This window comes from Mustela putorius, unplaced genomic scaffold (assembly GCF_011764305.1).
Source record: "Mustela putorius furo isolate JIRA1106 unplaced genomic scaffold, ASM1176430v1.1 tig00000228_pilon_pilon_pilon, whole genome shotgun sequence".
NCBI classification, from domain to species: Eukaryota; Metazoa; Chordata; class Mammalia; order Carnivora; family Mustelidae; genus Mustela; species Mustela putorius.
Window position 1 is genome coordinate 31,847,456 of NW_025421322.1, and position 235,339 is coordinate 32,082,794.

Genomic DNA, 235,339 nt, shown 5'->3' on the forward strand with positions numbered 1-235,339 from the left:
CAGTTATAGGTCAGGATACAGCCTTGCAGAGACTGTAAAGAGACACAGTTGGCACAAAGAGGAGATCTCAGAGGCTTCTAATGTTGCAGAGAGCTGTCATTCAGTTGGGCAAGGTTAAATGGAGAATATGTAGTGAGCTACCCATTGTACTAAGGCACAGGGAGCACAAGGGGTAGTTATGTAAAAAACCCATGATAAGAATACACATCAAGGTCTGTGGGAACAGAGAAGGGAGCAATTAACTTGACATGAATACTAGAATCAGAGACCAGACAACCAGGGTCCCACTCCTATCTCTACCATTCCCTCGCTGTGGGTCCTAACATGACTTACCTTCAATCATTCTGAGCCTCAGTCTCCTCCATGAAAATGACAATGGTAATAACAACCACACCACATTGCAATTATTCAAAAATGTATTTGGAAGAACCTAACGCAATACCTAACACCTACAGATATTCACTAAATACAAATTCCTATTATGGAGGAGACTTCAGGGAAGGTTTCACTGAAAAAAAGGTGACTTTGAGCTAGATATCAAAGAAGTAAGAGTTTCATTTTCTTGGCTGAAGAGCTTCTATCCCTCTTCATTGAAGGATATCAAACCAGATGTCCTTGGAGCAATGAGGACCAATCAAAGCATGTATCCCTCCCACCAGCCAGATAAATGACTTATTGCTAGACATCAGGGGTGACAGCTGTCACAAGCAGATCATTCAGACTGAAGAACAAGCAGGTTACCCCCACATGGAGATAGCACGCTTTCTGTTGCCAGTTACCCTTCTCTGCGGAGCCCTGGTTTGAGACTGGAGCCTTCAGTCTGAGGCTGTATCCCTGAAGGTGCTCATAGGTTGTGGCTAAAAACTGCAGGTCAGGGAGATATTTATTACAGACAGCAATAAAGACTATTCTTGCACTTTCTGAAGGCGATTTGCTGTTTTTCTGCCTCTACAGGATTCCGAAGGCATTATTATGGCAGAAGATCAGGCTAGTTCTATCCCAAAGATATTTCTCAATAGCACCCATGCTTTCCTGGCTGGTGCACAACACTCATTTAAATATTTCTCAACTCTGGGGCACCTGGGCAGCTCAGTCAGGTAAGCATCTGCCTTCGGCTCAGGTCATGATCCCAGAGTCCTGGGATCGAGCCCCTAATCGGACTCCCTGCTCAATGAAGAGCCTGCTTCTCCCTCTTCTCCCCTGCCTGCTGCTCTGACTGCTTGTGTGCGCTCTCTCTCTCTCTCTCTCTCTCTGTCAAATTAAAATAAATAAATTCATAAATAAATAAATTAATTAAATATTTCTCAACTCTAATACTGGAATTTGTAGATTCTTCCATGTCCTAATCAACAATCACAGGAACACTGCAGGTAAGAGGAAATAGGTATCTGTTGTGAAAATGAAGTCTTCTCTCCCCACCCACAACCAAGAGCCAGAAACAGGTACTGCACGTCTCTGCCTTGCTTATAGCACCACCTACCGTTCCAAAAAGGTGCTTTCCTACCTAGGAGCTCTTTCCACCTCTCCCCCCACAAAACTGATGCTGTTTCACAACCTAGAGAAATAGAGATCAGCAATGTACTAGGCGTTAGAATATGCCAAAAGAAGTGAAAGTGACACATTTGATCTAAGACGCATTTTATTTCTAGTTAGGAGGGCAGGAAGAAACATCAGAGTAAAGACATAAATTTGTGAATACATTGAAGTTAAATTTAACTCAGTATGAAAACAATGGAACCTAGCAGTAAGGTGTGCCTTGCATTGTAAGAGTACTGATAATAGTGCAGAGCTTAAGGGGATACAAATTTTGCCTTCCCCGGGCCAACTTCAAAATAGACAATTAAAATACAGACTAATTATGTGATCAAATTATAAACCGCACGGGAAGGGAGCCTAAAGAAAACAGATCTTTCAGAGTCTGAGAATAGGGTTGGGGAGTCTCTGTATAGAGTTCTTAAAAAGCTAGAGAGGTAAAGAAAAAAACAGGGAAGGGAAGAAGTATTCAGTTTGTGGGGTTTAATAGATAGATTTAAGGCTGTCAACCGAACCAGGAATCATTCGAGAGCCCTGGGTGTTGTATGCAACTGATGAATCACTAAATTCTACCCCTGAAATTCATAATACATTATATGTTAACTAACTTGAATTTAAACAAAGCAAACCAAATAATAAAATAAGTCTTCTAGAATAAATCTCAAGTGTTCTCACCATAGAAAAGGTAACTATGTGAGCTGATCGATATGTTAATTATATTGATTGTGATCATCAAGGTATGTGTATATCAAAACATCGTATCATGTGACCTAAATTTATATAGTTTTTATTTGTCAATCATAAATAAGATAAAAAATAAAACTGGTGAATAAAATAAAATGGCACTCTTCTGTCTCCCCATTTCGGTCTATTGCAACTCATACTTCTCTTCATAGTACATAGGGCTAGTCTGACAATAGGTTTATTTCTTGACTCCTCCTTCCACTGGAATGTAAACTGTAGGAAAACAGGGACATAGAGTTTTTATCACTGGGTCCTCAGTGTTCAGAATAGCCTAACAGACTATTCTCAGAAATAACAGACAGCTCTCAGAAACTGTTGTGTTCATCTAGTCTGTAGGTACTTTTAAAATGCTAATAACTGCTCCAGGTGCTATGGAAACACGTGCCCAGCAGAGAACTTACATCCTAATAGGAGATTTTTGTTAGTTATGAAATGAATGCATTGAGAAGTAAGAATCATATGGAGTCTGTGTGAAAGTGTTGCTAGACATAAAGGTGGAAACAAGAGAACTTTGGGGATCACCTTGGAGGGGCTGGTGAATTGTAGAAGGCTTTGGTGGGTTGCTTCCCAGCATACACCTCCCACCCCCATTGAAAGAACACAAGTTTTTCACTGGAGAACTACCCCCTCCAGTTTCAGCAACCATGTTAGGACAGCTCTAGGGGTCATTCCTTAGTAAAAGTAAGCAATCCACTTGTGACCCCTTGGCCATCAGCCCTGGTTTTTGGAAGAACATGTGACTCTGTTCAAACTAGTAGGGCAGGAAGAAATATTTGTTCAAGTTTCTGGGCAGGAAGTATCTCTTTTCCATGGGAAGTAAACATCTCTTCCCATGGATATCCAGATTGAAGCTGTATGTTCCAGAATTCTTACTTCCATGAGCTAAAGAATAAAAAAATACAAGGTGACATGTAGGGGACAAAGAAACATATAGAAAACAGCAGAGTTCAGAGACCTGCCCTGATGATATCATAAACCCCTGGATCAGACTGTCTAAAGCACAAATTCTGACCTTTTCTGTCTTACAAGCCAATAAAAGCCCTTTATGGATTAAACCAGTTTTCTATTTGCCAAACTAGAAAAGGAATACATGCTCGTGGAAACAGAAGAAATAGTAAAATAATAATAATAATAATAATAATAATAATAATAATAATCACACACACACACACACGAATGACAAAGCTGATCAGCTCCTTCTATGTTTCTTCCCATACCATCCTCTGAAATTATCAGATGAATGCTGCTATGAGATGAATTGTGTCTCCCCCAAATTCTAAGCTGAAGTGCTAATCCCCACTATCTCTAAGTGTGACTGTATTTGGAGGCAGGATCTTTTAAAAGGTAATTGAGTTAAGGGGCACCTGGGCCTCTCTGTCAGTTAAGCATCCAAATCTTGATTTCAGTTCAGGTCAAGATCTCAGGGACCTGAGATCAAGCCCCACACTGCGCTACACACCCAGCCTAGAGTTGGCTTGAGATTCTCTCTCTCCCTCTGCCCTTCTACCCCTTTTGCTTTCTTAAATAAATAAATACATAAATAAAGTAAAAAGGTAATTTAAATTAAAATGAGGTCATGGTGGGGGCCCCTAAATCAATGAGATTTGTATCTTTATGAGAAGAAGAGATTAAGACAAACTATGTGAAAATACAGGGAGAAGACAATCATCTGCAAGGCAAAGAAAGAGACCTTGGGAGAAACCAATCCTGCCAACAACTTGGTCTGGACTTCAGCTTCCAGAATTGTAAGAAAATGAATTTCTGGTTGCTGAGGGGAGGTGGGGTGTGGAGAGGGCAGTTGGGTTATGGACATTGGTAAGGGTATGTGATATGGTGAGTACTAAGAAATGTGTAAGCCTGATGATTCACAGACCTGTACCCCTGGGGCAAATAATACATTATATGTTAATAAAAATAATGAATAAAGTATAAAAAAAAAGAAAATGAATTTCTGTTGTTTAAACCATGTAGTATACGATATTTTGTTACAGCAGTGGTAGCAAACTAATACACGTTTGTATCTTTCCACAGCCTTCTCCTTGCTTTCATCTAGACCTACAACGTATCTGCATATAATCATGTGCTCTGCCTTTGTTTTTATCAAGATTCATATTATACTCATTGTGCACTGTGCTTTTGTCACAAAAAACATGGGTATTACTAAATATCAGCTGAGACAAATCCATCTATACCTGTTTCCTAATTTTTAAATACATGTACATGTACAAAAACATAATTTTATATAAATGCAATCAAATACATATTGGAGTTAGAGGAGGAGCTTTCTGTTTGTGTTTCTGTTTGGTTTGCTGGGGGTTTAGGTACTCTTTTCTTTCACTTCCATTTTTTTTCTGGGACTTGTCTCGCTTCTTTTCCTCAGACCCAAGATAAACTAAATTAACAACCTCCCATGTGTCCTTGCATCCATACTTTTCTCCAAGCCATGTAATCTTTTTACTACCTAAGTCCTATCATCCCAACCCAACTACAAGGCCCCTAGGAGCTGATGGTTATAACACCAAGGTGTGGCTTCGTTCCAGCCCAGTGAGATGTTCACTTTAAATGGTCCATGGTTGATCCCATTATTCCTGAAGGCTCAGGGGTTAAAATGAGAGCATCAGATGAGGACATTCCCCAAAGCCAGGAGCAAAAGAAAGATGGCTGACACCATGGGATCTTTGAGATGATTGCGTTTGTTAGAGCACAAGAGACACCTGCTGGAGACTCCCAAGATTGGTCAGAAGAGTAAAATTGTGCCCTGGTTGCGTGACACTTTTAGTAGTTGGGAACCCCTACAAAAACTATTTTGCTCTCCCCAGTTAAACTACCCCTTCCTGACAATTGCGTTTAGATGATAGTGTAGGAACGAGGCCACTAGTATAGCAGTCTTGGAAAACAGCTCAGATGCACTGGCAGCAATCAGCTGATACTGTTTTTCTGTGTAAATATGACTTATCTCTGTTAATAGCAAAATTACACAACCAAATTTTTGTGCCCTTACAGATCAAACGTGGGAATAAGACGAAAAGTTCCCATTTATCTTTCCTCTAAAGAGTTGAGTTATTGAACTAGTTCTTCACTTTGCTCAAGGTGATCTGTCTTCAATGGGGCAAAGGGAGAATAGATCAGAGACTCCAGATCCAACGGAGCACTGCGAAGAAAACAGTGGAATTTCACACAGAACGGCCCCCACATGTGTGTCACTCAGAAGCCAGCTCCGTGGCAGCCGAGCTCATGCTGCCTTGTGCCACGCATCAGCACTCTCTCAGCCGGTCTGTGTCCTACCATGGTTTTATTTTATCCAGAAACTGACTCCACTTCTTTCTCCAGCTGTTAGACAAATGCTCATTTGGGCTCAAACACACTAGAAATATCATGTACTTAAGAAACGGAATGTTTGGGGCGGCTGGGTGGCTCAGTGGGTTAAAGCCTCTGCCTTCAGCTCAGGTCATGATCCCAGGGTCCTGGGATCAAACCCTGCATCGGGCTCTCTGTTCCGTGGGGAGTCTGCTTCCTCCTCTCTCTGCCAGCCTCTCTGCCTACTTGTGATCTCTGTCTGTCAAATAAATAAACAAAAATTTTTTTAAAAAAAGATAAAAAGAGAAACGGAGTGTTTTACAAATAGAACAAACTCTTCAAAAGAGAGCCTGAGTAAAGGTTCTGCACAGATTATGCATATGAAGTGAAAGAGAAGGAAAATCAGTGTTAATCCTCTCAAACCATAAGCGCAAATTAGAACCATAAAAAAATATTTTTGGCAAATAAAACAGCAAAAAAAAAAGATAATGTTGTGTTGGTGAAGATATAGGGAAACTGGATTGTCATGCACAGTTGATGGAAGGATAAATTATTATAAGCTTTCTGAAAGCAATTTGATAATTAATAAGCAAATAAACACATGACTATTTTTGGTTCACAACTCTATGTTTGTGGATATTAATTCTGATATGCAAGTATTTTATTGTCTTAGAAAGCTGTTCATAATGCATGAGGTTTTTAAAAGTAAGAATAAGAAAAATATCTGTATATGTGTATGCATGCCCACATGTATATATGCCTAAAATTCTGGAAGAATGTACATTAAGACAGTTATTAATGAAAGTTATTTCTCAACAAACAGATATGGCTGCTTTTCCTTTTTCCCTCAGCCATCCTCTGATCTTATCTCCTCCTGAACCTCCTCAGCACTCCAGTCATACTAGCCTCTGCCACTCTAGAATATACGAGGACACTCCTGCCTTGAGAATGTTCCACTGATATTTCCTCCAGCTGGGAATTCTTTTCCCTTAGAAATCCACTTGGTTCCCATCCTCACACTCTTCATGTCTTTGCTTAAATGCCCTCTTCACAATAAGGCTTTCTTTCATCCCACAAGTTAACACTGAAACCACCCCTAACCCAGGGCCCCATATCCCTTTCCTGCTTTCCCTCCATAGAACTTCCTACCATGTAACTTGCTAGACATTTTATTCATTAGTTCATTATGTCTTGTCCCAAGACATCAGATCCTGAGGATAGAAATATGTTTTCCATGTAACCCCAGCCCTTTGAACAGTGCCTGGCACCCACTAGGTTCTAAATAAATACAGGGGAAATGAAGGAATGTGCTTAATGCTTCACAGACAGTGCTATTAATCTTCACAACCATTCTGGGAGGCAGGCACTCGATACCCCATTTTACGGGGGACCAAAGTGAACCTGAGATGTGAAAATGTCATTTGGCAAACAAGCAATAAAATCAGGTTACAAACCCACAATTACTAGACTTCAAAGCCAATCTTTTATCACTGTAAGTACCTCTCCTCCAAAAACGCTGAAGGGAATTCAGATCATTCTAGTGTCTATTGCGTCTTTTATGTATGTATGTATGTATGTATGTATGTATTTTATGTTTGGAGAGAGAGAGTACGTACATGAGCAAGCGTGGGGGTGGGGAGCAGAGGAAGAGAGAGACTCTTAAGCAGGCTCCATGCCCAGCATGAACCCAGCACAGAGCCTAGTATGGGGCTTGATCTCACGACCCTGAGATCATGACCTGAACTGAAATCAAGAGTGAGTCGCTTAGCCAACTGAGCCACCCAGGTGCCCCCAAAAACCTTTTAAAATATTGCTACACCCATTGGTGGGTAACCGTAGAAGCCAAAATAAGTAGGATAATAGGCTAAAAACTTGTTCCATTGGCAGACCACCAATTAACCTTGCCAGAATCCCATGATTCCTGTTTTCCATGGTTTTTAGCCATGTCATGCCCTCAGCCTGGACTAAGCACCTGGCTTTGGAGTTAGACATACCTGAGTGCTGGTCCCACAGTTGTCACTCATTATCCACATGTGAAGCAATTTGTTAGCCCTCTGGGCTTCAAGGTCCTCATCTGTAAAAGGAGGGGCATGTTCCTTACCTCGGGGGTTCTTTTAAGGATTAACTAAAAGAGTACACGTTAAGTGCCTGTCATAGTGCCTGGTTCTTAGGAGCAAATGTGTAATAAATTGTATAAATGGTTCCCATATGTGTGCAGGTGGGGACAGACCAAAGCAGCACTGGATTTCTTGGGCCTGTGGTTGAGGGGCTGGCTAGTATCTCCAGTGTCCCCTCGCAGCAAAGATGTGATGGGGATGAGTCAATAACCATTTCTAGTGCTTTTTTTTTTTTAATGCCTTTGTAGCAGAGTCTTGAAAATTATAGCTATTTGTACAAAACTGTATTGCACAAATTGGGTATCTTTGCCCATCCTTTGCTTTAAGATCATGCTGAGATAATATTATTATTACAAAGTGTGTGGGGGGCATTATTTTTTTACCACACTCAGGTTATTTTCATCTATTACTTACTTAAGTAGATAGTAAAATCCTTCTTCTGCAAATAAAGATACAATGTTACAATGTTAGGAAAGTGCTCCTTTTCTTTCTTTTTTCTTCTTCCTTTTTTTTTTTTTTTTTTTTTTGCTATAATACTCATCAATATCTGAAATGTCTTATATATTAAATGCTTAATTATCCATTAACTAGACTATGAGCTCTCTGAGGGCAGAGAGCGTATCCATTTTGTTTTTGTTTTTGTTTTTACTTTGTTTTTTACTCCCCTTTCACTAGTATCTAGAACATAGATATCTGGGACATAATTGGTGTTCAATAAATTTTTGTCAAAAGAGAAATGTAAAAGGAGAATATGCTTTTCTGAAAAGATCTGAGCAGGCTGAACCAGAGGGAGCCACCCATGAGGCCCAGCTAATATGCATTTTTTGAAAAATTACTAAGTTATTGGACTTCTATTAAAACCCTGAACATATGCTTTTCAGGAAAATTGCTTGACTTCTGGGAATGTATTACAATCCTTAACTTTTACTCTAAGCAGCTGACACCTCTTCTGGGTGATGTGGACTCCTCCTCCCCCCAGTTTCATTCTCACTGATACAGAGAACAAAGACAAAAGAAATACAGAAAAAAATTAAACTTCCTTATAATTTGCAGCCCATTACAAGTCCTTGAGACAGGCTGAGTGACCTTCCTCCAGGAACCCAACTGCCTCAACGTGAATACTTTGCTAGAGGGAAAAGACAAACTTAGCCTGACATTAGCCTGACCCCCCAGGATCCTGTAAGTCTACTTTAACATGTAAAATTCCCTCTGGAGACTTCCTTTATCTCTCCCCTCCACCCCCCAAGATACATGTTAGCAATCATCCTCCAAACATATGGCCAACTCATATATATCTGAAGGGTATCATGACTAAGGTTTTACTAGATAGTAGTAAATGACCTTATCCTAACAACAGCTAGTCTCTCAAGATCTTGGAAACCTCAATTCTGAATTCCTTAGAGACTTATCCTATCTCTAACCCCCTCCCAACTTAAAACTATATAATCAGTCATTCCTCACAACCCCAACGCAGCTCTTTCTGCCCACGGGTCCTGTCCTCTTGCTTTTTGCACTGAAGAAGTCTCAAAAATTCTTGGTCATTCGCTCCTGGACTCCAATCTTCACATCACCCACCAACAAGTGTTCCACTAGAGGATGGAAGAAAACATTTTTAAAGTATTCCTGAATCTCAACATCCTCAGCAAGTCCTCTTTATTCTTTTACTAAATTCTTGGAGGTTTCCACTGTTAAAACATGGTCAGACTTCATCGTGGGTCAGATCTCATTATCGTTGTTCACAGTGCAATAACATTGCAGCAAGATTACAAATATATACACAGACTAAAAATATCTTCATACATGGTTTGGAGGGAGATCTTCCAGAGCATCCTTTGAGATACCATTCAGAATAAAACTGCTGTGAGGCTGTACTCTCATTATTGTAGCTTTATTCTTTCTTCTCATTCAATGAAGGTGAGAACATATTGATGACAAAGATGCCCATAGGCTTTTGTTCTTCTACAAAGATGCTCCCATTGAGTCCAACAGCTCTCAGAGAATCATTAGAAGACATTGTGCTGTTTAACTTCCTGCAACACAATAGGGCAATAAAAGGTTTACAACATCTTTTTAATAGTCTAACCATCTCTCATAACCAATGAAAGCTCTATGGAATACAAAAAAAAAAAAAAAAAAAAAAAAAAGCTCTGATGCATACAAAAAATTTTAAGAAGAAGAATATACTAAACAGCAGGTGGAGATAAAATAGCTAAAGACTCCCTTTGTTGCCTATAAAGTTTTAATCAGACACAATTTTGTTAAGCCTGGAATGGGAAGAGAAGAATGAGCTTCTATTTTGGGAAGTTATGATAATCAGAAATTCTGACAATACTGATTTACTGCAAAGCACAAAAAAGGCATGGCCTCAGCTGGCAGGGCTGAAGTGCATTCAGGTCCAATCTCTGTGAAAAGGGGATTAGTGCTTGACTAATACACCAGATCTCTGCATTCGAAGATTGTCTAATCTATAAGAACTCAGACACAGATTTCCTGCTTTTTTTTCCCCATCTTCCCTGGTGTTTAAAAAAAAAAAAAAACCTGCTCATTGATATAGTGGGGAAGAATCTCAGAGGACAGGGAGTCCACACTCTGTTTTCAACCAGTGGGGTTACTGAGACAAAGAAAAGTTGTCTCAAGTTCAATAAACAGGGTGGACCCACCAGATGGCAAGGGGCCATTCCACTATTCATTTTCAAAACAATAGAATAAATTAGCAGATTTTTAAATATCAATAACTATCATCCTACTTAGTAGGCAAGCTTCATCCGTATGTGCACAAAGACTTTGCAAGAGCATGAGGAAGATGGTTATTTTCCATAAAATTGTTATGAATCGATTGTGAAAGTGGATGTGGAGGCAGAGGAAGACAAGTCACAGACTTCTAGCAATCAGATTTGTGTAATCTGACATGGGTAAACACTTTATGAGTTCCATCTACCCAAGAAAAGAAGGAAGGATCATATTGTCACAGCCTCCTTATGAGTGAGACTCAGCCATGGGACCTAAGCTCTACCATTCAGATGCACCAGAAGAAGGCGTCTATAGAAAAAGTGAGCAATGGAGAGGCGCCTGGGTGGCTCAGTGGGTTTAAGCCTCTGCCTTCAGCTCAATCATGATCCCAGGGTCCTGGGATGGAGCCCCACATTGGGCTCTCCGCTCAGCAGGGAGCCTGCTTCCCCGTACCCCTCTCTGCCTGCCTCTGTGCCTACTTGTGATCTCTGTCAAATAAATAAACAAAATCTTTAAAAAAAAAAAAAAAAAAGTGAACAATGGAAAGAGGCTACCCCCACATGGAATTGAGTTTTCCAGATGTGAGACTCACCTCCTGGTGCTGTCCTTCCCTTAAACCTGGACTAGCCCTTTGAGAGACACCAAAATGTGACCGCGTGATACTCTGCGACTTTTAAGGGTGCATCACTAGCATCCTTGCAGCTTCTGCCTGTGCCGCCAGGATTGCTCGCAATTGGGGAAGCCGGGTTTGGAAACCGGCTGCCCCACTGTAAGAAGCTTAAGCCACATGCAGAGGCCGTGTAGTGTCAGAACCAATCAAATGGAAAAGAAGAGGCCAGATTCTCCCTGCTGAAAATAAAGAATGCTTCTCCTGTTCTCAATCTTGGAGAATTTATTTCAGAAAATGTGTAATTTTAAGTACTTGCTCCTGTCTTTGAAGGGTATAAAAGCCCTTTGAAAACAAGATAGGACTTGGTCAGCTTTATGACCCAGTACTGTCTTTCTCAAGGACCTGGGAGTCATTTCTTTGATATGTGAACATCAAGGGACATAGCCTCTCCCGTGTCCCTTCTCCTCCCTCCTTCCCTCTCTATCCCACCACCTCTTTCTCTCTCTGTTTCCTTTAGAGGGTGGGAACATAACTTGAGTGGGTGCCTTCTCCAAGTTACAAAATAATCTCCTGTCATAAAGATGTCAGAAATTTCTTATTCCTCTGGACAAAACCAGTCGGTCACACAGACATTCACCCCCACTTAATATGTAAAGACAGGATGAAATGTGTGTGACAAGGAGGGCCATCGAGTCCTCTGACCCAAAGACTAGCTGTTGTTTGCCTTGAGAATGGGTACGTAACACACGTTTGTCTGCTGCCCCACATAGAAGGGTGAGATTTCTTTTTGCCATCTCTTAGCAGATTGCCTCGGATGTGCACCACATTCTGATTTAGTGTTGCTTCAATAAAACTGTTTCAATAAAACTGATGCAATAAAACTGTTTTCTTAGGTTTCTGGGTTAGAAGATTTTGTTTTTAATTGTGCTTCCCATGGGCAGGCACTGTGGTCATCAGCCCCGCTAAGGTCCCGGATGACAGCCAGTACCAGCTGCCAGCGATGGGAACAAGCCATCCTGCATGTCCAGCCTGGTCAGCCCTCAGATGAGTAGAGCCCTGGCCAATATCTGACCATAATTACATGAGGGACCAAGCCAGGGTCCCCAGCTGAGCCAGCTGATCATAGAAACATGAGCAGTAACAGTAAATTATTGTTTTAAGCCACTAAGCTTTGGGGGAATGTATTTGACAACAAGAGATAACCAAAAGAAATGACTCTTGTTCTTGCAAATGAGAACTGAGACATGGAACCTCTTCTTCTATGTGGTGAGCATCTTGGGAGATTGGGGCCGATTCCAACCCTGAAATCCCCTCTTAAAACTGGTGTTACTATTGCACAGATAACTGATACATGTTCCTACTTAAATCACTTTCTTGACAGATGGGGGTTGAAATAAAGTAAAAACAGCAAACCGGAGGCAATACATGTCAGTCAAAATGAATTGAATATTTTTCTCTAACAACTACTTCTAAAAAGCATTTTCTTCTTTTTACACACTCCATAGATAATTTCCCTGTAGTTTAAAGCCAATACACACAAAATTATATGTGGGCAGTACTAAGACTTTTTCATTTGTTCAAAATCATTTCTAAGCTTTGACCTTGGCTCACTGGGCATTTCATTCCAACGTTCACTTTGGGAAACGCCATGTTGGGTTCTGTGCTGACTTTTTTTCCCATTTCAGTAGTATAATTGAGAGCTCCCTACTTGTTGACCACAGGGACCTCTTTCACAGAACATTGTCAAGATGAAAACCAAATGGTTAGGCACAAAGAATGCTATCTTCAGGGACCCGTTGTTCCATTTCTGAAGAACATCCGCCTGTGGGGGTAACCATTTGGGTTATGTTTCTTGCAGACACCTGCTGTCTCTTCCACCTTGACTTCCCCACACCTCTGACACGTTACTGACGTGCAGTTTTCATGGTAAAAGCAATCCAGATACTGTCTTTCTGCTTTTTTCCAGGATTGGTAAAAGCCTTTCGGTTGCAATTTAAATTGAATTTTGGAAACTTAGAGCTGGTTTCCTTAGTTGATCTGGACCTTCTAACGGGATTAGTCCTCAACACAGAGACTCGGGAAGCAGAGGTTCACAGCCATCAACTTCCCATCCTTCCCTCCCACCCATTTTTTTAAAAAGATTTTATTTATTGATTTGAGAGAGAGAGAGAGATCATGAGCAGGGGAGAGGAGTAGAGGAAGAAGCAGGTTCCCCAATGAGCAGGGAGCCCTGTTTATGCACCACAGCCAGTGCTCCATGCAATACATACAACCCCACCCATTTTTAAAAGCCTCATAGCGAAACAAAACAAAGGGAGAAGCACTGAGATGGATAGAATAATACTTGTATTCCTCCAAAATTTCACAGTTTTGAGCATAACTAATGAATCACTGAACATTGTATAAAAACCTAATGATGTACTATACCTTGGCTAACTGAATTTAAATGAAAAAATAAATGAAAAAATGAATTAAATAAATAAATAAATAAATAAATAAAAGCCTCATAGCGGGGGAATCGGCAGATCATCTGTTTACAGAGAAAGTATGGTGGAATGATGTAATGAGTGACAGCCAGACCACAAAGTCTGTTGCAGGAAAACACCTCCTATCTCGTGTGCTGAAATCTCTCATTTGCCTCTGTTCTCCATAGAGCCTGGAATAACCACATAAAGACAGGAAGTAAAAAAAAAAAAAAAAGTTTCAAGCACTTTGGAAGTCTGCTGAAAGAGTGAGTTCCAGAGCACACATCCACAGCCTCAGCAACTTCATCTCCAAAGAGATGAAATGTTAGTGCGCACCTCCCAGGATTACAGGGAAGCCTAAAAATTGTAAGAATGTAGGCAATACCCTGAGTACTGCGTCTGGCTCCTTGCAAGGTAGTAGATCAGTCAGCGTCATCTTTGATTATTGTCACATCCAGAGCAGTACTTGGAACAACGCATTCTGTTGGGAGAATGATACTGTAAGAGAGACCCAGAAGGTGTAGAGCAACAAGAAGAGGAGGGGAAGAAAGAGGAGGAAGAGAAGGAGGAAAAGCAGCAGGAACAAGGGAAAAGAAGACAAAGGAAGGAGAAGAAGACGACCAGAATGACCAAGAGCCTTGGCACAATGTCAGATGAGAATTCTGCAGGAAGTGAGACGTCACACCCGGAGGACACAAACACAGAGGTCAGAGAAGTGAAATGACTCATGGTTAAGGAAACAGAACTTTGTTCATTCAGTAATTGCATACTTAATGCTGATCTTTGCCCTGCATGCTAGCAATAGTACTTACAAGTACAGTGACTGCCTGCATGGAGGTCACAATCCAAAGAAGGAGAAATCCATGAGATAATAATGAAAACACGTTTGATGTTCTGTTGTCTTTTGCACATGTAGAGTCCCTTGACGTCCACCTCATGACTTTCTCTTGAAACTAAAGCAAAAGGTTATTTATGAGTAAGAGGGAAGTAAGTTAGACATCACTGGTATTTTCTTCTTCATATTTTTCTGTTTTCCAGATTCTCTATAATTGGCATGTATCTCTTTTTTAAAAACATCTTTTCCATTAGACAGATTGTATTTTACTCTCCAGCTGGAATCTTTGGAACCCGCAAAGATTTTTGGTTCCTGTGATCCAAAACTATTTTCTACTACTCTGCATCATTCTAACAGCACTTGGAAATTGTAGTTGGTTTATATGAGATTATACTAAAGTTATTAACATCATATGTCTTAATATGACTGGGGAAAATGTGCTTTATTTTATTGTTAGCACAATTATAAAACAAGTAAAGTAGGTCAGATTATGAGAGGAACAATTTTATTGAATATTAGAATAAATAACTATGAGGGAAACTATTCTTAAAAGATTTTTGCAATTAAATTAGGCAATCTTAAAACTGACTTATTAAATGTATAAACTCTGGCACCTGTTTAGTTATATAAAATTGCATTACTTTACCTCCATGGTGAATAAACAACCATATCAACAAAATCAATGACATTTTTCTCTCTCCTTTTCCTCTGTAGCTCATTCTTCATGCTGTGTTTGTTTATCTGAGTCATCACATGGTCCCTTATGTTCATACTTCTGCATTCCACCAAGCTTGTCTTTTCTGGTACCATTTAAAAGTGTACAAACTTCACTGTGGTTTTAGACAATTAGTTTGAAGCTAAGCTTAATAGCAAAATGGGGATTTCCATTTGCCTTGTTTCATGAATCACTAGGGTCGTCAGCCAAATAATCCCCTCTTGGAGAGAGTAGATTCTTCTTCATTTTGTTGTTAATGTCTATTCCTGTAGACTTCTTTCCTCTCCACTTTGTATTTTCTTCATTTCTAAACTGCTTATGTAAAAACACTCTCTCCATCCTTAATTATCATCATTAATCACCAAACTCAAAGACCTATTCCTTTCCTGATTAGAGACTTTTGTGGGTTAGAGATCACCATTTTCCTTAAAAAAGTAAATCCCAAGTTTTTGAGCTTAACAATTGAAGGGGGAAAACTTCAGATGGTTAAGGAAGCCAAACCTGGAAGCCTTCACCCTTGTCCTCCTGAATTTTACCTTCCTCTTGGAGAGACGCTCACTCAGAGAGACCCATGGCTCCAGTGTTTCCACCTGCAGCTGATCATTTTTTTAACAGTCTTTCTCTATATGACAAAAATAATTTTACTAACAATCGAATAATCAATGAAATCAAATATAATTTTGATTGACTTTTTTTTTTCACTTTTAATCTAAGGGACACCTGGCTGGCTCAGTTGGTAGAGTGCACAACTCTTGATCTTGGGATTGTGAGTTTGAGCCATATTGGGTCTAAGAGATTATTTAAAAATAAAATCTTGGGGCCCCTGGGTGGCTCAGTGGGTTGAAGCCTCTGCCTTCGGCTCAGGTCATGATCTCAGGGTCCTGGGATCGAGCCCTGCATCGGACTCTCTGCTCAGCAGGGAGCCTGCTTCCCCCTCTCTCTCTGCCTGCCTCTCTGCTTACTTGTGATCTCTGTCTGTCAAATAAATAAATAAAATCTTTTAAAAAAATAAATAAAATAAAATAAAATCTTTAAGGATGCCTGAGTGGCTCAGTTGGTTAAGCATCTGACTTGATTTCAGCTCAGGTATTGCTCTCAGGGTTGTGAGATCGAGCTTTGTGTCCTTGGGCTCTGAGCTCATTGGAAAGTCGCTTGAGAAACTCTCTCTCCCTCTGCCCCTCTCCCCATGCGTTCATGCTCTCTCTTTCTCAAACAAAAAATGAATAAATCTTCAAAAAAAATCTTTTGGAAAAGTAAAGCAAATAATTTAAAAAAGATCTTTGGAAGGGGAGGTGAAGCATGAGAGACTATGGACTCTGAAAAACAATCTGAGGGGTTTGAAGTGGCAGGGGGGGAGGTGGGTTGTTGGGGTACCAGGTGGTGGGTATTATAGAGGGCATGGATTGCATGGAGCACTGGGTGTGGTGAAAAAATAATGAATACTGTTTTTCTGAAAATAAATAAAATGAAAAAAAAATAAAAAGGATCTTCAAAATTAAAATATCATACAAAATCTCTAAAATAGTTCATGTGGGGCGCCTGAGTGGCTCAGTGGGTTAAAGCCTCTGCCTTCAGCTCAGGTCCTGATCCCAGGGTCTCTGCTCAGCAGGGATCCTGCTTCCTCCTTTCTTTCTGCCTGCTTCTCTGCCTACTTGTGATCTCCGTCTGTCAAATAAATAAATAAAATCTTAAAAAAAAAAAATAGTTCATGTATCAACTGAAATGTGCACTTCCAAACAATATTATGTAGCAGAGTTCACTGTTTTAAAATTTAAACACAAATAAAAACTCCAAGTTGTCATTTAGCATTGGAGTCCCTCAAGTTCCATTTCTTACTTTTCAGTCACGGTGCTATCATTCATTTCAGTTTCACTATTTGACTAGGGAGATGTGTTGTACCACAGGATTTCGAGGGAGGAATTGAACTAGAAGCTAGCTCAACTAATTCAGAATCACTCTGAATGCACTCTCAGAATGACCATGTATAACTGTCTCTGTATGTGTGTGGACACATCCATTTCTGTAACTGGTAGTTCTTAAAAGTATTCCATATGGAATATTATGTTTCTTAAAGTAAGCTATAAAAATGTGCTCATTACATATAAATTATTAGAACTCCCAGTAACTACAGAAATTGATTAGAACTTAGACCAACAAAAAAACTTTTTCAGAGAATATTTTATCACTGACACTGTTTATAATAGCTAGCACATGATAATAAGAAAAGCAAACACTTTTTTTTGAGAGAGACAGAAAGCTTGGTTGCATGCACTCGAGTGGGGGGGAGGGGCAGTGGGAGAAGGAGAAAGAGAGAGAAGCGTAAGTAGGCTCCACCCCGCGCACAGCCTAATGAGGGGCTGGATCTCATGACCCTAAAATCATGACCTGAGCCAAAATTAAGAAAGTTGGAAGCTTAACTGATCAAGTCACCCAGGTGCTTCTCTGTCTCTCTCTCACTCTCTCTCTCTCTTTCTTCTTCTTCTTTTTTTTTTTTTTTAGCAAACACACTTTAAATTTTTTTTTTTTAATTGTTGTCCAGTCCTCTACAAAGAATGCCTCCTTTTATAGCCTGCATCTGTGATGAGCCACACCCACCCACTGCCTGGACTTTGGTAAGCCAATATAGAGGTCTTCCCCAACCCCTCTATCTGATAAGCAGATCTCCTTTTCCCTACTCCTATTTCTTTTTATCACAGGACACTCGTTGCTTTACAACACTTAACGCAATCCATAATTAGATATTTGTTCCTGTACTTATTTACTGTTGACCCTACTAGCCTGCAATCACCATGAATTAGTGAGGGTTGTGTCTCTCCCGGCACCTACTGGAGGCCTGGCATGTAGTAAGTACTGAATACATTTTTTTAAATGAATGAATGCATGCAAGAATGAATAAGTTAAAGTCTTGTCTAGTTTGTGGTGGCCAGGGGATGAGATCATGTAATACCGGCTTCTAATTAATCCAAAAAAAAGCAGTGATGTGGCATGACTTGGTGTGCTCTGGACAATCTACTCACACGAGAGACTGAAGTATATAAATCAAATATCCGTGTGATAGGAAATACAACTGTCAGGAAGGCCATGAGTTTGCACTGGCCTTATCAGTGCATTTTGTTTGTAGCAAATATAGGTAAGAAACCAAACCGAGAGTGCTCAGTGAACCTTAAGTCTGGAGCCAAGAGAATTAGGGATGTGTTTCAGTTGTTTAACAATATAGTGACTTATTTGGAAAATGTCCCTAAAGGTTGGGGAAAGGGAGGGAATGGACAGGTAGGAGCAATGCTCCATCTTTACAAAAGGAAACACGAAGAGTATTTGAATCTTTGAATCTGGGTCACCTTTTCCTGAGACCATTTTATAGGAGTCTGCTGAACAGGCCTCTTTGATTTCCCCCTTCCTATGCAACATTGCCAATCATTTCCCATCCTGGCTAAAATTCTCTTGTAAGTTAATGGGGTAGAATCCTGACCCTGACGTCTCCATGCCTCAGTTTCCTATCTCACGGGTGAATATAAGACTTCAGTGACATGTGGTGTTAGAAAAGTCTGTGTTGAGTTTTAGTGACCAAACTTGCAGTAATCATCTCAGTTGTGTCTTTCACCCATGGGTGTGGTTTCGGCAGTGAGGTGTGTACAGTGAGGTCTGTCCATATGTGGTAAATTAATTGCATTGAGAGTCCCAGTTAATGGCCTCCCTGTATCCACCACCTTTCCCTGCAACATTGTAGCTTGTTTCACTCTAAAACTGGACTCCGTCATGAGAGTTGTTTTGGCCAATTGGGTGGTAGAAAACTGGACTCATGCCATGGCTTGAGAAAGTAAACCTTAGTGCTTTCTGTCATAGAACCCTATCACTGCCACATGAATAAGCCTAAGCTAGTCTGTGGAGGATGAGAGACAGTGTGGGTCAGATCCAAACTGTCTCAGACGAGGCCAACCTAAATTAGCCAGTTCACCAGTAACCCACCAGCAGACCATGTCTGCATAGGTGCATCTAGCCATGTTCAGTCAAGCCTGACCCCAGATCAGTAGAACTATCCATTTGACACAAAAACTCATGAGAAATATGCACGGCTGCTGTTTTGTTTTGGGTTTGTTTGTTTTTTTTTTTTGAGATTTTATTTATTTATTTGACAGAGAGAGATCACAAGTAGGCAGAGAGAGAGAGAGAGAGGAAAGCAGGCTCCTTGCAGAGCAGAGAGCCTGATGCGGGGCTCGATTCCAGGACCCTGAGATCACAACCTGAGCTGAAAGCAGCAGCTTAACCCACAGAGCCACCCAGGCGCCCCGCACAGCTGCTGTTTTAAGCCTCAGAGGGTTGGTGCGGTGTGTTGTGTAGCATTACCACCGCCAACAAAACCGATGTGCCATCTGTGTAGCAGTTACAGTTGATTGAAACAAGAGGCATCCCCTACTCCCCAACCCTATTGTCCCAGGAATTTGGAACTAGAATGAACACAGAAGAGTTCAAGGCGGGTTGCTGGTATTTTTGAACACAACAAATAATAAAATTCAAGAGCTATGGATTGACCATCTGTAGCTGTGTGAACTGCATAGCAAAACAATCAATCTGCAGAGGGATGGGCAAGAGAGCCATGAGGAAGATCCATTAATGATCCTGATGAATTTCCTTTTAATTTTAAGTCATTTTGAGCTTGCTGCATCCTGCCCCTTATAGCCTCATAATAAATTTCCTCTTTGTGTGTATGTATTATGACTATATTAACATGATTTCTGATACTTCCAAATAAGATATGCTCAGTTATAGATTTTTTTAATCCAACAAATTGTCTTGTACTGAGAAGGTATTTAATTGAGCAGTAGTTCTAAGATCTACATTTCCATCGATTAGATAATAGGTAAATCTGTTTTTCCTATATTTGGCCCAATAAAACTTTTTTTTTTTTTTTTAAGTAGGCTCTATACCCGATGTGGGGCTTGAACTGAAGACCCCAAGATCAAGTGTTACATACTCTACCTATTGAGCCAGCAAGGTACCCCAACCCCATAAAACTTTTGTCTTTAATACACCTTACATACATAATTTCATGCATTGCATTTCTACTTGTAAAATGTCATCAACTTCCAAGTAAGCTATTGATTTAATCATAGTGTTGTGGGAAGAAACAAGAAACTCAATGAATGTACTTGTATTTTAAAAATCAATGAATAGAGCATACATTTATTTATAAAATTATACTCTACTTTCTCATTAATTTCACAATCTAAGTTTGACTTTAAACCTTCTTCATGTTTAGCATCCAAAGGTTCTTCTGAGTCACATTTGTCTCTCAAGAGTTATGTGGATAATCATGAAGACATGCTGATTTTCATGAACCTGATCTTGGCCTCTATTGCAACTTTTGCTTTGACAGTAGTGTTTTGAGGCTAGTCAAAGTATATGAGAGTTTTAGCTATATTTACTATCTGATTAAGTTCATAGTGATGAGACAACAAAAGGCAATCCGAGGGCAAAAGGCAAAGTGACACTCTACACAACCGTCCCTAAGGTGGGAGTGGGAGATGTGTGTATTTCTCAGGCACTCATGACTGCGCAAGAACAAAGTAAGGAAAAAACAAATGGTCAGCTGATAAAGATTACAGTCATGGAGGACATGAAGCTCCATCAGTTTGTCACTGTCTTAATGATTTACAAGAAAAACACAATCTTGAGAATAGCCAGGCCTCCAGGAACCTACAGATTCAATTTCCTGGAGCCCTAACATCACCTTCCCCTCCATAGGATAAAAAACCCTACATAATCAGTCATTCCTTATAATCCCTGTGCAGCTCTTTCTGCCCATGGGTCCTGTCCTCAGGCTGTAATAAAAAACAAACAAATAAATAAATAAACTTTTTTGGCACCATAAAATGTCTCAATAATACTTTCTCTTTTTTTAATTTTATTTTTTTATTAACATATAATATGTTGTTGTTTTTTTTTTCAGGGGTACAGGTCTGTGAATCACCAGTCTTACACAATTCACAGCGCTCCCCATAGCGGATACCCTCCCCAATGTCCCTCACCAGCCACCCCATCCCTCTCACCCTCTTCTCCTCTAGCGACCTTCAGTTTGTTTCCTGAGATTAAGAGTCTCTTATGGTCTTGACCGTTGAGCTCAAGGATCCCTCATCAATAGCATCGTGTGTGTGTGTTATTTTTTTGCTTAGTTGCATTTTCTCTCACTGAAAGTAAAAAAGTGTCTCTCAGAACCAGTTGGAAGCATTTACAAATGGAACTGTGGGTGATGAATGATAGCTTGCTGCATGATATTGTCACACTAATTCCCCTTTGAAAAGTCTCATTATTGTTGTTATTATCAATATTCTAAATAGATGTATGATCTACTTGAGGAGATTGGCCATTTCTACTGTTTTTAGTTTTACTACCTGCATACATGATAGGTTTTGCTTTAATGTTGCATTCTAGTCTAGTCCTTTGAGCTCATCTAAGCAACAAGCAGGAATGAAAATTCACATTAAAATTTGACCACATGGTGTCCTATTAATGAGTGTAATGCTGGAACAATTGCCTGGGATCTATTTGAGTAAGGCAGAAACTTAGACCTGTCCTTCCAAGGCTGGGCCCTTGCAGCAGACATCAAACATCAGGCGGACCCTTACTCCAGAAACATTCAAAAGCAAAAAACCATACACCTTAGAAGTGAGCAAATCTGGTGCTCTGATTTTATAGCTCAACTTTTTGAGCCCTGAGCATTTTTCGATCTTACATTAGATACCTCCATGGCAGGATATATTTGCTCTCTCTGATGCTCCCAGCACTGCTGTATTCGCTTAGTGCACATTTTAGATGTAGCACGGTCATTTGAGTCATGCATTAACCAAAAATACATGGAATTAATTTCTCCAGTGTGATATTGTGATTTATCAAAAATATAAATATTTGGTCATTCAGATGACCAATATATTCTCTTTGGTGGTTGTCTAAGTCCCTGGCTCACAGTTCCTAAAATCTTTGGAGTTTCTTGTGATGAAAGAGATAAAAATGTATTTTGTTGTGTCAATAAGGTGACTTTTGGAAAGCCCCAAATAACCTAAGGGTGGAGGTTGGTTACCAGGAGAACCAACCACGTGATTAGAGGGTTGGAACTTCCAGTCTCCCACCCCACACCTCTGTGGAGGGCAGGGAGGTTGGAGATTAAGTTTAATTGCAGGTGGCCAGTGAGTTAATCAGCCATACCTGTGTAACGAAGCTTCCATAGAAACCCAAAGGGCTGGGTTTGGGGAGTTTCTCGGTTGGTGAACACATGGGGACTTGGGGGAAGTAGTATGCCTAGAGAGGTCATGGAAGCTCTGAATTCTTTCTCCACACTTTCTCCATACTCGACTCCACAAATGCACCTTATGCATTTCTTCCATCTGGCTGTTCCTGAGTTACATCCTTTTATAGGAAACCAGTGAGCTGTAAGTAAAATGTTCTCTGTGTTCTGTGAGCCACTCTAGCAAATTAAACCCAAGGAAGGGTCATGGGAACTTTTGATGTATAGCCAGTTGGTCAGAAGTACACGGAATAATGTGGACTTGCAACTGGCATCTGAATTGAGTTGCCAAGGAGGGATCATTAGAACTCCTCATCTAAAGCTGGGTGGTCATGATACAGGCAGGCTATGGCCCAGGACCAGAGGGGATCCTGTAGGACCAACCAAGAGGGTCCTTGGCTTTGCACAGGTTAGAAATCAAATGTGAGCTCAGAGGAAGTGAGAGCAGAGTTTTTTGAAAACACACACAGAGAGAGAGAGAGAGAGAGAGAGAGAGAAATAGAGCATCCGGGAGATTCAGAAACGAAAGTTCCTCTCAGGCATCCAAAAACAAAGACCAGTGTTTAGGTGTCCTCGGTAAGTCACTTGTGCCCTGGAGTCAGGGGTCTGATGAGTCAGTGGTCTTGGAAAGTTCATGAGGATAACACCCAGTCACTTCTTAGAGGGTATCTATGGGGATGGAAGACTCTAAAGACATCACTGAGCCCTTGACCTTGACAAGGAGGACATTATCCATTCTATAAGATGTATATAAGGCAGAGGTGCAGGTCCTAGAAAGAATAAAAGTGGGGAAGGGGCAGAAAAAGCCATTTTTCATGGAGTCTCTTGAATTTCCCTGTGTCAGGCAGGAGCAGAGGTAATAGCCTAGGTTTGCCCCTGGTGGCTGGCATCCATAGCTGGGGATGGTGCGCTATGGGGAACAGTCTGGTAGGACCAAATTCTTAACTCATGGAAACGGTCGTTATCTCCAGGTAGTATCAGAATTGAGTTGAATTGTAGGACACCCAGTTGGTGTCCAGAGAATTTCTTGTTGATGTGAGGAAACTTTCCCATGTCTCCTCCCCAACCCTCCCCCCCGAAAGTGGTACCTAAAATGCTAGCTTAGGCCTAATTCTTGCTCTCTTATTTATTTTACTTATTTACTTATATATGTATTTTTAAGTAGACTGCACTTACAACCCTGATATCGAGACCTGAGCTGAGATCAAGAGTCAGACACTCTACTGAGCCACTGAGGAACCCCTAATTCTTGCTCTCATAAAATAAATATATACTGTAGTTGAAAATACAAGACCTACAGACCACTCAAATTGTTACTCAAAATACAGTCCCATTATTTTCCAATAAAAAGTGTTATACAACATTCTGGTATTACACAACAACTGGTTTCAGCCACCTACTCGTAAGATGTTTGATTTTCTTCTTTCCTTCTTTCCTTCCTTCCTTCTTTTCTTTTTCCTTTCTCTCTCTCTTCCTTCCTTCCTTCCTTCTGTCCTTTCTAGTATTCCCAAGCAGGTCTGCCGCTCCCATTCCTCATTTCATTGGATATAAGTAGGGCTTGACTGCAACAGGGTTTCTGCATCAAAGGCATAAAATTCTGGCTTTATTTCTAACTACCCTTTCCTCCATTCACGATTCAAGGTAAACACAACTAGCAGTGATATTATCTGCGACTCTGTTACCTTATGTGAGACAAATTTCATAGATTGTTATATTTGCCTCTCTTATTCTCAGTAGCTACATGAAATTCTGGGATGGCACGATTTATGCACAAATATTTCTCATAGGAACTTCACAAGCATTACAGGTCCCATTGGATGCAACAGTTTAAAACTTATTTTCACTTATTTGAAAACAATATTCAACTGTCACCATTTATTTCCATCTTCTCAAGCAAGAGGAAATCTGACAACTATGTGGTGTTTGTGAAAGAGGACTTTACCTACCATGGTTTTGACCTCAAACTTCCTTATCGAGCCTTTGTGGCTTATCTCTTAACTCAGGTAAAAGACCCCAGGGGCAGAGCATCTTGTCACCAGAACTGAAACTACCCCCTCAAACAAAAAGGACTTCCCTGATCCAGCAAGACTCTAGGTGACCCCAGGACAATGATCAATGTGACTTCCACTGCCCACCTGCAGGGACCCACAGACTTTTGTCCCACGTTTTCCTTCTATAAAGCTGAAAGTATTTTTGGCACTATGGAGACAGTCTTTGAGATGTTAGTCTACTGTCTTCCTGGTGGAAGCCTCGCTGAAAGAAATCCCTTTCTTGTTGTACCACCACTGTGTCTCTACCTTTGGATGTTGTTAGTGGCTGGATCTAGTCTGTTTAGGACCCCTGGATCCAGGTGTTCCTGCACTCCTGCACCTGACTCTAATTGCAAGTCAGTTTCCAGCCTATGAAAAAAGAACCGATACAAAACTTACTGACTTTGGGTGGTGCCTGGGTGGCTCAATGGGTTAAAGCCTCTGCCTTCGGCTCAGGTCATGATCCCGGGATCCTGGGATGGAGCCCTGCATCGGGCTCTCTGCTCAGCAGGGACACTGCTTCCTCCTCTCTCTCTGCCTGCCTCTCTGCCTACTTGTGATCTCCATCTGTCAAATAAGTAAATAAAATCTAAAAGCAAACAAACAAACAAAAAACTTACTGACTTTGGGATGCCTGGATGGCTCAGCTGATTAAGCCTCTGCCTTTGGCGCAGGTCATGATCCCTGAGTCCCAGAATCAAGTCCCACGTTGGGCTCCAAGCTGAGCAGGGAGCCACATTCTCCCTCTTCTTCTGCCTCTACTCTCTCTCTCTCTCCGTCAAATAAATAGATAAAATCTTAAAAAAAAAAAAAAAAACTGACTTTCTTATAAATCTTTGAAACAGTTGGAAAACATAATTTTTCTTCTGAAGGATTTCACAGTTATTCTGAAAGGAAAACTGGAAAAGAGACAATTGTTGCTAGCTCCACTTAAATCTAAATATACCTTCTCCTGTCCAGCCCTCTGATTTCCTCATCAGTTGATTCTTTGTACTACCTATAGTTAGGAGTTTGGGTTTGGGGGCCAACAAACTTGAGTTCAAATTCCAGGGCCATTTGCCCAACTTTAATCTAAGCTCCTCATATTAAAACGATGGGGATATTTATCTACTCAGGTTTTGTGAGGCTAATGTCTGGAAATGCATGTAAGATACTTAGCATGCTACTTGGAACAAATTAAGATCTTGATAAATTTACTTCCTATAAATTTTTTAAGAATATTTTTATTTATTTATTTAACACAGAGAGAGAGATCACAAGTAGGCAGAGAAGTGGGGGGTGGGGGGTGGGGGGGGGGGAAGCAGGCCCCCTGCTGAGCAGAGAGCTGATGTGGAGCTTGATCCCAGGACCCTGGGATCATGACCTGAGCAGAAGGCAAAGGCTTAACCCACTGAGTCACCCAGGTACCCCAACTTCCTATTAATTTTTTTAAAAAATTATTTATTTGAGAGTGGGAGAGAGCATAGCAGGGTGGGGGAGGGGAGAGAGAGAGAGAGAGAGAAAGAAAGAGAATCTCAAAAAGACTCCACGCTGAGAGCAGAACCTAGGCAGGACTCAATCCCACCACCCTGGGATCATGGCCTGAACTGAAATCAAGGGCTGCACCCTTAACCGACTGAGCCACCCAGGCAACACCCCCCACACACACTGTAATGATTTTTATAAAATAGGGATTAGTTAGCTACAGTTGGAATGATAACTAGTAAGAGTGATTATGGAGTGCATAACTAACCACCCCCAAACTTAAAATGAGTTGCTTAAAATACCCATTTATCTCATGCTCCTGTGGGTTGACAATTGGGCCTGGTCTCAGAGGGGCAGTCTTTAACCCACGGAGCCATCCAGGGGCCTCAGAGAGGCAGTCTTAATGTTGGTCTTGGTTATACTCACTCTTCAATCCTTGCTGAACTGGTGGATCACTTGGTTTTGCCTAATTTATGGTGGCCTCATTTGGAAGGGCTGGGATGATTGGGGCCTCTCCTCCAAAAGGGAGCCCAATGTTCACATTTTCTAAGTCTCTGCTTATGCAGAGTTTGCCATTGTCTTATTTATTAGCCAAGGTTGTAAGGCCAGCCCAGATTCTGGAGTGGAGACAGTGGGCTTCTTTTGGGAGGAGTCACCTGCAAGAGTATGCGCACAGTCAGGGAAAGAATGGGAGGCTATTGCTTCCGGTCTACCACAAAAGGCCTCTTCCATTCTTTGATGTATTTGTTTGTTTGCTTCTTGTCTCTATGTCTTTATGCTTCTCTCTCCATTCCTTCCCTGTCTTCCTCTTTTCCTCCCTCCAATATTTACTTGGCACCCATATAGGAGATACAGCAATAAATAAGATTTGATTCCAGTTGTCATAAAAGTCTCATACAGGACTCACCACTCAGAATCCCACCACATTTAAAGGAGTACTTTTTTTTTCTCTCCTTTTAGCAGCTTCACTACATTTTGTGTTAAGTGCTAAAGCAGTTTAGTAAGTAACAATAAGAGATAATGCTTTCCTCTAATTGTTTAAAATGATAGTGTTTCTAAGAAAGGGTTTCCAGCTGTTTTGGCTGATTTAATCAAGAGCTCCTAATTATCTCAGAATTTTGCTCTCTATCTATTTGCAATTGTCTTTACAAAGCACAGAGGACTATGATATTTGGCTCATGGGATGTTCAGGAGGTTGTGCCTTGCACTGTGTTCCAGTTGGCCCAGAAAGGTTGGTAATGACCTTTTGGATTAGAGGTTTATCCTTCCCATTTGTTCTCATGTATGTTTGCAACTAGTATGACTAGCACATGAGCGAGAAAATTACTCTAGAGTTCTGAGGCCAGTGATCTCAAAATGCATGAGCTTATTTGATAGCAGAAATGGCCCAATGACAGGTGTATGACTCTGGATTAGAACCTCGTCTTGCTTACTTCTTTCCTAAGGCAGCAGAGTTCAGCCTCGCTGCCCCAAAACCCCTGGTGAGCTTTTAAACTGGGTCCAGGCCCAGGTCATGCACCAGACCAACTACGTCAGAATCTTGGAACTAGGATCTGGGGGTGGATATTCTTTAAAGCTCCCCCAATTAGTTCAGAGGTCAGTCAAGTTTGAGAACTACTACCTTGAGAAGATTCACAGAGCATCACAACCAAAGAGAATGTCTCTTGATTTTGATTTGAGGAAAGTAAATCCAGAGAGGCCATGGATTGTCAAAAGGTCAGGTAAAGGGGAAGGCAGGAAGGATTCCAACTCAGGTTTGCTAAATCCAATGTCTGTGCTTTTTTTAATGCTTCATGAGAGCTGGGAAGCCCTGAGTCACTCTTAAGCAATGGCAGTCAGAAATAAAATGGAATGAAATGACACAAAAAGGGCATATCCTTGGTATAAATACTGATCAAGAAGGAAAACTAAGCAATGAGAGCATCAGATTATATCATGATGACCTTTCGGGAATAAACTTTTGGGGGAAATAAATATCTTTGCAATTAATTCCTATAAACTGTCAATTTGCTGGCAATTACCTTGGAACACTAAAACGTGTGCCAATTAAAAGTGAATTGTCTCTGTGCCCAATTTAGAAATTGGAACAAATAATGGACTAAACTGGAAGCAGTTATTTTGGGCAATTTGACCAAAAGCTAATGTTCCAATAGGATGCCAATGACAATCTTTTTAATATCATTTTAACTGATAGTATCAGGCAGGCTTTTTTTCTGGAAGAGGAATCTGACCCATTTCTGGGTCAGCCAGACAGGGTGTGCAAGTACAAGTACTGGGCAGTGTGAGGACTGACAGATGGATAAAATGTATTTCCTACCAGCCCAAATAGAGTTTCAAAAAGGGAGTACTGGCAGAAGGGATGGATGGGTGTTTGCAAGCCAGAGGTGGTCCAGGAGAGGCTACCAGTCTTAGATCAAGTCTAAAGAAAGTGGTAGCAGAATTAGTCCTCTCAGAGAAAAGGAGAAGGGGGTACACAAACAGAGGGTGATCCAGAGGATTTGATAGGGAAAAGGGGTCTCTGTGTAAACCAGACCATGTGTAAACCCAGAAAACACTTAGGTATGTTGTATGTGATCAATAACAATTATGAGGTTATTATTCTTGACTTTCAGCTGTCCTTTCCCAGAATCTTTGGCTGCTGATTTAATTTCTGGCAATGATACAAACCAAAAAGCCTAGGGGATTTAAAAAAAAAAAAAAAAAAAAAAAAAGAACCAGACTCATTATGGGCCAGACTATCTTAGGACCTTTGGGATTTGCATCTTTTTTTTGAGTGATGTAAACAGAGATGTCTGTCCTTTGGAATCATATCCTCCTTTGGCTTACAGGGCACTGTGCCCTTTGGATCTCCTCTATCTCTTTCTCTTTGGCTCCACACCCTCCCTCAGCAGGGTTTCTCTGACTCCTGGCTTTAGCTTCTGGTCTGTGGGCCAAAGCTTCCCAAATCTCCAACCTTGAGATACCTCCATCTGCCTTCAGCCTGGTATGCACACCTGCCTTCAGAACTATTCACTAGAATGTCTCCCTTGGATGTTGCCTCAAGCTTAATGTGTCAAAGAGAAACTCACATCCTCTCTTCACACCCCTTCCCTAAAACAGCATTCCCTCCCAAATTGTCTACTGCTTTAGACAACTTTGTCTACTGCAGTATCATTCATTTTCTTCTTTCAGCCTTGGAGTTACATAACTAACAGATGCCTCTCTTTTGCTCCCAAGCCAGCAGCCAACAAATCCCAGGGATTCTTCTGCTGCAGTAAGATTCATCTCATTCCTTTTCCATAGTCACCACTAAGACCAGGCACCTAACATTCTCTTCAGTGTCAATCCTAAGGACTCCCCTCCGTGGTTTCTGTATCATGGTGTCTACTATGCAGAACCCTACTTCTGATTATTCAATGCCACTGTCTTCATAGAGAGCCTAGAATGGTTTCTCAAAGGACAAATTCCAAGTTTGCAAGGTTGTTCGTTAACTAATTCTATTTTACCTGTTTTTTTTCCATAGTCACTGAATGAATACACACTTTGTTAAATAGTTACTAAACAAAAATGCTCTAGCCCCCTACTGTGTGCCAGGTAGGGATACATAAATATGGACTACGGTATTTGCCATTTTCTGAAAAGCACATAGTCCAGTGGTGGAATGTGAGCCCTTATGACAGTCTGGTTAAGATTCAATGGGAAAAATGCTACAGCAGAAGCAAGTTAAGATAGTAAAATGTCTCAGGGCAAAAACTGGGAGCAAGAAAGATGTTGTAGATGATAAAAATGTGCAAAAGTGCATTGAAGGGTAAGTTAAGTGTTGGCTGAGCATTTGGTAGTTTGGCTGTTACCCTTAGCAAGAGAAGGTCTGGTATATAGCCTCTGCACACAATCTCCTCCCCTTCCACCAGCTTCTGTGATTAGCTCTTTATTGCCCTCCACCCTCCCCCAGCCTCTTCAAGGGCCCTCCAATTCTTGGCTAATTCAGATTCTGCTTTTCTCCAAGTCCACCCGAAACTCATTTCCCCCAAGCGCTTTCTGACTCCTTATTTTCATCTTCTTTCTCTTCTTTCAGTACTGCGTGGTATCATTGTCTAACCAGAATGCTGGCCCTACTCTCTAGGACAAAGCTTCTCAAATATAAGTACTTAATTTGAATTAATTATACGTGTGATTCAGCGGGTGTGGTTCAGGAACCATGAATCTGCTTTTCGACAGGTTCCCAAGTGAATCAGGCACCAAAAGATCCTGAACCACTTTGAGAAACACTGTGGCCTCTAGTGGCTTTCTCCTATTTTTCCATACACGCTGTCCACAGCCCCCGGGGCCTAGCAAAGTGTGTGCGCTCTGCTGAACGCTCATTTCGGTGACTGATAGATACGATGTTTATTAATGACACTGAGTCTGGAAAAATCCAGGGCGCTGGATTTCCGCTTTTCCCTATCAAGTGGATAGAACCGCTCTCTCCCGAGACTGACTCCTCAGGCGTAAAATGACTCTGAAAGTCACCCGCGGGGAAGAGAACATTACATTTCTGTCCTCTCAAAAAACGCTCTGCCATCACCCCGAATGACCCCAGGGCGTCTCTGATCATGCTGTCAGAGAAGTAGAACGCAATGCAAGTTCAACAGCTCATACAAAAAAGCCCCCAGGTATTCCATGCACTTAAAGCAATCCTGCGCACCCTCACAAAATCATCAAGCGGTGCAAGTGTAAGACGTGGATATCGGAAAATGCACCGCGAGCAAGGACTCGTGGAAAGGAGTATGACTCAAATCAGTCAAAACAGAGCCCCAAGTTATTCCAGACGGCTGACGGCCCTCCCCTAGTCCCCGCCCCCTGCTCCGGCAGTACCGCTCCTGGGCGGAGCTCGGCCGCAGGGCGGGGGCGGGGCCGGCGCGTAGGCGACGGGATGACGTCAGGGCGCGGGGACGCCCAACGCGGCGACCGGCGCACAGCTGGGCCCGCGGTGGCTGCTGTCGCTGGCTTCGCGCTGCGGGAGCCGCCGGGTCCGCGTCCACTCCCTCCGCCCTTCGTCATTCGCCTGGTCCGGGGCTCCGCGGCCCGGCGCCGGCCCGCCATGGTGCGGTCGGCGAGCCCTGCGCGGCCCCGCTGAGCCTCCGTGCGGCGGCGAGCCCGGCTCGGGGTCACCATGCCTACCCGTGAGTGTCCGGCCGAGGGTCGGGCCGGGCGGGGGGCGTTGGGAAGCGGCGGCCGGCTGGGCGCGCACTCCGGGGTGCCCGCTGCGGCGGCGGGGAAGCCGGGCCCGGCCGGGCAGAGCCAGGAAGTGCCCGCGACCCGCTGAGTTACTTTCGTTTCGGCTTAGCCTTCCCGCGGGGTGGCGTGAGCCCGTTGCACAGACGGGGAAACTGAGGCCCGAGCGTTAAGGACGCTCGGCTCGTAAGTGGCCGAGCTGGAGTAACGTAGACTTGTGGGACTTCACGAAGTCCACGCTCTTTCCGCAGTCCTCTACAGAGCCAGTGGGGACTTGTTGGAAATGCTGAAGATAACTGCGGTCGTGTCACCTACTCACTTCCTCAGGAACTAGGCATCGCCTTGTGGGACGCACGGCTCCGGGGAATCCGGGCCCAGCCCAGAGCTCTTCCTCGAGGGACGCGGAGTTCCCGCAGCCGCCCCGACTTTCTCCTTGTCCGTAACGCGCGGGGGTGGCTGAAGTAGGTGCTCTTTTCCGACTTGTTTAGGCGTCTGTGCCCCCAAATGTGGCTGTTGGAGCACCTGCATCAGATTGACCTGGCTGCTGATTAAAAATGCTGTTTAGGGTTCCTCCCTAGGCACTGAGACACCGTAGCTTGGGCCCCGGAATCTGTGTGCTTAATAAGTGGCCTTGCTGTTATTGAGGGACACTAAAGTTTGAAAACAGTGGATTTGGGGGACGTTTTGGACAAACCGGGTAAGCAGTATTACTAATGACCCATTTCGGAACGACCCAGAGAATTACCATGTGACTTTAAACCCAGTGGCCCGTAAATAGATCTGTGCAAACTAAAGAGATTCCCTAATCTTGGACAGGAGGAAGCACGATGACTGATTAGAGATTGTTTTCAATTAGGGCGCTTTTGAGTAAGTGTTCCATATTGTAAAATCTGTAAACACTTGTAAATAGCTCCTAATTAGCTCATGTTACTTAAATTCCTAACTCTTCACCGTCCTGATTTTGGTAGGCATAGGAGACACTGGATTTCCAGGTCAGCCAAATGCATGTTTTGTCTCTTTGAGGGTAAAGAGTTATTTCCGGATATTAGAAAGGTTTATGTAATGCTGTGAATGATCTTGATGAAACGATTACTTGCAACCGCTCCTACATGTGTGGGTAAGGTGGATTTTGTTTTCTGAACACAGTAATGTGTGCCCTTAATTCATGGTCTTGAATTTTGTATTCATTTAATATGTCAGCGGTTTAGATTTTCATCGTATTCCTCTAGACTAGAGGAATATCATCATAATTATAATTACAATTTCTAAATTCATGTCATTCAGGGATATTTGAGATTAGTATTGTGCTACTCTTACTGTCTGAGAAAGAAAAAGGGAGGGAATAAAAACCTCTTCTTGAAAGTTAAGGCTTCAAATGGAATTTATTGGTAAAATCACAAGATAAATATGTTACAAATTAAACAGATTTTTAGTTCTAAGATTAGCTTCATGGAGTGGATTTAGGAAACTTGTTTCTTTTCTTTTCTTTTCTTTTTTTTTTTTTAAGATTTTTATTTATTTGACAGAGAGAGTGAGCACTTAAGTAGGGGGAGCAGCAAGCAGAGGGAGAGGGAGAAGCAGGCCCCCCACTGAGCAGGGAGCCACATGCTGGACTCAATCCCAGGACCTTGGAATCATTACCTGAGCCAGAGGCTGCTGTTTAACCACCAACTGAGCCACCCAGGCACTAAAATATATGATTTACAGTGTAAAATGAACCATGCTGTGTTTGCATACTTAAGAACGCAGATTTTATGACCTGATTGGAAGGCAAGTGAAATGTTTGAATTACTTGTCATTACTGTTAATATTTATTATGGTACAGTTTCTATGACTGCATGAAAGTGGTACCAGCTGGTAGTACTCCTGTGAAGTGGTGTTCAGGTTGCTTTTTGTCTCCTTTTATGGCCAGAACCTCCAGAAATTGCTGGGATAGTTCAGCAGACAGTGGTACTTCTCAGAAACTCTGCCTGTAGAATAAATTTCAACTTAAGAAGAGACAGCAAAATTATTACTTTGGGAATTTTCTTTTTCATCTTTGGGGATGGTTTTAGGATGTAATCTCTCCAAATAAACTGATTTATTTTTTTTTAATGTTGTTCAGAGGCTTGTTTGTAAGCTCATCTAGTTAATCCTTAAAGCTCTAGTGAATAAAGGTAATGCTTTTCTCTTAGAGATGATCACTAGCATCTCTCAGATTCTGTAATTCTGAAAGTGACCATTGCTCCAAGTCTTGAAATGATTCTACTATTGCTGTTATGTTGCTTATTTGGAATACTGATACTCTCAAATCACTGAAACTGGTGTTAATCAGCAGAATCTGATGTAGCATGGTACACCTCTGAAGGCTAAGCAATTGCATTATCTCATGAATGTTAATGGTAGCTTCATTGGAATTATTTTGGAGAGCCATGCTCTTTTTCAGAAAGCAACTACCTGGAAGAATGTCTGATGGGAAGGTGCTACGGACACAGGGGCAGTTCTGTGATTGTGTCACTCTGTATTCAGCCAGTAGTTTGCAATAATCACTAAGCACAGATTTCAAGAGTGTTTCCCTAAATGATCTTTTCAAATCTACAAACTTATAATTTGATACATAATTTCTCTAGAGGCCTTTATTTCTTCCTGTAGTTTCAAAGGACCATTAAGAAACATTTTGATGGTAAAGATTTTCAAACTCTGAATCAGAATTTGAGTGGAAGAAATGTTAAAGCTTCTTAAATCCAGTCATTTTCTTTTCTTTTTTGTATCAGGAGACTAAGACTCAATGAATTTCAGTTACTTGACTAAGGTCACACCTGGCTTGAACGCAGATTTCCTCTCTATAATCCTTAACCACAAGGAGCATAGATGAAGTTTATTTTTGGTTTTCTAGCACAAAGTTGATCTTAGTTTACCCTCTCCCTCCAATTTTTTCTGTGAGGTTACTCAAGGACAAAAGTAAACTTAGCCAAAACTCAAGTCAGACATGTGAGCTTATAAGAAAACTTAACATGATTGTTTTTGTTTCAGTCTTGTCACAGGAGTCTGGGGGAAGAAGGCCGAGGATTTCACTGACGTGCTCAGTAGATAGCTGGTTGTATAGGCCCACAGACTTTCTTTTTGATTAACTAGTAATGTGAAAGAGGTTCTGTAGCTGGTATTTTGCCTAAAAACAGGTCCAGTAAAATGTGCTCTGTTATGATCTATGTAAAGGTATTGTATATGGCTAAGGGGAACTGAAACTGTTAGCCATTTTTTGCTCTATATAACTATACTTTCAGTAATTTGTGGTTAAGGCTTTCTTTTCTCACTTAGATGTTGGCATTGATATCTGGTCAAATTTGTTAGGCTGTGGTAACGTGGTCATTCTATATTTGTTTTTTCCCAGTTATGAGACTGATTATATTTGACTTATTTTTCAGTCCATTCTTATGAAAGAGGTGCAAAATACTGATGAATTGTGAAGTGAAAGACGGATGCTGGTTGAGGTGTTTCCATTTAGAAATGCATTACAAGCAAATGACCTATTCCTGGCTTGGGAGCCATTTGTGTTCATTTGTTCTCTATGCCCTTCCTTGCTCTTCCCCCCAGTACCTATGTGTACTGCCAGAATTATAGCTCAAGAATTTTCTTAAAGTGACCTTCGGCTTGACACTGGTTACTAGCAGATCTCATCTTTCAGTCTGTTCCCACTCATGGGACATGTGACAGTAAAGGTGTGATATAGGTGGTGGGAGATAAGGCTGGAGGCAATAGGAGCCAGAATTTGAAGGATCTTATATGCCATGCATTGAGCTTGACTAAAATTGTGTTCAGTCTGTCACAATCACAGTAATGGTGACTGTCCTTTTTATAGGCATATTAGCCATTTCTAGCATACTGATTACTTTATAAAAACTGAAACTTGCTATTAGTAATAGAGAATTAATGATTGGATACAGTATACTTTGTGCTTTACATGAATTATTTTATTTAATTATCTTTTCCTTTGTGGGAGGCCCAATTTAACATAGAAATAGAGAGATTGAATTTCAAGAAAGTTAAGTAACTTGTCTATGATAGTAAATTGTGATATAATGATAGTAAATGATAGCAAATTGTGGAAATGGGATCAGAACTAGATGCATCTAACTTCTGAGTCCCCGTTATTTTTTCTAACTATGCTGCTCTGAGCCAGGCAGGATTGAATCTACCAGATACCATCAAAAAAAAATTTTTTTTAACACCATTACATTTGCTTAGCACTGTGCTTAATTACATAATAGGTGCTTGGTAAATGTTGAATAAATGAATGATTGAATGTTAACTGGAATCACAGAAGTTATTCTTCGGACACCAAAACCTGAAATAAACTTTTTCCCTTTAAAACAGTGCTATAAGAGTTCTGTAATTTATGATTAAGTTCTTAGCAGGCCTGCCTTTAACATTTGTGAGGCCTGAGACAAGAATACAAATGGAAGCCTGCAAATCATAGTCTTAATCAGGATTTCTCAAACTTTGCTTTGTTGATGTCTCGGATTGGATAATTTTTTTGTTCGGGAGGTACAGGGCAGTCGTGTGCTTTGCGAGATGTTTTGCAGCAACTCTGGCCTTTACCCACTAGAGGCTTGTGGTAAATTCCCCTGTTCCCTAAAGTCTTGGCTCTCAAAACTGTCTCCAGGCATTGCCAGATGCTCCCTGCGGGGGTGGGGGGGGGGGTAGGGGATGGGGAGGTCATAATTGTCCCTGGGTTGAGAACCACTGGTTTAAAGATTGAAATGTTGTAGATCAGGCCCTGCCTGCTGCCCAGAGCCCTGCTTTGCCATCTAGGGTCCCCGCAGCCTGCTCCCCAGAGATTGCCTTCTCAATCTGAAGGCCCGAAGGAGCATGCAGGGATGATTGAGTCAGCAGTGACCTGTTGGGTCAGGGCAGGGTCTTTCCTGACCCTAAATTGCGGTTGACTCAGGTAACATTACTTTAGGGAGCCTAGACTGCTTCCCCTTTGTCCGTACCTCGCTTTTCCATCTCTGGATTTCCACAGTTCCAAGTAACTTTGCGGAGCTGAACTATGGAGATAGAGGGGTAGGTGGAAAGAGTGAGCCCAGCATTCTGGGGAACTTGCCTGCCATTGGGGGTGATTTCGGGTTAGCAGCTTAAAACAACTTCAGTGGTTTTCAGTGTTGCCTCTCTGTCCCCCCCTCAGCCCACAGATCCCTGTAAAAGGAAAAAAAAAGTCCTTTGTTGAGGGGGGCAGAGACCTTTTTTTTTTTTTTTTCCTTAGTCAAAAACGAGGGTCCTAGTTCTTAGGAGAAAGCTACATTTTACCCATTATATTGCTCTGCTGTGGTATGGAACGACCCAGTTTTCATTAATGGGGTTTCTGTAGGAATGGGATGGATTGCCGAGGACAAATCTGATTTCATGTACTCTGTCATGCTCTCTGTTTGCATATTTGTTTACTGCTGCCTACCTTTAGGTATTATTAGATAACATGATTCCAATTTTTATTAAAGGAGGAATCAATATGCAGGTATTTTTATTTCTATTTTATTTTGGTACAAAGAAAGTGGTTTAGTTAAAGCACGGGGACAGGACCCGCCTATGTGGGTATTTTTATTATATTTCTGAATCATAGTCTTTGTGTATGAACAACCAGCTCTGTTATAAACTCCACTTTAAACTCCACTGGAGGATCCCCGATCCCCTGTGTAGGAAGGGAGTACCTCTTTATAGTGGTAACAGGAAGGTTTTTATTGATAACACTGTAGGAAACGGGTCCCTGACATTCTCAGAAATGAAGAGGAGGGCACACAAAATCCCAGTATGCCCCCACCACTTGAAGGAGGAAAGGGTAGACCAATAGCAAAGATATGAGATGTTTGTCTAGGTTAGGGATTCTTAAATATTTTTGCAAAATGAATCCTGTTGAGAATCTGATGCACACCATGATTATTCTTCCCTAGAAGAATCCTTAACATTAAAATATTGCCCTGAACTGGCTGTTTGTTTAGCCTTCAGGAATGAATTTTGATTAATTGATCAAATAAGTATTGACCGTATATGGGAAACCATTTTATTTGTTGTGTGATTGCTATTGCTGTCGTGTGCTAGGTGATGTAAAATGCTCTGACTTACTTTGAGCAGTGGTTGGTGAATAATGTTGTTTTTTAATAGGAAGTAAAATAATGGGGCTTTTTTTATCATTAGTATTTTATTCTGAAAGGAGGAAGAAATAATCTGATTTATTAAATGGTGGTTTCAATCATGAAAACCTGAAAGGTTAAGATGAATCATTATGTGTGGGTTCAGTTTATGGAGCGTTTGTAGGGGAGTGTCTGTGTGTGTGTGTGTGTTTGAAACAATTGTGCGTTCTAGAATGAACATGATTCTAGGCAAATATGATGTAAAATGAATGCTAGCATTTTCTCCTATGATTAATATGTCAAACCTGTCAAAATTCTCTCATCATTTGTATTTGTCAGGTTCATTCAGTTCTTGAGATGAGCCTGCTCTTGCATATGCTCTAAAGCAAATGGGAGCTACTATAACTTTTCTTTCTTTGTAGGCTTTCATAGTCTTCCTTTTGCACATGTGTTTACTGCTCTTTAGCTTCAGGTATTTAGGAGATAGGGTGATCCTATTTTTATTAAAGAAGGAGTCGCTACACAGGTTTTTTCATTGTACTTTTTTTTTTTTTTTAGATTTCATTTATTTTTATTATTTATTTGAAAGAAAGAGGAGAGAGAAAGCATGAGAAGGGGGAGGGTCAGAGGGAGAAGCAGACTCCCCACTGAGCAGAGGAGCCTGATGTGGGACTCTATCCTAGGACTCTGAGGTCAAGACTTGAGCTGAAGGCAGTCTCTGAACTGACTGAGCCACCCAGGCGCTCTCATTGTACTTCTGAATTAAGAGTTTGCTGTATTCTAAAATTAGGCATTAAATCTTTTGCTATACGATCTTCAAGAAGACTTGTCCTTCTAAATGCTTTTTATTTATTTTGTTTGTTTGTTTTTATTTGTAGTTGGTGGGTTATTTAGCTGTACCTCTTTATTTTTACGACCTGAACTCCAGGGTATTCCTGCTGAGGTAGTTTTCTGGGTAATGCTAAGTGTTCTTCACACCCCTGGTACTTAATTGGCTTTTTGAACAGCTGTCTTGGCAATTTGCTACAAAGTTCTCTGTGATGTGGTTGTACTTAACTTTAAATGGATCTCACTCCTGGTGGGCAGAGAAAATGAAATACAAAGTGTTCAAGTTTGCTGTCATCAATTCCTCGAGCTTCATAAACTTTGCAGAAGGTACTGTGTCAGGCCAAAGGTCTGGCTTAGAAATTGAAATGAGTCACCCTTTTATGACATATAACTTAAATTAATGTTTGAACTTAGTTATAAGTGTTTTTACTGGGTGTTTGTTGTATTAAGTGGAAACTAAGAGATACTTACATGTAGTAGGATTTACATAATTGTACATTAGAGGTAGAAATACTTGATGAACATATTATCTGGATCAGTATGTTATAAGGACAAGACAGTTGTGTCTTGGATTATTACCATTTGCTATATATGGTTCCAGGAGGGCTTCTGTGGAGAGAAGAGCACTCCAGGCGAATGCACAGTAGCAGGGATTTGGGGTGTAAGTCCTTTATGCATTTTCCCCGTTCTCTTAGCTGGGCTGTACTCTGTGGACCTCAGCAGGCCAGTTTCTTCTTCACTTCGAAGTACCAGTTAGAAACAGACTTAAGCATCTTGTCTACTCCTTGCCACCTTTTCCCTTGGTTCCATCCTGATTCTTTGCTTGGTCTTCTAGCAGTGGGAAGCTCTCCCAGGTTTGTCTTCCTGCAACAGGTTCATGAAATGGCAGCAATTCAGGTGCAAGAAGAGAGTGATAGATGCCTGTTCCAGGTCAGTTCTGTTTATATTGCCTTTATGAAAGCTCCATTCCCTGGCACAGGATTCTCTTTGTTAGGTCCTGAGAATTCCATGTGGTTCTTGACCCATATTGGAGGGCGGCACAAACCTTGAGCTGCCTTTAGAGCCCAAATTTCCCAAGTGTCTTTTGTGGACATATAATACAGACTTGTGAGTGGGTGGGCTGCTCTGCCTGACCCAGCTTCAGCTCAAGTGGCTCTCTTTACGGGGGGATTCTGCATTTGGTTTCAATAGGGAAATAATGTTGGCTGCTTCTAAAAAAATTGAAATTTGTAGTCTCAGAAGAATATTCCCTCTGACAAAAACACAAGGTAATTTAGAATCAAAAGCTTAGTGATACACCAAAGCTATTTGAGCTAATGGTGTCTCACGTGTTTTGCTCTGATGATCTCCAGGAATGGAGTTGTCTTATCTCTTCCTGTGGTCCTTTCAGTCATAGGTGCCGTCAGTGTGCTCTTGCAGTTGCTTTTCAGCTTTTTTTGTGTTCTGTTTGGATTTCTCTTAGAGATACATCATTCAGCAAGTTATTTTAGTGTCTACATGTGCGCTGCTGGGTGGGGAATATAGAGATGAATAAAGCAGTCTCTAGCTTTAAGAAGTCTGTAGAACTTTGTGTAGATGGCTGTAACACACAGAAGGAAATGGTGAGCACCCTAGGAACTGTGCCGTGGAGTTTAGAGGAGAAAGTGGAGGGGAAATGTGAGTAGAAGATGGCATCGGAAGCCTGAGGAATCATAGGAGAAGCTTAGATTTGGGGACTGGGTTTCAGGTGAGTCATACAGGTAGAAATAACCAGCAGGCAGTTGAAGTAAGTCATTGGCACTGGGGAAAGTGAAAGCTTTAAGGCCGTGTGTGTGTGTGTGTGGTAATTTTGTCTTAACACATTTATTCAGTCCCTGCTATGTGTCCGTTTTTATAGACACCGAGGACACAGCAGTATCCTCATAGTGAGCATGATGGACATCATTGTGGATGTCATGCCCGCTCTCTTGAAGCCTAGTCTGCTGGGGAAGACAAGTCAAGGACATATAATTACACTGACCAGACAGGGAGCTTTGTAAGCACTTGTACCTGTTTCCTTTGCCTCCATACATAGCTTTTGATACAGTGCTTGGCGCATGGTACACATTCCTTGTATATTTGTAACATGACTCAGATTACTAAAAGAGAAGCATTGGTTGCTATGGAAACACATAAGTGAGGTTGGAGGGAGAACAGTTAGAGGTTATTAAAGTACAGTTATCTGAGTGATGGGCTATGGACTTGGATAATGGCAATGGGGTAGATTGCAGTGGACCAGTCTGTATACTGCTGGGGACGTACAGGTGACAGAATTAATTGGATGAGGGGTGGAGGGGGAAGGGGAGTTGGGATTCACTCTGAAGTTTCAGGTGTGGTTGTTTGGGCGAATTGCTCTAGTTTGATATGGGGACTTTCTGAGGAAGAGCAATTGGGGAAATTAATATGGGGTGTCGAGTCCATTTTAGGCTGTGGTAAGTGTGTGATGCCTGAAAGGACATTCGGAGTGCATTTGTAGGAGTTGACACTGGGCAAAGTTACTAAAGGATAGGCTGTAAAGACAGAAGATGATCCTGGAGGAACATGTCCTCTTAAGGATGGAATAGGCAGAGGAACCAAAGACGAAGCAGGTGGGGCATTGCTAAACCAAATACCACCAGGACAAATGCTTGACAAGAACTGTGTTTAAGACTCAAATTGATGAAGTTTTAGAATGTGAGTGAGGTTCAGTGGGGGGTGAGGCCCAGAGCCGATGATCAAGGAAGAATTCTTGAGACATCTTTGGTGCAAAATGGTGGTTTATTAAAGCACGGGGAATAGGACCTGTGGGCACAAAGAACTGCTGCCCCAGGTTGTGAGGGGTGGCAGGTTATGTACAGTGGGGTTGGGGAGGTAAAGAAAGAGCGAGGTTTCAGTAGGACTTTCATAAACTAAAGAAGACTTAGAGGATACCAGATACCAGAGGCCTTGCCATTGTCAAGGTCGTTTTCCCCTTCTTAGCAAGGTATTAATGTTAAGAGTTAAGATTGCTGGGAGATTCCTAACATATTCCTCACATATGTCCCACCCAGGTGTGGGGGTGGGGGAAGGTTTCAAGGTGTCAGCTTTTGCTTGGTCCTCAGCCAGCCTTCTGTTCCCTCATCAAAATGGCAGTGCATTTATAGTAGCATTTCAAACATTCCAATAAGCAGGAAAAGAAAAAAACAAAGCTGGATAATCTCTTACTGTTTGATCTGATGCTATGACAATAATTTATGAAGTGTTAGAGAAAAAAAAAATCTTATTTTAAAGCTTGGGGATCCAAAGATGATTATGTGTCTTATTCATGGTATGTACTGTGCTGTAGTTACGTCCTTAACTGTCTTGTACTGATTTTTAACTGGCGGAGGAGAGTGTCCTACTATACTTGGTTGAGAGGATGTAGACTCTTTTATAACTCCTGTGAAGACTTGCTTAATTCTGCAGTTTGCAAGTGAAGATTAAGGCAGCTCCACATATGTACTATAAAATATTTCACGTAGAACTTAACTATTAACTTATCTTTTGCTCTCTTTTTTTGGAGTCTCATTATCATGTAGATTTGTGAAAGAACCCAATGATTTGCTGGCAGCAGATACAAACTTAACTGGCTGAGGAACTGCTTTATTTCACAGAAGTGAGAGGCATAGGCCCTTGAGCTGTCCCCTGAGCACCTCTGTTAGCTCCCGAGCTCCTGGCACTGTTTTCTGGCCGTACACAGCTAATCCGCCTCTTTCCCTCCTCGTCCATTGTTCTCTGTGTATTGACTCAGTGTAACTCAGTAAGCAGCCTCTATTCTCTGTTTCAGCAGCATAGAAATATTGCTGCTCTTTTCATTGCTGGCCCTAATAGGGTACAGCAACATGCTGGCTAAGTAAGGGCTGAACAATTTAAAAATGTTTAATTTCAGTATAGTTAACATACAGTGTTCTGTTAGTTTCAGGTTTACAGAATAGTGACTCAGCAAATCCATACATCACCCAGTGCTCAAGACAAGTGTACCGTTTAATCCCCATCGCCTATTTAACCCATCCTGCTCTCTGCCTCCCCTCTGGTAACCATCTGTTCTCTTTCGTCAGGAGTCTGTTTCCTGGTTTGGCTCTTTGCGCCTTTGTTTTGTTTCACAAATTCCACATAGGAGTGAAATCCTATGGTATTTGTCCTTTTCTGACTTATCTCACTTAGCATACATAATACCCTCCAGATCATCCATGTTGTTGCAGATGTCAAGCATTCGTTCTTTTTAATGGCTGAATAATACTCCATTGTGTGTGTATGTGTGTGTGTGTGTGTATGTATCCCATCTTCTTCTTTCTCCATCTGTCATTGGACACTTAAGCTGCTTCCATAATTTAGCTATTGTAAATAATACTGCGGTAAACATAGGGGTGCATAAGGGCTGGACAATTTTAAAAGCTTCATGTCCAGTGGTTCTGAGGACATTAGGACACAATTTAGTGTGGTTTGGCTGTTGAGCTTTTGTTGGGGTGGCAGTTGATTCCACCAGTCTTAATTCTTTTTAACCTAAAATTGATTCCACCGGTCTTAATTCTTTTTAACCTAAAATTGCATTGTATTTGAACCTTGCTAAACAATTTAAGTATTTCCATAAAAAATAATTTTCCACCATTGTTTTAAATTCTCAAGAGTAAATAAGTTTCACTAATTACAGTAATAAAATGAATAGTACAAATGTATATATATTTACAGGTTCTTCTTTGTGTATAACATCACAGAAAGTTGCTGGGTTTTTTTCTTCCATGCGTGTAATACTGTCTTATCTTTGAACTTGAGGAAGATTTAGTAACACATTGAAACCTATGGCATCAGATTTTAGTATTCGATTCATTAAAATATATTAGAAAATATTAGAGTGCATTAGAAAATATTAGAGTGCATTCTTAGAGTTTTGATTAACATAAAAATCAGTTGTGTAAACTAACCATAATGACCATAAGGTATGTGTGTAATAAATTAAAAAAGGGACGCCTGGGTGGCTCATTCAGTGAAGCCTCTCTGACTCTTGATTTCTGCTCAGGTCATGATCTCAGGATCCTGAGACCAAGCCCTGAGGTGGGCTCTGTGCTCAGCAGGGAGTCTGCTTGTAATCTCTACCCCCTGTCCCTCTCCTTTCACTCCTCCCCGCCTTTCTCAAATAAATACATAAAAACCTAAAAAAAAAAAAAGAAGTCTTAGGCTTTTGATTTTGTGTTACCAAAATCTTGTGTATGAAGTGAATACAAAATGTTTAGTGTCTTTCTGCTTTGGTTAGAAGTTTGGGGAGACTGTATCAAACACTGAACTTTGACAGTTTAAATTAGTAGTTTAATATTTTTTTATTCAACTTTGTACTTAGCAAGGCTTATCATCAAGCCCTATTATTTTGCTGTCTTTAAACTTGGGATAAAAAAACAACTTAAAATATACATTCTGTTTAGGTACATAATTACAGTGCTACCTATCTTTTCCTTAACTGTTTAATCAGAAAATTTAATCATTTCAATTCAAATGAAAATCTTTAACATATGGCATAGACACTGTGGGTGTTGTACAATTTATAAGGAGACTCAGTGCTGTTGTTATATTAAATGTATTATTTGTTCTAAAAATAATTTTGGAAGTTACAAACATCCCCAACAGATTTAACACTTGTTATTCTATGACTAATGAGGAAATACACATTTGTTAAAATTTAAGTAGTTGGGGAATTTTAAAGCTGTTTTGAATTTTGCTTGATATAACTCATATCCTACATGTGAAATGTTCAGAGGACTTTTATTAAAAATAACTCATATCAACCTAACTGAGAAATGTTTCAGTCATTGCCTGTGTACCTGTGTGCCTCTTTATGTTCATATGGGTAACAAATTAAGATCTCTTGATTTAAGGGCATGCCTTAGTTTGTTTAGGTAGAAATGGTATTTGTTGGTGCTCTGAAAAAGAGCTTATCTAAAAATCTTCAGAAACCCTCATCCCTATCCTTTTCCTTATCAAGGTTTTCACTGCTTACAGTAGGGTAGCAGTAGGATTTTAAACCACGACCTTATTATAACAGATACATACTAAGATCACAGTAGGTATAATGAAGGAAAGAACTGATTTTTTTGGGGGGGTGGGGGGCACCTGGGTGGCTCAGTGGGTTAAGCCTCTGCCTTCGGCTCAGGTCATGATCTCAGGGTCCTTGGATGGATCCCCACATCGGGCTCTCTGCTTAGCGGGGAGCCTGCTTCCCCCTCTCCCTCTTCCTGCCTCTCTGACTACTTGTGATCTCTCTCTGTCAAATAAATAAAATCTTTAAAAAAAAAAATTTGATTTTTAAAAACACCTTTATTGAGATATAATTTGCATCCCCAAAACAATTTACCTGTTTTAAGTGTGTAGAAAGACTTGATTTTTATATAAAACAAAAACCTTAGGAATTACCTGAGCAGTGCTTATATGAATTTCCAGAAGCCTCACTCTTTTTCCCCTCCAGATTTGGTTCAGTGAGACTTAAACTTCAATAAGTATTAGGAGACTTGGTAAAATTAAAAGATTTAAAATTCCACTTCTTTTTAATCTCGTCATTGTGAAGAAGATATTTATAATCTGTGGATTTTTAAACTTAGAACGTAGTATATCTTTAAGTTTAAAAATCTGAGATCATCCAGTGTCAGATTACCATATGAGGACAGTCATATTGGTAGAGGGGAGAATTCACTGGACTTTTTTCTCTGCCTGCTCAAACTATGATAAAACAGAGGATTCCCCTGTTACAAAGGAATAGTGGGCCATAGTTTCAAAACCAAAAATTGCTTCAAGTATGCATTTGTTGCTAGGCTTTGGTGAAAAGTTACATAGAATTGCTTCCATTAGTTTCCTTACTGGTTTTGGGACACTTGTGCTAGAGTGCTGGGTTGTTAAAAGCAGAAACTCACAGCGCACAGTGAGTAGGAAAGCTTTTAAGGAGTCCTGGGCAGCAGTTGTCATTTGGCTGTGAGTTTATGAACTCCCCAGCTTCTTTCCCCCTTTTCCCAATGGTTCAGTGCTCCGAGCGGCTCTTGCATGTTGTATGGTATGCTGAGGATTTGTGGTAACTTTTTGGTGAGGCACTCAAAGAACATAACAAAAGCTTCTCACTTTCTTCATACATATTCTTGTGTTCTTGGGGGGTATTTCAGAGTTCAGAGTAGCATAAATAGGAAAAGAAGATAATTTCTAGAAATGGGATGTTTTGTAATCTGACACGTTCTCAGGCTGGGTGTCATTTCTCCATTCTCTGCCATCTGACTTTTGTACCGTGGTAGTAATAGTATAGTTTTTTGACAGCTGTGTAATATTTTGACTATGTGGCTCTAGTCTCCACAAACGAAACAGCTCAGGTGTTTTGTTTGTTTGCTTTGTTTTTAAGCCATTTCAGGAAGACAGTGCAATGCATAAACTGTTAAAGAGCACAGGCTTTTAACTGGATCCAGCATTTCTAGCTGTGTGACCTTAGACTCTTACCTTTCTCCTTTCTGATTCCCTCTGTAACCTGTAAGTATTGATTCCTCATAAGGTTGTGAGCATAAAGGAAGATAAAATCATGCGGGTATAGTAGATACCCACATGTTTGTTGAATACATTCTGAAAGACTCGACTGACTGAAAAGGAATAAGCAGGGAATTCCTGGGGTAAAGTAGCCATTTGGTTAGGTCTTCTGGTTTTCTACTATATTTTGCACTATATCCATGAAACCAGAATTTGTGTCTTAATGGAATTTGCATTTAGTCTTTGATGTTGTGTTAGTTGTCTAGGGCTGCTCTAACAAAGTAGCACAGACTGAGTGGCCTAAACAACAAATTTATTGGCTCAGAGATCTGGAGGTCAGAAGTCTGAAATCACGGTGTCAGCAGGGTCTTTCTGAGGGCTGTGAGGGAAGGGTGTTTTCCAGGCCGCTGTCCCTGGCTTGTAGACGGTCACTTACATGTTCATACAGAGTTCTCCCTGTGTGCATGTCTGTGTCTGAATTTCACGTCTTTAGCAAGGTATCAGTCATATAGCATTACGGCTCACTCTGATGACTCCATCCTAACTTTATTACCTCTGCAAGACCCAGTTTCTAAATAAAGTCACATTCTGAGGCACCGGAATTTAGGACTTGAACATGGAACCAGGGGAAATAGTTGACCCTCTAATAGATGTGTTTGAGACATGAAGGTGAAAGTTTTTTTAGTTACGATGTTTCCGTTTTAAAAACTGTGCTTGTCTATTAAACCTTGATGGAAACTGATGGCTTGGTTGCTTTTTCTTTTACCAAGACCAAACATTTGTATACCTAAACTCAAGTATACCTAGCATCTAAAGACATTTGGTAGAATTGAGCAAAAATTCTGGGGCGCCTGGGTGGCTCGAGCCCCAATCAGGCTCAATCCCAGGACCCTGGGATCATGGATCAGACTCTCTGCTCAGCAGGGAGCCTGCTTCCCCGTCTCTCTCTGCCTGCCTCTCTGCCTACTTGTGATCTCTGTCAAATAAATAAACAAAATCTTAGAAAAAAAAGAATTGAGCAAAAATCATTTCTTTCTGTATCTCTATCATTTTGTATGCTTCTGGGATGAGGAAAGAATGTTTGAGTTCGAATGACTGGAATATCAAGGGATGAATTACATTTTCTGGGAGCTGACTTCAAATCAGTTTGGCATTTGAGTTGATTTGGTAGGAATGGTGCATATCTGATAACTATAGAACTCACTGGTCTACAGGCTATATGCAATTTTACTTGTATTCCTTTTCCAAGGCTGGTGTAACAAGGTAGCACAAACTGCATGGTTTAGGACAGCAGAGTATTCTCACAGTGTTGCAAGTTACGAATTTGTGGTCAGGACCCTGCTGCCCTTGAGGCTCTGAAGAGTCTTTCCTTCTTATAATCTAGCTCTGGTGGTTGCTGGCAGTCCTGCATTTCTTCATTTGTGGTCGCATCACTCATCTCTTCTTGTCTTCTCCTGGCCTTCCCTGTGTGTCTCCGTTTGTCTCTCTCTTTATAAGGACACCAGTCATTGAAGAAGAGCCTACCCTAATCTAGTAGGACTTTGTTTTAACTTGATTAGCTGTGCACAGACTATTTCCAAATGAGGTCACATTTGTAGGTACTGGGGTTAGGACTTCAGCACATCTTTTTGAGCAACAGAGTTCATCCCCAGCATTTGTTCATTGCTTTAAAAAGTTAGCTTTGGGGCACCTGGGTGGCTCAGTGGGTTAAACCTCTGCCTTCAGCTCAGGTCATGATCTCAGGGTCCTGGGATGGAGCCCACATCGGGCTCTCTGCTCACCAGGGTGCCTGCTTCCCCCCTCTCTGCCTGCCTCTCTGCTTACTTGTGATCTCTTTCTCTCTATGTGTCAAATAAATAAACAAGAGCTTAAAAAAAAAAAAAAAGTTAGTTTCACTTTTCACTTCTCTCTTTAATCCTCTAAGTATTCCTGACAAGTAAATGGACAGCTTTGTTACCACAAATGAATGTATTGGAACCCCACAGCTCCAAACTCTCCCACTGTCCTGATTGTTAACCCATTGCCTTGCTGTTCTAGGTACAGCATTAGCTTTTATTTTTGACTGTCTGTTTTAACAATTTGTTGCAAATTCTTTCTAAAGCTCCTTTTGTCTCATGCTTTCTTTATTAACTCTTTGATGAGTTATGTTTGAAGTGGATGAACTGACTAGTTTATAACCTGTGTAGGAGATTTCACTTCCAGGAATCTTTTGTAGTTGGAATGCCTGTTACTTCACTACTGAACTCATATCATCTATACCACTTTTTTTTTTTAAGATAGCTTATTCTGTATGGATAGAATGGCATGAACAAGTGCACAGGAAAGAGAAAGATTGGGACTTGAAAACTATGAGTAGTCACAGTTTTTATTGTGAAAGATGTTACGATTTATTTGGGAAGTAAGGCTGATGTGCCCAGGTTTGCCTCTAAGACCAACCTGGCAATGAAGCATAAATAAACTGGAGAGATCCCTATTTTGGCAAAGTACAACAGACTTTACTTTTTAAATATTTATTTATTTTTTATAAGATTTTACTTATTTGTCAGAGAGGGAGAGAGAGAGTGTAAGAGTGAGAGAGCTAGGGAACAAGCAGGGAAAGTGGCAGGCAGAGGGAGTACCAGGTTCCCTGCTGATCCTGAGATCATGACCTGAGCCAAAGGCAGAGGCTTAACCAACTGAGCCACCCAGGCATCCCACTTTTAAAATCTTTAAATAAATGTGTGTATATAGCTCAAATAGGCCCTTAAATCATGTATATTTTATAAAATAAGTGATTTCGGTTTTTGTAGGTATGTTCTATCTTACAAATTGTCTAATTGTGGATACTATACTAGTCATCTTTTCCATTATATTCTCAATATATTTCTGACATATAATGAAATATTTCATACTCATATTCTTTATGTGTTCATTTTGCCTTATAAATTTCACAGCCTTTTTAAAGGCATATGGAAAATGTCAGATTTTTTTTTTCACTTTCAAAAGCTGGAAATGCCACATTCACATAACTTCTTAGGAGGAATAAAGGCTGTTTCTGTGAGTCTAGGTTTGAACCAAAAACTTCAGTGGACTCTTGTTACCTGTGTGGCAAGTTAATTTAGAAAGAAAATATTAAAGCATGAAAATGAAGAAGAAATGGCAGCCTACATCAGCTAGCTAAGGTCAACTAACTAACCTTTGTCAGCGTGCTGTGTGGGAAGAACTGTGTCCTACAAACCAGTGTATCTTCAGCTCTCCTTAGAAATCGGTGTACTTTGGGGTGCCTAGATGGCATAGTCAGTTGGATGTCTGACTCTTGATTTCTGCCCTGGTCATGATCTCAGGATCAGACATGGAGCCCTGCAGAGTCTGCTTGGGATGTTCTCTCTTCCTGTCCCTCTGCTGCCCACCCCTACTCACACTTGTGTGCTCCCTTTCTCTTTTAAGTAAATACATATAATCTTTAAAAAAAAAAAAAATCAGTGTCCTTAAACTTACAAGGAAATGGGAATGGTAGCAAGCATAGGTGAATGAGATAGACTTTGAAATTGTCATTGATACATATTTGGTAGGTTTGTTCTTTCTTTGAGTAATTAAAAATCTGAAACCAGCAGCACAGTGAACATTTTTGACATTTAGTTTTTGTTCTAAGTCCCTGTTGACTTGCTTTGCTGTTATTGGTACATCCTGCTAAGAATCTGAATTGCTTTTTCAGGTACCATAAAAGTATATGTCATGAGAAGAATGTTTAGTAGATTGTTTCTCATGAGAGCGAAGGACCAGTGTAAAGGTTGTTTATTACCAAAGTATGATACTTATTTAAAAAAAAAATTTTTATAATTAGCTTTTTAAACCATAGGAATCATTTCCAGATCCTGCCATCAATAATTTTATATATTCAGAAGTGATACCACTTTACATATAATTAAGAAACTAAAGTTATTTTTTGAAACTAAAGTTATTTTAATATAAATATGAGAATCTGATCATAGTATTTAAGCTTTACTCTTTGTGCTGTGTTTAGCACATTAAATGCTTTTTTAAAAATTATTTTTATTAACATATAATTTATTATTTACCCCAGGGGTACAGGTCTGCGAATCATCAGGCTTACACATTTCACAGCACTCACCATAGCCCATACCCTCCCCAATGTCCAGAACCCAACCACCCCATCCCTACCCCTCCCACCCTGCTAGCAACCCTCAGTTTGTTTTGTGAGATTAAGAATCTCTTACGGTTTGTCTCCCTCCCGATCCCATCTTGTTTCCTTTTTCCCCTCCCTACGTCACAACCCCCTGCCCTGCCTCTCAAATTTCTCATATCAGAGAGCATATGATACTGTCTTTCTCTGATTGACTTATTTCACTAAGCATAATACCCTCTAGTTCCATCCATGTCATTGCAAATGGCAAGATTTCATTTCTTTTGATGGCTGCATAGTATTCCCCCCTCCCTCTCCCTCTCTCTCTCTCTCTCTATATATATATATATACGTATATATATATACACATATACGTATATGTATATGTGTATATATATATACGTATATATATACGTATATATCTTTCTATCTATATGTATATATATATCTTTCTATCTCACATCTTCTTTATCCCTTCATCTGTTGACAGATGTCTAGGTTCTTTCCATAGTTTGGCTATTGTGGACATTGCTGCTATAAACATTTGGGTGCACATGCCCCTTTAGATCACTAGATTTGTATCTGTAGGGTAAATACCCAGAAGTACAATAGGATAACTCTATTTTTTACTTTTTGAGGAACCTCCATGCTGTTTTCCAGAGTAGCTATACCAGCTTGCATTCCCACCAATAGTGAGGGAGAGTTCCCCTTTCTCCACATCCTCGCCAGCATCTGTCATTTCTTGACTTGTTAATTTTAGCCAATCTGACTGGTGTGAGGTGCGGGCTCATTGTGGTTTTGATTTGTATTTCCCTGATGCTGAGTTGTGTTGAGCACTGTTTCATGTGTCTGTTGGCCATCTGGATGTCTTCTTTGCAGAAATGTTTGTTCATGTGTTCGACCCATTTCTTGATTGGATTATTTGTTCTTAGGGTGTTGAGTTTGATAAGTTCTTTATAGATTTTGGATACCAGCCCTTTATCTGATATGTCCTTTGCGAGTATCTTCTCCCATTTTGTCAGTTGTCTTTTGGTTTTGTTGACTGTTTCCTTTGCTGTGCAAAAGCTTTTGATCTTGATGAAGTCCCAATAATTCATTTTTGCCCTTGCTTCCCTTGTCTTTGGCGATGTTTCTAGGAAGAAGTTGCTGTGGTTAAGGTCAAAGAGGTTGCTGCCTGTGTTCTCCTCAAGGATTTTGATGGATTCCTTTCTCACATTGAGGTCTTTCAACCATTTTTGAATCTATTTTTGTGAGTGGTGTAAGGAAATGGTCCAGTTTCATTTTTCTATATGTGGCTGTCCAGTTTTCCCAACAGCATTTTTTGAAGAGACCTTTTTCCATTGGACAGTCTTTCCTGCTTTGTCGAAGATTAGTTGACCATAGAGTTGAGGGTCCATTTCTGGGCTCTCTATTCTGTTCCATTGATCTGTGTGTCTGATGTTTGTGCCAGTACCATACTGTCTTGATGATGACAGCTTTGTAATAGAGCTTGAAGTCTGGAATTGTGATGCCACCCACTTTGGCTTTCTTTTTCAACATTCCTCTGGCTATTCAGCATCTTTCTGGTTCCATAGAAATTTTAGGATTATTTGTTCCATTTCTTTAAAAAAAATTGATGGTATTTTGATAGGGATTGTGTTAAATGTGTAGATTGCTTTAAGTAGCTTAGACATTTTCACAGTATTTGTTCTTCTAATCTGTGAGCATGGAACGTTTTTCCATTTCTTTGTGTCTTCCTCAGTTTCTTTCATGAGTACTTTATAGTTTTCTGAGTACAGGGTCTCTGCTTTTTTGATTAGGTTTCTTCCTAGGTATATTATAGTTTTGGGTGCAGTTGTACATGGGATCGACTCCTTAATTTCTCTTTCTTTTGACTTGCTGTTGGTGTATAGAAATGCAACTGATTTCTGAGCATTGATTTTATATCCTGACACTTTACTGAATTCCTGTATGAGTTCTAGCAGTTTTGGAGTGGAGTCTTTTGGGTTTTCCACATAAAGTATCATATCTGCAAAGAGTAAGTTTGACTACTTCTTTGCCAATTCAGATGCCTTTTATTTCATTTTGTTGTCTGATTGCTGAGGCTAGGACTTCTAGTACTATGTTGAATTGCAATAGTGTTAGTGGACATTCCTTCCGTGTTCCTGACCTTAGGGAAAAAGCTCAGTTTTGCCCCATTGAGAATGATAGTTGCCGTGAGTTTTTCCTAGGTGACTTTGATGGTATTGAGGTTTGTACGTTCTATCTTTACACTCTGAAGAGTTTTGATCAAGATAAATGCTTTTTTAAGCACAGTTGTCTTAAATCAGATTTTAATAGATCTCCATACTTTGTCCTAGATTCTGCATTTTCCCTCATAGGTATGAATGTAACTATCTTAAAGTTTTTCACTAAGTAATTTTTTTAATCCTTTGACATATTCAACAGACTAAACTCATAATTACATAGTTTCATAATGCCATTTCACTGCTCACACATTTTGGGTTGTTTATATTGTGTACAAAGTGAAACTTCTCACCTTTCCTTCTGATATCTAAGGAATCATCTACTTTGCATTTATGCTTGGCTAAACTCACAGTTTTCATCCTCTAAGAAGGAATCTTAGACTTTTCTCATTGGAATTTAATTCCTCGTGTCTCTTACATTTTATTAAATTGTTTGCATGTGGGTCTGTCTTCTGCCCTTTCAAACATTTGAGTCCTTGTTAACTAATATATATATATATATTTTTTTTTAAGGTTTTATTTATTTATTTGACATAGGGAAAGAGAGATCACAAGTAGGCAGAGAGGCAGGCAGAGAGAGAGGGGGAAGCAGGCTCCTTGCTGAGAAAGAGCCTGATGTAGGGTTCGATCCCAGGACCCTGAGATCATGACCTGTGCCCAAGGTAGAGGCTTTAACCCACTGAGCCACCCAGGCACCCTAAGTAATATTTTCCACTGCAAATGCTGGTCTTTTCTTGTACTTCTGAAGTACCTTTTATAGTACCTTTCAAATAATTGGTATTCATTAATGTTCGTTTGCATTTAAGACAGAATGTCATGTGCATTTTGAGTGAAGATATCTTAGATTACTTAGTTTTATCTCCAGTTTGAGTCTTGACAGGAACTGGTAGATGATCCTATTTGGAAGCTCTCAGGGAATTACCAATAATTTGCCTACTTTATTGTAAGTTCTGTTCTTTGTGGGTATCCCATGATACCATCACTTTTTACATGATGTCCTTTCAATATTTGAGTAATATCTGATATTGAACACTTACTGTGTGACATTCTGTGTTCAAGATTTTTTTAACTAAAGAAAGGAAGGGTTTTGTTAATTCTTACTAATTGCATTTAGCAGCTTTCACATACACCGTCCTACAGTCCATCTACAGTTAGGCGTTGGCCTAACTGAACCCACAGCAGTTCAGTTTTGTGGAATCCATGAAGCAGGGCAAACCACTCTTTAGTTAACAGTAAAATACCTACTTAGCTCTTGCAGGCAGTTAATGCGTTGTACCCCATTTCTGACCACTAAAGTGTGATGAAGAGCATGCAGAGAATTATGTAGAAATTATTATAAAGAAATTTGATTTCAAAGTTGTTAAATAGAAAACAAACTTAAAAAGGATATAAATACTCTTTTGCAAAAATCTGAATGGAAAGGTTCTAAAGAATATGCAAATCTGAATGGAAAAGTTCTAAAGAATAAACGGTTTGTTTTCTGTAGCAGAAGGAACTTTATAATTTTTTTAAAAAGATTTTATTTGTTTAATGTAATCTCTGCCCCCAGTGTGGGGCTTCAGCTAAAAACCTTGAGATCAGGAGGCACGTGCTCCACCAACTGATCCAGCGAGGCACCCCTTCTGCTGAAGGAACTTTAGAACACACAAAAGCTGCAGATCATCTCTCTTTTTCCTCAGATTTTGCTATTAAGGCACAGAACAGAGAACGATAATATATACAGTAAACATACCAGTGTAAGATTGATATGCAGCATGGCTTAAAAATTGTGCATGGTTTAAAAATCATGAAATGTATAGAATGGAACATTAGTTCAAATATTCTGATGGCTGTTTCAGAGGCTTAAGTTATTGATCTCAGATTGCAGTGTATTAGTCAGAATTCCAGAATATATTCTGTTGATTTTTAAAGGCCAGTTTGTCTCTTCTGTGATTTCAAATTTAACTTCTTTATAAATATATATTATATACTAATATAATTAAGATCAGTAGACTGTGATAGTGCTTCTTTTTGATATTATAGTACCCACATTTCAACAATGATCAAACTTGAGAGAGAAAATATGTGTTAGTACCTTACGATCATGAAATCAAAGCCTTAAAGGTCTGTTGTGTTGCAGTACTACAAAATGAAGTATCATGGCATACACATGGTGCCAAATACTAAAAATTCTTTTGAAGCTGTATACCAATTTACTTCCTCTACAGCTCAAGAAACATATCAGTAAGTTTCTGTGACATCCACTTTCAATTTTTATGTATTTTAAGTGGGAGTCAAATGCTTTTTCTGTTGTAGCATTTTGACTACAGCTGATACAATCTTAAAGATTTTCTGATTCCGATATATCAGAGAAAACTCCCAAATTTCCAAGATTTCATTTTGCTTTCATATTAAGGAAAAATGTGTTTCACTGTAGGCTTGCTTTTTATACATTTCTGAATCTTTACCCTTTCAAAATCTTTCACCCTCTGAGTCTTTCAGAAATGAGTAAACCACAGCCTGTCCTTGAGGAGTTTATAGACCTCTAGGAGAAATGGATCCCTCGGCCCCTTAAAGATGTAGTGGTGCTTGTGATGGCAGAGAAGAGTGGGCTGTGCTCATCATCAGGTGGTCACCAGAAACTTCCTTGATGAATAATGCCAGGCTGAGGCAGGAGGGTGAGTAGGTTGCCTGGGGAAGGGAACCATGAGAGAGAAGCCTGCCCTCTTCTTCATATATGTTAATTTACTAATGCTTTTGAAGATGTGACACGCAGAACATTGCTTTTTCTATATCTAACCTATACAGTTGTTAGAGCTAAATTCAGAGGTTCGTGGCAGTGATTGGAAATCTTTTAGGTTTTTGTTTCCCCAGCGTGACATTTCTGACCCTGACAATGTTCTTACATCCTAGGTTGAAAAATACTGTATGAATAATTTAATATTCTTTTTTTTTAAAGATTTTATTTATTTATTTGACAGACAGAGATCACAAGTAGGCAGAGAGGCAGGCAGAGAGAGAGAGAGAGAGAGAGGGAAGCAGGCTTCCTGCGGAGCAGGGAGCCCGATGCGGGGCTCGATCCCAGGACCCTGGGATCATGACCCGAGCCGAAGGCAGCAGCCCAAACCACTGAGCCACCCAGGCGCCCCAATATTCTTAAACTTTATATGATTAACTTGGTGCCAGTGTGGCTTTAGACACAGAAGTAATAAACATGGTCACCAAAATCAATATGTCATTACTTGGTTTTAGGTGGTCCTGCATATACTCACACAAAATAAAATGGCTTTTAGTGAAACATAGTCTTGGAACCAGAATAGGTGTATTAAGAACTCACAAATTGGGTGCCTGGCTGGCTTAGTAGATAGAGCATGTGACTCTTGATCAAATACAAAATTCTGGGGACACCTGGGTGGCTCAGTGGGTTAAAGCCTCTGGGGTTAAAGCCTTGGGCTCAGGTCATGATCTCAGGGTCCGGGGATTAAGCCCTGCATCTGGCTCTCTGGTTGGCAGGGAGCCTCCTTCCTCCTTTCTCTCTGTCTGCCTCTCTGCCTACTTGTGATCTCTGTCTGTCAAATGAATAAATAAAATCTTAAACAACAAAAACAAAAAATACTCACAAATCTTTAGTTAATTTATAATTTTGTTTATGGTTGGTGTTTATTGATTTGTGCTTTTGATCTCTGCTTATTGGAAATTGATTTTTTAGTTGTTAATTATTTGAATAAAAAGGAAAAAGGAGCTCTGTTAGGTAGGTGAGTAAGATATAGCCCCGGTCTTAGGAAACTCGAATTACAGCAACATATGAGAACAAGTGAGAGAACAGTCACAGATGTGAGATTGCAAAGCTGTGCGAGCCTTATCAGCTCTCAGCCTTTTAGAACTTCCTGTTCATCATAACTTCCCAGACGTTACTGACAGTAGTTTTGTAACCACAATCTTAAAATTGTCTTTGTTGATGATAAATACAGCACAACAACTAGAATTTATTTTGAATCTTACCTTTCTAAATTGAGTGAATATATGCCTCTTGCATTTCTGGTACCTTACATGTAGAAGGCACCTTATAAACCTAATTTGCTTGGTTTAGTAGTCATAGGAAACAGTTAAAATGTTCTTTGAATGTCTGTCTTGGAAAAATTCCCAAACTTCTGTTAAAATGAATCTGTTATTAGAATAAGACCAGTGCCGTCCCCACCCCCCCAAAATGAAACAGAGTAAGACCAGTGCCCTGTTCTTGATCTTGTAAAAAGAAATCTCTGTTGTTATACATTCAACACTAAGTGCCAAATGAAGGATAGGGATTCCGCAGATGTAGAATTTTCTTCTTCTGATCTTTATTTTAGTAGAACTGTAGTTTTGTGATTATCTCATTCTAGTCAATAATTTTATCCTTCATTATTTAATCAAAATTATAGAACATAATCTAGTTCTGTAGTTTAAGTAGAAGATTTATAACTTACTAAAAACTGACTAAAACGGTAGCAAAATATTACTAGATCTTTATGGGGCTATTTTGTATTATCTGTCATTTTTAGTAAGAACCTATAATCATAAACTGTGATCAGTTTCTTTTTCTCCCATATTAAGTATAGAGTCTCTTGAACAGTGATTTTCAGACTGGATATTCTGAAACTGTCACTGCTGTGATTTATTTTTGGTCAAAATATTTAATCCATCTTGAAATTTTAATTCACATTACCATTAAATCTGAGATTTTTTTGTTTTAAAAATAATCTTAATTTCTTTTTGGAGTATTGTTTGAAGTCCTTATTTCTTTTATCTATGTAATTGGTACTTTTGTAGAAGGTACAAGATTTGGAAAACCCCTTTGTTTTTCTAACACTATTTTTTAAAAAATATTTATTTCTTTCTTTAGAGAGTGAGAGGTACAGTGGGTACACACAGAGAAGGAGAGGAAGAGAGAATCTCAGGCAGATTCCCTGCTCAGCAGGGGGCTCAGTATCAAGATTCTGAGATCATGACCTTGAGCCAAAATCAAGAGAGTTGGACACTTTAACCACTGAGCCACTCAGGTGCCCCTCTAACACTATTCTTTTATAGTTTTCTTTCTGTTTCTTTAGTTGTCTTCTCTTCCACTGCTTCCATTGCTGATTGGTCTTCTCTTATGTGTTGACTTTCCCAAGGGTTCTCCCTAATTCCCTCCCATTTGTCTTTGGTGATCCCCAGCTAGCTGCTTTGCTCTGGTTTATATGTTTTTGGTTCTTACATTTATATTTCTGGTCTAGATCACTTGCCTGCTAGAGATCTCCTACTTTCAGGTTGTCACTGAATGCTTGCAAAACGGAATTCTCTTCTCTCCTTTCTGATACCCTCCTCCTACCTCAAAATGTACCTTTCTCTGTTCCTTGTTGTCAGTGGCAGCACCATCCAATCATTTCTCTGAACTGTCCCATCGCCTTGTTCTTTTGACTCCTCCGTCCTCTTACCATTTACATTTGGTTGGTTTTCCAGGTCTACTTCCTGCAGGTTTGTCTAGCCTTCTCTGAGGCTGCAGGACTTTATGGATGTTTCCAAATTAAAAACATACACTTGTTGAAACCTCAGAGCTTTAACATATTTGGCTCCTTCCACCTGGATTGATAATCCTCTTTCTTGGCCTAATTCCTAGTTTTTCTTCAAGACTTAGTTATTACTTCTTGCAGGAAGGTTAGGTATTGTGCTGCTGTTCTCCCAGAGCATCCTGGTGCACTGTAGCTGTTACCGCACAGACTTAAAGTTTTCTGTGTGATTATCTTCCAACACCATATCATGAGCTGCTGAAGGCCAGAGACTGTGACCTGGATTTGTATGCTCTGCACTCAGACTAGGGCTTGGCAGTCTTCTTATTAAGGACTAAAAAGAATAAATGTGATTAGGTATATGAAATTTTCACAACCAGATATATTTTCTGAGGTATAGGTGTTTGTTGATTAAGAGGGTTGCAGTACAGCCTCGTCCACTTCTGAGTTTGGAACCAACTGAGAGAAATGTAAACATCAATCTAATGCCAGTTAAAATACTAGCTTTGTTGCTAATAAAGCTGGGTTGGAGAATGTGAGATGACTTTTGTCAAGGGCTATTTGTCATCCGGATCTAGATTTTTCAACAGTGTGTCTAAGGGACATCCCAGGTTGGCAGAGCAAACATACTTAGCCAGCCTTCTTCAAGGAGAACATCCTGACTCCCAACTTCATAATCCCATTGTGGCCACATAGAGACTGGCTTCTGACCCAAATACACTTACCACATAGATGCAAAAAGAGTGACTTAGAGAAAGCAGATCTGAAAAAGAAACCCTTAAGGGTTCATTTGTTCATTCATTCAACAAATAGATATTGAGCACTCATTATGTTCTGGGCATTGTGTAAGGAAGTGTGTAAAGGGTAGAGATTGGGGGCTTATGTTGTAGGGCATGCTCCGTTCCTTCATCTGGACTCACCAGTAAAAAAAAGTCATTCTTTCTTGTAATAGAAGTCTTCTCTAGAAAAGGTGGGGAGAAGAGAATAGCATCATTTGTGCAAACTGTATAGCTATTTTTCTACTTGTTTCATGTAAAATAATTCTGAGGACTGTGGTAATTTTAAGGACACAGTGGCATGAAATACAGAGAAGCTTACCAGAACAGTCTTTTATGGGAAAATTTCAAAGGTCTTGTTAGTTGTACAGAAAATTTGCAAAGCCTGATCATGATCATTTGTTTTCCTTTGCTTACAATACTTAGGATCTTCAAGACCATTTAGTGTGTCACCCTGATTTATTTCTAGCATGGGTCTGCCAAATATTCATTTATATGAGTTACTTAGAAAATCTAGTCCACAGGGAGCTATGGTGGCAGCATTTCAGAGTAATGAGGAAATTCTGGAGATCTCAGCCACAGACACTGGCTCATTGTTGGCAGTGATATGTCTTTATCATGTCAGCAGCATCTTCTGTGAAATGGTTTCCAAATGCCCTCATATTTATCATTTCTGTCATTGTGTTTAGTGCTTTATATGATTCATTCACTGTAATGTATTAGGAGATCTTCAGGTGCAGCCTGGATTACAACTTTTTGTTTGTTGCATAACTCAGGTACCTAAAGTACACAGAAAAAGTCATATGCTTCTTTAAATTATTATATGAGGGGAATGGTTCTCTAGAATGGTGGGTGGTTCTCAAATTTGGATGTGCATGAGGGTCACAGTAGGAAGCCATGGTGATTTTTAGAAATAGAAATGCTGGTATCTATTTCTAAAGATTGACTCCGAAGGTTCTGGGTGGGGCCAGAGAATGTTTAAAAAAAAAAAAAAAAAAACACTCCAGGGGCACCTGGGTGGCTCAGCGGTTTAAGCCTCTGCCTTGGCTCATGGTCTCAGTGTCCTGGGATCAAGCTCTGCATCTGGCTCTCTGCTCAGCAGGGAGCCTGCTTCGCTCCATCCCTGCCTGTGTGCCTGCTGGTGATCTCTCTCTCTCTCTAATAAATAAATAAAATATTAAAAAAAATAATCCAGGAGACTGTTCTTCAGATGGCTTGTAAAGCACCCTAAGAAAAGCACTGATTGTACTATGGAAGCATTGTTTATGTAGGATTTCTTATGAGGTAACTTCATGAAGACAATAAACATATTGATACAGTAGAAAATTTGTGACTATTGACTTTGTTGGGGAAATTGAGGATGGCGGTAAATGTTTCGTGGAAAAGTTTTGTGAAAACTTTTCATGAAAAAATCACCATAATTGGGTATATATAATGAGGGTGAATTCACTCACTTGCTGCTAATTATGATTTGGTTTGCATCTGTCTCTTGATTTTGGTGAAAAAATCCTTGTTTTCTGTAACTTTGATTTCTTATACTCTTGCATTTATTTATTTATAAAGATTTTATTTATTTGACAGAGAGCCAGTGAGAGAGGGAACACAAGCAGGGGGAGTGGGAGAGGGCCAAGCAGGGAGCCCGATGTGGGGTTCCATCCCAGGATCCTGGGGTCATGGCTTGAGCCAAAGGCAGAGATAAATACTTAACGACTGAGCCACCCAGGTGCCCCTCTTGTATTTATTTATAAATAGTCTTGATGTTAGAAGCCAATTTTGTGAAATAACATCTCAACGATGCCTAGCTTAGTACGTTGACTGTAGTAGGCATCTTATAAAACATTTAATTATAAATGGACCGGGAATTTATCAGTAATGAGCTTTATACAAAAATTATTGCAACAGATGATATATTAAGGTAGTAATTGTCATATATGAGGAAAATTAAAGCTAGGTATGCTCTATTTTTTTTTTTAATCTGTTATTTATTTATTTTACTAGTCTTCTGTTTCTCCTTTTCCTCTTACATTTCTCTTCATTTTTCTCTCCCTGGATTTTTGCTGCTTTTTCCTTATTTTGTAGCTATAATTGGAAATCTGACTACTTTGTAGGTGCCCTTAGACATGTCCCAGTACTTACTCTAAAAGAGTAAGGAGGAAAACTGCAGGTCTTGGGTTGCCTGGGACAGATCTACCACTGGTCTGGGTATAATTATTATTAATAGCATCTGTAGTCAATCTAAAGATACTCAAGTATTAAGCACCTCTGAACCTGAGAAGCATCTAAATCAGTGATTTGCAAAGTGAGTTCTTGCTGTCACTTCACCTTAGAGGTCCTTCTTGCTTTTGCAGGCCTATCTTTGTGGTGTTGTTAACACATGGAACATGTTAACATCATGTTCCAGCATCCCCTTCAAGAAACACAAATAGCATCTTTATTTTTAATGAGAACTTTTGTGTTTTTATGTGGGATTTTTAGTTTGTTTTAATATTGTTTTTTTAAGATTTTATTTATTTGTCAGAGAGAGAGAGAGAGAGAGAGCAAGCACAGGCAGACAGAATAGCAGGCAGAGGCAGAGGGAGAAGCAGGCTCCCCGCCGAGCAAGGAGCCCAATGTGGGACTTGATCCCGGGACCCTGGGATCATGACCCGAGCCAAAGGCAGCGGCTTAATCACTGAGCCACCCAGGCGTCCCTTTTAATCGTATTTTTTAAACTGAAGAATGTTTTGGCTGTTTCAAAAAATTTTTGCCCTTTTAGAATGGTTTCTAAATGGGTGAGAATTCCTGGGCCATTTGCTTATGTGTAGGCATTGATGGCACAAAAACAGTTTTCAAAAAGTCATAAAAGCCCATATTCCATGGTGTTTGTGAATACTCGTTCGTGCTAAGAGTTCTTTTCAAGAAATTCTAACTAAAGGAAAGTTATAACTGCAGTTTCTTTTGTCATCTTCCAAATTAAAGGAGCTTGTCATTAGTCCTTTAGATTTCCATTTCTGTTTATCTTTCAAGAATACCTTTCCTCCTTACAGTAAGATGCTCCTGTACTTTTTGTCCATCTTTGTTGTGTATTTACCAAGATTTGCTCTAAGAAGTGGAAAGTAAGTTTTTGTAGGAGAGCTTCAGCTCTCGATTTGTTGAAATCAATTTGTTGAAATATACTCCAGAGATGAAAACTGTCAGAATCCATAATGACTTGGCCACATATTTCCTTAGTTGAACATTCAATCTCCTTTTGACAATTAGGGTTTTGTTGTTGTTACTATTGTTTTGGGGTCAGCTAGAGTCTTTGTTAGACTATGGTTTAAATAAGACTCTTAAAACACATCAGTGCTTAGTATTTTGCTTTCCCAGTTGCATTATAAATTCTCTGTAGTCTGATTCATCTTTTGCCCGTCCTCTATTTTTCTCCCTCTTAATTATGATTTTTAAAATATGTCTTCAATCACTCTATAATTCTCCCCTCCTCTGAAACCTATTAATTAGCAAAGTAAATATCCATATAGCAGTACCATGGTTTGGATGAAGAAGATTGTTGTTCACAGACTATTTGTTCTCTTTTAAACATTTATACATGCAGAAAACGTGATTCTCTCTCTCTCTCTCTCTCTCTCTATATATATATATATATATATATATATATATATATATAATATAGTAGTCTCCATGCCCAGCATGGAGCCCCAGCATGGGGCTTGAACTCAAGGACCATGAGATAGAGACCTGGATTGAGATCAAGAGTCAGATACTTACGACTGAGCCATCCAGATACCTCTCTTTTTATAGTTCTTTAAGATACTATTGACATTTTCATAGAAGATATTTAGTCAGCTTTTTATATATTAAATAAGGGAATCACATACCATTTCAGTTTTCAATTCTGCCTTGTCTAATTACTTACCTCTGAAAATTGGGACACAGGAGTGCTGTACTCCCTTTGCAAGACTGCCACCTGAGCACATTTTTGAAGAAGGTCCGTGGCATGCAGGGTCCAGGGATATGTGCAGTCTTAGAAGTGAGGATGCACCACGGGTTACATCCTAACTGTGGTGGAGACAGGTAGGTAGGAGTACTTTTCTTACCTGGTTGCAGCTCTGGTTTCTGTCATCCATTGGATCCTTTCTTATTTGTTGTTAAAGCCAATGTCAGATGAAATGAATAGAGAATGGTATTTCTGATTTTAATATTTGTGATAATTTAGTTTATAAGATGATTTCAGAAGATTTTCAAATGGTATCATGCAGAATTACATTTTCTGAAAGCCAGGATTATTCTTTATTTTATTGTTTCTGTTTTGGATAACTGCTGAATTATATTTAAGTATGATAGTATACTATAAAATTAAATTAAGTATAAATCTATAAGTTGACTAAGTAGAAGAATGTCTAATACTTATTTTTCTTTAAAAATTGTGATAGTGGGGGGGTAAACAGACGTTGAGTAAAGACCAGACACTTGTTGACTCAGAAGAAGGCTTTTTTCCCCCCTGAAGACCGTATGTATCTCCGTGTGGTTTTGAAAGTATATCAGGGATTTGTTTTCATATTGCCTATTGTACAGCCAAATATTGCAATGTAATGGAAAGAGCATCTTTTTAAAAAATAGGATTGACATTTCAGTTCCATTTATTGCCTTTGTTGCCCTCTTTTTCCATAACGTTTATGTGCCTGGGAATAAAGAACAAGTAGTGAAATTGAGAACGAAAGGAGAGAAGGTATAGAATTACAAGTGGAAAGAATCGTGTAATAAAATATTCCTCTAATGGATTAAAATCCTCTTAAAAGGAGCACTTTCCTAAAGATCAGACTACTTTGTTCCCGTTTCTCTGACCCCGTATCTAATTAGTCACCAAACGCTTTTGATGCTTCCTTTGTGCCACCTCCCACGTTCCTTCCTTTTTAAGCTGCGGGCCATTAGAAAATGCGTTTTGGTTTTTCCAGGTGTCATCCTCCATAGTGATGTTTGCATTGTTCCATCTGACTATAAGTGTCCTTCCCTGTCCCCAGTTTATCTTTATAATAAAGTTCAGTGTATTTGTTCTTCATGGGAGCGCTTAGCTCACATCCTGTGTCCTTCGTAAAACCTTTACTTGATAATTACCTTTCTTCACTTGAGCTAGAAGTGCTTTCTTTCTCTTTTGAATTTCTGTGGGTGACCCTTATACATTGGATATCCCTTGTTAGATGTTGTGCAAATCTTATTTCAAAATCAAGTTTTAAACCTTTGTCTTTTTAAGTAGACAGTGACCTTGTTAACCCCCTGTAGTTCTTCACACAGTGGCTGTATACATTTTGGAAGTACAGGAATAATATCCGTATTATAGACTTTATATGTAGCATGTACATGTATGTGTATATGTATATTTCTATATTAAGCTTTTGGTACTTGGGAGGGGTATATATTAGTGGGACTGTAATATTACTGAATCCTTTTAATGGTATTGTTCTAACACTAGCTGAAAAAGTAACTTGACTTCTAATTTTAACTGTGGGGAAAATATATGTGATTCTCATTTTTCCAGGATTCAGGATACCATAGAACTATAGTTGTCAGAGTCATGAATTTTTAAAATCTTCCAGTAGAAAAAATAGTCTGTCCTTTTTCACCTTGATTACGGATTGACTCTATTAGGCCTAAAAATAAAACATGAATTGTTTAAAGTGATTCAGTCGACATTTTCTTCTGTTTATCAGAGAAATCCTGTTCTGGTATTTAGTGTTTTGTGGTGGACAGTGTACTTTCTTGATGATTATTTTTATTCTTATAGCACATATCAGAGCAGATACTAAATCTGTTTAATCTGTCAGTGAACTTTGGGTCTTCATTTAATGAAAAAGCATTTAAATGTCTAGTATATACCAGCCACGCACAACAATGAATAAGATATATGGACTTTATGTTGGAGGGACTCATATCCTAGTGGTAAAGGGAGACATGTTTATAAATAAGTATAAGAAATTGTTATAGTTGTAGAAATATACAGTGAAGGCATAAAGAACCAAAATCCTGTAATCAGTCATTCCCATTTAAAAGTATGAAATTTAGTAAGGCCTAAATATACCAGTGAATTCCCAATATATTACTTGTAAGAATTAATTGAGATAATATAATTGCTGTGTAGAAGATACAGATACCGTTATATTCTCTTTCTATAAATCATAAAATAAACCTAATTTAAATTAGGTTTAATTTAAAGTTATACAGTTGGTTCCTGTAATAGATCTGAGTGTTCTTCAACTCCAGTGATAGTGTTAGTAACTTATTTTTGTTTCAGAAGATAGTTTTATCCCAAGTACCCAATGCTGTATTGGTCTTAAATAATAGAGACATTAATAGTTTAATAAGGGAGACTTTAATATTTCTAGTCAGATTTAACTTATGATTAGATTATACAGTTTATTAAAAATATAAGTAGCTTATTTTTAAAGGAGTCTTTATTAATTATCCAACCCCCCACACTCACAGAGTTGCATAGGAGAGCAAATATTATCACAAACTTGGAAGTACTTACCAGTGGGCCAACAACTTAGAATACTGACCCATTGAGCAGAATTCTCACAGCACCTTTGTGCACTCCTGTGCCTGATTCATCATACTTTCAGTTCACCTGTGAGGTTTTCTGTGCAGCTACTCAATTCTGACTGTGAATGCCTCTGTGGGCCAGGGTGGGATGGAAATTAATTTTAGCACCTTACCATCAAAGAAGAAGGAGGTTGCCAGAGGTCAGTACAGCTCATTCCTGCCTGAGATGAGGACCAGGAGACATGGATGAATCCCCATGAGAATAATGGTAGGGGAACTACGGAGAAGAAATTATCTTGGGTGTCTTTAAAGAAGAAATGGTTAATTTAGAAATATGCAAAATTTGCTAAAGAAATGCATTTCATGGCTTTTACATTGTAGGCACTAAATATGTATATAGATTTAGGACCCCTAACACTGAAAGGTAGGTAGAGAGGTAGTACTCAGAAGGCCTATTAATGAACATGCTCCGTGAGCCTGCCTCTACATTACTTTAATGTGTAGCTTGTTACTTTTGGGGGGCTAATTTTTCTGTTTCCAGTGGTGCCCATGTTCCATTTTTCTGTAGTTATCCCACTTGAGACTTGCTGTTTGTACTGACATATCATAAGCAAAGCTCTGAATTCCACGCACTGCAGGAGAGCAGTGACTTCCTTCTCCTTGTATACTAGAATTAAATGTAATGGAAGAATTCCTGTTGATTGCTCAGACTTGCCTGTTGCTTGAGGCATTCTGTGATATGCTTAGTGCTTCGGAAAGAAAAAGTTGGGAAGTGGTCAAAAATAGGGTGGTCTGGCGCTCAAATGAGTTATTGGGAGGGATTAGAAGCAGGGATGAGGAGGAATCGAAGGAATGCTTTAAGGAAAAAGGTGTAAGTAGTTTTATTTTCCTATTTTATTAAACTGAAAATCTGCTTTTAGTAAACTAGCAACATGCATTTTTGTAGTATCTTGTTTAAGCTCTTTGGCCTTAGCAGCAGAATTTGATATGGATATTATCAAGTTCTTGATAGCTTTACCCTTGATGTCAGCAACCAGTTAGATAAGTTACAGTCCATTAGTACTCTCTGCTAATTAATTACAAGTGAAGTGAACTAGGTACTTCCTGAGCAGTAGGAAAAGGATCTAGAAGCAGGAAGATTGACTAGAAAATAGTCTCTTGCAACATGAAAGACTACATTCAAGTTCCTGCATCGGAACTCGACAAGCCCTATGAATTGACTTCAACAAGGGAGTCAAACCCATTTCTGTGGCTGAGTAGGTCCAATGATTTCATTTTTCTTGTTCTTAAGATGTTTACAAGTACAGAATTGTCTTCTTTAAAGCTGCTAATAGTGTTTCTTTCGTGATTACTGATGCCACAGTCATTTTAAACTTATATTATCGTCACTATATGGTCATTTTATAGAAATCTCAGTAAATTGAAAGATTTAAATTCTGGTTTCATGTATCTTTTCTATAGTTGGTAACTTTTCGTTCATAATAACTAGTCAGGAGGGTGTTTCTGTTTCATTTTGGATTTTCTGGAGAAACTCACTGTCATCATTCACTTCCCTGCATGGTAGAGCATCTGTAGTGTGAGTCAGCCCCATTCCTGCAGTCGTGGTCATTGGTGACTTGAGGGGAGCTAAAATGTTTAGTTTAGAAATTGTCTAGTACTTGCATGTGTTACGGCAGTTACCCTTTGAAGTCAACTGATGTGGGCTGGGCTCTGCTCCTTATTAGCTGGGTGATGTTGGACAAATGGCCTCCCTAAGCCTGTTCCCCATTTATCAAAGGGAGATGATGGTAACTGCTTCAGAGAGTTGGTGTATGAGTGAGGGATGTCGGAAAATACTTAGTATAATGGTGCACACATCATGCTCAGAAAATGACATTTTACTGCCCCCCCAAACTGGTACTGATACTACTTCTGAAAACTTATTGTGAACCGTATACAGAATTTGTTGAATTTTTTTTTTTTTTTTATTCTAGTGTAGTTGGCATACAATGTTACATTAGTTTCAGGTGTGACTTTTAAATGTTTCGTTTACAGCATAGATTTTCCTACTGTCAGGAAGATTATCCCTAGGGCCCTCAAACACCTGCTTACCCCTTGTAGTATCTTTTATTGCATTACTATAGCTACCATTTTATTGAATGCTTACTATATCTTACCCTTTTCATTTTTAATTTTCCCAGTAGGTACAAAGAAAGCATAACTGATGAGGAAGCATAGGTGTAGTAAGATAAAGTAACCTGCCCACCTGCTGGACAGGAAGAGACCTTGGGGTCACCCTGTCCTTTAACCCCATACTGCCTCTTTGGTATTTTCCTTTTTACTCCTGTTTCTCTTCAATAGACCTAAGCTTTCTGAAAGTAGAAGCTGGATGTGGTATGTATTCCAAGTTCACATCTTTTCTAAAAACTCTTTAAACTAAAAGCAATGGCCACGGTCGCCAAACTGTGGAAAGAACCAAGATGCCCTTCAACGGACGAATGGATAAGCAAGATGTGGTCCATATACACTATGGAGTATTATGCCTCCATCAGAAAGGATGAATACCCAACTTTTGTAGCAACATGGACGGGACTGGAAGAGATTATGCTGAGTGAAATCAGTCAAGCAGAGTCAATTATCATATGGTTTCACTTATTTGTGGAGCATAACAAATTGCATGGAGGACAAGGGGAGTTAGAGAGGAGAAGGGAGTTGGGGGAAATTGGAAGGGGAGGTGAACCATGAGAGACTATGGACTCTGAAAAACAATCTGAGGGTTTTGAAGGGGCGGGGGGGTGGGAGATTGGCGGAATCAGGTGGTGGGTATTAGAGAGGGCTTGGATTGCATGGAGCACTGGGTGTGGTGCAAAAACAATGAATACTGTTATGCTGAAAATAAAAATTAAAAAAAAAAAAACCTAAAAGCAATGTATGATTTCTGAAAGTGTCAATGTAAGTGAAACTTAATAGCTATTAAGAGTCTTTTCTTATTGAAAATAACATAATTTACCATTTTGACAGGGAATTTGAAGCAGTAAGAGTTGTTTTTCCATCCCTTACTGGTCTCTTTGCCATGATACAATTTGAATGTACTATATTTGGCCTTGCATTAGTGTTAGCAGAGCATTCATTTGAATCTTCTTACCAGGTTGCAAGCTTTTTTCATCATTTCACTACCTAGCTTGGTGCTCTGCATAATAACCACTCAATTCATATTTGATTTTAATTTATTTTAGTTTATTAATATTTATCTCAAGTATTTTTATATTTGTCATAGTAGACAGAGAAATATGACTTTTGCTTACTTGGCTTTTCTCTCCCTCGCCTGCCCCTTCTTTTCCTCTAGTAATAGGACCAGTGTTTGCTTTTGGACTCTAAAAAGAGTTCAAGTGTTTTGATGTTCCTTAATCTGAAAAATTTTCCAGTGAACTCTTTGGAATTTTTTTTCTTCTGTTAATGTAGAAAACATCCTGAACAATAGGTAGCATTCTATATTATCAGCACATAGTGCCAAGTGTATATTGCTGAAATTAATTCCCTATTTTTTAATAAGTTCATAAACTCAAGGGCAGAGATCTTGTCTCTTAGCTTTTTTGTATTTATGGCATCTAGCATGGTCTTAGTTAGGCACATAATCAGTACACATGAAATAGTTAGATGTTGACTGATTTGACCACTAGTGTCTGTGGTGCTGTGGGAAGAGCATGGGGTTACAGAATTAAACACTGGGTTCTCACTCAGACAATGTTGTTGAGTAAGTTACTTGGTCAGTTCTGCTGCACTTCCAACTCCTGTAAAGTAATGGTAGTAATACTTCACTAGTTTTGTAGAAATGTTATATATGCACAGTGCTCTATGATCACTAAAGATGCTCTACAAATCTTAAGTCTCTCTTGTTTTTATCACTTTATTGACTCTGCTCCACTGCAAATCTGGACTCCGTCTTAACTTGTTTTGGTCAGTGCTGGACACTTGGTTGACATTTGTTATATGACTGTGTGCAAAAATGGTGCATACTTCACGAGCAAAGTGAGATCTGGAAAAGTTGTCTCTTGCATAACCTTACTGTGTGAGAGAGTAGTAGAAGTCTGCTTAGATCTGAGTTCTTTTAATTTCTAGCTAAAGCAGTATTTCATGCTATATTTTGGTTTCTAAATACATACAAAGGCACACTTACACTGAGACACACATCCTCCAGTTTCATAAATCATGGGAATAATTTTATAGTGACTCCAGACCAGCATTCCTGTTACTAGTTTGCAGGACAAGAAAACTAATCGCTCTTTCCAGATAACTGATGTGCTTTACCCAAGGCAATTTAGTCATTTAAGTGAAAGAATTGGAATGAACCCAGATATTCTGGATCCCAATCCATTGCTCTTACCAAGATACCCATAACTGAAACTATGAAGAGCAGCCTTTGAGCACTTTTGAAATTCCTGGACTTTCCTTTGAGGTGGTTTCCCCCTCTAGTATAGTTCTTCATATGAAGCATTATGTAGATACATGTATTAATTGTTTTCACCAGGCATAAGGGAGCGGACTGTTCCTCAAGACCAATGTGGCTGGGACTGTGAGTGGATCAGGCCAGGAAATGAGAATGTAAGGCTGGGGACACAGAAGGTGGTAGGAGATGAGATTAGAAAGGAAGTGAAGGGATACAAAATAGATAATTAGCTTTATAGGGTGAATTTGGTAGCACGTGTGGGTGTGTGTGTACCGTGTGTACACCTGTACACACACACACCCCTAAACTATTTGATTTGGAATTTTGGACTAATTCATGAACATACTCACTTTGACCTGGTATCTTTGGGGAGGGGAGAGGACGTTTTCCATTTCTTAGTCGGTAATAGAATTCGCATTCCTGTTTTCTGTTAGTGCCAATTTGCAGTTTTTCTTTTTCTTTTAAGTAACTCATTAATATTCAGAATCTGAATTTCTAGGTCAGATTTACAGGATGAATAATCTTTGTACTTTGTGATTTTATTTTTTTTTTGACCAGGAGTGTGTTGCTGCTGTTCTGCTCTGCGTCCTCGCTACAAACGCCTGGTGGACAACATATTCCCTGAAGATCCAAAAGTAATTTGATCTACGTCTACTGGCCCTTCTCTTTGTTGACCCATCCTTGCCCCTGCTGACCTCCCTAAGGTTTCCCTAATTTCATTTCTCTACTTTTACTCCTAAATCCCATCATGTACAGTGCCATTTGTAGCTTTATCTTTTTTTTTTTTTTTACTTTAAAATGACCCATGCTTGCTTGTCTAATTTTCAGAACCTTTTTACAGATTAACTGTACATTTGAAATGATGGACAGATGGTGTTCTCTTGTCTAGATGGTTCCTATATTTAAGTAATACTTTTCAGAAATTTTTGAACCTAGTGCCAGATTATTTGTACGAAATGCTAAGAATACAACTGTGAACATAGAGATGGTTTTCTGCTCTCGCTTAGCTCACAGATAAGGAAATTGGCAATTACAATATTGTGTGAAAGAATGCTGTAATAGAGAGATGAAGTACAGGGCGCTTCTGGAGTAGGTTTGAATGATGCCTAATGTGGGCCTGGAGAACAGAGACCTTTAGGAAATGAAATCTAAGCTAAGATCTGAAGAGTAAATAGTTTGGCCACACAGTTTTCAAAGGAGAATTGAGACGTAAAGGAATAATATTCCAGACAGTTTGTTCTCTTTTTATTTAAATGCTTGTACATTTTTTATAGCCATTACTTTATTATGGAAGATTACTGTTTTCAGAGGAACTGAATTTGAATGATTTTGTTTGGCACTGTCCTGGGTTTCCCAAGATTCCTTTAGTCCAGTGTTAAATGGATATGAACAACAACAACAACAAAATGTTAGATTGGTTTAATTGCTTTATTTTAAAATGTAGCTGGGACACCTGGTTGGCTCAGTCCATAGAGGATACGATTTTTTATCATTGGGCTGTAGGTTCGAGTCCCCGTTGGGTGTAGTGATTACTTAAAAATTAAAAAAATGTTTGCCAAGAAAATAAATAAAATATAGCCAATTACAGAAACCTTTTGGCTATCTTAACTTTTATATATTTCATGGTATGTGAAATATCTCATTTTTTAATCAGATTTGATTTAAATATTCAGCCAGTTAGAAGAGGTTAATTTGTTATATACTGTTGGCTTCCATATGCCTAGATAATTTGTGGCAGATTGAGACCAAAGATAAGGTACCCATCTTTAGTAGCTTTCCATCCATTGACTGACATGAAGCAACAGCATACTAAATATGAAGTCCTAAGGCAAAAGTCAGTAAGCAAAATTTTAAGTAAAACAGGTAGTAAAGTTTTTGCCTTTAAAGCAGAGAGGTTTTACTGTGGTTTGGCAATCTCTGGGAAGCTTTCTCTGAGGAAATGAGATTTGCTGGGTTTTGAAGGATGTGTTGCCATCTGGAGAAGTGAGATTAGTCTCTTTGTTGCAAGTGAGGGGCCTTTAGAGAAAAGGCAGAGGAGTGCAAGAGAAAGCAAGGGGTACATTTGAGATTAAGAGCCTTCAAATGGAGGTTTATATAGCCTCATTGTAGAGGGTAATGGGTGGTAATCACGTTGACCACGATTTCTGATTTGAAATTCCAGTCATGTCCTTTAATAGACTGAATATTCAGATCACTGTCCTGAGGAGTCCGGGGCATACGGTTACTGAAGATAAGGTGGAGGCCAGATTATGGAGGAAAGTGAGTGACAGACAAAGCTTCTCCTACTTTAACTCCTAGGCAGTGAGAGAGTTTTGAACATTTGTGACCATGGGAGTGATGACAGGTAGATTAGATTAGTGATGACAGGTAGAGAATGGTTATAGAAAGAATCTTTATTTTTGCAAAGTATTGATTGATTGCCAAGTATTTAGATAAGATTTGTTCAAATGGAGATCTGTAAAGTAAGATTTAAAAAAATTTATATAAACCTTGCATACATGTGGCATTTATAACCCTTTGACCTTGTTGTTTTTAATTTATTGATCAACAATAAAAAATCATGTAGTAGATCCCAAATAGATCAGGCATACTGCCCAGAGTACAGAGGTCTATATGTTAAGTTCCTGCCTTCAAAGAGTGATCTAATGAGGGGGACCAAACCAGGTCTTAATAATTACTAGCCTTGTGATCTTGGGCAGATACCTCAGTTTCTCATCATGAAATAGAAATTACAAATAGTGCCTATTTCATAAGATTCTCATGAGGATTAAATGAGTTAATATAATTCTTTGCTCATGCTTTCTTCCCTAGTGTCTATGACTGTACCTGGTGCATAGTTAGCACTTGACAAGTATTTACTTATGAGTGAGAAACAATCTGATAATGAGTGAGAAATAGAATGATAAAATATAATCTAGATAAGTACAGTGAGCTAAAGGAACATATAGGAGGAGCCTCTTACCCAGTCTTTGAAAGGATGTTGGGAGGGTACATTGAAGGCTTTTTGGAGGCCCTTGAGACCTGCAGGATGAGTAGGAGTTACCCAGGTGAGCTAGAGAAGCATCCCCAGGCAGAGATGAGTTGAGTGAGAGGAGTCATACAGACTGATTCCGTCACTTGCTGCTGTTGATAATGCTGAAAAGCAGAGCAGTGATTGCCTGGAGAGGAAGAGATGCACTGCAAAGGGCATGATGAATCTTTTGCAAATGATAGAAATGTTTGTATCTTGTTTTTTAGTGGTGGTTTCACTGATAAACAGCTGTCATAGTTCAAATTATATACTTAGGTATAGTTTATTGTGTGTAAATTTTTTCTCAATAAAATTAGGAATTAAAAAAATGGATGAGAGGATGTCAGATTTAAGTAATGATGTGGAAGAACTAATACAGAGGGAGGGTTAAAAAACCAGGAAAGAGAGAGGCTGACTTGATGGAGCCAGATCCTGGCCCATGTGAAGCAAACAGCAAGAACATAGGTGAACTGATTTCTCCAAGACAAGTCCTCCAAAAATAGGGCACTTTGACTTTGCATGGGGCAGTGTTTCTTCAGGTTCTGTTGACCTTTTGATCCAGCTACTTCTTTGCTCTTGGATTATCCTGTGCATTGTGGGATGTTTATTAGCCCCCCGGCCTCTACTACAGATACTAGTACACCCACCACCCAGCTTTGACAACCCATAATATCTCCAGTCATTGCCCTGGGGGAGTGAAGTTACCGTGGTGGAAAACCACTAGTTTAGAGGGCACTGAGAAAGCAGGGGTGTTTTTGCCAGTAAATCCTAATCTGATGGCTTCCATCTTTGAGAAGGAAAAGAGCTCATTTGATGTCAGAGAGGGAAGAGAGGTGGCAAAGTAGCAAGTTTGAGGAAAACCCAGTAGAAAAAAATAGGTTGGTGATGGAGCGATGGCAAAATAGCCAGAGAATATGGAGGGGTCAGTTGAAAATGCAGATTTTTAAAAATTTTTAGTTGTAGATTCATCATTTAACATAATTTTTCTGTCTCTCTTTCTATCTCCTCTAGCAATCCTAAATAGCATTTAGTTAACTTGGACTATATAGGACCAAAACATTTTAGGCTGATAATTGATTTGTTGTCTGAGGGTGGAGAGTACCATAAGACCTGCGGCCTGTCACCTTTTAGAGGGGAGAAACAAGTGAAAATTTGCCACTCCCACACTGCGGTCCTCTTCTTGTTTTTTTAATATGTTGGCTAAGCAGAGATTCATGCAATTCTTAATATCTTCTCAGTTATTAATTAAAAGAAGTCTTTATAATGATATCAACAAGTTTTGAATCATTTTAACATGTTCACTGTTGTAAGGAGTAAAATAGGCTTAACAACAGTGTAAAATTTTAAAATCGAAATAAATTTGTTTGAGACCTTTTCACTAAAATACAACCATTCCTGGGGTCCCTGGGTGGCTCATTTGGTTAAGTGTCTGCCTTTGGCTCAGGGATCAAGCCCTACATGGGGCTCCCGGCTCCATGGGGAACCTGCTTCTCCCTCTCCCTCTGTCTGCTGTTCCCCCTGCTTGTACGGTCTCTCTTTGTCTCAAATAAAATCTTTTAAAATATAAATAAATAAAATACATCCCATTCCCTATATACTGTAGTTAGTTGAGCTGTTTCTCTATTTAGGAAGGTGTTAGAACAATTCATTGCTTGTGAAGATACTTTTAAGTATTCTTCCTGAATAAGGGCATTTCTTTAACTTTCTGGAAATTCTATATCCAGAATTGTGACTATTTACAGTAAGGAGGTTATAGCCAGAAAGGTTCAGCATAAATAATGGATTAATCATGCAACCCAAAAAGGGGACATGTGAAGGAAACAATGCTTAGAAGTAAAAAATAACTATGAAAATATAGATAGCCTATTTATCTTGCCGTTCTTCTTATTTTTAGGATGGCCTTGTTAAAGCCGACATGGAGAAATTGACATTTTATGCAGTATCTGCTCCAGAGAAACTGGACCGAATTGGTTCTTACTTGGCAGAAAGATTGAGCAGGGATGTTGTCAGACATCGTTCTGGGTAAGAAAACTAATTGCTGCTAATACTATGTCTCTGAAAATTCTTCCTAAGTTAAATAATTCTGTACATTTTTTGGTCATCGAGTCATGCAAAGATGATATGTGGAAGATAAAACCTTGTAACATGTTACAAGGAAATATGTATACTGTATAGATGTTTGCAGGTTTTATTACTTTTCTGATGGTCATGTTTTAAGAATAGACATGTGAGTTAACAGAGTTGCCTTTAGCTTAAGCATCCGTTGATATTTGGTATTCTAATATTTCTGTAATGGAAATAATAGAAATTGACTCCCTTAATGTTTTTTCCTATCGGTAGAATAATAAAAGAGAACATTAGGCTTAGATATTGAGGTCCAGAGAATGTAAGCATGTTGATTTGGAGCTGTGCTAGCTGTATACCTACCTATAAATCAGGGTCTGCCATCCTACTCCATTCTCTATGCTTGAACAATAGTAACTTGGATAATTTGGATTATAAGTACTTTTCCATATTCATTTTATGATCCTTGTTTCTTAGAGTACTCCATTCTTCAAGTGATACTTGTTTTCTCTACTTCCATGTGGTTACCTCTTAAAACATTTTAGCAAGTCTTACAGTTATTGAAACAAAGTTATTGAAAGTTAATTTTAATTTTTAAAATCTGATGAATTGTAAGGTTAACTTTATGAGATGTTTCCTTATGAGACTCTTATGAGTTTCCTTATGAAACTCCTTATGTTTCCTTATGAGACCAACAACAACCAGTTGTTGCTGGTGATGTTTTTTACACTCATTTACGAATACATATAGATTATATTGGAAACTTCGGGCACATTGCTTATAGTAACTCCTTTGGGTGAGGTACAAAGATAGATGGTTAGAAATCTGGAAAATAGAAAATGTCCGTGTTTCCAAAGAAAAATATACACAAAGCTAATGTTAAGCTTTAGAAGAGTTTGGAAAGGAGACTGTGTGGTGGTAGTACAGTATAGTTTCTGTGTACTTCAGTATGAGGGTTATTATATAATCTAAGATCATTACTGTTTGTGAGAAGTAAGATTTCACTTAGGAACTACTAAATTTGCCTTTTTCCTTTCTGTGCATTTACATTTGATTATCTCAATGAAGAAGCACCTAAGAGAATTTGGAGAGCTAGTAATCTTTTGACATTATCTTTCTCTTACACTTAGGTATGTTTTAATTGCTATGGAGGCTTTGGACCAGCTTCTTATGGCTTGCCATTCTCAGAGCATCAAGCCATTTGTGGAAAGCTTTCTTCATATGGTAGCAAAGCTGCTAGAATCAGGGGAACCAAAGCTTCAAGTTCTTGGAACAAATTCTGTGAGTAGAACTGTTCTCTTTCAGTTTAATTAGCATATCTAGATTGATCTCTTCTTAGAATGTTTTCACCTGATAAAAACAAATGCTCTTGTCAGGGGATGTGGACAAACAATGCAAAAGTGGATGATTAGAACACTGTCTCTAGGGGTGCCTGGCTCTTTTGGTTCTTTCGGTCAGCAAAGCGTGCAACTCAATCTTGAGGTTGTGCATTGGAGCCCACTTGGAGTATAGAGATTATTTAAATATAAAATCTTAAAAAAAACCACAAAAACAAAAGCACTCTCTCTAGCTTTTTCTGTTGCTTCTTGTGAAATCTGTGATACAGCCCATGATTGAGGAATAAAATTTTCTGCAGGTTTGGGACTAACTGAGGTTATCCTTGAAGCACAGTCAGTGTCTAGGAAATGGAGAAGAGCTTTTATTTTATTTTATTTTTTAAGATTTTATTTATTTATAACACAGAGATAGTGAGAGAGGGAACGCAAGCACAGGGGAGCTGGAGAGGGAGAGGCAGGCTCCTCACTCAGTGGGGAGCCCAACATGGGGCTCAATCCCAGGACTCTGGGATCATGACCTGAGCCAAAGGCAGACACTTAACAACTGAGCCACCCAGGCGCCCCTGGAGAAGAGCTTTTAGAGTAAGACCTTTTCTTTTAGAGAGTGGGCTCACTCACTCAAAAGAAACTGGGTTAAAGTGTTAAAGGTAATATTTATAATGCTATATTCTTGATTTTTCTCGTTTGTTAAAAAAATTCTTTTGTATGTATATAATGTTTATGATTTTTGTATGTTTCCTTTGATGCTTATTTGGATAGTTCTTGTTAATGTAACAAATAATGGATGAAAATAAATGTGTTCCAAACGTTCCAAAAGGTGATAACATGTTTATATTTTTTGGGTTTTTTTGTGCCTTTTTTTTAGTTTGTCAAATTTGCAAATATTGAAGAAGACACACCATCCTATCACAGACGTTATGACTTTTTTGTATCTCGCTTCAGTGCCATGTGTCATTCCTGTCACAGTGATCCAGAAATACGAACAGAGTATGTATTATTTTACTCTTTGACTTATTATTCAGTAGACTCTGCACCCAGCATGGAGGCTTAAACTCACGACCCTGATGAGATTAAGACCTGTGCTGAGATCAAGAGTTGGATGCTTAACCGACTGGGCCACCCAGGCACCCCTACTCTGTGACTTAAAGTCTTAGAGTAGTTTATTAATGAGTTCTGTGTTTTGATTACCAGAAGACATAATAGTATATTACATAACTATTACCAAAGGAAATGGGAAAATACACACTTTTTTTCTTGAAATATGACTTTATATCACTATTAAAAAGGACTGGCTGAAGTAGTCCAACTGAGACTGGTTTCTCAGTTTAGGCTTTTATCTTCTTCTTATCTCTGTTTCTTGTTCCTTTATGGAATATGAACTCCCAAGAGGACAGGGTCCTTGTTTTGAGGCCTGGTGTATCACTAGTTTGAATGGTGCCGAGCACATAGTAGGCTCTCAGTAAGTTCTTTTTAAATGAATGCATACGTAAATTGAACGAATGAAAGAATATTACTGAATCATTGTCAGTCTTAGTTTATCCTAACAACTGATTTGGGTATTTTTAAACATTTTTAAACTTGTCAGTATCTGGAATCAAATACTTAAACTGCAGGCACAGTCTATAGATTGATATATATGTGGAAATGAGAAACTAAAGTTAGGAATTGAAATCAAAATGAATCTGGTAAATAAAAAGTAGTTGAGCTTTATGATACTACACCTGAAAAGAAAGAAACTAACCTGAATTCAGAGAGTTATTGTAGGCAGTTTGAAGTCAAGATTTAGCATGTTTGTAATTTTTAGTTTTCTTTTAAAATAAGGGATGTGCAGATATATAACTAGCTTTTAATGTGCAAACTTACAATGTTGGTTTATACAAAGCAAAACAAATGTAAAAAGTTACTTTAACGTGGAGAAAGAAAGCTGAGAAGGGATTTACTAGTTGTTTTCAGATACAAGCACATTGTCTGACAGGTCGTAGGTATAATTTCCCCTCAGTTTAGTATTGGCCAATTTGAATTATGCGGTTACTCTTTATTATGAGTGTAGAGCCTTAGAAAGGTAGAGGTAACTGTAACTGTCTAATTTCCTTTTTTTTCCAGTTACCATTAAAATCTTTTTTTTTTTTCCCTCCCTAAAGTACATTTAAAATTTTTTTAAATAAAATTTCCCCCTCTTCTGGGCTGCCTGGGTGGCTCAGCAAGAGGTCTGCTTGAGGTTCTACCTCTCTGTCTTCCCTTCTTCCAGTGTGCACACACACATACCCGCTCTCTCTCTCAAATGAATCTTAAAAAAAAGAAATAAAAAAATTTTTCTCTGTTCTCAAAGGCTGACGTTAACTTATTAATGGGGCAAAAAGGTATAAAGATTACCTAAAGAAAAGGATAGATTTTAATGATTTTGACAATTTTGTTTTCTTTTAAAATATAGCAAATATATCGAATGTAGTATTTCTTTTGTTTAGTATCGTAAGGATTACTAAATATACAGATATTTCTCAAATTTTGATTGACGTGAGTTTCACATATAAACCAGTGTAGGTGAAAAGTGTTTGTGCTATCCATAGTTATTTATGAAATTTAGGGGTGTCTGTATGGCTCAATTCGGTTAAGTGGCTCACTCTTGATTTTAGTTCAGGTCCTGTTCTCAGAGTCTTGGGATTGAGCCGGGCATTGGGCTCCATGCTCTGTGGGAAGTCTGCTTGGGGATTCTCTCCTTTCCCACCCCCGTCTCAAATAAATAAATAAATCCTTAAAAAAAAAAAAGTTCAAAATTTATTACTTAAGATGCCTTATTTTTAGGTATGTACTGCCCCCTAGTGAAAGATCTTGTCTTTTGAACACATTTTCATCTAACATTTTCCACTAATATTTATAAAAAGAAACTTGAAATTTTCTAAATACAAATGAAAGGCTTGATGGTACTTTTTTCTGAGTCTTTCCAGAATTATATATTTGAAGTTGCAAAATGACATTTTGTTTGAATCAGTGAGATAAATGAGTGTGTTAAAAAGCTTTTAAGATTCAAGGTTTGTTTTTTCCCACTTGGTTTTAAATAAAAGTGCTTTTGGTTTTCTTCAGGCATAACTGAGTTATCTGTCATTCCCTTTTTTTTTTTTTTTTAAGAAAAACTGTATCAAATAGAATTCAGGGGACTAGGAAATGGTGCTGAAAACTTAAAATTTTCTTAACATATTTGCCTTGCAGAAATGGTTCTACCTGTAAAGTCATACATCATAATCTTTTTTTTTTATAAAGTTTTTTCTTTTTTTTAGGATTTTATTTATTTATTTGAGAGAGAGAGACAGAGCATGAGAGGGCAGAAGGTCAGAGGAGGGAGAAGCAGACTCCCTGTGGAGGTGGGAGCCCAATGCAGGACTCGATCCTGGGACTCCGGGATCATGACCTGAGCCGAAGGCAGCTGCTTAACCAACTGAGCCACCCAGGGGCCCTGTACATCATAATCTTAATTATTAAACTCTAATTTCCTAAGCAACCTTCAGTTATGGTAGCAGTCATCTTTGTCATAATAATGATTAACAATAGCAGGAGCAGCTAACACTTATTGAGTAATGTGTGCCAGTTTAATGTTTTATTGGGTAAACACTGTAATGAATTAGCTGATTAACTCATTTAGATCCTTACAATATTCTTGTGCTTTAGGCAAAATTCCTTCATGGCTAGCATATATTGGTTAGGCCAGATCTAGATCTGAATTGGATGCCAGCTGTTTATCTGTAGTAGCTATAGATCCTCCTCCTTTTGAACAAAGGCATCACCATCTGCTGCCCTCCATTTAGGCTGCTGTGTCATGAGGCATCAGCCATCCTCCTGGTGGCATCTTGTTCATGTGCTCCGTGCCACCTTGTGCTTAGTCCTCTCATCACCCAAGGAGTGATGACAGGCACACAAAGCAGACACTGTGATAGTAATGTTAGTCTTGCTAGCTTGTGATAGCTGTACAAGAGTCTCTTAAGGCTTTGTTTTAGAAGGTGACATGTATAGACACAGCTTTGAAATAGGCAACATCTGTCTTTGTTTCCTGTTCACTTTCTTACCTCTTTAGGATCCTGTTATCCTTTTCTCCATCTGCCATTCCTGAATGCCTGTGTTATATCCTCTTGGATGAGCACAGTCACCCCCTTCCCCATAGCTTTCATTCTTCAAAATCCGTAACTTTTAGAAGACTGTTCTGGGTGAGCTAAATAAACCTCTCTTGGTGAATATTTTGGTAGTAGCAAAAAAGGGAAGTAAATAACAATCAAATTGGGCCAGAAAGAAGTTGTTTGGGGGCAAAGGGGTGACCAGGTTAGCTCTGCTTTTGAGATTCTTCCTCCCCAGCTTTTATATGCTGTTTTCTAATGTTTTTTCTTTTCATTCTTGAACCTGTAGACTTTTAAAAAAAAAGAAAAACAGAAGAGTGAGGAGGAATGAAAAGCTTGAGGAAGTTGTGGGTTGTGGGTTGTGATGGGATAATAGGGCAAGAGAATTCTCTCCGTATGTGGATTTTCAGTCACACATATACATGGTGTGTACATATGTTAGTATACTTGGGTCTGTATGTTTAAACATGGCAGAGGTTGTCTGTACTCCCATTTTGATAGTTCTCATTTGTCACAGTACCTTTATGGGAACCAGCTTAGTCTTCTTCTCTGTGGACCGTGGGAAGTGAGAGGAGAGGTCCTTGGGGACAAACAGTGAAAAAGTCTGAGAAAGCACTGAAGGGAGTTCAAGAGGAGTGAGATCTTGTTTTCACTCAGCTTCTGAGACTTCCAGGCAAGAAATGGAAAGAATCTAGTTCATACTAGTTTAAATTATCGTCACCCCTTAGGAAAAACTAATGCTTTTGATTAAATTCTCTTTTATAAAAAATAATAAATAAACTTGATATTATTATACTTTACAGTCCCTTTAAACTTTAAATACTGATTTTTAAAAGATGGTATTCAGAGTAAATCTTGGGGCACCTGGCTGGGTCAGTCAGTAGAGCCTGCAACTCTTAATCTTGGGATTGTGAGGTTGAGCCCTGCCTGCATTTGGGGGGTAACGATTATATTAAAAAACTAAAAAAAAAAAAAAAACAACACATAAAATTAATCTCTTTTAGAACTACCATATCTCTATCTTAGATTTTTGAGATATTAATTTCTTAGACTTGTGTTATTTTCATTTTGTTGACTTGCGATAACAGTATTTACTTGGCATCCATGTTCTTAGCTAAATAGGCAGACTTGTTAAATATTTTTCATGACTCAGTTTTTTCTTTTTTATAGAATCCGAATTGCTGGAATCAGGGGTATTCAAGGAGTGGTTCGCAAAACAGTTAATGATGAACTTCGGGCTACCATTTGGGAACCCCAGCATATGGATAAAATCGTGCCATCCCTGTTGTTTAACATGCAAAAGATAGAAGAGACTGACAGGTATGGAATAAAGATACTGGGGTTGAGGGTGTGTTATTTTTATATATGTGTTTGTGGGCTTGCTTGCCAGGATGAGCAAATTTGTCCTTAGTATTGTATAAGTAGTCTCATAAACTTGAATAAGTTTAAATATTCTCCTTTCTGAAAAAATTATTCATCTTTAGGCTTAGTAAACCACAGATTCTTACTGATACATTTAAGGTTTCATTTCTTTTAGAGTAAATTTACACTTGCTGCTTGTTGCTGAGCATCCAAATTGCTGTTTGAATTAATACTAAAAGTTGCAAGTGTGAGAAATAGAAATCACAGCTGAACATCTGTTATTCTTTAGAGACCCGGGATGCTAGTTGTTAGGCAGTTAGAGCTAACCAAAATAATAATGATCGTAATTGCTATTCACTTTTTTAAACAAAAGGTTAGACTGTGTTTGTTTCTTATTCTTAGGTTGTTTTGGGAGAAAAGGAAAACATTTTAACCTTTCTGTGGAGTCAAGTCTGTTCTGTTAGCTGTTAAAACTGGTGTTAAAGTTCTTTCATGTGGCTTTCTTCATTTCCCTTTTATTTACCAGTCGCACAGGTCCTCCTCCCTCCCCTCCTGCCACTGACAAAGAAGAGAATCCCGCTGTGCTGGCTGAAAACTGTTTCAGAGAACTGCTGGGTCGAGCAACTTTTGGGAACATGAACAATGCTGTTAGACCAGTTTTTGCGTAAGGACTTGGTATTTTCCTGGTTATTTGTGACTGTGATGTATTGATTCTGTGTTCATTTCCTTGCAGAGGATGCTTTTTGCTGGCATGAGTGTGTTATTAGTGGAAAGTATAGCATTGTGGGAAGGGAATAGGAGTGAGGCTGACATCCTGTGTTTGAGTACTGTTCAGCCAATGCATCAGCATTTTCCCCTTAAAAATGAAATACAGTCACGTGCTTGATATCCTGTGCATCATTTACCAGGAATTTCTCCTCCCAGACCTTGAAATGTGTATGCACAGTAAGATACTAAACACTGTCCAAGTGTAATGTGTCTCATTTTAATAGCTTCTGTGGTCATTTCGTCCCAGTCCTTGGCTTCTGTTTCTTGGCTTTCTTTCTCCTGTGGCTGGACTGCCTTGGTGCATGTTCACATCTCTAAATTTCACCTTTTATCTTTGACTGGCCAGAGCAGGAATATTGAATATCTCATTGGTACATCTGGTCTTCCCTCAAGGAAAATACATTTGTGAACTTTGAGTTTCTCCACAGGCTTTTGTGTTCTAACTCAATCATCACATGATAGATCTACTGTATAATATTCTTTGTAATTTCTGGCCATTTTTGCTAGTTTTTGCTCATCATTTGCCTTGTCGTTTTCTTTTCCCTACTGTAACATCTTGATGACACATATAAAAAATAGTATAATATACCAGAATTCTTTACTTAAGGCAAATATTTGGGCTCAGAGTTGAGCTTTAGTTAATAAGAGTCTATAAGCCACAAAATTATATTAAAAAATCAGAGAATCATTAGGTTTCCAAAGGGATCCATGATTTTCCACTGCCCCCGCCGAAAAAAATTGGGGTCTACTGTTTAATGACTCTGTGGGTTTATGGAAATGCTAGTAAGGAAGTAAAATTATATCAGATATAACTAAAGGCAGATTTATTGTTCAGTGTCCAGGCCTACTGATTTAATTTCTCAGATTTCAGGTTTTTGTCTTAATACTCCTATTAGCTGGGAGGTACTCTGTATAAGCCCTTAAAAATCTAGAGAGGGATCCTGAGAGAAAGAAGCTCCTAAATTAGCTCTGCTTGAGTTGGGTAGCCTGAAGCCACCATGCTTTTCACTATGTAGAACTTAGTGGACTTAAATCTTGATCATGTATTAGTTAATTAAGTTGTTAATTAAATATTTAATTATATGTTAGCTATTTAGTGAGATAATTAAATATTAAGTGCCCTCTCTCAGTAAGATACTAGATATTTTGGAGAATATATACATGGATAAAGCTGTCCTGTCCTTGGCAAACTTTTGATGGATAATATACATGCATAATAATTGTCATATGTAGGTTATGAGGAAAGGTAAAAAAGTGCTATAGCAGTTCAAAATAAAGAATTCAAGTCAAATTTGGGATATTGGGGGTGATCTTTTTTGATACTTAGGTGGGTAAATAGATTTTAGCTGGTTGAGAGGCCTGAGCAGAGGCAAAGAAGTGTGGACTCTGAGAAGTAGAGATTAGTTGACGCCATTGGCTGGAGTGTCAGAATTGAAGGGGGTTGGTTGGTGTAAGATGAGAGAAATGTAGTTCAAGCCACACCATAGAGATCTCACAGTTTTATATTTAAATCTGTAAGGAATTGATGATCTTAGCTCAAAGGTGTGAAATGGCCAGAACTGCCCTTTGAGAAAGTTAATCACATGAGCTCTGAGGTGGGTTTGAGCCAGGGCCAATGTGTTAGTAGGTTACAATAATAAAATTCTCGAAAAGAAGGTACAAGAACCAGGAGTAATTGGTACCATGCTAGAGGAGGTAAATAAAGTTCAGTTTTCTGCCTCTTTAGCAAACTGGATTTTGAACTTTGTAGAACAGTAGTGGTACATTTTAACTTCAGGTAATTTTATAGCTTCTTTTAGTGCTAAATGACTTACTTTAGGAAGTTTTACTTTAAACCTGCAATTTTCTATTTTTTGGGGGGGGTGGGGAGAAACATTATTTCTTTATGTACTATTCTTAAATACTGAAAAATGTATCCTGTTGTATTGATTGTTTATTAAAAATGTGATATTCAAAATTTCTATTAAGTCACTTATTTTCTTACTAGATCAAATAATGGTTGAAATAGAAAACCTACTTTGGTGTCTCACTAAAGCATTTTTTGCAAGTAATTTCCCAGGGCAATTTTTTCTTCTTAAGAGCTACTTTTTGTAGTCATTCATTAACTAGAAATAAAATGCTTTTGTTAGGAGATGAATCCTTCTTACTTCTGGAAGACTTCTGTGAGGTACTAATTTTGCAAAGTATGCTACACTGTTTTCATTTTTATTTTTACTTAAAAAATTACTTAAAATGTCATTGAAAATACTATTCTTAGTGCATACTTTTTTATATATTCTAAAGTTAATTTAGCATTGAAAGAAAAATTTATTAGCATGAAGGCAAATGTGATTTTAATAACATATTTTCTATGTAAAATAGTTTTGCCTTTTTTTCTTAAGTAGGCTCCATGCTGGGCCTGAACTCACAACCCTGACAGGACCTGAGTTGAGATTAAGAGTTGGATGCTTAACCTGGATGAGCCATCCAGGTGCCCCATGGCAATTTTTATTTGCAGAGATTTTTAACTTTTACGTAGTTGAAGGTATTTCTTTTTAAATTATTAGGATTAGGATTGCCTGTTTCATATTTTATAAATAATGGCTCTGATTTTTTTTTTTTATGGCTCTGATTTTTTTAACCAGAATATGTTCAGCTCAAGATTTTAATTTTTGAGAAATTTAATAGATTAGGATTAAAGTACAGTACATTTAGTAGTTAGAGATGTATTTTAGTAAGGTGTGGTCACTCAGTTATCACAATTCCGTTTTGAAATTTTTGAACATAGAAAATTTATCTGACTTTTTAGAGCAGATGTAACATCAGTGTTCATTGAATACTTGGGCAAAAATTTGGGGTGTTAGAGTAGCAGGGAAAAAGAGATAAAGATTGAGATTAAAGTTGATGTTGTACAAACAACTGTGCTTAGTGATTTTGCTAGCTTTATCTCATTTATTCCGCACAGTACAGTTACCCTCTGCAGGAAGGTACTGTCACTCCTGTCTTACAAATAAATGAAAGGCTATGGCCCATAGCTCTAAACTTTGAAATTCTTTGCATTGATTGATTCTGAACCTGTAAAGATTTCATAAGAAAATTTTTATATGTAAGTTGCTCCTCAACATTTATAAAATCCTGTTGAAATTAAAATTTGACATTTGGAGACAAAATTAGACATTCGGTTGTAGAATGCCAACAGCTGTGATAAAAGATAAAAGCTCATCATGTTTCCTAAAGTTTTTCAACAGAGAGAACTCTGGTATGTTTGATGTTTGGTTGTCTAGAAGTAACTTCAAGTAAGAACCAGAAGTTTCTTTGAAGTCACATGTTTCATTTTATAAGTGATTGAGAATTTTGCATGTCATTATGCAGTGTCTCCATGATTTTTTACATATATAAAAATAAGACATTTTCTTTTTTCTCAAAATCTAAGTTAAATTGTTTTTGTGCTGAGAGAAATAGTAGGGTGAAAAAAAATTTTAAGATTTTATTTTTGTTTATTTGTCAGAGAGAGAGTGAGCACAAGAAGGGGGAGTGCCAGGCAGAGGGAGAAAGAAGTAGGCTTTCCGTTGAGCAAGTAGCCCAATGTGGAACTCGATCCCAGGACCCTGGGATTATGACCTGAGCTGAAGGCAGATGCTTAAAGAATGAAAATGTTTTGCTTCATCTGACCTCAGCCTGACTGTGCTTATAGATCTCCCACTAGCATCCATACTGTAGAATTAGAATAATTCAAATTATTAGAATTATTCTTGTTCAAACTGTATATATTTTGTGCCAGTTCTTGTTTTAGAAGTGATTGAGTTAAATTCATTTTTTTTTTTTCGCTTTCAAAGATTTCACCCAGTTTATAGCTCTACTTTATCTTCCTTCTTGTGTATCAGAGCCGGCTCAAACTGAAACTCCTTACCTGTTTTGCAAAGATAGTAGAGTAATAAATTGTATATGTAAGTCCAGGATAGTGGTTTTCAGAAGTTAATTGTACTTAAAAATTTCTGGATGTGTAAGATCTTTTGCCCCATGGTTCTTGGGACTGGGACACAGTAGAGAGCCCTGAAATCTGCTTGTTGCTGTTTTTAACCAAATCCGAAGGTGATTTTGATACATGTTGTCTGAGAAAAATGATTTGAGAATCACTGGTTCTGTATTTGGAAATTCCTTCCCTCTTCCTTTCCCCTTACTACTAAACTACTAGAAAAAATAGTATCTAGTTGTCGTGGGTTCCATTGCAGTCTGACTGCTACTCGAGCCAGTAGCTCTTGGTGGGGCTCTTCTTACAAAGGTAACAAGCACACGGAACCTGTAACGTTGCTTTGCTTTTCCCTCCATGTGATGTGTTGCTGCTTGTCCTAGACAGCCTAAATCAACATTGCCTTTAGTTACGAATTTAAATATATATATAAACACCTGCCAGGGTATAGACTAATGGCTTGAAAGACCATAACCAAAAGAATTATTCAACCAAATTTACCATTTCTTTTCTGAAAACTGAACTAAAATAAGGACAAAATAAATGTAAGAAAATGAAGTTCTGATACAAAACAATTTAAATTAATTCCACCAGAGCTAAGTCACTGGTTTTAAATGATCATTTTAAATGATTCATATTATCTAGAGAACAGCCATAAATACTGACATTCATTACCTATTCTGTGCCATATACCATGCTAGGTACTTTTACATGAGTTCTTGTTTAATCATTCCAACAGCCTTTTAAGGACACTGAAATTCATGAGGTGAGATCATTTGTCTGAAGTGACAGTTCCTACGTGGTATTCGAATGCCGGGACTTAACCCCATTTTCAAGAATCCCATACCATTTTACCACTCAGCATGATGTTTGTGGAGGCTTTTTTTATTTCTTAGATAGAGAACTTGGCTTAAGAAAATTCTGTCTTATTTCTAGTTTGCTGTCAGTTTTTAAAATCACAAGCTTTTGCTTTTACATAATTTTTCTGCTTTGAGTGTTCTTAGGAAATTAACATTCATTTTTATATAAAATTTAAAAGTTTAACACTCATTTTTTTGGTGTAAAGTTTAATATTTTCTTTTTCTCCTTTAGGAATACAAGGTTAAATTCTTTTGTCTCAATGTCTACTTCCAGCTAGTATGTTTTTCAGTTTCACAAATTAAGTATTATGTTTTTCAGTGTTTGTGTGTATTTTAACTTGTATATTGTTCAGTTTCGTTGCTCAACTTTCCTTTTTGCCTTTCTGTTCTTTATTCTGGATCATTTTTATTTCTTTCTTCCTGAAGTAAGTGCTCCAGAAATGGCTTTATTGCATGTCTTTATTTTATCCACATTGAAAGTTTTGCTCAGTGTATAATACTAAGCTGAATTAATATATTCAGTACTCTAAGAGTATTATTCTGTTCTTTTCTGCTTTCTGTTGTTGCTCCTGGTGAGGGATCTATGAATCCAGTTCTGTTTCCTTTAGAGGTGAGCTGTTGTTGTTCCTCTTGGACTCCTGTTAACCTTCTCTTTATCTTTTCTTTTTTTAAAATTTTTATTTGTTAGAGAGAGAGAGACAGAACACAAGCACAGGCAGACAGAGTGGCAGGCTAGAGGCAGAGGGAGAAGCAGGCTCCCTGCCAAGCAAGGAGCCTGATGTGGGACTCGACCCCAGGACACTGGGATCATGACCTGAGCTGAAGGCAGCTGCTTAACCAACTGAGCCACCCAGGTGTCCCAACCTTCTCTTTATCTTGATGGGATTCCTAAACCTGAGGATTAGGGTTTTGGTCTTTGGCTGATTGTTTTTAATTAGAAAACTTCTTAGCCATTGGCTCCTCAAATGGAGCTCACTCTCATTGGATGCTTGTTCTTCTGAAAACCTGGCTAAAAGTGTTTTAAGGTCTTTTCCATTTTTACTTCATGGCTCTTAAGCTCTCTAACACATCATTCATTCCTTTGCTTCTCTGTGCTACATTTTAGAATACAATTTTACATATTGTTAAGGGTTCTACAGGAAGAACATGGAATGAAAAAGGGAATTCTTAAAGTAATTTTCTTGTTAATTACAGGCATCTAGACCATCACAAACTATGGGATCCCAATGAATTTGCAGTTCACTGCTTTAAAATTATAATGTATTCCATTCAGGTAAGTGTTGGTTTATCATATTTAAGTAATTTTGATTCTGTATGTCTCTGTCATCAGAGATGTAGAACACTGTAAGATATGCAACATGTTCTTATTTTGTTCTTTGTTTCATTTTTACTTACCACTTATTTTTTTTATTTGCAAATATGAAAAGATATTTACTAAAAAGAAAAGATTTCATGATGATGCAGTTTATTACTAATTTATTTGAATATTTTTATTGTGTATATATATTTCACTGATAAACTGGTATTGGAACTGAAATTTATTACAAGTAGCTTATAGCTGATAATAAATAGCATTTACTGAGCTTTTACTATGTAATAGTACATGTATTAACTCCCTTAGCATATAATAGAACCTCACAATGAGACACTTTTATCTACTGCAGAGCACCACACCTTGGTTCTTTTTGAAACCTGAACAGACCCACATAGCTCTTAGTACAAGTGGGATTTTAAGTCTTTTTTTTTTTTTTTTAACACAGTCTTTGTTTTTTTTATGCCCTACAAAGTCATCATTAATTCAAAGGAGATAAGGTAGAGTAAGAAAGGAACATGGCAGGTCATACCAGGATTCCCTTCGTAGACCTGCTGTTTACGGTTGTGTGAACTTGGGCAAATTATTCCTCTGTGTTCTAGTTTTTAATTTCTGAAAAGAAAACTTTATTGCCTGCATTGAGTGATTCATTTATATTTTAAAATAAAAGTACCAATTTATCACATGCTAGCTGTACTATGTACTGTGCACATAATCTATTTGCTTTCCTGCTTTTAATTCTCATTTTATGTAGTAGATATTGTTACTGTTCCTCTTTTGCAGATCAGAAAACTGATCTTTAGAGCGGTCAGGTACCTCACTGAAAGGCACACAGGTAGAAAGTGAAGTCAGGATTCAAATTCTGGGTATTCTGTTCCACAAGTTTTGGGGTAAATCAACGAGTAGGTTAACGCTAGTGTACCATAATGTGGGTTTTTGATAAGTACTAGTTATTATAAAGCTGGTTTGGATGTGGTAGGATAATATAAAAAAATTTATTTTTATACTTTTATTGAGTTGTAAATGATAGGTAACATTGTTTAGGTTTGAGGTATACAACCCAATGATTGGATATATTGTAAAATGATTACTGTAGTCATTTATTCAAGATGCATCACCTCACATAGTTTCAAGTATTTTTTTTCCATCTTATGAGAACTTTTAGGATCTTTTAATTTAATTTTAATTTAGTAGCTAAGAAGTTGATCTTGCAGTCTGTAGGTATAGTTAAGACTGTTCTCCTGGTCTTCTGTAGCCTTGTGTTTCTTAATTTGCCTTCCTCATTAAGATTTTGTTACTAAATGAAATTTTTTTGGATGAAGTAAACTAATAAATAAAGTCAAAGAAACTTAAAGAATCAGTAAATACTGGTTGATTCAATGTTCAGAAACTCCTGGTCCACAGCATTTCTTTGGAAATAGCTTTAAGTGTAGCATATGTTTTATGAAGTCCATGATCAAAAATTAAAAGGTAGAACCCAGTAGAATGGGAATTTCTGTTTCATAGAACTATCCCAATACATTTAAAACTTCTGATAAATTTGTTTTAATTGCTGTTTACTATCAAAATTATTTATGGGAATCATTCTTGGGGAACATTTTTTCTTCTCTACGCAAAACATTAACTAGCCTGACCAGTATTATATCCCTAAGGGGTTACATAGATAGAGTTTCAGGTAGTTTCAAAAATAATAGAGCATTTGTGGTAAAGAGAAAATATTTAAAGCTTATCTTTTGTGCTAAATTGATTTGTTGCAGGTTATAAGGTACTGTATTCATGAGCTGGACTCTGAGGTTGGGCTGAGATTCACGGCTAGGCTCTCCGTTAGAGTTTATGCATGACTTTGACAAGTTCCTTAAAAACCTGCCTCATTTGCACTGTGACGTACACAGTGTGATTGAGTTAGGCTGCTTCCTAGAACTGTTAGTTTGGACACATACTGTGTATAGAACAGTGCCTGGCACCTGCTTCTGAATGAGATGTTTTTGTTGTCATTTTTGTTGTGTTTAATTTAGTAGTAACATATTATCCCAGGAGTCACCATTTTAAAAGTAAATAATAATGGCTAGATTGAGTGCATTTCCTGTGGTAGACACAAGTTTAGGTTCTTTACACAAATGAATTCATCTAAGTGCCATAACAATCCTACAAAATAATTTTTTATTTTCTAAATATAGTAGATGAGGAAAACTGAGGTACAGACAGGTTACGTAGTCCTTATTTAGGCTGTACTCTATTAAGCTATTAAATGATGGAGGCTGAATTTGAATTTGGGCAAATCTGACTCTAAGGGTTACAGATGTACTTAACCACCCTTTTGTGTTGCTTCTTAAAGCTACTCATCCATTACTGTTGCTTTAAACTTCAGTGTGAGGGTGAGTTTTACCACAGGTACACAATAGCTTGGTAAACCTGTGTTAGAAACTCGGTATAGAATATAATTAACATCATTGCAATTTGTTCCTGTCACTCCATGTGCTTTTCATCTATGGTGGAATTCTTGAGCTGTTGTGAACAGGTGCTATGCTTTGCTTAGGATAGCCCTGCTTTATATAATTATTAATACTCTCACTCTCTGAAGTGTCCTGGTTTAGACAATAAGTCACATTGCCATCCTGTTTGTAAGGCTCTATTTGCATGAGGTTCACACATCAGAAGTATACAGCTTCCTGGGCAAGGAGTTCAGTTTCAAGTTTTATGTACGTGTGTATCTGTCTATCTCGCATTCCTCTGTTTTAACACTGTAGAAAGTAAAGGTGAAAATGCTTACCTTGGGTTGTTAAAAAACTAGCTGTGTTATGACAGAAATACCAGAAATACCTGGCAGTGAATTTGGTTATGTTGTTAGAGGTGGAGGGGAGTTCTTTTCTGCTTTTGAGCAGAGGATCCATTATGCGTTGGGCATTTCTTTTTTAATAAAAGACTACCCATTCCAAAGGAGTGAGAGGTAACCAGTCTGAAAACAGAGCGGTGGGACCTGAGAGCAAACACAGATGTGGAGATCAGGGCCGTTGCGCATTTTGTTTGTTGCTGGATTTGTACAAACTGGTAGTAGACCCACTCATGATTCCTGGGTGTAATTATTAGTTTAAAAAAACAAAACTTTGCTACTCTGTTAAAAAAAAAAAAAAAATATATATATATATATATATATATATTCAATATAGTTCAACATTCTCTAGCTATCCTATTTTAGATACAGGTTTTAATATCCATTGTGATCAGATTTATATATCTATGATAAAATTGCCTTTGTAAATTGCAGATCTTCTGATATTGCCTTGATTTAAATTTAATCAGGTATACACCAATAACATTTTCCTTTTGATAGTGGCTTTTGATGAGATAGGAGTTTTGACTATTTAGTGTTGTTAGGAGTCCATAATGAGAAATAATATTTATCTAGTTTGGGTAGGAGAGAAGTGCTATATCTGTTTATTTTCGAAGATTTGTCCTATTATCAGATTTTAAGAGTATATAAATATTCTTTGAAATTACAAAGAATTGTGAGGATAATAAAACTTCTAATGAATCCTAGCCACTGTCAATATTTAGGTGTATATAATTGTAGTCCTATGTATTGTTTTAAAGAACAGAGTGAATTTTATTAATTGTAGTTTTTACAACTTGCTTTTTTTATACAGGGCATTCTAAATATTTTGTAGTATTTGTATTTAGTCTTAAAAAGCATGGGTTTGTAGTGGCTACATACTGTTCTGTAACAGGAATACCAGTCTCCTATAGTTGGACATTTAAGTGACACATGGTTTTCCATTCTTAAGAATCCAGCCAGTATGCATGTAACTGTTCATACATCTCTGTGTATTGTTTTGCTTCTTTTAGGCTCAGTATTCTCACCATGTAATTCAGGAGATCTTGGGACACCTTGATGCTCGTAAAAAAGATTCTCCACGGGTTCGAGCAGGTATCATCCAGGTTCTGTTAGAGGCCGTTGCCATTGCTGCTAAAGGTTCCATAGGTGAGTGTCAGCACAAAAACAAAACAAAATAAAAAAACTCAAAAAAATTAATATTTTAATCTATTCTAGAATTTTTTTCGGTAGATATAGCAGTGTATGGAAAACTCCTTAAAAATAATGTTTTTAAATATGCTACAATTTCTCTTGGAATTTCTCAGACTTGTTTAGTGTATACTTAAGCATTTTCCACTATATCATTCTCTCCCTCCTCCTTTTTTCTAATGAAGAATTTTAGATGGAGGAGGAAATTGGCAGAGGCATAGGGGACCCTAGTTTCATCTGGTCCCTGAAATTCAGCTAGATAGCTATTAAATCATTCTGAACACCTGTGAACTCAATTGGAGATCTAAGAAAAGAATTGCTGCAATTCTACAAATAGAGAAGTGACCACTTTTTCAAGAATGACAGGATGGAAGAACTTACCACAAAAAAAAGACAACAGGAGGCATTACTGACTGCCAGGGACTTAAACATTATGGATAGAAATAAGATGTTGAAACTAGAGTTCGGAATAACGATCGTAAGATATTATCTGGACTTGAAGAAAGCATAGAAGACACTAGAGAATTCCTTTCTGGAGAAATGAAAGAACTAAACTTGAACAAGCTGAAATCAAAAAGGCTATTAATGAGATGCAGTATGCTCTCACTGCTAGGATAAATGAGGCAGAACAGAGAATTAGTGATATAGACTCATTTAGACCCAAAGACATCTCCAGACTGGAGGGCATGGAAATCCATTTATCATGCTAATGGGCATCACAGAAAAACTGAGGTAGCAATCCTTATATCAGACAAATTAGATTTTAAACCAAACACTGTAATAAGAGATGAGGAAGGATACTATATCATAATTACAGAGCCTGTCCAGCAAGAAGATCTACCAATTATAAATATTTGTGCCTCTAACATGGGAGTAGCCAATTATATAAACCATAATAATAAAATTGAAGAAACACATCTATAATAACACAATAACAGTAGAGGACTTACTTGCTGCAGTGGACAGATCATTAAGCAGAAGACCAACAAAGAGACGGGCTTTGAATGATACACTGGACCAGATGGACTTCACAGATAGATTCAGAGCATTTCATCCTAAAGCAACAGAATACACATTCTTCTCCAGTGCGTGTAGAACAGTCTCTAGAGTAGATCACATACTGTGTCACAAATCAGGTCTCAACTAAACCAAAATATTGGGATTATTCCCTCCATATTTTTGGACCACAGTGCTTTGAAGCTTGAACTCAATCACAGGAAGAAATTTGGAAGGAACACGAATATATGGAGGTTAAAGAGCATCATACTAAAGAATGAATGGGTCAACCAGGAAATTAAAGAAGAATTTAAAAAGTTCAAATAAATAAATTAAAATGAAAACACAACTATCCAAACTCTCTGGGATGCTACAAAGGCAGTCATAAGAGGGAAGTGTGTAGTAATACAAGCCTTTTCAAGAAACAACAAAGGTCTCAAATGCACATCCTAACCTTAAACCTAAAGGAGCTGGAGAAAGAATAGCAAATTAAGCCTAAACCCAGCAGGAGAGGAGAATTAGTAAAGATTTTGAAAGAATTAGTAAGATCAATAAACCCCTAGCCAGACTTATCAAAAAGAAAAAGAGAAAGGCGTTAAGTAAATAGAATTTTAAATGAAAAAGGAGAAATCGCAACCAACACCAAAGAAATACAGACAATTATAAGAATGTATTATGACCCAACTATATACCAACAAATTAGGCAATCTGGAAGAAATGGATGCATTCCTAGAAATGTATAAACCACCAAAACTGGAACAGGAACAAATAGAAAACCTGAACATACCCATTACTGGCAAGGATAGAAGCAGTAATCAGAAATCTCCCAATAAACAACAGTCCAGGGCTGGATGGCTTCCCAGGGAATTCTACCAAACATTTAAAGAAGAATTTGTATCCATTTTCCTGAAGCTATTTCAAAAAAATAGAAAAGGAAGAAAAAACTTCCGAACTCTATCTATGAGACTAGCATTACCTTGATCTCAAAACCAGACAAAGACCCCACCAAAAAGGAGAATTACAGACCAATATCCCTGATGAATATGGATGCCAAAATCCTCACCAAGATACTAGCCAGTAGGATCCAACAATACATTAAAAGGATTATTCACCATGACCAAGTGGGATTTGTTCCTGGGCTGCAAGGGCATTTCAACATCCACAAATCAATCACCATGATACACCACATTAATAAAAGGACAAGAAGCATCTGATCCTCTCAATAGATGTTGACAAAGTACAGCATCCTCTCTTGATTAAAACTCTCCACAGAGGGATGGTGGAACATACGTCACTATCATAAAAAAATCATATATGAAAAGCCCATGCAAATAGCATTCTCAATGGGGAAGAACTGAGAGCTTTTCCCCTATGATCAGGAAGACGACAGGGATGTCCACTCTCACCACTGTTGTTCAGTGTAGTACTAGAAGTCCTAGCTTCAGCAATCACACAACAAAAAGAAATAAAAAGTATACTAATCAGCAAAGAAGTCAAACTAATTCTTCACAGATGACATGAGACTCCGGAAAACTGAAAAGACTCCACCTCAAAATTACTAGAACTCATACAGGAATGTAGCAAAGTGACAGTATAGAGCATTGATGCACAGAAATCAGTTGCATATATTTCTATATACTAACAATGAGACAGAAGAAAGAGAAATTAAAGAATCGATCCCATTTACAATTGCACCAAAAACCATAAGATATGTAGGAATAAACCTAACCAAAGAGGCAAAGGATCTGTACTCAGAAAACTATAGAACAGTCAAAAAGAATTTGAGGAAGACACAAAGAAATGGAAAAATGTTCCATGCCCATGGATTGGAAGAAAAAATATTGTTAAAATGTCTATACTTCCTAGAAGAATCTATACATTTGATGCAATCCCTATCAAAATACCATCAACTTTTTTCACAGAGCTGGAACAAATAATCCTAAAATTTGTATGGGACCAGTAAGGACCCCGAATAGCCAAAGGAATGTTGAAAAAGAAAACCAGAGCTGGTGGCATCACAATGCCAGACCTCAAACTCTTTTACAAAGCTGTAATCATTAAGACAGTATGATACTGGCACAAAAACAGACATATAGATCAAAGGAACAGAATAGAGAACCCAGAAATGGACCCTCAACTCTATGGTTAACTAATCTTTGACAAAGCAGGAAAGAATAACCAATGGAAAAAAGACAAAATGGTGTTTGGAACATTGGACAGCCACATGCAGAAGAATGAAACTGGACCATTTCCTGTCACCTTACCCAGAAATAGACTCAAAATGGATGAAAGACCTCAATATGAGACAGGAATCCATCAATCCTAGAGGAGATCACAGGCAGCAACCTGTTGTCCTTAGCCGCAGCAACTTCTTACTAGACACGTCTCTAAAGACAAGGGGATAGCAAAGGCAAAAATGAACTATGGGGACTTCGTCAAGATAAAAAGCTTTTGGGGCCCCTGGGTGGCTCAGTCAGTGGGTGTCTGCCTTCGGCTCAGGTCACGATCCCAGGGTCCTGGGATCGAGCCCCACATTGGACTCCCTGCTCAGTTGGAAGCCTGCTTCTTCCTCTCGCACTCCCACTGCTGTGTTCCCTCTCTCGCCGTGTGTCTGTCAATTGAATACATAAAATCTTAAAAAAAAAAAAAAAAAAAAGTAAAAAGCTTTTGCCCAGCAAAGGAAATGGTGGACAAAACCTAAAGAAGACCTGCAGAATGGGAGGAGCTGTCTTCAAATGTCTTATCAGATAAAGGGCTAGTATGAAGAATCTATAAAGAACTTATCAAACTCAACACCCAAAGAACAAATAATCCAGTTAAGAAATGGGCAGAAGACATTAACAGCCATTTCTCCAAAGAAGACATACATACAAATGGCCAAGAGGCACATGAAATAATGCTTAACATCACTGGGCATCAGGGAAATTCAGATCAAAACCACAGTGAGTTACCACTGCATACTAGTCAAAATAGCTAAAATTAACAACTCAGGAAACAACAAATGTTGGCAAGGATGTGGAGAAAGGGGAATCCTGTTATGCTGCTAATGGAATGTAAGCTAGTACAGCCATTTGGAAAACAGTATGGAGGTTCCTCAAAAAGTTAAAATGGGGGGCCCAGGTGGCTCAGTCAGTTAGGTGTCTGCCTTCAGCTCACATCATGATCCCTGGGTCCTGGGATCGAGCCCCATGTCGGGCTCCCTGCTCAGTGGGGAGCCTGCTTCTCCCTCTTCCACTTCGCCTCCTTGTATTCCCTCTCTCCGTTTCTCAAATAATAAATAAAATCTTAAAAAAAAGACAAAAACAAAAAACAAGTTAGAGCTAACCCATAATCCAGTAATATTTACTATTAGGTATTTACCCCAAAGGTACAAATGCAGTGATCTGAAGGGACACCTATACCCCAATGTTTATAGTAGCAATATCCACAATAACCAAAGTATAGAAAGAGCCCAGATTCCATCAACAGATGAGTGGATATAAAAGAGGTGACAGGTATATACAATGGACTGTTACTGAGCCATCAAAAAAATGAAATCTGGCCATTTGCAAGGACATGGAAGGAACTAGAGAGTTTTTCTCACTCAGAGAAAGATAATTAGATGATTTCGCTTGTGGAATTTAAGAAACAAAACAGGAGCTTAGGGTAAGGGAGGGAAAAATGAAACAAGACAAAATCAGAGAAGGAGACAAACCTTAAGAGACTCTCAATCATAGGAAACAAACAGGGTTGCTGGAGGGGAGGTGGGTGGGTGGGAGAATGGGGTAACTGGGTGATGGGCATGTGATAGAATGAACACTGGATTTATATATAGCTGATAAATCATGAACTCTACTCTGAAACTAATAATACACTATAAGTTAATTAATTGAATTTAAATTTAAAAAATAACATGAAAAAGATTTTTGAATTCCAGTTATGTGCTAGGCATTTGGGAAGATATACATGCAGGAAACTTAGAGTTTACTTGAAGTTAGACAACTTTACCTAATGCTGTGTTCAGGGCAGGTTTGCTCACATTTCTTCAGAAAGCCAGGGATAGAAATTGGCTTGGTAAGAGCAAAATATTACATAGTCCATTTGGCTAGAATATGTGGTAGTGTGGAGGAAGTCAGAGAAATTTAAAATGTTAAAGTTGCAGCCAAATCATGGATGTAATTCTACAGTTGATTGGTATCCTTAGTTATTTAATGTAATCTTTATCAAAGATGTGCTGTAGGATAAATAATTCATCTGGCTGAAAAACATAGGACACTTCAGAAATAACAAGTGGTTACCAGCATTGTAGGCACACGGGAAAGAACTTGACCTTTGATGGCAGCACAGGAATGGGAATGTAAACAGGATTGGATAATGACTGAATATAGGGTTAACAAAGAGAAGGGACAGATCAGAGGTCAATTTTTTACTTGCATGTCCTTAGAAGAATGGAAGAGGCCATGATAGAATTACTAAACTTAGTAGAAGAATCTGGTTATGTTTTTTTTGCTTCAGAATCAAAATGGAAATACATTAGCTACTAAAATACTCTAGTGCTCATTCAGTGTCAGATAGGAGTGGGCATTTTGCATATGGACTTTTTATTATAATTTATCTCAAAGAGATGGAATCGGTTTAACTGAAAAGTTACTTAATCTGAAATATTAAATGAAGCAGATACTGCGTTGAATTATCACACTAGTGTCTCTTATGTATGAGGTACTATGTACTAAGCTCTCTATACATTTGAAGAAGTATTTGACCATGGCTGCCTGTCCTGGAGAAGATTGCAATTAAAAGTTGGAAGCAGAAGTAAAAAACACTGATAGTGTGACAAACAGGTGCAGAATATTTATAGAACTAAAAGCAGAAAACAAATTTCATTTACCTGAATCTGATAAATTGGCTAGTTTCTTTCTCATAACAGAGGCAAATTATCCCTTCATCTTCAAAAGATGCAAAATAAATTTCCGACATTACAGTGAGCTATGGTATTGTGATTCTGTGGGTTCTGATCCAACAAGCAAGTTAAATACTGTCCTATTACATGTCATTTTGAGTGGATAAGATTATATAGATGGAAAGTTTTGTAATTTTTATATGCAAATACACATTTTGTGTGGTTTGTACCAGAGGTTCAAATGGTCAGTTGCTGTGAGATGCCCAGTAAATGCTGGAATAGCTAGGAGACTTTTTACTTAGGGATTTCTCACTTACTTTTTTACGATTCTGGAAATATCCAAAAATCTCTGAGAAATGTGAGAATTGGTTTTGATTATATAACATTGGAAAAACTCATTTAGAGTTTTTTTACAGGACCCACAGTGCTGGAAGTCTTTAACACCCTCCTGAAGCATCTGCGTCTCAGTGTTGAATTTGAAGCAAATGATTTACAGGGGGGATCCGTAGGCAGTGTTAATTTAAACCCAAGTTCCAAAGACAATGATGAGAAGATTGTGCAGAATGCTATCATCCAAACAATAGGTAAGTTTCACTTTTTGTGAAAGTGATTAAAAGAGCTTTTACTGAAAGTTACTTGTCTCTTAGAGTACATTCGTCAAAGGTGAATGATGGCTCAGACTTTTAAAAAACTTGATATTCTGAAACAAACGTAAGAGTAGGACAAAGAACACTGTATACCCTTCACTCAGGTTCATCTATTAATATTTTATGCCATTTATTTTATCATTTATGTTGTCTTTTCTTCTCCCTCCTTCTCTCCCATTTATCTGTGTGTGCATGTATGTATGTGCATGTGTACATATATGTGCATATATAAATGTATAGAAAGAGGTAGGTATATACATATATTCTCATTTTTTCCCTAAACCACTACATATGCATCATGGTCTTTTACCACAGAGAACTTTTCCAAAGAATAAGATTCTTACATAACTAGAATACAGTTACTGACATAAGTGAATTTCACATTGGCGTATTCATTAATCAGACTTCCATATTGCAGTTTTGTCATTTGACCTAAGAATTTCCTTTAGAGCATGTTTTTCCTTACATCCAGGATTCAGTCTGGGATCATAAATTGCATTTAGTTGTAATATTTCTTGAGTTCCTTTAGTCTGGAACATTTCAGTTCTGATATGGGAGTTTTTAGGAGCACCCTTTTAAAAAAATTTTTCCCTTTTTAAAAAAATTCCCTTTTTAAAAAAATTTTCCTTTAAAAAAAAAATCCCTTTTTAAAAAAATTTTTCATTTGGGCTTGTCTGGTGTTCATTCCTGGCTGGATACCACTTAAGTGATAACGTTCCTCTTGGGGTATTACATACAGAGAGGTGTACAGTGTACTTTTACTTCTCATTGGTGATGTAAGTTTTGATCTCTCAAAGTGTTCTGTTTCTCTGTTGTATGGTTTCAGTTTTTATCCTTGCAAACAGTAAGCAGTCTCTGAGGATATGCTTTTAGACCATGTGGATATTCTGCTTTTCACCCATACCTCCCTCTGAGTTTAGTAACCATTTATAAATCTCTCCTGAACCTGTCTTTACCAAACTAATGTTGCAAATGGATGGTTTTCAAACTTGGCACTCCCTCCACAGCTGGCAGGTGGCACTTTGTGTTCTGCATGAGCAGGAGTCCCTTTTTCTTCCCTGTGTATGTATGTAGGAATGCAAGTATTTATATCTTTATTATTGATATGAGCTTATGGACTTATTTTTATGCTTCATAATCCATTCTGTATTTATTATTCTATTTTGGTGCTGAAATTGTCCCAGATTGGGGAAGGGGGAGCTCCCATCCTTCATGTCTGTGTAATATCCTCCCTTTCTTCTGAGCACAACCTTACTGGTTTAAGCTGTTCGAGGCTCATTTTATATTTCCTGTCCCAGCCATGGAATCTCATTTCTCAAAGTGCTTTGGTTTCTTTTACTGGGGGATGGTATTAGAAACCAAGTTGGGGGGACCACCACCTTAGGCTTTAATTTCACATTTTTTTTTTCTTAAAAGCATGGTTAAATTACAACAAAAGGGTTAAGAACGTTCTTTAAAAAAGAAAAAGCCATGAGAATTTTGGAGGGGAAATAAAATGATCTGACTGTATTAAAGTAAAATACAGATTAAAGTAAGCAAACTCCTGTTCCACTTTAACCTTCCCCTCCCAGTATCTTTAGAATATCCAGATCATGTTTTAATGGAATTATGATTGCTACAATAATTTCAAAATTGAGTATTATCTCTGGGGCTTAGTACCTAATTTCTAATGGTTGCTAATAGTTTTTGGTGCTAATGGTGCTAATAGTTTCTGCAAAAAATAGAGTCATGCATAAATTTATTTTGGAGCCCAGTTTGTGTCTTTTATCTGCATAACTTTCTTATGTATAGGCTACTTATTGTAATCATCCTTTGGAATATGTAATACAAAGTTTCTCTTCTTTATATTCTTTGTAAAGTTTTATGGATATGCATATATATATGCATGATACATCAGCATTCTACACTTACATATTGAATGTTTATATTCGGAAGGCCCCGTACTAGGATTTTGTGGTGCATGTAGTTCTCCCCTTGTTGGACGCATGTGGTTGATCTGGTTGGTGCCATACTTCTGTTTCACCTAGCTACAGTCTTCTGTGCACAGAAATTATCCTCATGAGGGCAAAGCCCCATGTGTTTCTTACTTAGTACTGTAACACATAGTAGGTGCTTAAGATTTTTGGAGTGAGTGAAAAGACAAAGCATAATGGAAATCCAGTATTCCCATGGACTCTCAGTATAGCAGAGACATTTTCGATATTCCTTAAAACAATTAGACCTGTGTGTGGTACACCTAATTTTTATGGTGACTCAAATTTATTTGGATTATTTGTGGAATTTTTGTGATGTTTTAAGATAAGACATCAAATCAACTGTGCTTGTTTTCAGAGAATTAAATTGCTTTCATGACCTATAATTAATACAGTGGTACTCTTTCACTCTAGAACATTTAATTATTTTATATTTATTTATTTTAGTTAATATATTTTTATAATATACAATATAGATATAACAGGCTTAAGCAATATTTCTGTGACATAACACATTCAAAATAACATGTGAAAAATTAAAACATGAGAGAAAAGAAGGGCAGTGTGGCACAGTGAGTAAGATTTTTATGTAGTCACCCTTCTGATTTCCTCAGTATTTTAGAAATTCTCAGTACTCTGGTAGTTACTAGATCATGTAGATATCGCTAGGAGACTAGGGAGCAGCGCTGCTATGCCTTTGGCACTTGACAGTACAAGGCTATTGGCCAAATTCATTTTTTTAACAGTAATCAAGAACTTAGCCCCCTGCGGTATTCTTTCTTTCTTCGCAGTCAGGGTGAGGGGGGCTCTTCAGCACCTCCACTCAGTGGTTCAAGTACAAACATACAGAAAATAAATTCCCTTCAGGGCTCTCCTGGCAGTTGATTATGTTGGAAACCTATGCCTTCGTGGTAATAACTGGCTTGCTTGGAACAGAAAACCAGTGTCTAGTTTTGCATGGTGATTAGCAACATATCTAATTGGGTTCTTGCAAAGTTGAAAGTACCTTACAGGGAGGAAGGAGAGGTAATAATAATATAGGCTTTGGAAATGAATAGCCTTCACCTCAGGCCTAACTCTTAGCTGTGTGGTTTTTTGGTTTGAGCTATTAACCTCTCTAATCCACATTTCCACAAGACGCAACTGAGGTTAATAAAAAATTGTTCCTAGACTCATATGGTTATTTTGAGGGTCCCAGTACAAAGTAGTTTCTTAACCCCATCGATAGTACTTCTGAAGTGTTAGAATAGTACGCTTTACGTGGATTGTGTAATGTTAGGATCATGAGATTTTTCATATGTTTGTGGCATAAAATTTTTATACATTGTTGAATTTGAGATGCTAATCTGTTGGAAATTTTGCATCTGTATTCATGAAAGATAGAGGTTTATAGTTTCCTTATTAAAAAAAATGATCATGAGATTTTTGATTACAGAAGTGTGTGATAAGGGAAAGTGACTTTTATTCCCAGGTCCAATCAATGATAAATAGAATAGTTTGAGTTTGCATAGATTATTAATTCCAATCATAGAAGCTTAAGAGTTAAATTGAAAAAGTAATTTATTCTTAAATATTAAAAATGAGTTTTTTATAATGATCATATTGCATTTTGAGAAATGAACAAAATCAGCATAATTCAATACCTGTTCTGATCTTTCAAAGAAACGACAGTTTGGGGTTTGAGTAAGTGAAAATTTAATGTTCTAGATCTTCTAGACTAGGAAGTAAACCATTAAAGGCTAGAGCAGATAAATTTAAAATATCCAGAAGACATAAGAGTACGTGATAAAAATGATAAGTAAATAAGGTTTTGTGGTTTTTTTTGCATTAGTTGAATAATACATTGAATTAACCCATTGGATTAGACAGTAAACCTGGCTCATTGTAATGAGATTTTACAATATTTCAGCAATTGAAGCCAAAATAGTGACCTATTTATTGGCCTATTCACCAAAATATGGCCCAATTTCTGACTTCCTTATCAGAACAAGAATTGGGGCTGACAATATGTGAAAAAGAGTTTCATCAGAAATGTTACTGAGGGGTTGATTGTTTTTTTCCCTTTTCTAATAGTCCAACCCAAATTTTTTATGGTTTGCCATATGCAAAAGATTTTTATAAATCTTATAAACCATCTGCAAAAGATTTTTAGACATGTATTATTTTATCAAGTGTTAATCTGTTCTGTACATCTTATATATGAGTAAATGAACAGAAGAAATTAGAATATCTGTTCAGAGTTTTGTTTTTTGAATTTTTTAAATTTTAATACAGTTCAAATCACTGTGCCACGTTCATTTCAGCTCCTTCCCTGCCAAACCTGGGGGCAGGGACTGCTTTAGTTTCTCTGTCTTTGTGATGACTGAGCTATAAAGGTATCTGCCGCACTGAGCTTTAAGACTTCCTGTCATCCTTACTTCTCTTGATATGCCGCGGGAGGCGTCCTTTCACCTGGCCGTGAGCAGAAAGCCCGTCATTTCTTCAGGTCAGCCAGGCGTGGCTACAAGGAGCACAGGGGCGCGCGCGGCCAGCAAGTACGCTAACAGAAAAGGACTGTAGAGTGACGGATGTGACTTAAAGACACCATTCTGCCACACATTGAAAGCTTTGGTTAAAAATCCATTATGATTGAGTAGTATGGAAAAATAAAATTGCAACTTGTAAAATTTATCTTAACTTTTTCTTAATATTTTCATAGGATTTTTTGGAAGTAACCTACCAGATTATCAGAGGTCAGAAATAATGATGTTCATTATGGGGAAAGTACCCGTTTTTGGAACATCCACCCATACTTTGGATATCAGTCAACTAGGGTATGCATATGTAGTTTTCCTGGGCTCTCAAACTATAAATCTTAATGTAATCCTGGATTAAATTTCATCTGAATGTTGTAATATATTTTATTTTCTTTTTTTATGTTTTAATTTTTTAATCTTTTGTAATAAAAATCCTATGGAATCGTTTTTATGGCACTACATTGCTAAGCAGTTGTGTCAACATTGCTTGATTTTAGAATCAGTTTTCAGTATATTGTAAATTCTCAAATTTTCTGTGTCTTAAAATGACTGGGTTGAAGGTTTATTTGGCCTGGACATTCTCTTATGTATACATACATAAGGTAGAGTAAAGCTTCAAGTTTCCTATAAAAATCGTGTAGGAAATTTAAAATTTTAAACTTAGTTTTGCCAGAATGTTGACTTACTCCTAGAATTCTAGAACTGAAAGCGATTTTAAAGATATGTTTTGGCTCCCTCATTTTAAACATACTAAGGCTTTAGTTTAGAAATAATTTTGTGTGTTTTTAATTTCATAAAGAAATGATAGTCTTATTTGATTTATATTTCTGTGACCACTAATTAAATAACCCTTTTCCATTTGTTAGTTTTTTTAAAAAATTGTCTGTATATTGATAAATGTAAAATAGATACTATGTCAATTATATTCATGGTAAATATATTCTTACGGCGTCTTTAAATTGGGGTTGTTTCGTTGTGTGTTCACGATTGAATTACTGAATTTTCACATCATTAAATTTGTAGATCTTTCTCTTTGAGAGCCAATAGCTTTTTAACTTTTTGTTTGAATTTTTGTTTGTTTCTTACATATAACTCTTAAATTCATATGAAATTGATGAGTATAAAGTGAGCCATGACTTTAGTTAGTATGGAAACAATCTATTTAATCAAAATGAATAGAATTTTAAAATCAACTAGTTATATAAGTAAATGAAATAATGTCAATGTTAATTAAGATCAATAAGATAATACTAATATTTTATATATCTTAGGGATTTGGGAACCAGGAGGATTCAGATAATGTTGCTGAGATCTTTACTTATGGTAAGTCATTTAAGATAAGTGAACTGGGTGTGGTGAAAAAATAATGAATACTGTTATGCTGAAAATAAATAAATTCAGGGGCGCCTGGGTGGCTCAGTGGGTTAAAGCCTCTGCTTTCGGCTCAGGTCATGATCCCAGGGTCCTGGGATCGAGCCCCGCATCGGGCTCTCTGCTCCGCGAGAAGCCTGCTTCCTCCTCTCTCTGCCTGCCTCTCTGCTTACCTGTGATTTCTCTCTGTCAAATAAATAAATAAAATCTTTAAAAAAAAAAAAAAAAAAAAAAAAAAAAAAAAAAAAAATAAATTCATTTAAAAAAAAAAAAAAAAGATAAGTGAAGAATAGGGGCACCTGAATGGCTCAGGGGGTTGAAGCCTCTGACTTCGGCTCGGGTTGTGATCTCAGTGTCCTGGGATCGAGTCCCACATCGGGCTCTCTGCTCAGCAGGGAGCCTGCTTCTCCCTCCTCCTTTGCCTGCCTCTCTGCCTACTTGTGATCTCTCTGCCATATAAATAAATAAAATCTTTAAAAAAAATAAGGTAAAATAAGTGAAGAATAAACTTACATTACTGAAGAGGAGCGAATAATTTCATGGTACCTGGTTTTTCTATATTGTAAGATACTGTTTATGGTTAGCTTTTTTTCTATGGCTTATATACTTCAATATTTTATTCTTTTACTATTTATTCCTCACTTGTGTCATCTTACTTGATCTTCATAATGATTGACATATACAGCGGATAGAAAGTGTTATGTTTTATACAGAAAGATGCCTGGGCTCAGACACATGGAGTGGAAGGAGGGGTGGAGGTTCACCACGGTCAATAAGATGAAGACTAGAATTTGGATGGGAAACCATTTTCTTTGTACAGATCATGCTATTTCCTTCATACACTGCCCAAATAATGACTTCTCCTTTTGAAAATAATTTAACTGTAAAGAGACAAAAAGGAAAAGCATACCTAAAATGTAAAGTCCTCTGGTTCTTTTACAGTAATCATTTTCATCTTTTATTTAACTATATCTTAACTATATCTAGTATAGCGCCAAGAACAAAGTAGGAGCTAATTATTTGGAATGTGTGTCCTTTCCAAATCTTTAGAGATCTTTAAAATTTCTTTTAGGAAATCTTTTTTGTACATGATCCCTTTTAAAAAAAAAACAACAAGGTTTTATTTATTTGGGAGAGAGCATGAGAGAGAGTAAGCAGGCAGAACGTGGAGGGGTTGTGGATGGAGGACAGAGGAGGAAGCAGACTCCTTGCAGAGTGGGGAGCCCGATGTGGGGCCCAATCCTAGGACCCAAAAACTATAACTGAATTGAAGGCAGATGCTTAACCAACTGAGCCACCCAGGTGACCCCCCTTTTTTTAAAAATAAATATTTAATACCTAGGGATTTTGTGTTTCATAGTTAATTCTGGTTATGGTATTTGCTATACAGAAGTTTATAATATAGTCAGATTAATCAGTCCTTCATATGTATTTTATGCTTTTTTTAAAAATTTTTAATTTTTTATAAACATATGTTTTTCTCCCCAGGGGCACAGGTCTGTGAATCACCAGGTTTACACACTTCACAGCACTCACCAAAGCACATACCCTCCCCAATGTCCATAATCCCACCCCCTTCTCCCAAACCCCCTCCCCCCAGCAACCCTCAGTTTGTTTTGTGAGATCAAGAGTCACTCATGGTTTGTCTCCCTCCCAATTCCATCTTGTTTCATTGATTCTTCTTCTACCCACTTAAGCCCCCATGTTGCATCACCACTTCCTCATATCAGGGAGATCATATGATAGTTGTCTTTCTCTGCTTGACTTACTTCGCTAAGTATGATATGCTCTAGTTCCGTCCATGTTGTCGCAAATGGCAAGATTTCATTTCTTTTGATGGCTGCATAGTATTCCATTGTGTATATATACCACATCTTCTTGATCCATTCATCTGTTGATGGACATCTAGGTTCTTTCCATAGTTTGGCTATTGTGGACATTGCTGCTATAAACATTCGGGTGCACGTGCCCCTTTGGACCACTACGTTTGTATCTTTAGGGTAAATACCCAGTAGTGCAATTGCTGGGTCATAGGGCAGTTCTATTTTCAACGTTTTGAGGAACCTCCATGCTGTTCTCCAGAGTGGTTGCACCAGCTTGCATTCCCACCAACAGTGTAGGAGAGTTCCCCTTTCTCCGCATCCTCGTCAGCATCTGTCATTTCCTGACTTGTTGATTTTAGCCATTCTGACTGGTGTGAGGTGATATCTCATTGTGGTTTTGATTGGTATTTCCCTGATGCCGAGTGATATGGAGCACTTTTTCATGTGTCTGTTGGCCATCTGGATGTCTTCTTTGCAGAAATGTCTGTTCATGTCCTCTGCCCATTTCTTGATTGGATTATTTGTTCATTGGGTGTTGAGTTTGCTAAGTTCTTTATAGATTTTGGATACTAGTCCTTTATCTGATATGTCATTTGCAAATATCTTCCCCCATTCTGTCAGTTGTCTTGATTTTGTTAACTGTTTCCTTTACTGTGCAAAAGCTCTTGATCTTGATGAAATCCCAATAGTTCATTTTTGCCCTTGCTTCCCTTGCCTTTGGTGATGTTCCTAGGAAGATGTTGCTGCGGCTGAGGTCGAAGAAGTTGCTGCCTGTTTTCTCCTCAAGGATTTTGATGGATTCCTTTCGCACATTGAGGTCCTTCATCCATTTTGAGTCTATTTTTGTGTGTAGTGTAAGGAAATGGTCCAATTTCATTTTTCTGCGTGTGGCTGCCCAATTTTCTCAGTACCTTTATTGAAGAGGCTGTCTTTTTTCCATTGGACATTCTTTCCTGCTTTGTCGAAGATGAGTTGACCATAGAGTTGAGGGTCTATTTCTGGGCTCTCTATTCTATTCCATTGATCTATGTGTCTGTTTTTGTGCCAATACCATGCTGTCTTGATGATGACAGCTTTGTAATAGAGCTTGAAGTCCGGAATTGTGATGCCACCAACGTTGGCTTTCTTTTTCAATATCCCTTTGGCTATTCGAGGTCTTTTCTGGTTCCATATAAATTTTAGAATTATTTGTTCCATTTCTTTGAAAAAGATGGATGGTACTTTGATAGGAATTGCATTAAATGTGTAGATTGCTTTAGGTAGCATAGACATTTTCACAATATTTATTCTTCCAATCCAGGAGCATGGAACATTTTTCCATTTCTTTGTGTCTTCCTCAATTTCTTTCATGAGTACTTTATAGTTTTCTGAGTATAGATTCTTTGCCTCTTTGGTTAGGTTTATTCCTAGGTATCTTATGGTTTTGGGTGCAATTGTAAATGGGATTGACTCCTTAATTTCTCTTTCTTCTGTCTTATTGTTGGTGTAGAGAAATGGAACTGATTTCTGTGCATTGATTTTATATCCTGACACTTTACTGAATTCCTGTACAATTTCTAGCAATTTTGGAGTGGAGTCTTTTGGGTTTTCCACATATAGTATCATATCATCTGCGAAGAGTGATAATTTGACTTCTTCTTTGCCGATTTGGATGCCTTTAATTTCCTTTTGTTGTCTGATTGCTGAGGCTAGGACCTCTAGTACTATGTTGAATAGCAGTGGTGATAATGGACATCCCTGCCGTGTTCCTGACCTTAGCGGAAAAGCTTTCAGTTTTTCTCCATTGAGAATGGTATTTGTGGTGGGTTTTTCATAGATGGCTTTGATGATATTGAGGTATGTGCTCTCTATCCCTACACTTTGAAGAGTTTTGATCAGGAAGGGATGCTGTACTTTGTCAAATGCTTTTTCAGCGTCTATTGAAAGTATCATATGGTTCTTGTTCTTTCTTTTATTGATGTGTTGTATCACATTGACTGATTTGCCGATGTTGAACCAACCTTGCAGCCCTGGAATAAATCCCACTTGGTCGTTGTGAATAATCCTTTTAATGTACTGTTGAATCCTATTGGCTAGTATTTTGGTGAGAATTTTCGCATCTGTGTTCATCAAGGATATTGGTCTATAGCTCTCTTTTTTGATGGGATCCTTGTCTGGTTTTGGGATCAAGGTGATGCTGGCCTCATAAAATGAGTTTGGAAGTATTCCTTCCATTTCTATTTTTTGGAACAGTTTCAGGAGAATAGGAATTAGTTCTTCTTTAAATGTTTGGTAGAATTCCCCCGGGAAGCCGTCTGGCCCTGGGCTTTTGTTTGTTTGGAGATTTTTAATGACTGTTTCAATCTCCTTACTGGTTATGGGTCTGTTCAGGCTTTCTATTTCTTCCTGGTTCAGTTGTGGTAGTTTATATGTTTCTAGGAATGCATCCATTTCTTCCAGATTGTCAAATTTGTTGGCATAGAGTTGCTCATAGTATGTTCTTATAATAGTTTGTATTTCTTTTGTATTAGTTGTGATCTCTCGTCTTTTTTTCATGATTTTATTTATTTGGGTCCTTTCTCTTTTCTTTTTGATAAGTCGGGCCAGAGGTTTATCAATTTTATTAATTCTTTCAAAGAACCAGCTCCTAGTTTCGTTGATTTGTTCTATTTTGTTTTTTGTTTCTATTTCATTGATTTCTGCTCTGATCTTTATGATTTCTCTTCTCCTGCTGGGTTTAGGATTTCTTTCTTGTTCTTTCTCCAGCTCCTTTAGGTGTAGGGTTAGGTTGTGTATCTGAGACCTTTCTTGTTTCTTGAGAAAGGCTTTTACAGCTATATATTTTCCTCTCAGGACTGCCTTTTTTGTGTCCCACAGATTTTGAATCGTTGTATTTTCATTATCATTTGTTTCCATGATTTTTTTCAATTCCTCCTTAATTTCCCGGTGACCCATTCATTCTTTAGAAGGATGCTGTTTAGTCTCCATGTGTTTGGGCTCTTTCCAAACTTCCTTTTGTGGTTGAGTTCTAGCTTTAGAGCATTGTGGTCTGAAAATATGCAGGGAATGATCCCAATCTTTTGATACCGGTTGAGTCCTGATTTAGGACCGAGGATGTGATCTATTATGGAGAATATTCCATGTGCATTAGAGAAGAATGTGTATTCTGTTGCTTTGGGATGAAATGTTCTGAATATATATGTGATGTCCATCTGGTCCATTGTGTCGTTTAAGGCCTTTATTTCCTTGCTGATCTTTTTGCTTGGATGATCTGTCCATTTCAGTGAGGGGAGTGTTAAAGTCCCCTACTATTATTGTATTATTGTTTATGTGTTTCTTTGATTTTGTTATTAATTGGTTTATATAGTTGGCTGCTCCCATGTTGGGGGCATAGATATTTAAAATTGTTAGATCTTCTTATTGGACAGACCTTTTGAGTATGATTTAGTGTCCTTCCTCATCTCTTTTAATAGTCTTTGGCTTAAAATCTAATTGATCTGATATAAGGATTGCCACTCCTGCTTTCTTCTGATGTCCATTAGCATGGTAAATTCTTTTCCACCCCCTCACTTTAAATCTGGAGGTGTCTTCGGGCTTAAAATGAGTTTCTTGGAAGCAACATATAGATGGGTTTTGTTTTTTTATCCATTCTGATACCCTGTGTCTTTTGATTGGGGCATTTAGCCCATTAACATTCAGGGTAACTATTGAGAGATATGAATTTAGTGCCATTGTATTGCCTGTAAGGTCACTGTTACTGTATATGGTCTCTGTTCCTTTCTGATCTACCAATTGTAGGCTCTCTCTTTGCTTAGAGGACCCCTTTCAATATTTCCTGTAGAGCTGGTTTGGTGTTTGCAAATTCTTTCAGTTGTTGTTTGTCCTGGAAGCTTTTAATCTCTCCTTCTATTTTCAATGATAGCCTAGCTGGATATAGTATTCTTGGCTGCATGTTTTTCTCGTTTAGTGCTCTGAAAATATCATGCCAGCTCTTTCTGGCCTGCCAGGTCTCTGTGGATAAGTCAGCTGCCAATCTAATATTTTTACCATTGTATGTTACAGACTTCTTTTCCCGGGCTGCTTTCAGGATTTTCTTTTTGTCACTGAGACTTGTAAATTTTACTATTAGGTGGCGGGGTGTGAGCCTATTCTTATTGATTTTGAGGGGCGTTCTCTGAATCTCCTGAATTTTGATGCTCGTTCCCTTTGCCATATTGGGGAAATTCTCCCCAATAATTCTCTCCAGTATACCTTCTGCTCCCCTCTCTCTTTCTTCTTCTTCTGGAATCCCAATTATTCTAATGTTGTTTCGTCTTATGGTGTCACTTATCTCTCGAATTCTCTCCTCGTGGTCCAGTAGCTGTTTGTCCCTCTTTTGCTCAGCTTCTTTATTCTCTGTCATTTGGTCTTCTATATCACTAATTCTTTCTTCTGCCTCATTTATCCTAGCAGTGAGAGCCTCCATTTTTTATTGCACCTCATTAATAGCTTTTTTGATTTCAACTTGGTTAGATTTTAGTTCTTTTATTTCTCCAGAAAGGACTTTTATATCTCCCGAGAGGGTTTCTCTAATATTTTCCATGCCTTTTTCGAGCCCGGCTAGAACCTTGAGAATTGTCTTTCTGAACTCTAGATCTGACATATTACCAATGTCTGTATTGATTAGGTCCCTAGTGTTCGGTACTGCCTCTTGTTCTTTTTTTTGTGGTGAATTTTTCCGTCTTGTCATTTTGTCCAGATAAGAGTATATGGAGGAGCAAGTAAAATACAAAAAGGGTGGCAACAAGCCCAGGAAAATATGCTTTAACCAAATCAGAAGAGATCCCAAATCATGAGGGGGGAGAAAGGGGATAAAAAGAGGTTCAAAAAGGAAGAAAGAAAAAAAAAGAAAGAAAAGAAAAGTATTAAAAAAGAAAACGAATAACGAAAAATATAAAAAAGAAAAAATATATATATTAGATAAGGTAGTTAAAAACGTTAAAAAAGAAAAGGGTAAAAGTTAAAAAAAAATTTTACCAGAAGGCAAGAAAAAAAACAAAAAATGAAAAAGAAAAAAATTAAATTAACTGCAAGACTAAAAAAAAATCACAGGGAGAAAGCCATGAGTTCCGTGCTTTGCTTTCTCCTCCTCTGGAATTCTGCTGCTCTCCTTGGTATTGAAACCGCACTCCTTGGTAGGTGAACTTGGTCTTGGCTGGATTTCTTGTTGATCTTCTGGGTGAGGGGCCTGTTGCAGTGATTCTCAAGTGTCTTTGCCCCAGGTGGAATTGCACCGCCCTTACCAGGGGCCGGGCTGAGTAATCCGCTCGGGTTTGCTTTCAGAAGCTTTTGTTCCCTGAGCACTTTCCGTAGAGTTCCGGAGGACGGGAATACAAATGGTGGCCTCCTGGTCTCCCGCCCGTAGGAGCCGAGAGCCCAGGGCCCCACTCCTCAGTGCGCCCTCAGAGAACAGCGCCCAGTTACTCCCGTCTGCCTGACCTCTGGCCGCACTCCGAGCTCACTGAGCCTGTGGCTGGTTCAAGGTAACCCCGAGCTGTGAGCTTACTGTCAGCTCTGTCTCTGTAGCCGGCTCTCCCGTTCCAATAGCCGCAAGCTCTGTGACACTCAGACACCCCTGATCCTTCTGTGACCCTGCGGGGACCTGAGGCCACGCTGACCCCACGTGGGCTTCGCCCCGGTTTAGCCTCTGGAGCGATATCCCTCAGTGGAACAGACTTTTAAAAGTCCCGATTTTGTGCTCCGTTGCTCCGCCGCTTGCTGGGAGCTGGCCCCTCCCCCTGGGGTCTATCTTCCCATCGCTTTGGATTCACGTCTCCGCCAGTCCTACCTTTCAGAAAGTGGTTGTTTTCCTGTTTCCAGAATTGCTGTTCTTCTTCTCTTCGATCTGCTGATGGATTTGCAGGTGTTTGCAATCTTTAGATAAGCTATCTAGCTGATCTCCTGCTAGCTGAAGTAGTCTCAGCCTGCTACTTCTCTGCCATCTTGACTCCTCCTATGCTTTTTTATTTTATCTTGTTTAAGAACTTTTGCCTATTCTTTTATTTAATTAATTTTAAAATTTTTTAATAAACATATAATGTATTTTTATCCCCAGGCATACAGGTGTGTGAATCACCAGGTTTACACATTTCACAGCACTCACCATAGCACATACCCTCCCCAGTGTCCATAACCTTACCGCCCTCTCCTAACTCCCCTCCCCCCAGCAACCCTTAGTTTGTTTTGTGAGATTGAGAGTTTGTCTTCCTCCCAATCCCATTTTCTTTCATTTATTTTTCTCCTACCCCCCAATCCCCTCACGTTGCATCTCCACTTCCTCCTATCAGGGAGATCATATGATAGTTGTCTTCTCCGATTGACTTATTTCGCTAAGCATAATACCCTCTAGTTCCATCCACATCATCACAAATTTGCCTATTCTTATGAGCACATTTTGCTTATATTTTTTTTTACAAAAGTTTTTAGAATTTGGCTTTCCATAGCTAGATACTTGAAGTTTACTTTTGTATGTGGTGTGAGACTTAGATATATTTTTAACTCTTCTAGGCAGGTATCAATTGTCCTAACCAATTTTCTTGCTCACTTATAAAATCACCTTGATCCTGTAATAAGTGCCCAAATATAAATACCCATATTTGCTTGTAACCCTGATATATAAAGACTCTCCACATGAAATTCTTTTGTTTCTAAGCCTTTTAATTAAACAAATACCCTGAGTAAATCATCTTGTCTCTCCTAATTGTACCAGAGTCACCTGAATAAATGTCTTTGTGGTATGGTCAAAATGCTTAATAGCATATACATATATGTTCTTTAAAAGCTTTAAATTTAGAGGATAGGGATATATTCAGAAATGTCAAATCAAGTAATGAATAAAGTACAGATTTCCAGATTAAAAATGTATTCCTATTAACCCAGACTGCTTACTTTAAAAGAATAATTTGACAATTTAAGTTAAAAAATTTCAGTTCTTACCTATACTGTATTATTTGCTACCTAATACCTTGTGTCCAGTTAGTACTGACTACCTGTGCCACAGATTCTTGACCTCTCTGAGCCTCTTTTCTATTACAAAATGGAGATATACACTGATGCTCACCTCATAGGGATGTGGTAAAGAGGAAGTTAATATTCATACAGTACCTAGACTGTGCCTGGTGCACAGTAAATATGTGCTTTTATTAATTTTATTCTCTTTATTATGTTTTTGCAAATTAAAATCCTCATTAGTTTTTTAAAAAGATTTATTTATTTATTTTAAGGGAAAGCACTGTGGGGAGGGGTAGAAGGAGAAGGTCAAGGAGGGAGTCTTAAGCAGATTCCACACTGAGCATGGAAGCTGATGTGGGGCTCCATCTCATGCCCCTGATATCATGACCTGAGTAGAAACCACGAGTCAGACACTTAACCCGACTGTGTCACCCAGGTGTTCTAAAATCGTCATTACCTTATAATTTTCCTTCTTGTTTTTCATTCAGGCTTATGTTCATACTTGCTGTTCCTCTAAGTTTATGGTTTTTATAAATTGGTTTGTGAATTTTACTGAAGAAGAACTCATGACAAAGGCTTTTTGTTCGTTTTTCCTCCCCATGATCAGGTGACCTCTGGATACAAAGCAAAGACAATTGTTACTGCACTGCCTGGATCTTTTCTGGATCCTTTGTTATCACCATCTCTCATGGAAGACTATGAACTGAGACAGTTAGTCTTGGAAGTCATGCATAATCTCATGGATCGCCATGACAATAGGGCAAAACTTCGAGGGATCAGGTATTGGGCCATTTTGAAATAGATTTAGTGATAATGTTTTTAAATTCCCACATTAATGTATTCAAATACTGTAATTTTTTTAATCTAAGAGCTTTAAGTTTTATTCAAAGTTTTATTTATTGGGTATTAAATAGGGGTACCTGGGTGGCTCAGTGGGTTAAACCTTTGCCTTTGGCTCAGATCATGATCTCAGGGTCCTGGGATCGAGCCCCGCGTCTGGCTCTCTGCTCATCAGGGAGCCTGCCCTGTCCCACCCCTGCCTGCTTCTCTTCATACTTGATCTCTGTCTGTCAAATAAATAAATAAGATCTTTGGAAGGGAAAAATAATAATAATTGGTATTAGATAATTTATTACATTTTAAGATAGCAAATGTTTGAAGATCATTTAATGTACTTTCGGAAGTCTCATCTACAAGTAGTTACTAGTTACATGAATTTTATTTTGATTTGTCTTTAAAGTTTGGAATGACAGGAGTCAAGATGAATTTATGCATTCCTTTTAATTGAGCTTGGTAATTTAGTAGTATCATTACATACAGGCTTATTTAAAATGCTCATTGAAATGTGTTATATTGTTCAAACTCCTAAGTATAACTATGATTTGCCTAAGAAGACATGATATTATAATTAAATGTGCTATTCATTAAAAATTATATGTTGTCTCTAGAATAATACCAGATGTAGCTGACCTAAAGATAAAAAGAGAAAAAATTTGTAGACAAGATACAAGTTTCATGAAAAAGGTAGGATGATTTTCTTAAAAATAAGGCATATAAGTTATAGCTGTTCAAATTGTTAAGTAGTTTCTATATTGATCCTGTGACTTTAAAAGGAAGCCATTGAATTTTGCGCCATTGGAAATCTGTCTGCCGTCTTTCGCCTTCTCACGTTACCACGATGTTCTTGACAGTGTCTCTTCCAGCCTATGTTTCAGCATTGGTGGATGGATGCTGCAATAGTTCTGAGTTCTTTTGAGTAAGAAGTTCCTGTAATTTCTGTCTTGCACTCCTCTCCACCCCAGGCGCACACACTGATTCTACTTTTAATGGTTTCAAGTTTTTGAAAATACTTATCACCATTAAATATATAAATATAATGAGTGTCTTATGTTTTTATTTTGTGTTTGGCATTGTTCTGTCATTATTTGGGATGTAAAGATGAGGTAGGCAGGATCTCTGCCCTTAAACATAATATGTAGCCAAATTTTCATTATGATTAGTTGAATTTTGTACGTCTGTTGGCAAGTGGCTGAATTTAGAAAATCATGATACCTAAAGTAATTTAGCATATTGAATAATCTTTCTGTGTATTCTTAATCCAAAGCTTGAGCACTAAGTATTTGCCAGATTCTGGCTCAGCATTGACATATGGCAGTATCCACAACACACATGCCAGTTGGTATCAAGATAATCCCAGTCTTGGTGGATAAGTGAGCGTGGTCTTTAGGGTTGCAAGGAATAACAGATAGAGAGCCCCATAGGAAGACAGGTGCAGATATCTATAATCTGTTTTCTTTTTTGGCTCATTACTAGACCATGATTTGTCCCTGTCACCATCTTTTATTTTGCTCTATTACTATTGATTGCTGTGTTTCAAGTTAATGTCCCCACACTTTCAAAACTTCATTTGAAAAATGATTTATAAAATAACATTTACTAAATTAATGTGAACAAAATACTTCTTTAAGTTTGGCTCTATTGTGTATGAAAAAAGTGGTTAATAAATAGGGCAAAGGAATTCTAGCTCTTTCCAACTTTTATTTTTTTCAGTATTCCTTTATATTATCCAGTTAGTGAAAGAAGTTGTTTCTCATAACTGAAGAACTTTAATCATGATTAGTAGAATGAAATTTGAAAACTCACTGATAACTAACTTGTAGGTTTTGACATTATATAATGACATTAAGTGATACTGAATTTGGAGACTGGATTCATTTTATTTTATCTGGTATGACAGTGATAGAAATAATCCTTCTCTTTCCTTAATTTTGCTAGCCAACTAATTTTAAAAGGGTCCAGTTGAACCAAAATATTGGACTATTATTCCATGTTAAATTTTAAATTCTTGAAGTTGTTCTCTGAATTTGTTATCCTTCGATTTTATAATTTGAAATAACTGGCTAAGCATTTGTTACTGTTAGTATAAACTACTTCTTTTTGGTATGTTTTTCTTTTGGTGCAATCTGTTCATTTTTTTAAAATCAAATTTTATCTTTATAATTGGACACCCTTTTTCATTTACATTCGAATTTATCCTATCAGTCAAAATGCTGTTTGGTTTTTTTAGGCAACTTTAACTGGCACCTTATGGAAATTTCAGCAAAGACCTAACCAAAAAAAAAAGTTGGGGTTCTGTAGTCAGGGGATGATGAACTGCCCTTTGGATAGTACTACCCAGCCTAAAACTGCTCCATCTGAATGTTTTAGGGATATCTTAGACTCCAGGTCTCTGTTTGAAAGACTGGCAGGAGGCCTGGCAGGAGGCCCTCACCGTTTGCACTGGGAGGTGCTCCTTCACATCTTCTTTTCTAAGGAAGCTGTACTGGCAGGTGCAGGGGAAGCCGCTGCTGCTCAGTTTCTTGTGTCTCACCTGGGGGGGCTCCTCTCCCAAAGCTATAATCCTCACAGAATATCACCAGATGAAAGGGCTCTTGTTAACAGTCTCAGCAATTCAGGGAATCTCTTAGCAAAAAAAAAAAAAAAAGTACCAATTATTATGAAATACAGAATGCATGGGTTATTTAATTACTCTGAAGTGAATAATGGTGTAGGTCCCCCACATGCCCAGCCTCTCAACAGCTCCATGTCATCCACAGCAGGTAGTCATCCCCGTGCGTTCATGAAAATGGACTCCTTTTTTCCTTTACAGTTTGCCACCTAAGTGTACATCTATCGATCCCTGAACAATACAGTGTAGTTTTGTCAGTTTTTGTATTTTGTGTGAAAGGAACCATACGTTACATGATCTTTTATGTTTTCTTTCATTTAGCTCTATTTTGGTGAAATTTATTCATATATGTAGCCGTATAGTATTGCATAACACGAATATACCACAAGCTATCCGTTATCCTGCTGGGGGCATTTGAGTTGTTGCAGACAGGCTGCTGTGAATATTCTTGTACACTTAGTGTATTGCATGTAACTCCCATTTCTCTAAGGCCTACAGGAGAGGCATTGGCAAGTAATGGGTTTTTCAGATTTATTAGACAATTCCAAACCATTTTGTGAAGTCATCACACCAACTTACACTATATCATTATAGTAAGATTTTAATGCATTATAATTATATTTATTATAATAATTTATTTATAATTATATTTATTATAATATAATATTATAATTATATTATATTATAATGTATTATAGTTAGATTTTAATGTTGTCTAACCTGATGGGTATGTATGTAGTAGGTACAAAATCAACTTGAATTACTTAAGGGACCTGACATCTAAACTCCCATGTGTGCAAGCTTTAATGTTAATACTGTTTAGGAACCATAGGATCCAAGAATAGGGTTGGAGGGGGCCCAATACAGAGACCATTGTTACACACCCAAGTATAGAACCATTTGGGAGAAGCAAACTCTGGATTCAGAAAACTGTGTTGGTCTTGTTCAGTCCTTTCCCCTAAAGTGAAGAAGGTGAACCTGCTGAGAAACAGGCCCAGGGGGTTAAGCTGAAGTCCCTCCACATATGAGTGAATAGGCCCCTAGCCTTAACCCTGCCTGCATAGTAGAATCACCTGGGGAGCTTTGTGCTTCAAAAATACTTGGGCTTCACCACTAACCAGCTAAATCATATTGAGGGTGGGCAGAGGTGCGGAGGTGTCCTGGTGGTCATTCCAGCTGATCAATGATTGTAGCTTACAATTAGTGATGAGAACCAATGCAAGAGGTTGATTTAATTACCACATAGTAATTAACCACATAAAGTCACATAGTGACTTTAAATGGAGAACACATTTTTATTTCTCTTAGTTCTCACTTAGTAGTTGGACCTCTACCTTGGAATGCTTTGGAGGAAAGGCTTTTCCTTTCTGTGTTAATATATTTAGATTAGTTTGGTTTGGGGGAAACCTTTTGCAGTCCCTGGAGTATCTCTATAACCGCTCCCTTGCATAAGGCTTTAGGCTTGCCTTTGGTCACTATAGCCCAAGTATAGTGGAACCTGCAGGTGCCCATCCCTGGACAGCTCCTCACCCACCTCCCAGGAGATTGCCTCCAAAGGCAGGAAAGCCTGACTACATTTCCCCTTAGCCAAATGTGTGTTTTGTTATCATTGCCAAAGCTGTATTGCAGAAGTATCTCCCATAACTCTGCCAGCCATTTCAGCCTTTCCCAGATCAGTCTATAATTAATTTGCTTTTGTCTTTTCAGATGATCGCTAAAAGCTTTTCATTGTTTACACTGGAACTCTCAGCTGCTATTTTTATTTATCGTTCATGCTTCAATTCTGTCTTAGCTGTTGTTGTATATATTAGCATATTTATTGATGTTGATAACTTACAATACAATTTGGCCATCTGATTATTAGCTTAGGTTTCTCTTCCATGCTAAGTTCTGTAATAAGAGTTGCTTTGTAAGAGGTTATATGTGTATGAAATCTGCCTGTACTACTTTTAAAGCAAAAACCATCTTTTTTCAATGTTACTTCCCTTTTCAGAATGGGCAACAATTGTATCGGCACATATATTTGGGCTGTAAAGAGGAAGACAATGTTCAGAAAAACTATGAACTACTTTATACTTCTCTTGCTCTTATAACTATTGAATTGGCCAATGAGGAAGTGGTTATTGATCTCATTCGATTAGCTATTGCTTTACAGGTATGCTTTTGTCCACTTTCAGTGAAAAAACCTTTTTTTTAATGAACTGGACACCATCTTTAAAGTGGTTTTACCTTTATCCAAGAACATGAATTTTAAAAGGGAGGTGCCTAGTGTTAAATAGAAAAATACTTCAGGTTATGATCATACTTATTGTTTTAACAAATACCGAGTGACCATCAGCTATGTGTCAGATTTTCTCAGAGCCCTGGGAGTACTCTGAAGAGGGGCAGCATGGCCCCTCCACCCATACTCTCAGTCTAGTGAAGAAGAGGGTCGTTACATAGTCATTACATATGTAGCTGTCTCATTGGGGTGTGCAAAGAACAGTATGTGATGGGACCATATGTCATATATATATTTGAGTGCAAGATATATATATGTACATGTGCATATATATATATACACATGTGTGTGTATATTTGTGTAACCCCCCACCCCTCCCAAAAGACTTTCCTAAGAAAGAGCTATTTGAGAGCTTGAACTCTCCTGTAAATGGATATTTATTATCCTTTCAGAATTCTTTAAAAAACAACTTCTTAGAAGGTAACATTTTTATCAGCACTTCAAACGCCCTATAGTTTTTCCATATAATCATAGAGAAAACGCTAATGGAGTCTAAGACCTTGATCTGTCAGCCGTGTTTGTTTTTTATTAAAGGACAGTGCGATTATCAATGAGGATAATTTGCCAATGTTCCATCGCTGTGGGATCATGGCGCTGGTTGCGGCGTACCTCAATTTTGTAAGTCAGATGATAGCTGTCCCCGCATTTTGCCAACATGTTAGCAAGGTAAGATGTTTAAAAATATCTTTCAACTTGGTTTTTATATAAAAATGGCTGATTTTCCTCCACTGCTGAGTGTTTTTAATTTTCTATCAAATTATAATGATTTTGTATCAAATTATAAAGATACTGCTGTAAAAGTGTGCATCACTTTTTCAGTAATAGCTCTTTTGAAACTAAACTAAAACTACAGTTAGTGTGTATATTTTCTTTAATGCCTGTTCCTTTATTAGAATTTTTTTGTATAGTGGTCAGGGAATGCACGGTTTTCTTCTAGAATTTCATTTGAATTCTTACCTGGTTGTTTTCCTTTTAAGCCATTATGAATCTCAGTATGTAAATTATTTTTCGTTTTTATACTATTTCATTTATTGCTTTAAACCAGTCTACTTGAGCCAGGTCTCACAGGAAAACATTTTTAGAGATTTGTCTTGTGTCGTTCCCCTATGTTCAACTTTCCTCAGCAATAACTCATTCAGTAGCTACTTGCACAATTTAATATGCATTTCAGAGCCTCTAACTTACCTGGCAGAGAAAGTCCACTGTAATTCATATTCTTTAAAGATTATTGGTCAAGGAGAACCTCATTTTTCTGAAATTTGAAGCACATCTCTTAGTGCATGCTTAAATGTAGGCTTTTAGTGCATTACAAGAACTAGAACTCATTCATTCATTAGACAAATGCTGACGATCTGTCTGATGCCCGCCATTGCAAAAGCAGAGTGCCCCCCTAAGTTGCTCACAGTGGCGCAGAGGAGCCCAGCCTCAGAAGTGCGTTGAGACCTCACGCACACGCTACAGAAGGTGGGTGAGGAGAGTAAGGGTGCTCACGGCCTTGGGCTTTGTCAAGGGGCTTCCAACGTAGTGGCACTTGAGAAAATACATGTTCTTATCCTTGTGTAGTAGGTTCAATTAAATATAATACTTTTTCTTTTACTGCATGTTTTATTTTATTGTCAGAGTTTTTGTTACCTTCTGAATTTTTAAAATAATAAGTGTTAAAATAAAATGAACTCGCGTGTGGGCTCTAAACATAGCTTAAATTCCAAAATAATGTGCTGATATTTTTATAAATGTTTAATTTCTGTGTTTTCAGTTTTCCAAATTTTCAGAGCCAAATCCTGAGGAGTGAGGGTTTTGATTTTTTTGTTTTGTTTTGTGTTTGGCTATCTTTCAGGTTATTGAAATCCGAACTATGGAAGCTCCTTATTTTCTACCAGAGCATATTTTCAGAGATAAGTGCATGTATGTTAATTCTTTACATTTTAAGGGACACTGGCTTGAGAAACCAATCAGTGATGATTATAAAGGAGTAAACTGTTGTTAGCATATTTTCCTATATTTTGTATTTCTGTCAAATGCATTGGACTTCTTTCCCTTCCTATAAAAGTTCTCATACAATGTAAGTGTAGACTCATATACATAGTCGAACTTTGGTGAAAAAAATTATCTTAACTTTTTTTTTAATATGGAGATATATCTCTTAAATATAGTGTGTTCTCATCTGTAAATAAGCATTTCTTAAGAGAATACAATATCCTGGTCAAGACTTTCAGTAGTAGGTAACAGCATTCACAAAACTTTGGGACAGAGACTGTATTAAGGCAAATCGGTATTACACCTGCACTCTCCCTTGCTCTCCAAACAAGAATATATATGTGAACAATACTTTATGCAGACTTTGGGGTTATTTATAAAAGCAGTATAATAGTGAAAGCATCAGTATAAGATAATATCAGAGTTTGAGTAGAAAGTAGACCTTCAGGTGATTGAGCAGGTGCTTCCTATCACTTCACTGGCTGATACGTGTTTCATTAGCAGTCACTGAGCTACAGTTTGATTTTCTTCTCTTGGAGTTTTAATTAGCATGAAGGTTAAAGCTGAATTTAGTCCTCTTCATCATTTAATGTGTGAACACCCACAGAATAATTAAAGGCTGACTTCCCCGTTGGAACGTTATTGGAGAAAGAATCACAGCAGAATGCCTAACATATGGGACTATATACCATGTGTTTTTATAGTCAGATTGGTCACCAAAAATACATTGATTTTTCTATCACTAATTACAGTTTAAATTGTATATATACTTATATTTAGGCTTTGATCTAGCATGCCTGCATGTTAACTTATTTTTGCTCAGTAATTTAAATAATGCTGAATGACTTTTGTTTTGATCAACCCGACAGGCTTCCAAAATCTTTAGAGAAGCATGACAAAAATTTATACTTTTTGACCAACAAGATTGCAGAGTCACTAGGCGGAAGCGGCTATAGTGTTGAGAGATTGTCAGTACCATATGTACCACAAGTAACAGGTAAGAGGAGGGTAACTCGAACTCTAACTCTGGTGATTACTTTTCCGGTAATTTTTCCATTAACCCAGTTAGCATTGAAAATTCATTGTTTGTACACTTTACCACAGTTTTTCAAATGCTTAGAGGTTTTAGTTTCACTTTAAAATTTTGCTCTTGAAAAACTTTAGTAAATCTTATGGATTTTATCATCAGCAAATGGAGTCCTTAAGTAATTGTTAGTATTATACTTGATATATTAGTGTACTTCAAACAGAGAAGCCCATAGAAATCTTTCCTCATTAACCCACACTGTGTTTGACTTATGTAAATAATATAAATCGTTTAATGAGTGATTTGTGACTACTGAGCTGAATGTCAGGTAACTGCTCTCACTGGAAAGAGCCCTGACTGTTGTTTTAAAAGCCTACAGACCTTTCAAGAATGTGTTTTCCTCTGTGCACCATGTATTTCCTTCTGTTCTTTTCATTGCCTCAAATAATTGTGTTGTTTTTAAAGGCAAAACTGCATGGAGTTTTGCATTCAGTATTTACTTTAACAACTAAAATCAGAGTTTCTCTGTCCTATGTCTTTATTGTCATTTCATGGTCATATAAGTATTAAATGTGGTAGAAGAACTAGTTCTTGCTTTGGGGATACTATATGAGAACTGTTTGAGTTAGGTAGTTTTCTGGATTAAACACTAAAAATAGCACAGTCTTTGTAAATAGCTATCTTTTTTATAACATGGATCCAAAACATACATGTTTATTATAATGATAGTTCATAATGCTCTGAGATGTTAATGAATGCTTTTGCATTTTCTTTTACGTTCTAGATTACGAAAGGTTCTATACCTCATGAATTTGTTGGGGATATAAAAGAGCTAAAAACAAAACAGTAGCACAATTTTGTAATTTAAAACAGTTTTTTAAAAAGACCTTAAAAATATTTCATTCTTATAATTTGGATTTAGCTCTCTTTCCTTCAGGCAGAAAACCTCATAAACCCAGGCACAAGCACAAAGGTAAATCCAGGTATCAGTTTGGCCTGCCCTTCCCTCACCTTCCCCTAGAAAAATAGCTTAATAAAATTTGCCTTTTAGAAATGGAGCCAGTGGCCTGTATTGTATGTAGTTCTAAGTCCCTTGGTTATTTCCCTTTACCTTCCCAGTAGCCGTAGTGTATTTTCACCCTTCTTGTTCCTTTTACCCTGTTCCTTTAACTCTTTAACAGATGGGACTCTTAACAAGTAACAATTTTTAATGAAAATTATGGTACTTTCTGTTTTTTTAACCGATGGCTTGCTCTACGCACCCCCCCCACATAGATGTATTCTCATTCTTAGTGCTTCTCTATTACTGACTGGAGGAATTCTGAATATTTCAGTATATATTTAATTATGAAACTGCATAGAAATTCCTCAGTTTGAATAAGGTTTTTTTGATTTCTAAAATTCAATAGTTTAGAATCACTCTGTGGTACATACGTCCTGCCTTTAATGCAGAAAGATTCTGAAGACATAGTGATACGTCATGGTATAATTGATTGGTTATTAAATTTTTGTTGTTGTTGTGTAACCACCAGATATTCATTTTTAAAAATAAGAGATTTAAGAAGACTATATCAAAAGAAAAAGCAAAACATACTTAGTTTCTCGATCATGCATATACCTGTCATCATGAAAATATTAGCAGTCAGTTCATATGCATTAACTCAGTGCCAGTCACTGAGACAAGCACTTGTATTCATTTTCTCATTTAACCCTTGAAGGTTAATAGGTAGTAGTGGTATCTTTGTTTAAAAATGGGAGTAATGAAGTGGAAATTAAATAATTTGACTAGGTAACACTGCTATTTTCCATGTACATAAAGATTGTTCAGTCATCCGTACAGATCCAGATTGTTTTTTTCATGTATTCCATAAACCTCCACTGAGTGCCTCTTATATACCAGACATTGTTGTGGATTTTGAGGGTAAAAAGATGTTAAGGATTAAAATCTGGTGGAGAAGATGGACACATGATTGAAATATAATGTTAGTGGTCTGCCTAAAGTTCATTGAACCAACATATAGTAAGTGACCAACATATAGTAAGTGGCCCATAAATGTAAGATGGTATAGCATTTTTCATTTATCCCTAATCAACCTAGAACTTGAGTGAATAGTGTAGGTCTAGGCATGTGGTAAGTATTCCTCCATGAAGGGGTACAGTAATACTGAGTAATGTCTCAGCTAGACCAATCAAGGTGTCAGTGACTCTAGTGAACTTGTATAATTAAATGTTTATGAGTATTTACAGAAACAAGAATGGACAAAATAAGTAGAAGTCTCTACTTTCACAGAACTGATAGTCTTTCTCAACTGGGTTCCTCATGTGGACCACAAAGCACCGATGATTTGAGTGACTATTTTCTCAGTTCCCCCGTGGTGGCGTTTTACTAGTTTTATTCCAGCAAAATTAGCAAAGAAGCTAATTCATAACAGTTTATCTTAGATAGGACAAATAACTGGACGGTTAAAGCAGACCTTCAAGGCTATGATCAGAGAAGTTTGGGGATCCCAGGCAGCAGGTAGGAGAGCATTTGGTCCAGGTTTGGTGGGCAAGGGATATCTTCCAAAGGAAACAATTCCTAGGAGGAGCCTGAAGCAGGTGTTTGGTGTTTCTTTGAGAAGTGTGATGACATGTGTGAAAGAATGAATGTAGGTAAGAACGTGACTCTTCAGGGAATTAGTATGAAATTAGTGTACTTGGACTGAATCAGAGGAGTAGGGTTGGGAATTGTAAATGAAGTTGCATAGTTTTTACTGTTCTGCAACGCTGGGTAGTCAAGGAATGGTTTTAAGTCAGGTTAAGCGTTGTTCAAGTATTACTCTGGTGGTGCTTTAGCAAAGTGGAGACGGAGCAACCATTTAGAATGCTCGTCAGTAATCTCCAGGAGAGAGGACTGGGGCCTGCACTGAGTGAGAATGCAGAGAAGTGGATAATTCTAGGAAAACCTACAAGAAAGAATTTATAAGCAGTTGATTGGTATGAGGGAGCAGGAGAAAACCAAAGATTTGTCTTGGTTTCTGCCTTGGATGCTTAGGTGGAAGGCACACCAGTGAGGGTAAGAGCTGAGTATATTTTCTGCTTCAGTTGCTTTTTTTTTTCCTTTTTTTTTTTTTTTTTTGGTAGAGTTGGATGGTATGACAGGGTTTAAGTGAAGAAAGAAAAATGTATTTCAAACAGATTAATGTATGTTGTTTTGGATCTTGGATGATAGAAGGATGGAGTTTTTTTTAACAGAGATGAATAGGAAAAAGTGGCTAGTTTAGGGGATCAGCCTCTTGCTGGGTATCTTTGACAGCGAGCAACCAAGTAGGGTGCCTTGTAGGCAGCTGAGAGTCAGAGATGGGTTTGGGGGGGAGTTCGGAGGTTGTAATGAGCGTAGCTCTAAGAATTGCTTCCAAACTCCAGGTTCTAGTTAGAAACAGTAAGAAGAGATGATGGTCACCATTGTGAATAGCAGACACAGATCGCAGAGCAGGAGGAGGGATGGGAAAGTGGTGAGCGCACAGCAAGCAGTGTCTGGGATGACCCCGGCCAATTTTAAGAGTGGGAAACAACAGTCTCCCCAGAGGTTGTATAAATCAGACACTGAGATGGTGGCAAGGCAGTTCTCTAGACAGCAGAATGGTATAGTCCACGGAGACTGAATTCAGTAGGCTTGGAAAAGCAGGTCAGGAACAGACACAGGTGGCCCATGGGAACCAAGGGCATTAAGTGCATAAGCTCTATTTTAGAAACCTTATGTTGGAGTAAATGCCCATGATATCTGATTATAGATGTACCTGGGCTTTTCTGCTTGACTGCTGTAAGTAGGTGATTGTATAGGTCAAAAGAATAAAGTTCTGAGAATATAACATTAGAGTTTCCCATTAGGCTTTATTTTCTTCCCTTTAAAAATTTTTAATCTTCTTAAATGTACTTCCTCTGGAGTATGTTCTCATTGATTTTTGCCACCCAGTGATTCCTTTCCTGCCCTCATGTCTCTCTTCCCCCTTTTATTTTTATCTTTGACTTAAAGCTGACTCTTCTGTGCTACCCATCAGCCTTTGTATGTTACCCTAGAAATCCTTTTATGCTGGCTTTTTTTGTGTGTGTGAGAAACAGGCTATTATTCCTCATTTTGAGTTCTGATGAGGCCTCGACAGTTGACCAGCTTAGAAGATAAAAGCAAGTCGGCATTGATGAACATATACTACTTTGTAGCAGCTCCATTGATGTCATTATGTTTGGTAATTTATATCAAAGCATATGATCACGAGGAAGCAAAGGATACAGTGTCTAGGTTATAGTCATAGACAGAAGCAGGAGATGAAGTATTTTCAATCTGAAATCCATAGCAGAGCAATCTATATTGATGTGTCACAGTTGAATAGGTATTCATCCATACCTCAAGCCTTACAGCAGAATCCAAGTGAATCCTGTGTGGTAGGTGCAAAGCAGAGAGTTTATCATTGAATTCCTGCTGTGATTGCCAAGATAAGGCATTAATTTACATGTCTTAGTACAAGGCCCAGGAAATATTTGAAGGGTGATATTAATGGAAGGGTGATAGGGGAAGATCAGTCATAACTGATAGTAAGTTTTTGTGTCTGGAAGAAAGAGGGATACGTGGAAATAATATTTAAAGTAATATTTAAAATTTTAAGGAAGTGTTAAAATACTCATTTAGGCCTTAAAAGTTGTGAGAATTTATATAGTGGGTGGATGTAAGGAAGGGCAAGTAATAAACTGTTCCCAGTAGGGGTTTCTGTTTCTAGAAGAGCATGGAAGGCAGGAGGCCAAACACGTGCTCAGAGATGTTAGAGTAGCACATTTTACTTGAATATTAGATAAATTAGGGAGTGGTTGAAATTGCTGTTGGTAAGATCTGATCAGAGACCCCAGAATGGCTTTTTAATTCATCAAAAAGTAGGTAGGCTGGTGGAGTGATGTGGTTAGTGTTTTAAGAAACTTAAGATATGATGGTGGCAAAAAAAAAAAAAAAAACAATGATAATGGCATATAGGTAGTATTGTAGCATTATAGTATTGCTGCTGTCGGGATGGATTGGGTCTGATTCCCATCTGAGGGTGATTTTGCCCATGCCAGCAACCATTTATCAGTCCTGAAGACGTTTTTAGTTATCACCACTGTGGGGCAAGGAGAGGTGGGGTAGCCCTACTGGCTTCTAGTGGGTAGAAGCTAAACATTCTGTAATACACAGAACACCCCCCCCCACCAACACACACACACACACACACACACACACACACCACAAGAATTATCTGGCCCAAAATATTAGTAGTGTCAGGATTTAACCCTGGCTAAGTTAAGTTGTGATAACAAACAATCATTGTTGCTTAGTGGTTTAAAGCAGTAAATTGTTACTCAAATTAACTGTGCATAGCTTCATAGCATCTGTATCTGGAATGATGGAGATTCCACACATGATATTCCAGATACTCCATCGTCCAGGCTAACGGAGCAGCTGCTCTCTGAATACTGCTTGTACTTTATTGGCCAGAACTAGTTACGTAGTCCTTCTAAACCACAGAGAAGCTGCAACTGCAGGCCTCTCTGCCTTGAAAGAGGGTGAACAACCATATTTGATCACCAGCATTAATTACCACCATGGATGGCTACTGGGAGTAAAAGAGTGGTCAGTAAGAAACCAGTTTCTCCATTTGTGGGGCCTTCTTGTAGTTCTTCATTCTGACTCCTGCCGTAGAAGAAAATCACAGTTTGTATAAAATAGGATTAGAAAGATAGGGTGTTGCCAGATTGTGAAGTGACTGTGCTATCAGTCATAGATTCTAGAGCTGAGCTTTCCAGCTGCTATAGGGAACATTCCAGATGTATCCGCATATTGATATCCTTAGCCCTTTTAGTAGCTCTTTGGGGACTGGGCAGTCAGAGCCCACAGTGTGAGCAGCCTCTTCCAATTTTTTCTGATGTGTTCTAAACCCAATTGAAAAAGCTTGGGAGGCTCTCTATCAGTGTGTGGGCCATATTTGTTTTGAATTATAATTAAGACTAAAAATGATTTACTTCCAAAATAACACTATTAGCAAAATAAAAGGGAGAGAGCAAATAGATCAGATAGGAAGCTATCCTAAGAATTCAGGCAAAAAAGATGCAGAATTTTAATGATGGCCCTCTTGAAAATAGGGCAATGTGACATAAAGATGATTTATTAGAGATGTTAAAGTTGGGTTTAGAACATGTTGAGTAGAATTGACTAATAAGAAATTGTAAATACTGGACTGGAGCTCAGAAGAGAAAGTGTACTTGTCAAGTTCAACTGTGGTTGAATACATCTCTGACTCTCTGTATTGTAATACATAAGGTTTTGCTTCCTTTTTTTCAGATGAAATCATAGCTATTGAGGTGTTTTTCTAGCACCCTGTGTTTCTCCAAGTCCTTCATTGCTTGTGTAACTATTTGTTTATTTTGGGTCTTGTCTCTTACACTATAAGCTAGTATGGACTACATTCAGCAGTTTGTCCCTACCACCTAACATGGTGTCTAATGACTTAATAGATTTGTTGACTGTGGAAGGAGAAAATCAAAATGAAAAAAAAAATGTGTGGGAGGAAATTATAATAAAAAAAAATTCAAATTTCCACAAAAATGGTTAAGCATAAAGTGGGCCTAGGAATAGCTGTTGAACTTTACTGGGTGGGAAGACACACACTCTTTTGGGAAGAGTGGTTAAGTGCAGGACTGTAACTGCAGGCATTAAGAAGAGTAGGTAGAGACATATGTAGAGCATTTGGTTCAGACCAAGCATGTTTGCAGAAGTGGGGAGAAAGTAGATTAGCTAGAGCATTTAATTGAAGAGCAAGGTTTTCCGGATTGGTGGTTGACTTAAGCAAAAGCTGAGCCAGTGGAGTTGAACGGCTGGAAAGGGTAGAGAAGGAGCTATTGACTGAAGCAACAGATTCTTTCAGTCCGCAAATGTGGTGCGTGGTAAACTCTTGCAGACATGGGTTCCTGCGCTAGATCCATAATTAGTGCACAGCTTTCACTGTTCAGGGGAGAAATGAGAGATACAAGGGCAATATAGTGAGTGTTAGTAGAAATGGATAGATTCGTTTTAGATTGTGTAATTCCTCCTTTTGCTGTTGACTTTTATTTTTTCTTAAACTGTTAGGGAAGTGGTGGTATTTCCCTTTTTGGAAAATAAAACTGTCAACCTTAGTTCACCCCATCAGTTCTAATTTTTTAATCTGCTTGATGAAATTTAAAAGCCTGAGAACACAATGCTTTATATATTTAAAAAGAACAAAAAAGAAAACTTTATTTTCTAAGACCTTTTGAAATCTGAAATAAGTAGAGGTTTTAAATGACATACCATTTCTAACTAGCAAGTAACGGGGAAAAACGATTTTGATTTTAGATGAAGATCGACTTTCTAGAAGAAAAAGTATTGTGGACACCGTATCCATTCAGGTGGATATTTTACCCAACAGCATTCCTTCTGATGATGTGGTAAGTTGCTGGAAGTGTATGGCGGGGTACTTTCTTGAGATAGACATCAATTTAAAAGAACTTTTTGCCCCTCCGTACTTTCAAACCAGAAACAAATGTAACTGTAAATCATCCCTCAGATCAACAGTGCTATTAGTAGCCATTAATCTGATTTAGCCTTGAGCTTATTTTTTATTTATTTTACTAAACTCATGTCAGCTCTCAGTAAAGATACATAAACTTAACATTATGTATTGAGGTCATTAGATTTTATATTGTAATTTAGTGTAATAAAAGGAACTGAAACAGACTTTTTTAAAATCAGTAAAAAGTGTTATATAAGGCCTGTTATTAAACTGGGTGGTTCTCCAAATCCTATTTATTTTTGAAGATTTATAAACGGATTATGAGAATAAAGAGAACTATATAATCTCACATGAAGGCAAATACTCCATGGAAGTTTTCAGAGCCTTATCTGGGAGGGTGTATTTTTTATTGTTTGATAGTAGTTATAATGGATTTAATAGAGGCTGCAGTGTATCAGTGCCCTACTACTCTTTAAGGACTGTGACTTATCTGAAATGTCAGAGATTTGATGCTCTCCTCCTGTTTAATAGAGCACAAAAGTGTACCTGAGTTTTAGAAAGAGGAAAACAGCCAGTATTGTCTAGGAGTTACTCTGCACAAATCACCAGAGAATTGATAGACTAGTGGAAATGCGGAAGTACTGGGATGTCACGTCTGCCTCCTCCTTGAAGTTTATCTATTGTTTGCCTTCCTAGGTTTTTCGTTCTTTCTCATGGTATAGTATAAATAATTTAAGAGATTATCCATCTAAGAAAAGGGGAAGAAATTTGTCTTAATTCATGGTGTCACAGCACCCCCACCTCCCCAATCCCTGTCAGTCTTCAGGAATTACAACTTTTTGGTGGCAAGGTTCCAACGGACTAGCTTACATGCTTTAGGCTGTTCCACTCCCCAGTAAGTAGAACCTGTCAGTTTTATTAAGAAATTATCAGCGTAGTGTCAAGAGCAGTTAAGAGGCAGTTAGTGTTCATTTTGAAATATGGCGGGTGTAGTTTCTTGCCAGTTTAAGCTCAAGAAAAATCATCTTCCTTAAATGCACCTCTTGAAAGCCATTTTAATTTATATATGTTTTACTCTTCAGGAGAGTATTGTACTAGCTCTGTATTTTAATGATTATGAATTTGCTGCTGTTACTTTTGGGGGGTTAATCTAAAGCTTTAGTTTTTACAGTTTATCGAGAGTGCAATGAATTTTATTGAGTGGTATTCCATTCTCCTTTTGTTTACTATTTTTATTTAAAATATATATGTATATATATAGCACTTCAAGCTATTGCAAACAAATTAGTCTATTTTGGTAAAATGAACTGAAGAAAACATTTGTATGAAGACTTACTACAGGAAGAAGATTCTTAAACATACATTTTGCAATTAAAAGTCCATTAATATTGCATGGAGTATTACTGGGTGTGGTGCATAAGCAATGAATCTTGAAACACTGAAAAAATAAAGTTAAATTTTTTAAAAAGTCCATTAATATTTAACTTATTAAAGACCCTGTTTTCTCTTTGCTGTAAGCCCTAAGTCAAATATGCTGCACATATTTGAGCATTTGAGAAGTTGAGTATAGTTTATTATAAGATTTACTTGAGCACATTGGAGTTTCAAACTCATTTACCATTATGTAATCTGATTTTGCATACAGAAGACAAAACAACATTACCTTCAGAACTAATTAATTTCGTAGCATGGAGAGGAGAAAGTCATATCAGTTAAGTGTTCACCAGTTAATGGTTTAACAAAATATCAAACTATGAGTAATTTTATTAATGATATATAAGTAATCTTACTCTGAGTAAGATTTATTGCTTATAATAAATCAAATAAGAGAATTGCTCATTTAAAAAAACACAGTACTCTTGTATTTGATCAAAATTATGTGGAATTTTAAATGCATAATGCTGATTAGTCCTCAGATATATCCAATATCTGCTTTTAGTGCTTATAAAATTCTTTTTTAGAAGTCAGAATGTTTAGATAAGATCATAGCAAACTTCTGTTTTTCCTAATTATGACTCGGATTTTTACTATAGTCTATTGAAATCCCACTCATTTCTTCTTTCTCAAAGGTAATAGTGCTTAATTATTTTGGGGAATGGATGGGAGGCTATACATATTACATTTTGAATACATATTGAATTTTTCCTAGTACAAAATTAAGTTACTGGTTGGCTAAAAAGAATTGTCATTATTCTAGGACAGTAAATTGTCATTTATTATAAATAAATTGTCATTTATTTATACACTCCTGCCTTTTCCCGAATATGAGTAAAGAAGCTTGCATGTGTGCTAACAAAACAAGTCTAGTGTAGTATTAGTTAGAAGCTGCTCTCCTGGGTGCTATAAAATTAGTAAGATATCAGTGGAAGCAACATAACAACTAGCCTGATTGGAAAAGGGCAAACAGATCTTATGTAGGCTCAATGGTGTTGTATAGTCTAGGTTAGAGTTATAGATCATGAATAAGGGCAAAAGTCATCAAGAGTAAAAGGATTGTTGAAATTCCTCGAGGCTGGCACCTTTGCATCATTTCTCCAGAACACACAAGTGGTGTTCTAGAGAGGCAAACAGACTGTATGTAGTTTGGTTGAGCACCAAATAAAGTAGATGTCTTATATTTAACAGCTGCACTCTATGAAAAATACAAATCATTGAACACTAATATAAAGCAGTTGGTCTTTTTTTCCTTTTTAAATAGGATTGAAAAAAGGAAAGAGTGGGGAACAAGATTGAAGCCAAATTATAGAAGGTTTTATCACCTGCCTGAGGGCTTTGTGTGTAATTTGGTAGGAAGTAAGGAAACACTGAAATTTGGGCAGTGTCATTACTGGGACAATGCTTTCGTGAAAGGAATCTTGGAAGTGTGGCCAGGCTAAACTGGCGAAAAGAGGCCAGAGGCAGAGAGACCGTAATAGCTCCTTGTAATAGCATACAGCTTGCGCAAGGAGGACCTGCAGGGGCCAGGCTGGAGATGAGGAAAGGGGCCGGAGAGCAGTAGCCTGTGCCAGAGCGGGACGGGCAGGACTAAGAAGTGACTGAAAGGGAGTCTGAGAAAGGGGAGGGACGGTGACTGCATCATGGCCCTCCAAATTAGGGAAAACACAAACGAATAGAGAAGACTTCTTGGAATAGAGAATTTTAATTTTTCACTTACCTGGGATTGAATAGGTAATAATTAATGATGTGTAAAAAGAAGGCTGGCCTCATAGTTCTTCTGTGCTCTTTTTGCTGTACTGTAGTTGTTTCTCAAAAGTCTAAAACCCCTAATCAGTGGGTTTTTTTCATTGAGGTATTAGACTACTGCTAGGTACAAATAATTAATGAGCCAGAGCCTAATCCTGTATGTCTGCTCCAAATATCTAGAACAAAGCAACTGAAGATTCCCAAGTTTAATCTGACTTCAACTAGAAATATGAACCCTCAGTAGAAAAACTGAGGTAGTGGAACTCTTGCTGCTTCATTTCCAGCTAAAGCCTTTGTATTACAGAGAAGCTAAGGTGCAAAGCACGAAGTCTTGCTTTCGTTAGTCTTGCTGCCTTAGACATAGCAAAAGAAGCTCATGAGCTAAAATTAGGGATGACCAGAGGCCCAGGCAAGTACTCAGGTATCATTTCTTAACTTCTATTCAGAGATGCTTTAGTTAAACTATGTAAATTATTCCCCCTGAAAATGTGCTGGTGCCATAAAAACTATTACTGATTTTTTTTATCATAAAGCTGTTGATTTCATACCTTTTATGTATCTCAAAGCAAGGAAGAAGGGAAACTTTTTATTAAAGGGTGTTTCTGGAAAGGAAGTGTAGGAAGTTTACCTTAGAAGACCCAGAATGTGATTAAGATGTTAACTGTACTCACTGAACACTTCCTAAAGAAGTAGTGATTCTTGCTTTTAAACCATTAAAGTTTTCAGTTTATTGTTTATTTGTAAACTGTACCTAGCACCAAAATTACAGAGGGTATAGAGTACTTAGTTTTCATGTATTACATAGCTGAACTATATTTACATATTTTCTCTGCCTTGAATATCTCAAAGCACTCTTCACTTAGGGAAGCCTAGTTCAGCCAGTGGGACTCAGATCTTGTTGCATATCTCATGAGAGGAGATCCAGTTCTGTAATTCAAGGGTGGCTGATTCTGCCAGGCCCACATTAATCCCTGCAGTAGGCCACTGGTTCAGCCAAGGAGGAAGTGGAGATTATTTGATACTCTGGAGGATAGTCACAGATCCAGCCAGCACAAAGAAGAAAAACAATTTGTAGGTGTTCTTAGATGACTTGTAACTAGTTGAAGGTATTATTTATATCGACTTTTCTTAACTCTTAAAATCACCTTTCTCTAGGTAAATAACACTGAAGAAATCACCTTTGAAGCATTGAAGAAAGCAATTGGTGAGATTTTTGTTAACTCTCCTAATGATTTGCTAGCTTATCTCTGTCTTAGTACTTGGTGATGTACCAGAATAAACAAGCAGCATGGCATTTCTGCATAGATCTGTAATTGATTTATTCAGCTACGTTTTTTAGACTTTCATACTTGTCCTGTCTTATCATAGGCCATTCTTCTCTGAACAGTGACTTTCCTGGAATTATGAAAGACGTCAGTGTATTTTAATGCCACACTTACTTAAGATGGCCAAGATGCAGACTGCCCGAACTTAGGAGAAATAGGATAGTTCCTTCTGTAGGAGATGGGGGGGATGAAAATTCTGAATAATTCTGAGTGAATTAAATAGAGTAGCTCTTTTTTTCTTAAAAGATTTGATTTATTTATTTGTCAGACAGAGATCATAAGTAGGCAGAGAGGCAGGCAGAGAGAGAGGAGGAAACAGGCTCCCTGCTGAGCAGAGAGCCCGGTGCAGGGCTTGATCCCAGGACCCTGGGATCATGACCTGAGAGCGGAAGGCAGAGGCCGCAACCCCTTGAGCCACCCAGGTGCGCCCAGAGTAGCTTTTAACAGGCACACAGTAGTGTAATTAGAAGCATATTTCTAAGGGGTAAGAGTAGGGAGCTGACTGGGATTGTTAGTAGGTACACGGGATAGAGGGCCGCGTTAACTCCTACAGGTTTATCAGTGAGAACGTCAGAGCATAGAAATTAAACTCTCCTGAGGTCACGTAGGTAGTAAATGCTGATGCCAGATTTTATACCCACATTTGACTGACTAATCTTTTCACACTGCAAAAATGCTACTCTAATTTTTTTCTCCTTTGGCCCTCATGGCAAAAACTTTCATATGATTTGCCTCTTTTTAAAAAAATTTAAATGGTTCTTTCAATTAAGTATTGATATAAATTACTGCTAGGCTAATGATACCTTGTTCTCAATTCATTTCTAACTGATAAAGCAATATATGGTGGAATATGACTCTCATTATTTTCAGAGCTGTTAGAATAAGAAAATTAGTATCAAGAAAAGTGGAGTGCTAGCACCCATCATGCATAAAATAAAATCTGACCTTTATCAGCTTAATCCGTTAGAGGATTTTTAAATTATGTGATACAGTGTCAAATTTACCAAAATAAAATTAATTGAATTCAGTAAGCAATTTGAACACTCATTATATAAAGATATTTTGAGACATTTAAAGATTAATAGGGCATGTCATGGGGTGTGTGGCTGGCTCAGTTGGTAAAGCATGTGACTTAATCTCAGGGTTGTGAGTTCAGGCCCCATGTTGGGCATGGAGCCTACTTAAAAATTTGATTGCCTTGATTTGCAAGCTGAACTACTCAATTTTTTTTTTTTAAGATTTACTTATTTTAGAGAAAGAGTGTGCACAAGTCAAGGGGGCAAAGGGAGGGAGAGAGAGAGAATCTCAGACTCCTCGCTGAGTGCCAGGCCCTGCACGGGGCTCAGTCCCATGACCCCGAGATCATGACCTGAGGTGAAATCAAGTCCGATGCTTACCCAACTGAGCTATTCAGGTGCCCAGAACTAGTCAATTTTGATGAGGAACACCATTTTTACTTCAGAAAGAAAGAAAAAAGACTGACAGAAAACTTATGGTATTTGGCAGGCATTTTCTGGAAAATAAATGAAGCTGTGACTCCCAAGAGAAAAAACAAAACTGTCAGCACTGCATTTGCTTCTAATGATAAAATTTGCACTCTGAACAAAATTGAAATTTTGACTTTTGTCTGCCCCTGTGAGTTTGGCAGCACCCAAATATTTAGATGCTTGTAACGACGGGGATGGAACTAGAGGGTATTATGCTACGCTAAATAATCGGTCAGAGAAAGACAATTAGCATATGATCTCACTGATAGGAGGAATTTGAGAAACAAGACAGAGGATCACAGAGGAAGGGAGGGGAAAAAGAAACAAGATGAAACCAGAGAGGGAGACAAACCCTAAGAGACTCCTAATCTCAGGAAACAAACTGAGGGTTGCTGGAGGGGAGGGGGTTGGGAGGACTGGGGTGTCTGATGAGGGACACTGGGGAGGGCATGTGCTCTGGTGAGTGCTGTGAGCTGTGTAAGACTGATGGACTACAGACCTGTACCTCTGAAGCAAATAATACATTATATGTTAATTTAAAAAATACTTAGATGCTTCTAATGAGATAAATGTTAGATTCTTCTAATGCGATCAATGGTAGTACCTGCCAAATATGATTGAAGAAATACTGTATAATGAAACATGACTACATTTAGTTGTACATGCGTAAATCACTGGATCAGTATTCCCCATGACCACTGCATGATGTTACAGAATCATGCATAAATACCGATTATTCAAAGTGTAAAGTAGACCAATGCATTTTACCATAACCAGTTAGTTTAAAAAGTTTATTAGTAAGATTTCAAATTTTGTATTACAGCTAACTTTTAATAAAACTACTACTTCTCATATTGTGTTGTAATGTCCAAGAAAAAGTAATCACAGTTCTGTGAAAGGCTATTAAAATACTCTTTCCTCCAGTACTTCTCTCTCTGAAGCTAGATTCTCTTTATATACTTCACCCAAAATAACACACTGCAGTGGGTTGGGTGCACTTTGCAGATGGAATCCAGCTGTCTTCTATTAAGCTATGACATTGAAGAGATTTGTAGAAATATAAAGCACTGCCATTCTCCTCACTGAGTTTTACTTCGGAAAGTATGATCATTAAACAAATGTTATTTATGTTAACATATAATCCTTTCATAATTCTGAAATGAATTATTTTCAAAGGAATTAAATGTTTTTAAAGTTTCTCAGTTTGATATTATAATATGGAAGATATCAGTGGATGTAACAATTTGGTTTTCTCATAACTTTCAAGTATGTAAAGGACTCTTGAGCCCAAAAAGCTTGAGAGCATGGCAAACAGACCTGCTGCCTGCAGGCCAGGTTTAGTTGGAAGTATCATCAGAAATGGACATAAGACCAGAATGTATCTGCCTCATCTTGTCTACATTCCCTTATTTCCTACTGCTTTTACCTGACGTAATGTAAACATTTATGTGTCCTGCCTGGCCTCTGGCCATTTCAGCTGCTTACCCTGGTCTAGTGAAGAACAGAGAGGTGATCGTAAGTCTCTGTTAGTCATTCAGAAGTGGATAAGTTCTTCAATTTTGTTAACCTGTCACAGTTTCAAAGGAAAAATATATAGTAGCCTATTTGCTTTCTACTTGCTATTTCTGTTTCACCTTTTTAAACTACTTACTTGTAACCTACAGTTTTCTACCTGAAAAGCAGCCTGGGTTAAAGAACGTTGAACACAGTGCATTTCAACCTGTGAAATTCTTGACCAGGAAACAAACCAACCTAGAAAGACAACCTGAAGAATTGCCAGGGGTTGTAGTAGACCATTAAAAAATAAGCCATAAAGTAGGCCTATTTCCATATTAAGCAGACGTTCATACTTAGATCTGTAGTATTAAGACAGGAATTTATTTTACTATCTCACAAACTTTGGTCAGGCCATACATCATTTTAAGATAAAACATGTCTTTTCAAACTGGAAATAAATGCAAAAGGCTAAAACAGGAGGTTCCAAATGGCTCTTTATTTCCGCTGTGCCATTCAGTATCAAGTTCAGCAGACTTTTAATTTAGTATCTCATGTACCAGGGCATGAATATTCATAGAAGAATCATCTTTCAGGTGAGGCCTTGAAGTTACTTGCCTTGCAGCAAGCTGTCATGCTCTTGCTTTTTTGAGAAGAGAGACAAAGGGAGTGTTTTTTGAGAAAGGATCTTGTACTATGTAGCTTTACCCCTTTAGATTAGACAAAATGTTTTGTGTATCTACTCTCTAGCCTCTCTCAACATTTTGGGGATATTCAATCTTTTGCTTTTTTCCTTTTAAAACTAGTGCTATAAATTACCTTTATATTTGATTTATAGACTGTTTGCTTTTAAGGTCACTGGCAGGGTGCTGTGAATATCTGTAATCCCTTTATTGGGTCTTTGTAAACATTTATATAGATACCAGTGGAATGGAAGAACAGGAAAAGGAAAAGAGGCGTCTTGTGATAGAGAAATTCCAGAAAGCACCTTTTGAAGAAATAGCAGCACAGTGTGAATCCAAAGTAAGTGAACAGATGGTAAAGGGTATGTGGGGAAAGTTTGATTCTGTGGACATTTTCTTGGTCATTAGTTGGTAGGTTCCACACTTTATGCAGATCCACAGAACACATGGGAATGTATCAGGTGGGGACTGAAAACCCTGGTGGCCTGGCTGGGAGTCCTCAGTGATCTGTGTGTATAGCACGAGCCCATGGAGACAGCAGCTCCCAGTCTGAATGTCGAGGATTGCAGTTGCTGTGGTGCCTTTTGTGCAGTGGCTTTCGGGGACTTAGCTGTGGTTATTTTGTTTATGTATCTCTTGGCTTGTTTCTCCCAGTGAGATGAGAAAGTGGATGAAAGAGAAACTCGACGTTAAGTTCCAGGGGCTGGTACGGAGGAAGCCAGAACATGAAAGCTCTCGTACCTTCTTCGTAGTAGCACTCATGCTTTGTCCTTTAAATTACGTTTGTATTAGTAGCAGTTGGCTATTTGGGAAATCAGAAAATCCATTCTTAAACATTTTTCTTCCCCTTTGTAGGCAAATCTGCTTCATGATCGACTTGCTCAAATACTGGAACTCACCATACGGTAAGGATTTTATTACAACAACAGCAATAAAATAAAAAATAGAAGTTGTTAAACCCCTCTGTAGATTTGTGGCTGGTTGTGTTTAAGTAATAGCGCTTTTCAGTCAGGGCAAACCCAAGATCACAGAGGTGCCTCTGTCATGGACATTCTATTTGGATAGACCTTGATAGTATCGCTTCTAGTGTCTTCTAGCTGTCCTAGCTTGCCTTTCTAGATGATTCCTTCCTTCCATGTGCTCCCATAAGGAAATCTGGGTAATTTGGAAGATTCACATTTTAATAATATGTTCAACCAGGTGTCATACTTCACCATTTTGACCTGCAAAAAACTACTGTTTTATATGGTTCAACTGCACAGTTCTTTCCAGGACAAGCCGGATTCTCTCATGAAACTTTCCTCAGTCATACCCATTTCAGTCCTGTTGTAACTTTATGTCCCAGACACATGGTATCTAATAGACTTCAGCATGCGTAGTTACATAGTTGTGTTTAGTTACATAGTTGTGTCTGTTGGTGCTGAAGTAGGGAAGCACAGGACAGAGGGAGAGACAAGAGCATGTTCCCTTTAGGGAAAGTGCTTATGCACTTACTTCTGTGACTGTGGTGTGGATGGTAGTCTCTGTCTGAGGTGGCACAGTGGAGGAGCCATAGTTCTAAGCTGAGCTTTTGGAATTTTTTTATGCATCAGCTATATCTTTTATATTTTTAACTCGATGAGCTAAGTCTGTTTTGCCTCAAGCACAGGACTCTATAATGGGAGAGTCAGGTACATGCTGTGGTCCACTTTCTTTTTTAGTTCAACCTTTTTTCAACCTTAGTTCAACCTTTTATGCAAGGCATGTTTTCATCAGTACACCTCTTATTCTAGGCATTTCCCCACCATGCCTGCCACCCCAACTAAGCTAAGAATTACTCATTTAAAAAATTCCTGAACAGAGAATCAACACTTTAATATCCGATGTATAATATACCTTAGATTGAGAGAAAATTGATGGCTGTAGGCATTTACTTATTTGGTGTCTGTTAATTATAATAGTAATGGTCTACTTTGTAATGGATCTTATGGTATATATTTTCTATCTGATATTTTTGCTAATTCACATCAGTCCTGAAAAAGTAGGTAGATGCCTTTTTTTTCTTTTCTTTTGGTTTCTAGGTAGAAACAATGAGGCTTTAGAGAATTAACTTGTTGAAGGTCATTCAACTACTGAATGGGAAAAATCAAAATTCAAAAAATTCTTAAAAGGAATGTTGCTAGGACCCACCATATTACATTTAATCACTCTGTCATAGCTATGTGGATTGAATAATTTAGAATAAGGATTATGACTAATTCTCTTTTATGGGTACTGCGGATCCTACTAATAGCATTTATTGAGCACTCACTACTGATAGTTATTATTTATTGAACACTTATGCTCTTCTAGGCACTATATATAAGTACATTATTTCATTTAATATTTATAACAGAGCTTGAACAAGGGTAGTGATTAATTTTGCTTGGCAAGAATAGAAACAGAGGCACATAAAAGTTAGGTAACTTATCCAAGGTCACCTAGTTAGGAAAGAGTACTTCCGGATAGCCTACATGATACGGAGTTTTTTGTTCTTGTTTGATATATCTCCTCTTGTTCGTTTGCTTACATTCTAACCACCAGACAGAGGAAAGGTCTTGTTTTCCCAAGAAAAGAAACAGAACAAAGTCTTATCCTTCAGTCTCCATTGTCCTTTCATTCCCTTGACCTTTGTGCAATAAAGAAAATGATAAGAAATGCAAAGAAGCATGAAAATACAGTAAGAAGCAGCAGCCCCATAGGTGATCAGTTATTGGAATTAGTAGACAGGGACCTAAAAATACACACACGTACACTGAAGAATTTAAAGGGAAATATACACGTGTTTTAGGAGAGAAGAGGAAACTAAAAAATAACTAGATCATAATGTAAAAACAGAGTGACACAGTGTGTGAAAGAATTTCATAGGATAAGCCTAACAGTATTTTGGACATTATAGAAGAACACTCTGCAGTGCTCACCGGAGTATAAATTGCACAAACACTTTGTAAAACTTTAGCATTTTCTTACAAAGTTAGACCTATACCTGCTGTTGATCCTGTAATCCCATTTCTCAGTATTTACCAGAGAAATGAAAACTTACATTCAAAGCAAGATATGTTCATGAATGTCATAGCAGCTTTTTTTGTAATTACCAAATGTCCGTCAAAGGAGAGTGGATAAACAATAGACAAATAGTGATATTCTTAATACAGTGAAATACTGTTCAATAAAAAAGAACACAATATTTTTGGATTTAAAAAAAGAAAGAAGACATCTTGAGCAAAAGAAACCAGACATAAAAGAGTGTAGCTTATATGGACCATTCTTTTAGGCTGTATAAATAGAATGTGTGAAATTCAGGAACAGTCAGTACTAATCATTAGCAATAGAGATCAGAACACAGTTGTTGAATGTGGGTTTGTGGGAGTAGGGAGAAATTGACTAGGGACACAAAGGAACTTCTTTTGAATGACAGACATGTTCATTATCTTTATTGGGGTGTGAGCACATAAGTGTTTAAGTTTTTTGATTCTTGTCATACAGTATACTTAAAATCTGTACATTTCACTCTGAAAATTATCCCTCAGTAAAAAAAAGGGGGGGGGATATTGCAAATATTAAAATGGAGATTGCAAATAATTATTAATTGCCAGCAGAAAAACAGAAACAACTGAATAGGTTAACAGTTTACTGTTAGACAAGTATATGAAGTTAGATTTGTGCATACATTAGTTAAATTCATTACTGTATGAATGGTAATGAAAATGTATTCCCATATATTCATAACTATAAAAAACACTAACAAAGAACTATATAGGACATATAAAATAACTATAAATCTCTGAGATATGTATAGGAGTACTTTACAAATGAAAACTCATGCCTTGCTTTGAATAGAAAGTTATTATCTTAAAGGCACCAGTTTTTTGCAGATAAATTTGTAGTTTTAGTCATAGGAAATCATAAATGATTTTTTGGTAAGTTCTTAAGCATTTGGCAAAACAAAACCCAAAGCACAGGATTGAGACTCTAAAAGTACAATTGTGGAAAAGCATTAGTATCATACAAAAAAAAAAAAAAAGTTGGTTTCCCATATTGATAAGAGAAGAACACCTGAGTACAAATACAGGTAGTGGACTCAAATAGACAATTTGTTTTAAAAGAAACAAAAAGGATACTGAGTGTTTTGTGGATGTCTTTGGGATATGTAGCTCTACTGATAACCCCAAAATTAAAAATACGAATAGGAATGAATCCCCTTTTGCCACCAGATTGGCAGAGATTAAAAAAAAGAGAAGAAGAAGAAAAAGAAAAAGAGAACAAGTATATTCCAATGTTGAAAGTATAAATTACTAGAATTCTGGCAATATGTATCAAAGTCAAAATTATGAGTATGCTTTAAGAAATTGTGTTTGTAAGACAATTAGGATAAAAAGGATGTATATATAAGAGAAGACCTCTGAACATTATAATACTGGAAAGTGGAAATGAACCTGCATTTATCCCCTGGATTAGATCAGTCCGTGTATCCACATGATGAAATACCATGCTGTCAGGGAAAAGGACGACATGCGGACATGCAAAAGGTTTTTCTGCTTGTGAAGCAGAGCAAGCTTACCAGAATGGGTATGGTGTAATCCTGTTAGAAAAAATTATACACACACATGCTCAAATGAAAATGTCTGGTTCAAACTTAAGAACAGCTTGATCGCACTGTGGTCTTTTCCCCCATATGGCCTTGTAGCTCGCCCGCAATGAAGCAGGGCGTCTCACTCTGCTGTTTGCAGGTAGTTAGGAGAGTGCTCTGAGAAATGAACGCTTTCCCGTGTCCCTGTTGACTGTGGCTTGTTCTCTCTTACAGCCCTCCTCCCAGTCCGTCAGGAACACTGACCATTACTTCTGGGCATGCCCAGTACCAGTCCGTCCCAGTCTATGAGATGAAGTTTCCAGATCTGTGTGTGTACTGAGTGGCTCACGAAGATCTCAGTGTAGAATCTAAAGCCGAAAAATTAAGGCCATGCTGAGTTTTCAGAGTTTACTTAATGCGTATTAACATAATTCTTGAGAATAACAGTGAGACTTCTCTTCAACCAAATGCTTGGCACATACCACATTGGAAATGGTGGAGCTGTCTATGATTTAGAATACTTTTAAAGATGGATTTCTGCCATGATCCTTTCTTTTGCAGTTCCTGTTGGCTTTCAGAGTTGGACATATATTGATGTCCCATTATTCCATAGTTAAACCGTATATTTTAAACTTTTCACAAACAGGTAATTTTTTAAAAATATTATGCCTCCAGAGGGTTGAAGATGTGTCAGGTATCTACTGTATTTCTTAAACATCTACACAACTGCTTAGAAATAGAATTGCTTTTGTGTTTGGTTATCTGCAAAAGCAAATAGATACAAATATATTGCTAATCTTGGGGCTGCAAAACTGTTCTGTGGCTTGTTGTCCCCATGTTTTAGATGTTGTGATCTATAATAACATGTGATAGGCATTCCTCAACTTGTTTATGGTATGAGACATCTGTTGAGTAATATTCCTAGAATATGACCAACCCTAAAATTGCCATACTTAAAAGTGTCTAGTTCTTGTAATACTGTGTTTTCTGCCAAGAGTTTGACCATTCTACTTGAGAGAAGCATGGAGCTTACTCTTGGTGTTCCAAACTGTGCAATATTTTTTTACATCATAAGATGTATTAGTTTACAGACTATACTTTAAAATTATAGTAATATTTTGCTGTGGTTCCATTAATTAAATCAGATCTATATTTAGTGTAGGAAAAAAAAGACCTTTAAAACTGCTACTAGTTCACCTGTGAAGACTGTGTACATTTTGAGTTCTATCAAAAGCACATTATTTGCATTTTTATATTGTGCATTGTTTGAAATCTTCAAAGTCAGAAAATTCTCCAGATGGACTTCTGATCTGTAAGATTTGAACTGTTAAGTTGTATGCATCTGTTTAGGATTTGTTCTATTACATTTGAAAAGAGTGCCTGTGGCTTTAGCAATCAAGTGTGCTGAGGATCGTCAGTTGTGAGCTCTGTTGATTTAAGCTGCCAAGGTCATGTATGTACCCTGCACAAGTGCTCACAGACCTGTAGTGTTTTCTTAAAATTATGTGCATTTTAGTGAATTCCATCAAACAGCAAAAATGAACAACTCTCTTTGCAAGTCTTATAAAGTTCTCATAGGACATTTTTATAGAATAACCTCTTTATAATTGTATTGCCTCTCCAGATTCAGTTTCTTTTTACAAAGAGCAAAATACATATCAAAAATTGTAGCTCAAAAACTAATTCAGTTTTTATCTTTTGTTTTTGTTTGAAAACTTACAGTGAGATTGGCAGGTTGTAAGTTTGTGTTTATGATTATTAGGCACCTGTACAAGAAACAGAAAAAAGTCAGGAAGTGACAAAAGAAAAACCATACCCCAGATTTTTTTAATGAATTGAACTACAGCATCTTGAAACATCTTGCAAAAGATCCTAGTCATTAAAACCCATAAAATGATACACAGCCCTCCTGGGTGGTGTGTTAAATGTAGGTAGATGAGACTGTTTTCAGAATAATACTGCAGGTATTTAATGGCCTTCATGCAGCTGTCACTGTAACTTTGCCTCTTGATTGGGTAAAATGTGTCATCATATGACAGGTCAAGTATTCTGTTTTTTATTTCTCTTTTATTCTTCTGTATTTTTAAGGAAGTATATTAATTTTTGTGCATTTAAAAAAATCTAAGCAGGGGGACATTCAGAAACAATCATCATCCACTTGGATGTCATTTTATAAATTAACACTGTGTGCTTTTGTATGAAAAATATATAATTTAATAGTATAAGTAAAGGAGATCTATATTCACTTGCACTCATACAAACAAACTTTACAAAATTTCATGTTTTTCTGTAGTTTAAAAAATGCATGTATTGCATGTAAAGGAAAACCATTTGAATTAATGTTTATCACATCTCTCCCTTGGTCTGTTTGTAAACTGTTGTGTGGGGTTTGCAGGTTTTTTTCTTGTTGTTGTTGTTGTTTTTAAATCACAGTAGACATCTATATATCCTGGACGACTGCACTGGTCATGTTAGTAATGATTCTTAAGAAGTGGGTCTTTTCTTTGGTTTGTCCTTTTTAGGAGATTGCAGGACTCCTGCTGGGTAATGGCTGTGTGTTCCGTTTATAGCCAGTTTGGAGGCTGAAAGTTTAGGATTTGCTGAAGTTCACCATATGGCTATATTTTTGTAGATATTTAAAACTCTTAATAAACTGTTACTCATTCTCTTTTTGCTGCATACACTTGCTTCATTTTTTTCCTTGACATTGAATAGCTAACATATGAACATTCCTTATATTTGTGTTGACTTCGACTGTTTATACAGAATTTGATTGTCATTGGCGTTTACCTGCATGTGCGTACAACACAGACACCCCCAAATGCTTCTGAACTCATTATCTTATAGAGTAATGCCACACTTGACCAGCAATTAACATTTCTCTTCCTCCTATCTGAAAATGGAACTCATTTGTCTTAGTCATGTCAATATATGCAATAAATATAACAAGGTGAGTTTTTGAAATGTAAAGATTCACTGTGCAGTTCATAGGTAAGCAATAAAACAAAATCAGATTACTTCTGGACATGCAGATATTTGTAATAGCTATGACGTTTACTGAATTAAGTTTATTTAATATTTTGCTTTAGTTAAAAATGAAGAGCTTTAGTAAAACTCAGGTTGCCAGGTGGCTGCGTCCGCACATTCATGGAAGACTCGGGACCCTAACTGCCGGTCGCGACGAGATATGGCGCAGGCAGAGCTTTCTTCTCAGTACTCACAGTAGTGTGAGCTGGGAAAGTGCAGTGGCCTTCTCTGCATCAGTTTTGGTGTTAGCATCTCTGTCTTCTCTGCCTGTATAATGTAAACAAAGCCTCTAAGGGAACTCAGGGAACCTGAGTTCAGAACGACTCTGGTTCCCTCTGCCGCCCTGGCTCGCTTATTCCACCTCCAGGAAGCTGCGGTGTAGAAGCAGCAGCCTGCGTTACGTGCTGTGTCCCACGCTGTCTCTCCAGCCTTCATTTGTCGCATCCCGTCCGCTGTTCTGAGAAGTACTGATCGCAAGCACCAAGTTCATATGAACGAAAAAGGAGAGCCAAGGTAGAGCATCAAGTGCTGCCTCCTCCTGCAGTAGAATTTGGCATTTACTTTTACAGTCTCTGCTTTAGGAGAACTTGCACTAAACTTGCACTAAAAGGCTTACACATGGGGATTGTTCTGGGTTGCGATCCCAGCAAACCCGGCCAGGGCCTGGCTGGAACTGTGAAATACAAGGAGAAAAGGCTCATGAAGAGGACTTATGTAGGAACTGTCCATCACTGGAGGTGACTGGAGGTCCGTCCTGCTGGATGTTTCTTTTTTTTCTTTTAAAGATTTTATTTATTTGTTTGACAGAGAGATAGAGATCATAGGCAGGCAGAGAGAAGGGGGAAGCAGGCTCCTCGCTGAGCAGAAAGCCAAATGCTGGGCTGATTCCAGGACCCTGAGACCAGTGACATGGGCCAAAGGCAGAGGCTTAACCCACTGAGCCACTCAGGCGCCCCCTGCTGGATATTTCTAGTAAGGAGGTTTGTGAACTCTGATCTGGCCGCCCTGGTGATGAACTCCAGGGAAGCATGTACCCTTTCATCGTCAAGGTTGGCCTGTTGGCAGCAACCCCTCCCCCCCATTTCTGGATTGTGTGTGCCTGAGCGCTGAGTTGCCCATGCTTCCTTCTCAGAGAAGTCCTGTGTCAGAACGTAAGAAGAACAGAAGTTTGGAAGGCAGGCATTGTGAAATCCCACCTCTATGAACAAGGCAGGTCAGAGACCATGTAGCTGGTTAGCACAGCAGCGTGTGGAGTGAGAGGTAGACATTGGATGACATCGAGTCAGGTCATCAGTACCCAGCTGAGCACCATCTAGTTTGGCATTTAAGGATGCGACTAAAGCTAGGAGCATCAGATTGTGTGTGCCTGAGCACACTTCCCTCATCTTGCTAAAGGAATCAAGGATTTTTAAAGATTGGAGATTTTAGGGTATGTTTGCCATGCTGATTAGATTGATACAGAAGAAGCGGAATAAATTAGTTAAAAAAAGGGAATACTGGGCCTGGGTGGCTCTATCAGTTAAACATTGACTCTTGATTTCGACTCAGGTCATGAGATCAAGCCCCCAACTGCCGTGGAGTCTGCTTAAGATTGTCCCTCTCCCTCTGTTCCCTCCCACCCCCTCCCGCCCCCCCCCAGCTCTCCATCACCATGTGCATGCTTTCTCTCTCACTAAAGAAAAGGAAACATTTGCAAGAATCAAACCAGAGAAGGCAATAGACCCCTCATTATACACAGAGCGTAGTTGAAGGGATTAATTTTTGATCTGAGAAAAGAACACTTAATTGTAACAAGAAGGAAGAGAGACTGCCAGTAATTTTGTAGCTTTGGCAGCAGGAAAGAGGAGGGCATTCCCTTTGGAAACCTTCCATTTTCTCAGTGAAATATTAGCTGAGACCATTATTGCCAGACAGTTCTCCATGGATCTGTGCATGTCATGTGACCATGCAGACTCCAACAGCCTTCATGTATTCTAGCAAACGGAGTTGACTCTAGGAAAGTAGGAATGGTGTCACCCTTTGGAGCCAAGGGCAGACCTCACTTACCTATAAAGTATGCGGTATAGAGTCTTGTAAAGTAAGTTGATCAGGTAACACACTTTGTAGAGTCATATAAAGTCTTACGTATAAAGATGATGTGTTTTGGGGTGCCTGGGTGGCTCAGTTAAGTGGCCAGGTCTTGATCTCAGGGTCGCTGGTTCAAGCCCTGTGTTGTGGAGCCTGCTTTAAAGAAATGTTCTGGGGTTAACAGTCAAGCAGGCTAACAGCCAGTATGTAGTTTCGGATCCCTAAACTTGGTTCTCCTGGGTAAGGAAGCCCACCTTGTGTCAGGTGTCACTTTGCCCTCTATGGTGCCCCAGAGCTTGAGGGCCCAGCAGAAATACCGAGACTCTGGCTACTGCCTTTACTGTAGACAATAAAGCCTTTTTCTCTGACCTGGGGGTGCCTCGTGTGCTCTGCCAGCATCCATAAACAAAGATGCATTTACGAGTTGAAAGGAAGGTGAGATCTCAGACTCTCCACACTCCTACAGAGTCTCGAGCTGAGTACAAGGTTGTGGGTACAGGGGTTGGGGGACAGGAGATGAAGCACCAGCGGGGTCTTGGAGAGCAGAAAACACTTGAAGAAGAGGTTGGTCGTCCACAGGAGGTTTTTGGATTGGGAACCAGAGCTGAGTAGGACAGCTCTGTCGCTCTCTTGAGCAACATCCAGCCAGCCATCACCGGCGAAGATGTGGTGAAGGCGCAGTTACCACGCAGGTGGCCAGCCTGGCCTTTGGGACCTTGCTGCTGGCTGCAGGTAGGAGGAGCCAGCCAGCCATACCGTAGTTGAAGCCAGTTCCCCATCTGCCACTGACAGCCGGTCGCTCACACTTGCACTTCTTTGCCTGAAGGCTCTCTGTGCCCGGGAGCCGGCTTTGTCCCTGTGTGCAGCAGGCCAGAAGGAGGTGTCCCCCTCTCCAGGAGTAAAGGCTGATCTGTCAGAAGCTGATCCCCATCAGTCTCCTTTCAGCGTGTAGTGTATTCTAGTTGTCACTGGCTCGGGAAGACACCCTTTACTGGCTACCTTTCCTGCCCTATTTTGCTCTCGAGTTCTTGTCAGAGGGTTCACTTCTGAGGGAACCCAGCTTTGGCTGTTAGTTAAGGTCACCTGGTGAAAAAGGTACGAATGTGTTGGATTCATCAAAAGGTGCTCATCATGGGGTGCTGGGTGGCTCAGTGGGTTAAACAGCTGCCTTGGCTCAGGTCATGGTCCCAGGGTCCTAGGAGGGAGCCCCGCATCAGGCTTCCTTCTCAGTGGGGGGTCCGTTTCTCCCTCTCCCTTCCCCCTGCTTGCTTGCTCTCTCTCAGATAAATGAAAAGTCTTCAAAGGAAAAAGTTGCTCATAACGTGCTGGAAAGCAAGGAAGGATGTCTCCTGTTGGCTTGGCATCAGCACCTTTTCATTTCTTAACTTTGTTGCCAACTTCAGAATATCTTCCTGCCGCAAGATCAGCCACACCGAACTCTAGCAGCTCTGCTTTCCCATCAGTCTGAGGAGCAGGCAGGGACCCTTACCCATCTCAGCACCAGACCTGTGATTTACAGGGGTTGAGAGCCAAGGATGTGAGGTGAGCCAACGAGTTTGTGTTCCTACCGAATATGGAGAGAGAGTCTGGTAACACACTACCTTCTTTCTGCCTGAAGACACAGGAGCATCTCTGGTGGGTCGCTGAGTGGGTGGATGGAAGGACGGGTGTGATTTCAGGCTTCTTACCATTACCGTGATCCTAATCCGCCTCTTGGAATAACTCAAAGGGCAGGTGTGTTTTTAGGGACGCATGCTAGAGCTGTCGTTAGTCCCTGGCACATATCCTTGGGTTATTGGTGTCCCACTAGTGAGTTTATAAGATTGATTAAATACATTCCTTCCCCCTCCCCCCAAACAGAAGAAGAGAAGCTTTCAGTGCTGAGAGAGTGGAGATACTTTGGCTCCATGGCTCCATCATCTTACGTCCGGCATCTACTCACACACCAGTCTCTGTAGCATTTCTTCAAAACCAACCAAAGCCAACACCGATTGGAGTTTTTATTTAGCCCCCAGTGTGCACCGAAGGAAGTACAGAACACAGTCCTGTGTGAGCTCACAAGCGTCACAGTGCACAGGGCTCGCTGGCTCTTCAGCCCTGGAGCCTCTGCTGAGGACGGGAGGACAGACAGAGGTGCAAGGGCGGGACAGTAATGGGAGGAACCTACTGTGGGGGGCGCTTGTTGCTTTCTCCAGGGATCTCTCTGGGGCCTTGTCGCCTGGTCCCCACAGGACCAAGTGATTTTCCCAGAAATCTTCTGGTTCTTCTCAGGCCCTCTGTGCGGGGCATGGCCTCCTCGCTGTTCTCCTCAGAGCTGGAACCAGGGGAGGAAGCCCCAGGCGCCCCAGACATGCCGTCCTCGCAGGACAGCTGGGGCCCCTGGCACTCTTGTGCGCCCAATGACTTCAGGCTTTGGTTAAAGGAGGCAGAGGCCATGCATTCGGCCGCCGTCTGGTCACAGGCACAAAGCAGTTTTGCACACAGGCTCTGCCCCACACCTTAGAGGACAAGAACAGAGTAGCGGACATGTAATGCAAGGTGGCCCGTGGCCAGCCCGACTGCCCCTTCAGCCTTGTTCTTCCACCCACCATCTGGGAACCTCGCAGCATTCAGCGTCCATGTAATCTCCCTGCTAGGAATGGTCTCACTTTCTCCTGGTGAATTCATACCTGTTTGTCAAAATTCCCCTTGGCATCCCCTCCTCCAGAAAAGCCTCCCTGAGCCCCAGGGTAAGGGGACTACCTTCCTCTTGGGCTCCCATCCGATCCCACCTATGGCTCCTTCTCTCCAGCAGGTTGCGTGTTAATGACACTGTGCATGAATCGTCTGTGTCTCTGTTTACCTTTCCCTCTCGCTGGATGGAGAGGAGGCAGAGCCCATGTGTTCCAAGCACCTAAGTCAATCCTTGACCCCTATTTCCTGAGTTGGCACTCGGAAAATATCTGTTGGACAGAACTGTTAAATATCTTACTTCCTTACTTCTCTGGGCCAGACCTTTCCCCTTCGCACACGGAAGTAGTTCTTGTGCAATCTATTTTAACCTCGCCAGATGGGATGCCTGATTACATGTGAATTTCAGATAAATATGTTCATGTAAGTATATCCATTTGGGGCATACTTACACTGAACAATTACTTTTGTTTATCTGAAATTCTAGTTAGTGTGTTTTTATTTGCTGGCAACCCTACCTGATTTCTTGAATATTTGTGTTGCCTGCCTTGGGGGTGGGGATGGAGGTCATCTGACTCAGATAAGTAATGTGTTGAAGGTACTTAGATACGCCTCCTGCAAATACTTTTCTTACCTGTAGTTTTCTATGAAGCTAGAGAAGTATTTGTTCCAACTTTTTTCCATCTGAACCTAACCATGAAGTAAAAAATCAGCCAGATTTTTTTTTTTTTTCTCAGCACACAGACCCTCTAAATTCCTACACTGTTGCCTTCCAACACAAGGAAACTAAAGAAGGGGCAGGCAAACGTGGGGCCAAGGGCAGAGTGGACAACACACGAGAGCCTGCTCCCCCGAGCAGTTCTGGGCCTCGTGTCGAGACAGCACGGAGCAGGCTCTGCCCTGTTCTCATGACCCAGCACCGTGTATGGTGCAGGACACTGCTCTGAGCTCACGGAGGGCTGACCTGGGTCCCTGGAGCCCCACCGGAGTTCAGACCCCCAAGGCCGTGCTCCTGGCTTCCTTGAGGCTGCAGGGATAGTGAAAGAGCCTTCTTCAGCTGAGTAGGCGAGATCCCACGGCATGGTGACATCCAATGATGACAGTAATCTGATCCTGTCACTTGTGGCTCTATACCCGTCCCGGCTCCTCATGCCCCAACAGTTCAAACCTCAGGTGATCATCTGGTGCCTGTCTAGCTCCCTGCCGCACCTGGCCACAGCCATCCCCCAGCGCCCCTTTCTGTTCCTACACTGCCAGAAGTTCCCCCAAATACCCTGGTGTTCCTCTTTCCCTTCTCCGGGAACATCCACACCCAGTGTAGCCATTTGGGAACCTGACAACGTCTTGTAAGATCCCTCCACGCCCCCTCTTCCGACTGCTCAGTTCTTCAGCACCCTGTGCCCTGCTCTCCCGGCTCAGACCCCCTCCTCGGGTCCCAGGGCACCTGCACTCTCGTGAGCACTTCCACCCGGGATGAGAGCAGAAACCTGCGCATCTGTCTGTCCTCCGGGCTGTGGGGCACTTGAGGCAGGGATTGTGTCTGAGAGTAACCAAGTTCCCAAGAGAGGTGTGTGGGGTAGATAACGGAGTGAGTGCAGGAGTCATGAGTGACGCGTGAGCAGGGGGCTCCTGGGCGTGACAGGTGCATGCGGACCTCCAGGAGGCGGGGAGGGGCCCGCCGATGCTGAGGGAGGGCAGAGGAAGGGGAGGGGCCTCCATGGAGGAAGCACAAGGGTGGGAACAAGCCCTTGCAGGACTCTCATGACTTGCTCCAGGGAGCAGGGACTTGAAGCTGCAAAGCCTAGAGGAACTGCCTCCGCGGGCTGGACATGGAAAGCTGGCCCCAGGGTGCATGAGCTTGACACTCGCTCCCCAGGGTGCTGGTTCTCAGACACCCCGCGGAGGCTCCAGGAGAGGGTGGACGGGGGCTGCGGGTCCACTGCCTTCAGCCAGATCCGCTCCCTTTCCGTGGAGCTCCTTGGGAGGTATCACTCAGGACAGGGCTTCCACTTCTCAGGGAGATAACACAATGCCATGAGAGCCCCCGGCACACGGACTAGGTTCTGGGTCTGAGGCAACGTGGTTTTCCAGGCCCCACTCCCGCTCCCACCACCCACTTCTTTCTGCAGTGTGACCTCCGCCGCCACCTCTGTAAAGGGAGGACTCGGTGCCTCCACACAGGATCCCTGGGGCGTCTAACTCTGTTCATCCATCTTGAGAGCTGCGGCTGGCACGCAGCAGGCACGCCATAAGCACAGCCACTTGCTCCTGGTCTGCTCCTACCCAGCTCTGACTTTTGGCAGCTGACTTAGCTCTTGAACTTCTGTGCCCTCGGCAGGATCGGTAATAAGTGTGCGTCACGGTTAAGAAGAGTATTAAATCACGTTGTAGACGAAGACATGGTTGGGGCAGCATCGGGAGGCCTGAACCCCATGTGATTCTGAGAAGGCCCCCAGCACTTACACTTGGCTGTACCGTCCACGCACAGCACTGGTGACCGAGGAAGCCTCCCGAGCAGGCAGCCCAGGCGTCTCACCTGCTCCACGCAGCAGTGATGGGAAAAACAGCACCTAAGACCAAGGAAAACCCAGCTGACTCAGGAACTCCTTCAAGGCCTGCCTTTCCCACAAACCCTACAGCAGGGAGAGAAGCCAAGGCATCTGTTTCCGGCACACACACAACCACCATGTATGGTTGTTTAGGTTGTGCACTTCACAAAGATACCACATCTAAAACCGTGTCAGTCACACTGTATGCATCCTACCATTAAAAAAATTCTTTGTGTTCTTATTATGACTCTGTTGATTGCAAGTGTGATTTGCATATTTATGATAATAATTTGCATCTGTTGAGACGGAAAAAAAGAGCTTGAGAAGAGGTTACCATTTTTAGTTTACACGAAGCTACCAGATGGACTAGCAGTGGCCCTGCCCCCTCTAACCTTTTACCTAATAGAACGATTAATCTCACATCCATAGGGCACCCCTTTGGACCGTAGCCTTGAGAGAGAGCAGAGTAATGACCTTGAGCATAAATAAAGAACATCTAAAAAAGCGTCCAGCATGAAGCAGAGCCTCCGTAGCCATACGGGAACGAATCGGTGTCTTGCTTTATAGACAGCCCCCATCTGGGCCTGATAAAGCCTCACTGTCTCCACTGTGCCCAGCCCATAGATACCCAGTGGAATCTTGTGACGGTGCCAGCCCAGAGGAGCCGCCACTGTCCCCAAACCCTCCCACTGCCACTCACCCATCTGCAGATAGTTCTCACGTGGTGTCAGAGGCCACAGCCAGAGCAGGGCTCCACCATGACCGGCTGCCCTTCTGTGGAGTTAGTGCTCAGCCAAGAATCGGCTTCCCCTGTTGCCAGTGATGGGGGGAGCCCCACGACTGTGCCTGCCACAGTGGCCGATGGCTGGAGGTCTGCGTCAGTTATAAATGGTCGCCCTGCTCAGCTGAACCACACACTCTGTGTGTGCACCTGCCTGGGGCGGGTGGTGGTGAAAAGCTAATCTCAGTGAAAATCTGAAGTCAGCGAGTGAATCAGAAATCACATATGATCAAAAGACCCTTAAAAGTCACCCAAATTGCCCAGAATGTAAAGTATGCATGGTTTTGAAAAGACATCCCTGCAGAAAATGAGATCAATTTGAGTAACTCTTCCTTGGTCATGGCAATGGCTTTGTTTTAATTTTTTCCCCATGGAGGTCAGGGAAGCCATATTGTAACTTATTTGCCTGCTGGTCAAATCTCATGTTTTTGTGAAATATGGCCAGGGGTCAGGAGCAACCCCACTGTCTTTCCATGGGGTTCGACAGGACACAGTGACTACTGCTAGACTTTTACCTCTTGCCATGTGTCCTGAGTGCTGTGGCCTCGGGAGTATCTACACTGTTCCGAGAGTGGAGCCCACGTTGTCGAACTTGTAATGTAGACACACGTATGATTCCAGTGTGGTGTACACTCTGCTAAAATAGATGCGTCCTCACTGTCTCCCAGCAGGAGCTAAGTTTTGAAGGTGGCCTGTGTAGCAGAGCCCCTAGCTTCCTCCCCACTGGATGCCCTGCGGAGCTTGGTCAGATGATAGGGCTGGAAGGCGTTGAGTGGCAAGGGGAGAAAGGCCAGGGAGGTGGGTGTCTGGGGGAGAGACACAGCCAGCCAGACGTCATCTGACCTGCAAGTGACATGCGCCATGGTCCTGCCGTCCCTCCAGCCTGTGTGTTAATGGCACCAGGCCTTGTCTTTTCCCTGTCCCCTGTATCTATTCTAGCTGTGGATTTTCCCTCAGCAGCCCCACCATCCCAGGGATATGCATTTTGAGTGCGGAGTCTGCTGGCCAGGGGCCATGACAGTTCCCGCGTGCAATCAGGCTTTACATCTTATCAACTCCACCCACGGAATATTCCTTCCACTCATGTCTAGGTTGGCTCCTCCACTGTTCCCTGTTTTGACCGCTGCATTTATGATCTTGGTGGTCTTTTGGTTGACATGCCCGTCTCCTGCACCACGCAGATCCTCTGGGGCACTGGCAGTTTGTTGCGAGCTGCTTTGTTCAGGTGTAAGCTCATTTGTGTGTCTCCACCACCCAGCATAGGGCGCGGCACAGAGCAAAAGCTCAAGAAAGGTGGGTTGAATGCACCAGCCTGGGGTGGGTGGTGGGTGGTTGGGCGGGTGCATAAATGAGTGAATGGATTCACCAAGGCACGAGGTCACTGAAAATTCTTTCAAAAGTGGCAGATATAAAACTGAGCAGTTAAAAGTTATTGAGAAGCTGGGGCACCTGGGGGGCTCAGTCAGTTAAGTGTCCGACTCTTGGTTTTGGGTCAGGTTGTGATCTCAGGGTCCTGAGATCAACCCCCTTGTTGGGCTCTGCCCTCAGCACGGATTCTGCTTAAGACTCTCTCTCTCCCTCTTCTCCTGCCCCTTCCCACTGCTCTCTCTCTCTCTCTCTCTCTCTCAGTCTCTCTCAAAAAATAAGTAATTTTTTTTTTTAAAAAAAAAGTTATTGAGGAAGTAACTTTCCTGTGGTCACCTGCAGGGCAAACTGGGTGGGTGTGCCAATTCGGCATGTTCCTTGTTGCAAAATAGGAAGATTTGGGGTCTCCTGAAAGGTCTTTGCAGATGGACTCTCTTGGGGCCATCGGCGGTACTTGGGGTTAGTACTTGGGGCAGATTTGGGGTCCGCTGAAAGGTCTTTGCAGATGGACTCTCTTGGGGCCATCGGCAGTACTATGGTGCTTCAGAGATGAAGGAGCTCTGGAGCACCATATCCACAGGTCAGCATCTGGCTCTGCTCCTTCGCCACTGAATAACTGCAGACAAGTCCGAGCCTCAGCGGCCCATGACCCTGAGCCGCAGCCCCGCGGGAGGCCGTGCTCTGTGTGAAGCCTGAAGCTGTCCCCAGTGGCGAGGAGAGTTATCACCTCTCATTCGAGCAGCGTCCGCACCCCTGGCCTGCCACCCTCGCCCATCCCTACCTGTCCAGGGTATCCCTTGGCTCGCCTCGTCCATCTGGCCCACAGGAACACCCATAAGATTCAAATTCTTCTGGGCACCGGGATGTCAGACAAAAGAGCATCTCTCCCAGCTGAGGCATCACCCGTGTGTTGTCCCTACTTCCCAGGTGCAGGAAGGTGAACCTGTCACAGGCTGATCAGAAACAGGGCTGTCAGGAGAGGAGGGGACACTGGGACAGAGGTCACACAGGCAGGCAGTGGTGCAGATGGGTACTGGTCATCCGAGGAACCCCGTGTCCTTGCCTCCATTGCCCTTCTGGGAAAACTGCTGCGGGTTAGTCCCCCGTCTAACACCCTGTCTAGTATGGTTCGGCTTTCAGAGAGCATGTCTTCCTTGCCAGGTGTCTGTGGCTCTGCCCAGACTCCTGCTTAAATCCCCCTGAAGTGTGGGGGGCTGATCGGGACCAGAGGTGCTCTTCAGCCACATGTGATTGCCGAGTAGAATGATTGTGTCCCACTGAGGCCCTGCAGCACCCGGAGTCCTGGGGGCATCTTGGCCTGTGGACGTCCTGACTCCAGCAGGTTAGCACACTCTGCCTGGGTTCGCCTTCAGAGCCCTCGATTTTTCTTTCCCTACCTCTGCCTCTGCCCTCCTGCACCCCCCCTCTCTACCCCTGTCCCCTCCTCCTCCGCCAGAAATGTTGGCCAAGACTAGCTACAGTCCACTGTGCTGACCCCATGATCACAGGTCCAGTGGCGGGGCGTGGGGAGCCAAGAAGCCGGGGGCCTTGCGAAGGGCTCCCAGCCCAGCCCCCCTCTCAAATGCTGTCTTCTCCATCACTCTGCAGTGCATGCTGTAGAGAGCTGGCCTGGTACTAACAAAGCCCTCCCCTGGGTCCGTAGCTCCTTGCAGGGGCAGGGCCTCCGGAGCAACCCCTGGTAAGAGGAGAGAGAAGGGAGAGGGAGTGAAAGCCCAGATATTTCCTTCTTTCCAACAACTTCATGTGCACGGTGCCAAGCTCTTCCCTTGGGGGCCAGTTAGAGCGATGGGAGCATTAGGCCAGCAGGCCCCTTTCCCTGGCTCAGCAGGTGAGTGGGCATGGGCAAGTCAGGTCCCCTCTGTGTCCCATGACTTCCCCTGGAAAGGAATGGTCCCTTCTAGTCGCACCAAAATGAAGAGGTCACAATTTGACACCATGGCCTAAAGGCCTTTGTTACCTACCCACCCAGAGAATCTCAAGGCCGAGAGAGGACAGAGGCTTCTCTGCCTGCTCCCACTCACCTTTTCCAGTTGTCTCCTCTAGGCCACTTTTGGTGGATGACGCAGCTAAGCCCAAAGACTTCAAACCGGCCGGGACCATGGTTACTCCTTTTGTTGAGGCAGCAATCTCTGCAGATCCTGAAAACACACAACATCATGGCTTATATTCAATAGGCAGTTCGGGAAGAGATTTGCAGATGGACACACTCTCAAGCCCAAATGCAGATATTTCAGAAGAACAAAGTGTTAGGAAAGCATCCTCAATCTAGGCTTGCAGATGGGAGAGCAGAGTCTCAGGGATCCACAAATGTTACATGAGAATTTCCAAATACTCTGTGATACAGAGAAGGAAACAATCAACAAAACTAAAAGGCAGCCAATGGAATAAGAGAAGATAATCACAAGTGACATATCAGAATAAAGGCTAGTACCGCAAATCTATAAAGAACTTATCAAACTCAACCCCCAAAAAACAAATAATCCAGTTAAGAAATGGGCAGAAGACTTGAATAGACATTTTCCCAAAGAAGACATCCAGATGGCCAACAGACACATGAAAAGATACTCAACATCACCCATCATGAGGGAAATACAAATCAAAATCACAGTGAGATACCACTGCACACCAGTCAGAATGGCTAAAGTTATCAAGTCAGGAAATGATGGTGTTGGTTAGGACTCAGAGAAAGGGGAACCTTCTTACACCGTTGGTGGGAATGAATACTGGTACAGCCACTCTGGAAAACAGTGTGGAGGGTCCTCAAAATGTCAAAAATAGAACTACCCTATGACCCAGCAATTACACTACAAGGTATTTATCCAAAGGATACCAAAATACAGATTCAAAGGGGTATATGAACCCCAATGTTCCCAGCAGCATTATTAGTGATAGCCAAACTAGGGAGAGAGCCTAAATGTCCATCAGCTGATGAATGGATAAAGAAGATGTGGTGTATATACAATAGAATATTAATCAGCCGTGAAAAAGAATGAAGCCTTCCCATGTGTAATGACGCGGATGGAACCAGAGGGTATTATGCTAAGCGAAATAAGTCAGAGAAGGACAAACACCATCTGATTTCACTCATATGTGGAATTTAATAACCAAAACAGATGAACATAGAAGAAAGAAAAAGAAAAGAAAGCAAACCATAGGAGATGCTTAACTATAGAGAAGAAAACTGAGGACTGATGGACAGGGGTGGGCGGGGGCTGGGCTAGAAGGCATCTGCGTACTAAGGAGGGCACTTGTGATGAGCACCGGCTGGGAGTCACTGAATTCTACCCCAAAACCGATATTACACTATATGCTAACTGACTAGAATTTAAATAAAAATTTAAAATAAAAATAAATAAAATGTGCTAAAATATTAAGTAAATGGAACATAAATATACCAAACACATATACATGAATACTCTGTGATAAAGTTACATTGGGCAAGAGCCCCTGCTAGACCAGCTGAGTGACATCTCACGACCGGAACTGCCCCAGCCCGTGTCATATTTACTACCATGCACCTGCCAAGTGGAGGCCTAGCATGGTGGTTACAAGTGAAGAGATAAGAATGGTGGAAAAATGAAGCTGGCTCCTGGTGCTCAGTGATGTAGGCAAGCACAACCTGCCTCGAATTCCTGGGAATCCTGGAAGACCTTCTCACCATCGTGTGAATTAAGTGCCAGGTCCTCGCTGAGGCCAGTAAGGCTGCCGGGGATCTCTCCCTGGCGCTACCCAGGTTTCCCTTTGCTCTGTGTTGGCCCACCTGTTCTCTTGGCCAGAAGCAGTGACACCTCCAACCCTGTTTGGTCCAGCCAAAGGGGCCTTGGTAAGCTCTGCTCCACCATCTACAGACCCAGAGCATAGGGTGAAGCCTGGGCATCTCAGGGACCCCTGACTGGCAATCTCTCCCAGACCCACCATATTGGTTTGCGTCATACATCCGAGCTCCTGAGTCTTTGCTCAATGCTCTGTTCCCTGGGGGGTGGGAGCAAGGCTTTAGAGGCCCTGTTGTTCTCTCAGTCCTCTGGGTCTAACATCATGCCTCACCTCCTCTCCAATCCCACCAGCAGAAACCCATGAACTGGTTTCTTTCCACCATGTTCCAGACTGCTGGAACGGACAGACATTTTCCTTGACCAGACGTTAGCCAGGCTCCTCTGGGCCCTCTTCTCAACCAGGCCTCAAACGTCGCCTATGAGAACTGCAAATTCACAGCACAGACTATTTCATCAACGCCCTGCCCCTGTGCTAGGAGACTTAGACCAACCCCAGCCTAGTTTCCCCAGGATGACCCAGCCTCCTGCTTCCCCTTGTCTTCCTGCCCAAGAAAGCTCCAGACAGCCCAAAGAACTTAGAGCTTGAGACCCACGCTGACCCAACACCTGCCTTGCCTAAGTTTTCAGAAAACAGACCTCTGCCCCCTTTTTGGAATATTCCCCTGCCCTGACTCTGCTGGAGCTCTGGCCTCTTGTCCACCATCCCATTTTCCCTCTAAAAGTCCCAGTCACTTGCATACAGATGAGAGCCAAACATGGTTACCCTCCAGTCTCTCTTCCCTGCTACAGAAACCTGAGTAAAGTCAGTCTTTCCACCATTAACAAATGCCAGCTCTGTTTCTTTTTGAGAGAACTCACCTAGTCAGTGGAGAGGAGTAGAACTCAGTTGTAGAGGTAAGGCAATCTGAGTTTGCGTTTAGCTCAAGGGTGACCTTGGACAGGTCTCTTGCCTCTCTCAATCTTGATTTCCCCATTTGTAAAACTATATTAATAATACTTGTTTTGGTGTTTGAATAATCCTTCTAGCTAAATGCCTAGCAAGGAGGGAAAAGCCAAGAACAGCCCTTAGAATCGTTCAGTGAGTGTGAAGACACATCTGATTTGGGGTTAAAGACTCTCCAGGTAGAAAACTCAACAAGCAGAGAAAGCCCCAGAAGCCCATGTGTGCTCCTTGCCAAGTCTGAGTGTCTTTCCAGAAGCCCTCACCCTCTGAGAAAGAACTCTCTAGATTCTTGGTGCTAATCAAACATGAGACCCCCTACCCCATCCCCTTAGATGAGGGCATGCGGCATTCATCACTCTGCCTGAATGGCCGCCCCATTGGCGAACAAATTCCTCTTGCCCTCGCTCCCCAAGGCTGAGAAGGTCACTGTGCACCTGAGGGCAAAGTTGGCCCAAGTCTCAATGCTCTTAGCTCTGACACTGGTGACCCGTCACCATAAATTCAGTTAAGATGTGGGAATTCTGTCCAGGCCTGGTCCAAAGCTCCCAGAATGAGAGGCCAGCCCAAGTTGGGTACAAAAAACACCAACTTTCAATTTCCATCAGAGAGGAAAAGAGGAGAAATGAGCTACCATGGGTTTTTTCCTGTTAACATGGTAGAGGTTTTGTTCACTTGCTTTTAAATAGTGGTCCACAGTATCAGCCATGGGAGAGAGGCATAAGGATAAGTTGTTTTGATTTTTCTTTAGGGCAATTTGACAACATATGGATACATACATATTGCATGGATACATGCAATGATTACGCCCTCTGTGCAGTAATCCAACTTTTAGGCATTTATTGTGACAAATTAGAAGTGGATGGGTATAAAGCGTTTATCTATTATTTATAAGAACAAAGTAGGAAATAATTGGCTCATGCTCTATGGTATTCCACACCAGAAACCATGGTACAGCTGCCACTAAAAATCATGTTATAGAAAGGTATTTAATGTCAGGGGAATATCGTCTCACTCTTTAGGTGATACAGCTCAGACTACAAAGCCATGGTGCCAAGTGATCTTTAGTGCATTTGAATTACATTCACGGTATGCTCGGCAGGCGGGAGACTTTACAAGGGAGCACCTGAGATATTAGAAGTGGCTATCTGTATAACATGGAAGTAGAGGTGATTTAAGTAGAAAACAAAACACTGTTTTCCATATTTTTCTAAATGCATCTCTTTATCAGGTAGGCTTCTAGTTCTTCCTACTCATGGATCTACATTTTAACTTCATTTGTCTACTTTGTGGGGAGTGGTATAAAAGCAAATTGGTCTCAATGATTCCTTCATGTTTTACAACACACTTGAGCTCATAAACATATAGGGACAACCATTGTGTGCTGGTGGGAGAAGCCAAGTGTGCTTACCTGGAGGGGATGTGGTCCTAGTGGCTTCCGTGCCTTCCTGGTCTTGGCCCACTTCTGTCCACGAAAGGAAGGAGACAGGGTGAGTGTTGACCCCTGTTCCACCCCTGGGTCCTGAAGCAGTTCCCATCCTTTGGGCACAGAAGGCAACGTTACTCTGCCCCTCATCACCTCCCAGGGTTGCCGGTGATGTCAGGTTCACTGCTAAGTCAAAAAGACTCCCCTCCCCAGACACAGACATGCTGGCAAAGGCAGCTGTAGCCTGCTGGGCTAGAAGCAGGTGCATCTTTGAAATACTTTAGGAAAGCAGATGTCTCTAGAGTTTAAACAAACAAAAAAATTAATCACATATTTTTGAGCAAAGAGAAACAAGGCAACAGAATTGTGGATTCTAGTTCCTTGCTCTATGGCTCCCAAAAGACTACTGAGCCCTGGTTCTTGGTAAAATGAGTCTGTTGTTTGACTGTTATTAGGCTCCTACAATGTTGTAGACTGAATGTCTGTGTTTCCCCAAAATTCATTGGCTGAAACATAATCGTCAGTGGTCTTGGGGCGTTTGGGGGATAAATGGGTCATGAGGGTGGAGGTTTCGTGAATGGAATTTGTGTCCTTATGAAAGAGCCTCCGCAGAGTTCTGTGGCTCCTTCCACCATGTGGGGACACAGCAAGATGGCGGCTCTCTATGAATCAGGAAGTGGGCCTTGCCCAACTTGGCCATATCGGTGTCTTAAGTTTGGATTTGCAGCATCTAGAAATCATGAGAGAGAAATTCTGTTGTTCACAGGTGATACAGTGTGTGATATTTTGTTGTAGCAGCTGGAATGGATGAAGACATACTACATGCCAGATATGGCTTTAAGCACTTGGCTTGTACTGACTCAGCAAAAACCCCACGAGTTAACACCAGGCTCACCGCTTATTCAGAGTTGAGAAAGGGGACACACAGAACACACTGGTCACTTGTTCATGGAGCTAGGAAGTGGCAGAATGCAAACCAGGGCTAAGGTGACCCATCCTAACCCCTGACCACCCTAACCACCGAGCTGGGGTGCCATTTCTCTTCTGACTATACCGCAGAGAGCTAGCAATGATAACTCCAGCAGGCTTGGGGAAGGGAGGAACTGCCTTAAATTCAATGTGTCAAAGATCAAGGTTATGATGGTGTTCTGCGGAAATCAGGCTTACAATTGACTGATAATGTAGACACACAAAAACACTCCAGCAAAGAGACAGAACCTCAAAGGTTCTAAGCCAGGCAGATGGTTCTCTTCAAAGTAAAACGCGCAGGTTCGTAACTAACGGAATCCTATGCTGTTTTACCCCCAGGCAAATGACTGCCTCCTTTATCTGTTGTATGGGCCTTCTAGGGCCGGGGGAAGAACTCAGAGGCTATATGGAGGGCTTAGGCGCAGACCAGTCCCCCAACGTCCTCCTTGGTGTCCTTGCCTCTTAATCGAGGAATCCACTTGTTTCTCTCTTCATTCTTAGTGACTGGTAAATAGTTATTATGAGTGATCTATGCTTATTAATAAAGAATCCATTGCTATTCATCGCCATAAGCAAAGTAAATGGTTAGGTCGCTTCTGATGACATCCTGGCCTAGATGTTTTCGGGTATGAGGCTGTTCCCTGTGAGTCCCTACCATATCACAGAGACAAAACCAGTCTTGCAGCCTGAGGTGAGGTTCGAGACCAGTCCAGCAGATCTCATGCTGGACCGCCTGTACATTTTAACCTCCCAGAGCCTCAGTGTCCTCCGTCATCTGAAAAGTAGGTCTACTGGTATTTCTTCTGAGCCCCGTCGAAGAGTGATCATCAGAGCCAAACATGTGTATTGAGAAGGCAGGTCTCCACTGGATTCCGTGCTTTGCTCCTGTGTGGTCTGTCCTGCTTGCTTGTTCTGGAGGAATTGGTCAGTGGGTGGCACTGGTCTCAGTAGCCACTGTGGAAAGAAACCACTCCACTGCAGTTATCCACCCAGCTCAGCTCGTGAGCCAGGCAGGGGTCCCCTGCAAAAAGGCAGCTTTGGGACTGGGGGCCCAGCAGAGGTAGCCCACGGCAGTCTGACGAGGAACAGTGATTGACACTTTGGTCCCGATTCAGTGACAAGGGGTCAGATTAGCAAAAGACCGATGTTTGGGTGATGAGACCGCTCTCTGGGGGAAAGGTCCACCCTGTTCCTTTGCTAGAGCTGGTCCACAAGGGAGCGCAGCTGAAGAGGGAGTCCAGCTTAGCAGTAAAGACAGACACCGTGGAGCCCTCGAACCTCAGCCCTGCCACCCAGCTCCCAGTCTTGGACGCTTTCTTTCTCCAGCTCCATTCACCATCTCAGTGTGGAGCTTATGGCAATGATTTCCCAGGGTTGTGGGAGCAAGAAATGAGAGGACATATTCTAAGCAAGTTGTCCAGGGTCCTGCATGTGACTCAAGACTGCATTGCTGTGTTTTAGTGTCACGTCAGCATTTCTGAAGAAGATGCTGCTGCAGAGTCTTCCCGTGTTCTCCCTCATTTAACCCCCTGCTGCCCTGAAGGACCCATCCCTTTCCAGGGGTTGGTCCACCATGGACCCAGCCCTCGGGCCGTTTTTATAAATGAAGCTTCCATTGAACACAGGCACACCCACCCAGTTAGGGGTTCTCCTGGCTGTCGTCCTGCTGTGATGGCAACTTGGGTCATTGTGACAGAGACTGTCCACAAAACCCAAGCTTTGAGAGGTTGATCCATGCTTCCAGAGTCCTATAGCTGAAAAATGGGAGAGGCAGGATTCCATCCCAAAGCTGCCTGAGTCCAAAACATAATTATTTCATTCCAACATGGTGAGAACAATCACGAGCCCTATTTTTCCTTCGTAATTGATGTTTGTGCCTGCATTGGGGCGGCCTCCTTTTCTGGAGGGGGTTTGTGGGCACTGCTAGGTCATGGGTGTGAGTACGTGTGTGTTGGGGGACAGATTGGTCCTCAGTTTAGGATGGAAGTGGCCACTGTGAATCCTGCTGGGAATGGTTGCTGTGTGGGCAGGGCACATGGTGAAGATTTGGCTTGGAGTAGGTGCTATTTCTTTTTCTTTTTCTAGACATGGAGTCCAAGGCACAGGCTGTCCAGGAGTGGTTGGGGATGCAATGCCCTTGGTCACAGAGGACAGCCAGGGAGGATCGGCACCATGAGCTCTGCTTCTGTTCTCAAAGCAACAGCAGAGGAGAGAAATATACACACTTCTGGGGAGGTGGTTGTGCAGAGGGATCTCCTGGAGGCATAGGGTTGCCAGGCTTGGCAAATAAAAATACAGGATGGTTGGTTAAATTTAGATTTCACATGAACAACCAATCACCTTTTGGTATAAGTATATCCCATGCAACTTTTGGGACATACTTATGCTAAGAAAGTGTTTGTTGTACATCTGGAAATCACCTTCAGATAGTTGAGGATGAATGTCTTGTCTCTGGCACTTCTCCTGAGGTAGGAGTGGGGGTATGGGAGGAAGCAGAGCATGTAGAGAAGAGATTTGGGGGGTCAGAAGGAACTAAGGGTGGCTCTAGAATGATCTCGGGGCAGTTTCAATAAGAAGCCAGGCAGGGGGCATTTTAGGAAAGCTAATTCCAGCCAGTAGGCCGATAGTACAATCAAAATGTGGGTATTTGGGTTACACACCAGTCTCCTAGTGCTCACCTTCTCCTGAAAGGGCCTTTGCACTGGTGTCTGTGAGCTCCACAGGAACCACTGAAAAAGAAAGCTCCCAAATCAGTGACTGATGGAACACAGTGTCTCAACCAAGCACCACGAGTCCCAAAGGACAGGCTGGAACTGCTGGACCAAGGGAGGAAAAGGGCCAGGAGAGATGCTGCCAGACTAGGGCTGCTGGTTCTGTCTTGGGATTCCTGCCCCTCATGCATCTGCCGGGTTGTGGGGTGTCCAGCAGGTCCCCAGGAGCGACTCCAGCAGGGTTCTGGCCAGGGAGGTGACACTAGCAGACCCAGGCTGTGGCAGTGAAAGGCCCGCAGACCCTGAGGGTTTGTGGCTGTGGAATAGGACATCCCTACTTGGCATGTCCTAAGGGAGGCAGACAGCGCAGAATAAAGAATACCGGACTCAGAAGACACATAGAGATAGGACACACACAAACACTCCTACTCACACATACACACACCTACACCAGCACACTCCTGTGCTCCCTGCCCCCCACACACATATCGGCTTCTTTCTCTTCCTATCGGCTTCTTCAATACATGCTGCAGCCCTGGGAAGGAGACCCCAGCTCCAGGGAAGGAGGAGTGCTCTGCCAACATGCACCCAGAACTTTCCGTTGGGATTGAGAGATCGTTTGAACACTGGTGTACCAGGAATGACAGGCAGAAGAAGAACTCTCACATTTTCCATAAGATGCCTGTCTTAGAGTAGAAATGATCACTTATTTCAGTAGACAGATATTAAAAGCCCACCCTGTCTGGAAAGGAGGCACACAGAAAACAGCTTCTCCTTCAAGGAACCCCCACTGGGGTCCAGGCTGCTCTCTCTGCCACAGGTTCCAGAAGGCCGAGGAGGGAGACAGTTAGTCTGCTCCCAGGTGGCCTTGGTGGCCAGTAGCTCCACCAGACGAGAGAGGACTTTCTCTGTCAGAGCACTAGACCTGGTCCTGTTCACATCGTACACCAGTGGCCTGACCATAGAGCAAGAGAGGAAGAATGGGGGTCTATCTCCTCATTGGATTAAATGCACACCTCTTCATGTAACAAAGAACAATGTGTGCATGAGGGCCATTTGCTGTTGGATGGGTGTTTGATGGGATTATCAGACTTAATGGCCTCCCCTTGGCCAGGGAAAGGCAGAGACATTGCCAGTGCTGTGGGTCACGCCAACAAGCCCTGCAGTGGTGTTTTCCTCTGTAGAGTGGCCCCGCTGTGGTGCAAGTAAAAGCAGCTTCCCTAGAAGACCTTACCTCTGGGCAGAGGTGTCGTCAGCTCTTCCGTGCTGGCTGTCTCTGCAGAGAGACACATTGGAAAGCCTGTTTAGAGCAGCGGGTCTGGGGAGTGTCAGAAGGTGCCGGACTGAAGGTGCACTGTAGCTACACCCCCCATAGCAGCCTCTGCCCCCGATCGTCAGCCCCGCCGCTGATGCACGGCCCGGTTCTTCCCACCTGGAGGCTGAGCCACACAGAAGGAAGTGTCCAGATGGTTCAGGGAAGAGTTGATCCGGGACTGAGCCAAGCATTCTATGGCAGCCTTGTTGCAGGCACACAGCAGGTGCTCACAAGCGTCCCCAGACTCTGTGCACAGGGCAAAGGCAGAGCAGAGCAGATTGGAAAATCTCATTTGGAATCCCAAGAGGTAATGCAAGCTCCCAAACTGACCCTGATCTGCCTGCTGAGGCCACACTCCTCCTGCAGGCGTCCTCCTGTTACCCAGCTTGGCTCCGTGAGCTTCGGTGCATAGACGCAGTCTGGGGGTGGTGCCCACTCCTTACGTCACACTCACACCTGACACTTCAGGCCATCCTATTGATCTACTTGCCGCCTCCACGCCACTGCAACTCGTGCCCAGGTTATGTCAGTGGCCTCCCCCTGCTGCTGTCCACTCGCATCAAGGAGCCAGAATGAGCCTTCCAAGACTCAGGGCAAACCATGTCCTTTTGGGGTTTCAAAACCCTCCAACGACTTTCTAATCAATGTAAAAGCTGCTGTCCCTGCTCTCTTTCCCACCTCATCACCCCCTTTCTGACTGACTGTCCTCTTTCCCAAGCATTCTGGGCGCCTTGAGCCGAAGGGTGTACGTACCTCCCTACTAGCCACAGGCTTGCTTCCGCCTCACGCCTCAGTCTTTTCTTCCTGGGCATGTGCTCAGGGGGGCTTTCCCCCCGAGCTCGCTCTCTACCTTTCCCCTGGCTTATTTCCCTCCACGGCTCTTGTCACTGTCTAACATACTCTAGCCCTTTGATACTTCCAGCATCTGGCAGCCGGGAGGAGGTTTCAGAAGGTCAGGATTTCCCCAATGTCTAGACAATTGTCTTGCACAGTATGTGTCTGCTGGCTGGCTGGCTGGAGGGATGGGTAGGTGGTCCTTTCACTGTATGTTCACCATATAGTGATGTATCCCTATGCCTCTCCTCACCTCTTCCCCGATGTACCATACTTCAGCCAGTCCTTGCTACCTGGACTTTGGGGTCAGTTGAACCTGGGCTCAAACCCCGACTTTACCACTTAGCAGCTTATGTGCCTTTAGGCAAGTTATTTAATTTCTTTGAGTTTTCCTGTCCTTATCTGAAAACTGGGACGAGTGACCCCATCTCATAAGATTGTTGGGATGATTGCACGTGCAGGGTATAAAGGCTATGGCATATGGTAGGTGTTCATAAAGGTGGCTCTCATAGAGCATCCCCAAGGTGCCACGTACCTCTTTCCTCTGTGCCTTTGTCTCTTCTAATTCTTCTGCTAGGATTGCCCAGAGACTCAAAATAAAATCCCTCGAATCACGTGGTGAGTAAGGTGGTGAGAGCTGAGACTTGCATCTATGCATGTCTGATTCTCACAAACAGCAGCAACCACAAACCGAATTCATCCATCCCTGCCTCTCTTCCCCTCCCAACACTGACTTCTTCACATAGGCCAGTCCCGGTGTTAACTGTTTTACATTTAGCATTGTTTCCATTTAACAAGTGTAATGCAGTTTTACATTGAAGCACTGTGTAATTTTTATGACAAATCTCTGAAGCAGGTTTTCTCCTACCATGTAGAGGTTCCCACTTGTTGAGTAAGTGCTCCCATATCACACAATGTATGAGTAGAAAACCATCTGCCTCCCCAGGCTCCCAGGATTGCTGCAGTATAAAACTGTCAATCACATAACCTGCCCACCAACTATTCTTTCATTCCAAAAAGCATTTATTGTGCATCTACTCCATGCAAGGTACAGATGTCACAGATCCAGCCCTCATGGGGCTCAGAGTATAGGTGATGATGTCCTTAATGGCTGTGATGATGAGGGGGGACCCTGGGAGCCCTGGGTCTGGCCCAAGCCTGGGATTCCTGAGCTGTAGTTTCTCAGCTCGGTCCCAGGGACCTGGAGATGCTCACCACATGTGATGGTCTTGCTGATGCAGTTGACATCTGTGCTGAGCTTGGCAGGGTCTTGGAGACAGTCCATCTCAGCGGCCTCTTCATAGCACCTGCGGTGCTGGAAGCAGCAGCTGGGGCAGGTAGGGGAGGTCAAAGTGAGAGCAGGAGGAGGGTTAAGAGAGGGGAGTCTGTGATTGTTGTGTCTGTGGATGATTCCTGGCAGTGACCTGTTTCAAATAGCACTCTCGTGCGCACACACACGCGCACACACACACACACACACACACTTTGACTTACATTACCTACACAGCAGATACTATTATCATTATGGGAATTTACACCCATGGAGACAGAGACGCATAGGGCTCAGCAACTTGCCAAGGTCAAAGCCCATCACAGAGTGAGGCTGACACTGAAATGGGAGTCAGGAGGCTCTTGCAGGGCACATAGGAGGTCAGTGGAGACCAATGTAAAGAAGAGCCAATACACAGGCTGGTGATGGCCTTGGGCAAGCTACTCAATTTCTCAAAATACCTAACTCGAGAATTTGGGGAGATTCAAGAAAACATCTATATAGATCCTGCCCTGAGGCAGGCACTCAATAAATGATAGCGACTATTGTTTGAATCTGGTTCAAGGTGGAAATGGCCGGTCTTCCAGATTGTTGGAAATCTGTACCCCCATCAACTGAACTGTGAAAAGTCATAGAAATTGGATGTGGCTCATCACTCTGCCAGTTTGGGGCCATCAGTACTTTCACCATTCAGAAAGTGAATTACCGCTTCATTTCTTTGACTTCCAGGTTGACGAGCTTATTCTAATAATTAGAGAAAGTGGTAATGGAGGACCTGAAAGGAAACATATTCCCAGAAATGGTCCTGACACTCTGTTCCACTCAGGATCACCCTCTCTCTTTCTGAATGTCAACCAGCTGGGGCCAGGAGGCAGTTTGCTCGTGGAAAAATGCTGTTTTGATCCATAGGCAACTTATACCTTCTCTTGGAGATGTGGACATGGGAGAGGTCTATTGCTTGATTCCAAACCCATTATCCCTGAGCAATCAAGGATGTATCTCTTTTTATTCAATTAATTAACTAACTTGAAAAGCAGTTGGAGGTTGACTGTCTAGTCAGTCAGTCAATTTGCTGAGTTCCTACTATGCCCCATGCTATGGTCCATGATGCGGGTCCAAAGAAATAACAGGGTGCAGAACCCCCCTTAGAGGACATAAGGTGGAACAGGAGACAGACCGTGTGCATGCACTGTCCTATGTGGCAGGTACAGGACAGGGAAGCACAGGTGTTGGGGGAGCATGGAGATTGCCCTTGTGCCTTGGGTGCAAGGCATTCAAAGAGGGCATCCTAATGGGGAAGTGCCAGGGCAGATAAAGCAGCTGTCCAATCTATTGCAAAGGACAATGGGCTGTCCTTTCCAGTTCTATGAGAGTACACCTTCCATCACACTGGCTTTGGGCATAGGTATCACAACAGTGAGGCAGGGCCATGGATCCGAGTACTGGGAGATATGGGTTCAAATTCCTGTTTTCCTACTACTGCTCCTGCTGCTGCCACTATGGCTGAAATGACTGTTATTACTACCATTACTGTCACTACTACAGCTCTGCTAGTACTGCTACAACTGCCATTAATACTGCTGCTGCTGTTGCTATTACGACCATCACTACTACTATTACTATTAATACGACAGCCACTGTGATAACTGTTATTGCTGTTATTGCTACTATTACTTCTATAGCATTAATAATATTTCTACTATTGCTGCAAATACTGCTGCTGGTGTTACTATTACTGCAATTACCGCTACAGTTAGTATTAATACTACTATACCTACTATGACAACTGTTACTGCTGCTATTGCTACTGCTACTACTCCTCCAGTCCTACTATGAATACTACTATGACTGTTACTACCACTGTCACCACGACCTACCTTAGCCCTCCTATTCCTGTTATTGTTGCTACCAATCAGTAATACTCTCAGTAAGTGAACTCAGTAAGCCAAGCAGAGTTCCAGTCATTGTACTGTATACTTGGTCATTTAATCCTAAATAATAATTCTATGAAGATGGTTTTATTCCTCCATGTAACAGAGGAAGAAACTGGAACACAGAGAATTGATGTAGCTTGCTCAGGGGTCACCCCATCTGTAAGGAGCAGAGAGCCAGAGTTACAGGGTCGTAGGTAACACACTGTAACACACAGATTTTACCCAATTTTTCCAACTGGCCTTCCCACTGCCAGCATCTATTTGCCAGATCCTTGCTGTCACTTGATGCTTCTCAGATTTTAAATTTTATTGCTAATCTGATGTGTGAAAGTGGATCTCTTGTCCCTGTGAATATTGAGGACACACATCTTTACTGACCCCTTGTACCTTCTCTGTATTCCTTGCTAGGTGTTTACCTTTTTTTTTTTTTTTTTTTAATTTTTATTTTTTAATTTTAGATGGGATTGGGAGGGAGGTGTTTACCTTTTTAAAGTGGGGATAGTATTCTGCTTATATTAAGCACAATGTTCAAATGTTATTGGTCCATGTTTGTGGAAAATTAAATAGAAACCTGCATGGTTGGTTGCTTTACCTCTGGTGACCAAGACTGTCTGAATAAAGAATAATTCTGTCATGTTTAAGAGTCACTAGGGAGCTTGTCTGAAATTCAGACTTCCAGGGTCTAGCTAGATGTAGTCTGAGTCGGTAGGTCTGGGATGTGTCCCTAGAATCTGCATTTTTTTTAGGAGTATGTACATTTAATAGACATTTAAAATGTGCATATTATGTGACATATGTTTACACAAAATTAGGCACATCCATAAAATATGTATACATCATAGTATTTACATTCTCTGACATAATTTAGGATATGTTCCTATAAACATAATCAACTTATCAACTTATGTCCATCCTACGTATGTATACAAACTCACAAAGATACCTGTGTGGGACCCATATGCAAGCCCCTTCTGCCTTCTGAGGACTCCGCAAATTCAAAGTTACCTATTTAAAGGGATTGACAGTGTTTTACATCAACCTCTCTGCCTCATCGATGCCTCCAAGTTCATCTGATTTGCCAGGACCACAAAGCAAGCCCAAGGAAAAACTCTGTTTAGGACTTCGATCTTCAGCGTCTCACATATTGGAAGTAAAAACTCTCCACCTAGGGCTTTTTTTTTATTGCTTCCCGCAGGCTGATATTTTTTTTTTTTTAATTTTTTATTTTTTATAAACATATATTTTTATCCCCAGGGGTACAGGTCTGTGAATCACCAGGTTTACACACTTCACAGAATCTGCATTTTAAAGATTTTGTTTATTTATTTGCCAGAGAGAAAGGGAGAGTGAGACAAAGAGAGAGTGCAGCAGGAGAACCACAGGCAGAGGGAGAAGCAGGCTCCCTGCTGAGCAAGGACCCCCCCCCCCCAACCCCCATGCGGGATTTAATCTCAGGACCCTGGGATCATGACCTGAGTCAAAGGCAGATGCTTAACTGACTAAGCCACTTGGGCTTAGTCACTTGGATGCTACTTTTGCATCCCTGGAATCTGCATTTTTAGCAAACATCCAGGTGGTTCTCACCCTGGAGACCTCAACCTGGAGAAACCCTACACAGACATTCTGCATATCAGACACATCCAGGACGTGAGAAGATCACAAAGTACATTGCACTTTGAAGCTGAGACCACCAGTCACCCTGCAGGTAAGGAGAATCAAGACTCCTGAAAGCTTTCCACACCTATGCTCTGCCCAGGTCCCAGCCGGGCCTCTGACAGCTCACCTGTGGGTGTGGCTCACCTGTCAGTCTCATCCACGGGCAGCCCCTCCATCTCAAACCTGCAGACACAGCCATAGTCCTCGAAGTCCCGGGGGCAGAGACCAGCCACGCACTTCAGACCACTCACGAACTGGAGCAGCGCAGGGAAGTTGGTGAAGACAGCCTGCAGCCAGGTGAAGTGGGAGCCCAGGCAGTCTGTGGGGAGAAGCCGTTGGGGACTGGGAACCAGGCTCGAGGAAGGAGCCCCTTTGTCTGGGACTTCCCACACCTCAGCAACCTACTAAACCCCTACTGTGTACTCACAGCCATTCTGGACAATTGAAGGGAGGCAGGTTTATAAGCTGTGGCCCCTGTTGGCTGTCCCCCTAACAAACAGTCATTTAATCATCCTCCCCTTCTCCACAAAGCTGAAAGGGACTCAGGGGAGGGGAGCCTCCGCCCTAAGTCCCTGTGGGTGTTTGACACATGCTCATTCTCAGCTGGTCACACGAATCCCAGCTTCCATGACAGTGAGTGGCCTGTTACTGAGCATGTGACCCAGATCTGTGTCAACTTAAGGGGAAGTCTGTTAGAGGCTTTTGGGGATTATTTCTTTCATAATAAAGAATAATGGCATGTAAAGAGATCCTTCTGAGCTACCCCTTTCTCCTTCCTTAAATGTGGGTAAGGATACACTGGCTGGGACCGCAGCAGCCACTTTGCTACCCCGAGGCCCCGAGTCTAACATTGAAAAGCCAGCAGGCTTAGCTATAGCAGTGAGGAAAGAATGAGCCGCCTGGGTCCCTGATACCTGCATTGAATTACTGCACCAATCCTGGTGCTTTCAGCTTCTGTGAGATAATTAAATGTCTGTTATTTAAGTCCCTATGGGTCTGCGGAATGGATCCGGAACGATACAGTCCCAGCACTGGGGAACTAGAACCCCCTGCAGGCAGAGAAGGGATACAGACATTAGTAATTTGGAATCCCTACTGTGTGGCAGAAACTGAGATATGTGCTTAAAATAGCACAATGGTTAAGATTGTTAATGAGTCACGTTTTAGAAAACATTCACTTGTCCACTACCCCCTAAACTTCATGTTATCCTGCAAGGCAGGTGCTCTTTGGTCACTTCTATTTCACAGATAAGGAAACTGAAGGTCAGTGATCTGCCGGAAGTATCAACCAGTGGTAATGATTTGCCCTAAACAAGAAGAATGCTCTTGCAAAGAAAACTGGCAAGAGAATGATTTCCTGTTTGCTTTTTGTTTTTTTTTTATTTTAAGCTGCCTGCTCACCCTTCCCCTTCTAGGCCTTTCTGAGTGGAGGACTGTTAGAGGACTGTTAAGTGCTAACGGGGTGACCCCACAGCTTTGATTCTAATGCCCGGGGTCACATGTCAGGGAACCTGGAGAGGTCAAGGATTGGTTTGCAAAGACTGTTTCACGCAGACTGTTCTAGTTTCTCCTATTCCATTCAAACTTCCTTTCCTGTGTTTTATTTCCACATAGCTTAATCAGAAAAATGAAGAACTTATTCTGTACTGAAGGAAAAAGTCACTCTAAGGTGTGTGTTTGTGTGTGCGTGTGTATGTGTGTTTATATAAATATGCATTTTCATTCAAAAACGTATGGGGCACCTGCATTTAGTGGCCTCTGGCCAGCACCGTCTAATCCAGTAACAGCTCGGCACCCCTTGCTCCTGTCAATCCTGTGACAGTCTTACTTGGGGGTCACTTCTGGAAAGCAATGATGGGACCCACCATGGTGCCTGGCAATCGCTGGCCACATGATCGATACATAATTGAGAAATGGAATACTTGACACTCTTTGGCATTCTTAGGCTTTATGTATGTATATTTTATCATGTATATGTAGTAGTTGGGCAGAAAAAAATCCAACAACTTTGGTGGAAGGGACTAAGAGGGTCTGGAAGGTCTGGGCACAGAGGGGAGCTACCCCCTTATGACCTCTGCTGTGCAACAGGGTTATCTTTCCCTTCCCAGTCAGTTTGTGGTGTGGTCGGGACCAAAGAAGTCAGGACTATGAAGGTGCGTGGCAGGTGGGTGACTCACCCTGCAATAAAAGACACCACTCCTCTCGTCGGACCTGGATCCCACAGCTCAGAGTTTGCTGGGGTGGTGGGAACAGGGGAGCCCAAGACCCCAGTAGTTTGCTTAGATTTCCCACGCTCACCCCATGCCCTGACACCGGGTGGATAGAAGCACTTGCGTATTTAACTTACCAAAAATGGCAGCCACACTTTCCACATTTTTAAACACCCCAGGGAAGGATGTGATATCTAAGTGGAAGGTAGAGAAAACAAATCAGAGAGCTGTGGTTTCTCCCCTACCCCCCTGCCCTGATTCCTTGCTCTGCCCCACCCCTGTGAAGAGTATCCTTTCTCTAAGGATAGATTGGACCTTGGACTAACTTTCTAGTAACACAGGTTACCATGGAGACCCGAGAAGATGAGCCGGGAACTGTGTTACCAGGCAACATTGCTCAGTGCTACAAAGGACCCCGGAAGGTAAGGTGTCTCTGGCCTTGTCAGGGACCATGGGCGAACTATAAACACCTGGCGGGAAGTCATTGTCTGGGGCTCCCTTAGTGTGAAAACTCTTGCAAATGAAGCATGTCTTTTCTGGGCATCCCAGAAGTCATGCCTATGAAACTGTTACTAGATATACCAGTTCCAATAGAGACAAGCTTCTAGGCCAGGGAGTGTCCTGTGGCTGCCGCATGGGAGCCCCATTCCCTTATCCCGGAGCTGCTATCTGGGGGCAGGGAGATCTGTGGATCACCCCCACGGCCACTCTTGTTGAAAAGGAATGACGGGCATGGCCTGATGGCACCCGGGGTTTCCTGGCCTTGATCCTTCCAAGTGCCAAGTGTGACCTGTGAATCTTAACATCTACTAGAAGTTCTCTTTGGCCTGGGCGTTACACTTCCCATGGGGCCGATGGCATTTTGAGAGAAGTCAGAGGGTCATTTGAGTCTGGGTGAGACTGATCACTTTGCTTGCATGAGTTCATGCACAAAGCACTTGGTTGACTCAGCCTGCCTCTCTGCAAGGTGGGAAATGAACCCTAAATTCAGGGCTAACACGACCCGCGGGTTCACTATGCATCATGGTCTTTAGCAGTACCCAGCTAGGAACCCACCTGAGAAATCTCTACAGTCTATCACCAGGAAAACCTCCCCTTCCCAAAAGAACAATTATGGCTCCTCCTTTCTTATCAGTAGAGGCCAGGAGTTTATTGTCTTTCTCTTTTCATCTTGCCTTCTAGGAGGCTCACAGCTCAATCTGAAGCTGAAATACTGTGACCATCTAACCCTCACAACCAGCCCATTTACTTCCATCCCCTGTGCCCCTTTCAGCTGACCTTCGTGTTTTGATGGAAGTTGTAATACTTTGTCTCAGAGGACAGAGCAGGGATGGGTAGACACGGGGGGGGGGGGGGGGGGACAGTGGAGAGGGGAGGCTTTGGAGTTTTATTTGAATGCCTTTGCCTACAAGAGCCCCAGCAGTGAGTGCTGTATTTAGAAGGGGTCGTTCTCCCTGCCAGGGTCCTAGACAAGTTTCTACCCCATGAGGTCGCCTGAGAAACGTTCAAAGAATCCTTACTGATATTTTTTGAGAGTCCCGGAGGCAGCTCCCCTGGAAGGTGTGGGGTGTCCAAAGGGTGGGCCCCTGTGATCAAGGAGGAGAGAAGGGTTAGCAGGAGCTCTGCCACTTGGGGCAGTCAGGAGGCGAGGGCATGCAGGGCAATTCACTTCTATATATGTATTTCTAGGACCTGTTGTGGGCTGGGTCTCTGATGAAAATAAGGTGGCCTCAGTATTTCAAATGGGTTGGCCTTAAGAGTAGCCTTCTGGTGGAGGATGGAAAAGTTTGGGGACTCCTCTTGAAGCTGTTGTTGCATAGGAAGCACACCAATTTAATTTAGATCACATGTTTGATTGGAATGTCTTGAAAGAATGGTGCGGGCAAGGAGAGGCCGCCCGCCCCCCGGGAGCTGATCCTCGAGGACAGGACTTTCTCACACTTCCACATTTCTCACACTATCAGCGTGCAAAATGATCAATTTTATTAGGGGTCCACAAGTGCTGAGACACAACCCCCTACCCTGCATTTTTCCACAGTGGAGGCATGGGGAGAGGATGCAAGTTTTGAATTGAGTGAGATATTCAGACAGGGGGCCAGTGGGACTTGACCTTTTCCCAGACTTGGTCACTGGACTGGACTGTGTTGCCAGGGGTCTTGAATGCTCAGTGGGAAGCAGGGGGTCTGCAGGAATCAGGAGGGGCTGGAGCAATGGTGCGATGGTAGATGAACCTGAGCCTGCAACATGTGACCACATGGGGGCGCCTGCATGGCTCGGTGGGCTGAGCCTCTGCCTTCTGCTCAGGTCTTGGTCCCAGGGTCCAGGGATCCAGACCTTGGTAGAGCTCCCTGCTCACTAGGGAGTCAGCTTCTCCCTCTCCCTCTGCCCCTCCCCCTGCTCATGTGCGCCCGCGCTCTCTCTCTCTCTCTCAATCACTCTCTCAAATAAATAAATAACATCTTTAAAAAAATCTGACATCATGGATCAAAGAAGCATCTAAGAGTGGATTAAGTAGCCTTGGCAAGTGTGCCGTGAACGCGTGAATGTTACCCTAGTCCATTCATCGTTGTTATGACTATTCTACCAACTTCCTCCACTCACGGCCTCCTTCCTGTCCACACTACCAAGTGGTTTGCACTGCCCAGACCTCACTTCCTCACCCACCTCTTCCTCATCACCATGGACTTATCTCAGGGACACAGATGACTTCAGCAGTGCTTGTCTGCAGGAGAGCACTCTTCCAACCTACAAACCCTGTGGGCTCGCCCTGGGTCCAGGCAGCTCCCAGGACCTCTGCTGTTAGGCCCTCCTCGGCCAGGTTGGAGGGGGAGGCAGCGCCCTTCTGGGCACCGCACCCCGGTCCTTCCTCATGACAACGTCCACCCAGCACCGGCCTCCCTCCCAGCTGGATGTGCTCGGTGGCTGTGGCCAGGAGCAGCCTCTCTGGTGGTCTGGATTTCTCACCATTAAACACGGAGGGATGGTCCCACTGGGCAGTCCCTCCAGCCCAAGAGCCCTGGGCTGCACAGGGAAGTGCCCTGCTGATGCTCAGAAGTTGGGGGGACCCAGGACTTCCTCCAGCTCCAAGTAAGCCCATCACAGAGTCCCCGTAATTGCACCAGTGCATTCCATATTTGGCCTCAGGAACGATTTAATTAGCATATCAGCCAACAGCTAAGAATATCCACTATCCACTTAAGCAGCAACTGTGAAATATCACCTGGTCCTTGGTGACTACTTCCCTGGTATCTCCTTGGCATCCTGGCAGGTAGAGGTGGTCTGCTCACTGGGAAGCAGCTAAGAAGGATGTGTGTCCCTTACCCCCACCCATAGTACTTTCAGGGTGTTGACACCCACACATTTCATTAGCAATGAAAGTAGTGCTCTGGATTTGAAATGGCTGATCTCAGAGGACTGAGTTGGCTCCAGAGGGTGGCAGTGGGGGTGGGTGAGAATTCTGTGGGGATGGGAGAGTTCTGGCTTTGCAGGAGTGCTGCGCTAGGGAAGGGAGCTAGCATTCGTCCTGTTCCAGGCTCAGTTTTGCAGACAGCTCCTCAAACCCAGTGCTGTGCCCAGTGCTGTGGGGCACATTCTGCTGTTGCAGTAAAGCCAAGGCCCTTGGAGGAAGATCTAGCTGCTTCTGCCCCAGCACCTAAGGCTCCCCTTCACTTGCCCTGCCTTGCCCTGCCTGGCTCTGCCAAACCATTTCCCTCTTTGAACCTCATGCTTCTAAGATGATTATCATTTTTCAGACACTAAACTACTTCTTGCCAACCTGGCTTGGCTTGTGCCATGTCCTGAGCCTGGGGGACCTGCTCCCTTTTGCGTTACTGACATGTTTTTGGATTCCATGCAAAGTTCAAGAAGCTCTACTGGAACCCCAACACAGGCTGGGGTAAGGAGACCTTCCATGGCTTCCGTAACGCACAGGCATCCTTCTCTCAGTGCACTTATGACCCCATGTTGGAATGATCTATGCCCCCCATGTTGGAATGATCTATTTATGTGACCGTTTCTCCCACTACTTTAGGAACGTATTGAGGCTCAGCCCACTAACACACGAAAGCACACTTCAGTAGACAGCTCTTTAATGAGAGCTTTAATGAGCACACAGTGATTGAACCATGCCATCAATGGTCAATTTATCAGCCAATGAGTGATGGCCCACTAGAACCAGAGTCCCAGCCTTGTAAAGTTTAAGCGAAATCAGGAGTTGTCCTCTTGAGGTTGTGGAAAGGTAAGATCTATTGGTGGTTATGAGTGGTATTTCATAGTGTGAAGTGTTCTACCCAGAAGAGCAACCAGAGATACACAAAACCTACCTTTACCCAGCCCCTATTCCCAGAGATTCTGGAAGATCGACATGCAGAGGACGATGGGGAGTGAGAACAAATTTTGCTGTGTGATGTGGGCTGGTGCAGAGCTCTCCGATGAAGGAAGCATGTGAGAGAGGGAGAAGGGGATTCCCCTGTCCTCACACAGGACCGACCACCATCCCACGGGGCAATGCCTGCCTTCTGAAGTCATGAGCCAGCTCTCAGTGAAGACAGGAAGGACGGCAGCCTGGCTGTGTGTGAGGAGGCAGACATAGAGGTCGCTCCCACTCCTACCACAGGGACAAAGAAACACCCCAGGGAGAGGCCTGGTAGGGCACAGAGATGCTCCACATTGTCCACCCAAAACCTTGCCTTGAAATAAGAGTCAGATAGCCCTGGGGCACAGCTGCAAAAAGGTGTCCAGCAGAGCCCCAGATCTGTAGGTGGGGGGCTCTGAAGCCCCAGACAGGGTTTGCACTGGCTCTCAGCCAATGTCTCAGCAGGTAATCCCAGTGGACCTCTTCCTGGGATACAAGGGAATCTTCCGATGGATTCCTCCCTGGTGTCCTTGTCAAGGGCTCCTCAGACCCAACAGAGAGCACGGATGCCCCGCCTTCGCTGGCACAGCATCTGATCTTTCCCCCTTCCTAATCTCATTGCCCCAGAAGTAGCCCTTTCTGCCTGCAGTGCCTGGCTCGAGACGTGGTGCATTTGTTGGGTGGGCAGTGTTGTCTCTGTGGGGGTCACACACTCAGACCTGCGAAGTTGGGGTTGCAGGCATGGCACATTTAAATCCACATGGACATGCGTATGTTTGCACCTAAACTTTCTTGGCTATAATTTTCGGACTCTCGCTGCTTGTGTCTGAGAATAAAACCTACCAGGACAGATGCATAAATGCTTGTGACCATTTATAATAACAGGAGACCATTGCCTTAATCTTATAGAGAAATAAAGCACTTACAGATATGCGTAAAAGGTGTCTGGTGGGTGTTGAAGGGGTAATTTTGATCAAAAGGAAGTTTATTGTTTTGGAAGAGGAAAAGGTCAGTTATAAAAGAGAGTAAGTTTGAAAAATTAGAAGAATGGGCTTTGGGGGGTGAGAGTCAAGACCACAGTAGGAATTTGATTGGGCCCTGGCACATCAGTGCCGGTGGCATCATCCCTGAGAACTTACATCATGACAAAATGGTTTTAATAAGGGAAAAAAGTCATCCTTGAAAAAACTCAATAATCCACAGAAAGCCAGCACCTTCTGGAAGTGGCTGTCCACCTGTCCAGCGGGGAAGGTCTGGAATGGTGTTTGGGTGCAGCACTGGGACCTGAAGGAAAGACTTGCCATCTTCTGAGAAGTGCTGTCATTTCTGCTCACAAGATTCTGGGGAACATGGAAACCTCTGCAAATCCACTAACTTGGGTCATCGTCCCAATACACTGTCAACAGTATTGGTGGATTCACTGTGGCTCACTCTCACTATTGAGCTTAGAAGGGAACCGCAGAGAGGGAGGCTCAGCGTGTTGGTTCTGAGCTGACCCAAACAGGAGGAAGAAAAGAGAAAATGTCTGGATAAAGGAGTGGTATCAGTCACAATGGAGCCTGAGCAGCTGTAGGAAGGAAAGAAGTGAGTTGGGGTGTTTGAGACTTTTTTGTGGGCACTAGTGTGCCCACAAAAAAGAAAATAAGGAGCCAGAAGTCTCAGATTTGTAGACACAACTCCATGCAAACTTGAAATGACTACCCTGGCTGCCAAGGAGCTTGCTCAGGTGTCCTCAGGCTTTGGTGGGGCGGGGACCCTACAATGTGGGGTAGAAGTGTTTGCCTCTCCAACAGACACACCAACATAGGGGAAAGGGAGCTGCTGCATGTCAAGAAGCTGACACCCTCACTCCGAGGAAACCAGCGAACACAGAACAGTGGCAAAGAGAAGAGGGGATGCACGATCGGGGAGAGGGATGGCTGCCAACTGGGCACCCAGCGGTGCCTTCAGTGCCTTTAGCTCTCGTTGGATCCCCACCTCATCGTGCCCTGGATAGGGTGCTCGAAGCATCAGCTGAACTAAACCCGTAGCTTACCATTACTGTTTGATTTCCATCACTCCTAGGCAAGGGGATAAAAGTAGTAATAAGCAAATCAGATGACATTTGACAATCCTCCCCACTGTTCATATTAATTATAGACCAAGCCGGAAATTTCGTAGAAAATGCCATTACTCACCACCATGCAGGGCTGTCAGCATACTTAGGAGGAGAAGCACAAACATAGCGGGAGGGCAAAGGCTGGGAGCCAAGGCATCGACTGGATTGGCCTCCTGGGAGAGAAGTCAGTGGAATACGATGAGGATGTTTTCAGAGATCCGGGAAATAAGAACCCCAGGAGCTCTGTGTCCCGCCGTGTGGTGCAGAAACAGGAAAAAGCCCTGAAAGGGTTTCTGTCCCAGCTTTACTGCTCACCGGCGGTAACCAACGACATTCAGGAGATCACATTCTTCCTCTGAGATTCAGTCCATCCATTTGTAAGGGGGAAACTTAACCAGGCACCCCATGAGTTCACAGATCTGGTCTCATTTTGTTATTCATTTTCCCGGTGGTCATTTATTGTATGTCGGGCACATTGCAAGGATCCGGGAATGCAAAGAGAGGGAGAAAATACTCCTTATCTGTGAGTTGTTCACAGACTAATGGGGAAGGGAGGCAGTTGCACCAGTGCTATAGTTTGGCCTGTAGACCGAACTGTACAAAACCCCATACACTGGGCCATCAGCGTTCAGAATACATACCTTTAGCAGTTTGACTTGGAGCCTTCCTGCCATCACTTGACCTAGGAATAAATTTGGCGACCGCATGGTGGCGCCGCCTGCTAGCAAACAGTGTTTCTGCCGGGGCTCCATCTTCCTTCCCTTCCTGACGTTTCGGAGCAGTTTGAATACTTGGTTGCAGTCCCAGCGTTCAAGAGGTAATTCTTCCAGGGCGGGGTGTGGGGCAAGGGGGCAGGGTTCAAGGACCTACCACCTTTCAATCGTCACTGCCCAGCGATCTGAGCAGCTCAGCAAATATTTAACTTCGGAAGGCACTTCATGCACTCAAGCAGGCCAACCATGTATTTAATAGGGAAGGAAAAACACTAAAGACCAGAGAGACCTTAGAATAATCTTAGCTCCCCAAGGAATATAACTCCATAAAGACTGTCATATGGGTGGTTGACTTGTGCATATTCTGCTGTAAAGGAGGTTTTTAGAACGAAGTGTGAATGATAATACAGTATGATCACACTACCCTGGTTGGAACACCTGGCTGCTGAATAGGGTTGTATATGTTGTGCACTGTGCAAAGGCGTTACACTGAGGGGCCCATATGGGTTGAAATGCAACCAGTGCTCAACTCCCAAGCTTGCCCTCTGCAGGGCTACATCAACCTGGAGGAAGGAGCACTTTCTGCAGTTTGTTCTTCTAGAGGCAAAGGCTGCCGCGTGTTCTGGTGCTCCAGCAGATGTCCCCAGGGTCATGGTGGGCCACCGTAACTTGTGGGCAGGGATTGATATTGGGGAAGGTGTCCCAGAGGAGAAGACATCTGTAGCTTGTAGAATCATTGCCGTGTGAACCTTCCCAAGGGCCTAGCCCAGCATCTGGTGGCCATAAAGCAAATGTTTGTTGAACAAGGGTAGAATTTGAGTTCTCGGGGATTTGGGCTCGGCTCAGTCATCTCCTTGTACTCTGCTACCATCGGATGGGTGTGCTGCTCTGCTTTAACTTTTGGTAGCCACATAAATTCCTAAGCAGTTAACGTTAATGGCTGGACGGGCTCTCTGAATCTTCTGCAGAGATTTGGATCTGAATGACTTGTGACCAAGGCCACGAAACCAGACTGAAAATGCAGGGCGAGCTCTGGGACGTTTCCAGGTACAGAGTGGCTGCCGTGGCAACCCCGTGGGCCAGTGGCTGAAGGCATTCCAGCAGGTCACACCCACTGAAGTCAGACCCGTGTCACTACCCTACACTCACTAAGTCCGATTTGCTATTGTCACCAGCATACCAGGGGAGGATGCTAGGATGCCTGACCTCCGAGAAGGCGCTGGGACCACCATGCTCAAACTCATTTAACAGGTGAGTTCACTGAGCCTCAGAGACTGGCCATTTATGGTTCAAGTGTCCCACTTGCCAAATGTCCAGAGCTCATTATGAGAACAGTACCACTTCTGAGGCCACTGTGGGGACGAACGAGCTCCTCCGCCCAGGGCACTGGAGACAGTGCGTGATGGGGAGAAGTGGCTCAGAAACACTCATAACTACAGCCACTGCGTTCGGCCCACAGTAAAGGCTCCAGAAACAGCAGCTGTTGCAATAAAGGCCCCCGTTCCCCATTTGAGTGGAAGCCCCTGTCTGATGAAATGAAGGAGGGTGGTCAGTTTTGTGCAGTGGCTGCTGTTCCTCTGCTCCTGCAACACTCCCTTCAGGGAGGCAGCCGCCCAGGTTGTCCTGACGGGCCCAGAAGACAGGCTGAGGGCGACGCTCGTGGGAACTGCAAATATATTGATTGGATTTTTAAGTGTGTATTTATTAGAAGACAAATGAGCAAAAGTGACCTTATTACAGACGAAATCATGACTCAGCTCTGACGTATTCTCTTAAAGCAAGCTCCGGGGGGTGGGCAGGGGGTTGGACGGGGTCCCTGCTGAACGGGGACAGAGGTTCGGCTGGGAAGATGAGAAGGTTCTTCCGGAGATGGATGATGATCAAGGTGACAACACATGAACGCATGTAACGCTACAGAACCACACACTGAAAAATCGTCCAGATGCTAAATTTTGTAGTATATATATTTTACCACACTGATAAGCAAACTGAGTTATACACTCCAGGACATTCTTCCTTCAAACTCTGCCTTACATTTATGGAGTCATTCTTTTTGTCAGGTGAGTCACCAAGCTTATGCCTTGGACTGGCTCGCCAGGACTCTTCCTGGCACACGTCTCACTCTCCGCGTGGGGGACGGAGACTCGGAGAGGTCCAGGAAGGCCACGGCAGCCCCAAACGCAGAGTTCAAACCGAGCCTCTGGTTCAACGTAAGTCTCCGAGCCACGTATGGTACCCGCCAGAAACCGCCGCCCGGAGCGTTAAACCCCCAACAAGCAGCCTAGATGTCATTCACTGTACAGTTGTCATGATTTTAGGTAATGGTTGCTCGGGAGGCACCTCAGAGTGGCTGGCCACCGGCCAGGTGTGGTGTGACGCTACAGTTGACAGTCCCTAGCTGAGAAACAAGAGAGGGAGATCTGGGTGACAGCCAGAGGTGACAGCACAGGATCAGCACCGCACAGTGGCGAGGGAGACCCGAATCCGGGACATGCACACCACGGTCTCCAGGTGGGAGGCAGCGGGCCCCTGCTGAAGTCCAGCAGCCATCTATTGGCCAAGCCACGTGCCCTTGGGTGTGGAGCTGTGTCCACCTAGAGGAAGGACCACCTCTTCTTACTTTACCCAAGGAGGCCTATGGGGCTGAGAGTGAACCTGACTGTCCTTGTGGGAATGAGGGCTCCCTGCACCTTGCCTTGGTCTGCAGGCACTATCTGGGGTGCTGGCTCGTCCAGCTGTCTCCTGATGCACAACTCATGCATCCTGATGCAGTGTGGGAAGCATCTAAGAGCAAAGGTTTTCTAGCGGACAGGCCACGGGTGAGAATGGGGGGAAGGCTCTGGCTTTTACATACTAAGTGCCTGAGCCAGGTACCAAAGCTGCTTGGAACTCGTTTTTCTGGGCAGCAAAATGCCCAGATGGTGGTTCTTCAACATGGAGTCATGAGGGTTCAAGGGGCACCGTGCCTGCTGTGTACTAAGCTCAGGCAGACTGTCCTATAACTGATGATTACCGTATTTTCACACTAGGCGCCCTAGAGAGAGACAGCGGCTCACACGGGATTGCAGAGCCCTCACTGATGTGATGTAGTGGATTTTTTCCCCGGTACATTGAGCAGGTGATGTCCCTCTGGCATCGCATCTCCTCATTCGTATAAGGGCAGAGTGCATTTGGTTTCTAGCTCCATCCTGGACGAGTTAGCATCCAGGTCGCAGGCGTCCGGGAGCACACCCTCCCTCCCTCTCCTCTGCCATCGGTAGCTTCCTTCCCTCGTCCCTCGGTCCGTCCCTCCCTTTCTCTCTCCCTCCTGCCCTCCCTCCTGCCCTCTTTGGCTCCCTACCCATCAGGAGAAAGGGGGTGCCTACCGTGAAGGTCCACTCAGAAGCAGGAGGATGAACGATGCTCAGCTTTGAGCAAGATGGTGACTGCGTCCTTTATACCCCAAGGGAAGACCCTTAGTCATGTGATCGCCTCCCCCTTCTCACACGGAGAGGATGGCCTTTTGTGCAGATTGGCAGGTGGGAGGCCTCTGAGGGGGAGGGGGACATCCTAATGCTATGGCTTGGAGCAGGTGAGGCTCCCTATTAAGAGGCCCAACTTGCTCCTCAGAAGAGACCCAGGCTCTAATCAGAGAACAATGGCTCCCCTGTTCCCCATCCCCCACCTCATCTCAAAGACCTGGAGGCCCAGGGATTGTGTCTCGGGGTCATCAGGGGAACTCGGGGGGATGAAAGACTGATGAAAGTTGATGAAAGTCGCAAGGGCTCTCCCACAAGAAGGGCTGGCTTTGTCTGCTCTCGTTAATTCTTCTCCGAGAGGATCTCTGGGGTGTCCTTCCTCTATGTTCCTGACCTCGGGCCTGGGAATTCGATGCGTCTTTCCTTCAGGGGTTTCCTGCTCCAGCTGTGGGGCGGGGTGAGATGGGGCTTTGTAATCAGACCTGCCCACTCATTAGCATGGGATGCTGACCTGTTGCTGCTCAGGCTTGGCTCACGTGTGCATTTCATGCGGATGACCCCAGTGGGACTGTGCAAACAAGACAAGCCAGTGTGTGGAGGGGCTTGTGATCCTAGATCCTCCAGAATTTCAGGTTTCCTTTCCAGATCTTAAGAAGGAGAGCAAACATCTACTGAGCGTTGTTAGGTGCCACATGAGTTTTTATGGGATTGTGTCCCTCTCGTCCCTACAACTATACCACCACAGCTGATCTGCTAATCTTACACTCACGGCAGTCAGGACAGCTGGTGCCGAGGTGGGGGGGTTGTCCGAGCTCACTGTGGTGGATTATTTGTGGTTGACCCCCAGGGTCGCCAACTGGTGCCGAGGTGGGGGTGTCTGTCCAAGCTCACCGTGATGGGATCATTTGTGGCTGACAGGGTCGCCTGGCTGCGAGCACTCCGAATGGTTCACCTCCCACCCACCTGCGGGAACACAGGGGCTCAGCTGACCATTAAATCTGGGGGACCTGAGGCTTTACAGAATCCACCAGAAGGCTTCTGCAAATAATTAGTCGCCCTTGTGCATGGAAGCTTTTGTTTATGGGTCATTAGTTATTGTTCAGTGTCCTATGAGCACCGAAGACGAGCTAAGGTACGCCGCCCCAGTCTTCACCCACCCACCAGCACAGGAGACCCCTCATCTCTAAACTGATAGGTCAACAGGCTAGATGGCTTGGAGCCAAGATTCCTGCCTCCCCTTTCTCCCTCCCCTCTCCTTCCTACACATTTCCTTTGCTTCTGCCCCTTTGGCTTGCATTTTGGGCATGAATGAAACAGACAGGAATGCACCTGTGCCTTTGCCTACTGTTTGGTGATGTTACACGTGTAAATGCGGTCTCCTCCACCAGCAGGCACGCAGTAACTGCCCCATCATTTTTACCTCCTCAGGGAACCCCTGATGGCCGCATATGCACAAATCACGAAGAACTCTAGTGTGGCCGCACCCCCTGAGGCCTCATCATTGCCCTAAGCACACCCCAAATTGGGACTTATTAAGCTCAGGAGGGGTCAAACCTCCCTTTGACCTCCAGCAGACCGTGAACTCCAGGCTCTGGTCACTTTGCTCTTGGGTCCTGTTTCCGTCCTTCTGCTACTGCTGTTATGACAGATGGTATGACCCTAGAAAACTGGTCTTGTGTGGACCTCTGAACCTTTGTCTTTGCGGCAAGGTCAGACCCCTCCATGGGCCTCCGAGGTCCTCTGGATGTGGCCTTTTCAAAGTTAGCCATGCTCAGCCATTATCCCTAAGGCTTTCCCCACAAGTGACTAGCCAGGATGTTGGGACCAAGTCAATTGTCCCCCTTCCCTGATGATAAACTACTCTTTGAGGGATGTCTGGGATCTTTTCTTGCCAAAGATCCTTCATTAATATCAACATTATCCATTAGAGAAGGTCTAGTTAGATTAACCCATACTTGATGAATGGTGCTGTTTTCTTGATTCCTATCCATATATGGGTCTCTTTGTCCTAGTGGATTTACTGGGCCTGCAGACTAGAGGGCCTTCTGCAGGCCCCAAGAATCATGACAATAGGCATTCCTGAGCTTTACATTTGCATGACTTTGAGGGTCTCTGGAGTATTCTGGAGATTAAAAATAAATCTGTGTGTGATCAGAGAGGGAAGTGTCTAGTGGCTTCTCTCTCCAAAGTTCAAGGTCTACCTTTCCAAGAGTTTTGTTGTTCACAGGGAGTCAGACCAAGGGCCCTCAAGTGTCTTCCAATGGGGGAAAATTGGTTCAACTTGGACTGTAAACGGAAAGTCAGTTTTCTCTCCCGGGGCAGGCATAGATCACAAAGGTGGAAAACTGATGGCCGGGGAGCCTACTAATGTGAGAAAGTGGAGCCAGACCTCCAGACACAGCCGTGAGGAACTGGGGGTCTGCCGACGGCCATGGAAAAAGCAAGCCTGCTTAGGAATGCTCTGCAGGAAGACTTGGCATTCACAGGGGTGTTGGAGCAGCTGGAGACTTGGATGAGGTTAGAAGGGACCTGAATTGACTAAAGGGGACACCTTCGCCTATGGATGTGCAGGCAAGTGTTGACTCAGCAGGACTTGGGTGTTTGGGCCCTACATCTGCCAAAGAATAGTCTTGTCCTTGAACAGCTCCTGGGGGCTAACCTCTGAACTCTTGGAGTCTCCTGCCCTGCAAGAGTGTCTGTCCAGCTGGAGCTTTGGGCCATGCCAGACTTAGACTCTAAGTTAAAAATGTGATTTATAGTGGGGGCTTGGGTCACGCCATGTCACTGTCACCTCTGGAGTCCTCTGGAGTCCTCTGGAGTCCTCTGGAGACCTCTCCTTTGAAGAGCCTGGAGACTGAGTAACTGAAGTCAGCTATGTGGGCACTTTATGCCTACAGGCCAATCCCCAGTTAAAACTGTGGACTCCATGACTTGGGTGAACCTTTCTGGTTGACAATACTTCATATGTATTGTCATGTGTCATTGCTGGAAGAACTCAGTGCTGCCCCTGTAGCCTCACTAGAGAGGACAGCTGGAAGCTGGTGCCCAGGTACTCCTGGGCCCTGCCCTCTGCCTGTTTTACCTTTACCAACTTTAATCTCTGTCCCTTTGCTGTAATAAGCAGTAAATGTGAGTGTGACAGCTATTTGGAGTTCATAAGTCCTATTAGAGAATCACTGAGCTAGAGCATGCTCTCGGAGACCCCCATATACAGTGGGATCCACAGATAAGGATTCAAGTCAAGACATCAACAACAAAAAACCCACAACTTTCTACACTTCTTATGAGGAAAGGTTCTCATCACCTCATCACCTCCTACTCAGAGGGCTTGGGACATTATCTGGGTCCTATAATCAGCAAGTCTGATTAGTTGTACAAAAGTGTGAGTCAATGGTATATAGAAATCCTATTTGAATCTCTCCATAGTATGAGTTCACTTTTCCTTATTTATCTTGCTGTCTTCCTAAAATCCCAAGTTTAAGTCACTTTGGGTACTGAGTCAGAGTCCCGGAGCCTGGACCAGTTTGCTCCTGCTAGTGCGACACCCCTCGCCCCATCTCTCCAGTCTCAGGATGGCTGCAAGCGTCCTGGGGGTTCCCTAGACACGGATTTAGGTCTCAGTGCAGCCTCGGATACTTGGTCTTCCACCTTCCCAGGATTCGCAGGAGAGAAAGAAATGAGAGTTCCACAAAGAACCTCTTTGGGTTGATTGATGATCTGGCTGGAGTCTGGTGAATTCTGCAAAAACAGTCATTTTGGGCCAGGGACCAGGGTGAAGAGCCCTCGTCCAGTGTATCATCAGGTCCCATCGCTTTCTCAAGGTCTCACACTGACTGACAGATATTCTGGAGGCATTTTTGTTTTAACGCTGGAAGGAAAAAAAAGAAGAGGGAATTCAAGGTAGTGAGAAAGAAGTAAATGCTATAGGGGCCTAAAGTCAGGTCACATCAGCCATGGGCCAGGCTCCTCTGGAAGGCAAGGGTGGGGCAGGCAGGGCAGTGGGGTGGGCAGGGACTCAGGAGTCCGAGAGGGGGAAGGGTGTGGGCAAGACCTTCCCTCATTAGCAGCCAAATTGAGAGATCATCATTCAGCTCTGCATTCGCTGCCCAGTGATGGTTTCCCGATATCCAATATCCCGATATCTACCTGATCTCTCCAGTTTGCAGAAAGCTAATCTAACCCCATTAATATGTTTTTCGGTAGATGTAATATGTTGTTTGCATGGAGATTTTTAAGGCGCCAAGGACAAAAGAAGAGCTATTTAAGTGTAAGTAGCTTGTAAAATTTCCTGCTCCCTCTGCTTATCCCAGGCAAAGGGATATCTGTCTTTGACAACTGAGCAACCACCCCCCACCCAAAGCCTCCACCCCTAAATGCTTGGCCTTTGTGCTGCAGAATGAAGGTAATGTAAGTTCCATATAGCTCCATGACTTTTAAAAGGTCAGAGTCCTTTGACTGGATAGTCCAGGTAGATGGTCAGACCATTAGCTTGGAGACCAGCCAGGACCGATCAGCCATTTTAGTCTGCGGGAGTGGGAGAAAAACAAAGTTTATGTCTGGCCTCTGTGAGTTAAAGGGGCTTTGATGCCATTAGGTCTAGAAGAGGGTACCATAGACCCTACTCCTAGCACCTCATGATGCTTTCTTTATTGTATTACTTGGAGAAGCCTGGCTGGCTCAGTCAGAGAGCACGTGACTCGGGTTGCGAGTTTGAGCCCCACATTGGGTATAGAGATTACTGAAAAATAATATCTTACACAAAAACAAGAACAAAAATAAGCTTTTTTCTTGGATTATTTGTACTCATTTTGCTTTGGTCAGGAGTTTGAGTGTTTCTATTTGTTTGGTTTTTCTTTGTTTGGTCGGGTTGACTCCTGCTTTTTTTCCTCTCTCTCTCTCTTTTTTTTCTATACCTAATTGCAAACACTGAACTGTTAGTTGAAGAGTAATCAGAAATACCTTTCACTTTTCTTGTCTAAAATTAATGAGACTACATGATCTGCACCCACTCTGACTGTCCCCCCACAAAGGCAGGACAATCAGTGAGTTCTAGAGCCCTTTCATACAAAGCATTTATTGTCCAGCTACAACACGGTCAAGTGTGTACTCACTGTGGGAGTGGGACACCCTTTTCACCCTCTGACAGATGTATGTTGCATTCTTCAGAAACCAGGAATAGTATTGAAGACAGTACCTAAAGATTCCAACGAGAGTGGAAAGCGATTATCACCCCTTGTGGCGAATGGAAGACAGCCATCATTTAGAAAGTCATCCTGGCCAACTACTCACTACAAGGACCCCTTCCCATCTTTACTGGGTGTGAGAGAAGAGGCAGAGGATGAGGCTGAGTGGGGAGAGGCTTAGACTTTGGAGTGAGAAAAGTGTATTTTTAGTCCTGGCCTCATTCCTCACCAGGATGTGTGACTTCAGGCTGAGCACTCCCTCCTCTGGGCCTTAGATTTTTCATATGCACTCAAAAGGCAGTCCTAGTACCTACCCTCACAGGTTATCACTAGGCTTAAGTGAACTAACATATGTCAAGTTCCCCAGAGAGTCATGGCAGGTGCTCTGCAATGACTATGTTCATATATTTGTTTTTGTGTGTGAGATGGGCTGAGAACACAGGGCTCTTACAGTTAACAAGGAAGCAAATACATGCAAAATAATGTCCTGCTCGTGGCTGGGGCTGCAGGCATGGCTTTGAAGAGCTCCAGTGGGAGGGCACCAAGAACATCATTAGGAAGAAGAGCTTTCTGGGTAGGCTGTGCCGCTGGCTCCCTGTGGGACTCCGGGAATTCACCGCCCTGCCTATCCCGTGCCAGACGTATGAGGAGGTCGGGCTAAACATTTTCCCATTTCCCTCCTATCCCTACCACTCTGTGATTCTAGCATCCCCTGGGGAGCAACAAACTGCCTGAGTACAGCTAGCTGTAAAGATTCCCCAGGCTCCAGCACCCTCAATTTCCAGGACACCGTTAAATTAAGGAAACTAGAGCACAGAGATGCATTGATTTGCCTGAGGACTCACTGCCCTCAAGAGAGTGCGGATTTTCCCCCAGGTAATCCACTTCATGCCAGAACGCATTGCCATTCTAGTAAGATTATACCCATTTTTCAGAATAACAAACTGAGGCTCAGAGACACTACAAGACTAGCCTACAGAGCTTGTAAGTCCAGAGCCTAAATTTAAATGCAGGTCGGCTTGGTTTCACCTTATGCCCCATACAGTATACTAAGCTACCCACTAGCTTTAAAATCCCAGATCTGTGACCTAATCCTTAATCTCCCCTCAGCTAGCCTGAAGTGTGCAAGTGTGACAAGATGTTCTAAGACCCACAGACCAATTGCTTAGAAAGCTTCCAGAACAGAGAGGATATCAAACGACCCTGGGGAATATAGGTTCCACCTATTCTGAATGAAGGAGAAAATGCACAGCGGGAAGAGCCGCTGGAGCTCTAGGGGGAAAGTTCAAACTTGTTTGCAAGAGCTCGCCAGGTGCTTGAAGGAGCAAGGCTTTCCTGAAAACAGACCTAGGCCTTCGCTGCAGCCACATTGCGCGTATCTCGGTGGACCTATGACATTCCAGGCTGCCTCTCACTTTTCATCTTTGTAACTTGCTGTTCCTTTTGCCTGGAGTGGCCTCTCCCATTTCCTGCCTGGGAAGCTTCTATTCCCCCATCAGGCCCTATTAGTTAGTTCCCTGGGGTCCTATGGGGCATACTGGGATCTGCTACAGTGCTTGTCCTACTGTTTCGGAATTTCTCTGTGTGGCCAGCTTTCCCATTCAAGCATGATTTTTTGATCACAGGGACGGTGCTGTTCAACACACACGGAGTAAAGCCAGTCTCCCACTCTGTTATTCTGAGCCTGTACTCATGTTTAGTATGAGATTATAGAGCAGTTCACTATGAAGTAAAATACAGGGAAGAAAAGGGATAAGCTCAGGTTCCTCCATGCTTCATTTCTCTAAATTTTAACTTAAAACTCCTCTCTGGAAACTTCTGCTTTCCCCATTTTATCCTTCCCCCTGGCATTTGCAATATATATTTTTTAAATGTGATTTTTCTCCAAGGGGATACTAGGAATAGGTACTGCCTCTGGGTATGACTTGGTTCTGTCCCCTACGATGTCATATTTTAATTTGGGTTTATGACCATTTCTTCCTCCCAACTATGAAATCCTCAATTTCTGGGCCTGTGTCTGATTCAACTCTCAATTCCCATGGCTCAGCACTGTGTATAACAGGTGACCAGGAGAGACTCAACTCATTGTTGATTTGAAAAGTTACTGGTGGAGGGTCTGAATGTGGGCTCATCATGTTGCAAGAATTTTCTCTTTTTTAGGATGAGCCTATGTGGTGGGGACATGCTTCCACATCACTTGCTCACACCTTGGGTCTATGGACCTTTCTCATTTCCCTCTCTGGGAGGAGGAAACACTCCCTCAAACACTGATTGAGAGGTCCAAGACCAGGATGCAATGCAAAGTGGTTTTAAACCTGGACTTGAGGCTCAGAGCCAGAGGGTGGTGGAGGTTTGAAAAGCTGAAGAGTTGTGAATGGACTTGGAAAGGAATATTAAAGATCTGGGGGATTGGCCCCAGACCCCAGACCACTGGAGCAGAAGTGGTCATCCATGTTTGTTTGGTTCTGGGTTTATAGCCAAGACAAACTGCAGAAGAACGAAAAGAATGTCTGCACTAGAGGGCAAGAAACTATTACCATGTCTAGAACTTCTAATATGAAGCAGGGTCTGCCTTCTAAATTTCGTTTTATCATCTTCTCATTTGACCAGCAAATGACTTCTAGGGATTTAGAAAGAGCTGGGGTATAGATGGACATTGTCCTCCAATTCTGGCAGATGTCACCAGGCTAAGGCTGAGAGGGCTCCAGGATCACTGGAAGTGCTGTGTGATCCCTCCGACAGGTAGTACTCAGCTGGGCTCAATTCACATCAACTTAGCAGACCTCCACTCAACTCAGCTGCACTTCCTGCGTCTGGCCCTGAAACGGGTTCTGGGGACCCAGAAATAAATGAGGTTCCATCATGGCTCTCAAGGAGGTGATGGTCTAGTAGAAGACCCTCCAGAGAGTCTATTTCTTGACGTACCCCTATCATTTGCCTGTTCCCGGCCACCTGTGGCCTGCAGAGCAGCCACACAGCATAGGCAGCCCCAAAATGCTGACAGTGGAAAGGGACACCTGGTTCCGGTTACCTCATGGCCTCTGCTCTAGCCTCTCTCTTCTGGCTCATGCAGAGGCATTGCTGGAAAAAGCGACACAGCTCCATCAGGCAAGGGTTGAACTTCTGGATGGCCAAGGTGAGGGAAGCGGCGGTGACGGCCCCCTCTTCAAGGAGCAGCTCAGGACACTCTGGAAGATGCAATCCCAGACCACTGACATCAACAAGGATTTAGCAAGCATTTTCCCTCTGTTTGTTACCGTGCTTGATGGATAGAGTCCTGGCCCTGATCTCAAGGTGGCTCTGAGACAGACAGACAATGTTGCTTCTTCAGTGCCCGGGAAAGCTGTTGGGAGAGTCTGAGAGACAGGTGGAGTAAGGTGGGGTCTAGTTCCCGGGGGGAAATCAGAGGTGGTCTCACTGATAGCAAATACTAAAAAGGGATCTAAAACATTAGACAGAAGTGGGTCAGGTGGAGGTATTTCCAGTGGAAAAGATAAGGTATGTGGGGACCTAGCATCAAGCAAGGGGACGGTTTGCTGATAGGGAAATGGAGAATAATTAGATGATACAGAGGGTGTGTGTGTAGACATATGTGTGCATGCATATGTGTAAGTCTGTGCACACATGGATATATGCATTTTGCATGCGTGGGCAGGCATATGTATAAGCTGTGCAAGTAGATGGATGTGAGTTGCCTGAAGATCACTGGGAGGACTTAAGGAGACAATGTACACAAAGCATACTGCAAACTTCCTGCTATGGAATAAATGACAAATAATAGTTATTATTACTGATTTATTAAAAATGTATTGAACAGGATATCTGGATGGCTCCATCGGTTGAATGTCTGACTCTTGATTTCCACTCAGGTCGTGATCTCAGGGTTCTGGTTCAAGCCCCATGGTGGACTCCCCTCTCAGTGTGGAGCCTGCTTGGGATTCTCTCTCTCTTCTTCTCCCTCTGCCCCACTCTGCCCCACCTCAACAAAATGTATTCAGCATTCACTACATACTGGGCGCTCACAGACCAAAGGATACAACAACTCATAAACACAAGGAAAAGAGACAGAGTGCCTGGGTGTCTCAGTCAGTTAAGTGGCGGACTCTTGGTTTCAGCTTAGGTAATGATCTTGGTGTCCTCAAATTAAGCCCACCCCCGCCCTGTCAGGTGGGGAGTCTGCTTAGGGCTTCTCCCTCACCCTCTCCCCCTGCTCTCTTTCTCTCCCTCAAATAAATAAATCAATCTTAAAAAAAAGGAAAAGAGGCTTCCTCTTACAGGGTGCAACTTCTAGTGATTTGAAGGTTATATTAGGATGTTGATAATGATCTTCCAACAAAGCATTACTAGTTACTATCAAGAAAAATTATCTAAAACCTGGAAATAAGTTCTGGGTACTATCTAGCAGATACTGTGGGGATTTTCTGGTTCCATAAGAGTGTGTATCTTTGATTGACTGATTGAGTTGGTGGTTTTGCAACTCTGAAGAGGTTCAATGACTCTTATCTGAGAGCAACACAAATAACTCCTGCCGGTGAGCAATGTGAATGAATTTCGTCCGGTAAAGATGCAATTGGTTTTTGGTCTAGTGAAAAGAAAAAGAATTCTTTGCTGTGGGATATCAGTTAGTAAATTCACATCCAAATTCCTAGGACTAACTATAAAAATCCCTGTTCCCCAAACTCTCCACGGAGCCAGTCTTCATTCATTCATTCATTAATGACTGAATAATATCTCTGACATGTGCTAATTTCATATTTTTATGAATCATTTTCTTACCTTTTTGAAAATTATAATTGACCAGTTTAAGATTTATTTACTTATTTTTATATTTATCATTATTATTTTTCAAATGTTTAATTCCAGTATAGTCGACCTACAGCGTGATATTAGTTTCAGGTGTACGATGTAGTGATTTGCCACTTCCATACATCATCCAGGGCTCACCAACACAAGTACATTCTTCATTAGATCTCCTGTTGCATCTGTGCTCCCCCTCCCCCACCTTCCCTCTGGCAACCAGCAGCTTATTCTCTATAGCCAGGAGTAGACTTTTTAGTTTGTCTCCTTTTTCCCCCCTTTTGTTTATTTGTTTTGTTTCTTAAATTCCACATAGGCATGAAATCAGATGGTATTTGTCTTTTTCGGACTGACTTATTTTGCTCAGCATTAAACTCTCGAGCTCTGTCCATGTTGTTGCAAATGGCAAGATTTCATTCTTTTCAGTGACTGATATTTCATTGTGTAAATATACTACATCTTCTTTATCCATTCATCTATCGGTTATAAATTTATTAAAGTGGAGAGAGGGCTCATATGTTAGGGATAGGATTCGTTAAAAAGGGTAGGACAGAAATGTATTTTGAATTCTATCCTGAGCCAGTTAGAATAGTAAACCCTCCAGAATATTTATCAATTTTTGTAAATATGCTATGACTTTTTACTTTAACATTTATTACACACCTGGACTTGGGTGCTTTTCTAAGTTCTTTACAAACATGATCTCATTTAATTCTCATAAAATCACGTAATGTAGGTATCTATTTTATACAAAAGGACACTGAGGGTCTGAGTGACTCTGTGGTTTGATCAGGTAGTGACTCTGGCAAGATCTGGGTCTGGAGCTCATGCTAGCATGCTTTACTCCTTGAACATCCTTAACATTCCTGATGCTTGATTTCCATGCCCCTCTCCCCTTCCCAACCTCTCCCATGCTTCTCTAACTCAGGAAAGGGCACTTACCCTCTCAATTATTCAAACTTGGCCATGATGCTTGGTTACCTCCTGCTGAACATTCCACCATCACATTTCTTGATTGCTGAACACCATCCAAGTCTCCCTGATGAGTCAAGTCTCAAACAACTAACTCCTAGTTCCAGCTCCCTTCATCTCTGGCATACAGCAGTCTCCTTGCCGGTGTCCCTGTTCCTTTCCTCCCCTCTTTGGTCTCCACTCTGCAGCCAGAGAAAGTTTTCTGCACCACAAATCTGCCCATGTCAGTTGTCTCAGAAGAGGTCCACACTTCTTCCATGGCCCTGGGGATCCACGTGCGCCCCCACCCCCCACCAGCTGCTGTTCCCTCGCTCCTCATCACTCCTTCTTGTAGCACCAGAATTCCAGGCACAAGGGATTTCTCAGCTCCTGGGAATCTTCAGTCCTTTCCTGCCTCTGTGCCTTTGCATAAACTGTGGCCCTGCTTGAAATGTATATTTAGAGGCAACCCTGCTCAGATGCCTCTCTCTTTGTCAAGGAAAACCTCTAGAACAGTCCCTCCAGATGGAGCTAATCTCCTCCCCTCTGGCTGCACAGAGCATTGACCGCCTTTTCTCTTAGGAACATTACCCGTTTCTTCCTCAAATTGCAATTATTTTGTACAAATGAAGAATCTTGGGATAGATAGCATACCAGAGTGGAGGGAGCACGGGCTTTGAAGTTAGACAAACGAAGGCTCAAAATTTAGTTACTTTTTAACTGTAGTGCTCATTGAAATGGCTTAATGAAGATAACATTACCTACCTTGCGGAATTATTATGGAGTAAAAATAGGCTTAGCACAGGGCCTGGGAAACAGTAGGACCTCAATACATATTCACGGAATGGATGAATGAGTCAGTCTCAAAGGATTTGTGGGTATGGTTTCTTTGTGAATGGGAAGAATCATTTGTTGGAAGTTGTCAAAACCCTTTATTTTAGACTTAGATTTCTTATTGGATGGATGGATGGGTAGACAATGGATGGACAGAAAGAGAGAGAGACAATAGATAGAGCCGTGTAAGTAGACATACATACAGATAGTTATATACCCAGCTTGTTTTCTAAAACTTGGTCTGAAAACGGCCCCCCTCTGCACCACCAACCTCTGGGGGAAACATGGCTATAATATCTTTTGGCAGTATAATCAAGGCTTTGTGTCTGAAAGGTCCATTCACTGCAGGTTGGGAGTAGGGCTAAGGCAAATCTTCAGTGTATGAAAAAAGAGACTGTGTCGTCTCCAGGAATTTAATAATCCCTGCTGACATACTCCTGGATGGTGCAGGAACATTCAGGAAACGGGATAGAAAGGCATCCAGGAGTGGGAGGGCCCTGAAGATTCAACCAGCTTTGGAGAACTCATTCTGTATCAATTTCGGTCTTCTGGGACAGAAAGCAAAAGAGGGAAGCATCCAAAAATGGGGGGCAAAAAAAAAAAAAGCGGCATTTTTTTTTTCAACCTCTGTGACGAGACCATCTGAGGGTTTTGAAGGGGGTGGGTGGGAGGTTGGGGAACCAGGTGGTGGGTACTAGAGAGGGCACGGATTGCATGGAGCACTGGGTGCGGTGCAAAAACAAAAACAATGAATACTGTTACACTGAAAAGAAATAAAAAATTTAAAAAAAAAAAACAGCCATAAACCCAGGACATGGTTTCCTCTAGAATTCCATTGAAATTAAGTGTCAGGGACGGAGAAGGCAACAAGTCCTTTAAAATGCAACAAAAGTAGCAGCGCCTCGGTGGCTCACTGGGTGAAGTGTCTGCCTTCGGCTCAGGTCATGATCTAAGTGTCCTGGGATGGAGCCCTGCGTTGGGCTACCTGCTCAGCGGGGAGCCTGCTTCTTCCTCTCCCTCTGCCCCTTCCCCCACTCCCACACGTGCATGCCCTCTTTCTCGCTCCAATAAATAAATACCATCTTTAAAAAATAAATAAATAAAATGCAACAAAAGTAAAACTGCACCCAGCAAATGGGGATTGAATTTTGGAGTCATCCGTTCCTCCTCCTGCTGCCTTGGCTGACATCAGGCTCATGAAAAGAACAGCCTCTGTTTGCAAAGCACACAGTGCCTTGCTCAATAGGTATTCACTGGATAAACGCTGATTGGATTAAGTTATGTGGAGCTCTGTAGTTCCAAATCACTTCCACACACATTATCTTACTCAATACAAAGCCGTGGGGGAATAAAGACAGTTTTAGTGCCCACAATAATTGTTATTATTCTTGCTTCCCAGTTGAGGAAGCTGAATTCCCGAAGCCGAGTGCTGGAGACCCCCTCCCCAGTAAATGGTAGAGCTAGAATTTAATCCCAGCAGTCTGAATCCAAATTTAATCAAACAAACCTCTTTTTATTTCACGATACAACCTTGTTCCAAACAAACAAGAGCAACAGAGCAGCAGGCTGCCGGTACGTACTTGAGACTTGGTGGAGTCCCAGGACCGAGGCTGGCTCTTCTTTAGGGGTAAGTGGCCATGCTCTAGGGAGGTCACCTGCAAGGGGCATGAATGGCCATGCAAAAGTCGGCGTGAACGGGCCTAGGGTGATGACACAGGACGAAGGAGTAAGAGCAGTTTAAGGATAACGCATTTTCAAAGTCTATAGGGAATTGTAGCCAAGAAAAGGAAGAGTTTTATGCAAATCATGGGGTAATTTAACAACATAACAAGGTTTTTAAACTACTTCGCCTGCCTCTTTCCCTGCTAGAACCAATGAAGTCCAACGCCCAGCTTAGTCAGCCTCCTGGCACCCTTGTTCCTCTATCCTGAGCCCCCACACCAAAGCCATGAGGTATTGGGTTTCTCTTTCCAGCTAAACCTTCTTACCTGTCTGTGGATATTTCGGGGCAGGTGCCTTGGTTGGGCTTGGGGTTCGTGTGCCACGGGTGGAGGTTCCTGGGAAGAAGTGAGGGAGAGGTAAGCCTGGGATTTTTTCTTGGGGTGCCTTATGGGGAGAGGAAGCCCCATGCCACTAGTCCTGCCCTAGTTAACCAGTGGTGGTTATTAAGTCAGGTACCCAGCAGGGAGGTGAGGATACAGAACTGAGTTAAGAGATCAAACCCGCGGTGGAGGCCCATCAAGTAGAGGAGGAAACCGGCAAGTCCCAGGGGTAGCTGTGATACATTGTGTCGGATGCCACTGGAAATCAGCTAATCCTTGTAAGAAGTGATGAAATGCATGGGAGATGCGGCGTGGCCCAAGCAAGGAGCAAACACGGCTGCTGCTCGGTGAGGAAAATGAGGCTTTTCACTCATCTGAGTCTGCGCACACTCACTCCATCTCCACCCTGATACACTGTCATCTTCCTGATAGAGCATGGGCTCATCTCAGCAATTCTTCTGATCATTCGTAAAGTCCTGGTTTAAGGACCACTTCAGGATGTGATCTTTGCTGTCAGGATCCTGGTCCCTGGCAAAACCAGCAAAGCAGCCCCCTTGTAGGGGTGAGGGAGAGGGAGATGGGACAGGTCATTTCACTCGTGGGATGAGGTGGGAGAGGAGAAGAGGGGTGAGGCCGACCTGCATGGGAGGGAGAAGGTGGAGGCTGGGGGCAGGTGACGTCTCTGAGACACAAGAAAAAGCGGTTACCAAGGTGAGCAAAGAGCATAAGAGCAGAGCAAAGAGCATAAGCAAAGCCCCAGACACGTGAGCGGTAGGTGTTTGCCACGGGCTGAGGGTGTCCTGGGTGCTACGTGCTGAGCTGAACGCCTTATTGAAGCCTCCTGATTCAATCCTCACAGCCACTCTGAAGGTAGGTATCACCTCCCCTATTTCTGAAGGTGAAGAAGCCAGGACTGAGAGAGATCAAGAGAATGCCCAAGGACAGACAGCATAGGTGAGTCAGGATTTCAACCTTGCTGTGTCTGGAGTAAAGACCAGAGTGCATAGCCTCAGGGCTGTGCTGGCCGCTGATATCCTACCAGTCAAACCCCAATGTGGTAGCTTTTACTTTTCCTGTGTAACAATGCGAGGCATTTCCTTGATGACAGCTGTCAAAATTGCATTCCCAGATCTGTTGGTGCAATTGATTTTGAGCCTAGAGTCAAGACTTTGCCTTTATACCCTCTATTTCTTAAGAAATTTAGGTGGTTCAGCAAATGTTTCCGGAATGCCTGCTATATTTCATGGAACAGGAGATTAAAGACTCAGACTCTTAAGGAGAGGGAGAATGGTCAGGGAATGGACACTAAGCACAGTAATAAGGAGTCTTACGATCTACTGACTGTGGTGAGCTTGAAAGAAGGGCCTCTAGCTGCAGGTGCCAGAGAAATTGATTTTAAAAAGAAATGTACCACAAATCAGTGAAACCATATGATAATTGACTCTCTCTGCTTGACTTATTTCACTCAACATAATCTCTTCCAGTCCCGTCTATGTTGCTACAGAAGTTGGGTATTCATCCTTTCTGATGGAGGCATCATACTCCATAGTGTATATGGGCCACATCTTCCTTATCCATTCGTCCATTGAAGGGCATCGTGGTTCTTTCCACAGTTTGGCGACCGTGGCCATTGCTGCTATAAACATTGGGGTACAGATGGCCCTTCTTTTCACTCCATCTGTATCTTTGGGGTAAATACCCAGTAGTGTAATGGCAGGTCCAGGGAAGCTCTATTTTTAATTTCTTGAGCAATCTCCACACTGTTCTCCAAAGAGGCTGCACCAACTTGCATTCCCACCAACAGTGTAAGAGGGTTCCCCTTTCTCCACATCCTCTCCAACACATGTTGTTTCCTGTCTTGCTAATTTTGGCCATTCTAACTGGTGTAAGGTGATATCTCAATGTGGTTTTAATTTGAATCTCCCTGAAGGCTAGTAAAAAAAAAAAAGAAAGAAAGAAAGAAAGAAAGAAAGAAAGAAAGAAATGCAATAAAGCTTTTTTGTTTGATTACACGAATAGAAAATACGGAGTGAAGGAAAGTAAAAATCTTATCTACTTCCCAGATATAGTCAAGGTTAATATGTTGTGAAATTCTTTTTAATCTCATTTTGTTTTACTTTCTATTTTCTGTGTATATTTATTACACACAAGTAAATACACATAGATACATAGACTTGGGATCACATTTGACAACTTTTTTCTTGCTTTTTATAACTCAGGCTTTCCTTATAGTACATGATTACGTGTTAATGTACATATCATTATATATGTGTGTGTAATTAACAGGTATGCTACATTACATTACATATACACCATATATGCAATTAATGTAATAATATTAATACATACTAATACCATGCCAAAAAGGCAGTCTGGAGAGAACAGTATTGGCTCCTAGTGGTCATTTGTTTGATGGACAGTGAAAAAGGGAAAAGAAGAAATTAGAAATTTTTAAAAAATATATTTATTTATTTATTTGACAGAGAGAGAGAGAGAGATCACAAGTAGACAGAGAGGCAGGCAGAGAGAGAGGGGGAAGCAGGCTTCCTGCTGAGCAGAGAGCCTGATGCAGGGCTCGATCCCAGGGCCCTGAGATTATGACCTGAGCCGAAGGCAGAGGCTTAACCCCCTGAGCCACCCAGGTGCCCCGAAGAAATTGGAAATTTCTAAAGTGCCAAGGTGGCTCAGTCAGTTAAGCATCTGCCTTCAGCTTAGGTCCTGATCCCAGAGTCCTGGGATCGAGTCCCTCATCAGGCTGCCTACTCAGTGGGGAGTCTGTTTCCCCCTCTCCCCTCCACTTGCCTGTGCTCTCTCTGTCTCTCTCTAATAAGTAAGTAACAGCTTTTAAAATATATTTTAAAAAGAAATCAGAAATTTCTAAATGGGCGCATAAAGGAGGGCACCTAGCAGAGAAAGGGTGTGGAAGATTCCCGCAAAGAGGGGGTTTTCCTTCCTTCATTCATTCAAGGTAGAAAGAACAGGGTTGGAATAAAGAAAAGGAAGCGTGAGTTCACTTTATGATTATTAATTGTGAAGCTAACTTGGGTTTTACAACTTTTCTGTGCGTTGTATTTCAAAAATTCAGAAAACATTTTAAAGACAGAGCGCTAAATTTAATTTAGAAATGGGGGAGGTGGGAGTGAGCATCCTCTCTTACCTGAGGTTGAGTGGGCCTGGGAGGGGCTGCCGTGGGGGGTCGCTGTCCTAGCTGGAGGCCTGGGCAAGCTCCTTGTGGCCGTGGACCCTGCAGGAGATGACGGTGTGGAGGACAGTGTTTCCCAGGGAGGCCCTGCAGGTGCCCAGGGCATGGGTAGTGTGGGAGTCCACGCCTGACTGCTGGTTGTCACCCATGGGGTCCTGGCCACCCTCCTGGTAGCTGCACATGGGACAGTAACAGGCCACTTACATTCTTGACCCTTTTGATTCAGGTATAAAATTACCAAAACAATGAAATGTTATCAAAGGGAAAATGCTTTGTGCATGCATAAAACAGGTAATTCAGGGACCTAAGCTCTACCTTGAGCTAGAATAAATGGACCAAAGTAAACTTTATTTTCCTAACTACTTATTTTAAAAAAGTTCAGAGCACGTTTCTCATCAAATGACCCAGTAAAATTGTTATGGGGTTTGAGGTGAAGAGACCAGAGAGGAAACTGTTCCTGCCTCTCCCATGTTGTGACTTTAGGGGCAAGTGGCTTCACTTTTTTTTTTAGCTTTCCCCTTAAAATGGGGATGATCATACTGCTAACAACAATAATGCAGTATCACAGGATTGGGACGGAGGCCAATCTTCCCTGGCTGTTCTTTCAAACAATTCTATAGGTTCTCTCATTCATTTCCATAGTAGGTATGAAAATAAGTTTTTTTTTTTTCAGTTTTTTAAAACTAACCCTCTTGGAAAATTTTAAATTTGTATGTTAAGTTAGGAATGATTGCCATCTTTAAAATATTCAAGTTTCTTGGGAAGCCTGGGTGGTTCACTGAGTTAAGACTCTGCCTTCAGCTCAGGTCATGATCTCAGGGTCCTGGGATAGAATCCCGCATCAGGGTCTCTGCTCAGCAGGGAGCCTGCTTCCCCCTCTCTCTCTGCCTGTCTCTCTGCTTACTTGTGTTCTCTCTCTGTGTCAAATAAATAAATAAAATCTTTAAAAAAATCAAGTTTCTCATCCAGAATGTGTTATATTGCTTTATTTATTTAAATATGCCTTATTACTCTCCCTAAAGTTTTATAGTTTTTCATATATAAAACCCAACAATTTTCCTGCTAGGTATATAGCTAAGTATTCTATGATTTTTCTTGCCACTAGCAATCATATCTTTTGGGTTTTTTTTTTTTTCATATTATTCTGGGAAACTTTCTAATTATGCAGAACAGCCACGATACTGGAGTGTACTGAGGGGTTTCTGGTTAGTGACATTGATTGCTTTTCCACATTCTTGTTTTCCAGCCTGCTGGACTCCTATGAGTTCTCACCTCCTCCAGGAAGCCCCCTGCTGGGCTCACCAGGACAACAGCTCTTTGTAGGGTAGACTATAACTATCAATTTACTTGCTCGTGTCTCCCTCCCCTGTTTGTGCACTCAGGAATGAAAGGGAACGTTGATAGAGCTGTGCTTTTAGCAGCTAGCCTGGAGTCTGGTATTAAATTCATGTCTCAATGAGTAAATGATTGAATGAATGAATTCTATGACTCTGGTCCCTTGTCGGAACTCATTGAGACAGTATTGGCTTTTAATGAAAGCGTTATCTCTGTTGTATCTTATTTCCAAATAGCATGAGCATGTCTTTTCGTCTTCTGTGACAACACTACTGATGGCGCCCACAAAGATAGTGGGGAAGGAGGAACTCGCTGGCTGGCCTGCCACGTGTGGCGGCTCTCCGTGCTAGCTTCAAGTCATTAACATACTCTTGGCATCATTATCTAGCCAGCTACAAATTCACCTCACTCTATCATAAAATGTTTTTTTAATTTAATTTTATATTTGCAGTGTTCCAAGATTCCTTGTTCATGCACCACACCCAGTGCTCCGTGCAATATGTGCCCTCCCTAATACCCGCCACCATTCCACCACACAGGGTTCATTTCAGGAGAGTCATTGCTAAATGCTTTGCTGAAACAAAAATACATCATGGTACAATACACTTCACTTATGTAAGACATTCTTATCGGGGGATGCTGGGTGAAAGGGATCAGGGAGCTCTCTGCACTATTTTTATCATGTCTTGTGAGTCTTAAACTATTTCAAAATAAGAAAAATCATACAAATAAATGTTGGCAGGATCTTATGCCAAAGATGCTCACTGCCTTTGCTCGTCTGTATCAAACTCACACTGGCTCATGTCGATCTCTAATTTCAGGGATGCTGAAGAAGAAAGGGTCGATGGAAAAAGGATAAAGGAAGGGCTTCACTTATTTATGTGAGGGAGACGCAGGACAGGAAGGGAAAGGGCGAGTAATCTTCTTACCCAAGGCTGGGAGGGTGGGAGAGGGACCACCCTGCGTGGCCATGGCTGTGGCCCTGGCGTGGAGCTTGGAAAGCCTGTTCGTGCTCATGGCCGGCTCTCCCTCTGCAGGAGGAGTTGTCTCTGTCCAGGGAGAGGTCCCTGGAGCAGGTGCCCTGCTGCTCTGGGCTCTGTGCAGGGGGCTTGTCCTTGGTAGTGTCTGCTGGCTCGTGGGTGTGAGTTTTGAAGTCACAGCTGTGCCCCTGGGAGCTGTACGTTCAGGGAGATGGTCAAAGGCAGGTTTTATATTCTTGACACTTGGAGTACAGACTCGTCAAGCCACTGAAAGATTGTTGGACAGCAAACGTACTGAACGCAGAAATTTAAACCTTACTTGGAACAATACCATATGTCACCAAAGAGGAGTGTTTCTTTTGGAACAGCAAAGGAAGCTAAAATACCAATTTCCAAAAACACTATGCGGGGAAGCTCTGTGAACAGAATGCAAAGCTGTCAGACTGCGAAGTACCATGCATTCGACATGTTTCCTGACAGAACCCGAATTCATCCAGGCCCTTTGCACAGCTCACAGCCCTCAGCCCCTTGATGGCACTTTTTCCTAGAAGAGGGACAGGGTGGCTTCATGTGCCCTGTGCATGTGACTAGAGACCAGAAGCGGAATTTAGGGACATCAGAAGCTGCTGGGCAGAAGCTGTCTGAAAGACAGGTAGGCCACAGCTAAGATAACAGGAAGGCTCAATTTGGAGGGAGATCCAGCCGGTGCCCTTGGACGTTCCATGAAGACAGGGAGGAAGAGGCTCAAGTGTTCATTTGAGCTTCTAGCTCCCTTTGGGCAGCCTTTGCTGGTGACGGATGCATGTAGGATGATAGGCTCCTATGAGCCCATGGGTCCCTTCTTCTGGGTTGACCAGGGCTGCCTGTAGACCAGTGGATTCCAGGCCCTACTTACCTCTTTGGCGGATCACTGTGCAGGGCACATCCTGTACAAGTCGTGTCCTGTTGCTTCATCTCTCTCTCCTGCTTCACTTACGGGGTCAGTAGTCCCCACACGCCTGAGAGGTCTGGTAGTTGTTTCCAAATCAACTGGACATAGGGCTAAGTGCCTGACCTATGCTTGATCAAACCATCACTCACCCAAGTGACTGGCTACCGAGCATACGTACTCCACAAATACGTGTCCATTTGTCAAGTGTTCTCTCTTCCCAGGCATCTGTCCTTCATAAGGGAGCACCAAGGGCAGGTACAATTGGGACTGGCCTGGGAAGGTCACAGGAAGACTAAAGAAATGACATTGACTCAATCCTCGGCTCTGTCCTCAGAATCGAGTGGGTAAAGGGAACCCACCAAATGCCCATTTCATTTCCACAACAAGAAGCCTCATGCCACACAAGTTGAGGATCCTTCCTCAGGTAAACTAAGATAAATAAACGTAATTCCAATAAACTCAAATCAAGGCAGCCCACTGAAGTGGAACTGGAGATTTATTGTAAATTTCACTTTACTCCAAGAAACGCTAATTAAGAACCTACTATGCACAGAGTGTCATGCAGACACCTGGGGGGAGCCGACTGGGGGGCTGAAGGAGTTTGGATGTCTGCCTTCAAGGGCCATTCAGTGAGGAGACATACATGGAATGTCACCTGTGTTCCAACCTGGAGTAACACCAAGTCCGAATGATGGACTAGTGTCGTGTTATAGAGTTGTAGACGACAAAAGACAAATTTTGACTGGGAGATTTTGAGGAAAGAGGAGGCAGCCGCTGAGCTGGTGATTGACAGACAAACTGGGACTCTGAAATATGGAAAAATAGGGAAGGAGTTCCAGGCCGAGTGAAGTGGCACAGGCATGCAGAGAGATGCCATCTGCGAGAAGAGACAGGAGCTTCAATGTCATTTTAGCAGAAGATTCAAGGAAAAAGAGAGCAGATGAGGCTAGGCATGTTGACAGAGCAGTGTATACTCCAGGCTAAGGTCTTTGGACCCTCTGTTCCTGACTTAGCTCTGAGTAGTAAGAAGACAAACCCAATTGTATTTTAAACATTTTAAACATTGGACATTTTAAAGAAATATGAAATGTGTCAAGGAAGACTAGTTCAGAGGCTACCTCAGGTCCAAGTAGATGACAAGGACTGGTAGATTACTAAGGTAATCACAGCAGCAGCAAATAATCTTGGAGGACCAGCCAGATTCCAGAAACTTTATTCAGCTTAAAGTGACAGCTAAGTGTAGGGGGCAAAAGCGAGCTCAAAGGTGGTTCCAAAAATACCACTTGTGCCAGGGAAAAGGCAAGCAGATCGGTGGGAGTGTGTACAGAGAGGGAGAGGATGCTTGGGTAGGGGCTGGGTATTGTAGAGTGGCAATGTCTAAAACAGGGTCACTAATTCAATTACCTACAAAAGCCAGGTAGTTAATATGAGAAACAAGTGTCAGGCTATAAGGAGCAGAGAGGGCTATGGAAAAGAGGAAGGTGTCTCTCCTAATGGGTAGGATGGCAGCAGTGCCTGCTCAGCTCCCGTGGAGTCACCATATCTTCTCTTGGAAGAGAATCCAGAGATTAATTTTAATGGTTAAATCTTTTGGTTTTAGCACAGTGTAGCTAAATAAAATACCTGAGGGCAGCATTCGGTCTTCAGTTTGCTAGCTGGGACCCTGGTTTGGAGACTATAGTAGGAGTGTGGGGGTTTCCACTCACCTAGAACACCAGACATGCTGCTGGTGAATGTGTAGTTGATAACAGGAGATTTCTCCGCCATCTCCCAGAAGTCAGAAAGATCTCTTCCTACAAAAACCACACCAACAGGATCGAATCTTGGGTTCACCTGCTAGAGGGTTCTGTTTAATTCTCAGCTCCGAGAGCTTGTCTGATGGTTCACCTGACTTTCCTGTCATCACACAGATGAAGATGCAGTCCGATTCGTTTGTTTGACTCACTATAAGACAAACCAGTACACAAGACTTAGCAATGGGTCTGAAGCTATAGGTCTTTGGCTGAAATGAAAATTCAGCTAAAAATCCTTAGCTCAGGATGTTATAGAGAAATTTAAGGCTAACTCCTTACTTTTAAGAGAGCCCTGATTTTCTGGTTTTTTTTTTGGGGGGGGATACAGTATAATGTAATGGCAAAGGGCACAGCCTATGGGGTCAGCTTCTAGTGTTACAACATCAACTCTGCCTTTTACTAGCTATGGTAAATTTAAGGCTAACTCCTTACTTTTAAGAGAGCCCCGATTTTCTGGGGTTTTTTTTGGGGGGGGATACAGTATAATGTAATGGCAAAGGGCACAGCCTATGGGGTCAGCTTCTAGTGTTACAACATCAACTCTGCCTTTTACTAGCTATGTGGCCATGAGCGAACTGCTTGATGTCTCTGGAATCAGTTTACCCATCTATAAAATTGTGACCATTCAAATTCCACAGTCCCTCATTTAAGATTTCCAAATTCTGAAATGGAAGATCGAAGGTTTTGTGTGAGTTTGGTACCAAAACTTATTTGGTGGGAAACCTGACTTGACAGATGTGAGGCTATTCACAGTCTTTATCAGACCTGTTTAGTGTAAAGGACCATGTTGCTAAATGAATGAGTGTGTATGATTACGGCATGCTGCAATTGATGGCGATGTTCCAGCGTCTGTGGTATAGATGCCCTGTTAGACCTGCCAAAGTCTGCAAGTGAATGAATTACTAAATGTACTTGTCCCTTAAGATGCTGCCCAAAGCGGGGCCACCTGGATGGCTCAGTTTGTTAAGCATCCAACTCTTGGTTTTGGCTCAGATCACGATCTCGGGGTCATGAGATCGAGCTCCGCATCTGGCTCTATACTGAACATGGAGCCTACTTGAGATTCTTTCTCTCCCTCTCCCTCTGTTCCTCCCCCTCTGCTTGTACCACTCTCTCTCTCTCTCAAATAAAATTCTTAAAAAGATGCTTCCCAAAGTAATGTGGACATTTACTTGCACGTCCTTCAAAGGACAGCTATGATGACCTGGTGAGATAATGTGTATGGTGCCTGGCAAATAGAAGAGCTCAGTAAATGGTCATAATAATAATAACTATCACTGTGAATGTGGGCCTGTTATTATATATATTAGCATAGTGAGCAAGAGCATGGACTTTAGAGCCAGATCACCTGGGTTCAAATTGCATTTCTTCAGGATAAGCTTAGGCAAGTTACTTGACCTCTCTGTGCCATGGTTTCCCCACCTGTAACATCAGGATAAATATGTAATCACTCCACAAGGTTGTAGTGAGGGTCCAGGGAGGGAGTACACGGACAGCCTCTGGAAGAGTCCTTGCAGCTGATGAGATCTACTACTCTCCTCTCTCCTTTCCCTATTTCTAACACAGTAGTTGCTCCATTGTACAGCCCTCCAGCTTTCTGACGAGGCCATGTGTGGGCAATTGACTAGATCTGTGCTTTGCAAAGTGGGTGTCTTGGGGAAGGTGACTGGCTTGGGAGTTATATGAAGGCTCCTTTTGAATGAGGCAGATCTTTCCCAACTGCACATAGGACATGGGCTTGGGCTGCATATAGATCTAATGCTAAATTCTGATCTGGCCTTGAGCAAAATAGGCAACCTCTTCAAATCTCAGTTTCTCATCTTTTAAAATGTGAGTATAGCTATCTAGTAGAAGCTGTTTTCTTGAGTCTGTCTAGATTACCCTAACTCTGAGCCTTAAATTCTTCCTCTAACTTTTTAGATACCTTTAGTAATACCTCTGATTGAAAGACGGAGCCTTCAAATACTAGTGGTTGAAACTGGACCACACTGGTTGTCTAAATAAAACTTACACAGAGGTTCTTGGTAGCCTACTTTGTGGCAGGGCTTGGGGTAGGTGGTCCACTAGCTTTGATTATATTTTTATTACATTTTCAAAATATTTTGATTTTGATTAAATTCTGCAAATCTGCCAAATCTCCAATATCCCACACATTTTCAAGATGAACACACCGGAGAGGATGGAAGTTGACTTAAAAATCTCTGTGAGGTAGCTGGTAGAATTTCCAATGACATCCACCAGTAGGGCCGTGAAATCTGCAAGAAGGATTGAGGAGATTTAAATTTCTGATCCAGAGACTTGAGGGGAAAAGCATAGTGTATTTGGACTTTTCAGAGTAGATTTTACAAGTTTGATTTTGTTCAGTGTATTGAGGAATGTTAGCAATCATATAGAGAAATATTACTAATTATAAAGATGTCTTATTTCCAGGCAGGGAGAAAACTTCTGGATCCACAGTCATAATCCCCTTCCTCCCATTTCCCTCTCCCTCCAAATCACTCTGTGCCAACACCAAATGGCTGTGAAAAGCCATATTACTGAATAATGGTTTTTCTCATGTGTTGTCCCCTGTTATCTCCTCTAATTGCTTTAGAATACCAAGTCCACCCGACAGGAAGCCACCTAACAGTTATGCAGCATGAATTTACATAGTTTTGGATTTTCAAAATGGAATGTCAATTTTAGTGGTGGGTTGTCAAGAGACTATAACCCTACGCAAAACAGAACCAGAAACCCCTGTCCTTGCCCCCCTTGTTAAGAAGGCTGATGGGAGGAGATTGGGAGAATTTCACATTCCAGGCTATCAAATCTTTGTGAACTTTCTCTCTGAAAGGGGTTTGAATAAGGCCAGTGCTTGGCATGGTGGGAGCCATCGACCCGTGTAATTCCCCAGTGTAGCTCCAGGCAAGCAGCTGCTACCTTGTCCGGTGTTCATTTATGGTTTTCCAGGATCCAATACGTTTTTGGCTTCCAGAACAAGGATGTGAATTCTAGGAGCCCCAAAGAGTTAAGGAAGAAGCTTCTGGTGTCATCTGGATAATTTCCTGTCGTGCTTTGTGAAAACACTTCTTTTACTCGATGGGACTATGAGCTCAGGTTGGGGGCAAGCTGATTTGAAAATATTGAACGCCAAGGATTGAAAATGCAGGGCCCAGAGAGGGTCCATGTATGACAACCAATGGAACGTGCAGCACAGGAGGCCAACAGGAGGTGGACACTTGTCTACGGACCCAGAGCCATGGTGTGATCTTATCACACCTGCATAGATACATGGTCGATCTCCAGGAGAGGAGGCGTGGTAGAACACCATGCAGGTGTGGCTACCCAACCATGCAAAAGAGATGCCAGCTTGGTTATTCTCCTTTCCAGTCTGTCCTTGGTCACATTGTGGAAACTGAGGAAGGATAGTATTTCATTATTTCTTCCATCTATTTTCTTCCTACTTATCAAATGTCTTTATTGTTCATTAATTCATTTATCTAATATTCATTGAGTGTTTGCAGGGCTCCAGACACCTGCTCAGTACTGGAGGATTGTGTGAGACACCATCGCTGCCTGCCAGAAGCTGAGATTGGTGGGAGGCAGGGAAGCTCATAAGCAGACAAGTAAACTGTAATCTGCTACTAATATTGCACAAAAGCCAAGACCATGGCCCTGGAGGCAGGGCACCAAAACAGAGTCTGGGTTGTGCCCAAGTTTCAGAGAGATGATCAAATTTTCCCAGTGTCCCAGAGGATGTGCTGGAGCTTGAATTTGAACTGAGGTCTATGTTGGGCCAAAGCTCCCACTCTTCCTAATGTTCCCACGGCTGCTCAAGCAATTTCTTACTCAACATTCTGTATGAACTCTCCCTTCAGAATGGCTTTTACAATCTGTCTATACAGCTTGGAAGTAAACCAGCTGTCATTACCTCAGAGACATTTTTGTTTTGATGAACATTTGAATTATCTAATTTATTAGCAATATTAGCAATTGATGAGTGATTTCTGACTACTTTTATATATGCATAGAAAATAGGGGAAAAAGCCTTTTTGCCTATCCAATTGGTAATAACTGAAGAATGTGTCTTAGTACTTTGTGCTGCCAAAGGTGTGGAAAACATGTGCTCTCAAACAGGATTAGTAAAAGTGTAAACTTATGGGAGATGTCTTAGAGGAAATTTTGGTAATTTGAATCACTACAAAATTATTTCCCTGTCAGACAGCAATTCTACTTCAAGGATTGTATCCTACAGCATAATTAGGCAAGTACTCCAAGTACACAGGTATTCATCACAGCATTGCTTATAATTATAACAACACTGGGGATAAACTTAATTTCCATCAAGAAGAGACAAATTAAATACATTATAGTACATTCTTTCAACAATACTATGAATTCATATGAAGGATGAGACATATTTATATTCATTGGAATAGAATGGCTTTTAAGGTGCACTGATTAAAGATGGATTAAAAAGCTGCATGGCAAATGTGCCAGATATGGCTCCCATCTTTTAGTGAAAGAACATGAAATTTCAGTTGGGCGTATGGTGGCTTAACACAAAACTACATTTTTGAGTATGTTTGCAGGTGGGTGAAGCCATATGACTAAACTCTAGATGATAGAGCATGAGAAGAAGCCATGTGGAAGGTTTCCAAAGTGTGTTTATATAGTGAGCGGGAATGTCATCAGTTCCTTTCTCCTCTCCTGTGTGGCTGGAATGCAGATGTGGGGGCAAGCCATTCTGGACTATGAGAACAAGGGCAATGCATCATGGGAGGCAGAGCAACAAACTAGAAGGAGCCTGGGCCACTCAACCATCAAACAGAACCTGGTAGGTTTACCCAGATGGTCAGACACAAGAACTTTTACCTTCTACCCTCCATCAGACAAATTATTTTGGGGTCCTTTGTCGTAACAGCCTGGCTTATATACTAAATTATATGGAGAATACAGAGTAGGATGGGTAGATAGATGGGCAGATGAATGGGGCAGGTGGGACAGTAGACAAGTAGGTTAGATGACTAGTTGACAGGTGGCTTAGGCAGGTAGATCAGAGAGTTGGTTTACACCACTTTGGGTCATGTGATTACCTATGGATGTTGAGATTTTAGGTATTTCTGATTTTTTTTATTATATTGTCCCCATTGCATGGCATTTTGACATCATAATACATTATTTTTTTAAATCAAGAAAATTTAAGCTATTTTCATATAAAAAAACTAAAAATACACAAATCCACCCTCAGAGGGGGGCTTTAAGTCAGAGTTGAGACTATTCAAGTGAAAATGATCCAGGTCTGAAGGGTATCCACAAATATATCTTCCCCTAGAGACTGAGCAATGGCAAGATGCTAACCTGCGTACAGCCTCTCATGGTAGTGATCTGAGGGGAGTGGACAACGGCACATTGTGATGTGTCACAAAAAAAAATTGCCATGGCTTACAGAAGGAGCAGCACACTATTTTATCAATGGTAATGATCAATGGATCAATTATTTTCAAATAAACATTTCAGGTGTTTGGAAATATGCTTTAGCTCACCGAGGGGAGTTAGAAACTCTTTCCCTACAGATGCAACTCCACTTTTTACATTTTATTTTTATCTTTTATGCACTCAGGGCAGGGACTCAGTGCCCATTCTAAACTGGGCCCCCAACAGGGACTAATGAGAGGATGAGGAAGCTGTGGTTATGGACAACATTTGTCCACCAACGTGTAATTTGTTGCTAAGATTTGAAGGACCAGTTAAACAAGGTAATGGCTGTGAGGTACTTGCTGCGGGGCAAGACATACAGTACTCATTAAACATTACTAAGTACTCTCTTTAAAATGCTCACAATATTTGTTCCAGAAATTCCACCTCAAAGAATCTATCCTTTGAAAGTAATCTGAAAATGGGAAATATTTTAGGCACCAAGATGTCCAAGACAGGAATTTTTATGTTAAGAAAAACCTAGAATCCACCCAAAAGTCAGCAGCATATGGCTAAGAAAATGCTGATGTTTCCAGGTTATGTAGTCATTACAAATGTTTGCAGAGTTTGTAATATCCTAGAAAATATTTTTAAGGTTGGGTCAAGTGAGAAAAAGACCAGGAGGCTTTTCTACCTTCACTCATTACTCTCTTACAATCTATTTGTTTTTAAATGAAAAGTCAAAGAGATCCTTTTAAAATATAAGTTAGGTCACACCACTTCTCTGTGTGGATAGTCACTTTGGCTTCCTTCTTATTCAGAGTGAAAATCAAAATCCTTGCTGTGGACTATAAACTTTTACTTGATCCTCAGAGCCTTCCCTGAGGATTTGCCCCCACAACTCTGAGCTCATTTCCTGTGACCATCAGCCCTGGCCCACCTGCTCCAGCCATGCTGGCCTCTCTCATCCTTACCCTGCTGCGTGGGTTTTTGTCTGAAACACTCTGGCCCTGGGTACCACAGGGCTGTCTCTCTACTTCCTGCCTCATTAGCAAAGACTTGCCTGACCATCCTACACACAGCAGCCATGCCCACCACCATTTCCCTCCTCACCCTTTCCCCTGCTTTATTGTCCTCATGGTCATGTTAGTAGCCAACATACCATGTATTATTGGTGTATTCATTGATTCTCTGTCCCTTCCTATAGACCCTAGTCCATGAGATCGGATGCTCAAAGTGTGTCCACTTTGCCCTGTGTGGTACCCCCACACCTAGAAGAGAGTATGGTTAATATTATGTGCTCAGTAAAGAACCATTGAATGGGTGGATTCGTGGTGAAATATTAACTTTCAGTTTTACTTTTTGGGATTCTCTAAATAGAAGGAACATCAAATAATTTTAACTTTCAACTGTAAAAGTAATACAGGAGTATCCTAGCATCGAAGGATCCAGGGATGCCCTCGTCTACCGCAAAACATGCATCCTGATCTTTCAGGGGTGAACACCTACCTGGTGCCCACATACATATCTCTTTACCAAGAGATATTCCACACGTTATTTTGTAACTCTGTTTTTTTTTTAAATTAAAAATGGCATAGAAATGTTTCCAGATGTGAGCCAAATCTAGCCACACCCATTCATTTATGCATGGCCTGTGTCTATTTACTGAAGTATAGACTACGTAACCAATTTCTTAATGGTAGGTATTCAGAGTTTTCTGTTCAAACAATGCTGCATGAACATGTTGTTCTTGCCCCTTTGTTCAGACATAACAATTTCTCTAGGACAAAAACCAAGAAAAGAACGTTCTCGACAGCGGATGGGTACGTAGCTAAGCATAATAGATACCACTGTCTTTTCTTATTTCACTCTAAGGAGAAAAAAAATTAAGTCAAACCCATCTGAAAGGGGACAGGCAAAATCAGGAAAGCCAAAAGCCTGGCGGGTAGCGCCACCCACCTGACAAGTCATTGGTCCTGTTGTTCACACAGTAGCAGTACCGGGTGGGGAATTTGGTGGGGTCCACAGTCTTCAGGTTGGAAACTGTGAAAGAGACAGGATCCATGGGGCAGTCCTGACAAGAAGCCTGGCCCTGCAGGACCATTACTCACCATCACGGCCACCAAGAAGAGTCCAGCAGCACTTACTGTTGTAAACGGCCACAGAAAACTTGTGGAAGGCAAAGGAGCTGTAGGAAGTGATGCTTAGCAAGGAGAAGAACTTCTTGGTATCTGCCACGGATATTGAGAAAAAAGAAGCCGTCAGACAGATGCCTCCTGACAATCATAATACCATCAATTAGTAAACAGATAATAGAAATTAAAAATATAATGAACAGGGTGCCTGAGTGGCTCAGTGGGTTAAAGCCTCTGCCTTTAGCTCAGGTCATGATCATGATCCCAAGGTCCTGGGATCAATCCCCGCATCGGGGCCTCTGCTCAGCTAGGAGCCTGCTTCCCCCTCTCTCTCTCTCTGCCTGCCTCTCTGCCTACTTGTGATCTCTATCAAATAAATAAATAAAATCTTTAAAAAAATACGATGGAATCCACCCATATGATGAGGGTTGCTGGAGGGGAGTTGGGTGGGGGATGGGGTAACTGGGTGACAGGCATTAAGGTGGGCATGGGATGTGATGAGCACTGGGTGTTATATGCAACTGATAATTTATTGAACACTACACCTGAAATTAATGATGTACTGTAGGTTGGACAATTGAATTTAAATTAAAAAAAAAAAAAGTTACCTTTTAAAGCTCTATTCAGCATTCCATTCACCAGCTCTGTCAGGTTCAGGGCAGACAGATCGACCGACCTTGCAGGCAGCTCTGGAAGAGATTCGCAGATAATGTCACCAGCAGGCTTTTCTCACAACAGAAGTTTCCCATTTCTGACACTCAGGCAGACGTGCCTCCCCTTTGACATTTACTGAACTCATATCCGCAGCTGGGCACAAGGAGTTCAAAGATGAAAGTCACTGCCTGCGTTCAGGAGGTGACAGCCAGTGGCATACATCATGACAAGTTAAGATAAGAGATGTCCACATGAAGGACAGGGACACTTACTTTGTGAATAATTTGTCTCTGCCTTTGGAGGCATTCAGGATGGGTGGGAAATGCTCTCGTGTAATGGAAAGTTCAGGTAAATGGCACGAGTTCTCAATAGCACTGCATTTGGAAATGATGACACTATCTAAAAGAAAATGCTCTGACTGGGCACCGACATCCCTGGGAGATTTTTTTTTTTTTCCTTATTCTGCAGTTCTGATGCTTGGGCACTCAGAGATTCAGGTTGAATAGATCTGGGATGTGGCCCAGACATCTCCACCAAAATCGATCAACCGGTTGTTCAGTCTCCCAGATATCTGTAGTGGGCAGCTGAGTGGAGAGACACTGTTAGGTTAAAATCTGTCCATCTCCTAGCAATTCCCGGAACATCCCGTAGAGCAGTTGAGAAGGTGGAAATAGTGGTTAATGCTCCTCTTTGTATTTTTACTTACATGGTTGTTTTCAATGTTTACTAAATGTGCAGAGACTTGTGTGGATCACACAATCTTAAGACTGGGGACATGCTGCACCAGGGTGTGGGGACTGTGAGTGTCTGGAGAAGTGGGGGAACTCCCTTGGCAGCTGGGGCCACCCACAGAGCCCTGAGGGAGGAGGGGACTCACCTGTGGTATCGAGAAAAGCCACCCCTTTTTCCTTCCTCTCTTCTCCAAGTCCAGATGCTGGGGAGAGAAAAGGCTTCGTGGGAGACATGGGAGCCTGCAACCTCCGGCTCAAGCTGAGGAGAAACCTTGGGGGCCTCTGTGCGGCGGCCTTGGGCTCAGGGAAGGTCAGCGTCACTCGCCCTATGAAAAGGCCGCCTCCTCTCCTGACACTCTAGTCTTCTTGGACTGATCTTAGCCTGGAAGTCTACATTTTAATAAACAGGCAGGGGATCTAAGCTACCCCACCCCTTTTCCAGATCAGGAAACCGAGACTCAGAGTGGACAAGAAACCTGCCTAAACAAGAGAGGGCTGAACCTGCTTCCTAAGAGCGGCAGAGCAGTGACCTTTCCAAGATATTGGGCCACATGCCCACTCAGTGGGGCTCGTGCTTTCAAAGAAACCACCATAGGAAATTTTGAAATGCCTAAAGCATGCACTCAGTCTTTATTCACTCAACAAACACTCACTGAGGGCCAAGCAATCATGCTGGGTGTCGGATCTAAAGAGATTGAAGGAAAGGGGCAAATCTCCACCTCAGTGGGGCTTTGGGTCTATGCCTCGGGTGGGAGGAGGGACAGGCATGTGCAGTTGCACACGAGGGCATGGTGGGTGCCGGGAGCTCCTCTTTCATGGTGCCTGGCCTGATCTAGTGGGGAGGGAAGGGCCTCCCTGTGGAGGGGACAGAAAGCAGTGACCTGAAAGCTCAGCTGTTTTGGACTGGGAGGCATTATGAACATCCTACATTTGTTGCTATTCTTGTTGCCATGATTCTGTTTCCTGTTACATTCCGGGGGAGCAGGTGCTTTGTGTCCATTGGACAGATGGAAAAACCAAGGCAGAGATAAGCTGAAAAATGTGTTCCAGAGTTCCAGAGCAAGTCAGGAGAAGGCTGGCCCAGTTACCTGTCACACTGAGGACAACAGCCTTTTTTCCTTTTTAACGTCTCTGTTTCCAGACGCTGAGAGGAAAGTTCTCGTGAATGAAATAGTGTCTTGAAATCAAAGCCTTACAAGTCACCTTGTCCAGCATTCCCTTAGAAGGATCAGGCCCAGGAAAGAGAAGTGATGTACCTACATCCCGTATCTAGCTGGTAGTCCTGTTTCCCCTCCCTGGAGTCCCTGGTAACCAGTTTTCTACTCTCTGCTTCTAAGAGTTTGACTACTTTGGATACTTCCCAGAAGTGGCATTGTGTAGTAGTCATCCTCCTGGGGCTGGCTTGTTGCACTTAGCTTAATGTCCTCCAGCTCCATCCACACTGTTCTGTATGGCAAGATTAGCTTTCTTTCTTTTCATTTTTTTCTTTTATATTTACTTCTTTATTTGTCAGAGAAAGAGAAGGAGAGCACAAGCAGGGGGAACAGTAAGTAGAGGGAGAAGCAGGCTTCCCGCTGAGCAAGGACACTGATGCGGGACTTGATCCCAGGATCCTGGATCATGACCTGAACCACCCAGGTGTCCAGATTATCTTGGGCCAAATGGTATTTCGCTGTATGTACATACCACATTTTCTTTATCCATTCATCTGTGGATGGATGTTTAGGGTGTTCCCTGGCTTTTCAAGCAGCCTGTGGGAACTTAGATCTAGTTATCTTCTGTCTGCTTAAGCCAGTTTGACCTTTCAGCAGGTATCAAGCTTCCTGGTTAAATACGGAGGCTTGGGGTCAGAGGTAGATGGGGGCTATGGTTCTCCTTCTCGACACATGGTTACTGGAGGAGGTGGGTTGTGTTACAACAGGAGGAACTCGGAGACAAATGTTTATGATCAAGCAGGTGCAAGGCTGGCATGCAACCTGCTCTCCCGCCTGGTGCTGTGAGCGGCCCTGCACCTGAGCAGTCTACATGCCGCAGCTCCAGTGACATTTGTGGCAGACACTGACCTCACCTGTGATAGGAAGAAGGGACCTCCTTGCAGTTGAGGGATTGAGGTCCTGTGGGCTCCTGTTCTATGCTACGAGTCTTACAGGATTCCTGCACCTGTAAAGCCCAGATGGTGGGCCCTGTGCAATCTTCCTAATCAAGAACTGTCATTGAACATGGCTCCTTCCACCAAGGAAACATCGTTTCCACCAGTCCTTTTTTGTAATTGCAAACCTGTGGGTGGATTTTGCTAATGATATTTGAAGTGTGAACTCAACAGCCCTGAAGCAGAAATTTATGAATGGAATGTCATACAGAAGCAATTTTCAAAGAAATCACCAGACGGAGAATACAAAACTACTGGTTTCTTTCTGGATAAAAAGACCACCATAACAAATAGCATGGAGGACATGGGGAGATAGAGAGGAAAAGGGAATTGGGGGGAAATTGCAAGGGGAGGTGAACCATGAGAGACTATGCACTCTGAAAAACAATCTGAGGGTTTTGAAGTGGCGGGAGGGTGGGAGGTTGGGGTACCAGGTGGTGGGTATTAGAGAGGGCACGGATTGCATGGAGCACTGGGTGTGGTGAAAAAATAATGAATACTGTTATGCTTAAAATAAATAAAAAATAAATAAAAAAAAAAGACCACCATAGTAGCATCTTTAAAATAGAAGGTGTTGCAACTTTTTTTTTAATACTTTTTCTTGCTTACTGTTTTAATCACCTTTTATCCTTTATGATTATCTGTGGAGCAGAAATTATTCCCCCATTTAAACAGGAGGAAATTGAAGGCTCAAATAGGGGAAATATTTATTAAAAATTATGCTGTTTAGGAGTGCCCAAGTGGCTCAGCCATTTAAGTGTCTGTCTTCCACTCAGGTCGTGATCCTGGGGACCTGGGATTGAGTCCCACATTGGGCTTCTGGCTCCATGGGGAGCCTACTTCTCCCTATGCCTCTCTTTCTCTCTCTCTCATGAATAAATAAATAAAAACTTTTTAAAAAGAAGAAAATTACACTGCTTATACACAAGAAATTGGTACAACTGGTGTCCTCTGGGGAAGGGAAGTGGTTGGCTGGGGACCATTTTAACTTTATACACTTTTGTACCTTTGCCTTTCGAACCACATGAGCATACTAGTTAAAAATAAATAAAAATTAGGGGCGTCTGGGTGGCTCAGTTAGTTGAGCATCTGACTCGATTTTAGCTCAGGTCATGATCTTGGGGTTCTGAGATTGAGCCCCTCAAGTTGGACTCTGTGCTGTTCGTGGGGCCTGCTAAAGTTTTCTCTCTCTCTCTCTCTCTCTCTCTCTGTCTCTCCCCTGCCTCTCCCCACTGCTCACACTCTGTCTCATGAGCTCTACTAAAAAAAAATTAAAAATGAAGAGTAATTCCCCAACCCGCCCCCCCCCATTATCCTGCTTGTTCACCAAGTTAGGAAAAGCAACCAGGCCCCCGCCTCCTATGTGTTCTTTATGTTGCAGTGCATTCATTGTCTTGCTGTAAAGCCAATTTCATACCATCAAAAAGAAAAAAGAAAAGATTGAAGAAAGATGAAATTATTGCTAAGGTGATGATGGCACATGACAATACTTCCCATTATGAAATCTTCCACGGTTCATAGAATGTCATGATCTTTGTGGATTTAATAAGATCATGAGAATCCAGGTGTGCCATGAACCATAAGGCAAGAACAACTCTCAGGAACTATTCCTATGATAGAGTTTGGGCTATGGATGCAATCTCCGTGTTACAGATGGAAAAAGTGAGACCAGGAGAAGCCAAGGAGTTTGCCCAAGACAGAATGATCTGGGCAGGAGCATCTGTCCATTTACCTGTTGTAGGAAGGAATGTCATGAACTTTTCCTTCTTGGGTTCTCCTTTAACAGCAGACACTAAAAGAAGAGATTGTTCATCAGAGAATTATAACCCAAATTTGACATCAGAAAATATTTAATTCAAGATACTTATTGTAAAGATGAGAAAATTATGAACTGACGTGGTGATATGTCTTGCTTACAATCCCACACATAGTTTGTTCGTTCAATTTAGTCATTGAATATTTACTGATCAACTCTAACAACACTAATGATTGACTGTTGTTTGACGGCTGGATTTTGATAAGCGTTGTGTGTGTTAGGTGCTGGGAATGAGATGATGAACAAGTAGGCACAGATTCCATTCTTATGGAACTTATAGTCTAAGGCAGACATGAAGGAAAAGAAGACCAAGGATATTACTATAAACGATGTTGAATACTTTGGAGGGCTTTGAGGGTGTGTGACAAGAAGTCTGATTCATTTCCATGGCCATGGGAGGTGATGTGTGGCTGAGATCTGGAGCCTGAACAGTATTTGGATAAGATGTGAGTAGCTGAGGGGTGATTCAGAGTGTAGATGACAGTGTGTGCCCAGGGGCTGAGGTGAGCACAATTATTGTAAAGGACTGAGCAAAGGCCAATAGTGATACAGCACAAAGAATGGAGGAGATAGGGTACTGTAGGAACTGGTGATGGCAAGATGGGCAGGGTCTTGCACAGCATGTGAAGGATTCAGGATACTGTCCAAAGAGAAGTAGGAAGTCACTGCATAATTTGGGGTGGCTGGAATGAAGGAGAAGCCTGAAAGGTTACCTAATGAGATGTATGAAAAGCTCACCCAAGGTGATGAGGGGAGAATAGGTCTTGGAGAGGCAAGAGGAGAAGCAGGGGCTGATTTGAGAGCTCTCTTAGTGATCCAGAAAAGAGAAGACAGACGTTTGGACAAGAGTTGTAGCAGTGGAGGTGAGGATAATTCTGTTGCAGAAATGGGACTCAAGTTTAAAAAGTCAGAGGACAAAATCAGAAATGGGGAATTCATCACCACCATTTTAATCAAACTCATTTAGGATTCTGGCCTGAGACATTGGCTGCTGCCATTCTCTGAAGCCTAGTGAAAATCCAAACTCATCATATGGAACAGACACTTTTTGAACACTGAGTGGACCCACCTGTGTTCCAAAGGGACAGGACACATGTAAGACCAACGCACAGCCTCACTGGAGGACAGGGTACCAGGAAGCCTGCCATGTCTGTGATACTCTGGCCCACCTAGAAGCAAGCAAGCAAGCCCTTGGAGGAAACAGGTTGGATTGCTAGGCACATTAATGCAGAATGTCCTTGAGTCATTAGAAATACAATCTGTAGAAGACTTTCGATAGTTAAGATAGGTTAGGTTATGTTGAGATAACAAATTAACTCCATCATCTTATTGACTTAATTTAACAACAGAAGTTGATTTCTTGTTTATATTAACACTTTCCGCAAATTGGTGGGAAACTCTGCTCCACACAGTCACTCAGGAACCAGGTTAATGGACTTTCACTGCCTTGTAGTTCTCTGTGTGGTCCCTGTGGGCTCCTTAGTCATTGGTTCATTGGGACTGTGGAACGGACAGAGCTGGAAGATTATGCACCAACTCATATATGCTCTGGAAGGAAGTGACATACTCACTTTTTTTAGAACCCATACCAGAATTATGCCTGTGACCCTGCATAACTGCAGAAATTTGAGAATCTGGGAGGAGGATGTATGCATAGTCACAGCCCATCACTGTATCTTCCATGGGTTTTCTGGCTGTTTAGCTGGGAAATACCCTCTAAATACAGCATCACGGTTCCTTTATAAATAGGAAAATATTATACTAATGCATGAGAGTATTCACTTTCCTTCCTTGTCTGCAACACAGTGTGACAGGCATTTGCTCTACAGAACCAGCATGAGAGTTCAAGCTGCAAAGCTGAGAGTAATAAGAATAATGGTGAAAAGTTATTGAATGCTTTCTGTGTGTCGGACACCACACAGAATGCTGCCCCATGTAAGTGAGGTTACCACTTAGTAATTGCAGTATCTGCATATATAAATATTCATGTAATGCCCATTTAACATACAGACTGCACAGACTTGCTCTGAAAAGAGCAGAAATTTGCCATTGGTAGACAATGGAATAGACTTTGGAGAGAAAGAGCAAAGTCAAGAGAAAATGTCCAGGGGTTGGGAAAATGTCCCAGGAACTGAGCATCTTCTTAGCAAAATGTATTTGAAGAAGTTCTGCTGTCTGTTCGGGATGAAATCACCTTTAGAATTTTCTTGAAACATCCTGGTAAACATTTAAAATGCTTTTGAATTACGGGTAGATACTAGAATGGCATTTTTTCTAAATGCCACCCTGGACAGAGAGAGTTCTTAGCAGGGGGCAAGAGACCAGGGATTCCTTTGGCCTTAGTCTCATAAATCTGTTGACTCTCTGAATATTCTTTCCTCATCTGCAAAATGGGGCTAAGAAACCTAGTTTACTGGGTCTTTGTGAAGATTTAAGCTAATGAGTCCAAAGCATTTTATCCAGCGTCAGGCACATAGTAGGTGCTCAATACATATTCCAGTCATTGTGTGCAGAATGGTGATACAAGGACAGATCAGACATGCCCTTTTCCTCAAGCTGATCTATAGCTTAGAGGAGACAGACACATGAGCAATTAATTCACACACAAGGCCAACTGAGCTATGTTCTCCACAGAGAGATTTATAATGGGGATGAGGGAGAGACAGACAGAGAGACAAACTGGTGAGTCCAGGATTTAGTACATTCTCCAGCAAAGGGGTATGGCGGTGAGGTGGGCAGGTGACATGGGGAACTCGTGAAGATTCTTTCCTGTACCTCGACTGCTATGAAAACATCACCTCACCTTTCTGGGCTTTGTGTGGAAAATGGACAGAGTCATAGCCACCTTGAAGATATTTCATGAAGATTAAATGAGATCAAGAAATATGGTCCCTACCACAATCTCTGGGCTAGGGTAGATACTTAGGAATCTTAATTCCTCTTCTGTTCTCTTATCTTTTTCTCTTTCCTTTTGCTCTCCCTCCCCCTCCCCATCTCTATCTGGGGCCCCACTCAGTAGCAGAGGCTTGAACAGGTAAAAATATATAGTTGAAAAATAATTATCTGTATCTATATAATGTATACATTTCCTTTTTTTGACTCCTGCTTCACTGTGTTAACCACTGTCTTCCATTTACAAAGAGTAAATACACTAACAGTTATTACCTTAAGGATGCACATTTTTCATTGATTTTTTTTTCTTGGAGAAAAATGTATTTTTCCTTGTGTCTAGTTTTTTATTTTTGGCCATTGGCTCAATCAGCTGTGTGTTTGGGGCGGGGTTGCCAAACCAAGCAAAGGAAAATATAGAACACCCAGTTACGTTTGAATTTGAGATAAACGATGAATAACTTCTTTAATATATCTCAAGCAATCTTCGGAATGACCCTAGTTTGGAAAGTGGGAGAGTTTTCCTAAAGAGAATTTGCTTTTACCACAGGCTGGATGTGACACTGACCCAAGCATACTGTCTGGGGAAGTCTCTCCTGCATAAACAGAGTTCGTCGACTGAACACATGAGCTGAGAACTGTGAATGTCACATCCTCTAGCCTGCAGACAGCTCTCCCTCCTTGTTCAAGCATCTCCAGGTTGCTGAGTGCCCCATCTAAGCTGCTCTTTGCTTTTAGCCCCATCGGACCCCAGAAAGGAACAATGAGAAGATGGAGAGAGACAGAGGCTGTGTACAGGGGCTCATGGGGCCAGGCAGGCTCTGTTCACTCTATGGCTTACACCAGCAGAACTGGCTGGATTTTGCCTTTCAAGCCAAACTAAGAAGGTCAATCGCCTCTCAATGACCCCTGGGGAGCCTAGGCCACCGTGGGCCCCTCTAGGGAAGAAGGAGGGGCTGGGGTTAGGTCATAGGCACTTGATTTTAATCTTGAGTTGGCCATTGACTGATGTTGTCTGGGTTAAGGCACTTGACCTTCGTTCACTCAAAAGCAGCTGCGGAGTGCAGGGCATGACCAGCCTGACCCTGGAGCCCAGCTGCCTGGGTTTGCTTCCTGGTCCTGCCATTTGCTAGCGGTGCCAGTCCCTGAGCCTCTCTGTGCCTCAGTTTCTCCCCAACATTATCCTGAAAACTAAAATCTGTTACTGGTCAAACATAATACACAGTGTCTGGCACAGAACAAGCACGACGTGTACATTTAACCAGCAGAAGTGGTGGTCTTAAAAGACGTTGGCATGCCCACAGCAGGACAGATCAGATTCCTCATTCGGTAGAAATACAGTCCTCAAAGTTCTATCCTACAAAGACTGGATCAGATCCCCCCAAATTTAACCTCAAACTAACTTACCATTTCAGTGCATTCCCCGTGGCTCTTACTGGGTAATTATTCATGAACCATTGTTTTCTTCAGTGGCTTTGGCAGAAAAGCTAGTCATATGACAATTTGACAAAAATAATAATGTGCTGACAAAGATCAGAACATGCTGCCCCCAAAGATGCCACCAAAGGCCAATGAGAATGAGCAGATGCAGAAATAAGCCTTCCCAGAGCCTCTCTTATCTGATTAAGACCAGAAACTTTTCTTTCCGCAAGATTTTATTTATTTATTTGAGATAGAAAGAATGAGAAAGCACAAGCAGGGGGAGCAGCAGAAGGAGAAAACAGAGAAGCAGACTTCCTTCTGAGCAGGGCACCCTACATGGGGCTCAATCCCAGGGCTCTGAGATAATGACCTGAGCCGAAGGCAGACACTTAACTGACTCAGTCACCCAAGTGCCCCAAGTCCACAAACTTCTGAAAATGAGGACTGTCATAAAACCCCTCTCCCTAGAAATTTACACCAAAATGGGCCTGCACACACAAAAACGATCTTACACCAAAATAATTTCTATCTTCCATTTGTTTCCTCCTATCTTTACCTTCCCACAATTTAGCACCCTAGGAGCTCAAAACCCTTTCCCTCTCCTTGTCACTTCCCCGCAAATTTATCATCCTTCTGTTAAAATGATAGGCAAGCCTCAGGGCCTGACCAGATCTTTTCATTTCATTTCTGGGAGTCCCACCATATGCATAGGACATAAACCTTTTCCCCTGTTAATATGTCTTTTGTCAGTTCAATTTGCATGGCCCCAGTCCATGAACCTAAGAGGGTAGAGAAAACATATTTTTCCTTTCCAACAGTATAACTTGTGGAACCTCCATTTTGGGGCAGCATGTCTGGTATTTTACCTTCTCAAGCATCCCTTGGGAAAGACAAAGATATTCCCATCATATGGGACAGGGCCCAGGGATCAAAGGTGGAATCCTGTGCTGGTGGTCCGACGGCTCCTAAATGGGAGTACTGTGTTTCAACCACAGTCTTTCAGATACAAAAGTCTGTTTCCTTTTTCACCATGTTCCCCTCTACCCACGTCCTCTTCTAGGTACACCCCCAAGTGCCAGGAAAGTTTTGTTATTGTAAACAAACAGAATTGATCATTTCCAAGTATTTTGGGCCCAAGGGTCTGAAGGGGTTAGAAATCCAGTCACGCTCCTGGGAGAAAGGAAGAGAAGTGCTGATACACTCGATGAGCCAGGAATCAGCCCAGGAGTCTTGTCAAGTGAATTCACAATATGTCTGCACTTTATTGGCAATAGCCCTGGAGCTGGAAATGTGTATGGAGGGAACAAAGCTGCTGGAGCCTTTATTAAACATGGTGTTGCTTCCAGTTAACAGAGATCACAGACCCACCAAGGTTCGTTTGACCGGCCAAAGAAAACTTCCTCCCTCACTGTACTTTGCAGCCAAAAGATGCCCAATCAGTTACAGAATAATTGCCATGCTCCATGGAAAGGGGAAAACTAACACAGAAGTCCCACCTCGTTTGGGTCAGCCATAGTGAGAGCTTCATGGTTCTCAGAACCTTACTATCCATGCACTCAGCAACCTTGCACGCAAGGATCAGCTCCCTCTTCCTGCAGAGGACCCAGAGAGGCTTGGGGGTGTCAGACAACTTGCCCAAGGTCCTTAAACTGCTAAGCGGCAGCTGGCTTCATGCTCAGACCAGCAGTCAGCTCCAAGGCTCTGGAGACGATGCCGGAAGGTAAGTTTTTGCCTCTTTGTGTTAATGCAGAAAAAGAAGTGAAGAATCTAATATTTGCTGATTGTCTAATATGTTTGAGGAGATCAGGGCTCAGACAAGCCACTGGTCCTACAGAACACAGCCAAAGAGCCTGGACTGAAACCCCAGTCTGTTTCACCACCCAGTATGTGATTCTTTGGCCACTAAGAAAAGGATAATTTTTAGCTGTTGCTTTGTTATCAGCCAGTTTTTAGGGCATTCTTTCATCTTCATTGCATTTTTTTTTTTATTAAAAATGATGTTTCATTTATCATAGATGTGAGGACAAGCCTTCCTTCCACCTGATGACTGCCTTAAGATTCTAATCAACAGCTTAAGGGGAAAAAAAAAAAAAAACAGAAAGAGGCTGTGATCAAAGGGTGGGTCTTAGTTTAAGTGCAGTGTAGATGGTGGGTGATAGAAACTTTCTCCTATCATTCAGCAGCCAGCAGCCCAAAGCCAGGGAATGAGAGCAGGGACATCCCTTATCTGGTTTCGTGCTTTGGGGAAGAGAGGAAACCAAAGGGTTTTAAAGTAAGTACAATATATGACTTACCTGTCTTCTGAGCAGAATAAATGACTTCAAAGAATTTAAGCAGCCAGGAAGATTAACAGCGAAGTCAGAGCTGTGGGGTTTATATGAGTTCTTAGTGAAAGACACAGAGGGTGGGGTGGGGAAAGACTTGATAACTTTGCTTTAAATCCTTCAGAAAAAAAGAAAAAAAGAAATAATAATCCTACCAAGAACTCAGGGCAGTGAAACAGGATCAACCCCATTGGAAAAAAAAAAAAATGCCTTTGCTAAGGACTGAATAGACTCCGTGAGCACAACCACAATGCACTGATTCAGTGTGACGGGAAGCCTCTTCTGACAGTAATTACGTGTACTGAAGGAGCAGAACAGGACCACGAGGTGATGATTTTCCCTTCCTGTTGTAAAGGTCTGTTAGCCAGATATCACCTGGCATACAGGCCAGCGGAAGTCTTTTGAAGAAATGGCTAGAAACCATCGGTCAGTTTTAGCAAGTGTCCAGAGCAGGGCAGGCAAGCCTTGCCTTGCTGCATGTTTTTCTAAGGCTCAAAATGGTGTTACAGTTTTAAATGGTTGAAAAAAAAATAAGAAGAAGAATCATATTTTGTGAACCATTAAGATGGTAAGGAATTCACAGTTTGGTGTCCACAAATAAAGTTTTATTAGCACATTGCGACTCTTACTCATTTACATGCTCTCTGGGGCAGTGTTTGTGCTAAAAGAGACAGAGCTGAGGAGTTGTGTCAGAGACATATGGTCCACCCAGCCTGAAATACTGACTGTCCAGCCCTTTACAGGAAATGTTTGCACACCTCAGGCCTGGAAACACCTGCTGAGTCAAATTCCTTCCACTATTCCCAGCCAAGTTCAAGGTTGATTTTTCTTGTCTAGCTGCTGGTTCTCCTGTTAGGTTGTCACCCTTGCCTCCCTAAACCAATTTCCCTTACACCAGCTGAGAGATCTTGTTTTAAACAACTTTGCAGAGGTACAATTTGCACGCTATTAAATCCACCTGTTTTCAGTGTACAATTCAATGGCTTCTAGGTAATTTAACAAGTTGCCTAACATCACCACAATCTAGTTTTAGAACATCTGTGTCACCCCAGTAAGATTCTTTGTGCCCATTTATGGTTACTCCTCCTAACCCTACTCCAGCTGCGGGCAACGATCTACTTTTCATTCCTATAGATTGGTCTTTCCTGGGCATTTCATATCCATAGAATAACAAATATGTGATCAGAGAAATCTTTCTAAAGCATGAATTGGATCAGGTCAGAGTCTGCTTAAAATTCTCCCATAGCTTGGGGCGCCCAGGTGGCTCAGTGGGTTAAAGCCTCTGCCTCCGGCTCAGGTCATGACCCCAGGGTCCTGGGATCGAGCCCCACGTTGGGCTCTCTGCTCGGCAGGGAGCCTGCTTCCACCTCTCTCTCTGCCTGCCTCTGCCTACTTGTGATCTCTCTCTCTCTCTGTCAAATAAATAAATAAAATATTTTTAAAAAAAATTCTCCCATAGCTTTCCCCATACCTGGAATAAAATTCCACCTCTCTACCCTGGCCCACAAGGGCTCACAAGCCTCCTCTCTTCCTAAGTCTTTAGCTACCTCTCACAGTATTTGTCCCTTGTTCATAGCCTGGTAGTGACAGCACCAGATACTTTTCACTTGCTGTTCCCTCTGATTGGAATGCTCTTCCCTGACCTTCTTAAGGACTGGCTCCTTCCTAGCCTTCAGTTATCAGTTTAAACACTGCCTACAAGGGAGTATATGTCACCAAAAGATGCTGTTGTAATTTTCTGCTTATCATTATAAATTCTAATGATCCCATTTATTTATTGGTTTGATTATGGTCTGTTTCCTCTGCCAGAGATGTCAGATTCACGGGACCAGAGCCTTCCTCTGTCATATTCTCCACCATGTTCCAGAATCTAGTATAACGCTCGACATAAATATTCATCGAAGGAGTAAATAAATCAATTGTTATTCAGTTAGACCTTTGATAAAATCTCCTAACTGGTCTTTATTCTTTTTGGTCCACCCTCTCTATTTCTGCCTAGTAGAAGTATAATGCAAACTACATATGCAACTTAAAATCATCTAAAAGTCCATTTAAAAAGTAAAAATGAATCAGGTGAAGTTAATTATAAGAACATATTTTAGTTAACGCAGTATCTCTTAAGTAGTATCTCAGCATTAAAATCAACATTAAAAATTATTAATAAGATTTTTCTGTACTGAGATTTCAAAAGCAGGTATTTTGCCCTCATAGCATCTTTCAGTTCGAACTAGTCTTATTTTAAATGTTCGATCGCCACCCGTGGCTGATGGCTACCATGTTGGATAAGGCCACCACTGAAAATTGAAGTGATTTTCCCAGACCACAACACTGACCATGACACTCCCCCTTCATGGGCTCCTTATCCCCTCTCAGATAAAGCCTGGCTGTGCTAGTCCAACCCATGTAGACTTCTCCACCATCAGATACTAGCCTCCTCCCTCCCCCTATCTTGTCACCCTTGACCTCACACGTTCTTCTCCATCAACACCAGAGGGCCTGGGATTCTTACTCAAATCACATCCTTGTCACTCCTCTTCCCAAGAACCTTCCTCTGGCTGGAAGCCTATGAGCAAGGGCGAAAGCAGCATGAGATCATCGTACCAGAGAATCAGAAGTCCTGTGGGCTAGGGTGAGGGACTGGGATTTAACTCAGCTGCTGGAAGCAGCTATGGGAGGGTTTAAACAAAAGAAAGACCTGATCTAGTTCATGCTTTAAAAATAGGCCTTTGGCTGCTACTTGCTCCTTTCATCGACCCACACCCCCAACTTCACCTCATCCTCTTTTTCCTCCTTCCTTTCTTCTTCTTCTTCTTCTTCTTCTTCTTCTTCTTCTTCTTCTTCTTTTTTTTTTCAAAGATTTTATTTGTTTATTTGAGAGAGAGAGAGCATGAACAGGAGGGAGGGAGGGAGGGGGAGAGAGAGGGACATGCCGACCCCCCGCTGAGTGATCTTGGGGTTCTGGTTTCCAGCCTCGCCTCATCCTCTTTGTCTTCGCTTCAGACGTGTGCTGTTACCGGGAAGGTTCTCAGATACCCTCCGTCTCATTAAGGGTACTGCATTTGCATTTGTCTTCTCCTGCTGTCCTGGGGTGATCTGTGTGCTTGTCTGTCCCCCTCAGGAGCCTGTGCCTACCTTCAGGCAGGTCTCCCCATACTTGAAGCATCCTGCAACCTCAGCCCCCACCCATGACAACCAGCAGTTGGATGACAGAGCACGTGAATGTTTGTTCTTTGCCCTTGGTTTTTCACTGGGTTCTCAGAGGACTCCTATTAATAGCCTTTTTTATTTTCGGGGCCTAACACTCTTTATTTATTGGTCTGCCTCATTCAATCTGCATCTCAAATGACTCCTGGAATGTAGATGCTGAAAGGGACTCGTTGGGTTTCTCTTTCTTACTCAATGTTCCTTGAACTCCTACTCAAGGCAGATGTCATGCTAAGGACTATGGACACACTGGTGGACAGTTCTCTGTCCTTGCCCCCCAGGGAGCTCACTGTCTGTGAGTCATGGCATGAGCGAGACACCCAAGAGTGTGACAGCACCAGAGATGGCCACCACTGTTGATCTGAAGCATGTCAAGGAAAGCTTTCTGGAGGGCCAAGATTTTAAATGACACATGCATGATAAATATTTCAGAGCTAAAGACTAGGGGAGAGTAGTGATTCTGCAGACTTCAATGTGTATCAGAATTTTCTGGAGGGGGCGCCTAGGTGGCTCAGTCAGTTAAATGTCCTAGCTCTTGGTTTCGGCTCAGGTCATGATCTCAAGGTTGTGAGACTGAGCCCCGCATTGGGCCCTCACTCAGCGTGGAGTCTACTTGTCCCTCTCCCTCTGCTCATCCCCCCCATCTCTAAAACAAACAAACAAACAAACAAATCTTAAAAAGAATCTTCTGGAGGGCTTATTAAAATCCAGATTGCTGGGCATGGCCCCAGAGTTTCAGAGTCTGATCTGGCTGGGGCCAGAGAATTTGCATTTCTGATGAGCCCACAGGTGCTGCTGCTATGGGGGCCAGAGGCAGAAGCTGTACAGAGACCATGGATGTTAGCACAGCCCTGGAGCAAATAGAAAAGGCAGGTGGTTCAGACTGGCTGAAACCCTCCCAGGAGGTGGGGGAGGAGTGGGGGATGTTGTTGGAGAGGACAAGGCCAAATCTTCTCTACAAGAGTACCACAAGACAGTCATGTCACCTGGGAGGGGTGTTGGGACCCAGCTCTGAATAAGCAGGTAGAGAGCTCTTGCTCTCCAGGCTTGTACAGTTCTGTCTGGGGAGATGAGTTACCTCCAAGTAACTGAGCGGAGATCATGACAGTAGCCTCCACAGAAGGTTATCAGGATTGAATGGTCACAAGGAGAGTGCTTACAGCACCTGGTTGCTGGCAAATACTTGATCATTTTTACCATTATCTGCCTGGAAAGATTACATTTCCACACTTTTGGCTGATTCCTGTGAGACATGCCTGTTGTGCTTATAAAAGCATTTCTGGGTGACACAGGGAGAACAAACGCTACAGCCCTGGTCTGGCTTCTATGCTGGCAGGCTGTGTGGCCTTCATCAGCTGCTTAACCTCTCTAAGCTTCAGTTTTGGACACTTAAAAATGCAGTACAAAAATACAAATATTGCATGATTCCACTTTAAATGAGGTCCCCAGACTAGTCAAAACCCTAGAGAAAGAAAGTAGAATGGGGATTGCCAGACTAGGTAGAGGGAATGTATAGTGTTTAACGGGGACACAGTTTCCATTTTACGAGATGAAAAGAGCTCCGGAGGTGGATGGGGTGATGATTGCCCAATAGTGAACGTACTAGATGCATAGAATTGCTCACCTGAAATGGTCATCATGGGCCATCTCTACTCAAAGCCCCTGTTCTTCTCCTCTTTCTCAAGGTTACTGCTATCAGACCAGCATCCCAGCAGGACTGGCCTTGCCAAGGTCACCATGACCTCCACATGGTCAACTCCTTCTCTCGCTCAACTTCTCAGTAGCACTTGGTACCACCAGTTGACCCCTTGCTCCTTGAGACCAGGTCCACACTTGGCATCCCCAGCATCAGACCTCCCTGCTTTTCTTCTGTCTCATCAACTGCTCTGCTCAGTCTCCCTAGCTGGGGTTCCCTCATCTCCCTCACTGCTGGACATTACAGGGTACCAGTCCACGGATGTCTTCTTTTTTCCCCTCTATACTTGCTCACTTGGGGTTATCATTTTTTCTCATGTTATTTATATGTTGTTGAACTGATTGATTGAAGGATTGATCAATAGGTAGAAGACATACAGAGATGCAGCTTCAGCCCCTAAGAATCTCCTTAACTACACCCTCACCCATGTACAAAACATTTCCACTAGATGCCTCATAAGCATTTCAAATTTAACATGTAAAAAGCTAATTTTGGGGCACATGGGTGGCTCAGTTGGCTAAGCATCTAACCCTTTTTTTAAAAAATTTTTTATTTCTTTTCAGCATAACAGTATTCATTGTTTTTGCACCACACCCAGTGCTCTATGCGATCTGTGCCCTCCTTAATACCCACCACCTGGTTCCCCCAACCTCCTAGTCACTCCCTGCCCCTTCAAAACCCTCAGGTTGTTTTTCAGAGTCCATAGTCTCTCATGGTTCACCTCCCCTTCCAATTTCCCTCAGTTCCCTTCTCCTCTCCATCTCCCCTTGTCCTCCATGTTATTTGTTATGCTCCACAAATAAGTGAAACCATATGATAATTGACTCTCTCTGCTTGACTTATTTCACTCAGCATAATCTTTTCCAGTCCCATCCATGTTGCTACAAAAGTTGGGTATTCATCCTTTCTGATGGAGGTATAATACTCCATAGTGTATATGGACCACATCTTCCTTACCCATTCGTCCGTTAAAGGGCATCTTGGTTCTTTCCTTACGCATTCTACCATTGAAGGGCATCTTGGTTCTTTCCACAGTTTGGTGACCGTGGCCATTGCTGCTATAAACATTGGGGTACAGATGGCCTTTCTTTTCACTACATCTGTATCTTTGGGGTAAATACCTAGTAGTGCAATTTAAACGTCTAACTCTTGATCTCAGTTCAGGTCTTGAACTTAGGATCAGGAGTTCACGCCCTTCACTGGGCTCTATACTGGGCATGGAACCTATTTAAAAAACAAAACAAAGCAAACCCATGTCCTTATTACAAAACCAGCCCCTTCCCTAATCTATTCCTATCTCAGTTAATGATACCTTCATTCTTCCAAGTACTCCATAAAGAATTTTATAATCACCCTAGATTCTTCTGCTTCTCTCACAACTCACAACCAATTCATCAACAGACCTCTCATTTTAGACTCTTCAAATATACCCAAATTCTAAACATTCTTACCACTTCTGGTACTTCCACTCTGGTCCAAGCCATTCTCGGCTCTCACCTGAATTATTACTCATGCTGTGGCCTCTGATTAACCTCCCTTATTCTGCCTTTGCTGTTAGTAGATTCTCAATATAGTGGCCAGAGAATCTCTTTTTAGTATAAATCAAGTCTAGTCACCTCTATCCAAAGCCCTGCAGTGACTTCCCATCTGACTCTGAGTGAAAGCCAATGTCCTTATAATGGCCCAGGAGGCCATTCACAACCTGACTTGCTGCTTCTCTAATTTCATCTTTAACTCCTGTTCCCTCTGCCAACTCCCTTGCCCCCCACTGGCTTAACTCTGACCTACCCAGAACCAGAAGATGAACTGCTGGGAATGTTTTCATAAGTGATGTAGAAGCAGGATCCAAGGACAATTGAACTTTTATCAGGGGGGACACACTACACGGCTTCAATGAGGGGAAGCCATTGGGTCCCCTGACAATTGGATGGCCACGTTCATTGTTGGGAGCTGACATTAGTAGGAATGATATCTGGCTCCCAGGAGTATCTGGGATGCTGGGCTATGAATGGGCTGTTGCTCCATTTGTGCAGATGGAAAGAGATTTTCTCAGGGATATGATTTTCATGCTCTTTCTCTGTTGTACAGTTGCATGTGACTTGAGGTGGGTAAGTTTTGTTGGGGAGGAGTATGTCGCTGCAGACTAAAGGCTCTTCTCATAATGGAAAAGTCAGCCACAGGCCTTTCTGATGACAGATGTGGACCTTGGAGCTGGATGATGACCTTCTAGAATAAAAGCAGTTACGTAGTCTGGTTCCTGGGCACTACGGTACCATTTTATGAATGAATCATGTTCTTGGGCACTGTGACTAGCTTGCCCAGTGTTGGCCAAATTTGTCCTTTGTTTTACAGATTGAATTGTGGCAACCTAGCTTGCCTTTGTGTGTGTAGTGTTTTCAAGGAGGCTTGTGTACCAGATGCTTCTGTCACTTCACCCTGTGTTCCTTCTGCCCACCCCTGAGTTCACCCCCTGTGTTGTGCTAGACAGACTGCAGTTTGCTGGCAGCTCCGCTGGCCATGTCTCTCTGCTCTTCTGCCTCAGGGTTTTGGTATTTTGGGGCTTGCTCTGCTGTAGCACAGGGAAACTTGATAGAGTAGGGGATTTAGCACCCCTGGTGAAAAACTCAACCACAAAAGAATGGGGGTCAGTGGATGAATGCCTCATATTCTTATCCTAAGGTAAAATGACCCTTTGGTACATTTTACACAGGTTCTCATGGGGGTCCTGGTAAAACTGAGCTCAGTTACCCATAGGATTATCTCATTATTTATTGGCTTATCTCCCTTCCTGTTCCACTATCTTCAATCTCTCAGTTGTGTTTTCTGGGATTACTTTCCAAATAAACTCCTTGTACCCACCATCCTGTCTCTATTCTTTTGGAAACCCAAATTAAGCCAACCTGGCATGTGGGAACAGGATAGAGTAAAAAACTGACACTCACTGAACATTTTCTGTGTTAGAGCTTTTGCTGACTTCTCTACAGACATCAATTCAAATTCCCCACCTTCCAGATGGTGAACCAAGGCATCAAAAGATTCAGTAACTCCCTAGGGTTTCCCACACCCACTCCTTCCTCCTGAGAAAACATTCCTTCCTACTTATTGACACTAGGGAAAGGCAATCTGATGTGAGCTTTCCTGACTTCCTCCCCCATAGTCTCTCTAAGCCACCCATCTGTTCTTCATCCCACATGGCTTAGGAGGTGAAGCTTCTATAAAGGGAGTAGCATGAGGCTTGGGGTTGGGGGTAGGTGGTCCTGGGTCCCAATTGTGACTCTTCCCCTTTTTAGTGTCTGATCTTGGCCAGATCTCTTTTTGTTTCTGGGCTTCAAGTTCCTCATCTATAAAGTGGGAGTAATGATATCTTAAAACTGTGATGACTGGATAATATTTCACTAAATGCTATACTTCCAGCCTGTGTATAGTGGCTGTTTCTGAGGAGGAGTGCAATTCATATCATGTACTTTTCATGGCTATGAGTTTCACTCTTTACTCCATCAATCACAGTTTCTTTCTTGTGTCTTTATTCTTTCACACCTCTCCCACTCAATTGCTTCTTTTCTTACATTTACTAATATGCTCATGCCTCCTCATTCACTCCCTCCCACAACCAGTAACAGACTGCATGTCACTCCACATCATCAATGAAGTAAACATCACTTAAACATCACTCCAACATCATCATGATCATTGAAATGTCTATTTATTAATAAGTGGTGCAGTATTTGTTTTAAGATAGAACATAAAAAATCAGGTAAGAAGTGTTTGCATAATATATATGGAAATCAACCTAGTAAAGTTGTTCAAATATTGGACAGAGCCAGAATAGAAATTACACATACAATTTAAAAATTACAGGAAATCATATTATAAAGAGCACTAAAGGCCACTTGTGGAATAGTCGTGTTCCCGTGTAAGCCAGAATGTGAAGAAAGCCTACTTGTAGCATGGAGACAAAATTCAGGGAGCAAGGCACCAGAATTCTATGCCATTAAAGGGGGTTAAAGAAAATACAATCCCAAATCAAATACAATGGATTTATGTCACTGGAAACCTCAATCTGCTAGGCAGAGATTGGTTTTTTCCATCACAGCTACATTAGAAAGAAAAAGGAAAAAGAAAAAGAATAGCCGTATCCTATTGAAAGCAACATAGAGAGAATTTTTCTCTGTAAAATAGGAAATGATTGACAGATCTGATGAAGTAGGCCCATCTTTCTAAGGTGATTTTTAAGATGGTCAGAGCCTGCCTCATGTCTCCAACAGTAAGATCTCTGATGCTTGGAACATGGCTGCCACCAATCTTGGACTTTGTCCTCCCCATGTGGATTCTTAACCTTCCCAAGTACATAGAGGGTGGAGCTGCTCTCCCTTTCTTTGGAAAAGTATTCAGAGGGGAAATAGGGTTCAATTACCACATCAAGTTGACTTCTCACTGGGAAACTGTGATCGTTTTAATATTGAGGAAGAGAAACACAACTGTTGTGAGCATTCTGTCTCCCAAAGAATGTTTCTGCAGACTCACCTGTTTCTGTAGGATTTCCAAGGCCTGAAATAAAGGTACAGACTAGAGACAGAAGACCAGAGTCATGAAGGACATTCAAATTTGTTTAGATAAATCAATGACAGAAGATTCTGGGTGCGGGTGTACAGGGCAGGGAACAAGGGGCACTTGTGGGATTATCTGCAGCCATACCAAGCTCCAAGAAATAATGGATTCTACCATGAACAAGGT

The 235,339-nt window shown here is 41.5% G+C and overlaps 3 protein-coding genes across 6 annotated transcripts; 1 reads left to right on the top strand and 2 right to left on the bottom strand.

Moving 5' to 3' along the window:
- The first annotated feature begins 30,709 nt into the window (after nucleotides 1-30,709).
- EFR3A (EFR3 homolog A) lies at nucleotides 30,710-144,678 on the top strand. 3 transcript variants are annotated; one of them, XM_045078134.1, is made up of 23 exons: nucleotides 30,710-30,960; nucleotides 69,573-69,718; nucleotides 73,919-74,046; nucleotides 75,219-75,369; nucleotides 76,291-76,412; nucleotides 80,699-80,848; nucleotides 81,417-81,554; nucleotides 87,662-87,740; nucleotides 91,623-91,758; nucleotides 98,092-98,259; nucleotides 102,994-103,108; nucleotides 104,083-104,134; nucleotides 113,582-113,754; nucleotides 114,423-114,498; nucleotides 118,416-118,577; nucleotides 119,238-119,369; nucleotides 120,541-120,608; nucleotides 121,550-121,677; nucleotides 129,083-129,174; nucleotides 133,578-133,626; nucleotides 137,648-137,751; nucleotides 138,267-138,316; nucleotides 142,234-144,678. In XM_045078134.1, exons 3-23 carry the CDS (start codon nucleotides 73,940-73,942, stop codon nucleotides 142,337-142,339), a joined length of 2,358 nt encoding a protein of 785 aa, XP_044934069.1. In that variant the 5' UTR covers nucleotides 30,710-30,960; nucleotides 69,573-69,718; nucleotides 73,919-73,939; the 3' UTR covers nucleotides 142,340-144,678. The 3 variants fall into 3 exon arrangements, with proteins under 3 accessions (XP_044934069.1, XP_004743626.1, XP_012907223.1); XM_004743569.2 differs by having other exon boundaries at nucleotides 69,573-69,649; XM_013051769.2 differs by lacking the exon at nucleotides 69,573-69,718.
- A 3,644-nt stretch (nucleotides 144,679-148,322) lies between these two features.
- On the bottom strand, nucleotides 148,323-184,078 carry OC90 (otoconin 90). 2 transcript variants are annotated; one of them, XM_004743572.3, is made up of 14 exons: nucleotides 184,048-184,078; nucleotides 180,049-180,142; nucleotides 175,038-175,103; nucleotides 173,655-173,711; nucleotides 171,452-171,626; nucleotides 167,663-167,775; nucleotides 165,731-165,859; nucleotides 165,533-165,574; nucleotides 164,266-164,316; nucleotides 160,604-160,657; nucleotides 156,501-156,617; nucleotides 155,240-155,411; nucleotides 152,227-152,333; nucleotides 148,323-149,591 (listed from the first exon to the last, which is right to left on the bottom strand). In XM_004743572.3, exons 2-14 carry the CDS (start codon nucleotides 180,092-180,094, stop codon nucleotides 149,257-149,259), a joined length of 1,464 nt encoding a protein of 487 aa, XP_004743629.1. In that variant the 5' UTR covers nucleotides 180,095-180,142; nucleotides 184,048-184,078; the 3' UTR covers nucleotides 148,323-149,256. The 2 variants fall into 2 exon arrangements, with proteins under 2 accessions (XP_004743629.1, XP_012907224.1); XM_013051770.2 differs by lacking the exon at nucleotides 184,048-184,078 and adding an exon at nucleotides 180,611-180,862.
- Nucleotides 184,079-187,964: 3,886 nt separating this feature from the next.
- HHLA1 (HERV-H LTR-associating 1) lies at nucleotides 187,965-220,218 on the bottom strand. The gene is made up of 17 exons (XM_004743661.3): nucleotides 220,140-220,218; nucleotides 218,987-219,046; nucleotides 215,252-215,308; nucleotides 214,329-214,409; nucleotides 213,733-213,816; nucleotides 213,545-213,628; nucleotides 208,360-208,443; nucleotides 206,283-206,339; nucleotides 206,099-206,188; nucleotides 203,414-203,662; nucleotides 203,250-203,310; nucleotides 201,157-201,323; nucleotides 197,894-197,962; nucleotides 197,486-197,560; nucleotides 192,355-192,511; nucleotides 189,252-189,334; nucleotides 187,965-188,008 (listed from the first exon to the last, which is right to left on the bottom strand). Exons 1-17 carry the CDS (start codon nucleotides 220,216-220,218, stop codon nucleotides 187,965-187,967), a joined length of 1,581 nt encoding a protein of 526 aa, XP_004743718.1.
- Between the last annotated feature and the right edge of the window lie 15,121 nt (nucleotides 220,219-235,339).

Bases quoted from the DNA above. Each gene is read 5' to 3' on its own strand.
- OC90 (XM_013051770.2), bottom strand. From the start codon at position 180,721: ATGGAGCCCCGGCAGAAACACTGTTTGCTAGCAGGCGGCGCCACCATG. The intron at 156,618-160,603 runs GTAAGCACACTT...GTGTGTTTTCAG, and splicing joins TAGGACCACATCCCCTCCAG to GATCTGCAGAGATTGCTGCC. The intron at 152,334-155,239 runs GTAGGGATGGGC...CCTTGGTCTTAG, and splicing joins CCAAGGGATACCCTGGACAG to GTGCTGTTTTTCCCATCACT.
- EFR3A (XM_004743569.2), top strand. The intron at 80,849-81,416 runs GTATGGAATAAA...TTTATTTACCAG, and splicing joins AAGATAGAAGAGACTGACAG to TCGCACAGGTCCTCCTCCCT. The intron at 121,678-129,082 runs GTAAGAGGAGGG...TTTTGATTTTAG, and splicing joins ATATGTACCACAAGTAACAG to ATGAAGATCGACTTTCTAGA.
- HHLA1 (XM_004743661.3), bottom strand. From the start codon at position 220,218: ATGGCAGGCTTCCTGGTACCCTGTCCTCCAGTGAGGCTGTGCGTTGGT. The intron at 219,047-220,139 runs GTGGGTCCACTC...CTCTTCTTTTAG, and splicing joins CCTGTCCCTTTGGAACACAG to TGTCTGCTGTTAAAGGAGAA. The intron at 203,663-206,098 runs AGTGGAAACCCC...TCCCTGAACGTA, and splicing joins CATGTCTGGTGTTCTAGGTG to CAGCTCCCAGGGGCACAGCT.